This window comes from Falco cherrug, chromosome 6 (genome assembly GCF_023634085.1).
Source record: "Falco cherrug isolate bFalChe1 chromosome 6, bFalChe1.pri, whole genome shotgun sequence".
Taxonomy (NCBI): domain Eukaryota; kingdom Metazoa; phylum Chordata; class Aves; order Falconiformes; family Falconidae; genus Falco; species Falco cherrug.
The window spans coordinates 34,702,332-34,990,689 of record NC_073702.1 but is presented as its reverse complement, the minus strand read 5'-3'; the positions used below and the strand labels follow the sequence as shown (position 1 = coordinate 34,990,689).

Sequence of the window (288,358 nt, the reverse complement as noted above, 5' to 3'; positions counted from 1 at the left end):
GATGGGTATCATCACTCACCCACACAGGACTGTATGGAATCACACTCACTCATGGTCCCTCTTAGCACAAGAAAGTGTTAAGGTCCTGTATACAAAGTGGCATAAATTTCATCGTCCCCATTTTAGAATTGCTCAGCATCTGATTTTTTTAAGTCATTTCTCAGTAGAAGAGAATGGATTCAAATCCTCATACATTTCCTACACTCCAGTGTCCTGATCTGCTGCAGGGAGGAGGGCACCATACACACATCCTGCTTCAAGAGCAGAAACCCCCTTCTAACCTACCACCCAAAAAAGACAGAGTGACAACCCAACTACAGATCCTGAAGGAAGAAATTTATACTACTAATTTCAGAAACATGCAGGTGTTCAGCATTCGGCAAGCAAAGGCAGCTCAGAGTGCTGCATATAGGGGTCCTCACTCCTGAGCATCTCCCCGCCAGGTGCTCAGGCACCTTCTCAAGGCTATGAAGCCCATGCAGGAGGCCAGGCTCCTTCAGGTGCATCATCATGTGTAGCAGGACAGTGACGTTCTTCTGCCAATCTTAGGGCAAGGCTTATGTGAGATCCAGTCTTTTCTTCCAATACTCACTTGGATACTTTGCAGATCCACATATTTCCATAATACACACTAAAAAATGATGGTCCTATTTCTTTTCTCATTTATGTCCACATAATTCTGGTGCAACTCCACTGAAATGGGTGAGGCAAAAGCATATATAAACAACAGGAAAAATCAGGCTCTGCATTTCTTGGTTACAATTCTCATATGTGACAAACCATTCTGGGGCCCTCTTTTGGAAGTATCTAACTTGAAACAGCTTTTCAAACTGGAGTACTTAATACTGTCTATAGATCAGTCTTCTGTAGGGCACCCATAAGTGAAGTTCCCAGTATTGCAAGCCACTCTTAAAAATCTTGGCCATTTTTAAAAAGGATGTGTCAGTGTCTCAGACAGATGCAAAAGCAATGACCATTCAAATAGTTTGGTGTTTACAGATTCATCAATCAAAAAGAAACACTTTGATCACCTAACATGATTCAAACAACATACTTGATATCTGATACCAGACCAAGATCATACCGGTCTAATAAACTTTTGGCTCCTGCAAATTTCTTTTAAAAAGTATAAAAGAGGATCAGTTATAGAGAAGTTGATTAATATGTGCTCTGCTCAAACAGTCTTGAACATCTGTGTATTAAATTCATTTATTAAATTATACCAATCTGTATTTTAATGAGTAAAAGATACTTATTCTGCCATCCATCAAAATAAACTCAGGAAATACTTAACATTATAATCATTTTTCTTGTTTGAACATGAGTTATGAAATATGAATCCCACACTAAGAATGCTGTACTTGCCATTATGATCAAATATGTTTTTACAGGTGCACCAAATATTCTGTTTTCATTTCATTCTCAAACTGTTGAAAATATAAACCATGTTTTATATTTCTTATGTAGGTAATATTGCCTTTTTCCCCCCACATGGCACCCATTATTAGTGAGTTATTACCATGCCCTTTTTCAAACACACACTACATATCCTAAAGTTGCTTAGTAATGAAAATACAGATTTATGTAACATCTAGTATCAAATAACATTTAGGGCACACTTCGGTATTGAAAGGTTTGGGGCACTAATAACTTTCAAGTGCATGTTAATATTGCCAGATAAGGCGTATACAATCTGCTGGGTCAAGTTCAGTCTTTTACCACTTTGCTTTTTTTGCTCAAGGAGAGTTAACTTTTAGGTACAACAGGATTTAATATATGCATGCATTGAATTTTTGTTTCTTATTGTTCTGATAACTGTGATTTTTATTTCCATTTTCTTGGTTTCCTTTTATTAAAACAAAGAAAAGGAAAAAAAAAAAACCTGGCAGACAGACAGCAAGCTCAGCTGGGACAGCAGGTGAGCTAAACTTCCCAGTATCAGTTTGACACCATATCAAACACTAAGTACAGTCATTAAAAAAATTCCTTCCTTCTATTTGTACAGAATGAATAGCCATTTAAAGACAGAACTTAGTGCTGGAAACCATATTCTCAAAGAAAACAGTATTTGGGAGAGCACAGTGAAGAAAAGCAAGATATGCCTGCAAGGCACAGAACCTCCCAGCTGGTATTGAATCCACATGCCTCTGGTGACTTCAGTGGAGCTACAAGTCCAGTCCAGAGGTTTGGCACCAGGACTCTAATAAACAGGTAAAACTCACCATATTAGTAAGCGAGGCTACAGTACTATCAATAAAGAGCTGGGAACTTCTCCATTGATTTCCGTGGGAGTAGGTTCAAACCATGAAAGAACGTATCAGCAATAGAGCCAACACACTTTAAAAAATCAGTCACATTCTGGAAAGCAAATGTAACCACCTGTTAATTCTTTTTTTTTGTAAAACAAATCAAGAGTAGGAAATAATTTGGCATTTTATTGGCAAACCCTTCAATGAAGCCATCACTTCATACAGGTGCAACCACAGCATAAGTTACCACCGTGCCAAAATCACAGCTGAGGCAATGTCAACCCTTTTCATGGGTACATGGAAAACAGCTGATATGAGGAAAGAGGAAAATGGTGTAGAGGAAAATCCATAAACAGAAGTTCCATGGTGAGTGAAAGACTGCAGCAACTCTGTTATAGCCCATTATGTCCAAACATGACACTAGGAATGGGAAAATTTACCACTTCTAACGTGAAGACAGTATTTAGAAAATGAATTTTCTTAAAGGAGATCTCACTGTTACCACTGCATTTATGATTTTTACTCCCTATCTAATCAGTCTGTATCATACATTACATTCTAAGTAATTTCTTGTTGAAAAAAACACCACATCCATCTTGTACCAACAGTTTGTGTTGATAGAGAAAGTGAAGAAAAGGCACTGGTCTGAACTCTCAAAATACACAGGACAAAGGCTTGTTTGCCGAGAACCTGTCATCCCAAGAAAAGACATACAGTCTTGACTGAAATACTTACAATAATGCAAAGAAGATATCACATCTTAATCTGAGTTATAACAACTATTACTTATGGGTATTGAATAATTTTCCACCTTATTTTTAAGCATAATTAATGTAGAATTATATTCTGAATGCTAGATTCCATTGAGAACACTTATGCACCAGTCTTCAAAGATAAGAAAAAAACCCCACAAAACATCTGACAGAAGAACACAGCCACTATCAGATCTACTAGAAGCATCAGGGAATCTAGCAAGTTTCTATCTACTGCACATCTACTTAAAAGAGTAGACAAATTCCTCCAGTTGGAAAAGCCTACATCCTTTACTGATTTTTCTGTACTATACAGAATAAAATATGGGCATACGTACATGTGTGAAAAACCACAGAGAGCAGTTCATTTAACCACAGAAGGCATTTTTCCTGACAGTTGTGTACTTCTTGACTTCATTATTTGAAAAGCACCTTCCTGAATTGCATTCTGTGGATAGGCTGGAAATACTGGAGATGCCATATCAATTGTTTAGTTGGGATGATCAATACAGATTCCTGATAAAATGCTAATAAATTATTAATGGAATTTTCTCTCCTTTTTACCATTTCTAATCAACACATCAAAAGGAAAAACTTCAGCTTGAGTTGGCGGAATGCTTCCTGCGTCCCAATGGTCCCAACTGATTTTACGATGAATCCTCATCAATATAGAAATCCACCCTTGTCAGCCACAAATAGGGCTTTAACAGTCACAATTCTTATAATCTCCTCAACAAGAAACATATAGAAAAATAAATCTGCATTAAGTAGCAGCCCAAAAAATTAGTATAGATTGGGCACATATCAGAGATAATACTTAGTTAAATGCTGAACAAAGTTGTGTCAGAAATATTGAGGATTCTTTAAGTTAATTACTCAAGTCATTGAATTATTTTGGGGAATGTCCTTCACTGCAGGTTTCTTAGCATTCAGCTTCAGTTTTGATCATCAATTTCAGGCCTGCAACACATATGAAAACTTAGCAATTATTTTATGACAAAGCAGGAACCTCAGACTCTTCTGTAAACTTGTGAAAGTTGAATAGTTTGGTAATTTCTCCTCCCCAGTCTCCATCCTGATTTGTAAACCAACCGGCATAAACCAGCATAACGTTTCAGGGTAAACTGATAAAAAGAGTCAGTGAGCTACTCTTGAACTATTTCTTACCTGACCCAAATCTGGAAGTTAAATTCTCCGCCCTTCCAAAAAAATTGCTCAACCTTCTGCCATCATGAGGAAACTCATAGAGGAAAGTTCCACTTCCAAGTGTGGGTAGCTATCCTGTTCACATGAAAAACTGGCAGCAAGTTTTCTTTCTTTTACTCCTTAGGACACCAGACAGCTGCAAAATATTTTTGGAGGAAGAATTTGTTAATTTAATTAATTTTTAAGACAATAAAATAAGAGGAAACAGCAGTGTGTTTAGGGGTGTTCCACAGAAGTAGTAACTGCTGCATCTACAGGCAAAGGAATACCACCAGGGTGTAACTCCTAGTCCCAAACACCCAGACACATTAACACCACCCAAGAATGCAACTTACAGTCTTCAGAATCAAAAATGTGTTTTTATATTTGTAAGCCTTTTCCTTTGCCTTTTATAAGGTATCATGACTATCTGTGAGACATTCTCCATTTTGGTGTCGTGTCCATGAAGTAAATGTAAACTTTGAGAGGAGAAAAAACACAAGCTAAAACTCTTAAGTGAACTGCCTACCACCACACTATTACATGTATTGGGTTTTGCATTTTTTCTATTTTTCTTCTTTTAAGAGTGATACTCCTGATTATTTCTTTGTCAAAGAGAACTTAAATTCCCTGTGCCCCAATCTGTTCCTCACATACCTGTTTTCAACTGCCATCTGAGGCCTTTGACAAGCAACATATTACTTAAACATTCTAATCATTATATTGAATAATTAGGTTTTCAAGACCCTCTGAATGCATATAATTAACACAAGGCTATGGAAAATAAAAAATCATGCTAAACAATAAAAATAGTATTATATAACATGAAAAACCTATTAGAACAAATAACTCCGAGAAGAGACACAGTTCACACTGAAGAAGATACCTAGCAAAGTAAGTAGTAATGCTGAAAAAGGATAAGAGGGAAATGCAAATCCAATGCAAATTTACAAAGTTACATGGCTGTAGCAGAGCTGAACTACACATACATAGAAAGAGGAATGTTCCTTTTCCTTTTATCTCCCAGAGTTTTCCATGGTCCTACCCACCTTGGGCCTTGGAAGTTAATGACACATTGGAGGAAATTCACAAGCAAGTATGCAGATTGTCCATACTTTTATAGTAGTTGATTTAAAATGAATGTGTGAATTTCAGAAGGTTAAGTGCTAAGCAAAGAGAGAGCACAATATCAAGATACATATATTTTAAAGTCCTAAACTCTGAACTTGTATTTAGGATGGTATTTATAGTTTCAGTGGAGTAGGATGGCAGCAGGGAAGTGTGAGATCAGGCAAACTTAACTGAGACATCTATCTGACCAAATAGTTTACAAAAGACAGTAAAGGAAGCTTCAGACTCTGAATATTTAAATGGGGCAGCCTAATCTAGTCAAAGTTATTCTTAAGAGAAAATAGTAATTTTTGCAAGGGAATAAGCTAGATCACTGGTGTTGAACCATTCTGGCTGGGTAAGTTACGTCTTTCATCAACATTTGAAAACACTTATGTCTTACTATAAAAGACTGGGTTCACACGTTAGGTTTTTATGTGTAGAGGTGCAGAGCTCCCAGAAAGCAGCAAAGGTACATCTGTGAATCATCTGAACTGCACACGCATTATTTCCACATACCTGAATCCTGGATTCATGCTGGTCTTGGAACCAGCACACTTACTGCATGTCCATTACTCAACACAAGTCCACCCAGAAATTTCTGGGAGTTCTTAGTTGGCTGTCAAAGATGATGTCTGAGAACGGGCTAATTCTACTATTAACAGACAGAATATTACTGGATGCCTTTTTCTTCCCAAGGCAACTTGGGGGTATACATGCTTCGAGGGCAACCTCAACTACTTCCTAGCCACCATCTTTCTTTAAGAAAGACCTTATCCCCCCAGCTTTAAGGAGAGGAGCATTGCTATTGCTGCCGTTGGTCAGATGAATATTTTTTTTTTTTATTGTTTGCAATAACTATCAGATTTACATCTCTCTCAGAAGCTGTATCTTGTCAAACTGTCTGCTAATGAGACCACTGTTGTTTATTCCCTGTATGCCATCTTTTTACATTTACTACACTGAGAAAAGCAATTGGCAAACAGCAGACACAACAAAGATAATGCAACTGTAGAGAAGATAACCATCATTGAAAGGTATTATTTACCAATTTGCTATAAAATCTTTTAAGTGAAGTATCAACTGAAATTTTGTCTTGGAGATAGTTGAAAATAGTCCCTTAAGACAAAGGAATAAGAGATTGTTTATAAAAGCTGGTTCTCAGCAGAGGTTTTGGGAAGGAAATAAGCATTCTTCACCCGTTGCACAGTATATTGCCTTAGGCAGCGTACATTGATACTAAAACAGCTTGTCTTATTATTCATCCCTGTTCATTTCTGCAGCTGGTTTTGGTGTTGACATGAAAATAAATGAATAACAGAGTATCTAAACAAATGTTTTGTCTAATGGAGATCTTATAAATTACATGCCAGTTACATAAAATGTCAGATTCTCTTCTGTCGCTGTGTTTTGCATCAAAACAAAGTATGTGATTTATGAGGAAAACAATTAAATACAACCAAAAGAGCATGGAATGACTCTCCCTAAATTCCACAGAGCTTCAACACGGATTTTTTTTTAAGAAGAAATAAAAGTTACTGACAAAAAGAATTTAACCTCAGAAGGCCCATGGGGATATTAAGAAACTTACACTACTCTGAAAAGAAAGACCTAGTAGAAGCTCCACAAAGTGCTTACAGAGGGGCATAGCAAAGCATGAAAATAAAAATAATTTTAAAAAAAATTAAAAAAAGACACATAGAGTAGATGTAGATTAGATTATAATAATGTAGTCCATTAGTCTTTTGTACACAACACTACAATTCCCCCAAACATACAATTACAGATATGAAAAGTTTGAGAGTGAACAGTATTTCTATGACCTCACTTACAGATTTCTTACAGTGTCAACAGAAGGAAAGAGAGTCTACTACAAGGAATGATTAAAAGCATCTAAGTGAGGCTTCTGGCCTAAATTCTTCAGTGGCACCTACAGAAGGACTTGCAGGAGTATGGATTTGCAGTGCCTAGTCTATACATCTCTCCTCTTGTTACAGCTAGTACCTATATATTTTCATATAGGTTCCTAAACATCTGTGGAACGCTTTTAAATTCAAATATTTATTAGACGTGAAGTGGAATGGTACAAGTGCTTGCACTATGTCTTCTTGACTGCTTTTGCCAATTCTTCAGTTCTGACTGGTCACCAGCTGCTCTTTGCCACCATTCAGTATGAATATTACTGATACTCCCAGAATCCTACAGCATCATGACAGGTCATGGTGGAACTTACTCACTGATTAATTACTGCTTCAGAACGCATTTCTAATTCCTCTTCTCCTCCAGGGACACACACTTGCCCAGACACATGACTAACTGTACACTCTGTGTGTTACAAAAACATCAGAAAGATTGGTGCCTATAGTTAGATGGCCTTAATTCTTCCTGTGAGAACATAAAGGAAATCTTTCTGTTTGACAAAACTATGACACCCACAGATCCATTTGATTTGTGCCACTCAATGCAAAGCATACATTTTATTCTGATTGGTTTCTTTCAAACTCTTTAAAGGAAGGGAACAAGTAGATATTCAAAGACACTTGACAAAATTTGCTTTTCAAAAACATAAGGTACAACCCCTCCCCATACTTGTAGAGACATCTGAAACTAACTGCTTCTCAAAGAAAAAAGAATCTTGAATTAAGAAAGCTATGAATTATAAACTAATACATTCCTAGTTGTTTTAAAATTTTGTCAAATAAAAGAAGACTCGTACCAAACTAAGACATGGGTAAACTGTTGGCAGTTATAACTAACAGTGAGTTAAACCAAAGCAAAACAAAATTTTAAAAGCCAAATTTAGAAGAATTTTTAATCTTAAAGTCAAAAAATGGATTTGCATACCTCGGGAAATTGAGGCATGTTTTACTATAACCACTCAACAATAATTCTACCTATGCAGTTTTTAGAAACATGGTGATTTCATTCTTAAGTAATTTCTAAGATTCACCTATTGTAGAATCATACTGACCAGAAGGCTTTAACTGAATTTTTTACTGAGCAGCTGCAAAACAATACTTAATGCCAAATAACTATGCTGTATATACCAATAGCTAAACTTCAGAATAACTGTGGGATTTTGCATCCAGCAGGAAAAAAATCATGGCTGTGTATTCTTACTACATAAGAATGTCTATTTGAACTGATTTAAGTATTTTAAATTCTAATTTAAATTCTAAATTTAAATTCTAATTAGAATTAATGTAAATTCTAATGTTAAGTATTTTAAATTCTAATGTTAACATTAAATTAATGTTAATGTTAAATCAAGACTCCTCTTGATTGGAAAATTTATGAGATCATTGACAGTCACATAAATTAAGCACATTAAAACACTGCTCACAAACTGAATTAAAATCTGGCTGGAAGAGGCCAGATTTCAAGTTTCATTTTAATATAAAAACTGTTGCTTTAGACTTCTATAGAATCAGAATAAATACATTGTTGAGCTCCATTGTTTTAAGTATTTTGATTTACTAAGTGATCTGATATAAACCACAACAAAAAAAAATCTTTATTTTACTTCATATTCCTTTTATTTAACTTTAAGTTCTGCTTTGAATTCATAGAGTTCCGAATTTCTTAAGTTGCAAAGCAAGTAAAATCAATAAATTCATAAGAAACATGTTACGGAAAATTGCCTAATTAAAATTCCTAAAGCACTATGGGTGTTTTGTACTGCACTTTCCCTGATATTTGCCCATTGCAGATATGTTCATTAACCTTTTTTATTTGATACTGCAGTTTCTTTCTTTTTGTGGGTTATATATTAGAAAAATAATGTTGCTACTGCTCATTTACATATTCAGAATATACTGTATTCCCATGAGTTGTGCACTTCTCTTTTCTAGCTTGATAACCTTATTAAAATTATAGGCCAGAACATGGCACGATGATTGGCAAACAGTGTTTTCTGGAAGACTGTGCTGGTTAGAACTGAAATCACCATTTGTTTCAGCATGTTCCAGGGAATGATTGCCCACTGAGATAATGTAAGTTAAGTAAAAAAAAAAACAACCTTCAAACAAAATTTAACAACGAAGTTGTATCATGTATATTTAGGGGAAATTCTATGTATTTAATACAGTGTCCTGTGTTGCAGAGTGCAATACTAGTCTCTTTAAAGAGCTTTTCTTCCTACTTTTCTAACAGTACCATAAAAAAATCATTGTTAGAATTCATCATTCCAAATAGTCAAGGCTAGCATTTTATAGAAGCACAAGTAATTATAAGGAAAGGATATGTTATAGAAATAATAAAACCCTAGTATAAAGGTCAAGCTATGTGACGTGAAAAGCTTTTATTAAAGAACCTCTAGCTCTGACCTAGAGACCCTCAAAATCATTATGATCATCCCTACCTCTCTTAAAATTAAATGGTTAGGTTACGAAACATATTTTAATATCATCAGCATAACTTTCACATAGAATGCACTCTTGAAACACCAAATCATAGCAATATCATGGGGATACGTGCAGAGAATATCAGTATTTATGACAGCAACTGCACCTAGTCTCTCACTTTATTTTGCTCTTCCTTGTGCTTCTGATTCTGTACTTTTAAGAACAATTTGGGGTCATATTTAGTTTAGTCTTAGTCTAAAAATTATAGAAACAAATTCACCCTGGATTAACCTTTCTATACACTGTTGCTAGAGCAGCTAGAAGTTCCCACTTTGACAAACTGAACATTATCATGTCTTGCAAAAAACACAATAACTGTACTAAAAAGCACCCCTCTTAGACAAGTGTTGCTAAGTTAATGAGCCCAAAAGACAGAGAACATAAAATAACAGTGAGGGGATTATAGACAGGAAGTGCTCAGGGACCACTCTTAACTGATCTGCAAAATGGCATGTGACAAAAAAAATAAAGGCTACAAATGTGTATTTGAAAAGAACACAAATGAACACAGTTCTCTAACTACAAAGGACAAATCATTGACAGCTCACTGTAACATACTCTACTGCCTTCCAATGTCAACTCTTGTGCAAAGTGTTTTCAGACATTTTTCTTAGCTATTACTTTAGCTTCACTAGCTTCACGATAAAAGGTGAGGGAAAAATATTTGCAATATAAGCTATAAAATCTAACACACTTGTAGCAGGAAAGTGTCAGTCAAACATGATGGAAAACGCTGAACAAGGTAGAAGCACATGGATAAGTGAATAACTGTGAACTTGTAGTCACTTTTTTGCTAAGCTACTGGAAAAGCAATATTGTTTAGGAAGTCAGTGGGATGTCAACGAAGTGCGTGCTGATCTGTAATGGATGTGGAAAACTCTAAGGCTAAAATTTTTTAAACATTGCCTAAAAGGTTCAACAGTTGACAAAATCAATAGGAATTCCACATCTAATGTTCAAAAGTGGATTTGAAAATCATTACTTTAAGTGCACTTTTCAACTGGAAATATGAAGTATTTATATGATAGAGAATGAAAGTCTTTCCATGTTCTCCTACAGACCTCCCAAGCATTGATCAGAACATCCATATTCTCCCCTTCTCTGCATCCACTTCATTCTTCTTCCCCCATTCATTGACACTCTTTTTCAGCATAACCGCCACATTTTTTCTATTTTCCCCATCTTTTTATCTCTATTGCTTATTGTACTCATTAAGAGGTGAGCATATATTTTTAGTGAACATGCATGTATAAAAATAATATTAAAAAATAATTTTAAAGTCATATGCAAAAGTGACAGCATGCCAGAATAAGCTTGCCCATGCAATCCTAGCTTATTTTTCTTGGGCATATGCATTTTGATACAGGCTTTAATTACATGATCACAAATAGCACCCCAGCCATTTCAGTGCTCAGATTGGGTAGTGTTTACTTAATGAACAGCTGTTCAATATTTACTTCATTATTCAATACATGGTCCTATTGTTCAATGATGGCTTCATGCCATCTTTGTTGCACGCTATTCAAACCCTTCTCTAAAGATATTTCTTAACTTCCCCACAAATTTGTTTTATGATGCTCATCAGTATAGTTTTGAAAGTTTTACAAATATTAATTATATCCACAATATCCATGTGAGTTGATGGGTACATCCTACAAATGTGGAACTGAAGTAGGCAGATTACAGCTAATAATTTCCATGAATTTTTGAATATCCAGTTTGAAATGCCTTGGGTTTGACTTACAGCTCCCACTGACCTAAGTTGCAGCAGGGAGTCTTCAGCACTTCCTCAAATTTGTTTCCACAATCTGAGGCTGAGTAACCAAGAAAATGAAGCGCTTCCTTTTAGCATCAATCTATGCAAAGTTTAGGTTACTTTCCCAGGATCGCAAACCTAAAGCTGAGATTGGAAGAGAATTCAATTGTGTAGACTAGCATCCACATCTTTGTTATGAGGCTCTCTCCCTTTCCCTTAATGAAATCTTGCTTCAGCTTTATATTCCTTCCCACTTCTGCAACAAATGGGTAACGAAGACAACCTTACCTATGATACAAACACCAGAGAGATAATCTCCATCCTGTCAGGGGGACAGAGATCCTACAAGTAAAAACATATGGATCTGTAATGAAAAGTTGTGCCATGATACATAGGCAAACCTTTAAAGTAGAATTTCCTGCTCTTTGATACCCTGAATTTTCAATCCTAATAACGTTTTACTTCCCACTTCCAGTTTTCCCCTATTATTGACTCTTTGCCCAGGTAATCTCAATTTTGTCTCTGTAGTTTCCTCTTTGTTTTCCTTTAGCTCTCCCCTACATCCCTGAGCCCTTGTTTCTCTAGACATATTGATTGAGTCCAGTCCTTTTCTTTCTCAAATTCAGCTTTTGTTTCTATTGCATCTGAACATGCAGAAAGGTTATAGCTGAAAACAGATAATGGTCATAAAGAGTGTAATGCAAGATCAGTTCCCTGCTCCTGTTTTAGTGTTCACATAAACCAGAAACTCCATCTTTGTCTCTATCACTGCGAGCTAGGGCACACTCAGTTTCTTGGTGAGGGATGGTGCCTATTGCGTAGAGAAAGACCTAATGACACTGAGACACCTGAGGATGCTTTGGAGTTTTTAATCCATAAGGCTTAAGGGGTTTTGCCTATATCTTTACTGAAGCAGGAAAAAAACCCCAAACAAACAAACAAACAAAAAAAACCCCAACCAACCAAAACAAACAAACAAACCAACCAACCAACAAACCCAAAAACAAAGGTACACCTTTTCTTGCCAAACCAACTCCCTGAAAATTTTATTTTTTCTGTCCCTAGGTTTAGGAGCACTGGCACTTTACAAAACATGTATTTCAAGAATTTCAGTGACAAGGGCAAAAATACATACTTTTTCCTTGCATCATTCTTAGAAATGGCAGAACTATTCTGGCTGGAGCTTTCCAGAAAAGTACAGCCTGGGACAGCTACTTGGCATGGGAAAGTTCAGTCAAAACAGTTACAGTTTGGCACTACTGTAAGCAGACAAAATCAAAGTTTCATAATAGGAAACATTAGGTAATTTTAATAATAGGCAGTTCTATCACCTATAAAACCTTTAAACATAACAAAATATTATGTGTGCAAACAAATATCAAGAAAAGTCCTATTAAAAAGTGTCCTAGTGAAATGAAAAGGAGAAAAAACAAACATGCAAAAATGTGAAATATCACATCCTGTCCTTGAAAAATAAAGACACATATACTTCTCCACCTTAACACAGCAAGTGTTCTGAGCTTTCTTCACCTCTGTCCAAAAACAGAACACAAAACATCGCTTTAATCTGCCAGGAAAAAAAAGAAAAGCAAATAACAAGTTAAAGTCCTTGAGCTTCCTTGCTTCCTTGTATTAAAGCATGGCAAGTCTAGGGCCTAACCTCTGACATTCTTCTGGCTGCTTTAATTTAGCATAATGAATGCCCAGATAATGTATTTTAATTTTCTCTGTGTATGACAATCTGGTGAAGCCTCTTTCTTCATATCTCTCTCTCTCTTATTTCCCCATTCTGTCAATACCCAAAATACCGAAGAACATCTGATTGCCCTGGTTTTGAGTCTCATGGGCCAGGACTTAATTCAAAAGTATAAAATGTCCTGTACTGATTTTTTAACAATTTTATTACAAAACAATGTCCTGGAATGAAATACAGTAGTGATATTCAAGGGATATCAGTTTGGAGTGCTTAAGATAGTTAAAATTCAATTTATTCAATAGTTCCTATCTTTTAAAGACAAAGAGGGTTTTATGACTGTCTAATCTCTCTTGCATAACATACTATAAATATCCCACAATAACTTCTGCATTACTCACATAATTTTATTATTTGCTACAGAACGTGATTCAGAATCATATTCATGCTGGATTTAAAATCTTCATGTAATGGCAAATATACTACATCTTTGGATTTAAGTCATGAAAAATAGATGTTCCAGCACTAGCCCTGCATTGAAAGAGAACCAACAAAGTCTGTTCTGTTGTACTAAGTGCGGCAAAGGACTAACTTGAATAAAACTGATCACAGGCTATGAGGATAGTTCAGAATTTGTATCAGCTAGCAGAAAATCCCCAGGATGAAAAGAGTTATCTAAAGTAAAGGGTTATATGAATATATACAATACAATATAACTTGTAAATATTGCTTCTATTGTTTACCATAATCCTAGGCAGTAAACTCACAGGACCTTGCTGGTTTAAATAAAATGCAAGAAGGAACTGACTGAAGGATACATTTTAATAGCCCTCTGTCAGAGAGAGTTAACACACTTGCACCTCTAACAACAGCATTTTTATTAAATCTTTATTATGTTGTATTAAAAAAGTCCCCTTAGCCCTCAGGTAGTTGGTTGATGCTGAGTTTTCAAATGAAATATTTATGAAGTTCTTTGTTTAGAAGTTTAATTGTATCTTTAAATGACTTTCATATGTTTATGTGCTTTACCCTCCAATATAAATGCCATATGATGCTCTATCATACTGTCCAGAATAATCATTATGCATTTCACCATCACAACTGTTACATAACAATAAGCAGAAAAAAAGGACAAAAGGATAACTAAGTTAAACCAGATCCTATACATACTTATTTTGTTGGTAACACAGATCGTATCTCCAACTAAATGTGCTTCTAATCATGTAACATAGCATAGTGCTGTAATACTTTCCATATTTAAACTTTTGGTCAATGTATATTACTATAAAAGATACTAAAATGTTCTGTGCACTGGCCTTTCAATCTCTCTGCCACGGGCAGGGGGAAGGACAAGGCTCTTGTGGATAAAGAACAGGGGTGGAATGAAGAGACCTAAGATCTACTCCTTAAATAAAATTCAGTTTTTCTTCTGTAAGGGCTGTAGAGATCCATCACTCTTTTGGTACAACATTTAAGGGAAAAGCATAGTTTAGATTTATTTTCTTTCAAAGTAATGAGTGATGATTTTGAAATTACCTTACTGGTTTAGGAGCTAAAGGGACATTTTCAAAAGTGAAAGCACATTAGAGATCATGCCACTTCATGCGAAAGCAGTGCTGCATTAACTCTGATCCCACTGTCTTCTACCATGCTGTTCAGGTGCTTCCTGTAGAGCAAATTTTGACACTGCTCCAGGAAGCCTCTATGATTAGTCTTCAAGGAGTTTAGACCAGATAGATAACATGATAGGAGATCTCAAATGAAGTTGTTCGCAGTTTTACACATGGAAGACACACACTCATCATCCCATGCAGCCCTTTTCTGACCCACAGCTAGGAAGTGATATAAAATCATAGAACCATGGAATAGTTTGGGTTGGAAGGGATCTTGAAGATTATCTAGTTCCAACCCCCCTGCCATGGGCAGGGACACCTTCTACCAGACCAGGTTGCTCAAAGCCCCATCCAACCTGGCCTATCAACACTTTCAGGGATGGGACATCCACAAGTTCTCTGGGCAGCCTGTGCCAGTGCCTCACCACCCTCACAGTAAAGAATTTTTCCTTATATCTATCCTAAATCTACCCTCTTTCAGTTTAAAGCCATTCCCCCTTGTCCTCTCACTACATGCCCTTGTAAACAGTCCCTCGTCAGCTTTCCTGTAGGCCCCTGAAATGGGGGCAGTGAAAGGTAGTATAAGGTCTCCCTGGAGTTTTCTCTTCTCCAGGCTGAACAACCCCAACTCTCTCAGCCTGCCTTCATAGGAGAGGTGCTCCAGCCCTCTGATCATCTTCTTGGCCCTCCTCTGCACTCATTCCAACAGGTCCATGTCCTTACATGTTGGGGGCCCCAGAGCTGAATGCAGTCTTGCAGTAGGGTCTCACAAGAGCAGAGTACAGGAGGATCACCTTCCTTGACCTGTTGGTCACACTTCTTTTGATGCAGCCTTGGATACAGTTGGCTTTCTGGGCTGCAAATACACATTGCTGGCTCGTATTGAGCTTCTTGTCCACCAACACACCCAAGTCTTTCTCCTCAGAGATGTGCTCAACCTATTCTCTGCCTAGCCCGTATTTGTGCTTGGGATTGCCCCGACCCATGCACAGTACCTTGCATTGATTCTTGTTGAACTTCATGACGTTTCATGGGCCCACCTCTCAAGCCTGTCAAGGTCCCTCTGGATGGTATCCCTTCCCTCCAGCATGTCCACCACACCACACAGCTTGGTGTTGTCAGCAAACTTGCTGAGGGTGCAGTCCATCCCACTGTCCATGTCATCAACAAAAATGTTAAACAGCGCAGGTTGCAATACCGACCCTTGAGGAACACCTCATCACTGGCCTCCATTTGGACATCAACCTGTTGGCCGCAAAAATTTGAGTGCAACAATCCAACCAATATCGTGAAACTGCTCAAATTTTTGCGAACAGTGATGCCCTTCTCCATGCCCTGGGCAGGCTGGAGAGCCATCACAGACAGAAAGTAGAGGAAAGAAAAAGGTATGAAGCAAACTTCAGGGCCAAAAGGGTGCAAAACTTGTCAAGAGCACAGGCTACTATCCGCTGCTATTCTTTCACGTAAGCATGAATGATGCTGCAAGCCAGAACCTGGGCAGAATTAAGGATAAATATAAAGCCGTGGGGGTGCAAGTGAAAAAGTTTGGTGCCTAAATTATTTTTTCTTCTTTTTTCATGCAGGGTGCAGCCAGAAATAGATGTATAATGCACATCAACTTCTGACTTTGTGGCTGGTGCCATCGTGAGGACTTTGGCTTCTATGACAACGGGACATTCTTTGACTATAAACTCTCAGGAAGGGATGGGATCCATCCATCTAGAAGAGGCAAGGGAATCTTTGGTAGCATGCTGGCAGCTTGGTAAGGTGGGCTTAAAAAGTGAAGGACTCTGGGGGAGGGGTCCAAAGTGGCAATGCTCATGCTATCGCATCCAACTGAGGAATATGCCAGAACAGCAATACATGTTCCTTAACTGCCTCGCAAGATGAGTACCAGAAGGCCAGCCACCTCAAGGGTGCGTGTGGCTATGATGGATCCACTTCCATCCCTCCTGGGAAACCTGCATGCTTGATTTACATGTCTGAAATGCCTGTACTCCAATGCATGCAGCATGGGGAAGAAACAGGAAGAATAAGAGATCTGTGTGCATAAGGGCCATAATCTCCTTGCAATTCCTGACATGGTGACATGATGTTTACACAGTACGAGGGCTGGCCTGCTGGAAGGCAGCTCTGCAGAGAAGAACCTGGGAGTTCTGGTGGGCATCAAGTTGCCCATGAGCCAGCAGTGTGCCCTGGTGGCCAAAAAGGCCAATGGGATACTGGGGAGCATGAGGAGGAGCATGGCCAGAAGGTCCAGGGAGGGGATCCTCCCCCTCTGCTCTGCCATGCTGAGGCTGCATCTGGAGTGCTGTGTCCAGTGCTGGGCTCCCAGTTCAAGGGAGACAGGGACAAAGATCATTAGGGGACTGGGGCATCTCCCTGATGAGGAAAGGCTGAGAGAGCTGGGCATCTTTAGCCTGGAGAAGACTGAGAGGGGACCTTATCAATGTCTACCAATATCTTAAGGGTGGGTGTCAAGAGGACGGGGTCAGGCTCTTTTCAGTGGTGCCCAGCAGCAGGACAAGGGGCAACGGGCACAGATTGCAGCACAGGCAGCTCCACCTGAATGTGAGGAGGAACTTCTTTACCTTGGTAGGGTGACAGAGCTCTGGGACAGGCTGCCCAGAGAGGCTGTGGAGTCTCCTTCCCTGGAGACATTCAAAACCTGCCTGGATGCGATTCTGTGCAACCTGCTGTTGGTGACTCTGCTTTAGCAGGGGGCTGGACTAGATGACCTCCAGAGGTCTCTTCAAACCCTGGCCATTCTGTGATTCTGTGCATCTGTGAATAAAGGAAATTGTGGATTCATTAGATGGGATACTTGCTTTGGTAGTTATCAGAGGGGATAGTGAAGGATATGATATCTATGGTTTATATTAACCACACATTACTATTGTACAGTTACAGGTATTAATACAGTATGTTAGCTCACAATACTACCTGAATACACTATGCAGAGTTCTTATTTTTTGGTCATGTGTTACATTAAAATCTTTTGAGCGGAGTATCAGTTTACAGCTCATGAAAGCCATTAGTTTTGCAAAGCCGGCAAAAAAAGGCCCTGTTGATCCAGAGGACTGTCAGTGTATGACTGAATAACATTCCCTGTTTTTCTACAACAGCAAATACTGCCTTGCTAAATTCGTCCTCCTGATGACAATTTTCATTGTAACAAACAGTCCCTAAAATCTGTCTTTCCTATAAGGAACTTACTCCACTTATTATCCTAACAGGCCACAACATCTAAGAAAAAATCTCACATATCATTTAAGGTAGAAAACAGTATTTTCCTATATAATATATTAGAATAAAATCTATGTGAAACAGGAAAAACTCTGGAAAGTACCTATGGGGACCACTGGTTTCAGAAATGCAGTTAAGGAGGATTAATTCTTTTTCTAAAGCAGCTACTAGTCTGTCACAAAGTCCAGCTGCAAGAAGTGATAATTTTGCAAGTTTTTATAACATTGCTCCAGCAATTGCTCCAGAACATGTATGTAACTTTGAAGTCCTGTATGTTAATTGCATTAGTTGAAAATTAATGGAACCCTTCTCATCAAAATTACTATCTTGGAAATACAAACTTCTAGCAAGACACGATCAAACTTGATAACCCTTTACATTACACCAAAAAAAACTAACTGCGGGTTTTTTCAATATTTTATAGTGTAAACAAAATTTTCTGCTATAATTTTACACCCAAATGACACAAGAGTTTCACAGATTTCAGTAACTAGTTAGTTAAATGTATCACACATAAAAAAGACATTTCCCCCCCTGTTTTGTTCCCGTACAAAGGCTGGATTTTATTCTAGTCTTATTGATATCATTCTATTTATTTCACAGTTGTTAAGACCAATAGGAAGAGAAACAGAACCATTAAATCAGAGTTTCCTCTTTTTTCCTTGATGCAACCTGATGCTTTTTGGTTTACCATGGAATGGTTGCATGGTGAGAGAGACAGATTTACTTGTGTTTTTAATAATGTGTTCTCTTGAGAGAGTCAATATTTGCCCTGCCTGGCTTGGCTGGCCTCACTTTGAAAATACTTAGTTATGGTTTAAAAAGATTGGAGATGGTAAAGAACACATTCATTAGGACTTGCTACCACTGGGGACATGTGACAGAGAGAAACATCCATTAGAGGAGCATCCATTTTCATCAGAGGGAATTGTATTATGCAATTTCTTTTGCAATGTGAGCAAGTTCTGCCCTAAAACTGTATAAAGCCCTTTATATCCACTGGAATGTCATGCAAGAACATGATGCTTAAAACCTTTCAATTCTCCATGTCAGACTTCATGAAATGACACCGTTTCATCTCAAATAGTTCTTGGTCCAGCACTGTCCAATAGTTGCTCCTTGTGTGTATTCATCCCATTCTGACACAGCACTCGACAGCCAGTGTACCCCTTGCCTTTGTTTCCTGCTCTGAATAAGCTTGGTACTTCCATCTCATCTGACAAGAACTTAATTGCCCTTATTGTGCTGGACTTGTCTGCTTTCTTGAAAATGCTTACCAGAACAGTACATGCTATTCCAGATAAGGTCTTATCAGAGAGCTGTATCAGGACAAATAGCCTATCTTTATGGAAGAACTGTTTTGGAAGTATTTCAATTGAAATTTAATGGAAATACCATTAAGCTTTGTTTGGCTTTGTAAAAGGTGATACAAAATACTCTGAATCACCACAGCTGAAAAAATACAGTCCTCACTGATGCTCGCTGGAAAAAAAAATTCCCTTTTGAGAGGACTTGGTTAATTATTTTGCTTATTTGTGACCCAAAATGAAAATAAAAAGCAAAAAGCGCTGTCATTACTTATTATGTACACAATTTATCACTGAACACAGCTCTGTTCCTCTGCTTATTAAGCCTCTCCCACATTTTTTTTTTGTGTTTTGGGCTTCTAAAAAGCCTTAAGTAAAACTGATGCTACCTAACAACTCAATCACTGCGGTCTTCTGCAAACCTCTGAGCTCGCTGCTGTTTTCTCACCAGTACATCAAAGCTGACTTAGGATTTTAAATATTTCATGTGCTGCATGAAACAAAAGAACTTGATTATTCATGCATCACATGGGTTACTCTCTTTTTTATTATGAAAAAAAATTAACTAATTGTACTTCTTGTTGTATTTCATTGTGCTCAGGCAGGAATCTACTCTGCTGACCTCTCCAGTGTAGCCTTCTAGTTAGTGAAATGTTACAAATGGCATGAAAGGGTGAGCAAATGTGCCGCATGAGAATGCAAAGGATCACTTTGCCTTTTACTTCTTCCTCCTTCTCTGACTAATCTCTCCTCTGAGAAACTCCTGAGGGCATTTGCCAGTGCAGTTGCAGTCCTCTGCTGCTCCAATAGTGTGTAGGTCTGTCAAAAAGATCCAGGTGGGTTGTGTTGATATTAGCTCAATAGACAAAGGCTAATTGCCCAGTGACCCTTGGAAACCATCTGGAGGGAGTCAGCTCCAGCAGTTAGCCAGGAGTGGTGGACAGGAGCAGCCCGCAAGAGTTCCTCAAAGGAGAGATCAGTCAGAGAAGGAGTCTGCAGATGTAGAGCAGGGAGGTGCTCTGTTACTGCTTTTTTTTTTTTTTTTTTTTTTTTTAAATGAAGTAGATTATTATTCCTTTAAGTAAATCAGGCTCACCCATGTTAGCCTTTTGGTTCAGCTCTGAGTGTTGTGTTGGAGCTCTATGCTGAAAATAAGGTGATTTTCAGAAAGCCTAAGGACTTTGAACAGACAGAACTCAGTTAAAAGCTGGGATATTTTATGTTAGTACCTTTTAAATTATTTTCGCAGTCATGCAGATGAAACAGAATCTGAGTTTGCAATGAGACCTATGCAATAGCTGAACCACATTCCCATTCCTCTGGCCTGCCGCTTCTCTCCTGTACTGCAGAGAACAAACAATAGGTCAGGAGCAGGCTGTGCTCTATCAGACAATGTTCTTCACTCCTTCCTCTTCCCCTGTGCCATTGCAAGAATGAGAGGGAACGTAATCCTTACACCACATCCAGGGTGGAACAGTCACAACTCAGTTTTTACCCACAGCAGACAGGAAATGTTCAGTCACAAATCATGAAGTCACAGGGCAAGATCATGCCTGTGGGCATGTTCAAGGCTTACAGGCTTTCCTAACCACAGCCCCTGGCCATGCCCTACCATCTGCCCCAGGGAGGCCTTGTGCAGCAGTTCAGCCCCTACTACTACTCAGTAGTAGTAAATAAAATGTAAATGTAGGTAGCTTGACTTTACAGTGCCTTTGCCTACTGTAATAACTTTTCTCAGGTGTAGGCCTATGGATGGCGTGACAGGCTCCCCCACAGTAGATGACACGAACAGCCAGCAATGGCTATTCAATTTCTAGCTTCTTAGCAAAAAGGCAACGACATTTCCTAGTTAAACTTTTGCCCTCGTCTTTGCAAGCCCCAATCCTCTCCCCTACCCCCAAAGCCCTAATCTTTTTATCTGGGGTGGGGGGAGAAGAAATAGAGAGGAAGAATATTTTTCTGATGGGCTTGTATGGTTAAAAATCATAAACAGTAAAGAAATCTATGTGCTAAGGTTCCAACAGAAACAGAGACTTGGCTGACTTCTGTAATCTGAACTTTGCATTAATTAAGTGTTTTGAATTTGATTAGAATAAATTAGCCATCTCATTTTGTCCAGCATTTGCCCCTTTCCAGCCATTTTAAAAGCCATATCCAAGAGGATCTGGGATCCTAACCAGAGGAATGAGAAGGGTGAGAGGAGGATGGGGAGTTGAGGGTAGAAAGATAAGCACAAACAAAACAGGAAAAACAGTTGTCATCTGCCCAGGATTTGCATTTGGATTGTGTGTCTGTCTTACCTTGTGAGGGCTGCACTGATGACACTCCCATTTTAATCCTGAATTCACATATTTTATGCATGTATTTTTTCATTGGAACATAATTATTTTATGAAACTAAGAAACATCAAATAAACATGGAAACAATTACTGGTGCTTTGTTCCTGCTTTTGTTGGATCTTGGAGAGGCACTTGACAAACCAGACCAGGGCTACTCTGACAATGTTTGAAGAACCAGTTCAGCCATAGGTTGATGTCAACTGTACTAATCAGAACTCTATCAGTCGATAACTACATTCACATGTTGCACTACACTACTCAGATATGCGTGGCAAGCTCCATGGGACACAGAGGCTATTTGACATTAGCTTTCTTTCCTAGACAATTTATTTTGAAACTGTTAATTCAGCTGTTGTGTCACTCTGATTTTTCCTTTAAACATAGATTCACACATTCCTGATAACAGGCGTAGAAGCGTGACTGCCCTACTCATTTTGAAACCTTGGAGAAGAGTTAATTGTTACAACACCATAACCTTGTAAGGAGAATGCAGAAGCAGGAGGAACATACCTGTGGTTCAGTTCCCCCTTCAGCTACAGAGAGCCTGAATCCTCAGCTCCCATTTCCCAGGCTATGCACCACGCTTTGTTTGTGCAAGCATGCGAGCATGTACACATAGAGAGGAGAGGGGGAAGGTGTTGAAATCTGTTCTGTGCCACAGCCAAGAATTCAAGATTCATAGGGCCAGACAGACACTTAACCAAGTCTGATTGTGTAATCTGCTAGGCAATCCACAGTCCTGGGAAGCAGGAGCAGAAGCTGCAGATCTGAATTTCCCATCTTCTCCCTCAACTTTGTATTTAAGTGTAGCTATGACTGTTATACTCCATTTTTGATTTAACATTGCCTGTGCATCAGGCAGCTCTGGCACCATGTGTTGTTTTCTTGCGTAAAAGCTATATGGCCTTCTGAGGACATGGTTTCAAAACATTCAGCTGCAGCAAAAGGTGCCTTAAAGCACAGGCTGCAGCTGAACTGTAGACACTTAAAGCTTTTACCAGAATATTTATGACCCTATAACAATCCCAGTTATTATCCTTGGACTTAGATGTTTCACATTAGTTGTGTTCTGGGCAACTTTGTGTTATTCTGGATCTCATCTTAGACATCCACAATTTAATAGATCTTTAGCTCCTGCTGTTAACCCCTGCAGTTCCCCAGTGCTTTAGGTTTTCTATCGAGTTGAGCAGAGGGATGTGTAAACTGAGTCCAGTAGTTTCATTACTGTGCCAATTAGGATGTATGTGTTCCTGTTCAGGAATTTAAGCACTGGTAGAAAAATTGGGTATGCTGAAATATTTTGCTTGTCTTTTGATCACCTAGAATATTTTTCCAAGTGGTATATGTAGCTTGAAAAGCAATTTTATGCTAAAAACTGCTGCTTTTTTAATGTGGAAGTGAAACAGAGAACCTGCAAACAGTTGCTTTTCCAAATAAATGGTGTGTTGTCAGAAAATTCCTATTCACTTGCATTAGGATCTTAGTCATGGAGTTTAATCACTTGAAAACTCAACTCATGGGAAGCACAAGACCCATGTCAGCAGGGGGAATACAGTATGCTGAGCAGAAGCTGGCAATAACATGTCTGTTGATCCTGCAAGCTGCCACTTAGCCTTTCCAATACTGTTGTGATAGTGGAAGAACAAACAAGGTTTCTTCCCGGTTTCTGACGTAACCACGTTCCTTTCCCTTCTGCATGGATCTGAAGCCTGCAGCCAAAGCCCATGGTCCCAGGCATTTCAAAGTATACACACAGTTTAATTTCTACAAAACTATCTACAGTCACTATTTCATATTGTAAAATACATTTCTTTTTATAATACCATGCCTATAACATGTCATGGTCCTAACTACAGTCCTCCTAGCCCAAGGCTTATGTATCAGCATTTTGCTCAGTAAGCCTTATTATGGTGTATCTCACTTGGAATTTTGTTTGCAAGACAAAGCTCACAGCCCCAGTGCTCTACTATCTGTATTGTTACTTGTCCCGTTGTTACACTATGAGGAAACTTGGTATCAGTCAATTTTAAATGGATTGTCCTACAATTGTAACAGACCACAAAAAGATTTCTGAATGCTTTGTTTATAATAGCAAACAGGAGTTTTGTTTCCACCCAATATTTTCCATGATGTCTACAAAACAACACTAGTGAGAATGCTACAGTGCTGAGATCACTTTTGTCATGATGACCAAAATTATTTGTTTCCCTGTGCTCCCTATTCCCCTGTAATTATCTGGTCTGTAATTACCAGACTGTAAATTCCTCCAGGTATCTTTTTCTTTGTTTTTACAGCACTTAGTATAACAGCACCCAGGATCTCAAATGTTTCAGTAATACTGCAACTAATCATGAAATTTTTGGAGTTCAGTCCAGTGTGTTTTAGTTGCAAATCTGTAAAGACAGAGAAAGCAAAGGATTATCTTTACAGTTCATCTTCCCACCTCCTTTCAGTATTGTTCACACAGTTCATATTGCTAGGGTTGGGCTCACTGTGTGGTCAGTCCGGCAGTACAGTTCTCACAAGCTTAGTTCTTTGCCTGCTGTACAAAGCCAAGCTCAATGGGCATTATTATCAGGAATTACATGGCTATGGCATCTTCTGCCTCTCTAGTTATATTTGCACATAATTATTTTAAAATTATTTAATCAAGAATATCCACTCATAATAAATAAGCTCGATTTTTAGATTCCTAAAGATCCTTTTCAGTACCAGAAGTGGGAGATTACACCAGCTGGCCAACAAGAAAGCATCCACCAACTACAAGCAGATTTCCACACAGAGCAGCTACAAGAGAAGTTAGATGACCCCATCTCTTCTACTACAGAGGAAACATTTAACTTCTGAGACATCAAATAGCCAATGCTTGAGAAGAGAGAATCTAGGAAAGTCCTAGGTTACAGCCAAGAAGGAACAAAAGGCATAGATTGCATTTGTGCAATATAATCGTACTACTCCCACCCTCTCACTGCTCATGTTAGACAAAAACTTTATTGGAAAACGTATTTGGAGTGGCTGCTGTGAAGGAAAAGGAGAAGAAAGCAGGGCTGATAGAATCTTTTGGCAATTGGATGAAGAGATAGGAATGAATTTTGAAGTCACAGTGGAGAAAGTAATGACAATAATCAGAAGAGAATTTTTAAAAATAAGCAAAATAACATCCATCGTGTGAATATAGACATCGGTGAGCAGGCACTATTGCAGGTGCTGACAGGTGGGAAGGAAAGCGAGCGGTTATGCTTTGGTTGATTCTTCTGTAAGGATGAAATGTTTTGCTGCATGTGTAAAAAACCAAAGTGGGTCAAAGAAAGGGAGGTGGCCAAAGATGAAGGTTCTGCGGTGCTACCTGGAGAACTAAGAGGCAGAACTAGGGAAGGAAGAGGGGAAAGGGTTAAAGAAGAGGGGAAGGGAAGGGAAGGTGGAAAGGGAAATGCAGAAAGCAGAAAGAGAGATGATCGAGCAGCATACCAATCAGTAACATCAGTGGCCTCAGGAACTTGCTATTAAAAATCACTCCTGTACATGGGAAGAACCGAAGAAAAAGCTCAAAAAGCTTCTCATTTTACTTTTCCTTCCCTACATTTCAGTAACATTTTTTCTGTATTTTTTCCATATGCCCAAAGTGAGTTTCTTAAATTACACTGTTTAGAAATAAACACATGGAAACAATAAACATCTAGAACATTAGCCTGCATATTTCCTTAACGTATGCATATTTCTCTCCAATTTTCCACATGAAATGAGACTAATTCACTTAAATTTCTTGGGATCCACCCTCTGTCAAAGTTTCCATGATTTCAGGGTTAGCTCAGTAGTTGATTAATACCTTTGAGAGTGTGGACTTACAAATTTGTAAGTCAGCTGCCCATATTGTGCATAGCAGAATATTTACACTGAATTCAAGTGACCTCTGTCAACTTAACCAGATGAGAAATGGCCTATTATTTCTTTTTCTTATTGTGAAAAAATAAGGAGAATATTATGCATACAGAAGTCACTCCTAAAGGAATACAATCAAGGTTTCTTAAAATATTTTTCTACTTTGGGGTATTTTCTGCCACATTTCTAATGTATTCTTTGAAATTTCAATGTGCTAGTTTTTATTCCACGGTTATTTGCAAATGTAAAATTAACTCGCCTCCACTCTGTTCACAGTCTTCCTCTGGATTAACACCAAAAGCAGAATTTTGTTAAATATGAGTGTTCCCTCACTACTTTTTTCTTGCATTCCTGGAGCAAAGAACTTGTCCTTAGACCTTCTAACCTTGCTGTCCCCAGCAGTGGCAAAAGCAGATGCACATGACAGCACATGATCGTGGCTACTTTTTGTAGTACATGCCCTTATAAACCACTCGTACCCCATAGCCATCATATGAGAGATGCCAGAGAGTCTTTCTAATATTTGTTAATGGAATGTTGTCCATTAATTTGACTAATCCTCTTTTGAACCTGCCGACACTGTCTCCAGAACATCCTGGTGCAGCACATTTCAGGATTTCATTACCTCTTTTATAAAGAACAACTTTTCCTGGTCTGTTTTCCCTTTTGTCATTATGCCCTGTGCCATTTCAGATTCTGTGTAGGTGACTCATGCCAAATTCTCACTGACTACTGTTAGGAATTACCTGACCCAATTCAACCAAAAGAGACTGTGGCCTGTTTTGCTTTTAATTTTGTGGTGACAATGAATTGTCTGGCTGGCAGGAAAGCCTGGCCCGTTTTCCAGGAAGAGGTAAAAGGGAGAGGATGTAAGCACAGCAGCATGCACTCCAGGTACCATGACCTAAGACAGCAGGTCACGGGCAGCTGAGAAGATATGTTGATATATTAAATTATTCTCAAGGACTAGCTTAATGTACGGTTTGGGCCAAGCAAAGACAGAAAAATCTCCTGAATTTGAGAGTCCTTCCCCTGTCACTTGTATTTTCATAAAGTTCTGATGTTACCAACAAAGATTTTATGCTGTTCTAACCCAGTGGTCCCCAACCATTACCAGCTCATATGCCGTAACACTAGTTAGAAAAAACCTGTGTGTACACCCTCTTTTGGACTTTCTGATTTATTTCAGATTTCTTAATGTCCTGCAAGCATGAACAATACCAAAAGACTAGTAAGATTTTACCTGTTGAACAGCACAGGCCCCATACATTTTACCATGTATTACAGGGCACCAGAGCTTGTTTACCAAGCCCCATAGTTTATCAACTGACAGCTAGATTTTATCTGTTAGAAAGACTTCTGTTATTTATTTATTCTACATGATGTCAAACTCATTACACTTCTCACTTCACAACACTCACTGTGAATTGCATCAACATGAAAATCAAGGAGCATACTTCTATTTTTTTCCTGGTCTTCAAATTCTGTGCTATTGTATTCTTTCATTCTTTTTCTTTGTTACATTGAAAAATGTTGGAATATTAAATATTTTGTTCTCTGGACATGGAAATATGTTTTTAAAAATCTGTTAATTTGTTTTATATATCACTGAACTCCTTTATGCTTTATTTTTCAAATCATGCACCATTCTTTTTCTTCTTAAATCTTCTGGTTTTATAAAATATAGACATGGAGAATGGACAGAGCATGCCAGAAGTGGTTGTATTAAGTGCAGAAGTTACATGAATGATAGAAAGACAGAATACTGCCCTCATTTCTGCCCACTATTTGCCACTCTCCACGTCACCTAAGGGTGTGAAACTGCATTTCAGTTGACCCTGGGATAGCTTACTGCTTGTTGCTATGGATTCATCATTATGTATATAACTACTTCAGCAGTGATTTTTCACGTAGGAGATTCTCATTGATGTTTATTTTTAGGCATCCAGTTTATTTTCTTACGCTCCATTTAAACCAGCATCTTCTTCATATGATACCTTCTTTTTCTGTGATCAACTGCCAGTGGTCCTCCCGTAGAATCTTATCTCCCTACTCCACCATACCCTTAAAGGTTGTTTCATGTAAAGGCTATAAAAACGTCAACGTGGATTAGCTACATTCATATTTTTAATTATCCAATCACTTGTTAAGGACCCACTTTCCACTGAATGGCTCTGCAATTGCTTCATTCCTTTCACTCACTGCTTTTATTAAAACCGACACACTATGTAGACTCTTTGACAGCCACACAGGAATCACACAAACAGAAGACAAGGAGATGAGAGTTTCACCCAGGTGTTTTGGTATCACCCCACCATATGCACCTCTCTGGAATATAAAGTTACAACTTTCTGGCCTACTGCAGGATAATCAAGTCTGTCAGACGATACTTCTTTCTGCTGCTGCCTCTACTCTCATAAATGAAAAAGGGATTTGCTCTACTTGAGAGTTACTAAATGAATTTTAATTTGGGCAGATAATTTTCTATAACTGAGCTACAGCTGAACTTATAAAAATATAGGGGGATCATTCTTATGAGTTTTATAACTTATTTTATCAGATATCATTGTTAATAGCTAAAAAATGAGTATTTCAAAAGTTGCCAAGTCCCAAAGTCAAAAAGAAACAGCTGAAACATTTAATAGGCAAGCTCTTGTTTGACAATATACCTACCTACACAAAAGTATAAGCTTAAGGCAGAAGATTCAAAGTAGGAAAAAGTTCTCATTTCCAAAAGTATTCACTGGAACAAATTACACGGCAATATAATACCTTTTTTCCTCTTAGTATCTTTAGATCAAGATTCTTCCTGCAATTACATGTTAACCAACCACAAGGTGTCACATGCAAGGAGGAGTAATTGTTTGAAATTTACCACGTATATTTTTCATAATAAAAATATATTGAATAATATAATACAGTTCTGGCCATGAACTCCAGGAACTTTAGAAGATGTACTTCTTGCAGTCTATGTTATTTTGAAATTCATATGTCATTTTGATGCATGGTACACTCAATAAGACTTGGTCAACTCATCCTGTATGAAAGGCGTATGTGAAGTGCCCATTATCTTCCCCTCTCAGTTCCAGATGGATTTTTCCTTAATTGTTAGTACATCACTTTTTGTTTCATTCTTCCTTTGGCTATTTCTATTGGGAAAATATTCATATATTTCCTCTGAAATGGAAGCTGGATACCAGCGTGAGACACTGTGAGGTGAGTCTGTGTTAGCAGATGATCCCTCCCAGCCCTTTCACATACTCAAAGTGAACACTGGAGTTGGAGTGGAATACTTCAGTCCCACAGATTCAATGCAAAACAGATTTTAATCTACAGTTTGTATTTTTGCTGGTAACACACATTAAGATAATTGATTTCTTAATGAGTTGCCATATTCAAAGTACATCATCAGGAAAAATAGATTTCAGATGGAAGCTAAGACCCTGTAAGCATCCTGAAGCACAATGGCTATTCAGACTGTATGTTTTCCCTTTCAGAGAGGCACACATGCAAACAGATCGCTTCGGGCCTCCTCCAAGGCGGTACATACCTCAGGAACTTCAGTTGTGCCCCTGCCGAAAGCATCTTAATGGCCCCATTTACAGCAGTAATGAAAATGAACTATGACTTATTCTCTGCCCAACTGACACGGTAGAGCATTCACCCGTATGACTCTGCCATCTTACTCCCCAAACCAGGTGGTACCTCTGGACCTTTTTCTGGGAACCATCTCTGGTATGTACCACCCTTCAGTCTCTGTTCAAGCATCACCTGGAAGACAGCTTCTTGGCACAAGTGAAAAGCATGCCCGAACTGTGTGCTGACAAACAATATGAACCACCATGTGGCAATGCCTGGATCCATGGCAGCACTGATTATTTCATTAGTATAGATGGAGCCAATGTGTCTTGCTCTAATTATTTAATGTTAAATTGTTCAGTAGCCACGACAGCCTAGCCTGGGATACCTTCAGTGCTGCTTTTGGGTGCCTTATCCTCTAAGCCTCCAAACAGAAATACTGCAATGAACACATAAGCAATGTCTAGGACAATGCTGATTTGTCAGGATGAATGGCCAGGGCAGCTGTGTTTCCAGTAGTTTTTATTGTCATAAGAAAACCCAGTGGAGCTGTATTGGTCAAAGTAAGAGACCATCCATCCAGTCTGCTGTAGAGAAAAGAGTCTGAGATATCTTTTGTCCCTGGCAGTAATTCTTCCATAGTAACACAATGCAGTTGAATGGGTGCTTTCCAGACACAGTCTACACTATTCTCACAAGCCTGGAGAGCTTTTATTTATCTGTGCACAATGTTTGTTTTTTAATTGAACATTATGGAAACTCTGACAGTAATGTAAAAGATGATTAGCAATAAAACAAAATATAAACCAATGGCTTCTAAATTTAATAATAGGCTAAATGTCTACATTCAGACATGGTTAATCAAAACCAGTTTGTAACTTCATTTTATTCAGGTCAGCCAGTCAACAGTACATGTAATGCATACTATAAAACTGATTTAGGGCTTTTGGACACCCAAGCATCTACATAAACCAAGCAAGGATTAACTAGGTCTGTCTACTCATAAATTACTGCACATTGTTTTTAAGTGAACAGGATAAAAAGCAACATGCCGTGAACCATCTACATCATGCTTTTTTCTCCTTTGACCAATTTCCCAGTTACTCTCTCAAATTATCACTCCAGTTCCTTCTTTGTTCATCCCTGTATTGTTTCCATATAACTGTCCAAATCTGCCTGCAAGGCAACTAATCAAAAAAGGCTGAAGCACAAGAACATTGACCACTTGATAGTTTGCCCAGCTTATTAAAAATATGAGTTTGACATCCTGCAGCATGTTTTAACAATTGGTTCGCAAATTACAGCATGGCTAAATACAATTAAATTCATTCCATTGTACACAATAACTATTTAACATATGCTGTGAATCTTGTACACAGATCAGGACTCTGCAGTGTTTTTCTACAGCTGTTAGTCAACTCTTATTGCCTTGTACTGCAGACCCATCGGATCTCATAACATAAACAGGCTTGGGCTGGGTCAAAGCTTGGTTGGGATTTTAACAAAACAAAACAAAAAACCTCAAAAGACCATTCATATGGTTTTTAGAAGCAGTGATGACCTTCCATAAGCAAAGTTCTTCACTTCTCTGTACTCACTGAAAAGAAGTACTGAGCTCAGCTACCGCTGTGCTTGTAGAGGTGGAACCATCCCTAACCACTGGACAAGTGCCTTGACTCCTTATCTCAAATGCCTGAATACATGCAGAGCTGTAAGCACTTACCACTTATTCCTATAGCAGATCTCACATAACTTCATAAAAAGTTTTCCTCCCCTTTCACAGAGGCTGAGCCTGCAGAGCACATTCTATCCAGCACAATGTATGTGATAATATATTGGCTCACATGGACAAACATGATATACTATCCATCCCACAGATACTACATGCCACTCTGTGCACCAGATTTGAGAAGCACATGATACACAACTCTCAGGGGATATGAAACACATGTGGGTCTGATTCACCACTTTTATTCCAACTGTACACCGTTGCAACTCTAACGAAGTTACACCAATGTAAAACTGTTGTACTAAAGTGGAGGATTAAACCCATATGTCTTTCTATACGAGCCAAATTTATGGGACAAAGTTATTCAAATAAAGTCACTAAATTCAGACTTCTTCAGAGTCCCATATCTGTTTAGTCTTCAGACAGTACTTTTCTTGCTTCAGGAAAAGCTTTACAGTAAAAGACAGTAGCTGTTATTTGTTAAAAGGATGTCAGTAAGAATCTGAGTTATTAAAAAAAAGTCAAAAAGACTGAGAAGATATGTGACCTACAAACATTTAAAAGAAGACGGCATTTCCTCAAACTCACTCAGCCATGATTAAAACGCCTTTTGCTTGCTTATATGCATACCTTTTTGTATAATTAAAAGCACAACCCATCACCATTTGCAAATTCTTATAATTTCACTGTGCAACTTTTCAAGTGTTTTTTCTGGCTTCTTTCCAGACAGTACACCTGCATATTAGTTTAGCAACATTTTACTGCAATTGAAAATTAATTAATTCTGTTTTATTTGGATTTGTATAAAATTCTGAAAACTTGTAAGCTATATGTTTATAAACTAAGTCAGATATATTTATCCACCAACAGATAAAAAGACATTTATAAAACATATCATACTGATTCTCATGAAGTGTCCTTTAGAAACAGGGATCTGTGCTGCTGTTCAGAGGGTATGTGACTGATCTAGTTCAATGGACAAACCCAAAATTTCAGATTAACTCCATATATATTTCTTCAGAACATTTCACTGAATTGAAAAAGTTGAAATTTCTTTCTGGCTGCAGAAAAATTATTCAATCAGCCTAAAGAATCAGGCTTCATTTCCTTTCACAATTGTGATTGCTGCTTTTAATGCTACACAAAAATACTGAGATAACATAACAACTATGCTACTACTACAACAACAACTACTTTCTTTGGAAGACATAAAAAGTGTGGCAATATTTTCTGCTTTAAAGTTATTTCTACAGTTCACCAAAAATATACTTTCAAGAAGTTAGTCACTTAGATTGTACATTTTCAGAAATAAAAACCTTTTTCTGAAAAATAAAAAAGTAATAAATAAATAATTTTATCCAGTCCCAGCCCCAGTATGTTCAATTCCAGTGCTACTGAATTCAGTTTGATTACTTAATGAGTAATTTTTATGTCATATATATGGTGACTGCAAGATCAGTTTTGTATATAAATTTCTGGGAAGTTTTACTATTAAAAACATTCAGAAATATTGTTCCAGTGTCAACCAAAATTATAAAATAATATGATGAAAAAAATCCTTACCTATTTTCATTCAAAACAATTACAGCTCACTTCTGACTATATGTTATGAATTCTTTTCCTCCTGGAAATGTCTTTAATAAAGGCATCTATTTATTTGTTTTGCTAAGTTTTTAAAAATTATTCTATACCTCCCTACTTATACCTGTAATGTGATTAGATATGGCAATCAATAAACTCTGTGACCAGCTTTATATTTAGTTATTATAATATTATATATTAATATAGTTATTAATATGGTCACCAAGAAACAATAGTGACTTCAGTTATTGAGGACCATAAATAGTATCTCATATAAATATTATTCATGAAGTACATTAGAACTAGAAGGGCATATCTAAACAGCAAAATTCCCGATATAAATACCTTTCTCTTTTTAAAAAAGTACATCTAGACACTTATTTAGGGTGTGATTCCTCTCACCTAATTCTAATACTGATGAATGTTAGGGAGCCGATTCACTCAAACTTATATGTTGTATACTTAGATGAAGTTGCTGAACACCTAGGGTACAATAGAGGACCCAATACACCCACAGAGCTGGCAGCTCTGATGTGCCATTAACATTCTTCTGAAGCAGCAGCTGGAGGTCAGTGGGGAAAATTATATTCCCATTATATTCTGAATTTCCAGTTTAATCAGTACAGTCAGCAGCACTGCAACAGCAATTCAACTCAGCCAGAACACTTAGGGTAGGATTCAGTTACTTAAACATAGGCATCTACTGCCATTAGGAAGTGTGAGGGTTCTCTAAGACTAACATCCAGTCATCCCATCCTAATAGAGATGTGTAAAATAGGACAGAGGAAATAACCATTCCTCTTCATTGAAAATAGAAGCTTTCATAAAGCTGAATTAGATGGTCACCCCTGGGATTACATTCAATTGCCTACATATAAGCATCTAGTGTCTTTGTAGATTCCCTGTTGCGCCTGAGATGACCACATGGTGATGGACATTCTGCAGTGGCAGCTAGGGTGCAACTGAATTGAGGTCTTATGGTGGGATCCAGGTATTAGAAGCCATCTTAGATGCCATTTCAGATATCTGAAACTCCTGCATGGAGCTGACAGGTATTAAACAGAACCTATAGAAAAGCCACATCTTTCACCAACTGAAAGCCAGATGGGCTCTCACATATAATACCTCATGAATCCCACCCATACAGTCTAACACCATTGTTCCATCCCTACATGGGATTTGATCTGACATCCATTAGCTGGTAGAAACTCTTGGACTGCTGGCAGGAGCTCTGCTGTATGGGAATTTACTTAACATAATTGACCAGCAAATCCATTTCACCTCCTCCTTGGTCTCCTCTGTGCATTCTCTGGGATCACTCCTTTTTCTAGCACAGTATTCCCACAGCTCTCTGGAGGATGACCAGTCACTTCACACGTGCTGCTGTTTACCAGAACATCAGTCTCACTAGATGGTATTTTGCAGTATCGGGCTCTCCTGGAAAAGATCTTACAACTAAAGCTGCTAGAAATACATTAATTTTGTGTAGTTTCACCTCTACATCCTATGAACACCAAGCCCAGGATTTGGGTTCTTCTCCCATACTTTAAGGATTCAACATTCTTATATAAGATTATTAAGCACCATTCCAAGCCTAAAATATTACAGAAATGGGTGAAGATGGCAAACCTTAGGACTGAGCCCAGGTAGGAAAACAGAAGGAACTGTTATGACACTTCATATATGTGAAAATGTATCAACATCTGAATCAAAGTAATTTCTACTTAAAGAATTACATTACAGGTACTTTAAGCAAATGCATACAGCATGAGACATCACAAAATACAAAAGCCTTCATGATGCCTTGGAAAAGCAACCAGAATTTAAATGAGAAAAACCAGATGCCTTCTAAACCTTCTTCAAGTTTTGTCCCTTCTTTTCTTCTTGTTCACAAGAAGACTGAGAGGGGCAGATCTTCACCTGATACAAAACAGTCAGTCCAGCTTTATCAAAGTCAAAGAAGCTACCACCACACACACCACAGGAAAATCTGGCATGGTGCATGTAAATTGCAGATATAACATTAACTGTCACTAATTGTGAATTTCTAGATATTTCCTTCCTACACACGGTTATGTCTTTACCTGACTATCTTTCTGCTTTTTATTATTAGGCATCAAAGGTTATTTTTTTAAAGTCTGCATGGAAGAACGTCTCTCGTTTCCATACGATTTCTAAACTTATCCTTCTTACTTTAATTTGCTCCTGAGGACTTGAAAACATCTTATTGTCTGCAGTAGAAGAAACATCTGTTGAAGTCATATAGTTTATTGGCTGGAATCAGTGATAAAAGACAGTGTAGAGACTCACCAAAACATTTCATTGCTATCAATGTGAGACAAAATATTACAAAAAGCAAGCTGTTTTAAAAAAAAAAAAGAGAAACATGGAGAAAGTTTTGCAATCCAAACGGACAAGAAAAACAGTGACTTTAATTCATCAAGCCTCACACAACTGCATTTTGTATCCCAGCCAGCTAAGGCCTAACTGCACTACAAAAAAAAAGTGGTTTTTAATTAGCTAAGAAGGAGAAACAATTTATGAACAATGGTACTTTTCTCCACAGGATTTCCTGTTTAGAGGAATTGCTTTCTGCACTAGAACTGATTTCTGCTCTTTCTACCTACTGGTCTGTTTTAGCACTTGCCTAGTGCAGCCTGATATTAATTACTACTTTTTTTTTTTCTCCTCCTGGCATAACACACCAACAAGACCCCAACATCAAATTTCAGATCTAAGAGCCTCCTAGGAGGTGAGGTGGGAAGTATATGCAATGAATTTAGCACTGGCATATTTTTTCCTCTTTTTATTAGTCTTCTCCAGCACCTCTCTGTATTAGGCACAGAGAATTCAAGGAAGCAGACCACCTGGCAAGCTTACTGAAGCCCGACTATCTTACTGGCATGACAATACACAGGTAAATAATTTGACGAAAGCCTCTAGTAATGAGGAAGAACTAGAAGATGGTATGTCTGAAGCTTCATTTCACAAATTACTCTTTTCACATAGGAGCAAGGATGACTATCAGTAAGGATATAGTTAGCAAGTATGGCCCTCTTCAGGTATTTTGGTTATTTGATACATTTGCCTATAAAATTTCCATCTACCTGCAGTTCTTCAAGCAGGCCTAGCCCCAGTACAGTCACCAATCCTCCACAAGGTTTCAAAGATTCATCTACTGTTCGTGCTGTTTCTCCATACTCTTCAGACCAGTCCACCCTGCTTCTTGCTTCTGCTGCATCCTTCTCCTTGTCTCTCCTCCATCCAGGAGGCTCTCCCACCTCCCTCCACTTCTTCCAGGTGTCTCTTCATAGGCTGCTCCCCTTCCCTACCCCTTAGAGCTATTTAACTACTTAGCAGGAACCAGTCACAGCTGTACATTATCCACATCGGCCAACCCACCCCCCCTGAAGCCAGCCCACAGCTGTATATTATCAATGTTAATTAACCCAGCTTCATCCCTCTACAATTCCTCTACACTTTTCCTTCTTGTTAATTTTTGTATAGTTTCTTTTATTTTTCATTTCCTTTTCTGTCTTTTTTTTTTCTTTTGAGGCTCTCTGTTGTACACCAGTTTCTGTTGTACACATATTAGTGTTAGAAAGTGTGGAATAAGGCAATGAATGAAATGAAGCTTACTGGCCAAAGCACTGGGGATCTGGTTGTCTCTTAGCATTTCTCTTCCATGTTCCTCACCACCTTGACAAAAAGTATTTTGCTTACGCATAGACAAGTCTGCGAAAGATGCAACTGTGAACTATGTATGAACAGATAGGTTTTGCCTTTTTGTGGCAGATTTCTTAATTCCAAAGTTCAGAGGTTTATGACTTGTTTCTTGTAGTTCCAGATCTGCGGTCAGGATGCCCTAGCATTCACTTGGAAGGATCTATGCCTTCTTTAAATATTTGTTGTATTCTGCTATTTCAGACAACTCTGTAACATTTATGTCAAGCACCAATATTTTCATAAACCCATAGTAGCCATGAGGATCTTCTTTATACCCTTCCTTCTCAAGTAGGCAAGCATTCTGTCTCCTTCAAGGAAGCTGCAGAATATCAGAAGGATATTTAATATATTAAAATAAGTCAGTGTCACCAATGCAGAGCAGGATCTGTACAGAATATAGTTTAAGAAGGTAAGAAGTTATATGTTATAGGTATCTACAAAGTAAAAAACAGAATCTGTAGTAAAGAGTCATTACTACTTGATCCTACTCAGAAAAGTTTGTTTCTGCACTTTGCTTCTAGAGATGTTAGGAACAGCACGGAGCTGCTCTGTTTCTGTACCTGAGTTTCTAATCTCTTCCTATAGTTGTGGAAAAGAAAAAAAGTCTTAGGATACTACTGATTTAAACATAACAAGATTATGTTCCTCTGCAAAGGTGCACACTTTAATGGAACTCGGGTTTTAAGATGCTTATGGATACCTCTGGATTACGTGATGCGAAGAAGCTAAAAGATGCTATCAAGATTCATGGAGTCAGAAAACGTAGCTGTATTGTAACTTTACAATGAGATTTTAAAAGTCACACCATCATTTTTTCTTTTCTGAAAAGAGTAGTAAAGTTTGGCATAATAAGCAATATGGTGTATTTTCCAGTGCAACTTGTTGAATTTCTGTAGATGATCTTCCTAGAGCTGTACTAACTAAACTGAGCAGCCACACAATCTTGTTTCTAAACCTTAGTCTTGCACATTGTTAAGTTTCTGAGAATACAGACCTACTATATTTATGTCTATTATGGTGATTGTCAAGTACATAATGAGTAACAGCAAATAGATTGGGTCAGCATTCAGAAGGTAACCTAAGGCAACCCACCCACTTGCTGCTGCAACAGAGAGCTGTATTTTTGCTGAAGAGACCAAATGCTGAAGGGACTGTATGAACGTAACAGTAATGGAAGAAGTTATTATAAAATGTTGATATATAATTAAATGTTGCATTCTTTAAAACCAAAACCAAAACAAAACCCAAACAAAACAGGATCATTTCATCCCAGCTAAGAAGACCTGAGAATATAAACTAATCAACTTTTGGCTGCTGGTTAATACCATTTGACAGTTTTTCTATAGCCTGTGTAAAATGCAACGGTAGTCTTAGGCACCTCCTTAAGACTGCAGGACACAACTCCTTTTGTGCCAAACACTCTTTCCACAGGAACTAAAGGTGTGATTTGTCTCACCTAGCTCTGTGTCTTGATGGCAGTTGTCAATACAAAGGAGTTCCATGCCATTCTTGTGTCTTACAGTATCTCATCTGGCTTCCATATGGGTCTATTGTACATTGCATGCTGCTCTAGGTGGACATCTCAGGTACTGTAGGCCACAGGCATCAGGCACCTATACTTAGGCAACTGAATAGTTACCTACATCTTCACTAAGTACCAGGGAATCTTAGATACCCAGCTCACATGCAGATGCATAAATATTGACATATATTTAATTTTAGGTGCTGAATTGGAAATACTGTTCTGAATTTAAAGCTGATTTCTAACCCCTAAAATACAGTAGAATCCTACAATAGAATCCTACCCTTCATGTTATTCCCCAGCATTTACATCACACAGAAAAGATGCTGTTTTATAACTCTATAACTCAGCTATTGCTATGTCACTTACTCATTTGCAGGCTCTTAGGGTTCAAGTCTGTTGCCTAAACTTACATGCCTGAGATGGCCAGGAATATCTGAAACACTCACATGGCACTAGCAGATACAGCCCAGGAATGAGACGTGTTAGTTCAAGGCCACATGGGCATCTCAAGTAGCATGCTGGGGCAACTGAACTGCACCACAAGCAAAATTAGCTCACTCCTGGGAGTGGGTCTTCAAGATCAGAGATGAGGCACAGTAATGAGGTGATGCCTATTGAAATTTATGATCTATTTACCGAATAAACAGACAAGTGGAACATTTGTTCCTCCTTCAGTTGCATTGGCCTCTGTCAGATTTACACTCCCTGAGAAAACAGGGAAAAAAAACAAGCATAGCTGCAAGGCATCTCAAAATTGAATAAAAAGCAGGCTATAATAGGAAGGAATATCTATAGCCTCTGAGTTTAAGATGTGTTAAAATAGCCAAAATAGTAGACAGTATTGTATCAAAGGTTGTGTTCTTACATTTGTTCCCTAAATTACTGTCAGTAGTTTTCATCAAATAGAGCAGGTATTTTTCAGGTAAGTGCAGCTGACCTTCAGGGTCTGCAGCCCCTTTATAGCTGGTAGCCTCCACTAATGCTTTGGTTATATAGACCAAAAATGTCAACTATCATTAAAAGGTACATTATTTTTATTACAAAATGATGGAAGTGAACTCTCATGGAATTTTCAGTGGGATATACTGCAAATAAAACAGTTTACAAAAGGTAAGAGAAATCTTCCAGAATTTTCAGATCATTCATCTAACAAGCTCCATACATATGTCAAAATAAGATGAGAATGTTGGCAGATCATAATATGGCAAGGCACTCTCTGATGTTTAGTTGCATCACATAATGGCTGTTCAAAGAATTAACAGTAACAGCTGCTGTGTTTGATCCAGAGCTGGTAGCCAAAAGGAAGATTTGCTTATGTTATGCTCTTAAGCTAGTCTCACCACATTTAAATTGTTTAAATTATTTAAATTATTTTAATTCGTAAATCATTGACTCTGCTGGGGTCAGAATTTTGTTCATGAGGATTTACTATCACTGTTTCCTTGATCACTGATGATTGCCTGCAATAACTGAACCGTCACAGGTAGAGTATTTATTTCTGCATTTAAACAAGAGAACAAGATAAAAATTCCAGCGCTTTATACAATACTGTGCAAAAATTCACTAATATTTGGCTTTTCTGGTAACCAGTGAATTCAGGGAATTCAAAGAATTACAGATATTTTTATTATTTTTGGCTTCACAATGGACATTTACTTCAAGTTCATATAAGGTACACTAATTAAGTTATAGAGGCTTATGTATCTAAGTGCTTCAATATTCATTAACCTCACAAGTAATCACTGTCATATTCAGAGCTGAGTAAATGCAGGGCTATACAGGATACACATAATTCACTGAATTTACCTCTCTGCTTTGGTCAGTCTGGATCAGCTTTAAAGACTACCCTGAACTGATCAGTCACGTTATCAAGGTTATTTGCTTTCTGGTAATGTCAAGGAGATCAGTGAGGACTGAAACCCCGTTACCGCAGGCACTGTGCCCCCTTTCCTTTAATAACTGATCTCTGCAGCAGTGCTTCCAGACTTCAAAGGCAAAATCAACTAACTCTTTTCGTAAAATAGGCCAAAGTCTACCCAGAGAGTGCAAAAACATGTGTAAAATTGGATACAAACTGACAAGGTCTTCAGATGTACTGTAGGTAGTGAAAGAACTCTGAAAACATGAAATACGTGACTGAGGCTGGAGCTTGTAGAATTGCTGAGATTTTGCCAGCATAACATTCTGCTACAGACTTGGAAACACACAAGAAATTTAAACATTATAGAACAAAGCTAGGATAAAATGAAGCAAAAAATATGGGATTTTATGCACTTTATGGTGAATTATAATTTTAGGTAAATTTAGGTAAAATTTAGATCAATGCAACAGATAAATTTCCAAGATTATACAATGAAAGAGGTCCTACTCAATTTAAGTAATTAATTAGCCAATGTGGTTGACCCTGGCCAGCAGCCAAACATCCACCCACCCACTTGCTCACTCCTCTCTCCTGTGGGATGGCGAGAAAGTAGAAGGAAGGTGAGAAAACCATGGACTGAGATAACAGCTTAACAGGGAAAACAAAAGTTGCATGTGCTAGCAAAGCAAAATAAGGAATTAACTCACTAATTCCCATCGGCCAGCACATGTCCAGCCTCTTCATGGGAAGCAGGGCCTCTGCACATGCAATGGTTACTTAGGAAGACAAACGCTGTAACTCTGGACAACCTCCTTTACTCCTTTCCTTCAGATTTTGTTGCTGAGCACAGTGTCATGTGGTATGGGATATCCTTTTGGTCAGTGGGGGTCAGCTGTCCCAGCTGTGTCCCCCTGCAACCTCTTGCCCTCCCCCAGCCTACTCACTGGGGGTAGGGAAGAGGGGAGAAAGCCTTGATGCTGTGCAAGCACTGTTCAGCAAGAGCCAAAACACTGTTTCAGCCACAAATCCAAAGCACAGCACCACATAGGCTGCTGTGATGAAAATTAACTCCATCCCAAGCAAACTCAGTACAGGCAAAGTAACAACAAATGAGAATTTGTCTCCATGGCTGGATAACAAATACATAACAAAGAAAAATTCAAGTATAACTGGGTTGATGAATTGTGGAAGGAAGAAAGGTCTAGAAGAGTCACCAGCTACCAGTAAACAGGGACTTAAATGAGTATCTCATTGTCCAACAAAGCACAGGCTGCAAGAGCTTCAGTGACCCAACAAGAGGGAATGGAAGAGAAAGTGTTTCATGAAGGTGAAGGATCTTGTCATCATGCAGTAATACAGAACTGGCAATTATACCCATTCTGTGGGGATAAAAAAGGGGGGCTGTAATGCAAGAAAGGTAATTGGAAGAAGTCTAATAAACATTTTCTTGAAAGCAGTACAATATGAATAGTAGATGCAAATTCTTCCTTCTGATGAAGAGGAATTATCAAGCCAGCAAATCAGGCAAGTTATTTCAAAGTTCTTCCGGTTTTGAGCAGTCTCCATAGACCTAGGCACACTTCCCGCTTTTTGCTCTGTTTTACAAGAAAGTGGTGATTTTCTTTACATTAGCGTTTCATACAGCCCCAACCACAAGTAAGTTCACTCACCCACCTGTGCAAATGGAAATGGGTTTTCAAGCCTGGTGCTTTATGCAAAAAAGTTTTGGAAGTCTCCTTTGGCCTGAAATCCATTCAAGTGTCACAGAGGACAAAAATTTTGCCATAAAAAAAAAGGAAGACAAAAAAATCATATTTCCTTTGACGCTTTGTACCTCAGATCATTCTCTTCAAGAACTTGGCTTACCCTGTTGTCAATGCACATTAAGTTTGGTCACTGTTTTGGATTTCTTGCTACGCACAAGAAGTTTTCTCACCATTTTTTGTAAGCTCTTCCAAGAATTAATCTGGCAGGGTGCTGACCATTCTGGCCTGATCCAGAAAAACACTTAAGCCTGTCTTTAAGCACCAGAGTAGTTCTAACCAGATTGAGCTCATAATGCTATTGTTTTACAAGATGGTGAAATATCTGTTTACTCATTAAAGTCTGAATATTAAGATTCAAGATTGCTTGTTATATCCATTACAGATGTTTTCTCCTCATAAATGACAATCAAAATTTCATTTGTTTGATGTTTATATCTTTGTTCAGTTCTCTACTCTATTGGATAACTCGCAGTGAAAAATTCCAGGCTCTTCTTGAACAATTTATTGTTCTTTTCTCTTTCTTCATTATTATTAATGGGAAATTCTAAACTTTGCAGATAAGATTTATATAGTCTTTCAAATGGGTCAGAACAAGAGAATATCAGAAATGTTTAAAAGCCTGTTTTGCAATTTATGGCTTTATTAAAAAACAAAACACAAAAGCCTCAATTGCTTTAAAAAGCATAAAATTGCTAAAACCTCTGAGACTGATGCACCACAAAGGAATCTGTCTTTCAACCACTTATGTGCCCAATTAATTATAAGCACATGAGTAGCACACCACATTGTACACTTTCATTAATGACCTAGATAACACTAGACAGAACATGACTATTACTTTCAGATGACACCATGAGAGAAGAATTAAACAATGTCATGCAATAAAAAAGTTAGGCTCTATATTTGCTGCATAATAATACATTTCCTTCAGCTTTTAAAGGCATTTTTCTGACTTTACTTTGAAATTAAATGTAATGAAATTGGAGACCATAATGATCTTTCACCATGAAAAACGTCAGATTTACTATTTTTGAAGAGCTCAGCACTGCATTTAGCACACATCTATTAATCTGAAAAATCTTGCCCAGCTCTAATCTTCAATTATTACAATTTCTTGCAACAAACCAGTTACCATTACACCCTTATTCTCCCTCAGAATCATAGCCTGTAGGGTCCTGACTGATACAAGAGATGATAGCAATAAAGTATTTTCTGTCTTTTGCAAGATTTTTCTGACTATTTCTCTGAATTAGGGACTCATATTTATTCATAATTTCTAATCTAGAAATTAAATTGCTGTTTCTTACCAGAAGACCACTTCCAAGTTCAAATTCCATGTCATGAAGTCATCCCACACCTTTTGAGGCTTCTGGGCTAGAAGAACATCCTGAGTAACCCCATCCAGTCACTAATTGATGCAGGTTGCATATCACAAATTCCTTCTGTAATTTTATAAAATCAGTAACAGAAGGGGTAAATTTACTTTACCTGAAACCTTGCAGGCTGCTCTTTATTCTTGACTCTTGCAAAGACCATGGGTCTCTTTCTAATGCCCAGCCTAAGTTAGCCGTGGCTTGTTTATAACTAGTTGTCCTTAGGCTATTCCTTAGTTTAATGAGCATTTTTCCCTCTTTGGTAGTCAATCTCTTGATACAGCTAGAGATAGCAATTATGCCCTTTTTCAGACAATTGATTTAGATGTCTGAATTGATCTATTAATCTGAAAAATCTTGCCCAGCTCTAATCTTCAATGATTATAATTTCTTGCAGCAAAAGTTACCTCTGTTCCTGTAATTGATTATTTTCTCATCTTATTACCATGACTGCGCTCCAGATTGTGCTTATTTTTCTTAAAACAGATATGATTCAGACTACATAGTGTTTCAAGCAAGTCAAGCATTTTCTATCTTTTATGACATTCTGATTCTCCCTGTCCTGGGGATACTTCTCAGCTTTGTGTCAGTGGATTTTATTGGAAATGTCCATATATTTCTTCTGTACTCATGAATACTTTTGCCTTGGAGAGGTAAAGAGATTCAGTCAAGGTAAAATTAATTCAATTATTTTTTCTGGGTCCTCAGATTTATTTTTGTCTCTGGAAGAAACTGAAGTTAGTGGCTTCTGGATACAAAAACCACTGTGACTTAGTCATATAAAATTAATAGATATGACTTCTCTTTATAAACCATTAAAACGGTCCAGCATACTCACATAGCTTGACATTAGAGCCTATAGATTAAAACACTAAAGTCTATCAATAGTATGGTATCATCACGGATACTTTCCATTCTAGGACCCTTAATATTTTTTTTCACTCACTTTTGGGACAAGGTATGACTTTTCATAAGACTTCACTCAAGATTTTCCTCCAGCTTTTGGCTGTGCCTTTTTGAAAAGATAAGGTTTTGTATTTCAGGAGAATAACAATAATTTTTAATAAGCTTAGTACCTAAAAGTGTGCTGTGCTGTACAGTTTATAGTATTAAAAGCTTACTACATTTATTAACTTAAAGAGTTCAAATGGAAAGGAATGAAAAAGATGGAGCCAAACTCTTCTCAGTGTCACACAGTGACAGGATGAGAATCACTGAAACACAAGAAAATCCATTTCAAAAAAAGAAAAAACTTTTTTTTTTTTTGTTTTACTGTGAAGGTGATCAAATACTGGAACAGGTTGTCCAGAAAACTTGCAGAGTCTCCATCCCCAGAGATGTTCAAAATCCAACTGGACATAAAGCTCTGTGCAAGTGGATCTAATTGACCCTACTTTGAGCAGGTGGGTTGGATTAAGCAACCTCCAGAGATCTCTGACAACCTCAGCTGTACTGTGAGTTGGTGATTCTATGAAACCTGACTTTCCATTGCCAGTGTTGAAATACCGAACTAGCATGTGGACAACCGTCTTCCAAAAATTACAGCAGTAGAACATTCATTCATCTTACAAACTGAGGCCACTCTAACAAGAAAGACTTATAGGAAAGACAACAACAAAGAGAAAAGAGCATTCTGCTGCAATAACAGATGTTGACCCTAGAATTGTTTATATGTTTACGTTAGACAGTCACTGGATAACATAAACCCAGTTTCTGTACTCCTCAGCAGTGAATGCTGAGTAAACTGCAAAGTCAGGCTTCTTTGTGCTTCCTCTCATTCCAGCCACCATAACTTCCTTATTTGTAGGTGTAGAATGTTTTAGCTTCATGAAAGTAAGGTATGAACCGTCTTCCTCCTTCTCTCCTCAGATGCCAGCTTGGTGGTTAGCATACTTTTTTGGACTATGAGATAACTTTCCAGCTCCTTCAATCCTATTTGTTAGGTGAATACCTTAACTGCAAAACTTCTATACAAAAGACATGGCTGCTGCTCCATTGCTTGATGCATAGTGGTTTAAGATATGAAAATCTAAATGAGTGCTGACTAAGGATGTCTTAATTCAACCATGACTAGATGTTTAATATCCTGGCCAAGTGCTCTTGAGCTTTTTTCTGAATGATAAGCATAAAAGCTGATAAATCAGTTAAGGGTGGGTGTGGTTTTTTTTTAATTATTCTTTACTAAATGTATATGATACAGCAAAGAAACTAAAAAGTTCAAACATCAGTCATAAGTAAATGATATAGGAAATATGTGTATATATAATTATAGTTTGTGTTCTGTAAAGATAATCTTTGTTATGGAACAGTGAAAACAAACACAGAATCAAAACCACACAAAAAATGGGAAAGAATGGGCAGAGAGGAAAAGATAAGTAAGATTAATGTAATCTGCAGTATATTAGCCTGCTATCTGATACTGAACCTGAGAGTGTGTTCTGTAACACTGAGCTACGACTTGACTGATCTGACTGGAACAAATGGGTCAGTCAGTCAGCCTGTGACAATCGAAAAGTGCAGCCATAACTGGTCTTATACATTCAATTTATTTACACTGAGCAGGCCTTCTTCTGTACAAAGCTTCTCGCTTCTGATAGAAAATGTTAACACTGCATCATAAGATAGTTCTTAATGATATTAAAGTATATTATTTTGATCGTAGTTGCAGCATACTCTTAATATTCCTTACAAACAGGAAAGTAAAAAAAAAAAAAATAAATAAATAATAAATCTCCCAATTTCTATTTTGTAGGTATCACTAGTCTTCTTGTAGCATAGCATTTTAAGAAAATATTTATCTTTTTCAGTTGTTAACTTTTCCTTCCTCAAGAATATTTGTCAAAATCTGTCTGGCTAAAGTCACGAGACCAAGGGTGTCAGTTTTCAAAAGCGCTGTGCTGTACAAGCCTGCCAGCTTATTTGGAAACAACTCAAGAATCTCAAATAGGGCACTGTATAATGACAATAAAAACCTTAACCTAAAAGCGCTATGTCACCTCTGAAAACAGGACTAAACTCACTTGGCTGGTACCCCTAGAGCCTCCAGTGGATTTTTTTCTTGCACTGCAAAGCTATAGTGCAGGTACCAAATTCTGTGGTTGATAGATCTGTTCCTCTACTGCAGTAACGGTGACATTTCATAGCTTCCAATATACCTGTTTCAGTCTAAATAGCATCATGACGAGCTCTCCTAAGGACCTCAAATATTTTTCTCTGTATGCAAGACTCTTCATCACTTACTTAGAAGTAACCTTTCACACTCTGATTAGGTTTTGAGGGAAACCTCTGTGCTTTTGTATGGGAACTGGAAGTGCTTTGATGACAAAAATATGGATCTTTATAATAAATATAAGGAGCTGGATTCAGCTGCACACATACAAGCTGCTCATGTCATTTTAGATGAAGCAGGATTTACTGTCTAGCATGTAGATGCTGCTTGAGTAAGGCACTTTTTTTCCCTATACTCTGTCTCACCTGCCAGCCTAATGCAGATGTCTCAGATATTGTAAAGCATTTCAAACAGTTATGCATACATCTATAGGCAACTGAATAGAGATTTAATGAGATTCAGATTCAGACATCTGAACTTAGATATCTACCATATAAAGTATCTAGAAGTGAGCTAGATATCTAAGCTCCTATTATAGTCAGTGGAGATCTACTGAATATAGTCACTAGAGTAGTCTCACCTTACAACAAACACGTCTGTGCAGGCTTCACTTATGATGCCCAGGGTATTCCACCTGGCTCCAGCCACCTCCCCAGAAGGCCAAGGAGCTCCCACAGATCCTGCATCGTATCTACCAGTAAGAAGTAGTTCTCTCACATGCCCAGGGGCATCTCAAGTGGCAGGCACTTAAGTGCAGACAACTGAATCAAGCCCATATATTTTGTTTATTTACCTAGATCATAAATAGATACCTATACTGTAGACATCTCAATTTAGCTGCCTGTATCTAAATCACAACAGGAGTTTTAACTTGGCATCTAATATTCCATAAATTTCCATAACTGGAAATAAAGTATTTTCCAAGCCATCATATTAATCAGAACTCTATTACAAAAAGCTTAAAGGACATCAGTGGCAAAATCCCTAGGTTTTTGCTATACACCTAGAACTTGATACTTAAAAGCTTTGCAAAATCCAGTGCTGTGTATCTCTGTGCTTTGATCCTTCAGTATATTAAGAGATGACATCAAATGGCTTAGTATGTGAGTGTGCAAGCACAGCACTCCAAATCACTTGCATTCTTCTGAATAAAACGAATTTTACAGTAAAGTAAATACATTGGCAGGGGTAGATGATTTTGGGTGAAATATTCTTATAATTTATAAGCAAGATTATTGATGTGATGATTGCACAGTACAGGGGTTGACCTGGTAGAAGGACCTGGGAGTTCTGGTGGGCATCAAGTTGCCCATAAGCCAGCAGTGTGCCCTGGTGGCCAAAAAGGCCAATGGTATCCTGGGGGGCATGAGGAGGAGCATGGCCAGAAGGTCCAGGGAGGGGATCCTCCCCCTCTGCTCTGCCATGCTGAGGCTGCATCTGGAGTGCTGTGTCCAGTGCTGGGCTCCCAGTTCAAGGGAGACAGGGACAAAGATCATTAGGGGACTGGGGCATCTCCCTGATGAGGAAAGGCTGAGAGAGCTGGGCATCTTTAGCCTGGAGAAGACTGAGAGGGGACCTTATCAATGTCTACCAATATCTTAAGGGTGGGTGTCAAGAGGACGGGGTCAGGCTCTTTTCAGTGGTGCCCAGCAGCAGGACAAGGGGCAACGGGCACAGACTGCAGCACAGGCAGCTCCACCTGAATGTGAGGAGGAACTTCTTTCCCTTGAGTGTGACAGAGCTCTGGGACAGGCTGCCCAGAGAGGCTGTGGAGTCTCCTTCCCTGGAGACATTCAAAACGCGCCTGGACACGATTCTGTGCAACCTGCTGTTGGTGACTCTGCTTTAGCAGGGGGTTGGACTAGGTGATCTTCAGAGGTGCCTTCCAACACTGGCCATTCTGTGATTCTGTGGTTTTGTGATTATGAGATAGTGCAACTACATGCAAAAGGGGTTTTGTGCATCTTGCTACCTATATTATATTGGCGCTTCTTTTTCTTAGACTGATATAATGTATTTTTAAAAATTTCTTAACACTTGCTTATCGTACATCAAATTATCCCAGAAAATGCATGGTCACGTTTGGAAGCATCACATTTTGCAAGACTGTTTTCACATTTGAAGAAAATATTTTATTTTACTTAATGTGTTTCAGAGTACTTAATCACAATAAGAAAACTGGGTTTCTTCTTCACATGTCAGTGGCTGGCCACAGTGTTTTCAAAGCAGAAAAGCTCTAATTAAGAAATGACTGTGCACTTATAAATGACAGATAAAAGCTAGCAGGAGAACTGAAAAGGCAGCCTACTGGGGTTTGGGGATTTTTCTTAGCAGATTTCTTTGAGAATATTTCATTTTGGAAGTTCATCACTTAATCTTTTTTTCATTTTATGTACTTTGAACAAAAACACCATGATTTTCAACAGTCTATTTATTGTGCTACACATCACAATTAGTAATTTAGAAAAATTAACAGTTTCTCTAGAACACATTATCAAAGAACATGTATAACTCTTATTTACCGGAAGAATTTTTCCTCCACAAAATCCACTGATGCATATCCAAGGAACCCCTGGATAGAGCCTGCTGAAGATCTTTTGCACTTCATGTATAAGAGTACTCAATTCAAATAATGTGTGCAATGCTGAACCTAAAAGGCATTAATGCCAGAAACAACAACTGCACTATATCAAGCCCAGGAAAAAGTAATAGGACTAGAAAGGGAGATTTTCCAAAAATCAGAGGTTTTATTTCATCTGTAATATCGTTGATAAATGGAAATGCTACCATGCAAAATCTCAGCACTTTTTTGGCTGGAAAGGCACTCACGCTAATATAATGAGTCTGGATTACAGAGGTTTGCCAAGCTTAGATCATGTATAGATTAATAATGATGTCTTTTAATGTCTTAATGATCTCTTAATGAAATACATTTATAATGCTGAGATTTGGTGAGGACTCACTAAACATTTTTCATATCAGAACATGATGTTCAAAGCTAGGTTCTTAATAATAATTAACACATGTACTTTCCTTTTTCTCTTCAAAGTGCTCTAGGAACATTAGCAATCAGTTAAAAACCCGTATGCTGTGTGTACGCTATCTGTTTAGGCTCTAAGAGGCCCACAACAATCAAACTGGAGCTAGCCAGGAAAGTCCAAGCAGAAAATAGTAATTTCTTCTGTGTTCTGAAGAATTTTATATCAAGGCAGACATGTCATGAGATAAATTAAATGCAGGTGGCAGCCACTTCATACAAATACTATGAGGCAAATAATATAAACATAGTCTACACTTAAAAAATGTATCCAGAATGTTAAAGCTTAATTAATTTTTTTCCAAAAGGAAGTAAAAGAAAACGCAACCTCTGAAGCAGAAGACTCCCCTGAACCATCTGAAATGCCTTATTTTCTAATCTCTGTTCTCAGCATCCAAAGTGAGGTTTTTAGCATAAGCAACCAGAGGCTTGCAGTGCAGATTCAAAACTTGCTAAAACTTGGTACATGCAAGCTATAAAAAAAATCTGTATAAATCATACCCATTTGCTCCTGTGGCTGATATCTGGCAGCACAGGGGTTAACTGAACAAATAAGAGATTGACACTGGCTAAGTTCCTAGGGTTCATCATCTGCCAGACAAGTACAGATGGGAAAAGAAATCAGAAAGAGATCAGTTATAGCCATGCAAGACTCAGCTTGAGTACCCAGAGAACACTGTAGCTTGGGAAAAGACACTTTCCTTCAGAGATTCACAATAATATACCCCCGTAAACCAGTGAAAACTTGGTTCTGAGAAATTCCCTTCAGTGCCAGAAGAATTGTTTCACAGCATTGTACTGCTTTGGATGGAAGAACTAACTCATGATAACATGAATTCAGAGACTTTGTTCTATATCTGGGAATATTACAGAATTTTTATTTTCACAAATAATTCAAATACATCTTTGAAAACTCATGCAGGAAGCTAGCTGTATACAAAGATCTGGGATTTCTAGCCAGTCTAGATTTTATGGTTGTTTCAATACCTAATGCAATCAATGACCTTGTTTTCTAAGTAGAGACGAGTAATTCCTACATTCACAGGGATATTGTAAAGATAAACATATAAAAGATTCATCAGTAATAGGGTTATGTGCTTAAAATAAATCTGTAGCTAGATTTAGCCAGTGGAAGTTTGGTTGTCTGCTCATGATCTCAGTTTCAAGGAGTAAAAAAAGTCCTAAATGTTTCTATTTAGTTGAATTTGAATTTCAGCAGTCCAAAAAGTGTTCATTTATGTAACTTCTGATTTTCTTTGCCATTTTTCAGCAATGAAAGATTTGAAATAAATAAGAGCTACTGCAAGCTTAATTAACATGAAGCCCTATGAAAAAATAATTCTAATATTAAACCCAGTCTGTTTTAGCAAAACATACATATTTTTTTTCTATTTTATTTGAGAAAGGAAGAAGTTAAGGGTAGTGGAGAATTTGGTAATTGAAAGAATGGCATGAGATACTCAATAAAAAATTGGTTGTTACAAAGGAAACACCTTTAGTAAAGGGCAGAAGCTGAAAGTCCGATTAGTTACACATTGTACTGACTGGACTTGTTTCAGCCATATACTGGAAATTTATTTTATCTTGTGTTAATTTTTTGGCAAATGAAAGCATGATGCTTGTGAGGTCTTCAGAAATATGACCTAGAAAAAGCTGATAGCAAATTCTTGAACACACTTGTTCTGTTTAAATTACACAGATGGCACAAGAGAAATACAAAGGAAGGGGAGGAGTAAGATTGAAAAATGCAGAGCAAGGCTACGGGATCTCAAGCTGCTGTCTTCTGAGTCTGAAGAAAATGACCAATTTCCATTGCTTTTCTTGGAAGCCGCAGTGAGGCCAGGTTTCACTAAGCAAGCCTTGCTCTGTAGAGGAATGAAGCTGGGTTAATTAGCATTGATAATATACAACTGTGGGCTGGCTTCAGGGGCGGTGGGTTGGCTGATGTAGATATGGTGCAGCTGTGGCAGGTTCTGTAAGTGGTTGGGCAGCCAAGGAAGAGAGAGCAGCCAAAGAAGAGAGAGGAGGAAGAAGCAGAGAGAAGGGTGAGAGAGAGAGAGAATGCGCATGTCCTGGATGAGGAGAAGGCAGGAGAGGGACTGGTGTGAAGGGTATGTTGGTATGTGATGGTAAAAGATCTTGTTGCAGCTGGCTAGTCTGGAGAGTGCTGTGACAATTGGTGCTCTGTGTGAGGCCCTTCAGATGATGAGACTGAGTGTAATGAGCGGTGACAGCAATAATGGCTGTGCCGGGGGACATTTGAAGTTTTCAACAGTGACAGCGGTGCCCAGTGTAGTGGAGACAGGCGGGGATAGTCTGTGATCTAGATCACGTTGAGATAGGCGGGAGAGCCTGGGGACCTGGATCAGATACCAGTAAAGGTGAGCCGTTGGGATCAAAGAGAAGGAAGGCTGACTGCCATCGAGTTAAGAGGCTGAGGGTAATCGGCAATAGCAGCAGAGTACACAGCCAGATGTGGCAGCAGCCCACAGCGGTGGTGGGTCCAGAGCGTGTCCGGCCAGACAGCGGTGATGGCTGTGCTGGCAGAAGGCGCGGGAGCAGCGTGGTGCCGCGGGCGGCTCCTGCCGTTGCTGCTGCTGCTCGGCCTGGGGGTATTCTTGCTGGCGTTTATGTGCTCGTTGAAGGTGTCTCCACTTGTAGAAGAAATGGGCGACCACAAGGCTGTTAAGAAGTTTTTCAGGACACAGAATGATGGGTTAGCGTTGTATTCTAGATCTGCTGCTGCTGAAAGCTCACTCAGGTTACTGTCTAGTGTGACCCAAGAGGTGAAAGGACAAGGCACGACAAGTTCATCAGAACCCCCCTCTGAAGAAATCAAAATCCCAGATGCTAAGAAAGCAGATAAGAAGAAAGGTGATCAACCTGCAGAAGCTGAAAAGCCCAAGATAAAAGTGAAGAAGGAATTCAGGGACAAGTTGTCTGGACTGTATGAAAAGTTTATTTGTAAAAAGGTTGTGATGATTGTTAAATACCTAAGGTATGAAATGTTAAAAAGGGGGGAAATATAAAGGAATTATAGAGGACTGTATGAAAAACTTATTTGTAAAAAAAAAAAAAAAGTTGTAATGATTGTTAAAAATATAAGGTATGAAATGTTAAAAAAAAAGGGGAGGGGAATTGTAGAGGAATGAAGCTGGGTTAATTAGCATTGGTAATATACAACTGTGGGCTGGCTTCAGGGGCGGTGTGTTGGCTGATGTAGATAAGGTGCAGCTGTGGCTGTTCTGTTAAGAGATTGGGCAGCCAAGGAAGAGAGAGAAGAGAAAAAGCAAGAGTGTGTCCTGGATGAGGAGAGACTAGGAGAAAGCACCAGAGGGACTGGCATGAAGAGTATGTTGGTATGTGACTGTAAAAGACCTTGCTGAAGCCGGCTAGTTTGCAGAGTGCAGTGACATTGCCCTACTGTAGCCACCTCCCTCTTCTCTGCTGAAGAGTCAGTCTACCCAGTAAGACAAGCAATTCCAATAGACCTCTGAAATCTAAGGCAGGAAATTCCTTTCAGCACAGCTTTCAGCAATGAAATGGACTGTCAAAACATCCTCCCAGAGGATTACAGGGTTCCTGCCTAGGAATTAGCAGAGAAAGTTCGGCACTTACATTAGTATAATGCCTCTAGCTCCACTTCAGGTGTAACAAGAGGAGCTTTAATGTACATTTATGTTGAGGCTAGTTAACATTTTCAAACTCAGTGCAAGAATGTTACTTTTGTAATACGGGCTATTAAGAACTTCTAAAAATACATATGTAAGAAAATGCTTCTTCTTGTCTAAAGCAGTCTAATGCGTGTCCTTCACAGCTTGTAAATGGAATTGTTTTATTAATTAATTTTGGAGTCTTTTATTTCTGGCCTATGTCTTAAATAATTTTATTAAAGACCTTCTTATAGTCTTGCCAAAGATCCCAACCCAGTGTATATGCAATCACATTGTGCATATACAGGTGTCAGTGGGATGAGAAGGCACACACATATTGTGTCTTCTGCCCTCCTTCAGCCAATTAACTTGGTGAATTTACTGGCCAGTTTGGAAAAGTTGTTAATGCTAGAGGCTTTTTTAATTCCAATTGATAACACAGTGCTGTTCACTGGAATTCACTTAATGGTTGACTGCTGGGATAGGATTCAGTTGTATAAACATATGTGAAAGTGCTAGCCAAGATGTCCTAGTTTATGTCGCTGTGTCCTGAGGTGTTTGGACAACAGCTGCCAGACCAGAAAATGCCTGATAGGTGTCATCTGTGCCAGACCCCAGCAAATGTTATAGATGCACAAGAACATTTGAAATAGCACTAGATGCTTAGGTTTAGGCAGCTGAATCCAGTTTCCGATGACTTTGCAAATAGCATTCTATTTGGCATAACTGCCACAGCAACAAAAAAGCTGAGAGTTCAGCAGCTGTGGTAACAGCCTAACCCCAACCCTGTGCTACTTCAGAAAATCATTGTCTTGAAAACAGCATATACTTGAAATGTAAACCTCAACAGGTTCCCGAAGATTATAATGGAAAATAACTGTGTAACATTACAGAGTATCACTGAAATGGAATTGTCTGGTTTTATTACCTCAATATACCTTGTAACTTAACAGAAGTTTGTCAACAGCCATGTACCAGCAAGCCATATGCTAACATTTGTATCATTGCTGTATTTTTTATATTTTTAAATAGGTAAGTATCCCAGTGCAACAAACAAAGATCATAACCCCTGGCCTCCTCCACTCCCTTTCCCCAAATTAAGTTGTAAATGCACCTGCCTTGGACCCAAATGATAAAACCAGCAGAAACTGGAGAGATGTGTCTGTCACCTGTGTATGGCCAGAAGGAGTCCACCATATTTTAGAAGCTTTTCAGGAGAAAAAAAAGGTGGAGTAATGTTACAGAAAGAAAGATGGAGACTCTCTGAAAAGCCTGTGCCCAGGCAGCATTCTGGAGGGACACATAAAGGAAAAGCTTTCCCACTATTGCTAACTGACAGAAAATATAAATAAGCTAGATTGAGCTGTACATTCTGTAGAATCTTCTGTACAGGAGAAAAGGATGTCCTGTGGAGTCAGAAACACAGGTACAAGGAAAAGGTAGAAGAATTTATTCAGGAAAAATGGATGAGTCATTCTAGGTACTTTCACACAAAATGTAAGGAAATCTGATGCACTGCATATTGGGAAACTGCCTGTGCTGGAGCAGGCTCCTGGCAGGGCTTGTGGACCCATGGAGACAAGAGTCCAGCTGGACCACGTTTGCTGGAAGTACTTGTCACCTCATGGAGGGGACCCATGCTGGAGCAGTTTGTGAAGAACTGAAGCCCATGGGAAGGACTCACATTGGAGAAGTTCATGGAGGACTGTCTCCCATGGGAGGGACCCCACACTGGAGCAGGGGCAGAGTGTGAGGACCCTTCCTCTGAGGGGAAGGAGTGGCAGAGACAATGTGTGATGGACTGACTGAAGCCCCTGTTCCCCATCCTGCTGTGCCGCTGGCTTGGGGGAGGAGGTAGAGACATCAGGAGTGAGGTTAAGCCTAGGAAGAAGGGAGGGTGGGGGGGAAGGTATTTACTGTTTAGTTTTTATTTTCTCACTATTCTGCTCTGATTTGATTGATAAAAAATGAAATTAATTTTCCCAACTTGAGTCTGTTTTGCCTGTGACCGTAACTGCTGAGCAGTAGCTCCCTGTTGGTATCTCAGCCCACGAGCCTTTCATTATATTTTCTCTCCCCTGCCCAGCTGAGGAGGGGAAGGACAGAGCAGCTTTGGTGGGCACCTGGCATCCAGCCAGGATCAACCCACCACAACAACCAAGAGACAGAATTAGCCAGTAGACAAGCTTCTTCCTGAAGAACAGCCTGGGAAGCTAAGGAGGACAACCTCATGATCTCTGCAAAAGAGAGGCTCAAATGCAAGGAGCTTTGCTTTATAAGGGGTAGAGTCAGATCAGAGATCGCAGACAGGGATCAGAGGGGAGATCAACACGGGAGACATCACAGCAGGAATCTGCTACAGGCACCCTTGTGAAGAGGACTTCTGTAAAGCATTTGACACTGTCTCCCATAACACCCTCACAGACAAGTTGAAGAAGTACAGACTACATAAATAGGCAGCAAAGTGGACTGCAAGCTAGCTGAACTGCTGGGTTCAAACCTCTGTGATCAGTGGCATGAAGTTCAGTTGAAGGCCACTCACTAACAGTGCTCCCAGGGGTCAATACTGGGACCAATACAGTTTAACCTCTGCATTTATGACCTGGATGAAAGGGCAGACTGCACCCTCAGAAAAACTGGGCTGACTGGGGTGGAGGTGCTGCCATTCAGAGGAACTTGGGAGGTTGCAGAGTTGGGCGTAGAGAAACCTCATGCAGTCCCACAAATGCAAGCATGAAATCTTGCACCTGGCAAAGGAACAATCCCACACATCCATGCAGGCTGGGGACCAACTAGCTGGAAAGCAGCTTTGCAGGGAAGGACCTAGGTATCCTGGTGGACAAGTTGGCTGTAAGCCAGCAATGCACCCTTGAAGCAAGGAAAGCCAACAGTATCCTGGGACTGTGTTAGGAAAAGCATCGCCAGCAGGTTGAGAAAGGTGATACTTCTCTTCTACTCAGCAGTGGTGAGGCCACATCTGGAGTTCTTTGTTTAGTGATGGGCTCCTCAGTGCAACAGAGACATGGACTTCTGCAAGTTTAGCAAAGGGCTACAAAGAAGGCCGAGGGATAGAAACATCTGACCTACAAGGCAAGGCTGAGCGAGCCAGGACTGTTCAGCCTGGAGAAGAGAAATCTCAGGAGAATCTTATCAACAGGTGCAACTATCTCATGTGGGGGAGTAAAGATGAAACCAGATTCTTCCCAGTGGTTCCCAGTGACACAATAAGCAGAAATGGGCACAAACAGAAATACAGGAAATTAAATTTAAAAAAAAAAAACAAACCACACAAAAAAAACCAAAACAAAAAACAACTTATTTACTGTGAGACTGGTCAAGCACTGGGAAAGGTTGCCCAGAAAACTTGTGGAGTTTCCATTCTCAGAGAGATTCAAAACCCAAATGGTCACAAATCCCCAAGGACCCTGTTTCAGCTGACCCTACTTTGAAAATGGGGGTTGGTCTAGATGATCTTCCGGGGTCCCTTCTAACATCATCCATCCTGTGAGTCTTTGAATCTGTAGGTGTAGTTTAAAAGTGCAAACAAAAAAGCTGAAAAATAAACATTTTATTTTGTCTGTCCCCTGCGTTACTTCAAGAGTAGAATTATATCTACCTACCTACATTTGTCCATGTACTCTATTCACCATTTGTGCAAGATTCAGGAGCAGACAGGCTGACCTTTCTTCCTTTTGATGTCTAAACTTGACTAATGCTTTAGAACTACAGCTCTTTCCAAAATTACACAAGGAAACAGAAAATCTGTCACCTACTCTGCCCTATAAAGTACTGTACTGATACAACAGTGGCAGGGAAGGGAGAACAAGGATTTGAAAATGTCAAAACTTCCTTTCATGTAATACTGATGTACATTAAGTGAAAATTATAAGATATTGCTAAATTTAAAGGCAGTGATCACAGTATTAGATTTTATTTCACCAGCAATATAGTTTTAGAATATGAAGAATATTGCATTATTATCAAAGATACAGACACGACATACATAGTTTTTTAGGGGATTTAATGTAGCTAAACTAAAAAAAGAGAACAATTTCATATATTTAAAATGGCTCAAGCAGAAAGAATTTTCATTTACGATCAGCTAAAGGACTAAAACCAAAACATCATCACAGCAGGTCTTTGCTGCATATTGACCTCAAGGGAAAAGTAGTTGGTCACATCAATAACAAGAATGAAAAAGTGTAGAAAGGTGTTTGGAAAGTCCACCACTTTCTACTGGTTTAGATTTCACTGTCTCTGGAAGTGGGTCTGTGATTTCTTAGTGGGAGACAATTTACAGGTAATTGTAAATAGCAGTTAAGGATAACATTAAATATTCTGCATTTTTATAATTTTTCTAAGCAGAAAAGTGATCCATGGGGCTTAGGCAATGGTTAGTGCTAGAGCTGACTTTTTACAACAGACTAAATTCCATACCTGAGCTGAAACCTGCACCCTCTGAAACACCAGAAAATCTCTGATGAAGACTCTTGGACAAACCATGGTGCGATTTACGACTTACAGTTTTCATGGTCAGTTTTAGATAGCAACAGGGGAAGGTAAAGGAAAAAAATAATTACTTGACTAGCTCTCAAATGTACTTATAAATGGAATTTACTTTCATGAAATTCAATGTTTTATTTCATATTACAGTTTGCAGCTATTAAATATGAGGCAGGCAGTTGCTGTGTGAGTTGTTCCAGTACACACAGCTGCATTAACAGCTAACTACAAATACATTTTACACTAGTGGGTACTTTCAAGAACCAAATGTCTCCTCAGGAAGTTTTACTAGCAACTTTTTTTCATTTATTTACGCAGTTCCAGCTAATTCCATATGTTACTTTCCACATATATGCACTTTTTTTCTGTCTTTGCTGCCTGAAAACTAATTTCCACTCATCTGTGGGGCAAGATTAACAAAGACACTACCATCTGTTCCTTGACAGGATTTGTAATCATATAACTGTTGACATGTAAAGGGTATTTTATATTTTGATTGGACATTAATTGTGCTTTCCTTGGATTAAGTATTTTAAACTGAATATGAAAATAGCCTTAAATATATAGGTCATAGCAATTATTGTGTTATTTACATTACTAAACCAGTATGCAGCAGATGGCCTCCAGGGCCCTGGCCAGAAGAACCTATCTCCTGCAGATTTATTTGGTGCTTGGAGATACTACCAACTAACTTTTCAAACCTGTTTGAATGCCACTGTGCCTCTTGTTTGCTGCCAGCAAAAATATTCCAGGCTTGTTTGTTTCAACACCACTGTTTCTCAAGGCCTTCCTGGTACCTGGCTATATAAAATGTTCATACTTGGGCCTTGTCAGAGGCCATGCCCCTGCAGTTAAATGAAATAGCACCAGGGGCTGCAAGCTGGCCACATTTACACTTCTCAGTATTTGGCCCAAGTCTCTTTTTGGACCCAGGTAGTACCACTGTGGCCATTAGGCAGAACTGTTCCATTGTGTAGGGTTTTCTCATTTATATAAGTGCCTGAAAAATACAGAGACTGTATTGCAGCCCTCCACTGTGATTTCTCCATTTCACAAAACCGAAGTTGTATGCAGTATGAGTCTGAGATGGTTGACAGTGCAAAGCCTGCTAGGACAGCTTTAGAATACCATGTGAGGTACAGAACACCACGTTTGGCGCAGTCTTGTCCACCCTGCCTATTGAGCACGGCTTCCAGTGCAAGCCCGTACCCTGAACTGTGCCCAGGATTGTGCACAAGAGTGTTCAGGGGGCCAAAGCAGGTTAACACTTGCCCAGTCTAGACAAGCAGTAGACCAGCACTGAAGGACACTCACCAGTCCTGGTTTATGCAGCAGTTAAAACTTAACCAGGGAAGTCATGCAAAACACTCAAGAAGATCTGCCCTTATAACACACTACCCCAAGCTTTCATGACAAATTCTCTTTATTTTTCCCATCCCTGAGTTAAACTGGCCCTTAAATGTACTTACTGTGTTCCACCCTGATCTACCAAAATTTTTATGCATGTGAGCTGCTTTAAGCTCAATGTTTTCAACGAGGCTGTTTGTATAAGCAAAGTCTATGCATGCACAGCAGCTCTGGGACCATTGCTTTATGTGAAACCATTCACATACTCAACATTTTGTGTTTGCTGTACTCCAACTTTATACACCTAGAAAAAGAATCACATGAGAGCAATACTATATACATGATATATAAAAAATATAAAACCTACAATTAACTTCCATTTTCAAATGCTTATGTTAGCGGTTTTAGTCTTATAATACAGGAATAAATACTAAAATATTATTTCTGCCATTCACGACATGAACATACTCAAATGCATACCACAAAGTCTGCATGTGCCCACACACAAGGGTACAATGAGCCAATCAACACTATGTCAAGTCCATTTTTTCCCATAGAGATGTGGAAAAATAACCTTTTCCTACTTGAAGTTTCCCTTTCTTACACAACTACCTGTACAGCCACCTTAGTCCTTGGAAGAAATTTATTAATTAACAATCTCTTTTTCAGTTGTTTTGGGAACTGACAATGCAACTACTTTTTGAAACATTTCACTGTCTCTAGGATATCACTATGTATTTCCAACTGCTCTGTAATTAAAAAAAAACACCATAATATGAAAAATACAAAGAATTTATTTTACATACTTCTGAAAAATTCTCTTCAGACAAAATGAGTATGCACACACACAACAGCTGAGCTGTTCACTGTGAAAACTACTTCCATGAGCAATCTAAATATTTATATAAGCCATGTATATTCTTAAACTCTTAATTTTAAGATCTTGGTTACATAGAGAGCTAAGATATTTAATTCTGAGGGAGTGAATAGTTATACTGAAAATCTGTTCAGGATCCAAATGCTGCAATCTATTGTCTGCCTTCCCAGTGTGGTCAAATGTCTCCATTTAGCTAGTACAGTGTATGTTCACAGAATAGGAAACATAATTTCAAAAAAACCCAAACAACAAACAACCAAAATTCTCATGGAAGCTGGACATAAAGATATAAAGAACCCCTTTTTCTCTCCCGTTGATTAAAAAACTACTTTAAAGTATTAGTGACACTGCAGACATATGTACTTCTTCAAACAGAATTTTACCAGTGTCCTCTGACAGATCCTATTTATCGTTATTGTAACTACCTTTAGTAAACTGTCTCCAAAAATACTATGCTTTATCAATGTGAAGACTAATGTTTTAACTGTAAAAGAATCACTGAACTTTTTTTTTTCCTCTGGACTGTAGGCTACACTTGCCACATCATCTTTCCCTCTATCAACTTTAATTTATTACATTTATTTCTATGAGTCCATCAAAGAGAAGCCACGCAAACTAGAAACACCTTTCCGTTGTGTTCAAAGCACCAGAGAACAAAAGAAACAAAAAGCTGGGGGTAAAGGCATTTATATAATTCAGTGACTATTAAAGATGACTGGTTTTCATATTTACAGATAACCTACTGAAATTAATGTCATTAGGTGTGTCATTGATACATATGTATGTATTCATAAACACTGTCCCACCTTACTACTAAACTTATAAATTACACAAACAGAATTGGGAACAATTTGTGATGTTCTGAAAATACATTCTCCAGATTGAATGATAATGAATCTTTGAAGAAATCTTTGAACACTGCCAAGATTCAAAATCTACATCATACATAGAAATTTAGCTTAAAAAAATACATTCAGAAATTGGATTACTGATGATTTTAAGGGGTCATGGAGATTTTCCCCCCTGATGTGAGGACATAAGTGATGAAAACACGTATCTAAAAAGCAGTTATGGAGATGAAAGGAATGACTGCCTAATATTACAGTGGAGCACATAGTGTATGCACAAGTGATGAGCTCAGATGATGAGCTATTAAACAAAACATGTTGCCCTCAAAACACCCGCTTCATCTGTTTTATTGACTTACATTCTGCCACTATATTAGTGTAAACACTGGTTTGATTAACCTCTATTTTCATTATTTGTTTACTACATTAAAACACCCAGATTAACTACAGGTCTGTAATCCATAAAGTTAGTTGCTAATTCACAAAGCACACCTACCAAAAAAAGCCATTACAAATATCAAGACAGAAAACAAATCAACAAATAGCTATCTTATACTAAACTATTATTATTATTACTACTAAAATATTGGTGCATATGAGCAATGTCTTGAGCAATGCAAATGCATTACAGAACCCTGTTTAAACAAAGCGCATGTGAGATGTTTTAAGCCACCTCTCTGCAGTTCATGTCGAGTTGTTCATGCACTCCCTTCGCAAGGGAAACCATTATGAAATTCATGCTAATTAGCAATTCTATTATCTCACTCAAGAAATTAAAAGTCACTGAGAATTTTCCCTCTAAAAACCATAAACAAACCACATATAAAACTATGATTTATACTTCTGTGAGGACAAAACCTACCAATTTTCTCAACTATTAGAATAAATTTAAGAATTAGAATAAATTTAAGAAAATAACCCCAGCTAAATTACAACACAGCCACTGATAAACAGAATATTGGCATGACCATACTGCCCTCATCAATCCCCTCCTCCCACTTTCTGTCATCTGCCCTCATGACAAGCAATCAGATCACAAATAGTTGAGCAAAAGCCTAAAGTTGATCCTCTTGCAGGGAAGGAAGCAATGCCAGCAACCTTGGAATTTGCACCTAACAATTACAATTTAGGCTGTTGTTATTAACATAACTTTAATGAGGAACCTGAATGTCAAAACATTGAAATTATTTTTTCAAGAACAGAAATTAATATGTAAAATCCAGGACAGAGCTGAGGAATACTGATTCCTTCGAATTTCCATTCAGAACAGACCAGGGCAAACTGCCTCACTCTTCTACAAAGGGAGAGAAAGTATTTTTTGTTACTTCACTACAGGAACTTGCCAACTCCAGTTCATATCAAATGTAATACACATAGTTGCTATTTTAATATTCACCCATGAGCTTACCTGCTGCTGACAATCAGATTTTATAAACAGTTTAATAAAACTGTGTACTCTGATCAACAGTGCCTCTAGCACCTTGATGGCCCTGTGATATTTTAAACACAAATCCAATAAACTGAGTTGTGGAATAATAAATTACCTGCAGGACTTGACAATCGCAGAAAAAAGCAATGTTAGCTGCAAATAGGAACATGAAACCTGTATCACATCATGCTAACAGTCCATTCTGTCTTTGACAGCATCCAACAGTAGGTGCCAAGGAAAGGGCAAGCACATTGGGCTCCTCCCCTGGTACAACCTACGGAAGACTGGTGTCTCTCAGGGCTTTCTGAGCCTTTAAGCAGCATCTTCATGTTTCAGCCACTGATGGATTTCCCATCCATAAATCTGCCTTATCTTTTTGTAAATCCCTGTAAACTTCTAGGAATCCGTGACATTTTTAATGAAGTTTAAGACTGCATTAAAATAGTTTTTGTTTTGAAACTGCTGCCTGTTAGCCAAATTTGCTTTCTGCAGGTTTTGCATTAGAAATTACGATGAGGAATCACTCAACTCAAAAGTCCATTCAACTTGGTCTTGCAAACCATTGTACAGGCTTTGGGCATTATTTCCCCAACCTCCTTCTCCCATCAGCCTGTCTTCCAACTTCCATCATATTTAGTGCTCTCTATGTAGAAGAATCACGGACTTATGAATAACTTTGTCACACCTTTCAGTAACTTTTGTAGTATTTACCCTTTCTGAGAGGAAACTGCTAGATCTGCAGATCCCATCCAAGCAGCCAGCACATGACCATCACACAGAGTGAGAAACATGGCATCCATTTCCAAATGGTTACTAGATCTTAATTGATTTTGACCTCTGGAAGCACAAAGTACTGAGATTTCATACAGCATCTGTTGTCACTCCAAAGTCTTGCTCATGAACATCAATCATTTGTTAAGAGCCTTTCATTCCATCTGAACACTCAGTTTTATCTCATGCGTCAACATGTGTCTATCATTTTACTGCTCTCAGTGGGAATTCAAAAGTCCTTCTGCAACCTGATAATTATTTTTACTAACCTGAAACAACAGATTTTACTACTCCACTATCTGCCCCCTTTCCCAGACTATTTATGACTATGTTGAACACTACTGATCTTCATACAAATTCCTGTACAGCCCTACCTGTTATGACAATCCATTTAAAAATATGGTAATTGATTCCTACCTTTTTGTTTCCTATCTTTTCACCAGGTTGCCATCCACTTGAAGGTTGTAACCTTTGTCTCATGACCGCCTTAGAACACTCCTTCTAAGCACCTTAGACAAAAGCTTTTGCTCAAATGCCTCTCGGAAATCCAAGTTCATTACCCAGGCTTGCCTTGGTCAAGTGTGGTCACTTGGCTTCTCCAAAGATTCCCACAGATTTCCGAGGCACGATGTCCATCCATAAAAAAATTATGCTGATGATTCTACAGTGCATTGTATCTATTCCTATTCCACTTGCTTTTGTGTCTGTTATTATTCACACTGATTTGATCAACACAGGCATCAACCTGAGGGGCTCCTCTTGGAGCAGTTCAGGTTTCGGCTACACGCAGCACTCGCCAGCATCCAACACCATCTGTAGCACATGATTACACAGCATGCTCAGCAGTCCGTCTGTTTCATCCCCAAATCCCTCTGCAACTGCTGGATAAACACCGTCTGATCTTGCCAATTTCCTATTAGATTTGTTTTCCTTATACCTTCTACCACGACTGCAAATGGGAACAGCTCCTCCAGTGCTTTTCTTCAAAAAGCAGCATTTCAGCAGGGAAACCTCCCTAAGGTCCTCTTCCACAAGCAGGAGGTTTAGTTTTTTCGTTACAGCCTCACCTTCCCTGAGCTACTTTCACACCTTATTTAGCAGGCATACAGACCCCATGGCAGGATCCTGGTGGGTCCAGAAAGGATTTACTGCTGTATTTTATGTCTTTTGGAATTTGATGTGAAAAATACTTCTTTGGGGTGCCTGCTTTACCGCTCCAGTTATGCCTGGTGTCCAGGTGCCCAGGTCCAGTTTCCTCATTTAGATGCAACTTCAAACACGTTGTAGGCGAGTCTGTGCTTTTGCCAACACTTCCTCTGCCTTTTTTAAGCACCCTGGCTTGTTTTGCTCTTTCAAGGCTATTTTTTTTTCCTTTGCCAGAATTCCCAAAGAAACTGTGAGGTTTGGCCAAGCGTGACTAACAGAACCTGCAGGAGACCCCTAAGCCGTGCGTCTCGGGGGCACTCTGCTACTCTCGCCTCTCCCTAACGGGCGACTGGCGACGGCGCTCGCTCGGCGCCTCGCCTGGGGCTGGGGCTGCGGCGGCCCCACTAGCCACTGGCCACAGCTCCGGCGGGAAGGGCCGCCCTGTCGCCCCAGGGGCCCCGCCGCCAGGCAGGGCAGCGAGGCCCAGGGTGGCTGCCGCGGACCTGCCGCCCCTTCCCTCAGGGGGCTCGCACGGCCGCCGGCCTCGCGGGGCGGGGCGGGGCGGGGCGGGGCTGCCCTCAGCCCACCCCGCGCGGCCCAAGCGGAAGGAGCGGCCCGGCCCAGCCGCCGCCGCCGCCTCCGCCTCCCGCGGCCGCGCTGCGCGGCCTCGCCGGCTGCTTCCGCCCGGTTTCGGCAGACGTCGCTGGCGCTGGGCGCTGCCTCGCCGCCGCCGCCGCGATGCTGGGTGTTGGGGAGCCTGCGAGGGGGGAAGGTACGTGTACGTGCCGCAGCGGCGCCGCGGTCTCTCCGCTCCCCGCCGCCTCGGGGCGCCGTGTGGGGCGGGGGCAGCGCGGGGAGGGGGGGGGGGCGCTGCGCCCTCGCCAAGGGCGGGCGGGGGGCTGGGGTGGCGGGGCCGGCCGGGCCCTTCGCGGCAGCCGGGCGGGCCCTCCCTTCCCCTGCCCTCCCTGCCCTGCCTGGCCCTGCCCGGCGGGCGGTGTCGGTCCGGCAGCGGCAAGGCGAGCGGCCGTGCGCCCGGGGCCTGGCCGCGGCGGCTGCCTAACGCCCGGGGCGGCCATGCGCCGCGGCGGCGGGTTTATGGAGCTGTGCGCCCCTACACAGTGTGGGTGATTTCTAGGGGTGAGGCTAAGGATGGGGTAGCACATCCCGTGCGGCAAGCAGTGCTTTGTACGTGCTGCCTTGACTTGTTTTCCCTTGGATTGGGAGGAGACTTGAGGAAGCAAGTCCTAAGCAGTGCCGCCTTTTCCAGGCGGTAACTGCAGTGATGCTACTTGTAACGTTTTTTGTATGTCAGTGCTTGTTCCTGTGGAGCATCTCTTGGAGCTGACCGACGCTCATTATTGAAGCGGCGAGTTATAAAATGGGTGGGAAGAAAAAGTCTGTGGCTTGAAGGGCCTATAAATGAGGAAAATAAGATTGTAAAGTCTTCGAAGTTAAAAGTGGGTTGAGATTTATAGGTGGCAGGAAGTCTGTGCCTTTTAATAGAAGACCCTAACTGGTTTGTGAAAGCGGAGTCCAGCAGGCATACACACCCTTCTTCAGGAACCCTCTATCAGGTTTGCTGTTGGTACTGGTCCCAGAGCATCATCGTTGTTAGTGAATACAGGCTTGAAGGTAGCTGCTGCAAAAGAGCAGAAATGCGTGCACCAGGCAGGAGATGAGTGGCAGGCTCGGGAAGCGGTGTAAGTGCCGGTGTGGGAATGTATGGTTAAAGAAATCGAAGTAATGATGAAGCAGTGTTGAGGCATGGCAGTTGTCAAGCGCTTTCTTACTGGTAACTTTTTTGTTGCATTTGTAAAAATAATTAAATGGCTTCTTTTCTTGCAACTGAAGTATAATATTAAAACCTTCTCATCAGAAGACTTGAATGGCTTGAATGATGCAGGCCCTTATTTCATTTAAGCTGCAGGATACTCCTGGCCCTCTGGGACTTTATGATATCCAGTTAAGGTCTGAGAGTCCATCCGCATGGACCTGTTGCAGAATCTGGATATGAATTTGTTTTGTATGTCTCTGAGAACAGAAGCCTTCAATTATTAATTAGGATTATTGCTGTTCCCTGTTTTCTTGTGGCGCTTGCTTATGATGTCAGTGAGGGAAGTGGTCACGCATTTACAGAATTGGGTGAGCGACATTTAGTATTCACCATCATGGGATTGCTACAAAGATTGTATAAAAGCAATTGAAGACAGTGATTTTTTTCAAGAATCTTTGAAAGTACCCTAAGCAGATGCTCTTGAAAGAGGCAAGGACATAGGATTCTTCTTTATCTAGACCCACTGTGTAAGTATCCACTCAGCCTGCAACAAAGTGCAGCCCAAGAACTTTCTGGAACAGGTGTACTGAAGACTTCAAGTTTCAGTCTTTTCCATCAACTTATCCTTGCCTTTAAGCCACGTGGAGATCTAGTGTTCACAATATCCAGCCTTAGGCAGTTCTGTGGGTCAATTACCCATTAACTCAGGAGGCACCTGTGATGGTTTTAAACACAGTTTCTGCTACTTCTGTTTGGTATTTCCTATTTTTAAATTAGTAGAGTCACTGATGCTGTTTATCTGGTTCATGTGATTCACAAAGGCAATTACAATAAATTGTGTATGGGTAAGGGTAAAACAAAATTTCTAATATGACTGATGAGCCAAAGAACAGTAAATTTGACAGGATTTACTCTAAAGCTTCCTAATAGCACTGCTCTTATAGGTTTTTGTGGGTTTTTTTATTGATAGCTTTGATTTTTTTGAAATTACATAGTTGCCATTATCATGATTTATTATAATGAGGGCACCTTGTCTGGGAGGAGGGGTGGCCCCCACTTTGGATGATATCTTGGTTCTATTTACCAAGTATTAGGAGTAGAATTTCAAGGTTTAAGCTTTAGTGGTGGTGTGCATGCATTGTACAGGCAGTGTGCATGCAGGATATGAAGTAGGTTTTGCTTATTTAAATTGAGCATGCTCTTAATACCAATATAACTATGTTTTTTCTGCTCTTGACAAACCACTGTGTAATACTGTGATTTTTCAGTGAAATATTTGACTAAATTTGATTCCAGCATGCACTTTGAGTGATAACATTTAGATGTCCAGTAAAGTTTGTAAACAGCTTACACCAGGGGAAGTAATTCTGATAAAAGAATATTCATAATAGGAAACAAATGTATAACATGAAAGGTCTGAGCTTAACAGAATCTTGAGCTAGAAACAGATTCACGTTTTCATACCGAAATACCAGCCTGAGTACATAGTTGACTAGTGAAATGAACAAGAACACTACTTATTTACCTGGCTAGGATTGCACAGCCACCTAATGCAGCTGCGCATTGTGTGGCAAGTGCCTTGTTATCATATGTTAGATAATCCTGATGCCAGAACAATGTCTAACCAGAGATGCTACAACTCCAGGTTTGGCAGGATTTCTTTCATCTGCATCCTCATTTCTTTCCTCAGTGTCCTTGCTTCTTCCTGCTGCTGCCAGTAACCATGCTGTTTTTCTGGTTTTTTTCCTTTTTCTGTCTCACCTCCTGCTTCTGTTGAGGTCCTGTTCCTGTTGTCCTTTGTTTAGACAGATCCTTTACTCAAATTATTATTATTATTATTATTATTATTATTTTTAAATAAAAAAACACCTTTAATGATACAAACTTTTTGTGGAAATCCAACTCCCCAAATTTTACTTCTCAAAAAATTATTGCACTAAATGAAAATAAGTATCAGATGATAACTGAATTATTTTTTGCACCAGTGATGAAGACAGGCTTTGTTTATCTATGTATTTGTATGTAGTCATGTGTTGTCAGGGTTTGGCAGCATTATTTTGATGGGAGGAGCTGGATCCCTGTGCAAAATAGTGATGCCTCACAGATTACTCTTGTTTTGAGGAAGAAGCTATCAGTGTTGCCAACGTGATGAATTGACTTGGATCCTTTTGCTACTAGACCTGTAGCCTGTATGTTAGAGCACTGGCGTGTGCAGGCCTTCCTGCAGCACTGGTTCTGGGAGAAACATTTTGGCTGCTGCACTGCCTTGTCCAGCGTGCCTGTTGAACCCTCTGTCCCATCCACCTGATCAGTAGAATGATGAATACCACCATTGCTTCTTACTGGGAAAGACTTGTACTCCAGACCTCATATTAATAGTACAGACAATTCTGTTACTGTAGTGACTCAGAAAGGGATCTAATACTCTCTGGTATCGTTCTGTGTAGTCTCCTGTATACATCTCCTGTTCATTGATTCTTCTGTTCGATTTCACTTGTCCTTCGCACTGAGCTGCATACAGTGTATATGTTTTCATGTCCCTGCTTACACTGCCTTCCTAGCCTGTGTACATTAGTAAATGAATATCAGAATATAGTAAAACCTGCAGTAAATATAAGGAGGATGTGGTAGAGAACTGAGTGGAGAGGAACCTAATGAAGTTCAACAAAGGCAAGTGCAGGGTCCTGCAGCTGGGGAAGAACAGCCCCACGCACCAGCACAGGCTGGGGCTGACCTGCTGGGAGGCAGCTCTGCGGAGAAGAACCTGGGAGCCCTTGTGCACAGCAAGTTGCCCATGAGCCAGCGGTGTGCCCTGGGGGCCAGCAAGCCCATGGGGTCCTGGGGGGCATGAGGAGGAGCATGGCCAGAAGGTCCAGGGAGGGGATCCTCCCCCTCTGCTCTGCCATGCTGAGGCTGCATCTGGAGTGCTGTGTCCAGTGCTGGGCTCCCAGTTCAAGGGAGATAGGGAACTACTGGAGAGGGTCCAGTGGAGGGCTAAAAAGATGATGAGGGGTCTGGAGTATGTCCCTGATGAGGAAGGGCTGAGCGAGCTCAGCCTCTTTAGCCTGGAGAAGACTGAGAGGAGACCTTATCAATGTCTACCAATATCTTAAGGGTGAGTGCCGAGAGGACGGGGTCAGGCTCTTTTCAGTGGTGCCCAGTGACAGGACAAGGGGCAACGGGCACAGACTGCAGCACAGGCAGCTCCACCTGAATGTGAGGAAGAACTTCTTTCCCTTGAGGGTGACAGAGCTCTGGGACAGGCTGCCCAGAGAGGCTGTGGAGTCTCCTCTGGAGGTACTCAAAACCTGCCTGGGTGTGACTGCACAAGCTACTGTAGGTGAACCTGTTTTAGCAGAGGGTTAGACTAGGTGTTCTCCAGAGGTCCCTTCCAATCCTCACTATTCTGTGATGCTACCTCAGACACAAACCTCAAACACTGGTTGAAAGATTACTAGAGGATGTTATGACTAGTAAGTTGGTCTACTGTAAGTAGACAGAATTTTGACTAATTCTTTTATGTCCTTGTTATAAAGCAAGAAAACCAGCAGTAGCTAGAGAGCTAAGTTGAAAGTGAGATTAACAGTTGATGTACGAACACATGCAAATTGAAATAATAAAACGGGATGGAAAGAAAAAGTTTTGAATTCAGTGTGTATGTTATGCTAAGGGAGAACAACTAATGTGGAAATGTGGAATAAACATATCAAGAGGGGTAGTTACGTAGGGAGATTCATTTTGAACAGCACAGCGAAGGATGGAGGAAGCCTGATCAAGGACAGCATGATGCTAATTGGATTGGTGTATGTTCGTGGGGTATTTTTGCTTTGATATCTGTTTCTTGCTGGTATTCATTATGCTCTTTGAGCTTTGCCTTACTTAACAAGAATAAAGAAAGAATATTGCTTTCCATTGAGAGCACCATCTTATTCTCATAGGAGTAGAAAAAGAGTTATTTAACATAAGATGAAATATCAATTGCTTTTTACTGCTTTTGCTTGTTATTACTGCTGCTGAAAGATTGAAGTTTCTTGAAATGCTTAACTTTCATGTGCTGTGGTTTAAATGCATATGTAGGTTACTGCTACTTCAAATTCTTGCATTTTTGTGTTTCATGGAATGCTGTACAGATTACCTGTATGACTTAAATGGTTGCCCAATGGAAATGCGAGGCTTGTAGTTTTGTGATGTAGGAGAAAAAATAAGAGTATAGAACATATGGTTTCAGAGCCAAATAGTTCTTTGACTTTTTTTCCTTTGGAAAGGTGCAAAGTTCTTGTTTTCCCTAAAGATAGCAGGAATCAAAGGGCAAAGAAACATCATCTGTGTTTCATGAGCAAGCATTTTTTCCAAACCCTTAGATCATAAGTAAACCTATTTGCATCTGCATGTTTTCTCTCCCTCAATACCATTTTTAGTTTCTTCTTGTGCATGTGTCCTTGATTATCTGTTCTTTCACTTTTTTTGCAGTGTATTCTGCTATTTCTCCTATTGAAGCAGTATCCTGTTAAAGGTCATTGTCGTCTCTTTGCCCATGCAATTCACATACCTGTTCAATTTTTAAGATGTTCTGTTCTGGGTGGTGATACATGCTTGTAGGGGAATGAAGGCAGTGAGTTGATTGGCATTGATGGCATGCAGCTGTGGCCTTGCCTCAGAGGCAGTGGGTTGACATGGATGATGTGCAGCTGTAGCTTATTCCCACTAAGTGGTTAAATAGCCCAAGGATTGTGGGAGAGGGGGTCAGACAGAGGAGGAATAGTGTTGTCTGACCTCTGGAGGAAGGAGATACAGCACAGACAGTAGAATCTGACCAACAGTAAAGCCTTGTTGCAGTCTACTAGTTTGATTGTGCTGCAACACATGCTTAAGTTTGAAGGCCGCTAATCTTTCTTTCCTCTGTATCCAAAAAAGTGTGATGGGTTCTTGTTCATGAAGTATAACATTCCCACCTCTAACTTTGGTTTTAACCCAGTCTGTGATCATGGTGTTAACATCTCAGTTTTGCCCAGTGGCTCCCAAAATACTGGTGTTCAGCATCATCCACACTGAAATAACAATTAAAGAAATTGCATACTTTGTAGATTATACTGTATTTGTGACAATTTTCTCATGCTATCCATTCCAAATGGGGATTTATTTTCCTTTGATTTTCTAGTGTAGAATTCTTGCTTTTTGCTTGGTTTTCCTGCAGGCAGGTAAGAAAGTTTATTTACAAGATCCTTTTGACATGAGTCTGTTTTTTCTGTGAAATTTGCTGGTCAGAAGACACCTGGCATCGTTTTCTCCCCGGAAACCTTCTTTACCATTGTATTTCATTGTATTTCAGCCACAGCTTTCTGTATTCTCTAACATAGATATTCTGTTGTTACTTGACTGAGGTTTTGCTAACTTTTCAGTCTAATCTCAGAATATGTATTTAAAGTATGTTTATTATACGCACCTGTTATTTATGCCCACCACCTTCTGTTTATCCATCTGTGAGATTTCAGTTTTAAACTTCCCAAGATTTTCCTCTGGGTCCAATACTTCAATATTTGGAGGGAAAGCTGTCTTTCAAAGCCAATTCATTTGTCCAGTATTGCTTGAAAGTGTGTGCAAATGAACAAATTTTTCTTCCATTGGGAATAACCTGTTTCCCAAAATTCCATTTTCTGTTCTAGAAAATACACCATATTACACCAAATTAAACCATGCTATTTGTTTTCATGCAAATGAAGCCATCATTACTTCCTTCAGTGTGCTTGTTTCTTTAAGCAACAGATTTCTTATTTGTTTCTTTTCAGGTCATCAACATTATTAGCTTTATCTCAGGCTTGCATATTAACTGGAAAATGTGGGAGTTGCTAGGAGTATGGCTACCGCTTTCTTGTAATTTGTGGGATTCCCGACCTTGATAATACTTACGAAGTTACTTCAAGAAAAATCAAAACAAAACCAACTTGCACTCTTTTGGTCTCATTTTCATGTTGGTAGCTCTGAACAGTTCACCAACAGTTTGTGATGCTTTAGCTCTTTTGAAAAAGTGAAAATTACCATCTGGATGTGATTAAATAGATTGATAGGACATGATATGTAGGACCTCATCCACTGTATGCTGAAACGTGTTTGATAAAACATATTCCACTTTTAGAATGTCATGGTTTTTTTTCTTTTGAGTATATTTATACTTGCTGGTGTTACATGAAGCCTTGGGGAACCCTCAGCCATACTGGGGTAGCTTCTTGGGATTTGGTTATGCTTGCTCTGACTCCAGGGCTACATGTTTTTAACCGAGTGTTAAAGTCGCAATGACAAATGGAGGACCTTTTGATCTACCTAGTAACAAGGGACATGGACTCTGCTATTTGAGCACTGGGCAAGCATAACTGGGTGTTTGAGCTTTGCTAAAAGAGCATCAGCACAAACAAAAACTGAGTCTGTGATTGCCAAAGAAAAAAAAATTGACCAGACATAAAACTTAGTGTCTTGTTGCCAGAACTGCAATGAAACGTTGGATCTTCTTGCTGACTATGTTGAGTGCAGCAGACCGACAGCTGGTGCTTTCAAGCTTGGGACTGTTTTCATAGAGGTTGCCATTGTGACCAGTTCCCTTGGAAGTCTTTCATTTGCTGTTTCATCCTCTTGACAGTAGTCTGGAAATAAAGACCAAGAGAGTGCTGCAGTAGTTTTATTATGGTAATTAAGTAGAGCTCCATATTTATTTTTTTAGTCATTAGTACATGCTGAAATTTTTAAAGCCAAAACTCCGAGAGATGTAGAGATTGGTTAAAAGTTATGGTGGGCCTTCCTAATCCATTTCCTTAGGGTTTTGGCGACTCTCTCTGTTGAATAATTTTGTACCAGACCAATACAGACATGTATCATTGTGGGATCCGAAAGCGTTTTCGGATTTCTTGATTCCTTACCCCCAAAACTCTTTAATGTTGTCATACCACAGCAAAACACCTTGTTGGAACATCTGTTCCTGTTTTGAATCCACAAAATCTGGACCTTTCCAAGATAACACTTTTTTTTTATTATTTGAGTCCTATGCTGCTTTGCTGAAAAGCTGTCTCAGTAGATGGTTTTATAATGCTTGGCACTGATAAGGGACCACTTGTCCAGTACAAAATTGATACCCAGAAGTTATTTTCCCTGCTTTCCTTCCACCAGGACAGTATGTGCTTTCCTGGTGATTGCTACAAGGTAACAAGTAGTAACAAAATCCAAATTTTGTGATGATGCTGTATATCCAGTTCTTAAAACTAGATTTCTTCCTACTTGGGTCTATACACAGTCCCCTGTGTGGTGTCTGTAAAAGGTTTGGAAAGGAAAACTGATTCAAGTTTCCATTCTGCATTTTAGGTTTTTATCATTGCAGCTCTAAGCATGAGTAAGCTGTACCCCATTTCCACACATTTCACAGATATTTTTGCACAGTCGTTGGTGAAATTCTTTAAGCTCTCTTACTGCTTGAGGGAGGGGCATGGGGGGAATGACAGAGGAGCAAAACAAATTGAAAGTATCAGGTTGCTAAGTCATTAGGCGAAAATAAGGCCTCCTAGTTACTTCAGTTGTTTTAGACAAAAACATTTTGCTGCTCTGAACTGCCTTAGGTATACATGTTTGGATTTTATTGTGTTATTTCATATGAATAGATTGCTTTGTTTGTGTCCATAGTGTTAACTTTTTAGCTTTGCTCATTTTTAAAAACCTAACAGTTTTTATTTACTAATTCAGAACTAGTGTGGAAGGGACTATAGCAGGTCTTTGCCATCATATGACTTTGACAGAGACCTGTACTGTAAAGTACAGTGAAGAAATGTTCCAGTTTTATGTACTTCTGGCTGCTGCTGCTTTTCTTATACACAATTGGTCAAGATTTGTGACTGATGGCACAAAAGCTTGCGAAGTCTTTGACCTGTGTTTGCTGTAGAAAATCTGGCACGCTCTGTTTGTTTGTAGTTTGTCCAGAGGAATCCTTGATGAGATCCAAGCACCCTGTGTTCCCCTCTTCCTCCCCTTGTTCATCTTTGCAGGTTTTCTATCAGATTGGTCAGTCTGTCCCTCCTGCTTCTTGTTCTTAGCTATGAGCATGCTAGTTCCAGTCTACAAATCAAAGAGCATATGTCAGATCTGGATAATTATCTTCTGGGGATAATGTTGCAAAAATTGTTAGAACCTTAGCATAGCAGGCAGCTAAAGGAATCTTGCTTTCTGTTTTTCCAGTTATTCTTTTGCATTGAATATTGCAATTTTGAGTATTGGTATTGAATTCAATCACATTAACGCTAACCTGATTGGTGAGCCATTTTTTTAAGCTGGTACAGCTAATCCATGGAATAAATCTCCTTCAGTATCATATGTTTTTTGGGGGCTGACCTATTTTAGATTCTTTTTCTCTGACCTATGTACTTGGTCATTGTCATCCACTGTATTTATGAAGCCCTCTGCATTTGGTGAGGTACCAGAAAAATTGTCCGAGACCCTAGTTGCACCTCATGCTTTATCTTTTTCCAGTGTTTTAGGGCCACAACAATTGTAAACTGTTGATTTATAGAAAACTGGAGAAAATTTAGTCCATCCTTCTGTTCAGACCAAAATTATTTTGTCCAGCAGAGTCTTAAAACCCTTCAACAAAAGAGGTTCCACTGCCTTCCTGGCAATCTTCCATTGCCTTCCTAGCAATTTTTTTTTTTTTTTTTAAATGTCAGGACTGTCCAGGCACAACTTGTGGCTTTTGCCTCTTGTTTTACGATCTGCCGTTGCAAAGAAAAGTTTGGTTGTGCTGTCTTTGCAGATCTCTTTCAAATAGCTCAAGGTGCTATTTAATTACAGCTTGTCCTCTTCTTGGCAAAGCACAGTTCATGAAGCTTTTCCTTAGAGGTCATGTGCCCTAGGCTGCTCACCCTCTGGGTAGTCATCTACTTGACCCTCCCAAGTTTCCTTGTGTCCTTCTTGACCTTGTGGGGTGAACAAAACTGGGTCCAGTATTGCAGGTATGTATGTTCTCACTACTGCTGAATAGAAGAGTAACTTCCCTCAATCTTTTGGCAGCACTTCTTGAATTTATTTCGGTCTGACGCGTATTTGCCTTACTGTGTGGAGAGTGCGTTGTTGTCTTTCGGTTTGGCATCCATCGTGATAAACCTGTCTTTTTCAGCAGGGCTGTTACTCAGCCAGTTACTTCTGAGCTGCTTCTGAAGCATGGTTTCTGCTCCAGGTGCAGACTTCTGTGCTCTCCGCTGCTGAGCATCATAAGGGATTTGTTGGCCTAGTCCTTAAGGTTCTTAAGGAAACAACCCTCTGAATTGAAGCTCTGCTCTGGCTGTATCCACCATGCCAGACAATTTAGCATTATTTGCATTTTTTGTCTCATCCAAGTTTCTGATGAAAATGTTGAGCATTATAGGCTCCAGTGCTGACCCAAGATTACTTGACTTGTTTGACATTCAGATGACAGCTAGTAGTTGACTATCTCTTAAGCTTGTTCAGTTACTTTTCAAACTATGTGGGTCAGTTTATTCACCCTGTGTTTCCTTAGCCTGGAAAGGAGAATGCAATGGGAGACAGTGCCAGATGTCTTAAAAAGGCAATGTGTATTGCATCTATGTCTCTTCCTTCCATCTTGTAGCCAGGTGTTTCATCATTGAAGGCAATCACATTGCTTGAGCATAATTTGCCATTGGGAAGCTGGTTTCCTGTTCTGGATTAACATCTTTTCCTTTATTTGATTAGAAGAAGATATGCTGCTGTGATTTATTTTTTTTTTTTTTTTCCTGAGGACTCAGCTGAGACAAATCAGCTTATAGTGCCTTGGGAGCTCCTCCTTACCTTTCTTGATTGAAAATGGCAGTGGTTTTAGGTACTTCCCCCCCCCCCCCCCCCCCCCCCCGTCTCCACCCACCTGCCCTGGCCTAGCCATCAAGAGCTCCCCTGGTTTAATGAGTCTTTATTAAGCAGCAGCCTTGCAATTGCATCAACAAATCCTTTTGGCACTTTCTAGTTTATCTATTCTAGTCTTATGAATTTGCATACATCCAACTTCTGTAGGTCATCCCTAAGCTGTAGTCCAGCCCCTTTCTCAAACAGGACAAAGCAGGTGGGGTTGCTGAATGCATTGTCCACTCAAGCACTGAGTATCACCAAGGTTGGAGATTCTATGGCCTCTCTGAGCAACTTATTTCATTACTTAATAATCCTCTTTGTATGTGTGGGGAAACTTACTTGTCACTGGAATTTCCTTTGTTGCAACTGTTGACTCTTGGTCCTAGTCCTTTGGACATAAATCACGTGATTCAGTGTTCATATAATCAAATGGATTCTCTTCAATATGTTGATGTCTTGCTTGTGCTGAGGAGTCCAAAACCGGACAGTGCCCTCCAGATGGAGTCTCTCCAGTGCCAAGCACAGGCAGATAATGGTGTCCCGAAACTTGCTGGCTACTCCTGCTAACGTAGGCTTGTATACACTTGGCGTTCATGGTTGCAAGGGCATGCTACTGACTCATTTCCAACTTGCTATCCAGTAGTGTCTTTTTTGCAAGGCCAGCTTCCTAGCCTTCAAGTCCCCAGCCTTAAGTTCTCAAGGTTGTTACAACACAGTAACCAATGTGTTGCTGCATTGGGTTACTGAACTCTAGGTGCAGGACTTCTCACTTGCCCTTGGATTTCATGTGGTTCCTGTTTTTCCAGCTTGTCAAGGTCCATTTGGATAGCAGCCCAGCCCACCAGTGTTTCAGTTGATGTCTTACTCCCCTCTGAAACTGGTATTATGCACGAACCATCTGAGAGTGCGTACTGTCCCATTGTCCAGGTTTTTAATGAAGACATTGAACAGTACTGGCCCAATACTGATCCTTGAAGGACATTGCTGGTAAGTTAGCGGGGGTTTTTGTGTTCTGGTTTTTGTGTGTGAATGGAAAAAGAAAAAACCCAAACATCTTCCTTTTTTCCCCCCTAAGAGCACCTTATAGTCCCCTTAGTCCACATCTCGCCAGTTTAAGAATAAGAATACTATGGGAGATGCTGTAAAAAGCCTTGCTGGAGAAGTGAAGCTAAACAGCAGTTAGTGTTCTCACCTCATCCACTGAGCCATTCATCTAATCGGAGAAGGCAGTGAGGTTATTCGAGCATGATGTGCCCTCACTAGATCCATGCAAGGTGTGCTCCAGGTTGCTTTCATGTGCTTGGGTACAACTTCGCAGGGGATTTTCTGTGGTGTAGACTTCTGAGAACTGAGATGAGGCTGACTGGCCTTGCACACTTCATCTTGAACACGGTTCACGATGGTTGCCTTTTTGTGGTTTTCAGGCGCTTCCCCTCAGTTCCTGTGACATACCAAAAAGGACAGAGAGTGACCTCACAGTAACCCTGCATGGGCACCGTGGGATGTATTTCTTACGGCTTTGTGGAATATCATATGTTAAATCTGCTTCAGTGATCCTTTCTCACTGTTTCATGCAGCTTACCTTTTTCCTTTGATTACCATTGCATCTCTTGCTTCAGCATCATTTTTTCAGATCAGGTACACCAACCTGTTTGTCCTGTCCTGTGACTGGGTATTTTGTAGGCTAGGTATCAGTCAACTTACTCTGGTTACATTATGTGGTGCTAGACAGAGTTTGTCTTTCATTAAACACTGTTTTGGATGCAGATCACAGATTTTGTTATTCCCAAGTTATCTTTCAAATAAAATGTCAAGCCCAAGTAATAGTGTAGGATGGAGCCATTAATATGCTGTCAGGACAGTTGTGTAAATAATTAAGCACAATGTGTGTAAAGGAGACAGGTTTACTGTCAGCATTTTACTTTGGAGTCAGTTGAATCAAAGATGGATATGAAGAGATCTAGTCATATGGCAGAAGTAATCTGCTGTTTGTGGCTAACAATTTCCAAATATTCTTATCTGAAACAATGACAGGTAGGTGGAGTGCGGATCAGTAGTAAGACACCTAAATACACATTTCGGTTTGTAAGTGCAAGTGTACATCTAAGTTCTCATTGTAGGCTTTGCTAGCTGGGGGATGGTTTGTCTCATCCTGAGGTAGAAACCTAGTGGCTGTTCCCATGGTTCTTCACCGATCAGTCCATATACTGTCATGCAGATCTTAGCATTTTGCAATTTGCTTTCGGGCAGACACCTACATTAAGGGTGTGTTAATCTAGTGCTAAAGCCCTACCCTTTAAGTCAAAGCAGATTTATGTATCCTAGCAGAAGTTTCATTACTAGATTAAGTACTGTTGACAGAAGCTGTCTTTTCTTGTAGTGTTTTTCCATGTATGTTTAGAGAGTTTATGGGCAGGGGCTGGAGAGAAGAAAGAAAATATTGCATTGGGATGCAGTTAGTCCTCATTTCCTACATAGTTACATCTTTCTTTCGCTCAATTATTTTCCTCTGTGATGACTACTGTGAAACTCCCACCAGTCAGGTTTGTGGTTATGTCCTCTTAGCTTTCTTAAAGCTGCGGTGCAAACTGTGCCCTCTCTGCCAGCTGCCTAAGCTGGAAGGAGTCTAATCTCTAAAGACCTCTGTCCATTAAATGTGTTTTGAAATAGATAGGTCGTTTTAAGAGATTTCTAGGGGAAACAGGCAATTCATGCCAAAGATAGATGCCTATAATGGAGATGCTGTTCTTCAAAGCTTCATTTCTGAAGAGGAAAGGAGATCCAGAGGGTATTTTTGGGTACTGCTGATTTAATCTTAAAACAGGTCCGAGTAATATACTAGGAATTTATCTGTCTTCTCTCTGGTTTTCTATTCACTCGATTTCTGTAACTAAAGGGCATAAAGTTACACATTAAAATCCTAAAAATAAATAAAGAAAAATCCCTCAGATATTATGTAGAGTTAATCCTAGGAAACCTTTTGGGATTGTCTCAGGTGGGCAGTTTTTCAGAAAACCTTTTCTCTAGTGTGCGGTCTTGTTTTAGGTACTGCAGCAGTGTGCATACTAGAAATTAGAAGTGAAGTTAAAAACTGGACCAAAGCTACTGCAAGAGTCTGTGTGAACCTGAAAAGCCTGCCATTCCAGTCCAAAACATATTGCTGAGCTTCTTTTTTATTGTTGCTTGCTTTATGACCTTATGTTGCAAATGCTGTTTGAGAGTGAAGAGTTGTCAGTGGGATTTCCGTTTGGAGATGTCCAGTGAAATCAATTCAAAATGAAACTTTACAACTGATTTTAAAGTTTATGATCAGAAATTTTGTATAAAATCTACTTTCTTGGATAAGGACTTGTAACTTTTGCTTTTTGGCTTGTAAACACCTCAGAAAAGGGATGACAAGGTTACTGTTTAGTTGCTGATGTAACTGGAACCACTTTGAATAGTGCAGCAATAAAAGCAGGAATAATGCATTTAAAAATATACCTTATTATAGTTGAACAAAATTAATTTTTGTTGTTCAACAAAATATGCCTCAATTACTTATGTTCCAGCCACTCTAAGTTAAAGATGACAACATGGTGAATAATGAAGTAGTAAAGATGTCTCCTTTGGCATTAAATGAACTTTTTTATTTGGGGGGGGGAAGGGGGGACAGAGGGAAGTTTCATCCAGAGACTTGTGCTGTAGTTTAAAGTATTAAGCAACGCTTCTTCCTTCCCTTCAGTAGCATTTTCTGTTTGTATTCTACTCATTTTTTTCATGGTGGTACTTGTTAATTCAAAATAAAACATATCTCTTCTGCATTGCCTGTTGTTTAACTTAACCTTTCAAAATTTCAGATTAAAACTGGGGGAAGTAAGGAAATGTTGCTTCTACAAGTGTACTTTTAAAATGTAGTCAGGTGTCATTATCTACAGTTTCATTTGGATCAGTTCCTTTCAAATTGTGTAACACTGAGAATTTTCTGGTGACAGTGAAGGTAATGCCTTCCACCTCATGGTCCTGCAAAGTCTGTAGATCGTAGGTGTCAGTTTACACACCTAAAATGTCACAAACTGACTAGGAAATAGAATTTGGATACTTGTACACAAAAATGAATGGCCCTTTTTCACTAAGCAAAAACATTTGAAAGGCCTAATGTTATCCTTAACTAGATATTTTTGATGTTTTAAAGGTCATGGTGGTATGCAGCAATATCCAGTTTCATTGTAATGGGTTTTTTGTTGTTGTATCTTCTTTGACCATAGTCTCATTTTGTTTGAATTTATCCTAATTCCATGTGCTGATGGATTACTGCTATATAAGTTATATATGAAATAGTGGCTTTTGAACTCAAGAAGGATCATCAGCTGAAATAGCATTAAAGGTGGCTGTACTTTTGTCTGTTAATTTCAAAATGAAGCCTACCAAAAAGTTTTCCCGCACTGGCTGCGTGTGAAGTCTTTGAGAGTTCCTTTTGGGAATTGCTAGCCTATAATCTTGGGATTTTTTTGTGTACTTTCTAATTACAATTTTTTCATTGTATATACTAGGTAGAGACACTAAAGTCTGATATTTTAGGTTATTTATTAGACTTAATCTTTGGGGTTTTTTTCCTGGTGTGTGAATTGAATTACAATGTAATTAGATTGGATACAGTTAAATTGGACAGCCTTTCCCATTATACCTAGTCATGTATTGGATAAAGAATGCATAGTCATTCCTGTAATAATTCAACAAGTTTTTCAAGTCTAAGCCGTAGCTGTTGCTTCAGAAGCCTGAAATGTGGTTCTTAAAAGATTAGAAATACTCTGTAGAGCTGAAATAGCCCTTGAAGTTGACATAGACAGCTTTGTGGACTGATCTCTGTTCTAAGTGATGCTCGTGTGTGATACTATTCCAACAAGGGCAGGCTTCCTGTCCTGCATTTGGTAACTGCACTTGTTGTTGCAAATGGTAGAATGGTTATTTTGGCAGATGCTTGTCTATGTTGGTGTTCATCTTGATGACATTCTAATTCATAAGTAGTCACTTGATGAAGTAGCTTTTTTACTGAAGGAAACATATGGGAGTTTGGTCAGTCAGCCAGTTTCAGCATGATAGCCTAATAATGTTTCCATATGTGATAAATACATGAACCGATGAACATGCCTTTATTTGGCAGCATAGTTTTATTTTCCATCACTGCATGCAGGTAACCAGGTAATCTAAAAAAATTTACAAAGGTGAATGTAAATATTTGCCTGAATTCATCAAAACTTGATTAGCTTTAACTGACAAAGCCTCCTTTAATCCTTTCAAAATTTCTGGAGAACTGAGTGATGCTCTGCTCCCATAGTTAAAGCACACAGAACTTGCAAAGACATCCATGCAGTAGTTCTGTTTGGTGTTTTTTCTTTCGTTTGCCTTCAAGTAGGTTTCAGCTGAACCTTTTCAGTGGGTGATATGAGTAAGAAATGATAATTATTTTTGTTTTTACTTTAAGGTAGAGTAGATCTTGCTGTGTAATTCATCACCATATATTCCTGTGGCAGAAACTGAAAGAAGCTTTCTTTAATATAATAGTAACATGCATCAATTACTGTCACCTATTCAAACATCAAATACTGAATTGGGCCTCTGTTTACTGGAGATGACAGCTGTTTGGGGAAACTAGTTTGGGTTTGTTTGCAGTTAGTCTATGGGAAGGTATAAAAGCAAAGAGCCAGTTATGTAAATATTTGCTGATCTGTTACAATAGTATCTTATTCTGTCTAACAGCAAACAAGAGGTCAGCAGAAGAGCCAATCCCATTACATGAAGAATTCATCTACTGTTGTGGAGCTGCTACCCATGTCTTAAAGTGTGGGCCTTGGAAAGACCTCTCAAAAGATGAAAGCAAAAATCTACCCAGGCTCTTATTCATGATTATTCCCGGTAAGGGTCATCTTTTGTTTAACTCTAGAAGTGCAATGATTGGAAATTTGTTCAATTTCAGGTCTCACTAGGTAAGTGGTAGAATTTGATCTGTGCATATGGCAAAAAAATCAGTAGTATTTCAGTGGTGAAATTTCTTTGTTATATTTGATTACTACTGTTATCTATAGTTGTAACTGTGCAGTAAGGTAAAACAGAAATTAGGATGTCTCACTTAGTTACTCTGTGGTGGTGGTTTGCTGACAACATTACAGGTAGTTTTTGGTTTTTTCCATTGCTCTCCTTTTATTTATTTCTTGCACATTGAAGTACTGTAATGTCAGCTGTGTGCCAACTGAAAGATGGAAGTTACAGTATTTGAGGGAAAATTCTGTATCCAGTAGATTTTTAAAGTTGAGTGTGCTATTTTTAATAGTAAATTATTTTTACGTTAGAATGCATTGAATAGTTCTCAGTTATATTTAAATCTGTTCATCCTAAAATGAAAGGTATAGATTTTCATTTACCATATGTTAACATTAACAGATAAGTCCTAAATTCATCTGAATTCATTAAATTCTGCTAGTGAACTGTAGGAATTTGGACAATAGCAGAAGTAGAGCTTGAGCCCACTCACTTTCACTGCCTTAAGAGTTTGCAGATTTTTTTTTAATGCTTCCTACTATCTGAATGTCTTGAATACTATTGTTACTTCCCCAAGAATTAGTGGTGTAAATAATGAGGCTTCTGATTATCCACATCTTTGGTTTACTGTTTCTGTAAGAGTATACTCTGTTGCTGTTTATGGGCCAGCATGCAGGTTGGACCTTAGCAGTGAAAGAGAGCGCAGGTTCCTTTTTGCAGTATTTTTGCAAGGTTTTAGAAGCCCTGTGGAATATTTTATGTTAGTTTCTTTGGGCACAATGATTTTATGCCCTTGCCTCCTGGAGTTGAATAGTGTAGCTTGTAACTCAGTGACAGTAAAGTTTAAATTCTTCCCTTAACTGAAAAGAAGAAATAAGCTTCCTATGATTATATCTTGTTACTGTTTCATGGGAACAACTTTTTAAGCCAGATACTGCATAGTGTAACTCTTCTTAGTAAAAGACTGACTGTAGATACCCAGATTCTCAAACAGTTTGCCAGAGGTGCAAGCCTGATTTGATGCTTTTCAGTTGCCGCTTTCTTCCAGTTAAGGCATTTCTGGAAGGCTTAAGTGAACAGCTAAGTGTTTATTTCCCCCCAAGTTCTAGAGCCTTCATCTGTCTTCAGGTTGTGATACCCTTGTGTTTGGGTTGGTAGTAGAGCCTATAACTAGGGTAAATCTGCAAAGCTAAGAGCACAAAAGTTGAACATTAGCGTCCAAGGCAAGGTACCTCTGCAAGACATGTAAGTTAATTCTGCTCAAAATATTTTCTGGGCTGTGTATTCATCACAGGAAACTTTGTCATGCAAGAAAATACAGTGACAGTGGCAGGGCTACAGGGAGCTTATTTCCTGCTGAACAACTCTGTGAAGACTTCTTAATAACATCTTACTTTAACTAGATAGGTATCCAGAAATAGACATCAGTGAAATGTTCAGAGTGCTTCTATCGTGGTTGGCAAGCTTTTGTGAGGAACTGATTTATGGTTTTTCTCTTATTTCAGAATTATGTTGGTAACAAACTGGAAGCTGTCTTAATGAGGAAACAATTGAAAAATGCAGCAACCACAATAATGCTGTCTTCATTTTAGATATCCAAATTCAGTAGTGAATCAAGTTACCCAAGCTCCTTGCTATAGCTGGCAGGGAGCTGACTAGGACCTGGCATAACGTAATGCAGTTTTGCTTCTCATAAATCAGATGTTTTTTTTCTTACTGGTATATACCTTGTTTTTAGCCTTCAAGGGAGTTTCTGTCTGCCAACACAAAAAACACGGCCTTAGGAGAAATCCGGACATTTGGGTCATCTGGCAACATGTTCGTGTACCTAAAGAGTTAGGATTAGCATTCCCTTCATGCTTTTGTAACTTTCCAAGTAATGAAAAGTGGAGTCCTTGTGGAATCCAGCAATTTTCACACTTGAAAGGCATGTATCCCTAGCTGAGATTCTTTATGGAATGAAATAAAGAGGGGCAAAGGGATGCTTGGTACAAGTCAAGGAAAAAAACATCCAGACAGGGCAACTCACTGTCAGAAAGAAGAGTCTCTGAAAGTGGTTAGTCCTACTGCATGTGATACATTGGTCTGCATATTGAACTGCTCTGGTACGTACTGTTCCAGTCTTAATGAATTTCATGCATATGATTTTGTTTATATGTAATCAAAAAAAATGAGGTTGAAGGTGGGTATAGAAGAGAAAGATGATAACATTCTAAGTTTGTGCTGGAATCAAATCGTTGCAAGAGATTTGAGAGAAAGTCCTGTGTACTTATTTTCTTTTTTTTTTTTAGTCAGATTTCTTCATAACGGGGAGGGTTTCTTTTTGGTCTGACTTTATTATTATTTTTTTATTTAAAAAAAAAAAAAAAGGAGGGAGAGGGAGGAAGCTGACTCCAAAACATTCTTCTACTCTGAAATCAGTGGCAGAATTCCCATTGACTTTAAATGAGGCAGGATTCTGCCTCCTGAGGACTGGTAGCTCACTGTGCTTGAAGTAGTTGGAATACAGAACATGCAGCAGAGTTCAATCTCATTTAACTACAACAAGCTAGTGGTTTTATTGATGGCAGTCTGTGTAAACTTATAATTTTAATAATGTTTTACTATATTAGTTGAAATGTTTAATTCACTTTTTTGTTCCGTAACATTTTTTCCCTGTGTAAGCAAAACCTCTGTATAGGAGTAATAATGTGTTTACTGAAGTAATTACTGTGTGAAAGGCCCAGTATTTCCTTAGTCTAGAATATACGCATATACTTGTTTGCCTTTCTTAACATGAATTCTTTTCTGTTAAAATCGATGAGTTTTACTCATAAGAGTAAAATTAAAAGTGTACAGTTGAAGGATCAGTTCCATGGTTTTCTGGAAATGTAGGTGTTGGGGAAAGGACAGGAATTACTTTTCCTCTTGTGTCATAAAGGTCTGTTTACCCTTTTGCAATGTTTGTTTAGTGTAAATAACAGTGAAGTATAAAATCTACTGCAGCAACATCTAACATTGCTTGGGTTCATTGAAAACCAGGATCCACCAAGTGTTACAGAATATTCTTTACTGTTTTAAGAGTATCTGTCTATTTGTGTCTGTGTATTTATGAAAACATTTAACTCTGTAAATAAATACAGTACAAACTTTAAAACCACCGTGCTGTTTAGCTCATGAAGTTTCACTGTTCATCAAGTTTGTCTTGCATTTCATTGCAGGACTGCATTGCAATACCTTCATTCCAGGCTTCGTAATTTTTGTTATTATTTCTGTAAACTAGGCAATTTTGTTATTTGAATCTTGTACTTAAAAAGCTTAAGTTCACAGTCAGTAATGTATAATGTAAATAACATTTGTTGTGGTAAAGCATGCTACGCAAGTTTAATGTGCAGAAATAATTTCAGAATTCTGTTCTTTGGCATGCATGCAGAGTATTACCTACACTTGCCAAGTTTCTTGATCTGCCTGCTTGCAGTTGGATTGCTCCTGGGTTATTGGATCATCTTACTGTTTTACCAGTTCATGAAGTGAATTGGTGATGTTTAAGGCCTATGAGAACTTAAGCAGACACTTTTTTTTAATTACAAAGTTTTAATACCCTGAGCCAGTCCTCTGAGTTGGAGAGTTGCTTGTGGTGTTCTGCACAACAGTAAGTGAGGGCTTGAATTCTGACCACCTAGGAGCAGTAACATGTACTTGCATCAAGACTGTTGTCACTTGAAGACTACTTAACTGTTTGTCAGCAGTGAAAACAGTGCAAACAATTTGCCTGGATTATGACAGATCTTTAAGGTATTCTCCCTTGAAGTGAGACTTCCTCTTAAAGTCTTTGAAGTTCTATTTTTGACTGTAATGTAGAGACTCTGAAAAGGTTTCAATAAATTACGAGGCTTTGTCTTCATCTGATGTTTTGATATTTAACAATCATCCCTCTCAATTTGCATAAGAAAAGTTACATCAGGAATCACCATGTAATAATACTACGCACTAAGACTAATTGTATAACCCTGAACCTTGGTTCCTTTATTTTGGGTTTGGGGTTTTTTTTTTTTGGGGGGGGGGGGGGGGGCATGGCGTGGTTGGCTCCCACTAAAACGGTGGGGTTTTTTTAAGCTGTTAATCATTTACTTAGCTCAGCAGTTGCTGGAATTAGTAGCTCTTCAGAGGTCTACTGTCACCATGAGACGAAGGGGTTTGCGTAATAATAAAAGAATCTATTTCCTCATTCTACAAGCTGTGTAAAGCTTGTTTATTCCAATTGTCTTCAGTTTGGTTTTAGAATGTGCTTTAATTTATGTGATTAAATGTCCTTGTTGGTACGTAATCTGTGTGTTTGTCTACATCAAGTATTTGTCTACAAGAACTGCATTGGCTCTAGTAAAGACATAGTGTTGGCAGATTAAGTTGCAGCATGGAGCTTCTGGCAACCTTGGCCAGAATGTAATCCAGAGACCTGTATGTGACTCTTGGTACTTAATGTGTAATTAAATCAATTAAAAAAAAGACAGATCAGAACTGTTTTATGTGAGGCAAAATCTGATTTTGGTGTAGAGACCACTGAGCTACTCAAGGAAGGTACTTCCATCCTCTCAGAAACTACTTTTTAAGTGGGCAGCCAGTATCTCCTCCCCCAGGGCACAGTGCTGTTCACCATTTGCCTTTGGAATACAACTGGAGGAAGGGGAATGCTGCTGGCAATAGACAGCCAGGTGAAGAGGAAAGATGACCTTTTACCTCCTGAGCAAGGGGACTTCTGGGTTATGTTCTGCTCCATACAGTTTGTGCTCACAGTCACTGAATGAGCTTCAGCAACCATTCTATAAACAGAGTCAAGAACCTGTTCCTTCTGAATCTATTAGACAGTAAAAGCTGCATTTTTCCTCCTTTGGGTTTTGTGGTTTGGGGTTTTTTTTTGACTGATTAGTGTCAGCGCATCAGTAGTAGGAAAAAATGTTTGTCCAACCTCACCTCATCTTTTACCTCTGTAGTTTTGTCACTATCAGCCTGGTTATGAGAGCTCTCCTGTGGTTTGGTTTGGTTGTGTTTTGGTTTTGGGGTTTTTTTGTTTGGTTGGGTTTTGGTTTAGTTTTGGGAGGGGTGTGTGTTTGTGTTTTTTGTAGGGTCAGGCTAGGTCCACGTCACCTCATTCAGAAAGGCACTCTAAGGTCCAATTCCATCCAGCCTAATATAAAACACCTAATTAAGGTGCTAAAGTAAGGAGCGTAAGTTCCGGGGTACTTTGTTTAATCAGTAACTAGGGATGAGCACTACCATGAGCGTGTTTGCCTACTGAGAGGTTAGGTTGCCTTGAGATGTTCTGAAGTCTGTGGAGATAATCAAAACTTGACTGGGTGCATACCTGGGCAACCTGCCCTAGCTGACCTTGCATGAGCACAGGGTGGGCTGGGAGATAGATCTCTGGAGATCCCTTCTGACTTCAGTGATCCTTCAAATGTGACCCAGGGACGGGGCAGCCAGGCTCCTTGTCCAGGTGTGGATTCTGATCTGGAATTTTGTGGTGCCTTCAAAAGGTAGTAAAGATAAGTACATGGATAATCTTAGATAAGTATTTGATTAGAATTAGCCACTCTTGAAAGCTATAATTTAAGGTACCTTCTCCTTGCCTTTACAGCCATACTGAATAGCATGTGCCTTATCACTGGAATTGGGTTTGTTGAGTGCTGGGAACCAAACAGAATTAAAAATTGGTAAGGAATAAAGAATGGTACTTAAACGTGGCATGGAAAGACTATGCCAGAAGAGGGAGCTGTTTTAAAGAGTAGGAAAAAATAGAGTGTTTTTTTGAAAGTTTACTGCTGTAATAGCCAGCTATACCATTTACCAGCAGACTTGAAGCTCTCATCTGAATGCATAGGTAAGCACTGACTGTTTCTCTACTGTATGTGTATCACAAAAAGTTAGTAGTTCTTGTAAGATTGTTCATGTGACTGTGATTCATCAGTTACATTGGTTGTTGAGGATCATAAAAATGTCTTGTACTTGCTTTAGGAGGACTGAAATACAGGAAGTCCACCCAGAATGTAGAGACTGTAAGGATTAGAGTGCTGGGGCTTCCATTCCCAGCCTTTCCACTGGGTTACTTTTCAATAGATGGCTAGTAGTCCTTGCAAATTGTGTACTAAATCACCAAATAAACCATCAAATTTGCAAAATTTATATTATCAATCACCTGTGTCTCTAAGCTAGCATTGTTACAATCAGCTAACACTAAGTAAATAAATGAACAATAAAAGCACAGCTGCATGGAGTGAGACATCAAATGCTTCCTCTCCTGGAATGTTTAAGTCATTGACCAACTCAATGGGCAACTCCACTCTTACTGATTGTGTGGATTTCTTGTACCAGGATGTATATCATCTTGTGATGTACAGCAGTAAATATCCAAATGACATTAAGGAAGAATAACTAATCATATTTAAGTACATCAGGTCTTTCTTAAAGGAATCGTTCATTTAACTTTGGATTCTGATGGTTTGAGTTAAGTAATGTTTTCAGATGCAATGAGAATTTTTAGAAGAAAGCCATAGAGTAACTGCATTGGTGCTAATGTTGAAATAAGCTATACAGGACTCCTGTTTACACACTAACTTGCACTTCATTTTGCCTAATTCTGTATCACATAGTTTTGATGACCTAAAGCTGAGGCAGAAAAGCTGTTTCCTGTGTGAATGTATATTTGCTGTCATATTAACACTGTGCTTTATGTATTTATCTTTACTTCTACTAGTGTAAGATATAAGTTGCATAGGTTCTATTATCTTTGCTTATTTTGACCATACCTTCAATGCTGCTATTGTCCATCCTCAGCTGAAGCATTGGAGGAGAGAAGGGAAATTTAGGTTTTGAACGGTAAAGATGGTGTTATTTAACACACCTAGTCAAAGGAATCAATTTAAGAGTCCTGTTTGGTTGGATTATTGGCTCCTTTGACAAGGCACATGGAGGATTATGCAGCTCAGAATGGCATCTAGTCCAGATGGCACACTTGAGTCATGTGTGGCTAATCAGGAACCAAAAAAAGGCTCAATTTTGCTTCTAAAATTCTGTCCTGAGGTAGATGTTTATATCCAAACAGGGGATCCTGCTCAGCTATCTGTGTGTACACAGATGCTCATTCTATTTATTTAACAAAGGCTCCTCTTTTACATATTAGCTTAGCAGCAGCATTCATCTGTTCTGTGGTATTTGCTTCAAACTTCACTTCATCCTGAAGATATTAAACTTGAGCAGAGTATTCACTGTAGAATATCATGCCTGACCGGGAGTTAGCGAGGAGAGGATGGCAGATTCCCTGCAGCTCTTTCATGAACAGAGGAAGAGAAATGCTATGCTCTTATCGTGGCCTGTCCTGCACAACTGCAGTGTAGGACTTGATGCGACCACTTGATGCCTTGAATGCATGGCTTGCCTGCTGACTGCTCTTTGCACTGGCTCTAGGAAAGCTAACTGCTAGTCACAAAAGTTTGAAAAGCATCCTTCCTTGTGTCCCACCTGTCTGTCTTACTGATCTTATGTGATCAACATCACTTAATTGGAGCCTTTCAGGAAAGTCTCTACCACTCCCTGCTTTTATTAGCAGTTGAGATTTACGTAATTGAACTCTTTGGATTGGAACAGTCTGTAAGGAAACTAGGTGGCAGGACTGGGCAATTGATAAGAGTTCTTGCATTCAGGTAGCTTTTAGAACCATCAAGTAAGGTATAAAGCAGACATTGAGGAGTCTAATTTAGTATGGAAGTCACAAATTGTTTGTAGAGTGTACATTAAGGCCCGCCAGGCATTAGAAATCTAAGAGCTTAGTGCTTGGAGCGCTTAGAAAACTTCCTAAGGCCATTATTTCACAATTCAAAATGTTTGTCAACAATACTGGCATAAGACATTCCTGTTCCCACCATACTGTGCCACTTTATCCGTGGGTTATGCCAGAACAATAGTTTGAGAGATCATACTGTGAATTAAACAAATACGTACATTTATTTCTGGGGTCTTTTTAAAGCTGGAACAGTTCTCTGTTCGGGTTCACAGCACGCCTCCACAGAGTTGTGCCAGTGTAATTCAGGAGCTTGTGACCCATGGTGGGGGGGTGGGAATGATGGTCAAGGGAGAATTCTGGTGGGACTTCTTCAGCTGGACGTGCTGCAGAACTTTCTGTTGCTAAATTATGGTGTCAGTCATATGTCAACATGCAGCACATACATGTGGGTTCACATGCTCAGTCTTGAGACTTCTGTAGAAGTTGGTACCCCACCAGTCACACCAGGTGGTAATGATTTGCTGAGAATGCTTCTCCCTTGTGACTTCTGCTTTTGTTTGCATTGCAGCTTGATGAAGCTGCCAACTCTCCACATTTGACCCTGAGGTCTCAGATTTTGACATGGATAATTTGTATTTTACATTGCTTTGAAATTATTTTTTTTTTCTGAATAAAAAATGAGACAGTGGGAAAGGAGTTTTCTTACTCTCCAGTAACTGGTATACATGATGCAAAAGCAATCTGTGAGAAAAGACAACACTGTAAAGTTAAAAGTTTCTGTAACATAGCAATCCAGGTAGAAGGTTCTACATAGAGCAAGCTAACATATTTTCCCCTTTCCCTATGACTATAGGTCTTATCAGCAGATAAGACTAAGAGCAGGGCTTTCTATTTCAGTGAGGCATAAGTACAGTGGAATACTTCCGATTCACATGGTTGCACGGGATATGTATTATATATGATCATATTTTGTAAATTTGCATTTGAACAGGAGCAGAAACACACACAAAAAAACCCCAGCCCAGCCCTGTCTTCCTAACATTGCCAAAGCCACTTCTTCCAACTTTTCTATCCTTATTTTATCTCTAACATGAATATTCATGGATTAATTATGAGATCAGTCTTACTTTCAGCTGACCATGTATTTTTCTCAGACAGCAATGGATATAAGGTGCTGCTAACTGATGGAGCTCTTAGTGGTTAGTAATACTTTAATTTTAATGCATAGATTATTTGGTCTGTTTATTTCTGATTTATAAAATGGGAAAAATGAAATCTCTTTCAGTCAAGTGCTTGAGGACTCGTCAGTGGGATGTTCTAGCTTGACTCACACCAAGGTTCTTTGAGGGCTCTCCCTTTTACTTTACTCAGCTAAATAGTTTGACTCCCTAAGAACATTATTTTTGGTGGATAACACTAGTTTGTACCTACTTGGTTTCTGCTTTTAACCCCCATAAAACTTCGAATACATTTGTCAATTTTCCCCAAATTTTTCGAGGGATAAGGGATTCAAAGTGATACCAAAAAAAAGTTTGGCCAGAAGACATACATGCTGTAAAACATAAAAAAAAATGTTTTTACAAATATGTTAGGAACAGAAAGAGGGTCAAGGGTAATCATCCTTCATTGGATGCAGCAGGGATCATTGCCACAAAGGGTGAGGAAAAGGCTGAGGTATTTAACACTTTCTTTACCTCAGTCTTTAATAGCAAGACCAGCTTCCCTCTGGGTACTCAGCCCCCCGAGCTGGAACACAGGGATGAGGAGGAGCAGAATAAAGTCCCCACAGTCCAGGAGGAAATGGTCAGTGACCTGCTGCTCCACTTAGACATGCATAAGTCTGTGGGGCTGGATGGCATCCACCCAAGGGTGCTGAGGGAGCTGGCAGAGGAGCTCGCCAAGGTGCTCTCCATCATTTATCAACAGTCCTGGCAAAGTGGGAAGGTCCCAGCAGACTGGAGGTTAGCCAGTGTGATGCTCACCTACAAGAAGGGCAGGATGGAGGATCCAGGGAACTACAGGCCTGTCAGCCTGACCTTAGTGCTGGTGAAGGTTATGGAGCAGCTCATCCTGAGCACCATCAATGCAGCGTGTGCAGGACAGCTAGGTGATCAGGCCCAGCCAGCCTGGGTTTGTGAGAGGCAGGTCCTGCTTGATGAACCTGATCTCCTTCTATGACAAGATGACCCACTTAATGGATGAGGGAAAGGCTGTGGATGTTGTCTTCCTGGACCTTAGTAAAGCCTTTGACACCATCTCCCACAGCATTCTCCTGGAGAAACTGGCTGCTCATGGCTTGGACAGGTGCACTTTACGCTGGGTTTAAAGCTGGCTGGACAGCTGAGCCCAAAGAGTGGTGGGGAATGGAGCTATGTCTCGCTGGTGGCTGATCACACAAGGTGTTCCCCAGGGCTCAGTGTTGGGGCCAGTTCTGTCTAATATCTTTATCAATGATCTGGACAAAGGGATTGAGTGCCCCCTCAGTGAGTTTGCAGATGACAGCAAGCTGTGGGGGGAATGTTGATCTGCTTGAGGGCAGGAAGGCTCTGCAGAGGGATCTGGACGGGGTGGGCTGATGGGCCAGGGCCAGTTGTACGAGGTTCAACGAAGAGAAGTGCTGGATCCTGCAGCTGGGTCACGACCCCATGCAATGCACCAGGCTTAGGGAAGAACAGCTGGAAAGCTGCCTGGTGGAAAAGGACCTGTGGGTGCTGGTTGACAGCTGGCTGAGCATGAGCCAGCAGTGTGCTCAGGTGGCCAAGAAGGCCAACAGCTTCCTGGCTTGTGTCAAAACCAGCATGGCCAGCAGGACAAGGGAATTGATTGCCCCCCTGTAACTTGGTACTGGTGAGGTCGCATCTCAAATACTATGTTTACTTCTGGGCCCCTCACTACAACAAAATCATTGAGGTGCTGGAGCATGTCCAGAGAAGGGCAATGAAGCTGGTGAAAGGTCTAGAGTACAAGCCTTATGAGAAGCAACTGAGGGAACTGCGGTTGTTTCACCTGCAGAGGAGGAGGCTCAGGAGGGAACTTCCTGCTCTTTACAACTGCTTGAAAGGAGGCTGTAGGCAGGTGGGTGTCTCTTCCACTTCTCTCAAGTAACAAGCATTAGGACAAGAGGAAGTGGCGTCAAGTTGCGCCAGGGGATATTTAAATTGGATCTTAATAAAAATTTCTTCACAGAAAGAATTGAAACAGGCTGCCCAGGTAGGTGGTAGAATCACTATCCCTGAAGGTTCAAAAAAGCATAGATGCAGTGCTTAGGGACATGGTTTACTGGTGGACTTGTCAGTCCTGGGTTAATGGTTGCACTTGATGATCTCAGAGGTCTTTCCCAACTTAAATGTTTCTATGAGTCTGTACTGGTAAAGTACCCCCTGAAAGAAAAGTGTGTGTTCTATCCATGTTCTGTATTAGAAAATTCAGCTCTTAGGATATTGCTGTCCGTTATTTTTGCTGCTTACGGACTACATGTTTGTGACTAATATTTTAAAATATGTTGACAGTTGTGCTTTGTTTACTGGGTCAGCCCACCAGCTTCCATTGTCTTTAGAAATGAAAAAAAAATATCTGTCATTAAAATTAAAAACTTTTTCATGCAAAGAAGAGCCTCTGTTTCGGATCTAGGCTTGAAATTTGCCACTGTTGTTGAATTTCCCAGTGTTCCAGAGGTACCTCCGATGGGGGCTTGGTGCTTTTGAGCTTGTTAAGTTTGAGGAGGCAGAGCAGTGATACTATGGTTGAACATCCGACTGTGCTTGACAGTATTTTCCCTCCACTAAATCTGGGTGGCAGATGTGACTTTCTGAAGTAACTTACTGAAATAACTTACTGAAATTACTCAATCCGCGGTCTGTCTTCTCTCTGTCCTCTCCCTGCTAATGAGGTGGTGTTTTCAGCATGGATCCGTCCTGCCTGGCTGCGTACAGCATAATCAGGGGAGGAAGTGATCCCTCTACTGCAGCGTGCAGAGGCTTGAGTTGGCTGGGGTTATGGAAAAGTTGTGTTCTAGGGCAATTTGCTTGATTTGACTGTTTAGAAAAGGGTCTGTTTCTCTTCATGGGATGTCTGAGGCAGGAGGGAAGAAGAAATTACTTCCTGAAGTACCTACCTATGAGGGAAATACAGCGTTCATGGGCATTGTGTACAAATAATGCAAGGAAAATGTATTAAGCTACCAGTGTATAATGTACTTTTTCCTCCCTTGCAGCTGCTGCCAGAAGTACCTGAGCTGATAAGGATTTGCCTTGCTATTAAATATTTTGACCTAGTTATCTCTGAAAATAAAAAGTAAATATTCTCTTTCTGATTGTAGTTAACACATGGCCTCATTTCTATCTGAACAGTAACTCCTATGGATCATTTCAGCTACATTAAAAATAAATTTGGCCCATTATGTTCAATATCTCGATTGTGGAAAACAATAGAGCCAAAAATTCAGTAAGTCATAACTCTTGCAGTTGTTTTCCTGTTATGGGCATGATAAAAGATTTTGTTCATTGTCCTGATTTCAGTTTCTGAAAACAATCTTTGATTATTCCTGATGGATTTAAAAATTCCCATAGTAATAAATAAATAGGTAGTAATACATACTTAAGAGCTGCCTTCCACCTTTATGTTTTGGAACTTTTAAATCTGTAATTGCAGCCTTCTCTTAAGAGGCAGAAGCTCTTCACAGTAGGTTTTAAATGGCTAAACATCTGTGCTTGCGAAGTGACTTGAGTTTATGAATGAGGAAGGTGTTTGCCTGAATGAAATGTTTTGGTTGAAGTCTTCATGGAGCATCTGCTTAGGACCAGTACTAATACCTGAACTACAAGGCCTTTTCCTCTACCAGACACGCTGTGGTGCCAATGCAGACAATTTTCTCCTTGGTAAATCTTAGTTTATCCATATGCAGAGCAGTTTGTTCTTTTGTCTTGCATTTCTGAAGACTAGTAAGAAACGCAAATGCAGAATTCATTTGCAAAATCACCTTAGACTGTTTATTTCAAATATTACATTCTCTTGACAGTCTTGATGTAAAAAAATTGCAGAAACACATTTTCAAGTCTTTTTTCTGCAGTTAACTGTCTTCATGTTCTCCATTGCTATTTGTTTCCCATCTGCCATTTTATTCTAAAAACTATCTTACAAAACAGAAGCAAACCCAAAAATGTTATAATCCCAAAGCCCCTAGACCAATGCTTTTCTTTTTCATAACTGACCAGTGTGGTATAACATAGGGAGATCTCTGATGCAAACTTGAAAACTTACTTTCTGGTGCCATTTGAATGTATTGCTTGCTTCCTTCTTGTATATTATTCAAAAGTGGTCAAATCTTGAGAGCTGTACAAAACAAGTAATTTGTGGTTATCTGGGTTTTGAATTGTTTATTTTTCTTGCCTTTGTCTTTTTCCTGCTGATGTTGTCTCATCAGGGATGTGTTGTTATTCAGATGTTTCATGGGCTTTCTTGTGAACCCGTTTGACATCGTCTCATGTTCGTCTTCGCACACTTCCTTTGTTCTCTCCCTTTCTTTCAGAAGGAGGTTTGTTTTCTGTTGGTCCAATTCTGCTTCAGACTATGAAACCGACTGAAAAATTCCCACTAGAAATTCTAGACCCAGCACAGACCTCACTGCAGCCCCTCTGCTAGCATCAATTGTAGGACAGATTGGATCAGACAGAGCAACCACATCAGAGGTGTTAAAAGTAGCTGTATCTGTCTTCATCTGCTTAAGCATCTGCTTAAGAGACTGTGTATGTGTAGGTGTGTACTGGGAGTCCTAATTAATTGTGTTCATTTTTCATTTGCTATGGAGAAAATGGAACAAAAAATACTTAATTGTAAGCATTAGAAAATCCTGCTTTCTGCCTTTAAAAAATGTGACACATTCAGTATTCCATTATGAACTCAACTTTTTTCAGTTTTGTATCTCAATCTTGACTCCCTTCCAAGAACCATTAATATACAGACATATTAAAAAAACCCCAATAATAAAATCAAGGCCTTTTTGTATTTATGTACCTGTTTTACCTGGTTGAAATGTTAGATGTAACTATGGAAATACATCTGGGGATTTGATAACACTTGCAATATCACTTAATCACAAAGTCCAGTAAGCTGGCCGTGGGCAAAATCAGGGTTTCAGACTTTGTATCTTATCTTCCTGGATAGATGCTGTTAATCATTCATATGAGGAAACAGACATGTACTGTCACAATTTCTAGCTGGGATTTTTTATTCACAGACTTCAGGCACCATTGTCACTTGGGCAAAACCAGCTGTGTTAAGTTAATGCAAGTTTATTGACTGTCCATGGGATTTCTTTAGAGGTAAATGAACCCACATTTGTCCTAAAAGTGGAACAGTGTTGGAGAACAGCAGATAAGCTTATTTGCTTTGCAAAATGCATATAAAGAATGTGTATTATAAAATCCAATATGTATGTCTTATAGCTGTATCAAAGTAAAAACTCTTGAGTGTGTGTGTAGGGAAAAAAAGTGAAATGTTCTTGAAAAACCTTTCTAATAAGCTGTCTTACAGGCACCTGGTTGAATCCTTCTGAGATTCCCTGTTTTCAACATAGGCAAATATATTAAGGTGTTTTCCAGGCAAATTCATGATTCTGGAGTTACAGAGGATCAAACAAGAGTTTTCACATGTGTTTCTGTATAATGCCCTTGTAATTATTTGCTTTTTGGCTGATGCTGCTCATCTGGTGTACGAACTATAAACAGAACATAGGATAAAGAATGCGAGTCCCTTAGACGTGCAAACAGGTGAAAACTTAATTGACGTGAGTTTATGATGATCATTCAAATGTTATTTGAGATGTTTTATTTGAAATCCCTTGACCCTGCATGTCAGAGAAACCTGTGTGTTTCCTTTTAAGGCCTGATCATCAGCCATGGTGTCAGTTTCTGCAGTTTTCTCCCAAGTGTGAGAACATCATTGTGTTTTTTACATGCTCCATTTAAATCCTCCTGACATCTGCGTGGGCTGCTTTCCATTCATTAACATAGGGGAGTTGCATCTTCCATGGTGGCTGGTCAGATGCCAGAGACAGATTAAGTTTCCTTGAGCGAGTAACTTGTCATTTAGACTGCGAGTTGGAGCTGGGACTTTGGCAGCTCTGCGAAGAGGCAGTGAGAATCATTGCCACAAAAATGATTTTTGTGTGGTCCTGCTGTGCACCCCTGGATTTCAAATTTGATTTATGGCTGCTCATTTAAGAAAAAAAAAAAAAGTCTGCATTTGGTTTTGTTGCAGGAGATTATCATATAAATACTGCAGCATACATACTTAATTCTGAAACTGTGGATTATTTCTAAAATTGAACTCATGCTAATTGCTGGCATATTTTCCAGTTCTTCAAAGTTCTCTGTAAACGCACTGTTGGCTGTGTATTTCCCTTCTTCTATTCATGTAGCTGACTTTATTCTTTATGGCCCTGCTGAGGTCCCAGAGCAGACAGAAAGCAACTGCTAGAGAAGTGCTTGAAGCACCACAGCTGAATGCCAGCTACTGCTGATACAGATGGTCAGACTTCTGGAGGCACAGCTGAAAACACTGGGGAACATCTCACAGGACAGTGCACAGAACCCAAAAGTTCGTTTCAAAACAAGGTGCAAGAAAACTTGTTGCTGTTTGGGATGATTTAGCTACACATAAATTTCTTCTTGACTCCCCACCACTCTTGGCTTTTACTATAGACTGCTTAAATAAATCCTTTTCAAGTTAGATATCCCTTCCAGAACTGCTAAGAATTGTTTTACTTTTATGTTTCAGTCTCAATTTCATTTCAGTAAGCTGTATATATTTTTGACCTACCTCTTTCTGGACAGAAGGCTTTTCATTTATGTTTTGGTATATGTTTTTGTTTCTAACCTGAAATATTTTGCTGTTGTGGTTTACATTGTACGCTAAGTCTGGGTTATCTAATACTAGTGTTCTCTTAATAATACTTTACATGTTACATTAATGTTTTCTGTTGCAGAACACTTAAAAAAGGCTTGACAATTTGTAAGCCACAAAAGCTGTCATTGCTTGTGGGGAGTGGCTATGATCTGTGACTTTTAAATGAGCATTATATATTCGTTGTTTTGCATTCAAAATTAAGCTGATTGAATTGCACTGATGGCATACTGTATATAAGTTTAACCAAGTCTGGATAACTTCTTTTTTGTAAGTGCACCATCCAAATATTGGTATGTATTTCATTTTAAGACAAGATAAATTTGATTTTATGACACGTTGTGTAGGAAATAATGTGAAATCAGGATAAAAGTTAGTCTTTAGCAGTGATACCCTGGGGCAGATACTTAGTTTGTACAAATTACTCTCTCTTTATTGCTAGCTGTCTTCATATGAAGGAAGTGCTTGGCATTTAAAAATCTTGATTTGATGGAAAAAGCCTTAACAAGAAAGTGTTTGAAAGTGAAAGGCAAATTCATGTTTATAAGTAATTTTCGTGGTTTTAACTATGTGGATGATTAAAGACTAGAGGTTCCAGTTCTTGAAAGCCTGCATCTGCAGTATATAGAAGTAGAGAATATTTACCTCCTCATATAGCTCAAAATTACACCTCTGCACATTCAGTCTTGCTCTAGCTGTGGGTGGAACAGATCAGAAAAGGAGGAAGTGGATTCCCGTCCTCAAACTAAAAATGGAAAGACTTTGAACTTAATGCAGAAAAGCTGGGTGAAATGTCGTGTATTACAGAGAAGAATAGAGAAGGTGGCAGGAGTCCTTTGGTTATTGAAACTTACGAGTACACCAAATAAAGTGACCCCACTGTGTTCTAATTCACTGTGCAAATTGTCCATTTGACATACTCTTCCCATGAAATGCTTAGAGATCTTTTGTTAATTAAGCTAATATGCAGTGTATTGTAGCTTTGTGTCTTTTTCTGTTATGGTCACCATTTGCAGCTATTGTTCAAAAGACTTTTGAAACAACATAAACACTGTTGAAAATTAAGCAGAGTTGAGAGTAACTGCTTAAAATGTGCTTCTTCATTCAGATGACTGCAACTTGAGATTTGCTGGCATGCATGAATGATTCCGGTGCCCTGAGGTGTCTGAGGATTGATGCGGTATTCAGATAACTGGGGTAACCTTCAAATCATGGAGGTTAACACTGCATTTACTTGTGGTTTCCATTTTTTGACACTGAGTTGCTGAGTGAAAGAACATAGGCAATTCTGGTTTGATGTACTGGGAAATCCTTTAAATGCACAAATGACCACTGCATTGCCTAAGTGCCTTTGTGATGAACCTGGTAGTTCTTTTTCTATAAAATAAAATAGTTTAATAGAGCAACATTTCAACTGCAGTAGATGAACCCAAAATATTGTTGACCGCAGACTGCTGTGCATATTAAACCCCAGTTATTTCCATTAGCTGTTACTGTTGTATCAAAAAAAAATCTTTATCTGTTCAGGTTTTTTGTTTGTTCCGCTTGAAGTATTTTGACAGCAACTAAACTAAAAAAAATACAAAACAACTGACTCTGCAGACATGCAAATTTAAGCTATATTAGGAGATAAACATTCTCTGCTTATAAATATTTTAGATGCAAGCTTTCAAGAGCAGGGACTATTAATCTGCATTTACTTCAGTCAGTGCAAAGCTGGAATAATTCCATTGAAATTGAAAGTCCAATAAAGAATAAATTTATAGCTGCTTTACACGTGGTGATTTCTCTATAGAAATCTTTGCTTTTAAAATCTTTGTTGATTTTCCTTTCCATTTGTGCCAGCAGTTCTCATTTGTACCCCTTCAAGGCATTTTTAAGTATCAGTAGCAGCAGCTCTTAACAGCTGACCCTCTCAGAATGTATTTTACTTGAGACAGATGTTTATGAAGAGTGGGGAAAGGAGGTTTCTTTCCTATTTATGGATGTTCTTTTTTACCTGCCTAAAGTACACATCACATTTATCACAGGATAAAAAACTACTTTCCATCAAAAAAGTATTACACTGTCTTGAGCTTACTATAGTATTTGATGCAAAGCCTCACTGTTTGTAAGCAGTTCTTACTTCATTGCTCTTCAGCCGATGACTGAATCCTGGAATATTTACATGTTAGGTTCACATGGCTCATGATGGGAATGAGCACCCAAATGTCTAAGACGGCTGTTGCCATATCTGTCCCTTTCCTAGTTTTGTATTATAGGAGGAGGGAAGAATTTAAAAAAACAAGGTTGCTTTTGAGATAAATTTTATGATTCCTTGATCTCAAAATATCTAATCACGTTATATTCCAGAGTTAAGTGTAGTGCCCAAACATCATGATCATTTGTACTACAGAATACACACTTTATTTTGGATTGCTGCTACTTTCATCTTCAACCTTGCTGAAAGGTAGGTTTTCTCTATGTGACATTAATCCAAGGATCTTGACAGATGATGTCTAGGTTTGATTTTATTATCTCTGGAGCCCTCTATATTATATCTTTTTCATGTATGAAAAAGTGGTGCAGATGTAGAGATGTGTGACCCCTGTGAATTAAAAACTTTCTTTGGAAAAGTTTGCAAAAATTTGATCATGCATTCTGGAGTTTATACATACAACAACTGTTGTTTGGTTGTTTTTTTTTAATTCTTCTTTAATATCAAGTTTACAAAGAGATGCTTAGAAACACATAATAACTGGTACTTTGTTTTTTGTGTTTTGGTGTTTCTGATTTTGGTTGTTGTTTTTTTTCCAAATCTGTGTACTGCAGTAAAAATAATGTTGTTTTAAGATCAGTAATTTTATTAAGGTTTGAAAACCATCAGAGATGCTTTTTACATGTAAGTGAGGGATGAAGCATGTGTGATGTGACCTAGAGCAGAAGGCTTCCCTCCTCTGCCCACATATCATCACTGGTGTGAGCCATGACATCAACTCCTACGCATGTGTTTGTGCTGGAGGTGGGTTTGGGTGCCTGGTGCAGTGCTGCGCTGTGGTGTCAGCTGTGTTGTGGAAGCCCTGAACCGAGGGAATGCCTCGTGGGAGAGCAATGAACATACTGTGTGTTTCCTGAGGAGCAGAAGGGTTGAAGTAAAAGAAGGCAAAATGAAAATGCCCACTGTAGAAGGAGAAGAGTTTTTGTCTCCACACACCATTTCTACAACTACTAATTTGATTACAGCTCTGATTTGTCGTCTTTGTCACTATCAATACTTACATGGCTCAGCCTTTTTATTACAAGCAGACTGACACAAAGGAGTTTACGCAATTTTAGTGAGTTGGTGTTTTTCCTCTCGTACCCTTTTAGTAACACATTTGTGTTATTTTGGAATGTCTTTGTCTTAAAAAGTGGCTGCCTTTTTACCCAATACTGCTCTTGCTGCCTTTTGCTGTTGATGATAACCAAACTAAGAATTGCCTAGTATGTGAATGAAAGACACGTAACTGAGCAATCCTAACCATAATGGTGGGTTTTCCTGGTGTCTAAATGATAATAAGAAATCAGTGGAACTACTTTGGAAAATTAATAAGTAGAGAGAAAGAATACAGTTTTATGTCTGTGTGGGAATTAGGAAACAAAATCTGCTTTGTCTTCATGTGGATTTACTCTGCAACTTATGTTACTACTAGTATCCAAAAGAGAAAGAAAAAAATGACGAATAGAGATTATAGTTTTGTTTGGAAATCCTGAAATCCCTACCAGATAGATGTTTTTGACTTTGGGATGCTATTTTAGACTTCCACTTCAGCAGTGGTGGCTGACTGTTGATATTCTCACTGTTGAACAGTGGATTTAGAGCAAGGTGGTCAGCTCTCTCAGGGCAAGGTGGATTTGTTCACACACCAGCCTCTTCTGAGAAGTTCTCGCTAAAGCTGATGGCTTGCAGGACGGGGGGAACGGTTCTTCTGTGGTTCTAGATCACAGGTGTTGGAAAAGAAAGAGCTTCTCAAGGTCCATGGAAGAGGACAAAGAGAATATGAGGTTGCAAGCAGAAAAAAAAATTAATCCAATCAGTTTAAAATAAAGTCATCCTCTCTTTTATGCTCAGTACAGATGTTTGTATTGCCAGAATATCACACGCCTGTTTTGAAGTGGTAACACTGAGATATTTGAAGTGCAGACATCTGGATCAAGTGATATGTGATATAGTCTTTGTGGTATTTTTATAAGATCTGGGGGTTTCTTTGCCCAGTTTTCACGTATCTGTGACTTGATGGGATAGATAAGCCAGCTGGTTGACCTCTGCTGGAAAAGATTTTCTGTTGTGTTGAGCTCGAATTTTAGGTTCTGAAATTTCAAAGTAATTCTGTAAAATGCTTCTCGTGGGTGCCATTGATTAACGGAATTAAACCGGTTCAATAGCATAGCCCTTGAAATTGGGAAAATAAAAATTGGAAAAGTACTATAGAAAATAGATTACCAAATTGCTGTATAATGCTGTTTAGTTTGTTCTGAAGCACATTACGTGCTGTTGGAAGGTTAATATTGACTGTGCCTTGTATGTTTTGTTTTTTGGCAGGTAACCCTGGACTGGCAGGTTATTACAGGACCTTTATACAGGCCTTATATTGTGGACTAAATCAGCAGTATCCCGTTTGGGTTGTGAGCCATGCTGGACATTGTAAGCCTCCTAATGGTATGGAAATGATAGAAGGTACGATACTGTAACTTACACATACAAATATTTGTACCCTGCTTGATTTCACTAGCAGAACTTGTGCTCATTAAAAACAGCATGACATGATTTTTAAATGTCTCCATTACATTTCCACAGAACAGTTGTATGAGAAGAGAAGTTACTGAGGAAAAGAGTACTCTTAGGTAAATTAGATTTGCCAGTCAAATAAGTGCTATTAAGAGAATAAGAGTTTGCTGATGGCAGTCTTCAGAGACAAGTTATAAACAAGGTCTAGAATGTGTTTATGTTGAGAAGAGTAGATTAGAAAAATACATTTTTAACTGAGGTGTCCAATTAAGAGATTGAGTACTTTAGGAGAGACTTCATTATCTCTGAATTTGAAAGTGAATTTCCAGGAAGCAATAAATATTTCTGAGGTGCGGTTTTGGAGCGGAGAGGTTGCTTGTTTATGTGTTGAAAGTCTTTTGATGTGCAAATCACCAGCAAGATATGGTAGCCATCTCAAAGTGGATATTTTTAATGTACAGCATTGCAAACTGGGGGGACCCAATAAGGAATCCTGTCCTGAACGCTACTTAGTCAGAAGACCTCATGTACTCGGTCGTCACTGCAGTGATACAGTAAATCAGTATGATTCCTTAGGACCAAAAGGCTCAGCAGTGTGAAGCAACCTGAAAATTTTGAAGAAACTGTTGTAGCTGTGTAGCATAACTTCCCCTCACTAACATTTGCATCTGAGCTTTTAAGCCTTTTATTAGTGGTTTATTTAATTTCAAGTTTGAAACTGAAACCTGTATTTCATTGATAAGAGTCCTGCCAGTCATTGTGTTCAGGTGTCAGACTACCAGACGTTACCACTTTGTCCTGATAGGTGAGAAATACCTAAGCTTATAATTTTTGTTAACCGTGGGATTCAGCTAGAAGTCTGGCAACAGAATAGTGCTGAGTTTGTTGCAGAGAATGTTAGTGGGTCTCACAACCTGCCCTGGGATCTGTAAGTGTGTAGTTAGTGAAAAGAGCCTTTGATGGTGGGAGATGTCAATGGTGGCTTGAGCTGGCTGAGCTTGTTGAAATTGAGGGGTTTTTAGATGGAGCCAATCAGGGATGTTGTACAAATGTCCCACTTCCACTGTGACAGTCCCTGTGCTACAAAAGAGAGTATAGATACGGGGGAAGGAGAGCATCCTGCAGGGAGAAGGGAGCTGGTATCGAAGTTGAAACCAGACCTCCAGCTGACTTCACTGTGTGCTTTTGCACAGACAATGCTCCTGTGAGAGGAGGGGATTTTCAAGAAAGTGGTAGCTTGTAAGGATGGACATGTCAGAAGTGAAGTATCTGGCTGGTGCTGTGTCAAGTTTTATTCAAAGTGACTTGCAGAATGAGAGTGGACAGTGAAATTTCTGAATTTTTGGATGGTACTTCATAGCATTTCATTACTGGGAAGATATTAGATGCCAGGGAACTGCAGAAACATCTTGCAAAATGTCATTAGAGAGTAAAAAGATGGTAGATGAGTGTCAGGGCAGATAAATATGAGTTAATGCCTGTGACAAAAAAGATCTTTTTTAACTGTGCATGGGTGATCCTGAACTTGGAATTCATTTGTAAAACTCAGGAAAGATACTGGCATCATCACTGAGTGTTTTCTAATATAATCTCTTATTGCACAGCAGCAGACAAAATTTAAGTTGACAAAATGTTGGATATAAGCAGTGTTACAGACAAGGCAGGAGGTATTGGTTTATTACTATATATAACCATAGTAGACCTTCATCTTGAATATTAGAGTACACATCTTAAGGACAGCATTTCAAGAGTGAAGTTGGTGAGCGTATAGAGAAGGGCAACTAAAGAACAGGGAGGAAGCAGCTTTCTTGTTGTGAGAGTTTAAATGGCTCTTTGGTTTGGGGAGCAGAATGCTTCTCAGCAGCATGACTGAGGTTTCCAAAATCATGACAGTAAATAAGGTAAATGCAGAATAAAATACACCAGGTTCAGTAACGGAAATAATGGTCATTTAATGGTACTAGCTGCCTTAAAAACAGCTAAGAGAAAGTATTTATTTATGTGGCAGGTAAAAAATTTAGCAAACTAACAGCCAAAGCACTATGCTGTGGGCAAATTATATTAGCAGACTTAAAGTGATAAAACAACCTAATGTACAGCTAGTCCATAACAGCTGCTGAAAGAGTCATGTTCTTTGTTGTGCAGGTGCACTGATGTCCTTGCTTTGGATACTGCCGTCGGTGCTGCGGGCACTGACCTTTTCCACACTTCTGTGCTGCTCCTGGTCCCAGTGCCATCTTGTGGCAGGGCTGTGAGCCTGAGAGATTTGCTGCAAGGGGAAGGGATGCAGAAAGTGGCCAGGCTTGGTTTCTCTTACTGAATAGAATCTACTCTTGCCATGGCTGAGCTTGGGGAACTTGCTTGCCTGACCCATTAAGGTGTTTTCTGTGTTCTCAGTACCATGTGCCAGGATCTGTTCTTACTGGTACACATAACTGTAGCACCATGGAGCTTAGAAAAGTATAGAAAGCCACTGATGGATAGTTTTAAAAATAATGAAAAGGCATTTATGAGATTGTTTTCATATTTATTTTATTAGTAGCACAGGAGCAGGAAGCTCACATCCTGTCATTAGTATACATTTACACAGTATTCCAGAATATTCCATGTGGAGTCTTTAAGCTAATCACGTAAGGGAACCCTGAAAAGTTTAGTGACCTTTGGAAATTATGATATTACTACAGTTGCCATGGGTAGTACTCTGTGCTTCGCAGTAGCTTTGAACGTAACAAAATAAACATGGTTTGTTTCATTCAAACTCAAGAGAAAGCACAAAGTGGCTGGAAGGCCTTATATTTTGCCAATTTGTGACGATGTGAGTTGCCTGCAGTGAAAGAAGAGATTTGGGATAATTCTTTCTCATCCTTATGATGCAAAAGAAATGAAAAGCATTTTGGATATTAGCAGCTAATTCCTTACCTTTTACTTAGTTACTGCCAAAAATGTAATTTTCATGAATTGACTATAAAGGCATGATTAAAACCACAAAACTAAAAATAGAGCATTTTTGCAATTTCCCAGGTGACTGAAAGGAACAGGGAGTCATGGACTCGTTGCTCATGTTCTGCTTCTGCATCCCCACAGGAGTCCTTAATTGACATTTTGTGGTGTTACAGTGAAAAAACCCAGAACCCCAAGGACCAAAGGAAGCACATGCATAGGGATGGATAATTGTGTTCTCCACAGTTCTTTGTTGCTTTCTAGGTTCTGAATTTCTCAGGCAAAGTTCCTGTAACAAGAACTGCTATATAGCATTGTGAAAACCATGTCAGTTATTACTATGCTACATAGAACTAGAAGGGGATGTTTTGTCAAAAAACTGGGCACAAAACTGTTACTGTAAAAAATTCCATGTATTCTTTCATGCTTCTGATGTGCATTTCATGATGCTTCATTTAAAATAGCCTCGTTCAAATCCTCCAGGGAAGTTCAGTATTTCTTGATAAAAAGGATGAGGACATAAATTGACAAAGAAACATTTGAATCTGACACCATTGATTCTTGAGGTTTTTCAGATGGGACTCTAGCAAATCAAAAATGAAAAAAAAAAGGGAGAAAGGAAGCTACTAGGAAAGAAGAATTCATACTGATGAATTTAGAACAGTGATCTACAAACTTTTTTGCTCATGCACTGCTATTGGTAAAAGATTTCTGTCAGTAAAATTTTTTGAGCATGCACCACCATTATATCTTTTTTAAAATATATAAATTATAAAGATTACTTATATGTTATGCATGCGCCTCACTGTGCACACACCCCACTTTGGAGAGCACTGATTTAAAAGTGTGCAAGTGTTTAAATAGTACATTTAACATATAAATGATGCTGCCTGTAAAGTAGTAAAGGGTTTAAAATGAAGCAAACTGTGTTGGAATAATATGCCTTGTTATATTTAGATCAAGTAGATTTTGAAAATCTCTGAAGTACTAAAGCAAGTTTTCCAACAGCAGCCGTCAATCACAGACTTCCTAATTTACTGGAAGCATATCACATAGCGATTTAAAACCCGAACAAAGCTACACGCTTCATTTTTACTTCTGTATGATAGCCTTCTATTCAGAGAGCTCTTGCAAGCTGTGCTCCACAGAGACACGCAACATTAATTGAACATTTCATTGCTGTAATTCTGCTCCTAGCTATCAATCCACTGTGCAAAAAGATTTGAAACTTATTTTTTATTCAGTGAATGCAATACAAAAGTTATGCCTTGGTTTCAACTTCTTATCCCCTCCTCAGCTTTTAAAAATACAGTTGTTTTGAACTCTGCTGTGACTGTAAAACAGGCCAACATCAATTCTTAGATATAGGCAAAATTACAAAAAGGAGAGTAGTTTTCTAGCACTCTCTTTATTTTAAATCTGACATAATCTGTATATGCTTTAGAAATTTTCATGTGATCTTAAAAGTGCTGCTTTTTTTCTTTTCAGTACCTGAGACCTTGATGTGTAGTCTTTCTAATGATTAAGGTGTTTGTGCCTCTTGATCAAATGCTACCTGGAAACAGGTTCTTTTTTTTTAATACCAAAACCCCTGCCTACTCACTCTGTTTACCATGACAAATATATTGTGATTGTATTGTAAGTCTTTTTAAGGTGCAGCTATTTGCACATCATTTGGTTAACTTCTACTTTATAAAGATGTGTTCATAAGAAAGTAAAAATGTATACAAATAGATCATAATTAAGATATGGTAAATTTTTCCTTAAAAATTAAAACAATAGGCAGGTATACCCACAGCTGATGTATTTTTTTAAGTTCTGGAGCTTCTTTTAATGTGTCACTCCGTTGAAGAATTTGCATGACACTTCTTTTGAGATTTCTGATCTGATAAGATATTCTCCTGCATCTAACCAAGTAATTTACTAGATGTTGTGAGGGTTTATTTAAAGTGGAAGTTATTGTTTTCTTTATTAATGCGTTAGAAGTACGCTATAGCTCAGTGCCCTCACTGTCCAAACAGAGGCTACTGCCTGAATGCCGGTATCTGTAACTTAGTATTTTCCTAGGGATTAAATGGGTGGTCTTTTGATTTAGTTGCAAGACAAAAGGCAGGTCATGTTTTTGTGGTTTATAGCTGTCACTGAATGTTTCTTTTTATAGCAGTGAAATCAGAATAAAATAATTTTTGTTGCATTGCCCTGGTTTAAACATACAATTTCCCTTAAACACGAGCAGAAAATAGATAAGAAAAACTTTAACAGAAAAAGGTCTTTGGTGCTTTTAAAAGAAATTAAATTGTTAAACAATGTTACTTGTAAATACTTTGTAAACATCTTGATTAACAAAAAAGGGTAAAATTGAAAAATAAAATTAAGATTAAAAATATTTCATGTTTATTCACACTCAAATTATTCTGTCAAAATGCCAGTATAGCTGCTCTGCTTGTTGGGGTGGGCATTATAATACATCATGAATTGTGGAGACTGAAGCTCTGTACTTTATGAAATGAAATCCATGACTACTGCAGAAGGACTAAAGACCCATGTTTAGAAGTAGCTCCTCTGATGACAATGAACGGTAGCTAGTTGGAAGCTTTTCAACAGCTTTTTAGCTCCTTTTGGTAGGAAGTAAACTGCTAGTTTAAATCAACACCTATCAATAACCAAATCCTGAAATTATTCATCGCTAATTTTACACTCATTGCTAATTCAGTTGCTATGTTACGAATATCCCACTTTAAAATAAGGACTAAAGGACTTAGTCTCACCCAAAGTTTTCTTAAAAGCTGTTGAAAATGGGAGATTAGATCGGAAACCCTTGATACTCAGTTCCCCTTAACACATCCCTCACCCCCATTTTTTAGCATCCTGGTTGGCTTTTGCCACTAAAGGTTGTATAGGCAGCAGGTGTACCTACATAGCCATGCTTAAAAATGGACTGAATCTGTGGACATCTGCTGTGGTTTGATAAGAAATAAGAAATACAATGTCTCCGACAGAAATAAGAATAGAAGAACACAGGTTTGGTTTTGTTTGTCCTTAGGATGACAAAGATACTTGTCTTTAGAGCAAAGTAAGATAGAGAAGTAAAGAAAAATGAAATCAGCATTAAATGATTTATTGATTTTTGGTAATATACTGTGTATGCCAAGTGCTATCGAAATATGGAATAGTGTGATTCAGGAGACGTAACTGATGCATTTAAATATATACCCAATAAATGGCTAGTCATCAGTCATGTCTTAATGTTACAATATTTGGTCACATGATAAATTATATTAAAGATCAACCTCTAGAACTTTCTAAACTGTACAGATGAGTATTGAGCTATACACAGTCGTAATACAAATACTTTTTATTGTTTTAGCAAGGCATGTTTATCCTTTGGAATGGTTTGTCTACTGAATTTTCTGTTGTTTTGGTTCTGAATCAGTATTAGGTAGCTTCTGAATGACAGGGAATTTGAAGTGACATTCTTACTAGCCAAGTTACAAGATAAAATTCTAGTTTGATCTTTCATGTCCTATGGACTGTAGAAGATCATAGCTTGTCCTTAAAATCTATTAAACTATGCTTAGTTCATTTCCCATGATAAGAAGAGGTAAGTAAGGATTGATTTACAGTCCATCAAAAGAGTGCTTCCATTCCTTTTTCTTTATGCAGGGAGAGTAGGGCCTTCAGACCGTTTTGAAACTGAATTATATCCTTAAGAAGCAATATGGGCAAAAGCACAGAAGTGATGGAGGGATTATAAATTATCTATGAAGACATTGATTATGTGATCCCAAAATGTTAATTGCCATCAGTGAAGTTTTGAAGTGAAATGAAGTTTTGTATAAAAACTAAAATAAAATTGTAGTGTTACAGGAAAATTTTGAAGCCATGTGCAGCTTGAATTTATTTGATATATTGCCTCTTAGTTGTTACAATTAATCTGAATGGAGTTTGCTTTTCCAGCCCTCTGACTTCTAATGAAACTGCAGAGTTGACTGAGTGAGATTCTACCTCTAGCTAAAGTGATACAAATGTACACAAAAAAATGACAGAAACCATTTGTGTAAAACTGCATTTATACTTCAGCAAGTTATTCATCTTGTTGATTGCTAGAGAGTTGTCCGCCAAATGACAGATATAACTGTGGGCATGGTTACCAGATATGAGACATAAGTTTCTACCATCATGATGTGCTGTGCTTGCAGGAAAAAACCCTAAAATAGTAGTCTGAGCAAGACAAGGAGCATGGTGTTCTATAATAAGAGGGTTGTGAGTTATTTCGAACAGTGATTCTCAAACTGTGGTCTGTGGGCCACTGGTGGTTCCCAGGGCACTTGCATGTGGTCCAAGAAGAGCTGTCTGATCGGATGGCGTTGGCTCTCTCACCAGTTTCCACTTGCTAAGTGGAATTAATGGTAGCTAAGAATACTTTTCCAATAACACTTTTTTTTGTGTAAGCATTTGCTGCAGTGGCCTTAGAGATGTGTCAACGTGAACGTGTGGTGATGGCGGGGAGAGTGGGATTGTGGTCTGCACTGCTGCAGACAGGAGAGGAGGAGGTCATGAAAGTTAGGTGTTCCAAGAACTGGGCTCCTAAAAATAGGGACTCATCCTTAGCTAAGAGCCTTTGTCCATGTTGTGTATAACCCCAAAGGAGAGAAGTTACACAGGCACAGGGAGTCAGTATACGTTTAGTAATTTTAGCTAGCTTGTGACTTTCATTTATTTTAAGTAGTACGGATGTTTTTAATGATTGCTGATGTTGGAGAATACCTACACGGCTGAATCAGGTGAATCAGAGCTATTGGCAATCTGTTTGGTCAGTACAAAACCACTTCAGATTTAGTGTCTGTAGTGCTTAGAAGGTTTTTGACCAGCAAATCCTTGCGTGGGCTTCAGCGCTTTTTGGTTAGTAGTAGTGGTAGGCATCTGGCCGCATTGAGTATGCAGTGACAGCTGTGTTTAAAAGGCATTTATGGCTTCTATTGTACAAGTAAAGGGAGAAAAGCAGTAGAAAGGCAGCTGACCTGACATCTCACATGCCTGCTTTAAGCTTATGCATGCACACATTTAATTCACATTAATTTCTATTTCAACATTATTTTCTGCTTCCTAGGCATATAAATTAAAATATCGGAGAATCATTGAAAGACGGATTATCTTTAACATAAATTCTTTTGGGGTTTAGTCAGTTATGTTTAAGTATTACAGACCTGGAGAACTCTGTAGTCTTGTTTGCATCCCAGAACACATAGGGGTGCAAATAAAGTTCTGCTTAATTTTAACGCGGAATTAGATGGCAAGATGTCTCCCAGTCCAACAGTATCACACTGTAGGTACATTAAAAAGAACCCAGTTCTAAGCATGCCAACCAGCTAGAATTAGGCTAGTTCCATATCTGTTTCATAGCCAAGTTTAATTTTTGTAATGTATAGAGAGGAGAAGCTTCCTGTTTACAAAGCTGGCACTGATTAATCACCTTGAGCTCTTCACATGGTATTCATCGACAGCAAGGGATCCCACATTGGAGTGTGCCCAGAGGAACTGGTTGTTTTCGCAGGTCAAGACAGGAACTGTCACCTCACTGCGCTGCCCATCCTGATACAGGAATTGCTGCTGCCCAGAAACCTTATTCCTTCTTTGACTTGGAAAAAGCAGCTTAAGGAGGGAAGTGTGTGCGCGTATGTAAATGTTACTATGAGGCATTTAATTGATGAGGGTTTTGGCTTTGCCTGGTAAGATCTGCATTTTACTGTATAGTTTTAGTGCTGGGTATCTACTGTAAGGAAACAAATGATCATTACATGTTATGAACCCACTGGAATGTTTTAAATCTGAATGGGTGAAACATAAGCAGCCTAGGGATGCTGCAGTACTCTGTTTATTTCTTTCCTTTGAGCTACATTCAGTTAATTACTCATAGAGGTCCCATAATCATGCCCATAATTATGTAAATAGATCCTTTGAGTGAAATTTTGGCATTTGGTGTTGACTTTATCAGTTCTGCTTAATTTTAAGCAGGTTTTTAAAAATCTTGTTCCATTCAAAATCAAAACTAAGAAAATAAAAATTTGCCATTTGTGAAGTGTTTCTAAGCTGCTCTGTTGTTTTCTTTTCTGGCCAACCGAAATGATAACAATTGTAACTGATCATAGCATCGTACCTTAACAGCCATGTATTTATTTGCAATGATCACTTAAACATTATTATGCTGATTCTGGGACTACTTAATGTAGCTCTATATTCCATTGACTTTGATGGAATAGTGACCGATTTTGGTTGTTACTAAGAAGAGGACTTTGTCTTTACATTTGTTATAGTAACATGAAAAATAGGTTCTCTGTAGTCTCTGTTTCTTTTGGGCTTTTCCACTGAGTCTGTCAACGCAGTATCTGTAGACATGATTTAAACGTGTCCATGAATAGTTTTCTAATCTATTCTGGTACTCTATTCAACTAATTCCCCTGTTAAAAGAACCAGATTTTTTCATCCATATCTACAAATAGGGGTAATATAATTCTATTTTTAAAGATGTGTTTTTAAGTAAGAACTTTGGAAACCTGTTACAGTCTTCTGGATCCTTATCCAGAAAAGTTTTGGGTTTTTTTTATTTACATTCATCCATTGGAGAGTATAATGTCTTTACTACATTCCAGGAAACTCTGGATGTAGGTTTTGAGATTCTTTATGCATCATTTTCCACCTTTCACCCCATGACATAGGTATGTTCTCCAGCTGATACCATCACTTCTGATTAGATGCAGATGGCTGTTAGTGGGGCAAAAAAAGTGTTCAAGAATGTGAAGCCTATGAAGAGGTAACTTTTATATCTTTTGGTGTCCTGCTTTTAGAAGGCATGTCACAGTTCACTGAGATGAACAATGCTGTGATGTTTCAGAGTAACTCCTTTAAATGTTTGCCGTACCATTGCAGGGAAAGTAAAAATTAAAATAATTTAATAAACAAAATAGTGAGATGATTCAGATTATTTTCCTCAGGGAAAATGCTTAGGAATCCTTTAATCAAAGTCAGTTTGAAAGATACATTTGCATCTGCTAAAAGAATGGAAACAAACTATCCCCATAGCAGAGAATAATCCCTTCTGTCTGGAAGTGTAACATGTCTGGATTTGTTTTGATAGTTGAGGCAAAAAGTTTATTCAGTACCTAGGTTAGCTGTAGGAAGAAAGCTGATCAATACTTCTATTTATTAATAAGAATCTCTACATTATGGTATAGACCTTTGATTTAAATTTTGATACCACAAAGCTTGCAACAAATGATGTAGAACTTGATGGGATCAATCCAGTGTTTAATGGTAGTTCTATTTTTAGTTCACCATGATCTGCAGTTGTAAGACTGAGGAACCATCAGCAATGCACAACTTAATTACAGATTCTAAAAATAATTGTGTTGGGAACATGGAGTCTTTCTGTTTGCTTTGTTTTTAGGAGGTTCCCTTTCTTTAAGGAGCAATGTAGGCATTTCAGGGAAACGCAGGCAGACTATGCAGGAAGAAGTAATTGCAAATTACTTCATTCTTAGATAATCAGCTTCATCAATGAATTACTCTTACTTTAAGTGTATCTACTTAAATCTCTAAGCAAGATCCAAGTAGGGGCTGTGTGCTGCAAGGAACAATAAAGGACAAAATGATATGGTGCTGTGGACTCAGGTTGAATGAGGCGGTCTCATTGCTGCTTGCTGAATGAAGGAGGTGGTTTTTTTCCCCTCCTTTTGATACTGCATGGGACTATTCTTTTTCCTCAAGCTAGACATTTTCTTATCTTTCTAAAGGTTGAATTTTATGTTTTGTGCATTAATACATTGATTAAAATAATCTAATTTACTATAACAAATTACTGGGTTGGTCATGTGACTGCTTAGTTGCCAAATTAATCCTCATTGGGTTAAATGTTACAGCAGACTGCTAAAATTCTCTGGGATTGTTGCAGTCATTTATTTCAAAATAACTGTGGTTTCAAATGTTTTAGCTCTGAGTCTTTGCTATCAGAGACTCCACTGACTTCTTTCTGTAGTAGTGTTCACATGATTTAGATGAAGAAGTTTTATCTAGCAATTAATTATGAAGAGACCAATTGCAGTATTTCTGAATCCACTTCGGTATATAAACTCTGAATGATCATTTGCACATCTGTGTATGTGTAGAGTGCAGGTCAAATTCAGTTGCTGTCTTTTTATATAAATTTTACTGTAAAGCCGCAGGCAGTTTCTAAGAGTTTGTAATGAGCTGTAGCTTCAATGTCTGCTAATATAAAGGAATGAGAAAATCAACATTTGCCTGACTGTGACTCTAGCACTGCTTTGGGTCAGGTGAACTGATTTCCTTTCTATGTAGCACATCTCACCTGTGCAAAACAAAGACCAAAAAAAATCCCTTAATCATCTATAATGACAGATCAGTTTTATAGTGGTGGCATTTTAGTCTCTTTCAGCTGTAATGTAGAACTCCAAGAAAAAATAAAGCCATCACAGTATCTTTGGCATGTTGCTGTACTTGCTATGCTAGGCAGTTCAGCCAGGTGACTAAGAATGAAACCTTCAGCATTTTCTTCAGGAAGGTTAAAAAGGAAACTGCTATCTTGGTAATAGAGAATTCATCTGCCAATTAATTTTTAAATAGTGTGACAGAACATGGGAAAAGAGAAGATATATATCAGAATTTGAAGTGGTTAATTTGACAAAAATGTGTTTTGTCCCCAAAGATGTAAAATTTGCACTATACAGCACATGGAAATGGTTATTTAAAGCATCAGCAATTGCTGGAGAAACCTGCTATATTTAAAGAAAGTACAAGGTTCAATTCTGTTTCTTCAGGTTTTCCACAGATTTTAATAAATTCAGGCTTTTACCTATGCTGTTTTATCCAACTCTGTTGCCCTGTGCTGTGCAAAGTAATGAAAGACAGAGCATGGAGTGCTCCTCAGTCAAAATCATGACCTTTTCCGATGGTGGCAGAAAGTGTAACTCAGTGAAGAGTGTCAGACCAGAGAAGCAGATTGTCCCGGCTGCTGGATTCACTTCAAGTCACGTCAGCCAGCAGCAGCCCCCTGTTGCCCTGACATCCAGTGGGGATCCATGCTGGGAGTTGCTCAGCCACAGCTGGTTCCCTTTGCTGTCAGCTTGCACTCCTTGTGCAAAGAGGAGCTGAAACAGAGACAAGGCTTTTCAGGACAGGTAGCGATTAGAAGCATTGATTGAGCGCTGTGAGGTAGCACTGCATTGCGTAATATTTTGCAAACGTTTTGTGCTACAACCCCTGGTAGCACGGGGTCGCATTCTCTGCTAGAATAAACTGACACAGCTCTTTGCAGTCAGCGGTGCGGCAGCAGTTTAAAGTATCAGGGAATCTAAAATAATAATTTTGAAAACTCTTACAATCCATTGATTTTGAAGTATACGGATAAAAGATGGGAAAATGTTATGTTTGCCCAAGTGGGTCATTTACTCCTTAGAATAAAAAGGCTGCTATACAGTATTAAATAATTTGGATCTGTTTACTGCAGGTAGTTATTCTAGATAGTAAATTTAACATTTCCATGGACAAATGAAGATGGAAACCAACACTTCCCTTTATACCTCTATTAAAATAGTATCATCCAAGGTGAGTATGCAAAAAAAGGACTTACGTTATACTGAATGCCATCCTAATGCCATCGTAGTAGCTAGTGAAGTAGGAAGAGTGTTACTGTTGTATTAGTACTATTCTGAAGAATCCTATTTAGTTGAACATTTCAGTCTTATCCTACATCACAGTTCTAAATAAAATTTTGGGATCGATTTTCAAGAGAAGATGGACTGGCCTAACACATTAAAAGTTTTAGCTTGGATTCAGTAGAAGCGTCAAGCACTTCAGCAGATATCATCCGTCGGTCCGGTCGCTGTGAAGTACAAATTCTGTATTGTTACTTGTGCTGCTGTATAATGTCCCTCCAGGTATACACTCAGCTGCTTGCTTTTTCCCCTTTCTCCCTCCTAACTCTGTGGCATGCTCCTTGTGATTTTCTCCTACTTTTAAAATCATTCTTTTTATTCCCTGTCAGTGGAATAACGTGGGTTGTCTTCCTTGGCCAGCTGTCTGTCTGTGCTCCAAACTTAGGCTCTCCCTTGTTTGCTCTCAGTCCCTCTTTCTCTATTTGTATGTTCAAACTTCCCAAAGTTTTAAAGTGCTGTTTTCAGTAGGTATGACTGTAGACTTGCCTACTGTGGCACAGCACTTCATTTATCATACACCAACTGAATTGATTCCTGTGAAGTGATATTCATCCAGTTTTGTTCCCTTCACTACTCTTAAAATTACCACTGTCTTGTCTTTACCTCCTGTGCTAATACCTACCCAGTCTTGATGGTGTACAGAACATCATTATTTTGTTTTTCTTCTACTGTTACACTGTGCAAATGTACGTTATTGTTGAAGTATCCTAGTCACTGAAGTTGCTTTCAGTTGCTTCATTCAGGAAGAAAGCTTTATGCCTCAGTTTCAAGACTGAATTTTCCCTGTGTTACATTGGAATATGTTATGTCTGGCCAATCATGAAAAGGTCTTTATACTAATATGCTTTCCAGTAAAGAATTACCTTAAGGAACAACGTACTCATGTACTCTCCTCTCTGTGCATTGTTCCTGGAGAGACTCGTATGTCTCATGCCTCAGACTGATGGTAGTAATTCCAATAAGCAGCGAAGCACATTTGCCCTTGTAAAACTTTGTGATACTATTTCAGATCATATCTGAAATGTGTATTCCTAAGAAAAACATGAAAGGTAGACATTTGCAGGAGCACTACCTGCTAGTCAGGCAAAGCAAGGAAAATTGACTTTCTGGAGAGTGAAAGTGGGTTTGGGGGAGCTATACTGATTTTTTCAACTTGGCCTTTTTTTGTAGTGTAAGCTCAGTGAATCAGCAATCTAATGGAAATTGCAAGATTTTATCTGTGTTGCTTGGACAGACATTATTGGTACAGTGATCCTATCCAGAGGCTCAGACTGAATGTGGAGCCCTTTCAGGTAGAAGCGCACACCCAGTGCATGCTTTTTCCTGAAGTTATTGTTACTGACTTAATTTTCTTAATCACCAGATCTTCAAGTAGAATCAGAGAATCATAGAATCATTTAAGCTGGAAAAGACCCTTAAGATCACAGAGTCCAACCATTAACCTAATACTACTAAGTCCACCACTAAACCTTGTCCCTAAATGCCACACCTACATGTCTTTTAAATGCCTCCAGGGATGATGACTCAACCACTTCCCTAGGCTTCCTCTTCCAATGCTTGGCAACCCTTTCCATGAAGAAATTTTTCCTAATATCCAGACTAAACCTCCCCTGGTGCAGCTTGAGGCTGTTTCCTCTTGTGCTATTGCTTGTTATTGGGGAGAAGAAACTGACACCCACCTTGCTACAGCCTCCTTTCAGGTAGTTGTAGAGTACATGAGCTGTGCTTCCTGTCATTGTTTGTGAAGTCTTTGCCAATGCAAGGCTAATTAATTGCTTTCTTCCTAATCCAATGTCTTGGATTGGGATAGCTTGGATATCTCTTTTTATCTTATTTTTTGCTGCAAGGCCAGAGAGGTGTGCTTCACTTCAGCACCTGGTATGGGAAGGCTGAGCATGGTTATGTTGAAACCTGCTCTGGTGGCTTGTCTTTGCCTCTCTGTTACTCTGGAATGCCCAGAGACCTCATTACCCCAGGAAGAGTAATGTGTTCAGGGGTTCCCACTACACCAGTGTTACTAGTTTTATTTGGTACCTGTTTGCTTGCATGTAGTCCTATTTCAGGCTATGTTCAGTGATTCTTCCTTAATAAGCTGTGGTAGAGCTCATTCATTTTGGGATTACTGGAAGATGGGAAATTTCTGGAGGGTTTTTGAAGGGCTGCCAGTACTGAAATTATTTGTTATTTTGCAAGTGTAGACATGCCCACCTAGACATGAAATGACTTTGAAACTGGGAAAAAATGGGTAAAGCCTAGATGAAAGTCTAATTTATGGTAAACTAAGGGCATGCTGTTTTCTTGTGCTCTGTAGTTACTTGTCTATTTAATAGAGAGTATTCTGCAAAGTAAAGTGGCATGTAGAGTAGGATACCTGGTGTGGTGGTATTACCTTACTCGTGTTTTACAGCCAACTCAGCTACATGAGCATGGTGTTACAGGTCTTTTTCTTTAAAATTATTAGGTCTGCTGAAAAGCGGTCCTTAATAGTGCAAGTAGTGTGCTGCCATCAAAAGTGCAGCCCAGAAGTGAAGAAAGCATGAGACTAGAAAAGTCACAAATTCTATACTTGTTTCTGTATCAAGATACATTTTACATAGCAGTCAGCCTCAACAAGGAAGTCCCTTCCAGTTTTGTGTGAGCAAGTGAAGAAGGGAATTCACAGAGACTTTCACTTGGCTTCAGTGTGGCCAGAGAACAAGAAACATAACATGAGCAGTCAGCTTTCTGTAGGCTCAGACCTCTTTGCTTTTGCTCCTTGAGGTCACTTTACGATGGGTATTTAGATCTGCTGCTATACAGTGATGGCTCTCTAGCCTCTAATGTGTGAAGGTTTTTTTACTTTGTTTTCCTTTCATTTTTTTTAGTCTTATAAATTACACTTTCTGTAGTTATTCACCTTACTGACTGTAAAATGCAGTCATTCAAGTACAGAAAACTTCTCCATCTCTGTTATGTAAACACCCCCCACCCCCCACCCCACCCCTGTTTTGTTTGCTTTATGCATATTAAAGTGTTTCTGGAGGCATAGACTGGTGTAGAACTTCATACTAAAATGCTGAATGCTGGTTAATGGTGTTTCCCTTGCCAAAATTGGAGACAACCAAGAAAATTCTGCTTCTAAGTTTGTACTGTTATCTCATCATACCTTGGTAATAGTTAGTCTAATCAGAGGGAAACAAGACTGCGAATGCAAAATTTAAAAAAGTCTCTTACTGATATCTTAATTTAATAGGTTCATTATACTCCTGTATGCTTTAATAAAAATTCGGGGGTTAGTGTTTGTCATGTTTATTAGTTCATTCTGTCAGAACATGCTTGTACTAATTTAATTATAGTACAGCTTCCTTTGAAAAACAGATTAGGTGTTAAACAAGTGTCCCAGCAATAGGTACGTAGATAGCAAAGGAAATCAGTAGTTCAATTTGTAAATTAAGGTCTTGTTATTTTTCTAATAAAGAAAATAATACATATGACCGCTTCAGTATCTCGAGTAAATGGTAATTTATTTGTGGAGGATACCTTTACAAAAAGTAATTGCTCCAATAAACACTAATGAGTGGTGTGTTTATCTTAAAAGTTGCATGAATAGTTCCTGAGGGTACTAGGGCCAGATTAAGGTCTAAGGGTTAATCTAAAACACAATGCTTTAAGACCTGGTTCCTGGTATCAGAAGGAGTTATTCAGTATTTATTGAACATTCTTTCATGGTTCCCATCACATTTATTTGGCATGTTATTGCTTGCTGATACAAGTTATCCAGGGTTCAATAATCAAATGAAGGATTGGGTGAAGCATTCAGACTTTAAGCAGTATATCTTTAGGGGATGTATTTTCTCACACAATTGCCTATACTAGACCCACAAACCTGAAATCGCAGTTTTTAAGCTTACAGTTATATTTAAACGTTTTCATATGGCATCATGCAATTGTAAGGAATTACTGTGTTTTGCTGTAAGAACAAAAGCAATCAAATTATTTATTTCATTAGACTTCTGACTATGCATGGCAGTTTGACAGGTAATCCTTCTAATTAGTTTAGTTGTGGGGTTGCTTTCTGCCTGTCAGTACATGCAGGCAAAGATAAAGCTTTCCATGGGTTGCTCCATATAAATAGTAGTTGCTCAGTCTCAGCTGTTGCTCCTCCCATGAGTGTATGTATTTGTAGTGGAAAAAAGGTGGTGGGGCATAAAGTCTAAAACACTTGGCCCTGTATGTTGGTTGCACTTCTGGTATTTGATGGAGGCGCAGTGGATTTATGGTGGACCTGAGCAAGCTCTCCAGAGCTATTTAGCTGGCCATACATGATTGTGCTTTCCCTTTTAATATGCTTTGTTGCATGCAAATGACCTTTCAGTATCTTCTTCCTTGCTTTTCTTCCTCTTGATACTTTCTTATGATGATACTGCATTTTTGTGTGTTTAAACTTATTTCTTCTAACTATTAACATGAAGCAATATGATGATGTCATGTAGCTGAAATGAGCAGCACTGTCAGAGGAAGAGGTGAATCTTTTTCCAGTCCCCTGGCTCAGTCTCCAGATACTTGCTTGTCCTTATTCCGTGAAATGTCTAGTTCTGAAAATTGTTGACCACAAGAGTTTAGATGGGTGGTTCATTAGATTTTGTGGTTAGATATCCTGGTACTGCGTCCTACAGTAAATGACCCAGGGAAGAAGAAGATACAGAGAAGGTAAGGCAGTGGTTTTTAGTTTCCTTTCCTTCATGGCATATAATTACAAGTCACCTTTTCACACAGTGCCTTACTTGTTCATGAGTCATTTGGAGGCCTTGTGTATGAGCGAGTTCTGGGACAGACTTTAAAGTCAGTCCATGACAAGTGGACAAGTGTCTATATGTACTGAGCACAAATATTCCGTCACCTGTTATGACCAGGGTAGTTGAGAGTTTGGATGCGCAAGCATTCCCTTGTGGAATAAGAGAAGTACGACGACCTGCAGAAATTTTATGCACAAATTTGAGGGCAATGCTGGAAAATTTGGCCTCCAGTATTGTTTTGAATCATCCAGTAAAAAGGGGTCCATGATTTTTGGAGGCTGTTTAATGAAGGGCTAAATTTTATGAATCTCCAGTCTAAAGTCTGCTTATATAACCCAATATGCTTTTTTTTTTTGCTGCCTAAGAATTTCCCTTGCATACACAGCAGAAAAACAAACACAATTCTCTGTTATTTCCCTGAAAACCAAAGTCCTCTTTCCTAGCAAGATTAACATGTCAACTAATCTTAGAGCAAACACTTTATTTTAATCTATCATTGTTTTCTGACTGTGGGTTTAGAGGAGGTCAGAAAAAGAGATTAATTAAAGTGATGGCGCATTTGTTTTTTCGAAAGCACATCAGAAGATTAATGCTTTGCCAAAGAAAATAAAGAAATACATTATTTCTTTTAATGCACTTCAGCTAATAAAGTCTTAAAATCACATGCCTTGGCCCATATGGGGTGTTTGCAGCATAATGTACAAGTTGTATAATTTCTGCTATCTGAAAACTGCTTAAATGAGCTCTCCTTCAGCCATGCCATTTATCCCACACCTGAGGTGAAGTAACTCTGGTCCCTTCTCTGATGTAGAGCCATTGGAGGGTTGACTGCCAGTGTGTTTGTGCAAGTCTGTTTGCTTATACAAAGAACCCATTTAAGCTTCTCCACCCAAGAAATTCATGTTGATTTTGGATAATCCCTGAGCGATTTTATTCTGTAAAATAAATAAATAAATCTTCCAAACCGGTGACGCAGTCCAGCTCTCACATATTTTGGACTATTAGAAGTGTAGCATTTATGTTGGGGAAGCATGAACTGACACGCGGCATAAGCGATTTTATATTTGTCCAGAAGTAAAGTAGGATGTGTATTTCAGTGTAGGGTTATGTGACGTTGAGGTTTCATCTGACAAGAGTGTAGAGTCAAGTCAGTGGTGAGGAGAGTTCTGCGTGTGGGTCACCGGACCCCACGCCGCATGCTCATCCTCCAGTGTGGCTTCTCTAGGAGTAGTGCCAATGTGATTTAGTTTGGCAACAAACCAGTATTGCAGAAGAAAAGGAAGGGTTGTATTGAACAGCTGAAAGAATTCTTTGGATTAGCATTGGCTGTCAGGGCTCGCTTTCAGTCTAAGAGAGATTGTACATATATGTAATAGAGGTCAGTAGATGTGGGAATCTGAGCATCCTTGTTCTGCGTGGTGCTGAACAGGGCTGTGCTAAGGATGCTTTAGCCCAGTGCAGTAGAACAGATCTCTGTGATCATCATCAATCGTAACTAACCTGTCCAATTAAAAATTGCTTCTGCAAGCTCTGCTCTCCCCTGCTTCCTTAAGAAAACACTAGTGCACAGGCTTGAGTTGAGTATGCTCAAGTCCTAAACTCAAGTCTGCGTAAATGCGGGGAGGAACAAATGGTTATTTTCACTCTACTCTAAATCCCCACCCGTATCCTTCCTTGGGGTTCTTGGTTTGGCAGCAAAACAGGTTCTGAATAGGCACATCTCTTCTGAAATCAGTAATAGCTATGAATATGTTGCCCTGAATCTCTGTGCTGCTTTTTCTTAGATAACTAAATACTAAATTAGATACCTAATGTCTTAAGAGCTAAAATGATTAACTGTAGTTATCTAACATAGTTATCTACCTTAACATGGAGGATGTTGAGACTGGCCTAGACTGTCTTTGCTGTATTATTTGTTAATTGCATTACAGTAGTTATCAGCATCTCTTGTAGCAGATACTGACTTGGCGTAGTGAAAAGCAGCCATTAACCTCATGAGATTCAACAATACAAATACATTTTTATTCCTGTTTCCTGCTTGATTTCTGGGGTCTTGTGAGCCATGAGAGGTTCTATAGAAGATGTGTACACCTGCTTTACTTCCTTTTCCCTTGTTCTAACCTGGAAATAAGCTGAAATTATTATAAAATCACTCACTTTCAAGAAATAAAGCTATGAATGTACATCGGGTCTGGCTGAGTGCTGTGCTTGTTATCAGTAGCTAGGAAGGTGTGGGTAACACGGGTGTGTGGCTACTGCCCAGCAGCGCTTGCACAGCACCAAGGCTGTCTCTCCAGCCTTCCCCCACCCAATAGGCTGGTAGTGGGCAAGGTCTTGGGAGGGGACACAGCCAGAACAGCTGACAAAGTGACCAAAGGGATATTCCAAACCATGTGACATCTGCTCAGATATAAAAGCTAAGAGAACGGAGGAGGAAAGGGGGGCATTCGTTAATTATGACACTTGTCTTCTGGAGCACCCTCTACACATCCTGAAGCCCTGCTTCCCAGGAAGTGGCTGAGCATCACCTGTGATGGGAAGGGAATAACATCTTTTGTCTTCCTTTGCTTTCGCATGCATGACTTTTTGCTGTTGCCTTTATCTTGACCCACAAGGGTTTTTTCCATCTTATTTTCTCCCACTCTGTGCTGCTGAGGAGGGGAGTGATAGAGCAGTTTGGTGGGCACTTGGCATCCAGTCAAGGTCAACCCACCACAGAATGGAATGTCAAACATTAAAAGACATGCTGATAAATCACTGGAGATGGCAGAGCCTGACTGAAACATTATGGAAATGATAGCAAATGTTTACTAGGGAAAACTGGCCTGCTCAACCCAACACACGGTAATATGCATAGCTCAATGTAACATGCTCTTTCACTTGTTCCTGTAATCCATGGGCTGTTGTATTTCTAGTATTCTGTGTTTTCTGTGTGTTATATGTACTCTTAATTAGACTTACAATGTAGACAGCCCACTCCTGCATAAGGTTGGGCTGTTGTGTAATTAAATAAAAAGTAGGAAAGACAGCTTTTGCTAAAAATAGCAACTAAGTTTAAAAACAATGTTTTGGCCTCAGGCTTTTATTTAGGGTTTCAAAAAACAGAATGAGCTCTTTGTTTTCTATTACTTTTAGAAAGCTTTAGAAACCTTACTTTTATTAAGAAAAATGTTACTTCTCATCTAGTTTTACATTCCTTGAGTGTTTTTTAGTAAACCCCTTTTTCATATAGAGTAAACAACTGTAAAATAGGCTGGAATATGATCATTAGTACTTTTAGTAGATTAGTTTAACTAAAGATCTTTGTTGTGACCTTTGTGGTAGTAGTTTAAGCTCAGAAAAAAGCCATCAGAACTCATTCTTGAGCAATTATTTCAATTTGAAAGGTTGTGCTTCATACAGATGATCAAAAAGGCAGTACAGTGACAGCCCACTTAGGCTACCAATACTGTCACTCTCAAACCCCTGATAACTTCACTACAGCAGCGATGATTTTTAATATTTGAGATTACTGACCAACTGCCGTCAAATTTACTATATACAGATTATCATTTGATGAACTGTGTTCACAATCATAGGCAGTTAACTACGTAGTCAGTGCTTTCTCTAAGCGGGCAAAAACCCCACTACATATGAAATGGATCTATGATGCTCTCTAAATTTCTCTTAGAGGAGTTTTTCAGTGCGTTTCAGTTTTTTAATATATGTGTCTTTATAGTATCCCTGCCTGCCGGATGCTTTCTTCCACATCTGTTTTTCACATAGGGAGCTGATGCAGGGGTCATCAAAAGAAACCAAAGCAGGAAGTTAAACACCTTATATTTGGTGGGGTGCTTAGGGCTGCGTGTGCACTACCTTAGTTAGCTGTTCCTGAATTGTTAGGGGTGGGTGGCTTTTGCCAGGAACTTATGTGCTGTCTGTAGGACCATGGCTCAATAATGCTTCTGAACCTTGCCGCCAAGAGATTTAGCTTATTTCAGACTAAAGCTGTGTTGCAAGTCAACATGTAAGGAGCATAAAAGATCAGAAATTTAAGCTGGAGTACGTAATCAAGCCCTGAGGTGATAGCATGGATTTAGGAAATTAAGTCATATTATTACCAGTGCATCTCTTTTAGACAAGCTATAAGCATATGTTCCTTCACGCTTTCTGCCTCTTTTCTTTCATTCCTTGATTTTCAATATTTCTTCTTACAGTCTTTTCCATAGAGTACTCCAGCTCGACCTGGCTTAATGTAGCTTTTAGTGAATCCTTAACATAGCTTTTAGTTTAGTGGGTAGAACACCTTTCTAGCAGATGAAAAAGCTGTGAACCCCCATAGATTGGGGAACTTAGAGCCATGTCACCTACCTCACGAGCAAGAGATAGGATGCCCAAATTGCTGTAAATTCTTACAGGCATCACACTGTCCATGTATTATTGTTGACTGGCCAGGAAGCAAGTAGCAAAGTCCTCACTGTAAGTGATTACAAAGCTCCTTTAGGAGGTCCCTAGCAAAACAGCAATTAAATTGCACAATAACCTAGAACCATGAAGCTCTAACTTGATCTTCCTCTTTGTGGCTGGATTGAGAATGGTAAGAATATGCAGAATATATAAAGTGCTAGTGTTCCATGTTGACACAGGCATTTCATATTTTTCCTCATTCCATGGGACTTTTTTGTGCATCTTTATTTTAATACAGATTTTGAGTATGTGATGGCTCTCAGTGCATGATTACATATGTGATAGTTTGTCTTGAGTGCAGGGACTCTTATTCTGGGGCAGTACTGCTTTTATGTAGGTTCTTATCTCTCAATGTAAAGTTGGATTGATTTAAGCAGATCCAGTGATCAATGAAGGCTAGATGATGTGGTATAAAGCTTCATGTGTTTCTGTATCCTTCCCTGGTTTCCCAGCTACTCATAAGGCTTCACATCCTGTACATGTAATTCATCAGTCTATATTTACCAGTGGTGGCAACTCTAAAATTATTTTTTTAAGTTTGGTGGGTTGGTGTTTTTTTTTAATTAATAAGCTTGATTATTCCAGAGTTTTCCAAAGAAGGGAGGGAGATACTTGAAATCTGTATCATTAAAACAAAGGACTTCTTTTCTTTTATGTTTCAGACACAGATATTAAGGAACTAGAGGATGTTTTTGGACTTAACGGACAAGTAGAGCATAAGCTGAACTTCCTCAAAAAGAATGTATCAAAAGATATAAAGCTGGTACTGATTGCTCATTCTATTGGTTGCTACATTACACTGGAGATGATGAAGCGAGCATCAGAACTTCAGGTACATTGACCTTATAGAATGGAAGTTGTATTTTTAGCAAAGCAGTGCACATGCTTAGTCTATGAGTAATGCCATGTCTTTCTTTTCAATTAAAATGAAATATACCCATTAATGACTAATCCTAATAACATATAATAGTTCGATAAAAAATTCTGACTGAATTTGAACCTTTAAGTGTCCTTGTAAATAATTAGTAATGGTAACAAATATATTTAGGACTTTGTTGTCTTCTCATCTTTAAATTTATAAACACATCAGTGGATAATTGTCAATTACATTATGTTACTGCACCAAAAATTGACTGGCTATGGTCTTAATGTCTTCTTATCTCAAGGCAAGCAGATTGCTGGTTACACATGGGGGAATGTATGGAAAAAAATATAAGTCATGATTGGTACTACAATGAAGGACATTGTTTTTAAAATATACGTATCTATGTATCATTGCTTATGCAAGTTAGTCGTTGTGTAAGTCAGCAGGAGTGAGAGGTGTTACTGCATGTTCATGTGTATCTGAACATTTTTCATTGTCACTTTGAAGCAATAAGGCAGCTGAGGCAGGACCATGTCCTTGCAGCTCTGGAAATGGGTGTTAGTGCTCAGTAGTAACTCACTGTACTAGTGGATGATGAATGAAGAATACTGAATTTTTATTCTTAAACATGCACTCTTGCTGAACCATTGCCTCTTCCTTTACGTTATAGAATCTTCAGTGGATGGAAATGCAGTGTTAGCGTAAAGTCTGTGTTTAATATATGTGTGAGTAGGTTCTTCCACTTCATAACCATTTCCACTCCACGTCCAACTTTTTTTTTCTTCCTTTAAAGGAAACAGCAACTAAAAATGTGAAACATGAGGTTAACTTGGTATATTTCCACAGACATATTTAACTTTGTGATTATAAACAAGTGCATTTTTTTGGAGAGAACTTTTATTACTGTTTTATCTTTTCAAGAGGGAGTGTTCTAGAAAATATCATATGTGGTAATTTGTCCAAAGATATCAGCCTTTCTTTGGGCAACATCTGTACAGCCTTTATTATACGTATGATTTTATCTGTTTTCAATTAAACTATAAATTGTTGAGTAATTTTTTTACACCTGGCTCACTGGAAGCTGTCAGCTAGCTGTTCATCAATGTTTTGAAACATAATTATCTTTGGGATGCTCTTAGACTGCATGGTGCACTATGTTCATGAAGTTAATATATGACAAACTACATTTAAGATGCATTTAACAATAGAAAATATTTGTGTAAGCCAGCGTGTTGTTCAACCTTTGTCCCTTTGCCAAAAATAAGTTAACTGTTAGGTTTTATAACATATGAAGTATGATAATAAGAAACTTGTGTTTCCATCTCTCCCTTTATTTTTACTGGAATATTTGATTCCCACAAGATTTTGAGCACATATGTGTATTTTAGTAGCTAGATAATTTGATTTTATTTTTGTGTAGTTCTTATGCGATATTCTTTTATTACATGAGCTTTGGTTTTGGTCTTAAATTCTCTGCTTTAAGAGCCTTTGATTGCTCACAGTTTATTATTCTGAGCTAGAGGTTAATGTGTTGTATTTAGTGTTCCAATAATTCAGTAAACGTTTGTATTTGGAGAATATGTGTAACAGATTTGATTTTTGTTACACGATTTAAAACCCTTTCATAATCTAACCAAATAGAGAGTAGATTGTCCCTCTCTTTTACATTGATGAGAGGGAACCTGGTGATCTTGAGATAGCATGCATGAAAAGAAGAAAGTACTATCTCCTTATCTGTCCTTCTTGGTTGCTCTTCAGCTGTTGGGTTTGTATGCTCCTAATTTCTTGGGGCCTTGTGCTCTGCAGGTTAATGGGGTACTGTGGTTTTTTTTTTTCTTATATTTCTGTGAAATAATGCTTTCTTATTTCATAAAAAGAGAAATGGAACAGGAATTGCCAGTTCACTCCAGGATAAATTCAGTTTTGGACCCCATCCCTATTTTCCTATTGGCTCTCAGGGAGGCTTCTGTTAACAAGTTCTTCAGGAGACCCCTTGACACAAACTTAGTCATAGGTTGATGCCTTTAACTAAGTCTGAATAGTAAAGAAGGGCCACACAGGTTACATCCATACTTGTAACTAAATGGGGCTACTCCATGGGTGTGAGCACTGGGCCAGCTAGGCAGTGATGTTTTTGAACTAGTCTTTAAGAGACTTTCTGGCCCAAAGCAGCCAGCCACTCCCAGGCACCCTGGCATGCCTCTGGGCTCGGCAGAGGCCCAGGACCATTCCCAGTAGTTAGTCTGGATGCAGACCTCCTGTTTGAAGGCAGGATTCAGGGGAAATGCAGCCATGTGGACACAGACCATCCTATGCCACCCTGTTCAGTGGCAGGACCAGGGAATAGTTCCTGGGTGGTCTGTTTGCTCATACACACGTAACCGTGAACACCTCTCAGTTGTCATGCTGGGCATCAAATCTTGTTGAGGTTCACCTCTTCATGGGGAGTGGAGCATCCAGAGTTTGTCAGACTACTAAAAAAATTTTGACACCGGGAAGGAAAAATGTTAATCAGCCTTACTCTGTGGAGATGGAAAAAGCAATAATGTACAGCTTACTTCATACTTGATCTTAATCTTATAATCTTCTTCGCTCTTCATTCAGCCAGCAGAACTGAAAAAATGAAGCTGAGTGACAAAATTATTTTCTCAGTTGGTTGGAGCCTGAGCCTAACTCATAAATATGCTACATCCTCCAGGCATATTCTTCTAAAATACAAGTCTTTACTTGGAGGATTTCCTTGTGCTTTGCTGGCAACACTACTGAGTGTTTCCTAAAACAATCTGTTTGATCATTAATTTAATCAAAAGATTGACACATTTCCTTGCTAATGAAATTCAATCTGTTACAGAATTAGTCTTTCATTTGCAATGATGCTTTTGAAAAGCCAGCACCTTTGTGGTAATAAATTAACACTTATTAATGAGTGAAACTCTTGTCCTGTAAGTGGGTTCATTACCTGGTGTGCAACACCAGTTTACCGACCGAGTAGAGGTATTCCTTACTTCTTTATTCTAGTTTGTGCAGAGTAGAGAGCTAAGTGGTAATCCACAGATGCCTAGCTCCCTGACCGTCAAAAATTTACACTATTTATATGGTTTAGCATACAAAGGCATCAGCCTTCATTGGTTACAAGTTACCCAGCTCCTTCAGTACTTAGTACTCCATTTCCCGTTTGTCAAATAATTTTCTCGCTTCTCATGTTAATTAATTTACATGCTCAGTTGCAACTTCTTTTGGGTCTGGGGGATTTCTTGAGTCAATGGTCAGTAAGTCGGTAGCTGAGATCTCCCCCTGCCGGAATTACCTTTCCCCTGGTTTTGCTGAGCTCTTTGCTTGTGATGAGTTTCCCAGCAGCTCATCTGTCTTGTGGAGGTGCTTCCTTTGTGAAGTTCCTTTTATAAAGAAAAGGATTTGCCGGTCCTTAACTAAGCTCTTAGCAGGACATACAAAGTGCTTGTAACCTGAATTAACCGTTAACAACTCATTCTCTTTAACTGGGTTAAAGTCAAACTGCTAAAAAGACATTCAATTTTATTAATCATTTGATATCACTATCATACAATGTAAGCATTGCTCTTCCTGTAAAACACATTGAGGAGGAAGACTTTAAAACCTCTGAGTATGTATCAGTTTAAGCGAACAAAATTTCTGTAATACGTACTTCAAACCCATGCATTGCTGCTATCTTGGTGGTGCAAAAGAATACTGCATAAATCTAGAACTGGGTTGATTTCATAAATAGTAGCTGACAAAATGTAAGTTTGAATAGTTGTGTATAAAACAAGTTCATGCCTTGGAAACCCTGTCACATCATTTTGTGCACACGTTCGTGTGCATCTGCCTTACCTTTCCTTCACTGCGTTCTCTTCCAAACAGAATCCTGTTGGTCTGTACTTTCTTTTGAGAATTCTGATGAGCATAACATAGTCTGCATTTAATGTTTCCACAAATTTCTACAGTAGCATAACCATATTTTCATGTTTTTCTTTTGTCTGTATATGCATTGCATTCAGGTCATTCACTTGAGGAGCTACAACTTGTTCAGGATCTGCTAATGTAAACCTTTGAAGGTTTCTGTAATGGGTCTTATTATTGATAAATCAGCACTGGATTTATCTGATAAATCAGGAGGCTGTCCACTAACTGAACTTCTTGAGTTAAGCAAACATTTCTTCATTGCTGCATATTCTAAATTTTTTTTTATGATGTGTAAAGTGTTGGTGCTGTTAATTCCCTTTCATAAATAAATTAAACAGGAAGTACCTGGCATTTTTTGTTAACCTTTTGAATTACTGAAATGGGCTATATATCCCTGCTGTTGTACTGTCTGTTTGGCTGGTTTCTAATCCATAGAAAAAACATTTCTTTCACCCATTATTAGTACTATTAGTGGCCACAGGTATTGAGACTGATCTCAATGGGAAGCATTTTGTTAGAGCTTTTTGAATGTAGTTACTTTAGAAAATGCTTCTATACCTGCATGGTAGCTTTATTTCTTCTTTTTAATTTTTTTAAAAATATTTAATTTTAAAAAGCGAAGGAGCTTTCATCTACAGAACATTGTTGTTGTTACTTCTGATGTTAGAAAAAGCCAGAAATACATTTTATCATTCTTTTTTAAATTTAGCTGATAATAGATTTTTATTCTGTCATTCCAAAGGTTCTGTGGCTAGTAATAGGGTCTTTTATTGCCCTTAGTGTTCCCCTAAATCACACGTTTAGTGTGACATAAGTAGTCCTCATTTTGGAATTTCATACTCAAACCAAAAGGCCAAGGAGGCCTTTGAGGGAGCAAAAAAAGACTGTACCACAGTTTTGCACAAATGAGTCTTAAATTCAGCTGCCTTCAGTGAGACATCTGTGTTAATTTAATTCTGGATGTTTTAAGTTGGTCCTGAATTGGACTATTTCTATTATATATATATATATATATTCGGCAGTTCTCTCTATCCGTTCTTGATAGATAGCAAGTCTTTCAGAGCATATACAAGGAAGCACAGGTGGTCTGAGCCAGCAATTAATTTAAAATTTGCTTTAGTTGACAGTATACACGTGGCAGAGTCTGCACAATCCACCTGTTAACAGATGACAAAGTTCTGATGAGTCTGTTTTCTCAGTGACACCTCAGGCAATATCAAAAAATCCAGTGGAATAGCCAGTAAAGCAAGCAATACGAACTCGGTGCATTTGCAAGCATTATGCAGCTTTCGTATTTGGAAAAAGCAAGAAGTAAGGCAGATGGCAGATGATTTATTAAACCTGACCAAATCAGGTAAATAAGCTACTGTATCTTTAAAGCATCTAAAAAGTTTCTGCAAAGATTTGTGGAGATATATTTTTTTAAAAAAAGGAAAAAATGAAAACAACCTTCATATGAAAACCTAAGACAAATATAAAACCGTTGCGCTCTGGGGTGGGAGGCTGCAAAGCAAAGAGCAATAGTGGGTGAGTTCATGGCAAACAAAGATTTGTTAGAGAGATACTGATTTTCGACTGAGACCCTCATAAAAGGCCACCAGCCTGAATTTAAAAACTGAACAAAACTTATGAATGCTGTCTGTGAAAGGCTGATAATTGTGGAATGGCGTTGAGAGTGTCAGCTCACCCATGAGACCACTGGCAACCATTATTTTCACTGGCTTGATGACAGACTCTAATCCTAACAGTCCCAGTCATATTCTTTTCTACCTCTCCCCGCCAAAAAAAAGCTTTAAAAAATGTAAACTGTAAGAAAATGCAGCAGTCGACAGGCAGGTGTGTTTTTTTGTATAAGGCCTACTGGACACCACCTTTGCGAATTGGAACAGGCACTGTCCAGGTGCCATGTACTGTGTAGGTCTGCCTGAAATTACTTTTCTCTTCACAGCCAAACAGTCCACCTTATAATATAGAGGACAAAACAATGTAAAACATCTCAAGGATACAAAGAAAAATTTAGAAAATTTAAAATGTAATGAGAAATAAACTGTTGAATATGATACATCTTCAGATGTAAAATGCCTAAGGGCAAATTAAATCAGGAGTAAAATTTTTTGTGTTCATCTTTCTCCACATTTAAGAATTCAATTTTTACCAGGGAAGATTGCCTTCAAGCCAGCATGGTGTAAACTATGAATTATCGACAAATAATTAAACCTATCAGGAACTGAAATTTGATTAGTAACATGAGACTGGTCTTCAGTCATGCTGTGAAGATACCCGACCATTATTTATTTGTGTGTGTCTGATTTTCTGTTTTCTGCTTTCTTGTTTTAACCAGGTAAATTAGCTTTTAATCATACATTGTATAGTCTGTTACACGTGGTGCCATCTTTTGACTCTTATGTTGACCAAATATGTTGTGATCAACGGTGTATAACTGCCTGCTAGTTAACAATCCAGTTCCCTCTAAAATGAGATAACAGGATTTATGCTTTAAAATTGTTCCACCCCTAAAAAAAAGGAGGGAGATAGATTAAAAAGTAAAAGAGTTTTCTAGGGGGCTCTACTTTATATGTCTGTCCTCTGCAATCCAGACTTGTTCTTGCTTTTAACTGCAGAAGTAGCCAGCAAGAAACAATGAAAGGTGAGGCTCAAGCTACCAATATAAGAGAATAAAATTCTGGACATTTTGGCAACACAAAACTTCAGGATTAGGAACATGTAAAGTTTTCCAGGTTTCACGGTGGGAAGGATTACCTGTGAACTACACCCTTTTCAAGTTCTGTGTCATCACTGTTGCGATCTTAAACTTCTAACCCAAAACCTAGAGTTTACCAAGGAAGCATGAATGGAAGGTTTGGATGAGGCTTATGGTTCTTGTCAGCCTACTTGGCCAAAGCTCATGCCTTATTAGCTGGTCCAAAGAAAGCTTTTTGAAGTGAACCTTGACTTGAATTGCTTTGTTTTATTCTGCTCACTAGTATTTTAAGCCATGTTTGTGTTCTCTTGTGTTGTTAATACACTGTGGCTCAGCTCATGTTAGCCACATGGAAACTGTAGTTCATCATATTGTCAACACCTGAAAGGGGGTAGCTATTTGTGGATTTGCCTGGCCGAGTTCAGTATCTGACCAAGAAGTGTGAATATAGAAACTCAGTTTAGAGAACAGGTGAAAGATTGCAATATGACAGTCTTTAAGAATAGAAAATATGGGATATACATTAAATTAAACAACACTCATTTTTAAATCCACTCTTTTAATATCTACCAAATACAGACCAAATGCTATATACTGTCAGTTTGTCTTATTTGATTCCTAAATGTCTCTCCTAAAAACAGAAGTAGAGATACTGGAAATAAAGGGTAGGGTAAGTATTAAAGCTCTGGTTTGCCTTCTAGAAAATACTTTCTAAATATATATATATAAAATTCATTCTTAATACTGCCTTATGTGTATTTTGAAAACAAATAACGCATTTTGAACAGTGCTGCAATGTGTATACATAGCATACCTGCTGTGGCTTTTGAAGTGAGTGAAGCAGGTAGGTATCACCTGCTCTGTCCTGAAACTTTACGGGAAATGCTAGGTTACATATAGGTCAGTACTCTTCTGAGTTAAGAAAACTTAAAATTCCAGAAGTATTGAAGATCGGATGGGACTGGTAAATAGTAGAGTGATAACTAACAGCACAAGTTACAGATTTAATTAAAATTGATGTCTGGTGCAATTAAAAGACAGGCCTGACAAAACAAGGAACAGTGCCTCTGTCAGAACGTAATTACTGAGCATATGAATGCAGGTTTCTGTTTTTAACATTGATTGCATTTTTAAGAGTGCGGATTCGGAGTCAATAATAACATTGCCCTAATATTAGCTTATTTAGATCATAAGCCTGTGATACAAAGGCCTGAGTAAGAACTAATTCCTAGGATTTTCATTGGAAAATCATGTGTTCTTCATAATGTTCACTGAAACTGAAACTTCTATCACCTTGTTTAACCTGTTTGGTTTACTGCTTAGTTGAATATAGAAGCAGTATGAAAAGCAGGATTTTGATCTGCGATGAGTCAAAGTAGGATAACATAAGAACAATAATCTTGATTTCAAGAGACTTAAATTTTTTCAATAACTGTTTATTTCACTGCTAATTAAACATCTGTTTTCTTTTCAGTTGTATGTAGTCAGAATTCAAATAAACCTATAAAAATTATTTTTTCTAGGAAGTTAGAAGATGTTAAAATAGCCAAATGTACAAACAGAAAAGGAAGAAAAATATACTGAAAAGCAAAATCTGTGATCATTCATCAAGAATCCAAAGTAAAACATGAGAATGAAGAGGAAATGAAAGACTAAAAATAAAAAAATGTCTAGAATGGTAAATGGCATAATAACAGGGTTTTTTAAGTAGCGTGGATTTTTTACAGATTCCTTCATAAAATCTTGTGATTTTGAATCTCAAAAAATTTAGATTTCTATTGTAATAACTACGTGAAATAATTCTATAAAAGTGAGTGAATCATAAACATATGATAAGAAGTAAATTTCAAAACCGGTTAGGATTTATAGCATACGTTACAAAAGAGCTCAACACCCTTTTGAAAGCCAGATTTCCCAAGGAACTTTTTTTGCTGGGTGATGTGATCTTTTGGTTCTGTATGCATATGTATATGCATAGCACTTGAAAATCAGAGACTCATCTCTTCGGAGAGTTGGACCAAACAATCAAAATTCAGTATCAAGATACATTGCACATAGCTTGAATTTATTTTGTTTTCCTACTGCAATTAATATGCTTTTATAGAAGATAATAGAGCCAGAAATCAGCATTTTTCATGCTAATTTAAAATTGAGTAGAGAAAAGGGGAAAGCAGTCAATTAGGGCATTGAAGAATTGTTCACAAAAGGAGCATGTGAAGGGGACATCGTGGAGTTTTTGAACACAGACTTTGAAAACGTGTAGTTAAACTCTGAGCATGGCTATAACTCTAGTAACTGAGATCTAGTCATTAGAAGCTCTATATTAAAATGTAATTTCACTGGCAATCCTGAGCCCTCACCAAAGAAGCGGAACTACTTCTTCAGCTCTTTCCTCTCATTGTATGTGATAAAGTTACTCAAGCAGCAAGGAAGGACTTGGATTGGAACTTGTAGTTAGAAGATGTTACTTAGAATGGACAGTGTTGTAATTAAAAGTATTTTTTATTCTGTCATATTGTTAATTTGTTCATTCCCCATGGGTTGCAGTGAGTTCTAGGCATGCTTACTTTAGAGGCTAGAATGGAAAAATTTATTCCTCTGCATTAGCTTCTATACTGAGAACGGCATGTTCTGTTTGGAGAGTTCACTGCGGGAGTGAAAGGAATCAGAAAAAGACACAAACTATACAAAAAAGTTATAAAATCTCTGAGCTTAGATTGCACATTCACTGCGTGTAGGACATTTCTAATACACTATTGAATTAAGTTCAGATAAATACTGGAGAATTTTTTTTTCCCCGTCTTTTTAGTATTTCTTTGATTAGTGATTATTTTAGGGGCATTTTTGCCAATGCCTCAATGGATCTTTTCAGATACCTGAGGATGTGTTGAGTGACTGTAAACCTATGCTTCGAGAACTATATCAAACCTTAGATTTCTTCTTAAGAATCACCCTCTGTGCTCTTATGACTGAGGTTATCTTCAAAATTAAATGTAATAGAAGTCCACTTCCTTTTCCATTTATTTCAATGTATAAACATTTGAAATGCTTGATTTCTGTTGTTTGGATACAAGTCTACTTAATTGTGACATTTTGGGGGGAAAAAATCATTAGAGTTTGCTCTTTCATGTGGAATTTGGTGTTAAGCATACATTTAAGTGGAAGTCCAGGAACCACAAATATATTTAATAAACTTGTTACTTTTGGAGTACTGTAAGAAAGTTCAATTAATGTTAATGAAAATAGGCTTCTAATAACTTTTTTACATTTCTAGTCACTGGAAAATTGTAAGAAAATTCCACTGCATTTCAAATTCCAAAAGAAAGCATTAATTCTGTATAAGGAGTCAGATTCACTGAGTCTTAATTCTTCAAATTCTTGTTCTTAGTTCCACTTACTACTCGATGACCAGTTTTATTTGTGTGATAAATCAGATGTGATAATTTTGCTCTTTCAGCAGATTCCTGCCTATATTCCATTTGTAATAATAATTAAGGCTAAGAGCAAAGGAATTTTGTAATTTTCCCTTATTTAAAATGCTTACAGTTCTGGGAAAGTCAATGCGAAGATGGAAAACCAACCTGACTGAGAGGATTCCTCACCCCCTCCTCTATCTTTTTATCTTATTCTGATACCCTGACAAGACTTGGGGATAGAACTTCTATCATAAGCCTCGAATATTCCTTGTTTCTTTTCTTCCTTTGACAAAAATACAAGGTTTGACTTTGTGTTCTGTTTGTTCTCAGTGTGTACGTCCTGGCTCACTTATCCTTCTGTTCACAGATACAAGAAGTCAGAACTTGTTCTGCTCTTCTTCCTCCAGAGTGTGTCATTAAATTAAGCCACTTAGAATGGTTAAAATGGTAATGGACTTCCTTCCAACACCAAATTGCTCTCAATCTTTTCCTTATCTGTCTACTAACCCTTCTAGCCAAGCAGGGCTGTGGACTGTGTGCCTTTTGAGGGCTAACTTCAGTGAGTGGTGAAATACACCCTCTCCAAGTGTCTTAAGTAGAGCACTTGAAAACAGAAGTCAAAGGATCTTGAGGCAGTGATGGAAGATCATGACTTTCCTTTTTCATCAGCAAAATTAGATTATAAGTGTAAGGCTGGTTTCTGATTCACCTTGTTCAGCCACTTCAGTTTCCTTAAACTGAATGGATTGTCATTGAAATTTATTGGTAGGTATAGCTGTATATTGATGACTGTGAAAGGTGTTGGTTCAAGACAACAGAAAATCTAATTCTTAATACTTTCTTTTTGTTGAGCCGTCTCTCCACTTTAAGGGCATATTACTGGTTCATCGTAAGTAGTAAGTGTTCCAGATTATGTCTACAGGGTTCATGTTTACCAGTCCATGTACCTTAAGGGTACCTGCAGATGCAGTGTAGTGATCTCATGAGAGTGCTACACTGAAAAAATAAAATAAAATCCCACCCTGTACTTCCAAAATGAAAATGGAAAGAATTTCTTCTGGAAAGTGGCAGCTGCGTTCTGACATTCATGTAATGGGAGCAACTGAAAGCTTTATGGTGTGTAACTGTGACACTGCATTCCAACATAAGCTACTCCCTGCCCTTCTTCCAACCAATAAACTATTCTTCCTCTCTTTTCACTCTCTCCCCTCCTAATCTTCTGTTTATATGCTTTAATCATAATAGCAACAAATCCATCCCTGCTGGTATTACCACACCGTTGCAAATTTTGGCCATCTCCTTTGGCACTTCCCTTGTAGATGGAATGATACTGCCCACTTCGATGGGGCTTAATTCTCTATGTAAAATACTGCTCTGTCAATGAATATTTTCTCTATTAAACTACTTTCAGTCCAACAATAAGATACAGATTTTTGGGAGAACAGTTTTCTCATTATTACCTTAACCCATAAAAAGACTTTTTCTTTTCGTGTTTTTTCAAATATTTTGGGCAAGGTTTCAGTTACCCAAATATTTGTAGTACAGAATAATTTGCATTTCATCCCTGTGAGACTTGTAAATGTAATAACAGCCTGTGTGTTTTAATATTTTTTATATTTTTAATAATTTGCAAATAGTTCTGTATGTAGAGCTGACCTGTTGAGAAATAGTTTGCAGTGTCTGTAGAGAACACTTTTGAGTTCTAGTCTTTTGTGTGTTTAGCAGAATTCTGGGCTTTGTCTGGAAAAATTGTTAAGAGTACTTCTTGCTGGAAAATATCTCAAGTAATGTGAAACAACAGATAATTTTTTCCTGTGCCATGACCCACTTGTAAGGTGAGGTATGGATGGTCCCTGTCCTGTTACTGTTAAAAAGGTTTCAGCCTTGCAAGTCAGGTATGGAAGATACTGACAACCTTCTGAAAGGTGTGATTGAAAGTGTATTGATTTCAAAGGGAATTGTCAAAGGTCTCAATTTATTTCTCAATCCATGAGGTTATTCTGTCACTACCATGATAATTTTACGGCAGTCATGGTCTTCATGTCTCCAAGAATAGATAAGAGAATCTTTGTCTCTAGAGCTGGGAATGTTGTGTCTTTGGTGAGATCCACATTGAGTGTAGACTGTCATATTTAATAACTGAAAACTAAATCCTTTAATCAGAATTTATTCACGGGGCAGAATTAAGGCCCATTACGTTGATGGAAATTTTGCCCATCATTTCAACAGGAGCAAGACCACACCCAGCCATACAGTAGGTGGAATCACAGAGGACCAGAAGCATCCAGTAGGATATTGGACATACTGCAGTCTCGTCAGGGCTCTTCCCTTTTTAGTTACTTGGCTTGTGACCACTGTTGGCAAAAGTGATTTCTTACTCTTAGCAGATGAAGTTAGATACTACCAAGATTTCCATGCCTCTCACTTTCTTGCTACTGAAAGATGTATCCTGAGTTATTTTCATCACATTTTAGTTCTTCTGTAATTAAACTCTGCAGAGCAAGTTTTACTATACTCCTAATAATATTATGTAGAGTTAATGCTGCAGAAGCCTGATTGTGATTCACATTTTAAAAGGCCTCTTCATACAGCTGGTCCAAAGCGTCTGGATGCGGGATTCTAACATATAAGGCTCAGAATCAAATTTATGCTAAGTCAGTGGAAAGTGGCCTTAAAGTAGACATAAATGTAATCACACCTCACCTTGGTGCAAATGACACTCAGGCCTACATACCTAAGGATGTAATCATTGTACCCAGCACTGTATTCATTGTCACACTGAAGACTACAGTTTGAAATACAAATACATTTTTTTAAAAAATGCTGGTCCTTGAATTTTGTTTCCATCCAAGTGGAACTGCCAGAAAGCACTGGAGGCTTGGGGCATTAAAGATGTACTTCAAATAAAATTGGATAATGTATGTTAAATAAAGAAGGTGCCAGGACATGGAAAAACTGTGTGATCGCTGTAGAGCATTTTAAACAGATGAGACTGTTGCCTGCTATTCATGTCATCAGGTAGAAGCTGAAAGAAAATAGTGAAAAAACAAACCCAAGTTTTCATTCATTTGAAAAATATGGTTTATATATATTTGAACACAGTGGGTCAAATTTCGATGTTGAAGGAGATGCAATTTATATGATAATATTGGATATATTGAATGTAGGAAACTAAATTAGTATGAGTAATAGATGGGCACACTGGGAGAAAGTGTAATTTTTAAAATGGTGTGGAACCAGCTGCATTAACTTTTATTTTCAAGGCATCCTAATAATTGCTTTTTCTGCTAAATTCTTCTTTTCTTTTTATCACATAGAGTAGAAGCAAAGCTGTGCTACATACACAGCTGAGTTAAGGAAACTCTTTGCTACTGAAAAATTGGTCATAGTTCTGTTGGTTTACACAAGGGCGTCCTGACATTTTTTGTCAGCTGGGAGGTTGAGTTTTTCTGTTTTCCTGTCATTGAATAGCATCAGCTAGAAGTTAACATCTACTTAGATCTTAAAATATTCCTGGTTGTTTTTTTTCCAGTATAGACTGTAGAAGTACGGCACAGGTTAGCTGCCTATGAGGAGCTTCAGTATGTCATTAGTAAGGAATAGCATGGCTATTTGTAGCTAGTGCATGTACTGCAGCTAAAAGAATGCCTTTGACTAACTTGTCCCAGAACCAGTGATGTACCTCAGACAAAGAATATACCAGAGGCAGAGTGTGAAAGCAGGACATGCTTCTTAAGATTTTTTTTCATAATGCGTCTCTGATTAAAGCATGAAAATTAATGAAAAGATGTGGCATTGTCATTGAGCCAGTAGAGTGGGGAAAGATAAAAATGCAATTTGTTGTGATGCATTGTATTACGTTTGACTACTTCAAAATGCAGGTGCAAGAAGACCCGTGGTTGGGAAATCATGAACCAGCATACACAAAAAGGAAGTTTCCCCTTAAATTTCATTAACACTTGCTTGGCTCACATATATTTATGTACCATTTACATAAGTGACTTTGTCTAATATCACTGAGGATGGCATTGTCCATAAAACTGTTTAATCTTCCCTTTAAAAAAGGAATAACTTAGGATGACCTTATATTTTGCAACAGTTAATGCCACAGTAGAATACTGTTAAGTTGTGAAGATTATGCACAACTTCATCTGATGAATATCAGTGTGTCCTGTATCTTTCATTGCCCTGTATCCTGAAGGAAATCAATGTTGTTGAAATATTTGGAAACAATGCATTTCTGAGGTTTTCAGGAAGACTTGTACATACGTTGTTTCTGAGAGAAATCTTCTGTGGAATGTATAAGGAAGTATATGTGTATGCATACTGTTTCCTGAAGTACTAATATAGCTGATAGTTTATGTGTATGTCCAAATAGAAATAGCTAAAAACATTGGATATGTGGTTGTTTGATTTTGTTACCCTGAATCCAGTCTGTTGTAGCCTCCAAAATTCTCTCTTCTGTAATTCAAAATGATAGAGACATATGTAAGTTGACCAGCTTCCTTAAGGTCAGTAATAGTCATGAAGTTTTGTAGACGTGAGAAGGGGTCTGCGTGGGTTCTCCCTGCAGTCACAGAGAAATGAGTGGTCTCTCTCTCACACACTTTCATAATTCTCATTTTGCCTGTTTTGTTCAAATCCAGAATAGGAATTGAATTGAGTATCCCAATCAATTGAATTGTGCTATAAGTAATTTGAATTATAAAAACATGAAGCTAAGTATGAAAAAAGAATACATCAGATGCCAAGAGGCAGAGACATCCCTGACATCAGACAAAGATAAACAGAAACCAGCACTAGAACAGGCAGCATCTTGTCACACAGCCAACCTGAGCTTAGGGTGCGATGCAACACAATATTAAAGCAATAGTGTTTTGTTAAAAGTATGAATCTCTAGTTACTTTGCAGATCTGTAGAGGAGGCATTGATCAGAGCTTGGCTACCACTTCTTCCATGCCTCAGCTCTTGCTGACTGTGTTCTAGTTTGATCTTTGAGTGACAATCTGGCCAAGGAATGAGAGTGAGAAGACACCCATGTCAGCAGAGCACTTTAAAGAGGCAGCCTTGTCTATTCGACACATGTTGTAAGAATTAAAAGTCTGGGTGTGCAGGAGGGGGACTTGAAAATGTTATCTTCATATTTTTGTACTTACTATTTCTTACACATCTCATGAGTCATATTTGTAGATAATGTTTAAGAAAAGTCTTTCTTAAGAGCCTCCATCAGTACTTTTGTGAAGCTGAATGACACATGGAGAGAACTCACACACATTTTAGTTCAGCATAATATGATTTATAGGACAGAAAATTCTAAGCACTATCATACAAGGTAATTTCTAGCCAGCTGTGTTGAAGAAAGATGAGTTCAGACTGTAGAGGGAAAGCCTAGGAAGATAATTTATCTTGGCTCATTTAACCTCATCAAACAGAGAATGTGTATTATGAGTGTCTTCTATAAGCATTACAAAGAGTAAATACAGAGAAAAACTAGAACTGTTATGCAGTTACCTATTAGGTTATATTCTAATGCAATACTTATGTAGGATCATATGGATATAAATACATTCCAAAATTTAAAAAAACAGTTTCTGGACAAAAAAATATTAAATCTGAAGTAATCATCCAAATAAGTAATAGCAAGAAGACTATATTGTTTTTAGTGAATGTGAATAGTTAATGGAGGGGACTGTAAAAAATAGAAGAGAGTATGTTTGTTACCATTGCTGTAGTTTTTGCACCATGTTTAATTATGTAAGCTCATATATTTCAGTTATATATTGTAAATGTCATTCATATATATGTATATGTATGTATGCATTCTAATTACTAGTATGAAGCCTGTCTTACATTTCAGTACCTGAACTCCTGTTTATGGACTTTCCCATGTGCAGAATGCAGTACTTCCAAGAAATACTTTTTGCCCTTACTGGAGGTATAGCTTCTGATGCCTCAGTTTCCTTCCTTGGAAGCAGTGAAGATTGACCACAGATAGACAGTATATAGTGTTCTGCATAACATTGAAAACTTGCAGATGGCAGCTGGTGTATCTTGTTCATCAAAAATTTCAGATCACAAAGCAGTCCTCCATTGGCACTGATCTCTGTGTTTCATTTTGGTAGCATTTTCTGTTGGCTAAAAAAAACACCTTTCCTGGGATTTGTAAAAAAATTTAATAAGTTCCATATCAGAAAAGGGGGCCCATGCCAGTGGTAGTGCTGTGAGTCTGCCATCTTCTCATCCTGTGCTGGATCATTGGGTTTAGAGGTTTAGATCTTTTTACAAAGCATTATGAAATATGTCATTGGGTGCTGGAGGATTTCTTACGGCCTGATGGGAAGAAAATGCAGAATGCACCGGGTTTATGATCAGTCTTGTGGTAGAGTGTTAAAAGTTTATGTTATTAACGTAATTCTTTGAATTAGAGAGAAATATATTTTCTGTAGTGTTCTCAACTTCATGTTTCATTCTAACTTTTTGGAGGAGGGGTAAAAACTTTGCAAATAACATTTGATTGGTTTTCTCCTGAAAGGGTATGTTTCTTTTCTAGGCATAACCACTCTGCAAAGGTTCTGCTAGCTTGATGTATAACTGAAACATGCTGTAATTTTTTATTTTTTTTTAATCGAGTAACCACTTAGACAAAAGGAGGGGTCGAAAGAAAACAAAAATCCCCACGTTTTAAGTCAGTGCATTTACTTTTGATTCTTCCTGAATTATTAGTTCAGCATATATAATATGGTGTAGTTCCAGGACAGTGTGGCTGCATGAGAGGAATGAGTGTATAATTAACATTGTCGGGCTTTATGTTAATATTTTTATAGCTTCCTGACACAATATTCTGGTTTTGGAAATTGAGGGTGGCTGTCACATCTGTGTAAGGTGGCATTACTCTCTGTTGCACTGTTCCTGTTGGTAACAGTTCTACAGTTGGAATCTGATAGCTTGGTGCAGCATAAAAGTTGATGTCAATAGAGACTTCTGATACCTCCTTTAACATTTGAATTTTTTCATTTCTTTCTGTTGCATCTACTTAAGTCACTTGTCCCACCCAAAATATTATTTTGCATCCTTTGCATTTATAACCCTTAAAAATGTGTGGAGTTATGGTTCGCTGCCCATTGCCTTTTTGCTCCCATTTGCCAAGCTGTTAGTATTATTTTATATATATTTATATAAAATTTCCATCAGAAACATTATTATCCAGGCCCTTAATTAATTTTTTGCTGTATTTGTGGCTGGCTTGTTTATTTGTCCATAAAAAGCATGCTAAGTCTTCTCTGTGGGACTTAATTTTTATAAAGCACTTTGAAATGTTCAGTGATGAGATTCTTTATTAACTGTGTTTGAGATGCTTGTTCTGTTGCCTATCTAATATGCCCAAACATTCATTTAGGGTGACAGGATATCTATAAGGTAGAAGGGAAGAAAGTGCACACAGTACGCTCTTACCTCAAACCAGGAGTGAAATAATTTTTTGTCACTTGTGTTCATTCTTTAGTTCTTTTGCTGTGATGAAATCATGCAGGTTTGTTGATACTGAGCTGTAACAGGCAGCTTGCTGATAAACCAATCAAATGGCAGCTTGAACAGCTGAAGAAGAAACCATTCAAGATTTTAAAATACAACTCTATTATATATTATATTGTATTATACTATAATACACTACACTAATCTATATTTTATATAATTTATGACTGAGCAAAGTGAATGGGCAAGTCCAGAACGTCTCGCTCCAATGAAAGGAAAGCCCACGCCCCAAGCCAACGCTGTCTGGTTTGCCCTATGCAGTTTCTTGGAAATCTGCTCGACACAGCTGTGATAAAATAAAGCAAGGACTACTTCCCTGACCCTTGTTGTTTTGCCTGTAGGTTTCTGCATACTGAGTAGAAGAAATTGTGATTAATGTGGCATTCCATGTCAAGCATAGACTGTAGATTACCATTAAGTGCATCGTTATGTTATCTTCGAAAAATTTACTAGCTTTCACTTGATAGATAATAGCTATTCCTCTGCCAACACAACAGAGGAATAACAAAGTAATATGTGGGGTGAACTAATATATATCAAAAGAAGTGTTACTTCTGACAGAGAAACGGCTTTTGCTTTTCGTTGGATTTTGAAGGAATTTTAAATAAAACTTCCTTGCTTTTCTTTCTATCCCTGTGATTTGAAGTCATGCACGTAGTGATGCTGTTGCTACGGAGCAGGGGTGTGTGGCTGCAGGGTCTGTGGGCGAGCTGCAGAACTGTGCTTGGATGCTTTACTGAGTATCAGTCAGTGTGATGGGTCAGTTATAAAACATAATAGATTGCTTCCTTGCTTCTGCCCGCTGGTTTGATCTCTGGAGTTCCTCGTGGGCTCTGAGTTGCATAACTGGCGTGTGAGCTGAGCCTTCTGGTTTTTGTGTTGGTGGTTATTATGTTAACCATTTCTGCACACCTGGTGATTAAGAACAGATTATGCAGCAGAAGCAAATACTCTCCAAAACCTTCCCCACTCAAAAGTCAGTGTGAGCCTCTAATGACTGCTGCTTCTGCCACTAAAGCAGGGTGTACCAGCTGTTTATTTCTGAGGAAGTTTCATTTTCTGATATTTTCTTCAGCGGATCAGAGTCATGTGTTACGAATTTCTTAAAGATCTGAATATGCTTGCAAGGTGTCATGGGCAGGGGTGGTCTGTCCATTGGGAGCCAAGGTATGGGACTGAGAAAGCAAATTCACTGACTTGGAGTCTCTTCTAAAGCAAATCTTTAAAATGGCTCCTGCTCCTTTCTGTCAGTTAGCGTCTGCCTTTTCACATCCTGCCTGCTTTTCTCTCCCATTTTGTCACTCTGTATTACGAGCAAGCGGCATGGTGTAACAGCTGTCTCTGGGCCCTCAGCTGTGTGATCTCAGGAAGGTACACATCTGAGGTGCCTGAATCTGTAACCAGCATTTCATACACATACTCAGGACTACCTGATTTCAAATGTATTAAGCTCCTCCTGGCATTTGAGGAGTTAATAGCTCTGAAAATGGAATAATTTTTTTTAATATGCTTGTAAGTGTAAGTTGTATGGTTTTTAAGCATGGTTTTACATCCTCAGCACTGTAGTTTACCAGTCCCTGTAACAAATAGTATTACCACTGAAACTTCAAATCATAGCTGATGAACATATTTCAACTCTTTCAGTAGAAGACAATAATGAAAAATATTACTGTGGGGTTTTTTTAGCTTTATCTGATCCGCATATTTTTAGTCTTTTTATAAGGAAACAAACATTTCACAAAAATCCTTTGCCTGGTATGGTTGAGACTATTATATTGTACAGTGTTAAACAACAATTCACTGTAAATTTAATTCTTTGGCTTTTTATACTCTGTTCTCATTTTAATCAAAACAAAAAAAAATCCAAATGTTTCTGCAAATCCAAAAACATGCTGAGATAGCCATTAGCTAGCGAAGACTTGAAGGTACTCAGTTGTCACCTTGTCATCTTCTTTTAGATAGGTTAATAGCTGAATACAAACCCCAGATGTACAGAAATATATGTGTTCTTTATTTAAGTAGTTTGGAGGAAGTCTTTGTTTTATTCTTTAGTATTTATATGAAGCAATCATCACATGAAATGAATCATACTCATTTAGGGATCCTGCCTAAACAAAGCTTCTTGGTCAATGCCGTACTTTTGGGGAACAGACATGTAATATTCTTTGCTCTGAGGGCTCACTTTTCCTGTGAAATAAAGTTTCTTCTATGTTGCAAAATTTTACCATGCAGGTCATGCATACCTGAAGTTGATGGACTGATTGCTCTAGATACCAAGGTGTATAAACAGTGACAAAAGTGAAACTTTGAAATTCCCCACGTCTTCCTACTGTGGTGTGTGAAGGAATAACAGGCACAGTATATTGGGCTTTGAGGGTGGTTTGTTCTCTGGACGCATGCTCGGGCCATGCCCCATTCATTTTTTCAGTGATACATACTCTGCTTGACTAGGGACTAGGAGCTGCCTTGGCACCACATTGAATTATGTGAAGGGCTTTCAGATAATGTTAGCTTTTTGTTACTTACGTAATATATGTACTTATGTTTACTTGTTGTTAACAAGTTCTAAAACTTCTGAGACACTGCGTCATATTATAGTTCCTTGAACCATTCAGATCTTGAGCCCTGTGTGATTTATAGAGTTAAAAATTAATGATGAAAATAGAAGCAGCTGCCTGGTGACTAACCCAAAGAGCATCTTTGTCTTGCATATTGAACTTTAATGCATGTGTCATCCTGAGTGTTGAAGTCTTGCAGTTTAATAGTATGTTAAATAAGTTGAATGACAGTTTTACAAATACTGTTTATTGTCACAAAAATCAACAGTGACAATTCCAGTATAATGTAAGGATACATGTACTATTTTTAGCGAGTTGACCAAAGCACACCAAGACTAGGTGATATGACCCACAGCTCTCAGTGACTCCTGGGCACAGGGTGTGTTTGCTTTCAGTAGAGTCACTGGCCAACTTTCAGTAGTCCCCTGATCCGCTCAAGTCTCTGTGACTAGTGTCTCTACTTGCCTGACTCTCTGCCTTCGCATGTGTTTAACTGATAAAAACACTGGACTTTGAATTTGGGGTAATTTGGTTAATCTGGATTTCTCTCTCTAGCTGTATGCAATATTGTTTGTATTTTGCCTGATTGGTATCACAAGGAACATCTATCATTAAGTATGAGAATGGTTTCCATAAATAAAGGGGTCATTAACCTTCACACATTACTTAATGGTACGTACTGTGACATTCATAGCTGTGATAATACCTGGTGCTTATGATAGGCAGTGTCCTCCATCTTCAGAAAGACTAGTTTTATAATAATTCTGAAAGTTGTAACTTGAATATAATTCTGTGCCATCTACTTTATTTCAGCTAGTGTAAGTTGGATATAGGTAAGATTCTGGCATTTGAAAGCTAAAAAAATAATTAACTGATATTGACCCTTTGAATCTCATTAATGTCCTTCATTTTACCTGTATATTTCTACTTCACTTACTGCAAGACACAAATATGACATACTTTTTAATGAACATATGTGTCATTATATTAAAATATGTTAAATCTGTTGTATCTGCAGTTGAAGCAAGCCTGCAGTCAAAATCCTGGCTCAGGAAGCTAGCAGTAAGCTAAGAAATAGCTGATAAGTATCTGACAAATACAGATGTTACATTTCTCTATTACTGTCTGCACAAGATTAAAAAAAGGAAGACATTAAATAAAATTGTCTTCCATCTTACCACCATTTCATAAATTTGTGTGCCATTAAAAAATACAGGAATGCACGGGACACTCTAACAGCATTCTTGGTTTGTCCTTTTTCCTCCAGGGTTTACCAACTTCCCCCAGTGGTTAGTACAGCACTCCAAGCAACTAATCCTGTATCTATAAACTGTAATGTCAAAGGATTAATGTGTGCCAGGGAACGCAGGTCAAATCTGCTTTAGATCACAACAGTTTGAGTTCAGCTCCTAGCTGAAGTATCACAAAACTACTATATAATTTAGTACAAGTCTTGCATTCGTATACTTCAGCTGCTGGTTGCCTTTAATAAAAAGAGGCCCAGGACTGGTTTCCCTGAGAATGTATTTTTCTTTGTCTAAAACCAAGGCAGTATCAGCTGGAAAGTTGAAGGATTTCTTAAAATAGTTCTGTATTTGATATAAATAGCACTTTCAAAGTCTGCTTTTAAGACACTGTGGAAAGTACAGCGTGGCAAGTTACTGATGATGGATGCATGATATGGAGGATTCCCTGTCTGCTCTCTGCCTGGATGAACATGGTGACTGGAGGGATGGGGGGGAATGGTGACAAGTTCCTGCCTGCTACAGCAGGTGCATCTCCTCTGTGCCTGCCCCACCAACCCAGGTGCCCGTGCATGGCAGAGATGAGGCTCGGCAAGTGGAACTGGATGAGGATGGTGGTTGTTCTAGCACAGAGGTGCTGCCAAGTTTAAACAGGCCTACACCCTGCGTCAAAACTGCTGACAGGTCATTGTCATAGGAGACTCCCTTCTGAAGAGAACAGAAAACCCGATGTGCAGACCAGACCCACTTCTGAGGGAAGTCCGCTGCCTCCCTGGGGCAGCCCGGGTTGAAGATGTGAAGAGAAAGCTGCCCACCCTGGAACAGCCCTCAGGTTATTGTCTGCTGTTGATTATTCAGGTAGGCAGCAATGAAGTTGCAACAAGAAGTCCAAGGGCAATCAAGAGAGACTTCAGGGCCTTGGGACAACTGGTTAAAGGATCAGGAGCACAAGTAGTGTTGTTCTCCTCTGTCCTTCCAGTTGCAGGGAATGATGAGGGAAGAAACAAGGAGAGCCAGGAGATCAAGGGGGTCGAGTGCCCCCTCAGTGAGTCCCCTCAGTGAGTTTGCAGATGACACCAAGTTGTGGGGGAGTGTTGATCTGCTGGAGGGCAGGAGACTCTGCAGAGGGATCTGGGCAGGCTGGATCCATGGGCTGAGGCCAGCGGTATGAAGTTCAACAGGGCTCAGTGCTGGGTCCTGCCCCTGGGTCACACCAGCCTCATGCAGCACTACAGGCTGGGGCAAAGCGGCTGGAAACTGGCTGGGGGGAAAGGGCCTGGGGGTGCTGGTCACAAATACTTTTTACAAAATAGTCTAATGTGTGCAATGTGTAGAGTGATATGTGCAATAAGCAGACATATATAAATACATCTATTTTATTTATGCTGTCACCAACAAAGCACAGTGGTTTATACCTAATTATCTGCAAATGCAATATCTAGAACCTCTTTTACTTTACTTTCTTGATACTTCTGTTACATTCTGTAGTCTTCTGTCTGTGAGGCATTTTCCTGTATGAATGCTTACAATATGCTTTTACTTGCAGAAAAAAAGTTGCAGATATCCTTTCAGAATATTTGTTTGATCTTACCATTGGAATATAATTGATAGTAGGTGTATTCATTCATTTTTGGTTAGTGTGGATGGGTTTTTCATTCTATTTTAATGCTACAGTGCATTCTGTTATCGTAACTCGTTTTAAAATACGTGTGTTTCCCTATGACACAGTGATACTGTGCACCGCTGTGCACACCTTAGTGAAGGGGCTGGGTGCTTAGACTCTTTTTCTGACCAAGCTTACCTATGTTGAGCTGCAGACTGAAACCCCCACATGTTGTCAAAACAAAGTTCCCGTTCACAGAGGCTGACATGTTTTTAATTTGTTTGGTTGGTTTACTTAGAGAAAATAGGTTACCAGATGGAATGGGAAGCACTGTACTCCTGCTGACGGGAGAGCCGGGACAGCCCGAGGTGGCATGCTGCCCGATACCCCTGGCGGGTCGCCGTCCCCTGATGCCGTGCTTCCTCCTGCGGGCCACTCTCCTGCTCAGTACTCCCCCTCCTCACCCATAAAACATCAGGAACATGTACTCGTTTGCATCGTCTTTTAAATAATGTAACCTGGGCCAACCACAAAGCCCGACTAAGTGTCTGAGGTGCTGCATGCCTGGAAAGCCAACTGCATTTCAGGCAGAGACTCATTTAAAAACGCAGCCTCCTAGGCTGGGCTGTGGTGCGTAGGCCTTTGCTGACAGATGTTTTCTCCTGGCCTGGCAGGTTCTTCGCTCTGTGCTGCTGTTTCCAACCATAGAGCGTATGGCTCAGTCCCCTCAAGGAAAGCTCATGACCCCTTTGCTGTGCAAACTTCGTTACGTTCTGTACATGCCCGTCTACCTGCTGTCCTTCCTACCAGAGGGAGTCAAAGCCTCCCTGGTGCGGTTTGCTCTGCGAGGAATGAAGACCTGCGATGAATCATCCATAACAACTTCTGTGAATCTCTTCAGTGTGGACTGCATCGGTGAGCACCTCTTATTTTGTTACACCAACTTTTTTATTGCTTTCATTTAGTAAACGTTGATGCAGTTTTGCGGGCAAAAACTTTATACTAAAGCATGAATAAGTTTTGAAGGACAAATCTAATTTTTCTCAAACTAAGAGCATGGGTACAGGAAAATCTCAAATGAGTCAGTTAAAAAAAAAATCTTAAGGGGAAAATAACAAAATATTTTTCCAAAGAATATATATATTTTTAAGAAAACTGATCTATATTGCTAACAGTATCTCATGATTAAAACAGTTTTGCAGTCAAGTTTATGTTACTTAATGTCTGTTTACGTTTTGCATTTCATTCATACTGGACGGTGAAAAGAAATCAGTCATCTGTTTCACAAAGAGTTCTTTGCATATGTTTTTTTAAAGCTATGATTTAACCAGCTGTATAGATTTTGTCTTCTGAATTGGAATATTGGTAAATTCAGAAAAGGGCCTTCAGCCTACAGGGATACGTTGAAGTTACTTTATGCACAGAAGAATTTCAGCACTTTTTGGGGCATACAGAGAAAGATAGAAGATCAGCGTTCCTCCAGCGCATATTGTACACGTATTTTTCACATTGTAGTGAAAGAAACAGCTTTAACAAAGGGAATAATTTCAGATGAGTTATCTTAAGCTTAGAATGAAAACCAGGATATGTATCATACTATACTCCAGGTATTTTGGTAAGTCAGCAGTTGAAAATAATTTGTAATAGAGTTTGCATGCTAACACAATAATAATAGCGAGATGGAAGTTTTGATTACATTAATAGTAGTAAGAACACATTTCTACATGTCCAGTTATGCTGCAACTGTGATTGCAGCGAGGTCCTATAGCTTTCACGAATATCTGTGGATGTGTTGGTCTGTATTGGAGGCTTGCTGTAGGACTGCACAGAGACTGAAAGACTGAAAACAGGATGGACAGTGAGGGTTCTTACTGCCAAACCTAGACAGCCTTGTTTATGTTGTACAAACCTGGCATAATGACAATCGCTGTGTTGCAGAACCTGGTGCCTGACAGAATCAGGCTCCGGGTTGATAACGTATATTTCTGATAAGGAGTACTGTGGTTTATTGCTTGAGTTCCTATTAATGTATGGCAGTTTTATGATGACCGCGGAGAAAGCAAGCATTCAGTTATATGTACAGTAGCCTTTCAGGCTTCTTCCTTTGATAATTTGGTCTCAGAGAAAGGTATGTGAAGGGCTGTGGGGTCGCATCTCCACAAGCCAGGAATCCTTCTCTGGTCCCCACAGATAAACTTTTACCTCTCAAAACACATTATCCACGTCCAGGGTTGTATTGCGAATGGTCCTTGGCCTGCATTAACCTCAAAAAAAAGCACAGCCAGCCATTGTCTGTGAATGCTGTTTGGCCCAGACCACAGCCATGGCAGGCATAATTTAACAAAACAGATTTTATGTGCTGCTGTCGGAGCCTGACTGTCCAAGCTCTTCAGTCCCCAGGTGAATGAGCCCAGCTGATGTGTGCATGTCAGCCTGTTGTGATTTTCTGTGTGCACCAGTGTCTGATCTGTGTCCAAGCTGTAAGGTAAATTAAGGCAAGAAACCAGGCTGAAGGCTCATAGGATGTGATCTCTGCCTATGTTCATTTGTCAAATATTGACTGAATTTGTTATACCAGAATGAAACCCCCTGTGAGCCAATGTCCTGAAAAACGTGCATAAATAGGCCTTATTGATGCAACTAGTTTCTTTTGACTTGGGATACCATCTCTTTCAAGCAGAATCCCCTTTGATTTCATCTTTGGAAAATTATGATGTTTTACAGCCCAGTGACTCAGGACCACATGTGTGGATTAATGATCTTAGGGCTTTCCAGATATTGCCTGTTAACCTTCTCTTGTATTGTTTGTGGATAATAGAAAATGTTAGCATTTGGCAAAAATTTTCTAAACCTAGCACAACAACCAAGTCTGTCTTATGGACTGCTCACCTGTGAGTTACTGAAGCCTCTGAATTTGTGGTAAATGTTTTTCTGATTGATTCCTTGTCCCTTAATAAGCTGCTAGATATGGTTCAGAAACATTCAGCAAATGAAGTTGTTTCTCCTCTCCAGGAAGGTTGCATGTCAACTCATTAAAAATATACATATTGCCTTTGGCATGTACAGCTGTTGCATTACTGTAATTGTAATAAAAGCTGTGATTAAGGGCAGAAAAGATGGTAAAACTTTCCTTAAAACTAATACGTCCGTTAAAACAAATCAACCTGCCAGGGATTTGTTACCACATCCAAAGCTTAGTCACAACAATGTTTTCTCTCCTCTTGAAAGGAAATGAGATTTGAAAACTTAATTATAGCGGAACTCTAAGACTGAGTGCCACTCCCATTGACATCCAGAGTGAAAAGCTCCATTCAGTGGCAGCAGAGTCAGACCCTTGGTTGAAAGAGTCAGTGAAAGAAGAATTACATTACCTCTCTGTCCCACTGTTTCAAATTGTGTTTGTTCCTGCTTCTTATTCAAACTCATCTTTCCATTGTCCTAACTTTACGGTTGATGATACATAGAAGCCCCAGTCACAGAGCAGAAAGCATTGCGATGACACTGTGCAGAAAGGTTGCATCATGTAACATCTTGTCCCAAAGGGGAAATAGTACAGAAAGAGGAGAGACAGCAGGGACTGTAAAGAAAATGGATTGTAAGGAAGGGTGGGAAGACATAGTGCACAAATAATAAAGGACCTATTATAAATAAGCAGAGGGGTCTGAAGGCAGTTTGCCTACCTGGATTAAACTTCTAGGAAAGATATCTTAGGGCAGAAAAAGCATTACAATGAAGAAACTAGCATTTGAGTACTTGCATTTGTGAACCTAGGAGATGAATAGACAGAAAAAGATGTTAGTGACCTTGATTTATCTGAAACATTGTCACTTTGTTTATTCAGGCTAGCAAAACAAGGCTACCTCTATCTAGCACAGTGGTGGTTGTTCTACAAATCATGTACAGCCCTGCAATGCTGGAATACTTTGGCACTCCAGTCCATTGAAACTGGTAAACATTTCTTTGGTGACAGATGCCAGTAGCAGACTTACAGTGACAGTAAACCATTCTATCTACACGGGACAGGATTTATTGTCCAGCCATTTGACTGGCAAACTTCCTCCATTTGTTTCTGTAAAATTTCCACAAAAGTACAGACATTACATAATGGGTAAACACTGCAAGGCTTTTTTGAGAGGCAGGCTCACAGGTCAGAGGTTAACGTCTGGATGACAGTGAAGATACAGATAAGCACAATAGCAAGAAAAAACTCCCATCTGGCCCAAATGAAGTGTGTCCTTTGTGATCTTGAACCTGTGACTTCCCCGGAGGAATCTCCCTGTTTGTTTAACCTGTTTGGGGAGCAGGGGAGCACTGTACTCAGGGGCAGGGGGAGGTCTGCTTTGTGCACTTTGGGCAGGTTGGGAAGGGGGGTACTGAGAAACCTGAAATGAGGGTTTCAGATGGGTTTAGACTGTCACATGAATGAAGGCTGGAGACAGTAAATTTGCAGTTTATTTTCAGCGTCCAAGAGATGTTGTAAGACAAGGAACTAAGATTAAAATTAAGAGTTTGGATTAAAATTTTTTCTTGTTCCAGTTGTGGAGACATTCAGATTTCATGTGAAGTGTTTACGTTTCACACATTTTACAGAGAAAAAGGGCTAAGGCAGTTTGGGACATTCTACTTTTATTCCCACAGGACTGTATATGAAACAAGAGTCCCAACTGCAGTATTGAGCCTTGTCTCCCAGCAGTAGCTAATTCCCTCTGTTGGCTGTACAGGATGACAAAATTACATCCCTGAAGTGCCATAGAGTAAAAAGCTTTCTCATAAGATAAAAATTGCAGAACTGTCAAATAGCACCTGGGAGATAAATTTGTATCAGAAGGCAATGAAACATAGGCTTCCAGTTGCTATGAAAATGGAACATAAGCATTTAAATTGACTACGTTACTTCAAAATTTTACCTCCAGGGAGCCAACTGGAAAACTACATTCTGAGTTTGAATTACCCCAACCATGGGATCTGTCATGTCTTGAGATCTGCTTCTATTCCAGTTCTGTCTTCCTAATCAAAGAGATTTTAAGCGTGACATTATGGGTGGTCTTCACCTGACCAATGTGGACATCATGCTGTCTGAATAGCTGACATGTAAAGCATGACAGGGAATCACACCCTACAAATGACTGTTCCTCTTTATGGACTGCAAAGGGACCCTCTGTCTACTAGATACCTAAAAGTAGAGGAGATAAATCCCACTCCGTATTTACTGGCTGTTCGTTTTGCTGCAGACATCAGGAAACAGCGTAGTCTGAACTGTCTGTGCAGCCTTCACCCTTGCTGCTAGGACAGTAAGATATCCTGTCCTTTGGCTGCATGAGCATTTACAGCTGCTGGTTTCTAGCAAGAGTCCTGTTTCCCACCTTCTTTGAAACTTCACTTTACATCTTCACCTCCGCTTCCCGTAAGATGGCAAATAAGACAAGTAAGACAAGATGGCAGATTTTTGGAGAGCTCTTTTGGGGGACTAAAATGCTGTAGAAATAACTACCCATCTAACTGAAGTACTTGGGTAAGGACAATGCGTGGTTTTATATTCATGGCACTCATTAGTGCCTCCACCTATTCCGCTTATATTTTTGAGAGTTAAAAAACAGTGTTTAAAGTATTAGGTAAGCACTTGATAAATGAATTCACCTGAAATGGTGAAATAAGAGTGCTTTGCCCCATGAAGAGTATTTTTAAAACCTGTATAATCACATAGCTATTTTTTTGTTTGTTTGTTTTTAAATTCAAATGGTGTTCTTTTCTTGCACTGAAATTAAAATTTAACTTGTAAAAATAACAGAAGATATGATGAGCACCTCTAAATTCAGCATGGAAGGCAAAGCTCTTTTGGTTTTGTTTTATGCAGCAAAATTGAAAGAGCTCTGCTTTCTGTGCTGAATGGAACTAAAACTCTCCATTGGGGCATGCAAGGCCAGGGGGGAGTTGCACATTATATTCTCATCTAGGTTTTATTATTTCAAGCACTGTACTAGCACATTTAAAAAAGAACCTGACATTCAAGAGAAGCAATGAGCAATGAGCCCAGCATCACATAGCTGATAAGCAGCAGAACTGTACATAGACCTACGTCCCAGGGCAACAGTTGATCTACTGAACCTGCTTTAACCATTAGTTTAACCTTATAAATATATATACATATGTTAGTCATGAGCAGCTTCCATGAACCACATTGGTTAGACAGGCTGACATGCATGCAGTGCATTTTAAAGTAGAGACACAAACTGGTACTACGAAGGATTTCAGGTAGCACCTTGCGATCTCACACCTACATTTTTTATAGAGGGCGGGAGAATAAAAGTTTTCCCTCCTCCCTCACTGCTGGACAACTGTGCAAAGATGTTTGAATCTAGACCAGTACCTTTCCGAGTTGATTTTCCAGGCTAACTGAAATCTAAGTCCTGTAGTAAAAAGTGATTGTCTTGTTTCTTCTGATGAATGAACATTTTAAACAACTTGTGGCTGTAATGCAGAAATTATTTCAAGGTTATTTTTCTACTTTTACAATTAAATATGTATAGAATTTCAGACATGATGTATATAGCTAGACAGAATTTCATGGAGAACAGAATTTGCTGATGTGGGACATAAATTACATCTACATAAACTAAACACTATTAAATCTCTACAGTGTAGTGTAGTATATCACAGGCAGGCAAAAAGGATGAATCAGCAGGTCTCCTTTCTTCTTCCTACATGCATTCTTTGATACTCAGTGGGGCAGAAAGAGGTCAAAATGATACAGGAGATAATCTCCCTCGCTCTCACTAGCATCTAACATTCAAGAGGAGTCATCTTTCCTGAAATCAGGTAACTCTACAGCTGTCTCTTACAAGGTGTTTTTTGCCTGTATCTGAATTCACTACTGCCAGTTATTGCCGAGGGTCAAAAAGCTGCTTTAGGTGGCCCAGCAGTCTGGCCCGGCATGCTAAATCTTCTGATTCTGCAGAGTTTCTCGGCAGGCTTCTGTATGCTGTCACAGTTGAGTCCTATCCACTTCTGACATTTTAAGTGATGATTGTAATATGTATTTCTGCAAAGTGTTTAAGAGCGTGTTTCCTTACCTGTGGAAACACAGTAATATTTTATCACCTGCTTCGCAGGAGAAGGGGCCAAAGAATAACAGTCTTTAATATTTTCATGTTTCCTCTGCTACTGTTTATTTTCCTGTGTGGTGCCTGACTAAAATGTTTGTTTAATGCAGTTGGACAACTCACCTTACCAAGGCAGCACTTAAGCTGACGGAAAAAACTCACATCTGCTTTATTCTTTCTGTGAGTGAACTAAACTTTTCCTTATTTCATAGTAGGATGCTCATATTAAATTACTGGAGGCAGGCAATGACTTTTATGTATTTATAGTCCTATTTATTTTTTAAAGTCAATCTCCTTCATAATTTACCCTATTTCCAAAAGAAAGAAAGATGTTTAACAAGGACTTTTATTACTTGCAAAAGCTTTTACTTTCCTGTGAAAGCCTTGTGAAAATAATAGTAATAATGTGGAAATTTCTCATTATTTATTTCTGTTAATTATTCCTCTTTTTCTTCTTGGAGGGAAAACCCAACGTAAAAGCCTCCCGTCATAAATATTACTCATAAGGCGTGAATGTTTTGATAGTGGAACTGGTGATCATTTCCATGAAATGTGAGGCACAGTTGGGATTTGGTTGGGAAAGGGGAGATTGTTTATTCACCCCTGGTGGGGTTTCGTCCCCAGGGATATGATTTACTCCCACAAATTTGCAGCGAATCTAATGATGTGTTGCAAATGGCATGAAAAAGGAAGGGGTAACATCAACAAATCAGAAAAGATGTTGAAAATAAGTGTGTGCCAGTTAAGTGCTAGCAGCTTTGTGCTAGCCAGTGCCAGGTAGCCATCTGCAAATGGGCACTTTTATTTTCCCTGGGCCAAATACAAAGACCCCTGAATTCAGGGGAAGGATTCCCTTCTGCAGTAGGCTCACACCTTTTGTCTCAGAGGTGTCTGTCTAAACTTCCCCAAGGAATATCTGGAGTAGGGCTTGTAACTCTCTCATAACTTGTGTTTACTTGTTGGGAATTTAGCTTGATTCATCAAACTCTTTCATCATGCAGTCCCAGCAAAGCACTTAAACACAAGCTAAATTCATACACATGGGTAAACTATAGGCATTTGTGTCTTGGAATAAGGTGTGGGTTTCTTGAACGTGACGTTTACAAAGCTACTAATGAATGCGGTACCTGTCATTCCATGTGCCTAAAGGGGACACTGGTCTTGATGTAATTCCTTGTAGTCAGCTAAAACCATATTGCAATCTGCCTTGCTGCTGCTTCTTGTCATGAAAATGTCCACCAGCTTTTACCATCTCCCTTGCCTAATTCTTTTGCGTGACAGTATTGGCAAGAGGATAATGCCTGCAGAGTCTTCTTGGATCTTTGGAGGAAATACTGACTTGTCTTGAGGAAACCCCATGGTGCAGGAGATTGCTTGCTTGTTAGTGCAATGGTCAGGTCTATTTAAAATGAGCTTTAAAAACAGTGGTTTATGTTTAATGAAGGTTGGTGTAGAGTTCACCCGTCAAGCCAATCAAGGCCACTCCACATGAGAGGAAGTTCACCTGGTTCAAAGGATGGGTAGTTCAGTTGCTGAATTTCATCAGGGGTTCCTCAAGAAAGAGTCAGCATCAGGTCCCTATCCAGAAAAGCACTTAAACTGACCTCCATATGCAACTCACATGCATAAACCCTCATCTAGTAGAGCATATTAATCCTAGTAAAGCTCAGACAGGAACCACAGTGTGGAGATGCTAAATCGCTGCAGTGTCCATCCTGGCCGCTCCCTGTGGGACTGAGCACCACCAACACCAGACCTTTCTATGCTCCTTTTGCAGGGTAAGAGAGCAGACACTTTCCAAAACCAAAAATCTGGACTCCAGCAGAAATCCCGTCATTACAGCCATCTGCCAGGGTATGTGAGATCTTAAACTGGAGATTAATTTTTCCAGCTAAGGGATAGTTCTGTCATTTGAAGATGATGGGAGTTGTTCCAAAGTAACTTAGGGCAGGATTTCAGTTTCCATCACACACCCCACTTCACCTGCACATGCTTAATCACACAAAATAAATGTTTTTCACACTTCTCAACAAAGCATCTATTGTTTGTAGAGCACCTGGGTGTAATTGTTGAATAGCTTCTTATTTTTGCCTTCAGTCTCTACTGTGGTTTCTCAAGCACAGCTGCCTGATTTTCTTGTATAGTTTTGATCTTCCTGCAACTATAGTACCAAGCATATTGTAGAAGTCCATCATAACAATTGCAGCTATTTCTGCCTGTTTATGTCGATCATGGTTATTTATTAACTGGTATGTTTTCATTCTAAATTCAAGTGTAAACTTAAGCAGAACCCAAAGTCAATGTTTATATCTTGTAAACCTCTAAACATCAACATTTTATCTAATGTGTGTGTGCATGTGTGGAAGCACATGTTCCTGCATTAGTCATCCTTGATACTAAGCAGTTCCTTCTGTTTGATGTTTTAAACAATAAGTTATACAATATTTCCGAGATTGCTGTTGGCAATAATTACTGGTAGAAAATATGTTTTCCCCATAGGAAATTACACTACTGTTTGGTATTATTAGTTCTTACCACTGTTTTCTGACTGCTTCTGAGAACAGAGATTGCTTCCTCAAGAGCAAAGAATAAACTGGAAAGGAAACTAGTGTTACCCCTGAAGAACCTTACAATTAGATGGGTGAACTTACCAGGAAAAAATGTGACCAGCTAGTAGTACATTCCCTGAGTTCAGTCTCCTTTTTGCAGGGCATTTCGATTTAGCATGGGAATCCAACCTAGAATTGATTCATCACTTTGCAGTTTAAGCAATTTTGCTTTAGAGTTTAGAGGACTTTTGAAAGAGCCATGTTACAGCATGTCAAAGTACAGATGAGCTCTGTTGCACATGAAAATAGTAGGTTTTGGCAATAATTGTCCCATTGAAGTGATACTGTTTTCTTCTAGTACCCTCTGCTTTAGTCTCTCAAAAGGATGAGCAAATCTCTGTATTCATATCTGCAACTCAAGTGTTGAACAGTCAAGAATTTCAAATTTTAGACTCTAAAATCTTTAGAGCAGAAATTGTGTTTTTCCTGATGGTCTGAATAGCCTCTGACACACTGAAGTCAGCTCTTGGCTGGGACTTTCAGCATTCCCACACAGTATAACTACTTCTTAGTTGCAAAAAAGATCTAATAAGGCAGTCGGTTAGGACTCTTTCCTTCTGCTACAATTTTCAGCAAATTACCAATTTACTTATATATTTTCCAGTTTACCTTTACAAATGCCAGGAATGAATGGGAATTAAAACTTGCCAATGTTTTGCATATTTTTTAAGTATTTCTCAAGCATTTTTTAATACCAGTTTATTGTGAAATTATCCTGCTGCCAGGCAGATTTACTAAGGGAGGCATCAGCGAAGCCTTCTGGGAAAAACTGGACTAAGAATCTGTAGAGGTTCTGCGGGAGTCTCTTGTGTGACAGAAGAAAGCATCCTTTCAGGCTTTTCTATCTGCAGTACTGCCAGTACCTGACAATGTGTCCCCAGTCTCTACTGTGGTCCTTAGCCAATGCAAACAAGTGTCTAAAGTAATAGCAATAATAGCAATTAAATGGCAAATAGTGAAATAGCAGATGCGTTCTGTGAAAAACTTGACAGTAAATGATAGTTTTGTAAGGCAGAGTATCAGAACTGTCCTGGGAAGCTACAGGGTCAACATGGGAAAGAAAGATGTATGGAAACAAGCTATAGAGAGTGAGAGACTAATGAGAGTGTAATGAGGTTGCTTGTTTTTCACAAAACATAAGACATGGTTATTAAAACCACTGTACTTCCTCAAAAGAATATTTGCAAGTATACATGGGTGTATAGAGGTTGGAGCACTTTCAATCAGACCAGTGTCATGGGAGCTTTGGCTTCCTTGACCATGAAAAAGTGATTAACATTGAATCATTTAGTAAAGAAGGCCTGATGATGAGTTTAAGGGGAAAGATAAAAACAAATTCTCTATCATGAGCAAAAGTGCACTCATGAAGGATCTAAAATTATGCTAGAAAAAGAGATTTATAAGACATCAAAGAAATACTGGCAGGAAGATGGTAGATGATCTAGGTGATGTGCAAGTAATGTAAACTTCAAAAGTATGGAAAATAAAGTAGTCTTGCAAGCTTTTAAAAATCATCAAAATTAATAATTAATTGGCTTAACAGACATAGGTGAGAGAACTGACAGAACTAGAATATCAATATAAAGGGACCTAAATTTATTGGTAAAGAAGAGCAGGGAGAAAGGAGGATGTATGGACCTGTATTTAAAGACAGGGAGACTTGCTGAATATTGTGTCCACCAGACCATGACAGATGGATTCAAGAGACTTTTTCTGAGGAAATTCCAAGCCATCCAAAGAGCAGTATGTAGTGTGCTTGATGTCTGTAGAGGAAGGAATTCAGCAACATTTAGACTGTTCATCCAGTTTTCATAATGCATTGCCTTTCATTTATGTATTTATGCTAGGACAGTAATAGTTAACATGTCTACAAACATAGAGCTCTATTCATCCACTAATCCCCTTAAAATCCTGTCGTAGTTGGTGGACACTTGTCTAATCTATCTAGGTGACTACTTTAGGATAACATGAATTGTGTTCTTTCCACTGACTGTGAAGGAAGAAAAATTAAGCTTTAGATATCCATATTTAATGAGGTGAATCCCATGACAGATGTCAAGAAACTATGTCCTTCAAGGAAAAAAAAATAGATAAGAGTTGTTTAGACTAAACAAGGGACAACTGATAGACGTGGTAAGAATTTTCAAGTAAAGAACAATTTAATTCACATGTCCATGATAGACAAGGTAATGTGTAATGGAGTACCTTGCAACAAAGGTGATTCAGTTTAGATTTTAGTTAGTTATAAGAATAGAATTGTAGACTGGATTTCCTAGGAAGGTAATAAAACTTTCATTTGTACTTCCTAAGGACAGGATGGAGAAGTATCTGCTGAAAATGACACAGTATCATTTATTCTCCTTAAGACTAAAAGACCGATGGAAATTCCTCCAGCCCTGCAATGTCATACACACTAATTAAAGATCCAAGACTAGGATCCAGAATTTCAGAACTCTAATAAGAGGCAATTTGCCACAGTAAGAACCAAGCAAAACAGATGAACAGACGCAACATATAGTGTTTGAGGAAACCAAAATATAAGCAAAAAACGTCAGGTACTAGTGGAAAGCAGATCTAAAAATTCAGGAAATGTCTGAATATCTGAATGAATCTACGTTCTGCAGGCTGAATGTATGATAGAGAAATGCTATAGTACGACCTGGCAAAGATAGGTGGGTTGCCTCTAGAATCAGCTAAATGAGCATAGGACTGGTGGTTCTACTGGCATATGATTATCTGTACTGTTTAATGAGTTTCCTGGTATGGTTTTAGCCTTCTCTAACTAGCATTCTTCTAGTATTCAGGCATGGTTCAGGAGTTAGCACTGCCATGTACCTTTCCCAATAAGCAGTTTGGGTAGAGGAAAAATTAAAACTGTGAAAACAAGCCGTTCTATTCCAGCTGGCCTCAGGGCCACAAAATAGTTGCTGGCTTCTTTTAACCTGCAAAAGCAGCAACAGTTTGATTGTTGAAAAGCAGTTGTGAGAGAACAGACTGTGGAAATTTGACTTCTCAGTTGTCAAAGCAGAAGCTGGGAAATTGGTAAGTCAAAGTAAGAGATGGTGCATTTAGTGTTTGAAGGGGGGTAATACAGATTAGGAAAAGGCATTTTACAAAGGTATTGATCAGTGAAAAGAGGAAAGGCTATCAAAAGCAAGCCAGTGTGGAATATGGTCTTTACAGAACACTGTTTATGGGACAACAGAGCAGATTGTTTTCTAACAAATGAGTACTTGATGATGATAAAGGCAGATAAATCATTATTCTCCAAACCATCAAGCCACGTCTGGAAGTACTGTACTATGCCTTGGGTTTGAGAGTAAACCTGTAAGTCTCTAACATCAGAGAAGGCAAACTAATAAAAAAGTTTTGTTCAGACTTTTATGTAAGAAATGCGGACTAAGTAAGCAAGTTGTAGCCACTTTTCAGTGTTTTACCTGAATCTAGTAGAATTGATGTTCAGTACATGTGACCCTGATAGTACAGTACTAACCTAGCAGGATATCTTCCTAGAGACAGTAACAAATATTGCAAAAAAATGAGTTCCAAATTTGAGGAATGTAAGCATTATTATACTAACTGAGATAGACTATTGAGTTACACAGGAACTAATACCTGGAAATGAGATCAAAAGTCCATCCTGTCCAGCCTCTCAATTCCAGTAGCAGTCAAAACAAAATGCTTCCAAGAAGAGGGCAAAAACTCTGCAATGCAAAAGTGTCTGCCAGTTGGTAAAGGCATCATTCTTAGAGGTAGAAGCTTAAAGACCTGAAGCTTTTCTAGTGGTATGTATCTCTAAACTTTGGCTGTAGCTCGTTAATAGAGTTCCCAGTATTTGTTGACCTCCAGTGTCTTTGTTGTCACTTGCTACTTTCTTAGCCCTGAGAGGTTCTCACTGTAACAGGCTGTATCCCACACGCTGTATCATATGTGGTGTGAAATGGATTTCCTGTTACAGGTTCTGATTAATTCTACCTCTTAATATTCATTTGTAAATGAGTTGCAAAAGTTTTTTTAAGAATTAAAGCAGTATCTTCTGGGCCTGGCTGCACTTCAGATTTGTGTTTTTTAATCATAATGAGCTGTCTTTTATTAAATGCGCCAAACACAAAGGAGGACAGAGACAGCTGGAAAGTGTTATTTTACTGAAAAATGCATGAATTAACTAAATGACATTCAACCTGGAAAAATAAAGTTAATAGAATACATATGAAAAAAAATATCTAAAGCATAGGTTCTCTGTAGGTGGGGAACAGAATCAAGGAAGCAAGAAGTAGTGGACGGGCAAGGTAGGCCAGGAGGGGTGGTAAAAACTTACCATGCTGCAGGGTCTCAGAATACCCTACAGAAATACAGAGAATACCCACAGCCTGCACCACAGTCACGAAGGGGTCACTGGTCTCTGTTACAAACTCCTCCAGTTCTAGCTAAAGAAAGTTTATTCATTTCTTGGTGAAAAAAGATACATAGTGTACAGTGGTCTTAGTAAGACAGTGTAAGAAGCCCCTCCAGTCTCTGTATTCATCTGCTCAGGGGGTCAGTTGGTCAAAATATGGTGAGAGTAGTGGCACCAGATTTGCATTTGGGAAGCATATTGAAGGTAGGGCTGTAGTCCCCTTTTCCTCTGAATTTGTCCACTCTGGGAAATCAGATAGTACGTTCTTCCAAGGTTAATGTTGTTGAAATTGTGCTGTCTGGACCCTGAAGTAGAAATTTGGCTTCATGTTTCTCCCTGTACCCATTCCAGAGCATAGCTCCTACTAACTTACAAAATAGAACAATATTTTGATGTGTGGGACTTAATAAATTTACACCTACAGCCACAATCTTGTTGATAGAGTCAACATAATCTGAAGCCAACAGCAGTAGGGAAATGAAGTGAGCTCGGGTAACCCTTTGTAGTCTTATGTTTATTTTAGACTGATGAACAAGCTGTTGAAGAATGCGTGTGTCCATCCATTAAAGTGTGGAGATTGGGGCTATCTTCACAGCCATTCATTTTTGTTGGAAAAGGAACTATTCTGATTACTTCCTGAAATTCATTAGCCAATGAAGTTAAAAAGGTAGTTGTTTTGTTTGCTGGGGTTTTTTTAGTTTGTCATTGTCTCTGTTGTTTCATTGGTATGGCATCTCTTTCTATTCTTTCTGTCACAGTAAATTCATCTCCTTAGCCTAGCAAAGAATACAATATTGTTTTTATGTAATTAAGATACCGACTACAGGGCAAAACCGCACAGAACAATATCTAGTCATGTCAGCACAATAGAGTTGATTTTTAAATTAATCAAGGGCATGTATATCTCTCAAAGTTTATTAGGGTTAAGGCAAAAATACTTATCTGTAAAAAATGAAAGAGGGTTATGTGCATCATGTGTAAGTCTTTTTTTTTTTTTAAGATTTCTTTCCATACAAACATAGTTTCAACTCAAGATTGAATTTCCACAAACAACGTAAAGAAAGTAATAATAACCCGGCTAGACACGTGTTTCTTCAAAACTTGGAAATCTTCTATTGCGTATGTCACAGTGCTTGACTGCACTGTAGATATATCAATGTGTTTGAAGTTCAACTCAATAGGTACAGGTATTCATCTAACAACTGGCTAATTGAATTGGTGGTTAAATAACCCTAAGCACTGAAAAGCTTGATTGATTTCAGTCATTATTGTTTGTGAAAACTAATAATTTAGCTGAAGGATATTAAGTCCTTACTGTGACACTTTGGGTTAAAGAGCTACCAATGATATAAAGCACTCTTTTCTTTTCTAGATCCTTGATTTGAGCCCAATCAGGGTTCCTCTATCACAAAACCCCCACAAATAAATCAGACGCATTTTGGCACAGTTTGTCGTCTCTGCTTAGCAAATGTATAAGACTAAACTGACACTGATCCTTAATCACCTTTAATCCATGGAGAGGGAATGATCCTACCAGGGCAGGAAAAAGGTCATTGGCAGGATCATGGGGAGAAACTAAGTTGGCAGTTAATTTTATAAGCCTGACCTGAGAATAAATGAAGGGCTTCCATTTTCAAGGTAATCTGTGTGTATAAAAGATTTGCATATAAAAAGTCAGGACATTTTAAGAAGGTATTTATGTTTTAAAAGCACAATAGACATGGTATTTGTCTATTAAAACTTTTGATTTCACTTTTGAGCTCTAAGGCCATATTGTTTATGATAATTATATAATTAACAATAGATTTTTTCATTATTAAACTCTGGTGACCTGGTTATGAATTACAAGGGGTATCATCAACTTGAAATGGAATAGAATGTATTAAAAATGCTTTGAGGTTCTGTAGCTGTCACCAGGTATGTTGACCAGTTTCTGTAGATTTGTAACCAGTTTTTTCTTTTTTTGAGAAATGCCTTTTCTTTCCTAGTTGCTATGTGAAAAACCCACATGAAGGAATATTTACAGAGGCCATGATGCTGCAAAGATTCATGTTATATGCTTCACATTCTGTGCTTTAGATTATACCACTGACCCAGGCCAACTCATAATGTATCAGTCCAGCATATGCATACAGATTTGAAGGAATGGGATTAGACAAACAAAAATAAGAAAAAAACCTGCTGAAATTGGCTTTAGACTGTTAAACCAGATAAACGAATTGAATAAGCAAAAATTTGTTGGCACAGAGCTAAGGAGCTTTGATATGTTCCATTCCTAGAAATCCTAGGCTGATTCAAGACAAAATCTTTAGGAGCCTGTGTCCTAGATAGGAATCTAGAGACCAGAGGTACTGGGTTGTTGCCATGCAGGCAAAGGATGAGAAAAGAATAATCTTTATTCCTTTCTTCCAAAGTCTTTTCAGGAGAGGACTGCAGTTCATGTATCCTCAGTGGATAGAGATGGCTTCTTGAGTCAAATCTCTGTGAGTCAGGATTTAGGACTGAGCTCCAGCCTTGATACTGCAAACCATCCAAGCCAAGTGCTGTCAGGTCATTGTGTGGGTCTCTGACCAGAGTTCTGAAGCACCCACATTCAAGTCCATGAGAACTCCGTTCTTATTTCAGGATATGAATATCCAGGTTACTAAAGGAACCTGTACATTTGTTGTTCATCTCATTTACACATCTCATCATACCTATGCTGTGGGGTTCTTCAGACACTGAACGTTTTTGTGATTTATCACTGGTTAAGTTCCACCTTCAGCAAGCAGATTGGCTTGCTTTCAGTAGAAAACTTATCAACTTGCCGTAAAGCTCATGCAAACACTGATTTATTTATTTTTTCATTCATTGTATTTCAATGCAAACACTCACCATTTTATGACAAGGTCAGCTTATTTCAGTTGAACCGAGTTATCAGTTAGGGATTGAAGGAACACATACCACTTTCAAACTACAAGACAGTTCTAATCCTTCAAACACTTAACATTATCACTTTAAGCATTCCTGTTGAAAGCAGAGGCAGCAGATCTTATGCAGAAGTGTGTGCGTGCGTGCGCGCAATATTGTGTCCTCCAAGCCTTTTGTGTTGGTTTCGCTGAGTCAGTTTAGAGAAACATCTGAAATTCAGCAAATACAGTTTTCTCATAGGGACACATCTTGACTTCCAATGCTTACAGGCTTGCCCTTAACTCTGGTTTTGATGTGTTTTTCATTGGATAGCTTTTAAGATTTTACTATTTGCTCACTGTAAAATGCAGCATTCAAGGTAGTAGTGAGCAGTTCTAAAGGGACATGATCAGTCTGGCTCTGTAAATTCCATTATTGTTAAAGAAATACATTTTTCAAGGACTAATTAATAGTCATTATGTTTACATAATGCTTTTCACTTCAAGTATTTTTGAGACAGTCTACAAAAACCACTCCATTGACATAGCAGCCTGAAGTATGTTTATAAAATGCGGAAACTGAGACATACAGATTTTGTAATTTGCACAGGGTCTCAGAGGACTTCAGTGATAGTTCAGAAAAATTCCAGGCCTCCTGACCTTTCATCCCACATTCAGGCTTATCTTTCACATGTAATGATTTTTCAGAATACTAATTTCAAACTTCTTTTGTCTTTACTAAACCCCAGATGTTACTCTCTCCAGTGAGTAGTGAGACACAGTGGTGAATGCCAAACAGATTGAAGCTGAAGCTACATTTTCACCCCAACTTCAGCATGTACACCAGGGTCACAACTCCGATACAACTTCCACACAGCCCGTTATGGGAATTTCCTGTGTTTGCATTTTGAGCCAGGGTCCTGCAGACTCCTGGATGTGCTTTATTTTGTGCAGTGACTAATTCTGCAGATTGCGATGAGACAGCTTCATCACTCAGGAAGTTCAGCACATGGGCTCTAGTTTGATTTTTATATTGTACTTGAAATCATGACAGTCAAAACCAATAAATATTTGTTCCAGGACTCTTGGTAATGATTCTGGGAATCTTTAGAGATTTTCTGCTAAAGCAAGCATTAGCACAGGTTGGAAGTCTTTCCAGAGACTGTAACCCCAGAGAACAAGCACTGACAAAGTGATCTCACAAGACGACCTTCCTATGCATAGCCTAGTAAAGATTTCAGAGGCCATTCATTTTGTATGCCTCAGCTTCTGGTTGTGCCCGGTTCACAGCCTGGTTTTCAGAGCTGCTGAAATGCTCATAGTAACAGTCCCTGGGAGCCTTTTGAGATGGCTTTCCAATTACACACAAAAAGGCAGTGAATTCTTCTGAGTTATTTCCTTTGAAAAAGCAGCTCGGTATTCATGAAATAAGGAAACAGAACCAGTTTTTTTGAAAAGGAAAGAACTAAATATTCAAAAAATGCCAAGGTTAGCAGAGTATAGCATTAGGAAATAGCAGAGAGGTTTCTCCCTGAACTTGTGACTTAGCTTTTGAGAAAAATAGCTTTTCTGAAGAAGCCCAGTTTGACATTCCGCAGCAAGCAAGAGAGAAGGTTATTGTTCCTGCTCTATAATGGTATCTCTTTCAATACAGCTTTCCATAGACATTAAACATCTTACAGTGTAATGTGGATTAGAGGGAAGCAGTAGATTTAGGATATTTTGCCCTTAATAAAGATTTCGACAGTGTCTCCCATTATATGTTCTTATAACAAATTTGGGGAAATATGACATACCTGAAACAAGTACCAGACAGATTTTGGACAGTTTGGAAAATGGGATTCAGGAGGATTTTTGCAACTGGAAAGATGTAGCCAGTGGGGTTTTGTAACAGTCTTATCTTCATTCCTTTAGTATTCAGTAGTTGTGGTAGGGATATGACTGACAGAATACAGTGTGTGTTTGCTGAGTTTACAGATAGTGCCATGCTAAAATATGCTGCAGATACACTGGAGAGGAACAGGAGCAGAATGACCTTCGCAAGCTAAGAGAAGGGGCTGGGGGGCTGGGAGGGGAGAATGCTGTCATTCCTTAAAGAGCCGAGTTGTTCTGTACATAAGTTAAGCGCAAGGGATGGTAAATTCACTCACTAGTTAAGCAATAGTTCTGCAGGACAAAATCCTGGGAATATCGTGGGTCACAAGCTGATGTGGGTTAATATGTCATGTTGTAAAGTAAGACATGATTTTTTTATGTATGAAGAGGTACATGGGCTGAAACGGCTCTACTGTTGAAGAGAGAAACACTCTCTAGCATGAGCTGAAACAGTGTCAGTAAAATTCAAGAGAGAGATGAGCTGCTGGGCATATCCAGAGGAAACAAAGCAAGAATGATAGCAAACCTAGAGAATATTACATGAAAGGAGAGATTGTGGGAGTGTAAGTTATCTTGCCTTTGTAGATATTTGCCCTAAGATTGATTGTATTAACTGTATTAACAATTAGAGAAGCTCAGGGCAACATGCATAGATGTCAGTGCAGCAAATACGTATACTTATCAGTTTCCTGTGGCAGTAAGGTTCATAGTTAATTGCATGTGACAGTAAAAAAGTACTTCCTTTTATTGGTTTGCATTTTGTTGTATTGTGCTGTAAGAGAGGGAAAAACGGTGTATTGTGAAGTATCATGAACATGATGGCAAGAACACATCTTTCATTGTGCTGCTTTGATTGTTTTCACCACCATTCTCAGTTTTGCAGTGTCCTACAGAGGTTGTGCCTGTCAGCATACACAGTTTTTCAGGTGTGGTCATGCTGTGTGATTTCTATAATGGTACTGCAGAATTCTTTATCATCCTCCTACTACTGTTTATGAAACATAATATATGATTTGATTGGAATTTTGAGTAAATGTGCACAGTGAACGACTGTCATCTTAAGGGTGTCCAGTTTCTGATTCCATTCTTTGCATTAATTTAGAAGCTTGTAATGGAAAATAATATTATGATTTTTTCCTGCATGTATGTTGCTTACCATTTCTTCAATTCAGATTTCATTTGCTAGTGCGTTGATTTTTTCTCTCTCCTCTTCAGGTCTGTCCCACACTTCTCACTTCCTGGTCCTCACAAACTGACTAGCATTGTGTTCTGTGCAAATGCTATCCATAATCTACTTATCCATTGACCAGATCATTAAGAAATAAGTTACCCATTATTTTAATATGAAGCTGGACTAGAATCTTAGGTCAGGTTTCATCTCATCTCAGTTTAGGCATTTAATTCAAGTTAAGCTCTAAAGGCTTTATGACTGAAAAGAGAGTCATCTTGAGGAGTGATTTAACCCACCCCAGAAATTATCAAATCACCAGGTATGTTCAATAATTATTTAAAGATTTCAGTAATAATCATGACTTTTTTTTGTATTTGTGATCAATCTAGAACTTATTCCTTGTTGTGATGAAAACCATCTAATCTAATCTACTCCTAATCTTTTTCCTTTGCTTTCAGACTATTTTTTAACACATTACAACCTTTCATTTTACAGCTGTTTCATTTCAACCAAAGTTTATTGTGTGAAATGTAAAAGAGAGCTTTTAGAAGACCAGCAATTTTTGTCATCTGGTTGTGTTTATTGAAGTGTTCAAGAAATAATAGATAAGTAAAATGCTATTTTCCCTTGTAAAATCGGTAGTGGTTAGACAGTATTTTCTAATCCCCAAGCCACAGGACAGGGTGACTCCTAAGTAGCAGAATTGTTATCAACTCAGCAATTCTGTATTTAAAGTTCTTTAAAACTCTTAAATGTATCTTCTAACCTTGATATATTCTATGTTCTCCACTGTTGCTATTTGTTGATACCTCACTACTCAAAGAGAAATTATTGCCAGAAAAACAATATAGAGAGCAGAAGCCCCCTGAATGTATTGCACAAGAAAGTTGAATGCAAAAAAAAAAGAATGCAAAGTAATTTAGCTTCCAAACAGTGTCATTATCCTCTTTAGCTGCTCCCATAGCCTGTACAAATTCTGTTGTAGCCCTCTTGTTTCTGATAAACCTGAGGAATATTTTATTGTTTATTTTTAAATCTTTCAGTGTTTGTTCTTGGAAACCTACTTTTGCTCTTTGCAATTTCCTCTTACTTAACGCTTGCTGAAGTTTAAGTTCCTGTTTATTGGTTTCCCTAGGATCATGTTTCCAAAATTTGAAGGATTTCTGTTTGGTTGAAATAGACGCTTGAACCTTGCCATTCATCCGGTTTAGCTTAATCCTGCCTTCCTGGTTCCCTTCCTTGCACAGTACACAAGCCTTCAGAGACGGTTCCTTTTCAAGTACTGTCATCATTGCCTTTGCTGTCTTACAGTTTTACTTTTAGGGTATTTATGATTAATCTAAGTTTACTAAATGTGTGAATTCCATTTCTTTTTTTTACTGCAAAAAACACACAGAAATATGAGCAAAACCCACCAAAAACAAGAAGTAGGACAGAGAAACCTGTAAGATGGAGAAGGGGAGCAGGGGAGTACTTACTGTTCCCACTTTTGCTGTATGACTGAGCTGGAGGGGCAGAACTGCCTTCAGAATCCTAGTAACGTTGAATTGAACCGGTATGTGTCAGGTTCTGCACTGATGGCCACCAGTATTTTCATCCCTGCCTACCATCCACTGCTGATGCTGCAAAGTAATGGTAAAAGTTCTGACTGTGGGTAGGCTAGCCACTGTTTCCTACTAACAAGACTCTTATTCTGGACTGGAAAACAGAAGGCCTGGCATACTAAAATCCTCATATAATGGGTTGGGTAGAAGTCCTGTTGCCACATTGTGCCAAATCCAGGCTCTTGCACTTACTGCTTTGTGAAATCTTGTAAATCCACACTAAGCCACATCCATTACCTGAAGGACCAGTACCTAGGTTAGCAAGGTCTGCTCTCCATGTTCTGCCTTTCATTCTGACACAGAGCAGTGCTTTTGATGGACAGACAACTTGATTTATACATAGGAGTTTTGAGCATTAAGGTTGTATTTGTCACATTAGAAACAGGAATCAATCTGAAATTGATTCAATACCTATGGAATTCCTCATTGTCTTTCATGCCTGTCATTTAAAGTTTTGCTAGATAATTTTTGAAGGTGCATTCTAAGATGCGTATCCTAAAAACAAAGGTGTATAATGCATTAGCATTTGGAGCTGAATTGAGAAAAAGGCAGCCAATGTCAGGTTATCAACTTAACCATACTGTAGATGGACAGACTTTTGCCAGCTGCGCCACAGGATTAGATGACTGAGTTGCTAGACACAAAACTGTGTGGAGGCTCCTTTGCCCACTAGAATAAGACGAGATGAGCACATTTACTGGATTGTCTACATGATATCACATCAGCAACCCTTTCATCTTGTCTAGGAAAGGAAGAACTTGCACTAGCTGCGTTCAACATTTAATTAGAAAAGACAGAGCTCTGCAGGCATATAAATGAATTGCATGTTCTTTGGCTGGCTCAGAAGTAGATAATACTTTCTAGGATATTTTTTTTTTCTCACTTGAGAGTACTGGCTTTGTCTTTTAACATTTGATCTCCGGAGCCATCACTCATCGGTCCAGTGGTGTTCTGTTTCCGTAGAGCACTGCTGGAATTCAGCCAACTCCATGTTTTGGTCACCACCGAAGACCTGTGTGATTGCCATTTCCTCCCCTATCACACATTGTAAGAATGTATTACTCCTGTCTCAGAGAAGTATCAGATTCAACACTGTCATTAACTATTTGTGCACAAAACGTCATTGGTTCAGATTTACAAAATAGTCAGTGTCTTTTAATTTTCTCCTGTTTTTCAGGAGAGGGTTTAGTATTTAAGAATACTTTCGGTCATTCTAGGACCTGGTAATTGTAATCCTTTAAAGTAATTTAGCCATTCAGGGTCTTCACTGGTTTTGCAAACTGGTGAGAAAGGAGAAAAATATTGCTTTTCATTCCCACATATAGATTATGAATGTCTCTGTAATTCAACAAGCACAGAGGCTTCAGATTGTGTTGGCAGGAGAAGCTTGGCCATCTTAATAGCACAGTAAGTTGAATGGGCAGGAAAAAGGGGTAAAAGAGGTGCTGATTCTTTGCATAGTCATACCTGCACATTTCTTCAGTACAGCACTGATGTCAGAAATGGATAGCCCTTATTAAAACTGGGCAAGTCTGAACAACCTCTGCAGGACCTCTCACTATCTGCAGACATACTGCAACATTGATGGCCATGTAGCGACTCTTGATTCTGCAGTTGAATACATCAGGTTTATTCTAGTAGCAAAACTCATAATCTAACAGGTATGTGCTTGTTCAAAGCCAGGTTTTGGACTGTGCACTAAAATTTCTTGCCAAGCTTCTGCAGGTTCTGTTGTAACAGAAGCCAGGCTAGGTAGACACAGTGTCATCTTGCTGCATCAAAATGTTTAAATTTATGAATATTTTAGGCAGCCAGGCAAACTGACCCACTTTTCAGAAATGCTTAGTTCCCACTGCTGTCTGACTTACATGGGACCTGCCAGAACTCAACACCTCATAAAATTAGATTGCTTTTCATTAGGTATCCAAATGTTAGACTCAATCACTGATGCCTCTGAGACAGTACCTTGCAGACCAACTCACAATAAATTACACTGAGCCATTTTTAATACTTTGCATTCCAGAAAGGTAAGACTTAGACATTTAGTGTCCAGTCCAGCCCTGTCAGGGTAAGTACCATCAGTATTATGCAGGACTGCAGTTTTCAATGATACTTTTATTTGCCATTATTTTTATTATTTATGCTGAATATTTGGATGACTTGCATATTAAAATGACAGCAATTTAATAATCTATTGATTGGTAATGCCTTTTAATGTATGCATTGTATTTAAAAGTCCCCTCTTGCAAACACTTCATGGGTGATTTATTATGCTTACCTTTACCTTTCTAAAAGTATGTAGTGAAAGCTAGTCATCAAAGTTCCTTCTCTGCTCAGGAGAGAGAGAGTCATCACCGTGGGCTGATTCAGAAGTCTGTAAGATAGATGGATAGAGTTACATTCCAAAGGTGACCTTCCCTTTCCATTAATTATGGAATTAATTAAGGGGGGGTGTGTGACTGAATTTAGTCTATATGCCTTTTTAATGATTCATTTAGGTCAAAGAAATGCTGCCCTTTCTGTCACTGGGATTCTTTTCAGTGGGATAGTTGGGATGATAACTCCTCTAGTTGCCTTACTTTTTTGCAGGGTTGGGCATGTATTGTTTTTTCTAAAAGATTTGCTGTGTACTTATATTATTGCTTGTTTCTTTTTCTGCAGCCAACATCTTGTATATGGCGAGTCAAGAAATGATGAAGGTTGTGGAGAGAGACAGTACAACCATAAAGCAAAATTTAAAGAAGGTAACTATTTAATCCTCAGAGTTTTCATGGGAAGCCCACATACATGAGGCAATGTTATATTTGTGCAAAACCAGAATTTCAGCAGGCTTGCTTTTGCTGTTACGTGAGTGTCATGCCGTTGACTTTGGAGAAGCCATGAAAGGCATCACTGGTCATTAAAATGTCATGGAACCACATCTTTGTAGATGTAGCATTCACCACTGTCAGATGTAGTATCCCATCTGGTATTTTTTCCTTGGTGGAGGAGAAACAGTCTGTGTTTGCTGAGCCTGAGGTGTCGTTCTCAGTGAGGCCGGTAGTTACCTGGGTTCTGATCAGACAGACAGATGGTCAGCCAGGACGTGAGTGCAGGCTGATTGACCAGATCTTCTGACTTTGCTGCTGGTCCAGTCAAGCAGAACATGTACCATCTGTGCTGTGTGGTGTCAGTTAATATCATGGGATTTTGCAGGCTTGATTTTTCCGTGGTATCAAAACAATAGAGAGGAGTCAGCAAAATTATTATGACTCCACTGTTTCAGCCACTCAACTGTAGTGTAAGGGAAAGGCACAGCAAGTGTGTTCCTCGGACACTGGAGCTACCGCTGTACAAGTAAATGAAGTAGTTTTTGCGACCTTTCTCCTGCACTGAACTTTCTTGTCTGTGTGGATTTATTGTTGAAAGAGATGCTGGTACAGTTTCAGTCTGGACCAATAGCATTCACCCAGTCAGTTCCCAGGCATGGTTCAGGGGTTGGCACAGGTCCGGAACTGTTCCTGACTGGAGTTTTGATGTGGTCACTCTGTTTTGGAGGCCAAGAGAATTTAGTAGTGTGGCCATTGTCAGGCCATCCCAGATGGCTTATGAGCCAGAAAACTGTCACATTTAATAAGCTACTATTGGTGTAGCTTCTGTGAGTAGATAAACAGTACAACCATATCATTTCACTGTGTCCCCTTTCTTCTCTCTATTTTTTTGTATCATCCTTGTCTTTTTGCTGGAAGAATGATTCCAGCACTTAGCACTGGCAGAGATTTTCCTTGGAGAATGAAATTTTCTGGGACAGAGGTCCTAGATCTCTGTAAGATTACTTTGTGCCTTGTAAATAGATATGGTACAAAGTTCACTTCATGAATCAGTCTTTCTTTTTTTGGCTGAAAATGGATCTGTTTTTTACTTATCCCATTTGCCTTCTCTGCACTTTGAAGTTATGTTCAGATGTTTCAGTTCAGGTTTTTTTAAAGGAGCTGAAATAACACACAGGAACAAGAAACACTACAGGGCATAGGCATTCCTGTTTTTTCACATTTTTATTGCAGTTCATTCAAAATTCTCCTGCACTTCTGGGGGAATCTCAGTGAAGAAACTGAAGGGCTGATCTTGTAGACTGAAAATATTCTCATTTCTCACTTTCCATGGGTTGATCCAAAGCCCAATAAACTGAAGGGAAATGGTTGATCTTACTGACAGAATGACCCCTCTAAGAGTCTGTGAGCTGTAGGGTCTGCCTGTTTCCCAAGGGTGACCCCAGCACAAGTAGTGCCCTCACCAAACAGGGTCCAGTCCCACAGTACTGGAGCAGGGCAGGGTAACAGAGTCTTTCAACTGTCCCAGACAAGGGAAAACAATAAACCAGGTCCAGCATCCCTCCAGAGAATCCAGTCAGGAGCAAAAAGAGACAGGGCCAGGGACAGAACTGGAGACAAGGCAACAATGTAGGTCCAGAGTCCATCCAGGAGGCACGGCCATGACAGAAGGCAGGTTACAAGGTAGGATCCATCCAGGTGACAAGCTATGTACAACGTAGGTCCGATGTCAATCTAGGACACAGGGACAGAGGCAGGGCCAGAGACACATACTCCTACGACAGTACTTGAGAGGCAGAGACTAAAGGCGAAGGACAGAGATGTAGGCAGGGAGTATGGATCAGGGTCCCAGGCAAGGCTGATAAGGCCTGTTAGTGCCCTGAAACTGAGGGTAAGACGGCAGGTTACTGTGTTAGTCAGGGTACAGAGGAGAAGAGTACAGGAGCGGGACTTCAGGTGCTTTTTGAAATCTTAATCGCAAGCACATGTGCTTGAAGTTAAGCATAAAAGCTTTGTTGGATGAGGACAATAGTGGTGACATTCAGCTACAGCTCCAGTGACTTCAAGTGGTTTACTCAGATGCTTCACATTACAAAAATACTTGTTTCTTGTACTGAATGAAGGCCTATAGCCAACAGTAAGAGTTTGCAGGTGTCCTAGTCTGCTTCATCTGTGCTTTTGTTGACTCTGTCAATGTAAGCATGCCCTCGGCAGGCAGGAGCTTTTTTAAACCTGTGTTAACTTTCTTTTATTGATTCTTCATACTTTTGTATGTATGTCCTCATACTTTTAAAGTGGCAAACATACTCAAGAAAACAAGAAGCTAAAGCAAGTTTATAAGCAGTTGGCAAACTGAAGAAAAAGCAGGTCTAAAAATGAAGCTAAAGGCTTCTCTTTTTTCATCTTCCTAGTAATTTCTGGGAACGTAAGAATTAAGGAAAAAATTTTGAGTTGGCATTATGTTAAATTTGAAGTGTATTGACAATAAAAATGGGCTTAACTTATGAAGGTTGGAAGTTTATAAAAACAGGAACTATAGTCCAAGTTGCTATAGAACTGGCAAGCTGTCACTTCAAAAAATTTATACTGTTTAGTAGGCACTGTGATCGTATGCTAAAAGCCAATCTTAACACCTGACTTTGCCAACTGCTGTGGAATAGAAAAGTTATTTCTGGATCTTATTTGCATTCTGTGATCTGAAGAAGAAAGAAGAAGAGACACTAAATTATTCCGATCTTTCCATGCCCAGGTTTAACTGTAAATATTACTAGTTAGGGACCAGGAGAAATTTTATCTCCAGGCCCCAGATTCTTAGCCTAACAATGCTAATTGCTCAGATTTATGTTGAAAGAATGGGAGCTGGAATATTGTTTGGATAACTGAGAGGTATTTCATTTATAATCTTCTTAAGGCAGAAGTCGCGCACGTTAAATAGCAGTGTAACTGTATAAGGAGGATGGAGACCTGTCTTCTAACAAAGTAATGTATGAAAGGGCATTTAAAATATTGGTTCTAAAGCTATTCATCTGGATCAAGCAGTACATGAATGTAGACATCTTATTACAATGACACAGGCAGTTGTGATAAATCACAAAATCCAAACAAATAAGGTAGGGGATGCTGATAGAAGATTTACTCAGCTTTGACAGTTAATTATCATTAGCTGGTTGTGTCTAAGCCAGCTGAGCTACGTTCTTTCACTATAATAACACCAACTCCCTTTCCTAACAGAAACTGGAGGCAAAGATACTACTATACTAGAGGAAGTTTATTGTAATTCTTGCACAAAAGGAAGTGGATGTAATTCTGTATTCTTAAAAGATGGATCAGCACTGAGCATCATGGAGCTATTACAAATAGAATAAAAATTAAAAAAGGAAGGGGAAAATGGTTATGTTGTGCATTGACTAGCATGCCTGTGATGGACAATGATATTTCCATATAGAGGCTCTCTGCAGCACTTAACTTTTTAAGTCTGCATCATGCCACATTCATTGCTTTACTTTAAGATTTAGCTTCATTGACTTTTCCTGTCAAGTGAGCTTATAAACCCATTGTAATCAAGAAGGTACTGCATTTAAGGGTAAAACTAGGTTCCTTATAGAGGAAATTTTGTTTAAAAAAATCACCCCTCAGATTTTGTATTTGTTGAGATACATTTTGTTCGTTACTCCCTGTGTAATACACAGTAGTTCTATTTTTAATTGTAGGATCTGCTCCAAAGCCCATCTAAATCAATAGAAGAGTTTCCACAGACTTCAGGAGGTCTTGAATCAGTTTGGCAGTGAATTTTCTGTAGTCATTCATAATTTCTTAAGACCATAAATCATCTCCTTCAACAACTGAAAATCATGTTCTTTTGGTTAGTATTTTAAACCCAAAAATGTTTATACATTCCTTGAATTTAGTTTTGCCAGTGGTCTGGTGTAGCAGATACATCAATTATATAAGGAAAAAGACATGAAACATCTGAATTAGAGATACAAAAATGAAAAAAAAATCTGTTGTCTGAGAAAAATAAATTTTAATCAAATAGGAAGAAGTATAAACTCGAAGTTTATGGACACATGAACCTTTTTTCACTTAGTTTGAGGAAGTCTGTATTGTGGGTGGCTTATGGCCACCCCTATATAGATGGTTAAGTGGGGAAGAAATTCACTTTTGAAAAAATTAAATGAATGAAGTATATGTTTAACACTTCCTGCTTATTTCAATGGTGTATTTAGAATTAAAAATAATACAAGTTTATATCACACCAGTAATACCACAGAAAAGGTGTTCTCCAAGAGTATCAACTACACAGTGGTATGCAGAGTTTTAGAGTAAAAATTGCAAAAATGAAGGATTACCTTTCCACAGAAAAGTGCTAGGTTTTTCTTTTGAAAAATTGCCTTTTCTAGAGAAAATTTTTAAGACTGAGCAACCAAGAATTATTTTCATCCCTGAAGCAGCTGTTTCGATGTTGCCTGCTGTTTTTGGTTGAGTCTCTGTAGACATCCACAGGGGTTTAGTAATTATTCCCAGCGACAGGAGCATGATCTAAGATAAGTGGTTAAAAGAATACTACAAATACTTTGCCTGCCCACAGACTGAGTTGCTTGCCTACGTTTGTGAAAAAACTTCCAAACACTCTTTCTGAATAGGTGCAAAGTGCTCTCTCGAGCCAAGAACACCTCTTTTTTGGCTGGTCTCACATCCTTTTTGGCCTGCGCTCCCTGGAGTTACAGAGTTGAAGTTAGGGAAGTTGCACATGTGCTTGGCGATTTTGGTGCCTGTGTCATTTGACCACAAGAACAACCTTCTCTTTGAAGCACCCAGAATGCCTAATCAGCGATCAGCAGTTCCTCTCCTCAGTGGAAAAGGATCCCAGTGAGCATTCAAAAAGTTCAATGTACCACAATATACAAAGTGACTGAGCTCCTGTTACCATCGTTCATGCTGTGTGGTATTCTAATAAAGAAGTGATGACATGAATTCCTAGGATTTTTGCGATGGGTATGAGGTGTGTGCTACATGCAACGAGAAAAGACAGCAATATTTCCCCAGCTTTCTGAAGAATACTTAAGAAGTTACTGTCTGACCTGTACTACTCCTTTACTGCTTACTTTCCCTCCCTTTGCCACAGAGCTCATTGCACAGCAGTGAACAAAATTTATGTCATTGTGGCCAGATGCTGATCCTGCTGTTGCAAGAAAGATCTGACTGATTCACCTTAGATAAAGTCTCACTGAATGTAGAATCAGGCTTATATTCAGAAGGAAATACTGTTTGCAGTAAATATGGTTGAAAGAATCTGGCCTGGTAACAGTATTGCTTAAATAATGGTTTCAGGTCTGTTTGTTTTTATTTTGGTATTTATACACACTTGACTTCTAAACTACTCATGTTCCTGGCACATCTAAATATATACCCTCAAATCACTTTTAAGTCTTGAAAAGTAACATAGATAATATAAATAAGTTAATCACCCTGGTTTGTTGATAAACCCTGTACATCCTTTTTAAAGCACATTTTTACTTTGCATTGAATTTGACCCTTCATTATCTCTGAGAAAGTGGAAATAGAAATGGCCTCTCTTGATTGCTTGGATCTATATGCAGAGGAGCCAGCAGCATTGCTAACAAACGGCAACAAAGTTAAAGGGGAACCCTACCCCTTCCTCAATTTACCATATTTGCAGTTAACACTAACAAACGCATGAAAATGGGGAGCCTGCATGTGCCTGTTTGGTGGAACACCATACCTTCCACTGGGGAGAGGAATAATGCATCTTAATTGCTCTGAAAGTAAATTCTGCCCTCTCTTTCCAGGCAGAGAAGCTAGTTTTATTATTTCTGTTGGTTTAACAAAACTGACCACGTTCCTTACATTAAAACCACCACAAATACCTGAACTACCTATTACACCTTACTACAACCCCTGCAGGTTAGTATTTAAAAATAACGTTGTGTACAGCAGATTGTCAACTGCCTCTTCTCAAAACAGTCCAGCAGAAAAAGGTTGGGTTCACAGTGCCCTTGGAAAGTTGAGAAATCGCAGTTCTGGTAAAGCAAGATGAGAAGCATGTTCCAAAGACCTTGCCATCAAACACGCTGATCTCAACCACAGCAGGATCACAAGGGGAGAGAGATGGTGCCTCGGAGAACCAGATCCCACGGCATTTAGGGCTTCCTAGGGCAATGCTAGCTCTTTGAATTCATCCCAGAAACAGATTTGTAAAGCCAAAGTATAACTGAAGCAAGTCCGAAAAAAAAGTGTGTCCCAAACCAGTCTGTTCCCATGTCATTTATATTATTATTTTTGCAGGATAAGGTGGAGATGCTTTCATAATTCCAGAAAAGCTAAGTCATTTTCTATAAACCATGATTGAAATTGAAATTAATTCTGGGCTAATGCCTTTTAAACTAATTTTCATCCAAGAGTAAATGAAGCTGGTTACTGTTGAGAGATGTCACCCAGAGAGAAGCTGCTGTTTTAACTAGTGAATGCATGTGGGATTAATACTGATAAGAAGTTAATGTATGAGAGACAAAGATTTCAGCAAGGTCACTGGTACAGTCTTGCTTGCCATTGCACTTGTGCCGCTAGTTTATATCCACAGAGATCAGTCCTTCACTCTTTGCCATAAGCTGGAGTAGTGCCTGCCCATGTAATAAGATCCTAAAGTTGTTATAACATGTACCAAATTCCAGTGAGATAAAGGAAAGTCAATTAATATTTTTTAACTTTTTTGATTTGTTTTTCAGTGTTGACCTATGGCAGCTACAGAAGAGGCATAAATGAAATCTCTTTGTAATTTATACTTCTGTGAACTGTCATACATACTAAAACAAGTGCCAATGGAGTCAACTGCAGGAAATCTTTATTATTTTCTTAGAAACTCTTTAAAATGTAAACATCCTGTTGATACAAATCTCAGATTCTTCTGATGTTTACTTAGCAGCTGCCATCATTGTGCAGTGTCTGAGTACACATACCATATTACAGGGTACTAGGCTGACAGAGCCCTATTCTGACTTGTGTTTTATTTTACAGAAGCTAAGGCTGAAAATACTTCTGAGCAATGTAATGGTAAAACAGCTTACACATTGCTGTTATTTTACAACCGTTTGAAACTTAGAAATTGCACAACTATTTCAAACACAGTATTGAAATAGCCAGCCAAAGATAACCCACATCCCTTTCACTGTGCCCTCGCCATCAGATCCTGAAAGAGGAATGTATTTGTCACTCATAACAAGCAGGGTATTGCATTAGGAATCATATATAAAGTTCTTGTTGTCTCCAGTGGTAGCTGCCATTTCCTTTCTGAGTGGGGAATACCTGGATTCAATCTCAGCATTCAATATTGCAAAAGAACAAAAAATAATACTCTCGCCCTCATGGCAGAAAGCTTAAAAAATGCAAATATTGAAAAGTTTAAGCCCAGAAGAAAAAAAGAATGTTCTATTTCTTGTTTTGTAAATCTGTTTATTTTTAAGCTTGTCTCATTATTTTGGGAGCCTGACTCACCATTTTTGAATGCTTAGGTTGGCATCAGTTTTCCATTGCTGGTACAGTGGTTGTGCTGACTCAGGATCTCTTTACAGCTATGCACAGTCCACAGGAAAATACGTACTTTACAGATCCATGCAAATCATATAGCGCATGCCAGTGTTCCCAACCATTAATGAAGTTCCCATGTGCCTCTGGTTGCACATGGTTCATTAACTATACCTGTCTGCGTGCTGCAATAGCAAAACTCCTGATCTTAAAATGAGGATGAGAACATTTGGGTCTTGGAAACTTTTGCTTAAATATGTCTAAAATGAACCTGTCTTAGTATGTTAGGAAAATAGGTATCATCCTAACATCTCTATATTTTGTGTCTGTGTATGGCATAGGCAAAAAGCACAGACATTTTGTCATTCAAAGGAAGAAATTCAATGCCACAAATGACAGCCAAGTATCTGTCAGGTTTCATAGGCCTTGTACCACCATCTGGATCACTGAAAATTTCACCGTAATTGAAGTCCTGCTTTTAGATTTTATTGCATAAACCATTAATAGGGAAGCATTTTGAAAACAATTCTGAACAAACTGTTGGCAGTTTGTAATTAAGAAACATGTATCTTAAAGTTTTAGATTTACAGGCATATGCACAGAGACACACAGAATGCACACACCAACATCTGCACATGAAATAAGCGGATAAAATAGCTGCAAGCATCAAATAAGTTTCCCCACGTCTTCCTGTTATAAAATTAGTTCGTTATAATGTACCCAAACATTAGTTGCATATATGACACAAGTGTCTATCCTTCCTTGACTGTTTATTTTTTATTTCAATCCAAAGGGTTCCACAATGTCTACAAATAAGGATCAGGGCAAAATGCATTGTTTTCTTATGGTAAGAATTCTTGTCTTGGAGAAGGAAGATATTCATTCCAGTGCTGAGGTAATACAGAGGGAGCTAGTGAGTGAGGGGTGAACAGAGAGGAGGAGGAGGCAGCAGGAAAAACCAAAGGCTCTGTTTGCTTGGCCAGAGGTAGGCTTGTGGTGCTGTATGAGGTGGTGGATTTGATCTACCCAAGCCAAGACTGGCACAAGACACACAAGCTGCCTGTAGCAGCAGTGGAGACCAAACAGGATACACTAGCATATCAGTCTTAAGTTGCATGAGATCATAGGTTGGAGAAGACCCTTAAGATCATCAAGTCCAACCATTAACCTAACACTACCAAGTGTTTATGTGTGGCACCTGGATCATGCTTTATGAGTTTACTTGTAGGAATCTACAGGTGCAGTAAGCATTAGAGGTGTGGATGACCCCATTAGAGTCAATAGAACTCTATTGAAGAAGTCAAGGTGGAATTTGGCCCTTAAACACGGACATCTGATTTGATTTGGGGCACTGTGAGATACCCCCATCTGGCCTCCAGCTGTTTTGCCGGAAAGTTGTGGGTCTCCTATAAATTCTGCCTGTCATACCTGTCAGTCATGTGCAGGTGCCTCGGATATCCAGAGCATCTTAGATGGCAGTAGGTACCTACACTTAGGCAACAGAGGTCTTAGTGGAGCCTGAAGTGCAGCTTCACCCACCTTACAGTAGACACCTGCTGTTTCAACTGAATAGCCTTCTAAGCACTGATGGCTTTATTGAGTTTATCTTTCCTGACTGTGTGCTGGGAATTTGGATGCCTGGTAAACATGTAAACACTGCAGTGCAGTTACCTGTATTTAGAAGGATTTATGCTGAACTGAAACCAACCCTGACACTAGGAATGACTGATAGTTTCAGAGATATTTGAGGAGTAGGGCTGGGAACAGAGGTTCTGCTGCTAAAAAAGAACTTTTTTAGACTGCTAAAAAAGTGGAGAATCGCTTGGGGGGGAAAGCAACTAGGGTCAAAACTGAGACTCAGAATGGGATGGAGAAACCAGAAGACTAAAATCTAGACTTGGCAGAGCAAGAATGTGGGACAAGAATAAGAAGCAGAAGTAGTGGACATTGGAAATTACTAGGTAAGGAGAATAGAGCTGAAACAATGAGCCAAAGAGTGATAGAGTAGTCCTGAGACCAGAAGGAGACAAAGCAGAAGTCATACTTTGAAAGACGGGGAAAATGACTGGACAGCAAGGCCAGTAGCTGGTAAATACTCTGCCCTTTTCTGCTTGGAATGGAACCTACGTTTCCAAGAATCTTATTGTTTCTGTTCTCAACAGGTGCCTTTAGCTACATTTGCCTTAAAAACAGGAGCAGCACAATAGAAGAGAATTCGTAGAGATAAATAGCAAGTGGTGAGGCCCTGATGTTCCCAGTATAGGCATCTCAGAGGGTTATTACTTTAGCCAGCAGTTGTCTTACCCATGGACCAAATGTCCATTAGTGACTGGAGTTCACAAAGTGTGATCCTGAAGAGCATCTTTGCCTTAGTTTCAGTTGAAAGGAGTTCAAACACTCTGAGACTACTCCACAATGTGAACCAAGGCATGGTAAATCTGGACAAACACGACATTTGCTTCAAAAACACACAATAGATCCAAACTAAATCACCAGTTTCTTTACTGGACACCCCCAGTGTGACACCCAGCAGGAGGGTGTCCCATGTTTTGGCCAGTAGCTGACAGTGCTGCTTCTTTCAATTACACCATTACTTTTGAGGGACAGAGGCCTAAAGCAGTAGAATTGTAGGTGCTAACACTGTTGCCAATATATTTAGGTGTCACATGTGAAATACCTGGTTCTTGGTTTACCTCCTTGAAGTCTAACAGACTGTATACACAAGCTCTGCTAAAACCAGTTGATACGGCATTACCAAGCATTTCAAAGTTACAGAGCACCGATCCTAATTCAGACACCTTTTATGTATGCATAAAAGCATACATAATTTCTTTCATTAAAACATCGCTTTTCCTTTTTCCTCTTTCATTAACCAAAAGAGCTGTGCAATGAAGGAGACGGCAGGGTGTAGCACTCCTACCTTATTTGTGGCAGAAGCAGTGAAATGCCTGTCTAAAGAAACAGGGAACTATATGAAGTAAAAATGGATAGCTTCATGGTAGAGGCACCTCAGCTTCATATCCAAGAATGAACTTTGTGAAGTCATTAACATTTTTCATGGATGGTCACAGTTTGTCATCACTTTTCTGAGTGACCTTGAAATCTGTTTTACAGACAGATAAGACAGTGTTTCAGAGCACCGCAAATGAAGTCCAGGGTGCTATCCCTTGAGCGTAGTCAATACTGTGTAATGCTATACACACTGGAAAACCAGCTGTAGGTGTTTCAGACTACACGACATACTTTCAGATTAATGTATGTAGTTCGACATTGATTTCTGCTCTCCCTGTCTGCAAAACGGAGATAGTAATGGCCACTAAGGTGTTGCAAAACTAAATCAATAAATGCGAGCATGCAAATCCTCTAGTGGTGTGTGCCAGAGGAATGCACATAAGAAAATAAATTCTGTCTGTAAACCATGAAATACGTAGTAAATAAATCTCCAGACCACACACAGAATTTTAAACGAAAAATACTATCATCAAATAGCAGCTAATCAGCTGAACATCATCCTGTCGGTGGATTGAATGAGTCAACGATCCTTTGGATCATGCAGTGAAAGATGAAACTGCAATGCAAATATACCGGAGGCAAGCTAAGAATGCACATAAATCTTTTATTTAGGCATTTCCAAATCTGTGAGTTCTCAAGTTTACAACCTTACCTGGAGAACAGCCCATTTTGCAGCTCATGCAGACTAAGCCAAGTATTTTATCCACCTTTGTAAGTGTAAATGACTTTTCATCTTTTTCTAAATGACCATGTGATGAGACTCTATGACTAGCCTATGAAAATGTCATGGACTACTCCATTAAACTGGAGTTGTTCCATTTCTTTTCTTCTCAGTTTCATGGTCTTTATTTTTGTATTTGTTGGTAACGGAGCCCAGAGTTAAACATAATTTGGTCAGATGTTTGGCTTTCAGAAAGCCTTAATGCAGCTGGCCATTTTATGTTGGCTTTTTTGAAGAATTTTTGAAGAATTGTGACATCCTGTGATTTATGAATCGAGGGCGAGATCAAAAGAAATGTTCTGCTAAAGCAAACGACATACCTTGTTTCCAGCAATTAGTGAGTGACAAAGGAAACCAATAAAGTTTGTTAACATGGGATGCTTTATGTTCTATGTTTTACATATACATAGAAGTATAACTTGGGTTGGTGTCTGTGCAACTGAGATGTATTTTGAATGCAGCCAGTAATAATGTCCAAGATTTTTGTATGCTTCAACAAGGGAAAAGTGAGTTAGACAAAAACTTGTAACATTTTGTGAAATGCAGTCTGGGCTCTTCGCCCACCTCTGCCCCAGTGGGTGCATTTCTTTATGTTCCACATGGCTACAAAAATGATGGAATTGAAGATTTTTGTGATGAAAGGAAAACTTCTTGTCCCCTAATTTATGTTAGCATTGCTCAATTATTCACTGAAGTACAGAAATGAAATACGAAACAAATGAGAGTAATGGAATTGGACCAAGCTATGTGTGTGATATGTTGAGCAGTCAACATCCTTCTGGTACCTGCATTCAGATATTTCAGTATAAAGAATCCTTGTCATTAATCTTGTTCCTGTGTAGTTTTAAATCCATAGGTTTTTACTCTCTCCCAGACAACCACTCTCTCTTCAAATACTTTATAAAAATTGAAAAACATAGTTACAGCATGCAAAGTTGAGATGAAAACAGGGGGAAATGATGACTTGGGAAAGAGTGACATTCAGTGTTTCTAACAGAAAGAAAAAACACTTCATTGAATGTGGTATTTGCCTGGAATTTATGACTTTTGTGTTTAGGTGGTCCCTGTAGCACCTGCTTCATGTATGTCATTGAACAAGGCTATTAGGGCAAGATCAAAACAAAATGGACTTTGATAGAAATTTAGTTCCACATTACAACACAAAAGAAAATTGCTCATTGATTTCCAGGAGGTGCCTATGCTTTATATGGGCAGCACTTCACAAAGAGAGAATAAAGTTGGGGTTGTTCAGCCTGGAGAAGACTCTAGGGAGACCTTACTGCAGCCTTTCAGTACTTAAAGGAGACTTAGAAGAAAGATGGGGACAAACTTTCTAACAGGGCCTGCAGCAGTAGGACAAGGGGAAATGGTTTTAAACTAAAAGAGGGTAGATTCAAACTAGATATAAGGAAGACATTTTTTATGATGAGGGTGGTGAAACACTGGCACAGGTTGCCCAAAGAAGCTGTGGATGCCCCATCCCTGGAAACACTCAGCGTCAGGTTGGACGGGGCTCTGAGCAACCTGATCTAGTTGAAGATGTCCCTGCTCATTGCAGGGGGTTGGACTAGATGACCTTTCAAGGTCCTTTCCAACCCAAAGTATTCTATGTTTCTGTGTTTCTAAGATTCTATGAATATAAAACTCTCCAAGCAAAAAAAGTTTTGCTTCTCAGAATGACCATAATTGCTGTTATTCTAACATGGGCAAGTGAATCTAACACCGACGTTAAGAAAAATAGATCCTACTCCACCTAAGGCCCCAACCAGGCAGGTGGTTTGAGATCATACCTAACAGATGCCAGTAAGACTAAGCTACTCGCAAATGTGGAGTAACCTCCTACTTTCTTTTAGTTTATGTCCAGAAGCAAGCCATAATGGTTAGCCCCTTCAACTGAGACATAGCATCAAGTTTACTGGTAATTTTGCTATTTGATTAAATAGCTAGAAAGCTAACACAGAAAACAGCTAATAGGTAGGGAAAACACAGCAGCTTGCTTGTTAGGGGTGGACTCCATGGACAGCGAAAAGTTTTGATCCATAATCAATTTTTTAAGACAGCCAAAATTCCATCAGCAGATCTCTTGTTTTCAGAGTTAAGCCTGTATTGTGTTTCACAGTTTTACAGATGAAGAAAATGAGTCAAAGAGCAATTAATTGGCTTCATCGTAATTGCAGGCTTGGAAACAACCAAGAACTACCAGTTTGCTATTCCGCGTTGTATATCTTGAGTCATGGAGCATCACTTATTTCCAAATAATTCAGTGCTCTTTGTTTGGATATTGGTTGCTTCATCAGTAACTTTTCAAATTAATGATTTGATGATATGCTTTGATTTCTAGCTGATCTTCTACTATGGAACTGGAGACAGCTGGTGTCCACAGCACTACTACGATGAGATCAAAATGGATTTTCCAGATGGGGACATTCGACTTTGTGAGAAAGGGCTCCGCCATGCCTTTGTGCTGGATGCCAGCAAGGAGATGGCTGCCATGATTACAGACTGGTTACAGGATGATCTGACCAAATTATAAACATAGATTCAGTGATCAACAAGAAAACTATGTAATTATTTTGTGAACATGTAATTTTTTGTGAGAGAGTCTGTCCTATTTTTTTCTGTTTATTATAGATTATGGCTTGTTTTCTATTGACATGTTTTAGAGAAAGCTGAAGAGAGACTGGCTGGTCCAAAGTATAGTTTTATTGATTCAGTGGTGATGTACCTTCATCCTGCATCTTGAGGACTCTGCAGGACTTGGCAGAGGGTGGAATATTTATTGTCTGCTAGCACTCTAGACAACACTGGTACTAGATTCACTGGCTACAAGTGTACCTGAGTTACTGTCACCTCACTCATCTGCTGGGAAACTGCCAGGGATGTGTTTAGGGCATCCCAGCTGGCTTGCCTTGGAAAGAAATACCAGGCTACTCTGTACGGATAAAAATCTCCCTGGGGACGGATCCTGACAATGGATCCTGGTATGTTGTGAAAGACCTGACCCTCTCCATATGTCTCATCCGTCCATGTAACCCTGGTGCGTGACAGCCAGAACAGCCCAAGGCTCCAGGACAACCCTAACAGTGTATCCTCCAGGCCAGAGGGGGTTGGTGATCAATCAAAGGTCAGGCTGAGTTCAGGATGAGTGCAAGAGAGGTGTGTAGATGAGGTGTGCAGTCTCTCCAAAGTCTCAGAAGAGGTTTAGGGTGCTGCCTGGACTCCACAGGGTATTAAAAATACCCATAAGGTAACTGTGGCCACTCAGTGAACACATACAGAGCTCTTGTCTGGAATATTGCCAACTGTTTTATATTTTGATTAACTGTAGAGAAAGTAAAGGACACTCGTCAAAAGTGCCAGTATTAAAAGGTTAAAATAGATTTCAGAATCCATATATAACTACTTATAGGCGGCCTAGCTCTCCTAATGAAGTCCATGAGAACAGTACTTGCTCAGCAACTTTGAGGAATTAAACCAGTTTTGATGCATGCCTAAATTGCAGTTCTTTGCCCTAAGGACTGAAGTATAAGTTTTTCTGCCAAGCCACAAATTAGATAAGCCCACAATGAGAAGATGACTGTTGCTCTCCTGTGATTGCACCCATGAAATGTCATGAAATGTCACTGTTGAGAACCAGATCCTTGCTATAGCGCATTGCGGACAAGTAGACTGTTCCTCACAGTTGTTCATCCCTCTCCTTTACAGGTGGCAGAAAACTAGAATAAGACATCCTACCAGTTGTGATAACAGAAGTTACAGGCAATAGCTAGAAATGAAAAATAATGTAAGTGAAAGGAACAGAGCCAAGTGTAATCAGGAAAAGCTTTCTAGCCTTGAACCTGTGAAATAGTGTCCCTGTGGAGTTCATAGAGACATTTATAAATAAGCGAAACACTACAGAATATAGTCAGGGGAAGTCCTGCCCTTGCAAACAGATGAATTTAGGTGATGCACTGGCTATCTAACTTACATGTTTTATTAACAGTTTTAATGTGATGTAGAATGACCAATTAATTCCTGGGTTTTCTTAGACAATTACATACACACCTTCCACTTCTCTCTTAATCGCCCTTGAATCTTTCACTAATATCTAGAGCAATTTGCAGTAGAATTCACTTCCTGGATATTTTGGACTAGTTTTCAAACCTGCGGACAGACAGTGGATTTAAGTGACCTTTGCATCAGAAACTGGTTTAGCTTTTGAGACTAGCCAGTGGCTTTTCAGATTACACTGCCACATAATAAACAGATACTGATGCTTGAGGCAGAAGTGCTGCGACCGCAGTTGCAGCCGCGTGGGGAGGAGCCAGATACGTTCAAAGTGAAAGGACTGTGCCCATGCAACTGATTCTGTTTATTGGAGAGTCATGGGACTTCCCTTCTTTTTACAGGGCCATATTCAGTCATGATCAAAACGATTCTTGTTCTCACTTTAGGAACCCACAGTTGAACGAGTCTGTGTGTGTTTAAATAGCCCACAGATGTTGGCATCTTCTGTTGTTCCTGTTGGATGGCCTTACAGCAGATGCCAAATACATCTGTTGGCCTAGGTGCTCCCTGGGGCAGAGTGAGGTGGGGGCATTCACATATGTGGATATATATATGCACACGTATATATAGACATATGCACCTGTTTGTATGTTAGCAACATAAAAAATACAGTTCACTTGGTTGTTTTGGTTTACACATTGATCTGGTTGAAATAAGCATTTGTTTTTCAAAGTATGTGGAATCAGGTAATCAAGCAAGGACTCAGTCTGTAAAAAGTTCAGCTGTTGTAGTGGATCTCCTGAGGACAGAAAAGATCGTGCATTAACCAAAGATGACAAGCAACTATTAAAGTCTGGAAACTGAAGCACCTATGAGAAGCAGTTGTTTACAGTGCATTATTCGTATACTTTGTATGAGGAATTAATTTAGCAATACTTGTATTTGACTTGTGTATGCCTTTTATACAAATGTTAATCCATTACAGTAGATCCTACTGACTGCATTAAGACCTAACCTGAGATTACATCTGGTCAGTGATGACCAGATCTACTGCAGGATAATGCCTTATGATTTTCTTAAATGAATTTTCTCTAATATTATCAAAACTATATTGATTCAGTTGCTACCTTCTTCCTAGAAGCTGTTGCTGTAAGGCTAAGATGTGAAAATTTGCTGCTCTCTTCATTGCAGAAAAGCACAGGTCTAGTTGTCACAGCTGTACTTCATCAGAGAGGCAGATCTCAAACAAGGAGAATCTAGCTCCTCTGAAGCCCATGGTGTTCACCGTGACACCAGGCAAAGAGTGTCAAAAGTGCTTGTGGTCCAAATGTGCTAATTTACCACGAAAATACAGTGTGGTCTTGCCTGTTTTAGACTGTTCTAGAATTGTGGGGAAACCTATCACAAATGAATTGACTGTATGCAGTAGCACCTAATCTCTGTCATTCACATTTGTGCTTAATTCTCACCACACGAGTAATCCTGCTAGCTTCAATGACTGACTCGTGTTCAAGTGTTTTGCTAGATCTATACCTTTTATGAAAAAGTACACAAATCCAGTAACAAAAATAAAGACATTTATGGTAAAATGTAACTTGATTCTTTATTTTGATAACTTGTTTAGTCTCTAGTTCACCTTCTTCATTACTTCATGTGTACAAAATTTGCAAAAATACTTGCCAAACCCCAGATTTCACATGCAATGTAGACATCTGCCAAGTGCAGAGAAAATCAGTGGGTGGTAGGCACCTGACTCACTTAAGCATTTTTATCCATTATACCACTCCAAAATAATCAGTGTTTCCCCTTGCTCCCTCCAGCTCCATGTTTGCTGCTTTGAACGAGCTATAGAGCGTCTGGATTAGTGAGGTTTGTCCCATCAGGAAGCTTGATGAGTGTTTGCGCAGTGTTTATGGTGAAGAATTTGGAGCTGGACTCCAACCTAAACACCAGTTTCTTAACTCACAGGAGACAGATTGCATACATGAGCCACAACAGATAATCTCTTCTCTGCAGCTGAGGTCATTTACGTATTTATTTTACAGAAAATGGGTTTATACATGCATCTACTGCCTGTCCCTTTCTTTGGTCTAGCTAATTGTGAGCAAAGACTTTAAACAACATGTTCAATGTTATCATTAATAAAGTCACTCAAACTATTACTGGGTTTGGATAAACTTACTAGACCCAAGAGACTTGTTTTACTCTGTGTCACAGGTCACACTCAGACTCCCAACTACACTATGTTTCTGAGGCTCTTCACTTGGAGACAAATGTTCTCTTTCCTGGCACATTTACAAAATAAGAATCCAGAGAGCGTTTGTGAGTGACCAGGAACTATTAAAACAACATGTATTTCTGGAACAGCTGATGGGGTTTGAGTACAAGCAGCAGATACAGCAGTAACACTACAAGCCAGCTGCCAGAAGCGATCTTTGCTCTCAGTAGCATCATGCAGAAGTTATGAAACAGGCTAACATGCATGCTCAGATGGGACAAGCAGGGAGAGAATTAAAGACTGTTTTCAAGTACTGAAGCTGATAGTAAATGGACTAGGTTTTTCCATTCCATCTATTGCAGGAACATGCTTGCAGGAAAGTAATTGTGTTGTGGAAAGTAGTTTGCAGCAGCTAATAAAATGCAGAATGTTAAAATGCTGATTCAGTCTGTATCTGACTGCAGTGTGTGCCAGTCAGACACTCGAAGATTTTTTGCCAATGTATCTGAAGCAGTTCACAATGAAACAGGCAGTGGGGGATGCCCCCACTCCTCCAGTTTATGAACATCTTCAACAAACTCACCTGAAAGCCCCCAAGCTCTAAAAGACGCTGTGCTTCATGTATTAAGAGAAATCCTTACGTATGAAGATGAGGTGGCTTGGAACTGAGAAAAACAGGCTTTCCCAGTGTCAGGACTCAGCCACTCCTTTTCCCTAAGAGGCACCTTGAAAAATTTATAAGGATTCAGCTCTTCCGATCTAACTTGTTGGAAACAAGGAATAGCATTTACAGAATATAAATGTTTTGGGGTGTTAATGTCATCTGCTCTCATCATACTGCAACTCATCAGTGTTTATTAGGAAGGAACCTGTATTTTCACCTACAAAATAAAACCAAAAAAAAACCAAAACCAAAAACAACCCACCAACCAACAAAAACAAAAAACAAAACAAAAACCAAACAAAAAAACCACACCAGGTTTTGAAGCATCCAGAGCAAACTGGAATGTGTAACTCCAACTACAGCCCTAGTATAGCCTCAATAAAGTCAATAGGATTGCACATAGGCTTAGGGAGACCCAAATGATCAGTTAACTGAGACTAGGGCAACAGAGGTGACATGACACGAACAAAGAGCTTCACTACAAAAATATTACATGCAAGACAGGAGTTTCCTTTTATCCTCGTATCGCCTTCTAGTTTGCACCAAAACAGGACAGTCCAATGCAGCTGGATTCCTATGGAATTAAGCACTTTGTGATAATGAGGATTTAAGTTTTCATAGTAATGAAAACCTGCCTGCCTAATATCAGTTATTGAAAATAAGATTAAATTCTCGTACTAGAGTACTTTGGGACTGCAGCTGAGCCTCACAGCAAACATGTCCTAGTGATGTCCCCAAGCATCTTCTGAACTCGCTGCATTGTGGAGGACTGAGTGGGATGGTACATGAGAGGCTTCAGGTAAGTCTCAAGCAGATGCTAGAGCCTGGTCCAAAACCTATTTACATTAACGTAGACATTAAAAGTAGTTTCACTGGACTTTGGATTAGATGCTAAGAGGAAAACTGGTGTTAAAGCAAAGCTGAGCTGGCTCACCTGACTTGCCCCCAATTTGTAAGGCTGTACTCCCAAAACAGTTGTCTAAATTCCCTGTCTGGTCTAACTTAGATATCTGCTTGTCGGGGTACCAGATCTCCCTCTGGAGGTGCTGGCAGGCACCAACTAAGTTTTTTACTCCATAAGGGGCTCAGGCATTTGCTGTAGGGTTAATTCACTAGGTGCCCGAGTGAGACTGTGCCCTGTTTCAGTAATGGCCTGCATTTTCTTCTCACCTGCCTTTGCTGTGCCTCTGATTTCTCTCACATACAAACTGACCATGACAATGCTCAGCTTTCAGAATATGTATGAGGATTAACTTGTTTATGCTGCAAATCATAGAAGTCTGAAGTGCTGTGTTAGTACATGAACTAAAAAACTGCCTCCACTCCACCAAAGGCAAACCTACTGCTCCTGTTGATTTCAGTGAAGACACGATGGGATTCCTGTGGATAACCATTTGCTCTCCCCCTTCAATGTTTTGTTGAAAATAACAATAATATTTTCCTCTAAAACTGAACACAGAGTGGGCAGGGGGGCATGGGGGCAATGGCTATCCTGTCTCCCTCCACGCACCTAGCCAGAGAACTTGTGCCAAAAGCCCTCTCAGCCAATGTGACAGTAAAGGAGCATGTGAGGATGCAGGATACTGCCCAAAAGGTGGCTCATGCTTGGTCCATCACTCCACGTGCCACTGGGAATAGAAATCACCATGCCTTCCCCAGCTTGGCCTTGTATTTGTGGGTGTGCCTAAGATAAAGGGACAGCCTAGAAAATACCAGTCTTGTAAGAAATAATTTTTAAGTCCCTCAGGTAAACCTCTCTTTTCAGTTCTCCATGTGTTTTTTCTGAGTCTTGAAAACTGGGAGTGCTCTGCTATGACTAAAACACATGCCTGATGCACTGAAGACTTCTTCCATGCATCCAAACATGCCTTACTCCACACCTGCATGTTCACAGTACTGTATGCAGTAGGGATGTAGCGGAGGCAGTCATAACCCTATTACCTTCACTCACTGTCTCCAAGGCACTTCAGTGATGTCCACCGCAGGAGCACATGCCAAAGCAACTCACTCTCCCTGAAACTTCTGGGTTTGCCACTATGATGTCCTAGTGAAAGCAGATGAGAAAAAGGCCGTATAGCTATTTGACAGCCCATTCCTGAACATTAATCTAATGTGATGGATTAAGCTAATCTTACAGATTCCCTGCTTTCTGGGTGTCCCATAACTTTTAAAGTCCACCTACTAGAAATGCAAAAGGATGTCATTTCCCAGGGTGCTTTATTAAGCTATTAAAAAAAACAAACAAACAAACAAAAAAAAAAGAAATTTGAAAGAAGGAAGAACAAACTAATAAAAAACGATAGTCAGTTAAAAGCAATCTTTAACAAAACATTTGCTGAGGTGGTAATAGCAGCATAATCTCTCAAGTATTAGGAAATGTATCATGTGCACCAGTAATACCCAACAGGAATGAAACTACCAGACCTGATTTGAAGGAAAAAATCTCTCTACTGCATTTTTTCTAGGTATTTCTTAATTTCTCAAATTTTGAAATTCCTCATTTCCTAAGGGGATGTTTTCACCAGACCTAACCACATTGGGTTCCTCCCTCATCCCTCCAGCAGACCCTTGCCTTGGGCTCCCTCTGCGGGGACCACGGCGAGCTGGGCTCCTGCAGGGTCAGAGTCCTGTGCTCAAGCCAAACCCATCAGGCTAGCTTTGTGTCATCAAAAGCGTGATGTGAGCAGGGAATGTTCTTCAGCTCTCATATTTATCCCCCCAATTCAATGTTTCTGAGCCTCTAAAGCTGTCTGTTCAAGGCAGCAGAGAGAATCCTGTTTGGCTGACTGGAGCTAGGTAGCTACTAGTCAAGACAGGTGAACTCTATTCAGAAACACAAGGGAAGAAAAGGGATGTACATTTTGATGATAAAGCCATGGCAAACACACACTGTTCTGCAACTCTTTTTCTTGGAAAATACCTGAGGTTGCCAAGGAAGGCAGTTTAAAATTAATTAATTTAATTAATTAATTAGAATTAATGGCTTTTTCATTTTGGGTTTTAGCACCTTAGGTAGCCCAGGAAGTAAAGGTGACTTAGGAAAGCTGCTCTGAAATGAGCTGTCTGGTTTCAGGACAGAGGCACAACTCTTCAAAAGAAAAAAATCTTGCAGAGATCTATTTATCAATAAAATATTTAATAAACTTATCTGTACAAAATATTAAAAAGATTATTGAAGAGTATACAAGAATACTTATTTAACAAATATATACTGCTATATAATATATTCAAGAAAATATAGATTGCTGTTTACAGTTCATTTACAATCCCATATGTACAATCTATTTAAACTTTAGAATACATACAAACAGTGCATTTACACCATCACTTACAGAGCTATCTTCTTTAAGAGATATTTCACACACTCAGACCTGAAAAAGCTGAACAAATACATGGATAGTTTAGAGGCACACACAGGGATATGAGTATTGCTTAAAAAATTTTAACTACTAGAGATACAGCTACTGGAAATGCAAGTCCTTTTTCAGTTTCCTTTCTAATCAAAGAAAAGAACATATAAATAAAACCATGACTGACCAGCAGAGAGGCTCATTTTGTCAGAGGAGCTCCAGATAGTGTTGACTTGACTTCAGAAAAAGAGCATGCAGTGATGGGATATGCATGGACGCAGCAAATTGGATCAACAAGTTGGGCTGACGTTGCTCCTGCCTGCATCTGAAATGAGGAGCACCAAGAGCAGAGCAGGTCTTTCCTGCATGGACATGCATTCAGTTCTTGTGAGCAGCATCTCCACCAGCTTTTCCAGCAAGGAGCTGCAGCGCAACATGGAGCTGGTCACTCCAGGTAGGCAAAGCCCCTAACTACTCCTCAGGTTGCAAGAGCTCGATTTGCAAAGGCACTGCGCAAATGTGGGTTTGACTGAAACCCATGGGAGCACTGGATATTTGGCACCTCAGAAACTCAGACCCGTCTTTCCCAGTGCTATATAAAAGGTCAGTTACTCACAGTACATCGGATGAATGTAACCAGGGCGATCGCCTCCCTCTCTGGCCAAGGAGAGGATTTGCTGCCCCTACAAAACGCCCCATCCCCAGCTGATCACCACCTACACAACCCCTTAACTTTGGCACCTCTTCCAGGACGAAAGCCTGGCCCCTCCATGTGCGACCATCCCTTTTCCTGGCCTGTGGATGTTATTTCATGCTCTACTGCTGACAGCTGAGCTCCTGTGAGCCCCTTGGTGCCCAGCAGTTCCCAGCACACAGCTGGCATGCAGCTCCCTGGGATGACCAGCTTTGGAACAAGGCAGCCCTAAACTTTGCCTCTATTTTTTTCCCTCCTGCTTCCCTCCTCTCTCTTCACCAAGGCAGGATGGAGGAAATGAATGAAATTCTGTGGGGAACGTTACCATCTCCCCAAAAACTGGGACCAAAACCAATGCCACAGCTCTCAGGAAGGTTCTCATTCCTCTGATGGTGGAGACCTGGGTGGCACCAGCATAGGCCAACACCACAGCAACCTGGAGGGGAAGGGAGACCCGAGCCCTTCCACCTTCCTTCAGAAAACCACTTGAGCCTGTGACCTGTTGTGAGCAGGTCCTCTCCTCCCATTGGCTTCAACCCTGCCAGACCTGTCCCCTCACTGTCCCCTGCTCGAGGGCACAGGCTGCACCCCAGGCTCCTATGCTGAGACTCAGCCTTTCCTGCCCCACTCTCCCCCCACCCACCGAACACCACAGCAAGTCTCCGTGCTCCCCATCCTGAAAACCTGAAGTATCAGCACAAGTACCAAAGCAGAAGAATGAGCTCACAAAATGTATGAATGAACCAATAACTGGTGATGACAGAAAAATGAAGAGCAAAACCTGCTGTAAAAACAGTGAAAAATGGCTGGGTTTCGTTTTCAGCCATTTCTGGGAATGGATCGAGCTTCGGTTTAAGATTTTTCAGTATCGACCTCCATGAAAACTCTCTGCTGCCCAATGCTTCCTCCTCTAGTCCACTCAGCCAAAAGTTAAATGCGGTGCACCAGCCAGCCCGCTGGTATGCTCCCCACCACCACCACGTACATCAGGCTCCCCTCCAACACGGTGAGTTCAGGGGGCTGCTCAGATACGTGTGCCAGTAAAAGGAAAAAGCAGCTGCATGGCTACACATCTTGAACTGCATCCTTCGAGATGTAGGGTGGGGTCCTTGGTCAGTGGGTTACACCAGCAGGAGTTCCTAACTTTGGTCGTTTTTCAAAGGCCCAGAATGCTTGCTGATAACTGATAAGGATAATTGATTTTCAGAGACATCTTTGTGCCTCTGTGTACCTTGCAACATGCTGTACTAGGAATAAAGAGCCTTAAAAGACCGAATGCAGCTGGTTTTACCATGGAAGATGTAAACCAGCTCATGACAAAATTCATGGTGTCATGCATATATCAGCCTGGAATATCTTGCTTTTTTACCAGCCATTAATTCAAAGACAGGAAAGGCAGAAAATCTCCCCCCACGATGCAAGGTCACAGGCTTGTGACTATCAGTAACACCCCATCCATGGGACAGCTACTCCCAACTCCTCTCCCTGATGTGTTTTTGTGGAGGACGCACTCCAAGTAGTAAGGCATGCTGGTATGCTCTCATGCTGCTACCCAGCATCCTCATTCGGACCCCCTGTAGCTGTAAAGGGATCCCCCATGCTGAGGAAGCTGCTCTGATGCCAGTGGGACACACACGGTCTCTCCATCTGCTGGTCATGGTGACTTCAAAGAAGAACCATGCCACTCTCAAAGACCAGAGCCTGGTTTTGCCCACACAGATTTTTCTGCCCACTCACCTCCCCTGAGGGTGATGTGAAGGGTGAAAAATCCACGCCGCAACTTCAGCTTCACCAAAGACAGGGGGGACAGCAAGCAATTTGGTGGAACTGCCCAACCAAGGTCCAAGTGTAAGCCTTTTGGTCTGACCATCTTTCAAATCCAGTGGCACAGCCCATTTCATGACAAGCTCTGTGCAATACCCAGACCCTCACTGCCGCTGCCCCACACAGGTTTTTTTTCTCCCTGCCACATGGCTGTGCTGCCCCAGTGCAGACAAAAGAGAAGGCACTTGTATTTCAGGGCTCACTATGTGCTCGGCAGGAAACCATGACATTTCCCACTTGGTTTAGTCCAATGTGAGTATAAGCTGAATTGGTATTTACGACATGTCTGTCACATCAACACACATCGTGCTTTTTGATGCGAGTAACTGTAGATGCTGCTATCGCAGACAAGCACATCAAGCCAAAGCTCACAGCAAAACTGTTAAGTCTGGAGAGCAAAGACAAAGGCAACCCACCAGCACCCGTGCTCCGTTCCACTTGCCCAGCTGTAGCCCCGTGGGATCTGCATCCCCAGGGCATCTTAAAGTGATGCCCCAGCCTCTCCCATCTCATCCTGCCTCATGTGCCTGCTGTTGCATGGGGTCCAGCACAGGTGACTCTCCCTAAACACATATGTTCGGGTTTGTGGGATAAGGGCTTAAAACTGCCAACAGTAAAAGGAGTTGCTTGTTCTGCAATGGGAGTGTGACCAATAAATCACTGCAGACCTACCCAGTTTTCTCCAGGAACAAGAGCTGTGTAATCAAGACATGAGTTAAAATCCATATGGTGCAAATATACACAGAAGTCGCTGGCACGCAGACTTGAGCAGAAGGCTCAAGGCTTGGGGTTTGCTTTTAATCGGAAGTGGTGCCTTTCCAGTCTTTTCCTTATGGGTACGCCAAGCACCAGAAACAGCCAAAGAGGACATGGCTTCATCTGCCAGCACTGACCAGAAGCAAGGCTGCTGGGATCAACACAGCTAGCCAGGACAGAGATGCTGCAAGCCTGAATCAAGCCCTTCTCCATATGAACGTCCTTCTCCCTGCCAGGGGATTCTCATTTCCCTTCTACCACTGGATGTGAAGTATGATGTAAAAAAAATAAATAAATAAAGGGGGGGGGGGGGGGGGGATGTTATACAATCACTTTGTTTTAAGAGAATTAAATAAAAAATTATTCCTTAAAATAAAAAATGAAAAAGGATAAAATCTGTGTTTGCTGGGAATTATTTCTAGGTCAGAAGCACCCCTGGTCATCAGGCAGTTAAACTGGGCATAAAGCCATTTTTCTTCGGACTGTCCCTGCTATGGGACTCCACTGGACAGGGGGCTTCAGGACACAGAGCAGGCAGTGCCTTAAGCACAGGCTTTAGTTTTATAGAGCTCAAGGAGCCCCAAGGCAAGGCACACACACCAGTCCTGTCCTGACCGGGCGTCCTTCCCCAAATCACTGGTGGGGGAGACAGTTAAGCTTACATATCTAAGTCCTCTTCAAATGCTTAATATTTCTAGCTTCACTGTAATTAAATCCTGCAGATAAAAATGTGCTGAAGGTCAAACAAATCCTCCAGGAGAATATACTCTGCATGGAAACTGGCTTTTTTAACTGGAAAGGTCACATAAATACTGTAGATTGTGAACCTAAAATTATCCATTAAAAACACTCTGAGTCCACTGAATTCATATTTGTCCATGTTCAGTCTCTAGTCTCTTATTTATAATGCTTACATGTGCCCCAAAATCAGCTCAGGCAAGAGGTGACCGATCAGAAATACACTGCTTCTGGACCATTCCTATGGCAGAGGGTGATGCTCTGCGGAGGACCAGCTCCAGGGTTGGGGTACTGGACTGGGCTACTACCACCCTGCAGACGATGCCCAGCTTACCTGCCTCTGAAGGCAGGAGTTACTCCTCCCTGCCCTTTGAAGATACAGCCCCCCATTGCTCCCCAGTGCAGCAGGGCTGCAGCATCTCAGCTGTGGGAACCTCCCTGACCACAAAAGGCTTTTGCACGTCACCAGGGCCTCAACACTTCCATTTGCAACGGCTCTGGTGGCTGCTGCCCAAGCCTGATCCAACTGTCTGGGTGCAAGCTCTGAATCTGCCTGGGGATGGAGAGGCAGCCCTTGCAGCCAGCACACAGGTATTCATAATAGGAGGACTAGTGGCTTTTGCTCTGGAAATACTCCTCCAAGAGCAGTGAGCAACATGAGTGCCAAGTGCTGCAGTCAGTGTGCTTGCCCAGGGGGGAGCAGCACAGTTACTCACCAAGAGCCCCAGCCCCACTCCCTGCCAGCCTTGCCTTGCTCATAGTCATCGTCCTGGAGCAGTCCCAGGTGCTTCCCTCTCCTGTCCCCTTAGGCAAGCAGAGTGTCCAATGCCACCCTTCACCCTCCCGTTGTCCTCCGGAGGTTGTTTGACCAGGAAAAGAGCAGATGCTTTCTTAAAAGAGTGGCTGGTTTGGTCACCATGGCGGTGTCACCATGGGTGTGAATGCAAAGGGCCACACTGCCACTGGGCTCACCCTGGGTGGCTGAGGTTTGATGTCCCACCAAACATGCCTGTTTAGGGAGAGGTACCTGCAGCCAGGAGAGCCAGGACTGCTTCCCACAAGGGCAAAACTATGGATGGAGTTTCTGCCAGCCGTGGCCTCTGCACCGTCCCCAAATGGTCCCCCACACACACTTTTATCATAGCGCTCCAGGTGATGAAACTGCAGTGACTGAGCCACAGGTTTTCTCCCCAGGGCCAGCAAAGCCATCGTGGGGTTCAGGACAGAGCCCCAGCAGCACACAGCACCCCAGCACTGGGGTCCTGGTAAAACATCGTGAGACCCAAACCATCACCCCGCTCTCCATCAGCCATCTCCAGACCTGAGGTGGGTGACATCTATCTATCTGTCTGTTCATCCCCTGCAGCTGTGGCTGAACAACAGCCACAAGGACCAGGGTCACTGGCATCAGCACCCCCTCAGACGTGGTCCCACAGGAGCAGGTCTCAGGCCACTCGTTTGGCCAAGACTCACAAAAGCCACCAGGTGGATAGAGCTGCCTATAACTTGCCTGGATTTGAACTGCTCACGAGCTTCTACTGCAAACACTTGGAGGAAGGGGAGGGGGCAAAAGAAATGAAAACATAGAAAAAGTTGTCTCAATAGTGAGAAAAACTATCAAGCAACCAACAGCAACAGAAAAATTAGGTACTTTGAAAGCCTGGTAACTTTATAAATGACGTAGCGTTCCTAGAGCAAGCAGCTCCGGTGCTGCTTGTGCCAACCTCCTTCCCTAACCGCCTGCGCTAAAGCCAAAGGTCAAAGGAAAGCCTTGAGCCCTCCCGCCGACCCCTCCTCACCGCTAGTTGCACCTCGCCCCCCACAAATGCTGACAGTGAGAAAACCCACCAGCACAGACCTGATTCTTCCTCACCCCTGCTAACCTCCACCTGTGAACACCCCCTGGGTATGGGTACATCGCACTTAATATATATTTACATTCATGCTGAGGTAGGGAGCCAGATTTTCCTCTTGGATACGTGGATATAAAGCCAGAGAAGCTCCGCAGTTGTCAAGGGGGTTACACAAGGCATACGGGTACCACACTTGCTCTCCTGAGTTGCCAATGGCCACAGCCTGAGGATGCAGAGCAGACCTCAGCGGGGTAAGGATGGAGGGGGGCTGGGGAGTTCAGTCCTGCAGATATATATATCACTGTTATTGATGGACATGGTTTATTCCCTGCTGACGTACTATTTTTTTGAAGGGAGGGGGCTGTTGGACCCTCACTGAGGCTTTCCCGACCTTTGAAATCATTTGGATCTCTGTAGAGTTCTTTGAGGTGACACCCTCTCTGCCCTGGCTAGGTTCAGCCCTCCCTAGCAGAACACCCCCAAGATGGAGGACAACTGGCTTTATATAGAAAAAAATCCCACGTTTTCTAGCATGAAAACCCCCAAAAGCAAGCTACCATCACTAATGAACACTGATGTTTACACACCTTGACCACCAGTTTAAAAAAAAAAAAAAAAATCATCAAAAGCAGAATCTGTGCAAATACATCTCTGGTCTAAGCCAACCCAGCCATGAACCTGAAGTTCGGTACCAAAAGCCACCAAGGTGCAGCAGAAATGCTTCCCAGCATCCAAAATACACCTTGGCATCGATGCCAGCCTTCTCTGCTTTAAAGGTACAATTTATGCTCAGCTCCTGAGTTACAAAAATCCCGTAGCCGTTTCAGCATGGGTCAAAGCACCCACTTTAAGTAGCAGTCTCTGAGGATGGCATTCAGCCGTTTGCATGGGAAACATCTGTTCCCAGCAGATCCAGGCTCCCTAAATGGAGTGGGGAGAGGCAGGCACACCGGGCAGAGACAGAGCTCACTGGGGAATCGGTGCCAAAGGAAGGTATGGTGGAACTTAGCGCTGTTAGACATTATTTGGGAAAAGAAGAACCCGAGTGAAATCGCTCTTCCCCAGGGAACTCGGGACCTTTGCTTCTCTCCAAACACACTGAGGACAGCTGTGTGACTCATGGGCCTGATGCCAAGTGCCTAGTGTGCCTTGGAAATGGGGTTTCGTGCAGGAAAGGGAGCGGACTCGCCAGCCAGTACCTCCTGCAGGACATCAGCAACAGGGCCAGCACTTCGAACCATACGGAGCCACGGCATCCCCAGCTAACACCTTCCAGGGCCATTCCCATCCCTGCTGAGAGCACAAGCTCTGCTTCAGACCTGACTCTCACTTTAGCCTCCAGTTATGGGGGACTTCTTCCCTGTCCCCGACAGAGTCACAAATCTCTCCCCACTGCAAACAGGCATGGACCAAATTATTTCAACCTGCCACAGCCACGGGTTCTCCACGCCCTGCCTTCCCCCCGGGGTACATCCTTCTGACTCTGGCAAACCCAGGGCAGCGATTTAAAGGCAGCCAGAAAAACTCCTTTAACCCAGAGAAAAGAGTGTTCCCACCTCCCCTGCACCCCACTGCCACAGCTGGAGAGTGATGCTGGCCCGACACCTCTGCTGCAGCCACCGCTCTGGTCCGCCCCCCAACCTCGAGACAATTTTGACCAGACCTTTCCCAAAACCTTTGGGAAAGAAGGTGTCAGCTTAACTTGGGCAAACCAAGCAGACCAGGTGGAGCTCAGTGGCTGAGCGGGCATTCCCTGGGGGCTCTGCCAGGCTGCGTCCCCCTTTCCCGGGGGGAAGCAGGCAAGGCGCGGAGATGGCAGCAGCTCCAGGCAGGGAGCCCAGCCTCCCACCACAGTGCATCACCCCCAGCTGAGCCTGCGGAAACCCGGCATGGGTGGTGGGGGTCACTTTCTTTGAGGGGGCCCAGGAAGAGGCCAACCTACAGCCTCACTGTCTTGGGACAGGGCAGAGGGGGCATCCCCCATCCCTCCCAGGCTTATGGCCAGCACGGCCCCAGGAAGACAGGGGACACCTGCTGTGAGCTTGGCTTTTGGAAAGGCACAGACCAAAATGTGTATGTGTGTGTATATATATATATATATAAAAATTTATATTTATATATATAAAATGGGGCAGGGCTGCTGGGTGGGGAAGAGCAGGGTGGGGAAGGGGAGAGCTGCAGAAGTTGCTACCTGCAGCCACACGTCTCCACGACCATGTCCTCATACTGTTTGTAAACCACATTGTTCCCAGAGTCTATGTAGAGGATGCTGATGGGGCTGAGCTTGGAGGGCACACAGCAGCTGGGTGGAGTAGACTCCGGGTCCATGGAGTTCATCAGGGTCTGGATGATGGCATGGTTGGTGGGCTCCAGATGGGAGCGCAGGGGGAAGTCACAGACCCCCTCGCAGTGATATGCCTCATAATCCAGGGGGGCAATTATCCAGTCGTCCCAGCCCAGCTCCTTGAAGTTCACGTGCAGGGGCTTCCGGCTGCAGCGGGTCTTCGCCTTCTTCCCGTGGCCTCTGCCTCCAGACCGGGCAGGGATGGTGGTCCGTCTCTTCCTCCGCTTGGGGTATGCCTCCTGGCCAGGATCAGGGGGCTCTAGGAAGGGGGGGCTGCCCAGGGCCTTGATCTTATCCCGGATCTCCTTGAAGAGGTTCTCCTTCCTCTGTGTGCGGGAGAAGGCCACAAGCAGGGCTCGCTCATGGGGCTGTGGCCGGGGCTTGCTGAAGCCCAGCTGCCAGGGGGGCAGGAGCCGCCCCGACTGATCCGAGACGATCCTCAGCAGGAAGCACAGCAGCTTGCCCGAGAGAGACCTCTGCCTCTGATCCCGCAGGGCTTCCCAGACATCAAACACCTCCCATCTGGAGGAGCCCGCATCCAAAATGTCTGCAGCCCTAGAGTCCAGCAGCTGGGGCTCCTCGCCATCCCAGGCTGGGCAGGTGGAGAGGAGGAGGTGGTGGAAGGTGCCTTCAGGGGACAGGGCCAAGCTCCGGTTCTCAGGGAGGGAGCGCAGGACCCGCAGCTCTGCACCTGTCACCTCCTCTGCCTCGGGCAGGCTGGAGATGTCGAAGAGGTATCGCTGCTCAGGGGCAGATGGGGAGGCATCTGGAAGATATAAAAAAAAAATAAAATAAAATAAAAATATATAAAACCCCAACAAGCTGAAGCCAAGCTCTGATTACAGAGGCGCAAGAGACACAGAGCTAACGGGGCAGATGACTGCTGAGCAGCAAGGCTTGCTGAGCAGCCCAGGAGGGACAGCCTGTGTGCCCTGTGTCAAGGAGCATCACTCTGGCTGGAGGCACCGGGGGGGGGACGGACAGGGACGGGGGGACGGGGGGGGGGGGGGGGGGGGACGGACGGGACACAACAAAAAAACAAAAAACCAGGAAGGAGAAGGCAGAGAGGGAGGGAGGAATCAATTCAAGCAAGTGGCTCCTCATCAGCACTCTTCCCTGCGTTCTGAGAAGGCTTCTGTGGCTCCTCCCGGGTGTTTCAGTGCCCACAGCTGCATCACTATCCTGTTTTGACACGGAAGTCCCATCTGAACCTGCACAGTACAGCCCCATCCCCAATCAGCAGGTTGTCACCACCCCCAGCCCCCAGCCCCAGCCATGCAAAGTAAAATGCTGTGAAAAAATCTCATTTTCCTTTGCAGGCAAGCACAGGCACACATGTCAGGGAAGCAGATGCTGTACCTCGGGGTGTCTGACAGAGGCATTCCCAGGAGCTGAAATTGAGCCCAGCTTGAATTTGTCACTATGTTTGGTGGATCCAAAGCCCAAACACAGACTCGCACAGTTTCTGGCACTGATTAAATATACTCAATGTGAATTAAAAAAAAACAAACAACCAACCAAAAACAAAGGAGGTGGAGTTGGGGAGAAGAGATGAATGAGTTCTGGGAGGGTTGTTTTTTATTTTCTCCCTCTCTTAACAAGAAATCTGATCCGGACATGCTGCAAACATTGCTGCTGTGCCCAAGTCCCTCCAGCCCGCTGCCAGCAGAGCCCTGCCCGACACCCCCGTGCTGCAGCCCCCTCCTACGGGCACTGCCGCCGGGCTGCAGCCTGCACCGCCCTCCAGGGAGGCAAGATTTTTCTCCCTGTCATTCGTTATTATTATTATTGTTGTTGTTACTTTTGCTACTATTATTATTGTTATTATTGCTACTGTTATTATTATTACTGTTATTGTTATTATTAGTTTAAAAGCAGATCTAAAATTGCTGTGAGGAGCAGATAAGGAGATCCCTTTGAAAAGTTCATCTGGTTTCGTTTTGCGCTGAAAATTCCCAGGACCTGTGCGCAGTTTTCCGCAGGCTATCCCAAGCCGGGCACTACCCACCCTCCCACCGGAGCATCCTCCCCCCCCCGTTCCGCCTGGCTCCCCCGCCGTTTCCCCACCAGCTTTCAGCAAAAACCTCCCCGCAAAGACTGCAGGCAGGATCCGACCCCTGCTGGGCTTGGGGATGGGTTTGGGGAGCTGCGGGGGGCTCCGCACCACCAGCCGCCGCTCTCCCAGCCCGGGGCAGCCGGCGACGGGCACGGGGGGAGGCTGGGGCTGCTTTTCACTTTGTGTTTTCATTTTATTCGATCGGGATTTTTTTTTTTTTCACCCATCCGACTGAATTTCGTCGGCAGGGCGCAATGTATATGTATGCATACATACATATATAAATCGTTAAGTGCATATACCTGTTTATTGCATTATTATCATTAGATCCGCGGGCATGAAGGGGGCAAAAGAGAGGGAAGAACGAGAAGGGGCCCGCGATGCCGAGCTCAGACGGCGGGGTCGGCGGGACCTCCGCAGCCCAGGGCTGAGCCGCCCCTCACGGGGCACCGCGCCGGCTTCGCTCCTTTCCCAGCCCGGTCCGGCCCGGCCCGCTGTCCCGGGGAGTTTCTCAGGCTGCAAAGACTCTGAAGAGGCTTCTCCCTGCCGGTCCCGGGGACGCTGCCGCCAAACCGCGCCGCACACCTCGGGCGCCGCTCTCGGGCAGCGCATCAGGTGGCAGGAGGTGCCGAGAGCTGCCCGCACCGCTGCCCGCCCTGCCCCAGCTGGGCTGCACCTCGCACCCCGTCCCCAACCGCATCCTCAGCTCCGACAGTCGTCCTTGACCCCGACTGCATGCGCAACCCCATCGCCACCCCCATCGCTCAAGCACAGCCTCACACTTCCCTCCATCGGCAACCCTCTTCCCCAGCTCCGGGCACAACCCCTTTGTCATCCTCATCACGACCCCGTGCCCGCGCGCAGCCCCCTTCCCACCCTGTCCTCACCCCCATTTCCACGCTCAAGCTCCTGCACAGCTCCATTCCCGTCACACAACTGATGCACGGCCCCCACCCCGTTAAGCTCCAGCTGCATCCCCGTGCGCTACCGCATCCCGTGCAACCGCCCCGGGAGCAAACCAACGCACGACCCCGCTCCCCGCACCCCACCCCCTCGCACGACCCCGTGCCCAGACCAACGTGCAAGCTCCATCTCCGTGAGCAGCCACGTCCCACAACCCATGCTCCAAGCCACGCGCAAACCCTTCCCCATCCCCAAACCCACGCAGAAGCCCGATCACCACAGCCACGCACGAGCAGCGGCTCCATCCCCGCACAACCCCGGCTCCATCCCCAAACCCATTCCCAAGCCCCGTCCTCAAGCCCAAACCCACCCACATGCCCCCGCCCGACGGCGGGGTCCCGACGGGGCAGCCCGCCCCTGCCCCCCCCTGCCCCCCCCTGCCCCGCTGCGGGTGCTCCTCGGCGCTGCGCGGAGGGATGCGCGTCCCGCACTCACCGCTGCGCGCCCGCTCCGCGAAGCCCGTCACCGTGTCGGCGCGGCGGCCGGGGGCGCGGCGGGCGGCCAGGCGCTGGTAGAGGGCCACCATGTAGTGGTGCGGCACCACGGTGCCGTTGCGGAGAGCCCCGTCTCTCCGCGACGGGGAGGAGAAGGGGGAGGCGGCGGCGGCGGAGGAGGAGGAGGAGGCGGAGGAAGGCGCGGCTGCCGAGGGTCGCTGGGGAGCGGCCGCCGACGGGCCGCGCACGGCGGCAGCCTCCAGCCCGCGGCGGAGGCGGCAGGCGCCCAGCAGGCAGAGGCAGAGGGCGGCGGCGGCGGCGGCGCGGAGGCGCATGACGGCAGCCCGGTGCTCGGCGCTGTGCTGCTGCCGCCGCCGCTCCCCGCCCGCTTTTGAACATCGTCTTCGCCCGCCGCCGCCGCCGCCGCGGCCGCCGCCGCCGCCGCCCGCCGCCGCGGAAGCGCCCCCTGCCGGCCGGCCGCCCCGCCCCGCCGAGGCGCCGCCCGCGCCCCGGCCCCCGCCCCGCCTCCGCCTGCAGGTGAGACCCGCCGGGGCTCCCCCCCTGCCGCCCTGTGGGGTCCCCCGGCCCCGGCCTGCGGGGGCACCCGCCGCCCTGACCCGGAGGGCAGCCCTCCGCCCCTCCGCCCCGCGGCCCCGCGCTGCGCGGCCCCCCCAGCCTTGTCTGCGGGCGGGGGGCGGCTCTTATTTTTGGTAAATCCGTATTTTGGGAGGCGGCCGTCGGTCCGGGACTGGAGGGGGGACCCCGCCGCCTCCCTTTGCAGGGGCCCGAATTTCGGAGAGGGGACTCCCCCGGGCCGCAGTGGAGGGGCAGCCTTTACCCCGAATCGGGGGGTAACCCGCCACCCCCTGCTGGGGCGGGGGACCCCGATCCCCTATCGGAGACGGGGAAGCTTGGCAGAGGAACCGCCGCCCCCCATTTTGGGCGGGACCCGCCGCCCCACGTTGGAGGAGGACACCCCACCGCCGTTTGAGGGGCGGGGGCGACACACGGGACCCCCGCCGCGGTGTTGGAGGCCCCCCCCGCGGTGGTACCGGGCGGCGGGGGCAGGGAGGGGGTGCGGAGCGACCCGCTGCGGGGCGGCCCCGGGGGCCCGGGCTCCGCGCTGCCCCGCGCCTCCGGCAGCCCCGGTAATTCCGCCTCGGGAGACCGACACAGCCGCAAAACAAAAGCCCCGGCCGGGCTGCGGGCTAATGTTTTTCCCTTGCACGGAGGGTTTCCTTGGTAAAATTCAGATGTTTCCTTGGGTCTCGATTAAAATAACAAAGTGGGGTATTTACTAGGATGTTATTTCAAGTCTCTTAAGTCCCTGGTTATGTCTGTTGCGATTTCTCTGCAAATACAAAAACAAGTGCTGCAATGATTTATTTGAAGGAATGTAGGTGTTTGGCCAAAACAAACACGGCATTTTTTTTTCCCTCTACCCCCCACCCCACCCCACCCCCCCAAACAATCTCTTCCCATGAGCATTTGTCGCTGCAGCCTCTCGGATTTCTTTCTGCTGTAATTTTACAGGTGCTCTGTCCCGGTATCTCGAGCGGGTTTCATGCCAGCCAGCGGGTTTGCTCCATACGGCCACCCAGCGCGGAGCAAGGGAGGCGGCTCTCGGGACAACATCTCGAGAAACCCCTGGCCTGGCCCGGAGCCCTTGGCCCACCTCACACAGCACCTCCTGTTGCGTTTGCACGGGGCTTGCGCAGCCTTCGCACGGCGGTTGCGCGGCGGTTGCAAGCGTTGCGCGGTTTGTCCGGGGCCTTGCGCGGTGCCGAGATGCCACCACCCCGCCCAGCAGTTAGAGGACACCGGAGCTGCGGCGGGAGGCAGAGGAAGGGCAGGCAGAGGAAGGCTTCATTAACTGTTTTTCTTCCATCAGCCTCTGATTAAATCCAGCCTGATGCTGTTCAAACACTAAAGGTCACTTTAAAAAAACATCCGACAAGACCTTCCACCCCCTGACATCTCACTCCCCGCCCCCGGACACGGTGCTGGGACCCCAGCTGGGTGCCCTCACAGCACCAGGGCAGGCAGCAACAGGGCTGAGTGCTCAGGGGACCCCTTCCTGAAGATGGGGAAGGCTGAAAACCTGCACCTCTCAATCCCACCTCCACCAGTGGCCCCAGACCCATGAGCCGTGCTCCTGATGCCTCCACCATGGGGTATGTCAGTGCTCCCTTCCCTGGGCAGCACTGGGAAGGGAACAAAGGGTCAGCAGAAGGCTGGGAGGATGATGTGACGGGAAGGACTGCCAAGCTTTAGAAAATGGGCAAACAAGTCTATCCATAAACCTCTGGGTTTCTTGCAATGGTTTCTAGAGCCTCCTGCCTGGAATCCTTTCATGCAGCCAGTTTCATGGGAAAAAGTGAAAAGTACAAAAGCGGTCAATGCAGGCTGTGCCTGGGGCCACCCGAGCCTGTTACCTCCTCCTGTGTGTTGGGTTGCGTGTACCTGACACACATGAGGAACTCCAGGCTTCACTAAATTCCCAGAGACTGGAGCTGTCACTGCATTTTTTTCTGTATATTGAAAGTTAAAATCACATTGATGCAACAGACAGGTAGGCTACACTCTCTGGTTTTTCTTTCCCCCCAGTTTTTTCAACCCCAGACCAGTCACGTTCTCAGCTGCCAGTGTGGGCCGCAGGGCCAAATCCCTGCTTGGTGCGAGCTGCTGGAAGAGCTGAGCAATAGGTTCCTCAGTGGCGATTTGCACCACACCATCCTCGGCCCTGTGCACAGCCATCCCCGTGGCAGAGCAGTGCACTGCTGGGTGATGAGAGCTGTATCCCTGTCCTCACTGTCTGTAGGGACACCCAAACACAGGCACGCACATACTCACACAACCCCAAGCCGCACGTACACACATCTACACACACCAGGCACACATGCCCACACCAGCTGGCACGCACACACACACGGGTACACAGACCCAAGGAGCAAATCCTGCCAGGCTATGACAGAGGGGAGACAGGAAATCCCACAGCTCATCCTCTCAACCACACAGCGCCTATCAAGGTGCTCAAGCACTGAGTTTCCCATCTGTTCTCCATTGCAGCTTCTTCTAAACCCTTTTGGGCTTTCTTGAATTTCCATCAGCCCAGCCCAGCCCAGCTGCAGGACCTTCCCAAGCCGCCCCAGCCCTGTGCAGCGGCACAGCAGCTCCTGCCCCCAGCCCTTCCCTACTCCAAGGGCAGGCTCCCTTCTCTCCCAGCGCAAACCTTTTGTGCATAATTTCATGCTGGCAAAGAGCCATCTTCTACCAGCCCCCTTCCAAAACCAAATTAGCACGCTGCTGCAGCAGCAGAAATTGGAGGGGAAAGGCTGCAGTTTTATTTTACAACTCAATTAGCAAGTTTATACAGAAAAAACACCCATATAACCAAGGGAGGTTTTATGTCCGTTCAGCTTCAACAGCAAATAGACTTGTTCCTCTTGAGGGTACTCCTAATTGCTGTGGGTACAGTGATGTGCCCATGGTGGCCCTCAACCAACATGGTGACACTGGCTCCAGCCCTGCACATTTGCTCCATCTCTCTTGGCTCTTACACTTTGCAAATCCTCTGAGTACCTCCAGTACGAACTGAAAAACACAGTTCTGAGACTGTCCCATCACTCTGTTCACTAAGTATTAAACAAATCAGAAGTCTGCTGGAACCTAAGATGAAGGGCCACATATGCCTCCAATACTTCCCTGAGAACCTGTCCCAAATAACATGGAGCCAATGGCTTATACACCCAGGAGAGATCCTGACTCCTGTACCTTAACTGCTTGCATGTGTCCCACCACAGTCTCTCCCTTCCTTCACTGACAGGCCCTCCAGGGCGGGTGTTTGGAAAGAAGGGGGCGGTCAGCTCACTAAGCCTGTGGGGTTTTTTACTGGGAACATTTTGGGGATGCTGATTCCTTCAGAATCAGGAAGGAATACTTCCTGCCTGGCTGACACTTGGGCTTGTCCCCTCTGTTGCCATCTCCCTCCCTCTGCTCCCTCTCTTGGTCCCAAGTGGTGCCCTGCTTGCCCTCCTGCATTGCCCGTGGTGGTTGGGGACCTTTGTGTGTGGAGCACTGATTCATTTCCATGTGTGGGGTTGAGTCCTGGGCATGGTGGACTCTCCTACCATGGCTGCATCCTCTTTTGCAGCTGTGGGCAAGGTCCCAGCCTGGAACTCTTGCCTGCCAGAGAGGGGTTGCTCTGCAGAGGGTCTTCAGCAAAGGAAAGATGTGGGCATCTGATTTAACCAGAACCCCATCAGCTGTGGAAGACCACTTCTCAAAGGAGGAAACCGAGGCAGAAAGGAAATCCTCAAAATTTCCTCAACCCCCCCCTCCACGTACCTGGTGTCATAGCCATGTTCCCACAGCCCTGTACCTCCACAGATGTTCACCTTGCCTGTCATCAGCACTTTTTGATGGAATGAAAAATAAACTGCAGTGACAAATCCCCTCCCTGTTTCGAAACTGGAGGTGTTTGTGGCTGTTTCCATTAGCTAAGCCAGTGGGGCTTAACCAAATTTGGAAGTCTTGAGCAAGTTCAGATTGGTCAGAATGTTGATGCTAGTGGTTATTTGGAAAACTATGTTTTCATGTAGTGACCACAAAAGAAGCTTCTTGTGGCTTCACTTAACAATGTCTTCTAGCGAGATGGCTACAAGTGACAGCAAGGCCAGCTCAGCAAGCAACCAAGTAACAGCATTGTTTTCATTCCGAATCATCCAGCAGCTCCTTCCAAAACTTGCTTAAACTGAAGCCAAGCAGACTTCTTTCTGATTGTCTGCATGGAGATCGCTAGGGAAGATAAGACAAATCAAGGTACAAAATCCATGCATGAAACATCAGATGGGTTCGAAGGCCCCACAGGGCTGCTTTCCTTCAGGCCCAGAGAGCTTACGTCACCTCAGTCTGGATGTCTAAAGCTATGTTTGTCTCACATCACTTTCTATTTGAACATTGTATTCTAGCTAGCGGACAGGAGACTTATGGAAACGCTTTGCTGAGAGTTCAATCCTTCTGGAAACATAAAAGCTTTTTGGATTAGACTTTCCATTCCCCTCAGGGAAAATTGTCCTATTCAGCATCTGGTCGACAGGGTCTGGCATAAGCCACCTGAAGATAGCAAGTCAAAACACAGTTGAACACTCAGTCAATTTTGGGGAAAAAAAACCCACCAAAAAAACCAAAACCAAAACCAAACAAGAAAGAAAAAAAGCCCATTTACTTTTTGAAAAGTGCAGTCAGCAGGTAATTTGTCAATGCACCAAGCCACAGATGCCGAATAAGGGTGGTGCCTCACCCCGTGTCCTTATGGTGGTAGTCTAGGCTAGCATCTGGTTGGAAGGGGTGGGATTCACCTTGCTTCATTTTGGCTTCTTTCTCAGTCTAACTAATCACCTTCCTCCCATTAACAGTTACTGAAGGGAGAGCCGTAGCTCCAGAAAGTGATTCCTACAGCACTAACCGAAGAACTCAGCTGAGACAGCTGTTACAGACATTCTGGTCTTCTTGTGCAGAAAGACCTGAGTTTCCTCCCCACCCCTGGCTGTCCTGTGTGAGATGTCACGGGGGGAAGTGCTCTCCTACAGCTCTCCTCACAATCTGCTTCATGCTTCCTTGGTTTTACATATTCCACACCTTTGAGCTCCACACAGTCCCTTTTTCTTTCATCAGTGATTTCCCAGATCATCACATTTCTCCCCAACTTCTTGTCCTGAAACTCCCACCCTCCTTCTGAAGGCTCTTCAGATTTGGGGCATATCAGACAGTTCTGAAAAGGAGACCTGGCTGGGAGAGCATCTGCCAGCAGGCACCCAAGGGAGCATCAGAAAGGGAACATTGTACACAGTACTCATCCTGATCTTTCCAGTTCCCAGGAGACCCCTTCTCTACCCTCTCCCCACCCCTCCCCAGCCAGCACAGCTTATCATGGCTGTTGTGTCATTCTCGCCTCTCTGCCACTCAAGGCAAAGGATGTCTCCATACCAAACCCAAGCTCTTTGGTTTGCATCTCAAAGCAAATTCTAACCAATAACTCCAGCTCTGGCCCACTCCTAACTTTCTGGATGCACGTGTTCACCACTATGAATGCGGAGGGAAGGTGGGGATTTTGTCCCCTTTAGGTTATTGTCCCATCTTTTGGTATTCTTTATTCCTTGCCAGACAGCTACCTTTGCTCTCTCATTCACATCAGTGCTCTTAACCCACATTTTTATTTTCCACTGCAGACAAGCCAAATGGAGCTAAACTCTGAAGTCCTTCTTCACAGCAGGACTTCCCAGTGACAGGGGCCTGGCAAAGGAAGTCCTCCCCCCAGGAACTGATTTCCCTCCCTTTTGGGAGTATCATCTTGAGCAGAAATCAACAGGTGGATGCATCCTACCTAAGTGCAGCTAACAACACAAGGTACTTCGTTGGAGGTGTCAGCTTTGGTTTCCTTGACAGTTACTCTGGGGACACCAACAAGCCATGGGGATCAGCTGAGGCATGCAGAGGGCCAGAGCAGACCTGCCACCCCCTCAGCTCCAGCCCAGTCCTCCCTTCGCTCCTCTGTGTCTGCTGCTGGGCTGGGCTGTGCGGAGGAAGGTGGGTGTCTGGTTGGGGAAAAGGATGTGGTCCAAGGTCCTGTTTGATTGCAGCTTTGCATAGTCTGGATCACTCCTCTCAGAGGCCGTGTCTCTCTGACCTTGCCAGGGTAGCATGTTCTTCCGTGATGGACATGGGTGATTTTGGCCAGACACTTGGCAGTTAGTAGAGATGCCTCTCACCTAAAGGCTCCACAGAAACCAAACACAGGGTAAACTGAGCAGCTCATTAAATACTTTTTACCACCACTGTGTGTTCTGGCCTCCTGTCCAGTTCTGCGTTTTAACCCCACAATTTCTGTGTTCCTTTTCCATCTTGCCTTTTCCAACTTTTCTTTCTAGACATCTCAAGCCCTGGCCCTCTTTCTCCTTCAGCTGTTGAGTAGCATGAGGAGCTCCGAGGATAGGAAACCACCCCAGAGGGCTATCTGGACCCACCTCAGCAGAGGGAGTGGGTGGCTGCCGTGGGACGGAGCATCAGCGCAAAGCCGAGTCCCGGGGAGCGCCCGGCTTGCAGGCAGGGATCACTCCCAGGGCAGGAGCACCATCTCCCGGTGACGGGTTTTGTAGCAGCAAGCCTCCACGCAAAGTGTTTCCCAGTGCACAGCTGAAATGTAGAGGACACCAGCAGTTTGGAACACAGACACTCTGGTTTCTCTCCCCCTTAGGCTGTGAAGCAGCTGTACAGCGCCCCAGTACAAGTGTGTATTTTGTATGAGAGGGAGCGGGAACACTGGCTGTGAACAGGAATACATTACGCAGCCACATCCCTTTCCCTTTGTGCCATGCTGTCAGATGGACTTCTGAGTGGGAGTCGCAGGATCAGCTGTTAAAAAGTTTTTACTGCAGGTGAAGCTCCATCTTATTTTGCATTGCTCTGACTCTGTCTCAAAGAGCCCTCGAGGCAACAAAATGAGCTAATCACATCTTGCTTAAGGGTCCTTTGCATAGTTTTTCTGTGTAAGTCAGAACACGCTTTTTGTCCATGCCTTTGCCTAGGTAGATGCATTATGAGGATATATATGCAATGTACTAAATCCTGCAATCCTTGCACATTTATTTAGCGCTCCCACTAAAGTTAAAGGCATGCCTCTAGGCAGTGACAGCTGCATGGATGAAGCCACCGATACATGTCACTGGGTGGGATGTCAAATGCCCTGTTAATAATGACCTTGATTTCCTAATACATTCTAGTGGCACATGTTCACAACTGCGTATTTACAGCTCTTCACAGAGACTGCAGGTTGGTGTGGGCTGTGCTGACATGAGTATTTTGATAACATACATTTCTGCCTTTTATATTGGATGCAGACAATGTGCTTGCTTTGCCTTGCCCACTTGCCCTGTTCCTTCCCATTCACCCACTCACGTGCAGGTTCAGGCACCTGAGACCATCTGGTGGCACCTGAGGCATCCGGACCTCCAGTTGCTGCCTCAGAAAAGGGTGGGACTGTCCTATACCTTCCGCCTCACCTACCAGCACCATGTAGATGTCTTGGGTGCCTTGCAGCCTGCAGAGACACCAGGTACCTCTTTTAGCACCCGAGCAAAGCACATTCCCTTATGAGAAAATAATCAGAATTTAGTGAGCAAAAATATATAAGATGGGACTTTCCAATATCGAGGAGATCCTTGAAGAGCAGCCCGCTATTTGTGGGTCACTTCAGCAGTGTCTGGGGAGCTCTGCCTGTTTCTGTGGTTCACGTATTGATCCCACCAGGTTAGCAAGTCAAAATATGCCGTTTGGGGCCTTTTGCTCTGTGTCCAGAAGAAAAGTGCAGCTGAAAATTATGTGATATGACTGTCTCCTGCATGAAACAAAATGATTGTCTGGCAGGCAGCTGCCAGTTTGCTAACAAGCCATTTGCACTTGGAACAAGGAGGTGTGAAATTCTCCTTCTATCCTTTCTGCAGGGCCTCACCCTGCAGCGCTGATTGAGTTTGGGCTGACAGTTTTAGGAAAAGCCAAAGGCACAAGGACAGTTAAAGGTCTTCCTGGACCTTAGTGATTTAGCTATGTGGAAACTGCAAGCAAACCCAGCTCTGAATCTTCTCAGTAGTTTTTTCCTCTGCACAGTGATGGCTTGTGGATACAGTATTTGTAAGACAGGTTGTGAATGTAAAGATCTGTCTCATGAGCTCTCCTGGTGGATGTACTTGTGCAAGTAGAGCTAGCCACTTAGGCTGCACCTATACAGGTAAATTAAATTATTCCATGTCCACATGGATAAATTCCCTTAGCCTCCAAGGCTGATGGCCATGTACAGGGTGTCAGTTGAGAATGGTCCCTCGCCTGTGTCAACAACTGAACTGCCCCCAGGAACCATTCAGCACATGCCAGGGATCCTTTTAGCAATGTGACAGTGCTGACGTTTCTCCCTGGTATTATTTAATTTACCTATGTAAATGGAGTGCTTGGAGACCCTGGAGACCAGAGTAGCTGATGAGCTTTTGAGTTGGAAACCTAGCTCCTTGTCATGATTGTCTGTAGTCTTGCCTTTGTTCCTTCAAACGCCTATTCCAGCAAGGTTGCGGTGAACCTTAGCTATGCAACAAACAGTGGCTTTTCTTTTGAAGAAAGAAAGGTCCAGACTTTTGGTATTTGCTGGTGAGCTAGAAAGTTGGCAGCAAGAGCGATGAAGAGCTCTGCCCTGGAGATGGACCTAAGCCAGCACTGTCCAGGTCTTTGGGACAGCCACCCTCCCTCACATCCCAGTTTTTCCCCACTCTGTAGTTAAGGGTCCCTGCCTCCCTTGCAGGAATCTTGGGCAAAGGATCAAGGAAATACTACAGGTATATTTCCAACCTTGCACACGGTCAGTACAGACATTCCTGATGGAGTCCTGGGAAGGAAGAGCACCTTCCATGCAATCAGTTTTTCCATGATTCCTGAATGTCCCTTTCTACTTCCCAGCTCAGCACAGCCCAGATTGTGTAATGCTTGGGTGGCATTTATCATTCTGGTTTTGTAATCATACCTTTGCAGACCTGAGTGACTGATTTCAGTAGAGGATCCAGCCATATGAAGAGGGATTGGATACAGCTGGTTGTAGGACCAGCTAGAACAACGTGGTCTCTCAAGGAGGCTTCATTTCCCTTCTCAGTCTGACTGTTTCTCTCCACAGGTGGTTAGTTGCTGCTTCTTGTGTTACAGGAACCTGAAAACTTGACTCATAAGCAAAATATCCAAAGTGTGTGCTACGACATTGTACTATAAATGACTACATCTATCTCCAGAGCTGTATTTTCCTCTGTCTTTCTGAAGGACAATCATCCATTTCTATAAAATCTCCAACACCTGTATAGTATCATTGTAGTAGTTACTGTTGTGGAGGAGTGTGGTAAGGAAGCACTTAGGGTGGATACATTTCATGTGATCTACAACACAAATGTGAGATTTGCTAGACATGCATCAGTTATACCACTCTTCTAGCTCCAGAGACCACATTGACTTGATTTCCAATTACTGTCATAAGTACATATATATTTGATGCACATGAGGACACCAGCTGGTGACACCTGCTTCTAAGGTCATGAATTTCAACCATTTAGGTCTCATTCCATTGCCCACACACAGATGCTGTAAACTGAGACATACCAGAGATCCAAGACATCTGTCTGGAGATGCAGACATAGCACAAGACCAGCATGAGACCCATAGCCCTCTAGGGTAGCAGCTGGAGGCCAAGTGGGATACACCAAGGTCTCTTCAATGGCACTAAACCATAGCTGAGCAGCTGAATTGAGACCTGAACACTGGAGCTGGTTGCTACATTGCCCCTATAGCCACTGGAGAAAAGCAGGCACTTTTAGGGCACAAATCATCGTATCTTGAAGTGAGCACCTGAAACAGATCCCAGTACTCCCAGAAACACCCTTTTTTCCATTAACTACAAAGCCAGTCTACCAGATCAGCACAGAGGAAGATGCTGAGCAGGTCAAAATCTAATTTTCAGCATGAGTAATCTCACTGTGTGTAATGGATAAGCAAACTGCTTTGTAACACCTTTACGATTGGAACACTAATATCTTCATTAAAACCCACAGATTTCAGAAGCCCATGCCCATGACCTGGTGAAACCCAGACTATGATTGCCAGCCACTTTCTAAGTAACAGTCAGAGTGTCTGACTTAAAATGTTTGTTGTAAAACATCTGTGATAAAAACTCAGTTCCTGGATTAAATAGCATTGACCTGGGAAGATCTTTACCTTCCTACTACATCTGTGTATGAACAACTGGTTGATGAGTCAGATTGTACTGGTTGTGCTATGAGACAGAGGCACACTTACAGGTCTCCTTTGACAAATGGGTAACTCTAGCCTGGCTTGTTGTCACCAAGAAACGTTTGGGTTGTTGCAGTCTTTCATAGCAACTGCCAAATTAGTTATCTTGAATTGAAAACAGAACAGCAGAACTATTGTGACTCAGTTTACCAAAAGATCTGTATTGTACTTCCCTTTTACTTCCATCCCACACTGGAGGTACGCAAGAAGTCACTAGCCTACTGGCAAGCCAAATCAAACAGGTATCTGCTGAGTTTATGCTTCAGGCTTTCCCTTAGATGGACGCAAATGCTGGCCTCTCACCTCTTGAGCTGCCAGGATTTTACAATAGTTGGAGGAGCTGAAAGCTGTCCAGCCATCTCTTCCTCTGTTGTATTTGGTTAAAACTGGCCATCGGGTTATTACAGCGTTATTAGGTGGGGAGCAGACAGCTAGACTGGCAGACACATGGAGCAACAGACAGACAGAGCAATTGCACACACCTTCTTTTTTTAGGAAGAGATGCTGAAGTATAACCTACTAGCACCCTCTTGCCTCCTAGCCCCTTCTCTTTTCCTTGCTACTTCAGAAAGTTGAAATTTTTCCATTTGGGAGAATTTCAGTCAGGTCCAGAATCACTCATAAAATGGAGGAATTGTTCCAGCAATGTCCCTGGAAAGTTTCCTAATTTTAAAAAGAAATCCAGGCACAAAATCTGGCCAGCTCTAACATGGCTGGCTTGAACTGTGTTGTGATGGGTAGTTCAGCAGAGGAGCCTGCATCTCCAGGAACCTCAGCCTTTTCTTACTCCTGCAGGCAGGATCTTCATAAAGGGAGTCAGCTCCACCCTTCATGCAGGTAATGAGCAACCAGGGGTCAGCACCAAAGTCAAGCAGACCTTGGGCTCTTCTTTATCTGCAACCAAATAAATTGGCATGGACATAAACACTTCCAGAACTTATTTGGTGGGCATGAGGGAAACCAAGGTAAAGTCCTTGGGCAACAGCTTAGGTCGTGTGTGTGGAGAAGATGTACTTGAAAAACTTGGCAATGTATTTGGGAGTCTACCTGGAAACTTGTGCAGTTATTGACTGTTCCTTCACCTTTCCCTGATCTGGGGAAATACTCTTTTCATTGTGCCTATTTGGAGAGCCAACTACCCCAAAACTATTGTTTCTTTTTGGGGGGAAAAAATAGTCTACTGTATCTACCTACTGTAGATGTGATTTTTGAATATAGACAATTTTCTGTATTTTTAAGGCTTGATATTATTAAACTAGGGCAACTCATCTTTTCTTCCTCACTAACTACCATGAAATTTATCCATGATTTACCTAGGACCCCAAATTTAAGAGAGATGGGATTTTAATTCCAGGGCTGCAGCAGGTTAAGAGCCAGGTTTATCTTTCACCAGGGATTACTTATGGTTTCTGCTAGATTATTCCTGACATGTGGCTCATCATATCACAGGTTAACTGTTTAAGGGTGGGGTGGGGGGAGCATGAGGCATAATGAAGAATGGGTATATAACTCTCCTCCCTTCTCTCCAAAATAAATCTATCCTGAGTTTAGGAGGTATGTAGATAAAAAGGCTGTTTTGACAGGCTATCAGCAACCTTACCACATCATATAACAAGAGTGAACGTTAAATCCAACATTTTGGCTACCTTTGAAACTCACAAAGAAGCCCAGTCCTAATATAAAATCTCCTGGTGATTCACATCTGGGTTTTGTAATTGTCATCTGAAAACACACAGTGGTAGGAGTGATAAGTGATTGGTCATCTCACTGGAATCCTAGTACTCTAGTGCAACCTTTTTCATTAATCAAATAATATTGTATTTCTCCCAACATGAATCAAGGCTGAAAAAATTTCATGCTCAGTTTTTAAACTGTGTTTTCATAGCCATTTATTTCATTTTTAAATATGTTCCTCTGTCCTTGCTTCCCCCAACCTCCCCCATTTTATTTACTATACCCTAAGCAGGGCTCCTATTTCTCCTCATCCTGCCATGATTACAGGCAGAGTCCTCTGCCAGAGATTCAAGAATTGGTGGAAAATTCCCCCTGGGTTTATAAACTCACTTTTGTTTGCCTGCTGTCTTGGGAGAGATGAAAAGCAAATCCACGATCTGCCAAGAATCACACCCAGGCAGGGATGCAATGCTGCAAGAGCTGGTCCCTGCTCTGTGTACGGGTGACAGACGTGACCCTGGGATGAATTCATGGGGTCACACCTTGGCTCTGATGGAGACCCCTGTCCCTTTGTGCCCTCATGGGGAACAGAGGTATTAAACTGTAGGGCTGCAGGCCTTTGCATTGAACTGAATGAACGGATCCCAGCCACAAATCACTGAATATTTTAACAGGCTTTGGGAGGTTTTTTTTCCTTACTTCAACCCTTTGTGGGAGTTCAGGGCTTGTCTGAAGATGGCCAGTGGGCAGTCCTCCAGCACATGTGGTGAAAGGCTACCTGGTGCAAATGTGCTTTTTCCATGTCCCAGCCAGGGCTGAAAGGACAGGGAGGACTGTCCCCTTCACCTCTCAAGTCTTGGGTCTCCACTACAGCTGCTCTCCAATGCACTCCTTGCTGCCGGTCTTTACCTTTGCCTACTCACCAAATGGGTCCCCAGTTTGGCACAAAGCTGTTCCCCAAGAAGGCCAGGATTTGGTTGTCACTTTATCTCACAGGCATTGGACCGCAAGCTCTGCAGAGGACTTGGCTATCTCACAGGTGTCAGATCACAAACTCTGCAGCCACTTGCCAGCCCCCAAGCCTTCTAAGCTTGCCCACCTCCTTGCAAACTTCTTTCACAGGTTTTTTAGGTTGCCACGGGTAGGGCCAAGGGGGGAGCTTGTGAGTCACATCTGGCAAAGGAGAGCAAATGCATTTGTGCCCCTTTCTGAGTTCTGGGGAGGGGGATGATTGCTGCACCTCCATCATTTTTCCCTGTACTTCCTTGCCTGTCCTGCCCCAGGCCAGTGGAAGCAGAACGATATATTCTTTGGCAGAAGAGCCCAGTGCTAATGCAGGGAGAGGTCACGGAGAACAGGAGCTGTAGCCTGCTAATTTCTAACCTTTAGCATTTCTTTCTTCTCCCCCTTTTTCATCCCACTCCCACTTGGTCCCCTACAATCCTCTTCATGCTGAGGCAAGTGGCTGAGAAAACTCCTCTGGGCTATGTGTCAGTGAAAGGCTCTTAGTTCAGCTGTTGGAAATAAAACTGTGCATAAAAATTAAATACAAACATCAGCCCCAACTGCAAATGCAGTCATATCATTACTGGCTTCAGCTCCATAGGAAATCCCAGTGTAACTAGTCCCAGAGTCAGGTTTTGAGCATGAGCTGAGGGTTGGACAGGAGGCAGTGGGATCACCTGTGCAAGTAAAGGGTGCAGGGTGAGACCTGCACCAAAGGGTGAGACACAGCTGGGGACCACAGGTGGCACTAGCGACCTGTCCCTGGTCCATAGGTTGTATTTGAGTGCTCTCTAGTGGACAGAAAAATGAGTCCAGAGGCAAACACAGCTGGCGCTCGCTTTCCCTGAACGGAAACCCTCAGCCGGGGTGTCTGTGCAGTGTCTGGGAGCAGGGTTTTGGAGGGCGGCTCCAAGCAGGATCTTCTTGGTCAGTGACCGTGCAGGGCAGAGGTCTGACGTGGGAGCAGTGCAGGGTTGTGGGGGACGCACACCTCATCGGAGGTAAGAGCTCGCACATGGCGCACAGGGTAACACCCCAGCTCCTTCCCTGTTACACGGCCCTTCAGTGCTTCTCCTTGTGTGGAAGGAAAACCCTGCAGGGCCTGCTCCTACCTGCTCAGTCAGCAGGTAGAAGAGCAGATATGTACTGTGGAAGGAGAGTAGAAACATTTTTTGGTCATGAAAGGAATTTCTTGAAGAGGTAGGCAAAATAACACTTGGAACAGTCATTTTTGACCTTGCCTTATCTAATCAGAAACCACTGAGGCTCTGTCCTGGTTTCAGCCAGGATAGCATTAATTTTCTTCTCTGTACCTGGTACAATGTTATGTTGATGGTGTTGCTAATACACTGACATTTTTACTTGCTGCTAAATAACATTTACACTAAGTCAAGGACCTCTCAGTTTCTCAGGCCCCCCCAGCCAGCGAGAGGGCTGGAGAGGCATGGGGAATGGGGAGGGGACACAGCCGGGACAGCTGAGCCCAGCTAGCCAGAGGGATATTCCATACCACTGAATGTCATGCTGAGTATATAAACTGCGGGCGGGGGGGGGGGTGGCTGGGAGTGGGGCTGATTGCTGCTTGGGGACTGGCTGGGCATAGGTCAGTGGGTGGTGAGCAATTGTATTGTCTATCACTTGTTTTGTTTTTTTCCTCTTGGATTTTATTCCTCTCTCCCTCTCTCTCCTTTTCATCACTATTATTATCATTACTATTATTGCTATTCCTATTATTATTACAATAATTCATTTTATGTCAATTATTAAATTGTTTTTATCTCAACCCACGAGTTTTACCTTTTCCCTGATTCTCCTCTCCATCCCACTGAGGTGGGGAGTAGTGAGCAAGTCGCTGCGTGGTACCTGGTTGCCAGCTGGGATTAAACCACAACAGACTGTAACACAGTACCACACATACCTGCAGTAAAAAAATATGGAATTGTGTATGGGCAGTTATTCTACACAAATCCATTAATGGTTTTGTTACAGAGGTGCTGCAGCTATGCATAAGTCAGGCTACTGAATGAAGACTGCATGAATATGTTGATCCAATTTGCTGAGGGTCCAGAAAGGAACAGAAGAAAAAAAGGAAAAAAAAAAAAGAATGGATAAAAAAACCCTCAAGCAACCCACCAAACCAGTCAGCACTGGAGAATTAGGAGGCAGGAAAAAAGCTGGCAGTCCCAAAGAAAAGAGCCTTGAAAATTCAGAGTTTCTTACTCTTCACTCATACACAGTTGAACTGAGGGAAGAGAGACCCATGAAGGTGCGAGGAGCAGCTGAGGGTAACCCAAATATTGGCAGGAAATAGTAACTTCATTAGTGATGACTGTTACTGGTATTGGTTCTCAGATTCACTGCACTTTCTCCCATAGGCCTCCCCTTGCAGGTTTCCAGTTGACGATCAGCTACACTAACGAGTCCCAGTGCCACTGTGCCTGATGGCCTGGGCGCAGGGTCTGGCCAACACTCATCAGTGTGGTCTTTCTGCCAGGAAAAAAACATAAATAAATGGGTCCAGTGGAAGATATTTTGTATGTAGCTTCCAAAGCAATATGGGAATCAAACTCCAGATATTCCGAGAGTTTGCTTCTGAAAAAGGCAAGTTTGTTGCTCAGCTCCAGCAGACAGCTCTGTCTGCATATTACAATTTTCTTCCATCGGGTTTGATTTTTGTGCACCTTTTGCTGAGATTCACTCTTCAGTCAGCACCTGATGAAAGACCCTGCTGTAACCTCATGGGTAAGTCATCTAATTTTTTCCACAACTTCAGAAGCTAGCAACACCGAGGCATTTGTTTTATTTTCCAGCTACATGATGCTTTTGATGATATGGGCTGGGGAGTCATGAAAATGCCACGTGATGAGATTTGCTAAGAAATCAGATAAATAGGCAGTGCTTGGACTTCTCCATGAGCACCCCAACGTGGCACGCACAGCCTCTCAAGGTCAAAGACAGGACCCAGCAGCATACTGGGGCTGAGCAGACACTTCTGTTTGGGGAGAAAAGCCCCAGTCTGAAGCATCTTCACAGGCACTTGGCGATGTTTGGATGGACACTGCTCAGCAAGTGTGACAAGTGCTGCCTCAGCAGGGGCTCACAGCTCAGGTCCTGCTCTAGTTTTGCTGTCTCGAGCAGCAAACTGCCAGCTGCTTACTCCTCGGTACTATCTAAATAAATTGATCATCCAGGGAGCCAACCGGCAATAAAAATGCCATTAGAGTAGTAATTCATTTAGATATATAACTATTTAGGATATACTCATGCTTTCAGGAACTCCAGCCCAGAGCTTTGTAACCCTTCAGAGGCCACAGGAGAATGATTCACATTTCAAAAGCATTTTTCAGTGGCTTGCGGCACTTCTGGCAACCGCAGCTCCTGCGCCAGAAAAGCTGCAGCCCTGTGATGGTATTCACACTCTGCTTAACAAAAGGTTTCCAGGGGCAACAGCCAGGTAGAGAAAACAACCGGGATTTAGCAAGGCACTCCACTTACAAAGTTTCCTTTTTTCGTTTGTTTTGACTCATGAGTTTCAGGCCCCAGACTTCTCCTTTCACCCGAAGCTGCAGAAGATTGTTCTGTACCTGCCACCTTTGGACTCTTTACAGACTTCCATTGCATCCCCAACTCCTCCAGCTGTTTCCTTCCGGGATGAAAAGTCCTGACCTACTCACCGCATTTTGTTTTAGGGGCTGCTTCTCTCTGGGGGCACCCCTGTGCGCCGCTGCGGGTACTCGGGGTGCAGAGCCCTTTTGGGGAGCAGCTGCACTGATGCAGTGGCAGCGTCTGGCTTCTATTGCTTTTCTAATATTCCTCAGCATCTCCTTGGGTTTCTGCTGTGACATTGAGGCAGACAGCAGAAAGCTGTGCCTGGCATGGTTGGTTTTTTCCTCCGCGCTTCTCTGTGCAGAGAAGCACTGTGATAAAAGCAGCACCCAGGTGCACCCATGGAAAGGAAGCTGGGCTGCCCAGGCCAGCGGTGAGGGGCAGCGGGGAGAGCAGCTGCTTGCTGCTTTCTTTCCAAAGTAGGGGCTGGAGCAAACGGCACCTGCGGGCATCCCCGGGGGTAGCGTTAGGTCCGCGGGGGCTTGCAGTAGCCGGCGGGGGACAGCGGGCTGTCTCGTAGTGCAGCCAGCGCTCTCAGGCGGCACCGTGCCGATTGTTTTAAGGCAGACGGATGCGTCCGGGCTGCTTCCACGTAGAAGGAGCGCACAAGGGTGCCGCCGAGACTTGGGGGAAACGTTTTGGTGCCGTAAAAAAAAAAACAACGAACCAACAGGGAAGCGGGGGTAGATTAGTGGAGCTTCCGTGCCAACACAGCCGCCCGTCGGTGTAGTCGTGGCCGAGTGGTTAAGGCGATGGACTAGAAATCCATTGGGGTCTCCCCGCGCAGGTTCGAATCCTGCCGACTACGCAGCAGGTCGCTTTTTTTCACCCCCGGCCCGGCCGTTTTCCTCCCCCCGCCCTTCCCGGCGATCGTTTTGCACCGCAGCCGCCCGCCGGCAAACATCCGGCAGGGCGGCCAGTGCCAGCCCGGGGGAAGGGGGGCGGGACCCCGTGACGGCGGGACGCGGCCTCTCCAGCCGGGCCGGCACCGCTCCGGAGCGACTCCGAATCCCCGAGCCATGCAGTACAGCGCGGCGCCCGCCGTGCTGGTCACCACCAGGTACCGGGGAGGGGGCCGAGAGCAGCGACCCCGCCGCGAGTTGCGGAGCCGCCCGCTGCGGCCTTCCCGTGGCGGGGCAAGGCCCGCGCAGCCGCCCCAGCGCCGGGGGCGGGAAGGGAGGGGAAGGGAAGGAGCGTGGCGGGCGGCGCCTCACGGGGACCCCGGGCGGGCACTGAGGGGCGGCCGAGGGGCCGCGGAGGCCGGGACGAGGCCCAGGTGGGAGGCGGGTTGGTGGTGCGGGGGTTTGTCTGCGGGACGTCTCGGATTTGTGCGGTTTCTCGAAGTGTTTTGGCTGAAATTCCACAGCCGGGAGAGACCCCTGTTGCCCGGCCCGGCCTGTGGGACGCCCGCCGTTCGGTCCTTTCTTCCTGTGGTAACTTCCACATTGACATCCTTTCCCTTCCGCATTGGCACGGCCGGGGACGCAGCCAGTGCTCCCACCCTCTGGAAGCATCTTTCCTTGTCAGCATGGCGAGGTGGGCGGGAAGGAGCTATAACTCGTCCTCAAGCGTACGCTGGCGTCTTTGAGGTGTGGTGTCGCCTGCTTTTGACTGGCCCTGCTCCCGCCGCCATGCCCTTCCCATCCCTGCCCACCGGGCCACAGGGAGCCTGGCTGGCTGGCAGTTAGGCCAGCGATGGGCAAAATAAGTTTATTCTGTTTTCCCACATTTGTGACACCATGCCCGAAGTGGGTGCTCTTTTCAGTTGCATTACATTCTTACAACCTGTATTTTCCTAGACGTGTCAAATGATCCTTCAAGAGAAATGCTTCAAGAAGAAAATGCTTGTGGCAGTCTTTATAGAAAAATTATAGAGCTATATCTCTCTTTCTTTTTTTTTTTAACCCACCACAAGAGATTTGAGACCACCTGTAAGCAGTTTCCGATCAGATGTGACACCAGAAGCAGAAGTGTTGATTCATCAAGGTCCTGGCTCTCACACCTACCTCCTAGGACATAAGTAGCACCTGTGTCAATCACATGAACTTCAAAGCCATTATTTTAGTCCTTAAATATTTGGCTGTATCAGGGCCTGACTTCCTTTGGAGCAGTGGCGTTGAACTTTCAAGTGTATCTGACTTCTATACATGTCTTCTAGGACTAACTTTATATTATTGTATATTTATTTCCAATATTTATATATTGGAAAGGGAAATCTGAACACCTGGATTTATTTTACAGTCAATAGACTTTGCCACTTGCAAATTGTCCCACCAATACTGGAATGCTTTCAGTGATAAAACTAGCTATATGCATCTGTGTGGAATAAAGGCTTTAGCAAATGAATGTATTTTCTAGTTGTGAGGTAAGATAGTTCTGACCTTTTACACTCCTTTTTACAAACTGGGTTTGGGAATAGGATTCCTAGTTGCTATGTTAATATAAATAAATATGAATCTGTATATTGTAGTTAAGACTATACAGAGAAATAAAAGTGTTTGCTGGCTAATTTGTGATTGATACTTTGCCTGCACTTAGTGAATAAACTAGTTGTACAAGTTTTTTCTCCTTTTACTATGACCTGGGTCGTCACAGAGGCTGTTGGAGCTGAGTGCTGCTGATAGGGCTGGCTTTTATCAGGACAGAAAGTGCAGAGTCTGCTCTCCTGGCTACACAGACACTGGAATAAAGTTTCTGTCGTCACAGCACTTGTAGCTCTTTGCTTTGCTTGCAATGGCTGCTTTCCCCCCTTTCCCATCTTGGACTTTCAGCACAGAAAGCAGATTAATTAAAGTACAAAGCCTCTACATTGTATGCAAATAAAAAGACAGGAATGAAAAGCTCTTCTGTGGCTCTTCTGTGAACTGTGGAAACTGCTCTGTTCAGCTGACCTTTATATAATTTTTCCTTCCTCTGTCCTGTGCCAACCCTGCATGATCTGATTATGCAAGCACAGTGATATTGGCATGAATGGTCTTGTATTCAGGTGAAGTAATTCATGTTAGGGAAGTTAACCATGTGCCCAAGCCTCCCCTGAACAATCTGCATTGTAGACAAAAGTGTAACTGAGAGATACACAAGTCAGGTTTCAATAAGGAATAGAAGCAATAAACGTGTATGCCATTTAAACAGCCAGCTTTCTCCTTTTGCTTCTTTTTTCAAAGCTACTACTGTAAAAATAATTGTGTTTGATGTGAAAAATGCAAAGAAACTATTCTCTGACTTGGGATTTGTAGGTGCTGCTTCTGTTTTAGTAACAATAACACTGTCAAATTAATTAAAACCCTGGGACTGCTGATTTTGAAACTAAGACATTACAAGGGCTAGTGTGCACTTTGGCTATTAGGCTGTATCTGTCTCAGCCTCCCTGTTGATTTCTGTTAGTTTAGAATCGTGTTTTAAAAACTACACAATCCTGTTGCTATGGAAAGGATAATAGGGGTAGGTTTCCTGTAAGAGCTGAAAATGAAAGTGATCACAAAGCCTAAAGCAAACAAACAAAATGTAGCCATTCCCTCTAATCGCTTTCCATTACAGTCGTTTTAGCTCAGACTTTGAACAGCTTTAAAGGAAGAACCCTGGGTGTAGTTAAGGTACTTACTACATGACATTTTTAGAACTCTTTGATGCAGCAACTCTTTTAACAGTGAAGTTGTGGTTGTGCCATCTCAGAACATCTGTTCATGGTTGGTATTTTGAGCTAAGTTAAGGCCATTCAGGAAGGATGGTTTACTGGTGGTTTTTCCTTTTATTTACATCAGAGGTGAAAAGCAGGTTAATTTGTCATTTGTACTCCGTGGCTGTGTTAACAGAAGTCAGTCTCTCATGAGTACCATCTGACAGACCTTTTTGCTGTCATAGCTGCAGTCACAACTTCTGAGTGACTACGCATCTGGAGAGCATTTCCTCTGCTGCAGGTATATTCTAAAAAAACCCAGATCCAACTCATTTTATTGGCAGGTGTCCTCTGAGTTAGCATTTTGGCTGCCACTAAAGGAGACAACACTCCAGATAATGACTATTACTTACAGGTTTGACAGGCTGCTGTGTGAAAGCCAGGCACCTATGTATTTATACATAAGCACTATTGATTCTGTGTTTAGAGCCCAACAGCATGTAACTGAGAACAAAATTTTGTCTGATAGTGTAAAGTCAAGTCCTTAACTGGCAGAAAATGAGAACAGAATCAGAGCAAACAGATGGCAGTCGGGTACCTAGTATAAAATCTTGGCAACAGTAGAGCTCTTGTTAAATCCATAATGTTTTAAACATGGCTTGCAAATAGGATTGGGTACAAGTTGGGCCTGTGCCCTTGTATGTTGCTATCCAATTTATAAAGAACTGTTGAGGTGCTCTCTTTAAAAAGTTTTTATTCAGTTTTGCATTGGAGATACAGAGGTTGCCTTCTTGGGAAAACTCAAGTTTCAAAAGAACTAGTCAAGTTTTGACATGAGAGGAGTCTTTTGAAACTTTATTTGAAACTAGATTGTTTAAATGTCTTTAAAGTGTATTTTAAGTTTGTACACCTCATGTATCCTTAGGCAAAATGGCATCTGTGTTAATATATCTAAATTTCCTAAAGAGGCAAGAATGCTGCTAGACACCTCTGCAATCTACAGGAAGTCCAGGGAAGATGGGACGTGACATTAGCCATACGGCTAGGATTAAAAAAGAAAAGAAAAAAAGGCAGAAAAAATGTTCAATGAAAATAAAATTGTGGGTTTTTTCTTAAACAGTCCCTTCTGATTTCGTTAAAAAACACTTATGCACGCATAGGAAGGATGCACTCAAAGATAAGTTCAGAGAGTATTCAATGCTCTGGATGATAAACTTCTTTCTGATTCTGGCAGAACACTTGATTCCAGTGACAGCAGTAGTGAGTGTGCTGTGGCTTGGCGTAGGGCTAGCTTTGGGGAAACAGTCACTGTGGTTTCCAATCTACTGAGACAGACTTTATTTCATTAGATGTACAGTTCTCTTGTGCCCCAGCAGCAACTGCTCAGTCTTACTCTTGATGTGCGAGGACTATAATATGATCTTGGCATTCCTGTTGCAAAAATGTCATAAATAATTGTTGCATGGGCATCCAGGGGGGAGGTGACACCACGGTTCAGCGGATCTGAAGCTGGCAGGAGAAGAAAATGCATTGAGTGAACTGCAGCAACAGCTCCCTTGTTGCATTTTCCTCCAAGAGGAACCATGGGTGGTTCTGACTGTTGGCAACTCTCAGAGGTTAATGCTGTGATTCTTTGTCTACTTTAACTCATTACGCAAGGACAAGTGGCTTTGTTTCCACTGGGATCTTCTATGGGAAGGCTGAGATACTTTAGCTAGTGTACCCTTTCTGCTATTTGGCAACAAGACTATCAATCAGACAGTCAAAACCAGAAGGCAGTTCAAAGAGATCGTGTACTCCTTTAACTTGGTTAGTCCTGGTAGGTGTTTGTCTAATTTTCTTCAAGGACTTCCACAGATGGAAACTGTGTGGTTGGCACAGCAGTCTGCTTCAGCACTTCTCTTTGTTTCAGGCTTTAGTCTAGTTCCCTGGTTGGCTCTTAACAAACCTCAGGTTGTCCCTGCTCTCCAGCAGGCTCCTTCTTCCTTTTGTGGCCTTTTTCAGCTGTTGTCTCTGCCGCTCCTGGGTTTGTCCTAAGAAAAGGAGATGTGGACAGGGCTTGACATGAATTCTAGTGAGCGGACCCTTGCTTCACAATAAACTGTAATGAGAGGTCATGAGATCTTCTCATCTGCCCTGCTAGGTAGGACAGCACCTTCAAATCCTGTGAGTGAAGTCCTGTTCTGAATGAATCCACATCTGTTCCTAGAAATGCTATGTTCCTGGCATTTTGTCTGCAGTGGCCAGTGGCAGATGCTTTGGGATAGAATATAGCAGGGGTCCTCAACCCCCCCCACCTCCCCCCCCACCAGGGGTTGAGGGGGGAAACCAAGCAGCCGCAGATGGCTGCCTGCCACTTCATCCATGCGCCGGACCCCTGTTTAAAAAATTTGAGGACCCCTGGAATACAGGAAGCAGGCCATGTCCAAATTTGTATTGTTGCAGAGTAGGAACAGTGCTGGGGTAGGATCGTCTGGTGTCCTGTTGAAATATTAGTCTTCACGTTGACTTTCTCAAGATTTCAATTGGATCCTAGGAGAGGGTCAGTTAAAAGTCTTTGTGCCAGTGCCTGAACTCTGCATGTATTTTCTTCCCTAGGCAAATTCAGAATACGCACACGGGGCTGGATTTGTCAGTGCCAGAATACCGGGAAATCCGGGGGAAGATGATGTCTGGCCATGTAGAGTATCACATTGTTGTTGTTACCCGACTGGCTGCCTTCAAATCAGCAAAGCACAAGCCTGAAGATGTAGTTCAGTTTATGGTAAGTGTTTAATCAGTGCTGTGTCAATGATAACTTTTTTAATGAGCTTCGATTAACTATTTTGGTCCTGGTGTAGCAGATACTTTGTCATCACAGCCTCCCTGGGTCAAGGTCCTTGGTAGGACAACACAGTCTGTACCATTTCTGCAATAGAAGTATTATACATATGTTAATTGAACTTTTTATTCCAGGAGCTTAAAACAGCAATGACTCTGGTTGCCTTTAAGGCATTTTGCATTACAGGTCAACAAATAGAAATTAATTAAGCTTTTTATAAGTCTTGCTACAAAATTAGTTTCTCTGATAGGCGTATCAGCACTGGGACTTGGTGCATAAACATGAAATAAATATATAATAGTCTACGTGAATGGAGAAAGAATCATGTGAGGCAATAACAGGAATTAACCTGGCAGTAGGGTTATCCTTGACCTATTAGCCTTGACATGGCTTTTAAAATCCTTAGAATGAGAGTTTTACAAGGAAGTGTCCATATAAAACATTATTGAGTTGAATTGTCTTTTTCACGATACCTGCAGAGTAAAGGTTTCGAAACATAGCACATGAGATTCATTTCACCTGTTTTAAAGTCACCTATAGCATGTGCATTACCACTTAAGCTGTCTCACCTGGGACTGCCTATTGAGTCGATGGAAAAACACGCATTTAGGGTACATTTAATTTGATCTGTTTTAGCTGTCTGCTGAACTGCTCCCAAGAAGTGCGTTTCTCTGCCGATTGACTATAAAGGGACTCTAAGGGGAGGTACCCTGTTGCACGCTATGGACATCTGCTCTTTTTTTGATGTTTTGAGGATAACTGTAATGTCAGTGATGTGAGTGTGTGGTTACCTGCTAGACCATTAGCCCTAGTGTAAGTCACACTCCATAGAAGGTAGCTCACAAATGGATATTTACAGTCTGGTTTGCAGATAAAGCCACATCTGTCAGTGTTGTGAAGAGGTGCATGGTGAGGAGATCTCACACATTTATTGCACTCCTAATGCTATATATAACTTCATGGTAAAAGCAGCAATGCTGGTGTAAGAGTCTCTGTTCTCCCTTTTTGTCCCTGACTGCTTGTTCTCGCTCCTGCAGTGTTTCCTTCTGTGTGTCAGTGCCATGTGGCTGTTCTGTGATGTCAGCTGAGGAACTGGTCCTGGCTAAAAAATGGGTATTTGGGGGGTTGTTATTTGTTATTCAGTACTAATTTACACCTGTTTCTTGAGCCTGTGAGTTGCACAGCCCCATTAAAGTTTGTTTAGGACAGGGGAAGGGCCAGACAGGCAGATAAGGGAAGGGGATATAGAATTGCTTTTTTTGTCTGCAGCAATGCCTGCTTGTATTATGTGATATTTCCATGCAGCTCTGTTCAAGAAAGAGCCTGACTAAACCTGAGGTGTTAAATGGGCTGTTGTCATCTAACATTTTGCTTCATTTAAAAAAAGTACATAAGATCAGCTTGTCTGTAATGAGGAGAAACAGAGTTCCTACTGTGGCCCGCCTGCTCGCTGAGATTGTCCATTCCTGTGTCCATTCTCTAGGAGGATCTTCAGCACTTATTTGCTCTTGTCAAGTGAAATGAACTTTTCTGATTTCTTCTCTGGTCAGAGCTCCTGACATTTCATTCTTCATAAAGAAGAAAACTGGTGTAGTCTGACAGGAGTAACATTTGTCTCATCAGATCTGGTATTTTTCACCTGACTAAGTCTGATGTATTATGTAGTTTGGTGTGTGAAAGTAATTTAAAACTATGAGCTGGGAGGTTGGAGGATGGAAGCTTTGCATCAATTCATTCTGATGAGTCTTTTCTGTATGTGTTACTGGGAGGAACAGAGGGATTCACCTGTCCTAACTTATCTCTCTGTAAGTTGGATATTTTCATCTGTCTCTCCGTGCTTTTATGGTCAATGGAGAGTAAGGGAATGAGGTGACTCATCCTCTGGGAATGCTTGTCTTCTTTAACCGTAAAGGGAAAGCATTCTACATTTTAAACAGCTGGGACAGGGGGCTTTAACTCTAGGCTAAAATACTTAATACTCAATTGAGTTGCACACAACTCACTGTTTATACCACCAGAGGTTCCCTGGGCTTTTCCATCTAGCCTTCAGAAGGTTGTGGGTCTCCTCTAGGTCCTGTGTGATACCTGCCTGCCCGGCACAAGCCCCTTGGAGACCCCAAATCATCTCAGATGGCAAGAGATGCCTGTCTTCAGGCAGAACATTCTGTCTCTATGATTAGATGTCTGCATTTGCTGTGGATTCCTAAGCTCCCATCCCAGTCAGTGCAGTACTGTTGAGAATATAGCTGAGCATCTAAAGTGGGGGGAATCCATTTTGCATAACATACATGGTACCATGTGAGAAACCTTAAGTTATCCTAGGTGTCTGCACAGGGCTAGCAGATGTGACAGAGGACATAAAGGCATTGGCAGCACCCTGGAGCAGAATGAAGTGAGATGCAGTACACCATCCAACGTACCGCTAGCTGCCTGTGTTCAGGTGAGTTCAGTTTCAGTCACATCTTCCCAAATGTAGTGACTATATCTGACTGTGATGAGAGCCGAGGAGCCTCCTGTGTGTAGGCAGTTGTCTTAACCCAGAGGCAAGTCCCAACCTTGTGCAGCCAGGTGAGGTGAGTTGCACACGTAGCGTCTGTGTTCTACTGGATGGTGTACCAGCACAAACAAGAACCATGGCCCTTCCCCAGAGAGTTTGTCAGTGCAGTGTAGGAGAAGCAGGTGGCTGGGGACCAGCAGAGAAGAATGAGGTTACATTAGGCAGCAGATCTGACACGTTGAATTTGTATCACAGGGCAGAGTGAGATGAGACATCTGAAGGAGGAGAAAGAAAAAACTCTGTGCCTGTTCTGCCTTCCCAAGTATGGGAGCAGGATAGGAGAGGGAACATGTTTTTTTGCTGTTGAAATTGTCAAATTTGAGAGGTTGAAGGAAGGAGACAATGTAAGTTAGAGAAGATGGGTAGGCATGTTAGGATTTTCATTGGTTCTGGATATGTTGAACAGATTTTGGCTACCTCAGAAGCCAGGTCTGTGTTTTGAGACCTTTTGTCTTTCTTATTCCTGGTTCCCCTTTTCATGAAATACTAGCTCAACTGATTTTCCTTGTCTAGCTGTTCCACCTGCTTCCAGTTGCAGTGGCTGCTTTCCACACTCGTGCCCTAGGTGGCAGCAAGGAAACTGGCTTTGTGTGCGTTAGGCTGTGAGCAACTGCAGGCAGCGATGTGACTGAGCAGAATTTATTTCTCAAATAGCTTCCCTGTATGCCCTGGAAAAAGATGGTGAGCAAGACAGCGTCCTGCAAGTTAACTGTGATCTGTGGGCTGCGATTTAGACCACACTGGATCAAGATATGTTAAGGGCCTGTGACCAAAGCCAGGTGAACATCAAGAAGATTTCAGATCTGACCTGTGGAGTTACTAGCCTTGACTGTGGGTCTAAACAATCCAGAGTTTCCCGTTCCCCAGCCTTAATGGGACTATGCAAAATCAGTATCATAACGTTTTTAATTGAAATATTTCTGAAGCATTAACAGAAGAAGAAATTAACTTCTGTGATGACTTTCAGATCCAAATTCTTAGAAACAGGAAGGATTTTTTTAATTAAAAAAATGCCATTTGTAAAATAGGGCAAATGGGTTGCAGAACTGCTTAACCATTAGGTTATATTTGGTAACTGAAGGAAAAGTCAGCTGCATTTCTTTCAAAGATCAGAATACTCTTGCCCTATTGAAAGAGTGAATTTATTTTTATCTTTGGTACTGCATCAGAGGTACTGCTGCAAAGGTGTTATTTAATTATTGCCTGACGATCTCCCATTTTCTGTGAGAAGGAAAGGCCTTTTTTTTCTTAAATGTGTTTCTTCTAGCCACACCTTACCTTTTTTAGCAATTAACTTCTCCCTTCACAGCCTTATTAAAAATCTACCCCGCCTATAGTGCCTTTTCTTTCTATCTGTGCCCAATTCAATTGCCTCTTTTTCATAAGTTATGTTTGTTAGCCAAATTCTTTCTTTTTTAAAGCTAAACAACTAACTGCTGGTGTTTGACAAACAGCACATTTTTGGGAGGAATTTGCTATGGAACTGTCTTCCTCTCATTAAATGAGGGGGTGTAAGTATGTGGGTGTGTATTCATCTATGTTTTTATGATTGCCTGTTTGCATATGTTGGCCTTCTTTCTGTGGGCCTCAAAATCTGTGTGTTGGAGTTGCTACTTCCTGACCATACAGGTATGTTGTGAAGATAATTCCTTCACATTATAACCTCTGTGGTGTGAGGGGGGGGGGGGGGGGGGGAAATCCCTGCTCAGTGTAGCAATAGGTTCAACAGCCATTAAGAATTTGTTGATTAAAAAGAAATATTAGAGTGCTTGCTCTTCTACTGGGCAAAACAGATGGGGAGAACAGCATGTGATCATGTAATTAAAATCTACCATAATGCATACCCACGAGGTCACCAAGCAACATTAATTCTGGTATGGCTTGAATTAGGAGTGTACAAGTGAAGGCTTGGTTTGTGCTGTATGTGAGAAGGGATGCTTTTGATTCCTACATCCAAAGCTAGTGGTTGTTTTAAAGTACAGTGCTGCTTCATCTCAATTTTCTGCAAGTGTTAAGAAGTGGGCTTTGTGAAAACAAAGTCACCGTAGCCATATGTTTTTCAGTAAATACTATAAAATGAAGAGTGCTCTTCACTAGCATGCATTGGCTGGCCAAAGGGCTTGAGTTAGCTTTGAGATCTCCATTTTCTTGAAATCCTTGCAGTAGATATAAAGCATATGAAGTTGGGGTCAGAAATGGGGCATTAAAAAGAGCATTAAAGGGGAAGGAAACATTGAATCTCATTAATACCGAATGGGATGAAATTCTATGCACAACTGAGAGTCCCAGCCTGGTATCCTACAGGCATTCTGGTGTGTGTACTCATGTATGAGGTTCTCATGATGAAGGGAACAAGGCACATGCATGAGATTTGAGGGATTAGCAGCAAACTTCAGGCTTTTGCTTTGAACTTCCCGGTGGTTTTCCTAACCCTCTAGCTATGTTTGATCATATTCAACTTACTTATATGTTCCTGGTGAAAAAAAATATTCAACCCATCCCTGTCTCTTTTTAAGTTCTATGGTGGATATTAATTGTTACAGGCAAATAGGGTCTTGACCTGGCAAATATGCACATGCTTTGCTATATTTGCCTGATTAAATCTTTTGAAGTGAAGTAGATTAAGCCTTTGATATTGTGACTTGACAGAACTCCTTGAAGTGCGTGCACTCACACTGACTTACAGGTGGTGGGCGTTTAGCTCCACAGTATTCACAGAGTTCAGTTAGAGGCATGAGGTCAAGACCTAGAGGAGTTACAGGAAGCAGAAGGAAAATATTTGAATATTAATCAGCTATGACTTTGTTTACTTAATAGAATTGATAAAATGGATTTTAAAGCCACATTTATTTTTTATCCTGACATTTTGGGCCATAGAATCCATCAACTATTTTCAAAGGCTTGTGAATGGTAACCAGAAAAAGCAAGATTTAATTTTGTTACATGCTGATATGCCGTTCTCCTGGAAAACTGTCAGAGGACATCAAGTTAAAAGTGTCCGAAATTGTCACAGCAGAGCACTGCTTTCTGACTGGAGAGGTGTGAGAATGCTCTGTGATGCTGGGGCCTCAACCTGAGAAAATACACTCTGCAAGACTTGGCTGGTGCTTTGTAAGGCCCCTGCATGGCCTCTGTGCTGCTGCATCCAGCTCTGGTTTCCCTGGTACAAGAAAGATGTGGACCTGTTGAAGCAAGTCCAGAGGGGGCCGTGAAGATGATCAGAGGGCTGGAGCACCTCTCCTGTAAAGACAGACTGAGAGAGTTGAGGTTGTTCATCCTGGAGAAGAGAAGGCTCAGGGGAGACCTTACAGCAGCCTTTTAATATATAAAGTGGGATTATAAGAAAGGTGGGGAGAGAGTTTTTACCAGGGCCTGTAGTGACAGGACAAGGGCCAACAGTTTGAAACTGAAAGAACGTAAATTTAGATTAGATATAATGAAGAAATTTTTTTATAGTGAGGGAGGTGGACAGTGGAACAACTTGCCCAGCGAACTGGATGCCCCATCCCTGTAAGTGTTCAAGGCCAGGTTGAAAGGGGTTTGAGCAACCTGATTTAATGAAGGGTGTCCCTGCCCATGGGAGGGGGGTGGATCTTCAGAGTTTTTTTCCAACCCAAACCATTCTGTGATTCTAAATATATCAGTCTGACGTTGTTGGATTCAGCCAGTCTGTCTTCTGCATTTCCCGCACAAGGACCAGGGTAAAGATAGCAGTAGTGTTGAGCGGAGATGTAGAGGAGCCAGAAGCAGCCAGGGGTTGAGGCAGAGGGACAGCAGGCGAAGAGCCTCAGCGGACAGGGCCTTGCAGAGGCCAGCATTGGGCTTAGGTAGGTGGGGAATGGTTTAGGCTGGAGGTTTAACAGCTTGCCTGTGTGGTAGGTTATCCCAGCAGAGGGCATCCCCGCACTGCTGGATATGAGCTTGCATGGTGTGCCGCAGGTGTGGGGTAGCTGTTGGTGTGCTTTGGGTGCAGCCTTACCGCACTCTCTGCGCTGTATCATGTGTTACGGTCGTGGTGGTGTTCAAAGCCCACGCAGATTCACAAAGGCTCAATTAGCGATAGGATGCGAGGGTGTGCGTTCACTTTATGTTCAATGGTGTAATTAGACATAAATTGAGATTTAGGAATAATTTACAGCGTCTGATAGAGGAGGAATAAAAATTAAGCAGAGATAGGAGTAAGTTTGTGTCTCTCAGTTCAGCGTTACTTTTTGGGTGTTTTAAAGCTGTTTTGGCATAGTCTTGTTTGGCTGCTGACTTGTAATACTTTAAGACATCAATTTGTTGTTTATTATGAAAATTAACTAGATGTTAAACATTTTTCACAAATCAGACTTGATTTGTTTTTTCTGGGTGGAGGGTAATATTGTTCATTCTTTAAAAAAAGTACCAGTAAATTCCTCACTGCCCTTACATTTGTGTTTACACAGTGGTTTTGGGAGAGGATGTGGCATTATACCCTGTTCAGAGTGCTACTGGGACCTAGCAAACTAGAAATGTAAAACAATTCAAAAATTCCAGAGTTGCTTTCCTCTCTGGTTTTGTGGTATCTTTCAGAAGGAGGACTGCCTTATTCTGGGAAGATCTCTTTGTTGCCATCACTTTAGTGCTTGGCTGCCGAATTGTGTGTCAGATCCTGCATGCAGGGCACAGTGTTGCTCGCATTTACCTGTGCTGCTTACAGGAGACAAGTCTAAAATTCTTGTTTTTCATTCCCCTGACAACTCAGGTTTGCTTTTGTGCTTCAGATCTTTCTTGTAGGGCTGCTTACCATTTGTGACTGGACACTGAACCCACAGTGAACATTTTACAGCTGGAATGCAAATAGTTTTCAGATCAGCTTGTTTGGTTGATAATTACTGCAAAAAGCAGGGAAGCATGAAAGCGAAGGTGGTTATTACTCTTTATGCCTACATCTGATTTAGTAAGCTAGTCGAGGTGTGTCTGTAATGTCAGGACCTGTTCTCTGGTCTGGAGGGCAGCTAGCACATGCTAGCTGCATCCATAGTATTAAACTTCCACACCATTTGCAGCGAGCATTAGTACCCAAGCTGGCTATTGTGTGGTCTCTGCACCAGGCTAAATCTTGGGCTGAAGAATTATCTGGAGGAGTGCTAACTGCCCAGAATCAAAATCGTGCTGGACATTGTCAGGTCCCAATAGATACTATAAGGTTCCTAATAGATACTGTCAGGTTCCAGTGCCTGGGAATATGGCTGATAGTGTTTAGTTTGCTAGTGTAGATGTGGTTTATGGATTCTGGGTTAATCTACAATTTGTTTCCCTTCTACTTCCATGCTTTTTGTTGGGTTAACTTTCTTTTTTCACTGTGTTGGTGGAAGAACTGCCTTCTTGTATCCCAAGATGCGGTGCTTTCCATCCTTTTTTATGTTGCAGTATTAATTAGGATTCACTGCACTAGAGTTCACCAATATGTGTTACAGGAGGGTAAGAGCTGGATCCTAGCAGAAGATCTGTGCCATACACACTCCTCTAGCACTAGTTTTTTGGGTTATTTTTTTAATTCTAACTCTGTATTCATCAAAACATTCATAGCTTATAGGGCCATGGAGGGCCATGGTGAATATATTGTCTGTATGATACCACAGTCACAAAACATGACAGTCCTCTCCATTGTGCCTGTAACATCACTTAGAGATAACATTTTGTTTGTGTGTGGGTTTTGTGTGTTGATTTTTTAAAGTACTGAATTCAAAACTTAGTGTGGCATAGAAGCCACACAATTTCTAACCAGCATTCCCATGGTTATTGCTTTCCGTGTAATATCTTGGGTCTTATTTCTCCTCAGGCTTCCTGTCTTTGTCTGCAGAAGGAATGACTCCATTCACTGTTGGCATCTTCCCCCTATATGGGAACCTGTAGGCCATGGCCAGGTTGTTGGTTTTTATTTTCTCGTGGAAAAACTGAATAGTTAGTGGTCAGATGAGGTCTCTGCCTTTCAATTTCTGTATTAGGTGCTCTGCAGGGCAGCAGACGTGCCAGTTTTTTAGGTGTTAACAGCCAGAAGGGCACTAAAACCCACCAGGGCTGAGAAATGGATCTTCTGGCTCAATGGTGAAAAGATTCAGGCAGCTTTCTCCATCACATAACTACCTACTTAGGCTTCTTTTCCCTCCCATCTCTCAGGGCTGGGCATTATATAGGTCATTTTTAGTGGACAAGGATTTTTGCTGTTAGAGAAAAGTATCTGGAGCAGTGACCTTCCCAGTATTTCATTAGTTGATGAGTCAGACAAATTGACACTGGGATCTGGCAGTGAACTTCAATTCCATTAGGGAGCAGATTTTAATAACAGGATTAGAAGATGAGCAACATTGTTTGGGGATTCACTGTGTAGATAACAGGCTTTTACTAGGCTATATGTAAAGCTCCTTGGTAATACATGTTTTTCCACTTCATTTTCCAGCATTAATGTTTCACAGTGCTTGAACTGCTGCTTTGCTTCTCATGTCTCCCCTGTAAAAAAAACTTCCTTACCCAGGCAGCACGTTTCATTGCAGGTTTCCAAGAAGTACAGCGAGATAGAGGAGCTTTACCAGAGACTGGCGGCACGATATCCACAAGTTTCTCTTCCACTCTTACCTAGAAAAGTTCTCTTCGTGGGAGAATCTGACATTTGTGAACGAAGAGTTATGTTCAATGATATAATGAAATTCATCTCAAAAGATGAGGATCTAGCAGCAAGTCCTGAGTTACTGGAATTTTTAGGTAACTAAAAGATGTGAGTGTACCCTCTCCCATGAATGTGATTGATAAAAGCATTATGAAGTTCTTGACTCATGTGGTCAAAAACTAGAGAGTACCAGAATAAAGGCTGCTGCTAAAAATATCCTCTTGTGCATCTACAGTGCTGCATAGTCATGTTTTGTTTGCTAGTGTTTTCCCCTTCTCTCAGTGGACACGTGCCTCATTAAGAAGACCATGCTTGCTTTGAAGGTACCGATCCCACCATCTCTGATTTCCCGTAGGCATGTACCTAAGCTGTGATTCCTAGTTAGCTGTGAATTAACATGCAAGTTTCAAAGGCTGAATAATCATATATTGACAGTGGAGGGATGGACCCTAAAGGGGCAGTGCAGAGTCTCCCTAGTGATCAACTGTTCCACATTTTGTCTGGTTTTCATTCCTAATAAAATTGTTAGGCCTTGTTGAAGAGGGTCCTAAAGCAATTTATTGACCCTGAGAAAGATTTGAATAAGAGACAGATTCTTTATTAGTTAAACCCATTCTCTGGGCTCTGGTTTTTTTTTTTAATTACTTTTTGTTAGCCTTATGCCCTCCTTTTGTATTCTCTTCCAGTGATTCATATAGTTCCTTTCTTATGTTCCTTGGACATAGCAGGGACTCACTGAATGAATGGAACAGATGAGCTCTCTGCTTTTAATTCAGCTGAGAGATGCTGAGCAGGGAATATTTCACTCTAGTGCTGTGCAGGATTCTCAGTATAGCATTAGTTTTAATGAAGTGAAGTTGCAAGGTGCTAGCAAGGCACCATGTGTGAACAGCTGATTCTGCAGAAGGGTTAAGCGTGGCCAGATTAGAAGTTCGGTGAGCCAGGCAACTTCCTAAAGCCAAGGGGGGAAGGGGCTGAGGGGGGGCAAAATTGCACAATATTTGGCAAAATCCTTTTGCTAATAAAGTTTTGGAGTTTTGGTTTGGTTTGGGTTTTGCCATGGTAGTGTTCTCTTTAAAGTAGACCCCTTGCACAGAGAATTCAGAATTCATGTTGATTAATCTTTGCATGCTGATTAACCTAATGATGGTGCACATGTCTACAGCTGAATTAGCCTGGACTGTCTTTTACTGTGGACAGATTGGGTGCAAGCAACGTGACCTGTTCATTGAAATCTGCCTTAGAATAATCACAGTCTCACCCTACCAAACCAGGTGGAACACAGATCCTCAAGCTAGTTGTGTATACTTTCCTTACAGGTGCTGGAGACATAGTCAATATATTCAGGGGTGTTTAGGGAGAATCAACATGGTAAGACACAGATGACTGTGGGGATAAGAGAAGCATCATCCTAACATTCACTGCTTACCCCAACCAGTATTGTCTTGCCTGTAAGGGGAGTATAAGACCACTTGCTCAGTGTAGACACCCATATTTAGTCAGTGAAGACTGCCCTGGGTGATTTAGCAGATTCAAGCGTGAAAAGCTGGGTGAGAGGAGGCTGCCATGTTACTTTAACAGGATGAAACCATTAATTTTATCCATCATGGTTTTCATTAGCCTATTTTTAGGTAGTCTTATTGTTTTACATTGCTTTCCTGAACATCCAGGAACACCACAGCAAGGAATAGTTCTCTCCTCGTTCTCCTGGGCTTTACATGTTAACAAGTATGGTTAGAAGACTTGGTCAAAGTGCATGTTCCAGTCTGCTGCATTTGCTCAGCTGGATGGATCTTGCATCCTGAAGGGAGTCAGAACTTCAGGGTTCATTTTTGAAAGTAAATTGAAGAGCTGCTGAGTAAACTTTTTCATGTTGTCTGATGCTCTAATTTTAACTTAAGTGAATTAAATTAGTAACAAAAAGTGGACTTTATCTCAACATGCTATGTGAAAGTTAGCTACCTACATCTAAGCAGAGTATTTATAGCCCCTCTGTAGCCAGTGGAGAGAAATAAGGATTTCAGAAGGAAACTCCTTCGCAGAAAACTTTATTTGGATGAGATGAATCACCAGGTGGAATTTCTGTTGTTTCCATTGACTATAGAAGAAACATAAATAAGCAGATTAGACATGAGCTGCTATGTCTCAGATAAAGTTAATTTCCTCTGTCCTTATCTGCTTAACTACTTTAAATCAGTAAACAGATCAGATACATAATGACACATAGTGGATAAAAGGGACAGTCAAGAATGTTGATAGAGTTTCACAAAAGCTGATTGTGTTCTTCGTTCCCCAAACAAAACCATCAGGAACAAGGGCAAAATATTAAATAAAATATGGTTGTTACGCTGTGTACTCAGTTTTGCATTTGTTACTGTATTTTGCAGGAACAAAATCTACTAGTGCCATTGACTTCAAGGGTAAAAACATTCCTGATGAGAAGGAGAAAGAAGAAGAAAATGAAGCACTGGATTTTTTCAAAGAGGAGAAGACACCTGACTTAATCTCACAGCTTTCGTCAGTGGAAAATGCCAAAACAGGGGAGAAAAAAGAGGAGGAAGAAGAGGAAGAAGATTTAGACCCTCTTGGTATAATGAGGTATGGCTGGTGGTGCCTTCATTATTTGGGTTTTAGCCTAGTTTTCTAAACAAGTAGGGCTGTTCTATGTCACTGTCCCCTTATCCCAACATTTTATAACATTGACCACTTTCAGCTGAATTTGACTGAGGAGGAGAGGCCTCTGCAGGTCATGAAGGAGGTGCCTTAGTAGAGGGGGAGACTTTGCAGTGCCTCTTTAGTGCATTCCTCAGGAAATCCAAGTGACAGAGGGACATTGTGAATGCCTTGATAACAGTCTTGGCTACAGTAGGCACTTCACACTGCAGTGTTCCACCACAAAACATAAAGCCACCAGGGTCCATTGGATGTGCCACTATGGCGTACACTGATGTTTACAGTGTCGAAACTGCTTTCGAGCTCACTTGTGTCTAGAAGGAGGTGAAGTTATAGCAGCATAAAGACCAAAAGAGCCAATACTTCAGTCATGATGTTCACAAATAGGCTTTTCTTTCCTTCTTCCCTTATCTGAACGTGTCACATGCTAAATGCTGCTAAGGCATAAGCAATAACAGCTTGAGAAACAATAACTGAATTGAAACTTGCTGGTGTTAGTGTCTGGGTTTGCTTATCTGTCCGGTAATTTTCAGACAGTTATTTTCTTCAAGATGGAATTTCTTACTGAATTCCCAAAAATATTTTTAATGTTTTTGGAAGCAAATTTGGTTTCTCAATGGCTGGGATCATGAGTAGTGACTACTTTTTTGAGGGTGTCTCAGTCTGTATATGCCCAAGTAGGAAAGGCTTAGCTGTTCTTGATCTTCAGTATGCACCGACTGACTGAACTGAATTGTTTCAGCCACCCACAGTCACCAGCCACTACTGAACGTTCTTTGTCTTGGACTTTGACAGTGCTTTCAGAATGCTTCTTCATAGCAATAGGCAGTAACTGATAGTAACAAGCCAGAGCCCTCTCTTGATGTTTCCCAATTACCTTGAATCATTTCCAAGGGGATCATTCACTCCAGGCTCTTAAGCCTCCCACACCAAGTTGGGTCAACTACAGTGATTAATACTGGAAGTGCCATTTGGACATTGCTCCTGCTATTATAATCATATATAATTGCTGATGTCCAGGAATCATCTTTTTTACTTGAAGTACTTAATCCTTTAGATATCACAAGAAAACTTCAAATATTATTCTTTTGACAAAGCACATGCTTAATTACTCAGTATCAAAATTATTCTTTTCTTGAAGAAGAGTTTTAAAAAGTTAAGTAACTATTTACAATGAGAAGTTTGATAAAGCAGTGCTTCCCACAAAATGGTCCTTAGCTGCTAAGTTTACAAAAGAAGCTGTCCTTTTTTGGATAGGAAAATGATCTACTGGTTTAGCAAATGCAATGTTGTATTTTCCAACTTAAAACAAGTAGAAGCTGTAAAGAACTTGCTGTGCCAAAACAAGCAAGAAGTTTGCTTTTCTGTTCTGTACAGTTTGACATAGTATTTGAAAGTCTTGATTATTTTGGTCTTTTAGTGCATTGAAGGATGACAAGATCTGGTATTTAATCCTTGTGTAGTTTATTGCTTCCATTCCTTTTGAGAACAGAATTCTTACTGGATCAGAGTAACTTCTTTTCTGTAAGAAGTTTGGTCTTCACTGGTGCAGGGCTGCAGCATGACATGTTAGGCAGTTTTTCACTCTAAACCAGTGGTTGCCTATCTATAAAAAAGATAAAATTTCCACATGTATTTATTGTTATTTTTGTAAATCTCACATGAACAGTGTCAAGGCAGAAACATGAAAGTGGAACCAAGAATCCTGTATCTGATTTTACATTGTCTCTTATTCTCCTGTAACTCATCCTGCTTCCATGGAAGGTATTTTCAATTCACATCAATGGAGATCAGATTGCACCTAAGCATTGTATCCCAGCTTTATACCATCTAGTAGTAGGTGTCTAGGTAGGAGACCAAAGGCAGGAGCTTAGCTGTCAGTAGATGGGCGTTTCTTGGGTGACCATTTTCAGGTGTCTTCTATGTACATTATAATGTTAGGTGCTTACAGGCTTTAAAGACAGAGCTTGCAGGCCTCACAGCTTCCGTGCCTCAGATGTGCCTGAAGTTACTTTGGGATGGGAATGAATAAAAAAGGAGCTGATGCAGGCTGGATAAATATGTTTAGTGGTAAACTGCTCCCTAATGCCTAGTAAATTCAGGTTAAAGAAAAAAAATAATCCCCTGTGAAAAACCTGTGAAAAGATGTAAAGTCAGCACTGAACCAGGCCAGTCTATTCCAAGTAGTATCAGTGGCCAGGGTGCTTTGAGCAGCAGAGCTCTGACCTAAATTGAATCATGTGTTTGGCATAATCTTACAGGGTGTTTTTTCTGGATGAGGATGAAACTGCTTCAGTAGCACAGGCCTCCATATGTTGTCAGCATGCTTCATTTGGTAACAACTTTCCCTCCTGGGCCAGAAGGCTGTGACTTGGATTTGGCCCAGCACTGCTGCTGTGCTGCTGAACCACCAGATATCCAGTTAAATATACTGGCCTTAGGGGTAAAATGCTAAACTAGGGCCTTTTTTTCTGGTTTTGTATTGCTGGTGATCATCCAGGTGGAAGCTCATAATGGTCTGGTTCCCTTTGCCTTGAGGAGACATCCCAGTTGTGCTCATTCTCTTCCTCACGTTCAAGGCTGTGTCTGAGTCGCTCCTCCATGTCTGGTGGGCATTTCCCTTGCCAATTCTGCTCTTAGCTTTTGTGGGTATAAATGATGATCTACAAACTTTGTGTTTCTCTGCTGTATTGTTTTCATGCCCAAAAGCTTTCTTTCTGTTTTAGCAGGGTGATCTTGGGCCATGTCTTGGATTCTTAACAGAAAGACTAGTTTTATTCTTGTCCAAGTCAGTGATGGTTCAAAAACTGTCATACCTATTTCTGATTAAGTTTTCTGCTTTTAACACCCCTTCTCCTTTATTTTTTTCCCCCAGGCCTGGTTCTTCCTAGAATAAAAGGTGTGCAAAAAAGGTTACATTTGTGGGGTGCAGTGTTGAAATGCATTTTGAAATATGTTTTTGAGGGGTGTACTTTCTCCTCTTCACCCTTCTTGATAGTTTGGGAGTATTGTTATTCCAGTGTATTGTCACCAGTTACTCTGCAAGTTTTCCCGGATGTTTGTAGAAATCTTCTCAGCTTTGGGCAGAATATACAGGTCCTGTAAGAATAAGCATTCTTAATACAGAGTAAGATGGTCCTTTGACATCAGCTGTGCAGCATGGAGTTAATATAGTGTACTTGCTTTTGTAGTAGTGGCACATGTCTAGCTCTATTTCATTTTTTTTGGCAGTGTACATATACAGTGACTTGTAAGTCACAAGGGCTCATAGCCAAACTATTTTTTTCAAAGTTAACATCTCCTTTTTTTTTTTTTCTTTTTTTTCTAGTAAGCCATGAGCATTAGAATATCCCTTTATTAAAATGTTTTAATTCCTTTATAAGTGGAAAATCTGATATTTTACCTCACGTTGTAGGGACAATATTAGGTGTATTGACATCTTTGTCTCTATTGTTCTCCTTAAAGTGAGTGCAATAATGCTCTTTATCACTGTTCTCTAAATCTATCTATCTCAATGTTTGCAGAGACCTATTTTTAGTGTCTACCATGGTGCTTTGACAACATACCTGGGTTTTTAGAGGTGCAGTATCTTTCAATACTGCTGTCTTTTAAAGGATTTTCCTTGTAAATCACAAAATAGTACTGTGTGGCTAGTAACAATTGCAGTCACAAATTTCTCCAACTGGAATGCCTTCAGGAATGAAAGAAGCAAGAATACTAGATCCAAAAGGGGCTAATCCTCTGAAGGAAAAGGCATGGAAGACAGCCACAAGATGGAGGAGCTATTCACCCACAGCTAGGATATCCTTGGTGATACTGCTGAAAGTTCTGCAATGGAAAGAGGTATAATTTGCCAGTGATTTGAGAGAAGATTTTGCATGGAGTGAAGAGAGCTGTGTGAAGCAGGAATTCGGAGTCAGCTCAGCTGTGTGAGGGTGCGTTGCCGAGGCTGACTGGGCAGTATCTGGCCATGTCTATACCGTTATGTTCTCCTGTCCTCCAGGTTAGATTTGCTATGTCCAGAATGCCCACTGGAAGTGGCTGCTGGCCTGTGCTGCCTCCTGGGCTGTGATTTGGGTGGTTTAGGAGAAGGCAGCTTGTCCCATGTCAGGGAAGTATCAGGGACTGTCCTAACAGCTGAATTGTTGAACTGAGCTCCTGTGTTCAGGCCCAAGGTGTGAAGGAATTACTAAAAAAAAAAAAAAAATAGTATGGCCCTGAGCTCCTCTGCCCACAAGGGTTAGCTTTCTGCCTGCTGCTGTGTTTGCTCCCAGTCTGCCCTAAGGGTTCTCTAGGGTCTTGCTTTCTGTAGGGAATTCAGGCAGCCAGTAGTGGATTTTTTTATTTGATCCAAGCACAATCAAGTTAGACATTTCTAGCTTTGAATCTTAAAACAATTTAAAAAACACACCACAGTAACTGAATTGGGTTTTGTCTTCTCCCTCTGTGTATAAACTATACAGTTTTATTGTTTGTAGGTTGAAGCCAAGAGCTTTAGCATCTCTCTCCTCTCTTTGTAGTTAGAACAACTGAATATAGTACTTGTGTTCAGTTTACTCCAGTAAACCTTAGACAGCAGCTGATTAAAATGACTCAGGACCAGCTCCTCTGAACAAAGCAGCAATAATTTTGCAAAAGGAGAGCAACTGCTTCATGGGTTAAAGCATGTAGCAGCCCTTTCAGTGCATGCATTTCTTCAGCTGCAATTTTCTGAGGTAATATTTTGTTCACCAGCTTGGGAGAACCCACCTTTTCCTGTGCTTCCCTTTCCTGTCTTCATCAGCCCTCTACAGCCCTTGCAGGAGCCTCTCCTCCACACATGATTCCCTCCCTTCCGTCCTTTTTCCTTTGCTTCCGTGAGTCTTTCAGTGATAGCTATCTTCCCTCAGACCTAGGTTTTTCCTGGCAAACTGCACAGAGCCCAGTGCTGGGTATTCCCCAGGCAAGAGTTTTTCTGTCTCCTCTTGGGTCCTGGAGAGTTTCTGTCTCCACTCTCTTCCTTTACTATTGTTCAGAGGATTTTCCCTCATGGCTTCTCCTCATCTAAATTTGTACTTTTTCAGAGAAATAAAGACACATGGGTAGGGGGAAGCTTTGCATCTGTTGTGTTTAAATGCAGATACAGCTGAGACCTGACAATACTTAGGAAGGGATGGGGCTGGTGAGGGCTGGCCTTTTGGGAGCCTGCTGCTGGAAGTTTTTAAAAGCCTTGTAGCAAGTTGTTGCTGAGGTCAAGCTCAACCACTCCTGGTGCCAGAGGTTTGCTGTTGCTGGGTTTAGTTGGTAAGGAGATTATTAAAGGACTCAGGGCCTTTTCTGGCTGCAGATGAAATGGCCGATGGCTTTGAGCAACAGCTTGGCAGGGAACGAGCAGCCAGGCAGCCAGCCGTGGCTTTGCCAGAGCCCCCCAGAGTCAGGCTGGCTGCAGGAGGAGGTAGGCTGGCGCACAAGCCAGCAGTTGTTTCTGGGTTGCATCCTACTTCATGTTTCCCAGCCCCTTAACAGCAGCCAGGCTAGAGTTTGTCTCCTGAGCTGTTCATTTCAGTGCTCCCTTTCCCTTTCCCTTTCCCCTTCCCTTCTGTGGCAAAAGAACCTAGGATGGCCTCAGCCTTTTGTTTTTAGGGGAAAAAATGAATGGCAACGTTGGTTTGATCTTGCTTCCTCTGCCAGAAACCTTGGGCTGCCGAGAATGGCTGACAAAGAGGCAGAAATTGGTTTCAGGGGAGTTCTGCAGTTAGCATCTTTCCAAGTGGTTTTATTGATGGAGTGCCCTGAGCTGTAATAGGTGAGGGCAGTGTGCTTGCCAGTGGATTTTCACCTCCAAGGAAGAAAACTTCTGCAGGCTAGAACAGTGTCGTGGCACAGCTGCTGTCGCCTGGACAAATTGTCTGAAACAAACTTGTGAAAATGTATGTTCAGTTGCTGTGCCTTCTGGTCCTTGGTTGGCAGGGTTGTACTTCTGCTGCTCCTCAGGCATCCTCCTACTCCTTAGCCACTCATAAATTCACAACTGCCTTTTGATCTAGCCAGGTACATGGATGACTTCCCCTCTGAACACAGTAGTATTCATATACAGTAGAAACACTTGTCTGTCTGTCCTGATCAGCTGAGAGGGAGTGTCAAAACATCGAAGAAGAGAGAAGATATAGGTTATTTTTTCTTTAATGAAATTCAGATAGTTTAAACAATGAACAAGAAGAGAAAGAGGGAGCCTTGTTTTCCTAGTAAGTGTCTGTATCTGTGCTCACAGCTGTGAAGCCTTTGGAGATTTAAACAGGCAGATCTTTTATTTTTCGTCAGTCATTGAGTCACAAGCTTAGCTTGCAAGGCATGCTCGACCATCACTTTGCCAAGTGACACAAGTATTTGTTGCAATTCCAGTCCAGCTGCTGTCAAATTGGCAACTTGCAAAATCCCAGTAAACAACCCTGCTCGTCTTCTACTGAAACATTTCTGACAGCTGAAATTTTCCCAAAAGCCAAGGATATAGATTGGTATACTTTTCTTCCCCATCAAAGAGAGGAAAAAGAAGAAAAAGCAGCAAAAGGTGTGTATTACCTGTCCAGTTAAAGGAAAAGCCTCACTTACGTTTCATAAACTTGTCTGCTCTTGACCCATTTTACGGGCAACTTTATAGCCTCTCCTTGGAGGTGTTTTAACTGAGTTGCTAGTGAGTAAAGCAGGATGGCAGGCATGCTCTCCTTCATCCTTCCTGAGGAAATTCAGTCCCTCCAGTTTGTCTGTGCTGAACTTTTTTTTTATGTTTATAGGTGCTTTGTGTTGTTTTCCCATGCAGTGGGCTTTCCTTTCTCTTCTACTTCCAATCCCATCTCCTGAGCACAGCTTCCCACATGTTTCTTTACTGCAAATTTTGCTGTGCCCCCACGGATGGAAGGTTGAGGGTGGTAGGAAGAAAGCAATGGAAAATGAAACCATACTGAATCTCACAGAATTGTCCGTATACGTTCTGTTTTGTGTGTTGAGTAGAAGAAACATATTCTCTTGGAATATGTTTTCCTTGGGAGAACTCTTCCAAGGCCTGTGTGGCTCCAAGTAGTGGAACTGAGAACCTTTTCTAGCTGTACTTTCCAACCAGTGGAATCAAGCTGGGTGTGTGAAGGACTCAGTCCTGCTCTCTCATTACTGTTCTGTGGTAGTGCTAACTGAATGTAAGTGTGCTTAGGAGAACTGAGATTTTCTGGTACTCCTGGGCTTGTAGTTGGCATATGTTACTAAGCACACCTTCAGGAGCGTGTATTTAACAGGTGATTGCAAAAGCCCTGCTGCTATGTCCACTTCTGGCTATCAGAACTGTACCTTGGGAGTCACTCAGACTGTCAGAGAGATTTGGAGAGGAGCGGGTGCGTAACCGACAGATCTAAAGTTGGCTACTCTGTCTATTCTTTTATTGTGGAAATAGTCACTTCCCTGACCTAAGGAAAAGTTCTGAGAGCCCTCCCCCATGCCAGCATTGTCCTTATCTGCATTCATATTTCCTGGTCTAGTGTAGTTTTGGTCCCATAAGATTACGCAGTCATTATTTCCCCAGTTTTTATGTTGCATGTTGAAGCAATTGCTTAGTTAAACTTCAGTGGTGAGTTTCTGTCATGGCTGGCCTGAGAGATTCCAGTACATACACAGCTGGAACACAAGGACCCTTTGGGAAGGAGTTTAAGTAATTATTTTAATGTGCTTCATTTTCTTTCTGATTGGAACACTGAATATACTGTAATGGGTCTTATAAATAGTAAATTTCTGTTTATACCATCGTCCTAAACCCTAAGGACTGCAAATAACTCTATAGTCTGGGTAGTGTTACAGCTGTGTATTGCCATCCAGCAGTGTTTCCAAGCAGAACACAAATGTAACTACACCTGGGGTAAAATGCAGCAAGGACTTAATAGCTTACTGCAACACTTCATTGCAGCATCAGACAGTAAGTGAAGAACCTGTAGTTCAACTGCAAATGCAGGGGGAGTTGCACCGATGTAAATACTCAACTTGGAATTTGACCAGCTTGCTGAAGTAGATAGGTCTGCTTTTAAGAAAGATGTCACAGGATTTTTAACAGGCCTGGTTCCTTGTTTACAATGTATTAAAGCAATAAAGCTTACACTTTTCTGTATATAGAAGAATTGTGGAGCCACGTAATGTCAGGGAACTGGAATGAAATATCATTGCCACTAGCTGGCACCAGCTCTCAAATAATTCCCACAGTCCTCTGAATGAACTCTCAGCTTTTGATTTTCCCATCCTGTTTAACAGCAATGTGCGGTCATTTGTAGCAGTGCAGCACTGAGCAGTGATGAAGGCGTGCAGAAGCTGCCATGAGCTATTCTGTAGGCGTATTAAGCAAGTCCTTGCATAACTGAGACAGGTTCGTAGGAAGCAGGAGATCCTTTAGAGAGTGTACAGGATAAATTTACAACTACACAGAATCAAAAGTGTCTTTTTTTTTTTTTACTTCTGCTTTGGAAGAGGATTGAACATGATGTAATTGGGCAGATTTAAACATGTTTTGTTTCACAGACTTTACAATAGTGGGATGACTCAAGTCAATTAGAATAAAAAAGCATTACCTCATCGATTAGCCTGCTCCTTCCACCAAGGCACGGGAAATCTTTAATCGACAGATGCGGGGAGCTGCTTGTAGATGAGACAGACTGCTAATGAGGGATGGATTCAGAGCTGCCCCATTGCTTTTCTGTTCACCAAGTATAACAGAATTGTTTGACATAGAAGAAGCTGTCTATGGAGTGAATGTGTGCTTGGTTTAAATAGAGGTGGGAGACTTTTCCTTTCATCTGATGCTGTCAAGTTCCTAATTCAGCAGACTTAATAAAACCATTGTTCTCTTTTCCCCATGGATCTGCTGCAGAAATTTCTGTCTTGGTTTCAAAGGATCAAAGAACTGGCTTTTGGAAAACCATTTTTGGAAGCGATCTGTAAAACTTTGCCCAAAATGCATGAATTAGCAGTTGTAACTATGGGCTGGTACTAAACACACCTGGGGATCACATCTCTTGCCACTGCCCTTTGCAGCAGTTGGCCAGATCTGGGATCATCTGAAGTGCCAGTGAAAGGAGAAATGTTTTTTAGGACAGATACACATCTGGGATTCAGTAGCTCTTCGTTTTGTACTTTAATTTCTCAGGTCACATCACAGTACTTAAAAGTTAGATCTCTCCATTATCCCTTTGGTAAAAGGAATAAAACTGATTTTAGAGGTCTGCTTGGGGAAAAGTCTCCCTTTTTACAGAAACGTGGCATTCAGATTGTTGTTAATGACAATTGTCATTGAAATGAAAGAACTGCTTTCTGTTACGTTCCATAAATTTTGGGTAAGACTTGAAACCTTTCCTTCCATATTGCCTGAGATGCTCAGTCATGTCTGGATCATACGGGGGAGTACAATTTATCATCACAGTGAAATATGCAGCTGTGGTAGGTGGTTTGACTGTGGCTAAACTAGTAAATAAAAGCAGACAGGAACTGTTCTTACTCTGTGCCAACTAGCATGAAGTAGCTTCTGTCCACAGCTAAATCCTTCCGCTCCCCAGAGCAAGGTGGCCACATCCAAAACAGGAAGGACCCTGAGCTTGTGCTGATCCCTGAACTATGTCCAGGCATCATTCGGGAAAGCAATAATTAGAATAATTAGCCTGGGCCAAATTCATGCCAGGGAGCATGCTACAAACTCACAAGACAGATGCTGTGTACCATTGTCTCAGCCCAAGCCCTGACCATGTTATCTGCTAGTATAGATGTTGGCTTTATTTACAGGGCAACTTGAAGAAGGTGCACATTTGGGAGTCAGGATTGGAGCCACTGGGGCCCTGTAACAAGGCTTTTCTTGGTGCGGGTGGTGCTGAGCATATGCCTTGGCACTTAAGGATGCTCTGTGATCATAAAACACCAAGGACGTTTTGCAGCAAGTATGTAGCTGGCTGCTGTGGTTCCTATCAGCTAGGACTCTTTTTTTTGGTGATGGTGGGCACAGCTCAGGAGCTAGCCTAGGACTGCAGGGGTGCAGCCAGCTTGTTCTGACGTATAACAGAGTTCAGTTGTGTGGGTGTGAACCATGGTGTGTCATTTATCTAGGAAAAGGTCTTTGACTTGGGGTTTTGCTAGTATAGGCTATTTTCTGAGGTCTCATCTCTGAACCATGATTTTCTGTAATAACTGCTACTTATTTGGCACAATACACAAACTGGTCAGAGTGGCTTGATGGAAGATTTCCAAGCTTCTCTCTTCTTTACTTTATTGCTTTTTGTCTGTAATAGCATTGAAGGCATTCTTGAAGGCATCATTAAATACAAAACATGGTGTCATGCCCTCAAAACCAACTTACAACATTATCTAGACCCATTTGCTAAAGGTGTCTCACTTCTCATCTGTGTGATGGGTTATCAGCCAGCATAGGCTGTTGCTGTGTATAACAGTCTTGTCCTGGAAACTTGTTCCTGTGTCATCCATCTTTTTTGTCTTGGCTATGAGTGATAGAGCCATGGCCCCGGCTGTTCATGTAATATGAAAAAAGCAAATGCATTCTTAAGAGGCTCCTGAGGGCTAACCCTCATTTCCTCCCTCAGGGGCTTTTACAGCAAACCCTGACCTCACTGGAGTTGTTTTTATTTGCTCAGTGGTGCTGCCAAGAGACAAGGGCAGTGCCACACAATGCAGGATGCTCAAACGGGAAGGAGAAGAATATGGTCCAGAGCTGCTGGCCAAGGTCTCAGGGGAATTAGTTTCAATTCGTCTTTTCAAAGACATCCTGTTTAGGCTGCAGACAGTTCACTTCTGGTTTTCAGGATTGTGTTTGTTCCCAATCTGTAAAAGAAGAGTGCTGGCATGCCCTGTCACATAGTGGTGCAGAAAGAGTGAATTCTGAAAGGTTGTGAGGGTTTTGGGGGCTATCCAAACATTGCAGCCTATTAGCAATAAGCATTGTTTTAGTTGCTCTATCTGGGTGGTGAAAGGTGGCTTATCTGTTTTTCCTGGGTGGGGCTGGTACCCAGGACCCCCTCCAAAAGGTGATGATGTTGAGAGGACTGCATCAAGTTTGTCTCCGTACACAGTCCTTTGGCAGTATCTCATCAAGGTTTGCTCCTTCAAACACCACCACATGCCTTTGTTCTGTGCCCAAGGCATGTTGTAGCACAACCCTCACATTATTTCAAGCACTTTGAACTGAAAATCAGGCGCAGAATAAATAGGAAATCCAAGTCACCACAAAGAGAAAGGGAAGACCAAGACTAAGTGTTTTATAGTATGGATACAGTCCTGCCCCAGCTGTCTTTTTCAGCAGGATAGGTGCGTATGTGCTGCCTCCTGTGCTCATTGCATCTCTGCTGTGGAATTCTGCTAGTCATGGGAAGGCAGGCAGCCTCAAAAGCCTTCTCTTCCCTGGAGACACCACAGGCAACTGTGGTGGGTTGACCTTGGCTGTATGCCAAGTGCCCACCACAGCTGCGCTGTCACTGCCCCCCTCAGCTGGGCTGGGGGGAGAAAATGCAATGAGAGGCTCGTGGGCTGGGATAAGGGCAGGGAGCCATCACTCGCCAATTACTGTCATGGGCAAAACAGACTTGACATGGGGAAAATTATTTTCATTTATTACCAGTCAAATCAGTAGGATAATTGAAATAAAAACTAAATCGTAAACACCTTCTCCACACCCCTTCCTTCTTCCTGGGCTCAACTTCACCCCTGATTTCTATATCTCCTCGCTGCCAGCAGTGCAGGGGGATGTGGAACAGGGGCTGCAGTCCGGCCATCACATCTCTGCCACTCCTTCCCCCTCAGGGGAAGGCTCTTCACACTCTTCATCTGCCCCGCCGTGGGTCCCCCCGCGGGGCGCAGCCCCTCAGGCCCGGCCGGCCCCGGCGCGGGTCCCCGCGGGGGCACCGGCCCTGCCCGCAGCCCGGCCCCGGCCCGGGCTCCTCTCCCCGCGGGGCCACGGGCCCTGCCCGGAGCTGCTCCAGCGCGGGCTGCCCGCGGGTCACAGCCTCCCTCGGGCACCCCCTGCCCCGGCGTGGGGCCCTGCCGGGCTGCGGGGGGGGAGCTGCCCCCCGGGGGCTCCGTGGGCTGGGGGCACAGCCTGCCCCGCCGGGGGCTGCGCCGCGGGCTGGGGGGAGCCTCTGCCGCGGCGCCGGGAGCCCCCCGGCCCTGGCCTGCCCTGGCCTGGGGGCTGCAGGGCTGCGGCTCTCACGCATTCTCATTCCTCGCTCCCCAGGCTGCAGTTATGCAGGTTTTTTCCCCCCTGTCTTAAATATGCTTCCTAGAGGCGCTACCACTGTTACTGATGGGCTTGGCCTTGGCCAGCAGCGGGTCCATCTTGTAGCTGGCTGGCATTGGCGCCATTGGATGTAGGGGAAGCTTCTAGAATCTTTTCACAGAAGCCACCCATGTAGCCCCCCGATACCAAAACCTTGCCACCCAAATGCAATACAGCAGGCACCAGCATCGTCCCTTGGTGGTACAAAGGAAATGAACAGAGACAGGACTGGGGCCAGGAGCTGTAGATAGGAGCTGGGTGGGAAGCATGGAGGGGCTTGGCGAAGGGCATAAGGCAGCTGCATGAATCAGCACCTGGCACTTTGGCTATGTTTGATGTACTATATGTTTACAGCCACACTGATCCTGTGGTGTTGGTTCTCTGTCCTAGCCATGTGGCATGTAAAAGGTCTGTAGCATTTCTTCTTATGGATCCAGATCCTGAAATGTCCTGGGTCTGTGTTTTCTGTCTGAAATCATCACTCTTTCCTCCAGCACTGCCACAGCCGCTGTAACAGCAGGGAGTAGAATCTTAAAACATTGAGCAGTTATTTGTAGTTGCTACTCCCCTGCTGTCATCAGCGTCATTTCTTCATTTTTCCACTAGTCCCTCCTACTCACAGGGATTAGCGATATAATTTCTGCTCCCTCTGTGTATTCAACAAGAGATCCCCCTTCATAAATCTCAGTTAATTTCTCACATCTCTCCTATTTACTAGATGGCTTAGTTGCACAAGATTCTCCACTAATGTAAAATAACATATACTTTAACATACTTTGAGTCCATTTAGGATTTGAGTCAGCAAACTGGCCCAAAGGATCAAGTTACTTGCCCAAGATCACACCATGAGGCAACAGAAGCTAATCCTGCAAAGAGCTCTCCTTGAGCTAACAGAACACTATTCATTTGCTGCTTTTTGTCCCTGCACAAGCCTAAGGTCTCACAGAGTCTAGCATTTGAGAGCCTAGCATTTGAGAACCTGAGATGTTTGCCAGCATTTCAACCAACAGTCTGTGTTCCCTGATCCATTTTCCCTGCTGCATCCTTTGCAGCACAGGAATCTTCAGCATTTCTAATCTAGCCAGCCCCAAGGGGGGTGGCTGGCAGTAGCAGATCATCAGGTAGCTACGCAGGAGCAAGGAGCAGGGTCTGCAATGAATCAGTTGGGTAGATCTGCAGGCTTGTGTCACTTACGTCAAGTCATAATTTTCTGGGGATAAGAGATGCTCGTTGAAGGCTTCGCTGAGATTGTCCATCTGCCATTTCTGAAGAGTGCTTTGGGAATAGCAAGTGTTGCTCTGGGTGAGCTGAGCTCTGAGAGATTTTTTGCCAATATGAGAGGAATTATTTTGGTTATGATTTTAGAATATTGTCATGGCTGTTAAATAACACCAGTGCTGAGCTGGATCTCATGTGTAAGCCAAAACCACTTGTAAAGACTACTTACTTCTTCCGTCACGTGTTTGTGGATTGTTTGCATTTATCAGGTTTCTGTGATTCAGCCCCCAGCCTTGCTGTGCTCCGCAAAGGGCTCACAGTGCTTCCCCACTTGAACCCATCCATTCAGCATGACAGCCAGCTGTTGTGTGCACTGAGCTCAGTGCCCAGCCCCTGAAATTACTTATGTTCCAAAAGCCTGTGTGCTGAGAAATCAGGCCAGTTAGTGATAAAAACGTAAATAGGAATCCAATTAAAAAAATGCAGAACTATGTCAGCTATTTTTCTGCTTGCAGCAGAAAGAAGCCCCTTGGCAGCTGCCTCTGCAGAGCCTCAGTATCTTGCTTAGGAGGGAGAGTTGTATGTCTCTGGTGATTCCTGGTGTGACTGTTTGACCTCCAGCAGTGTCTGCAACATCAGAAGTGGAATTGCTTCACGCAGTAGGTATATCCATGGTCTAGGGAATATTTTACCCAGAGCAATTTTATCTTACCTCTGTTAAAAAAAAACACAACAAAACCCAAACAAACAAAAAACACACAAGAAACCTCTAGACAGGAAAGCTGCATTTTCTTTTTATGGAAGAGGTTTTGATCTCGTCATCAGCAGGAGAGGCAGCAGGCAGAGCATGGGGCTCCATCTGCAACAGCGGTATCATTTAGCTCTGACAATGTCTCACTGTGTCCTTTTGTATTTTATTTCCTGTGGAGCCATCTCTGTGTTGCAGTGAGAGGTTTATTTTACCCATGGTGCAGCCAAGAGAAAAAAGTGACCTCTGTGAACAGCAAGAAGTGTGGGGGGGGGGTAAGGCAGTGGGGAACCAGGCTCAGCCCCATCTTCCCTCCTTGGGCTGTATCATGGAGCAGTCAAGACACTGCGCTTTTGAAGCAGTCTGCCTCTTGAGTGCAAATCCTGCTTGGCTGTTGATGGAATCTGCTCACTGCCTTGGTAACTATCCCTCCTCTGGCTTTCATAAACACTCTAGATGTGGTGTGACAGGTATGTCAGGCAAAATTTTAGACTGGAACATCATTTGCAGTTTGTTAGAGGTTTTCTGTAGGTTGTGGGTGGATTTGTGCAGGTACCAGGCAAAAAAAAAGAAGGGTGCCCTTCAGACAGAGTTTTACGGGGAGCCTTTGGGATTAGAGAGGCCAGAGGTTTTTGATGCAAACAACATCTCTTTGTTGCATTACCTGTTTGAGGCTTTTCTGTTCACAGGCAGATGAAAACTGGAGTTGTGCCCACAGTCTGGGTTCTTGTACCCATTCTACTTTCGCATGCCATGAGGAGGAAATTCATGTGAGGCAGCAGGACAGGGGGAATGGTCTCCTCCTGAGGAGCACAATATGAGCCTGTGAGGCTGTCAAACGTAGGTGGCAGGAGATGCTGCTGGATATAATTACATTTTGTTTGCAAGGAGATAAATATCAGGTAACACAGAATTAAATCTTTATATAGTAGATGTGGAACAGTTAGGTTGCCTGTCCTTGGGAGGAGGTACCAAGCAGTTGCAAGTCCTGCTGATTTGACTTTACCAAGACCTATAGTGACAGGACAACTTTAAAACTTTCAGTTTAAAACTGAAAGAGGATAGTTTAGATTGGATGTAAGGAAGAACTTTTTTACAATATTGCCTGGTGGAAAAGGACCTGGGGGTGCTGGCCTACAGCCAGCTAAACGTGAGCCAGCAGTGTGCCCAGGTGGCCAAGAAGGCCCAGAGCATCCTGTCTTGTATCCAAAATGGTGTGGTCAGCAGAACTACGGCAGTGATCGTCCCCCTGTACTCAGCACTGGTGAGGCTGCACCTCGAATCCTGTGTTCAGTTTTGGGCCCCTCACTTCAAGAGAGACACTGAGGTGCTGGAGCGTGTCCAGAGACTGGCAACAAAGCCGGTGAAGGGTCTGGAGCACAAGTCTGATGAAGAGTTGCTGAGGGAACTAGGGTGGTTTAACCTGGAGAAAAGGAGGCTGAGGGGGGACCTTACCGCTCTCTGCAACTACCTGAAAGGAGGCTGTAGGCAGGTGGGAGTCAGTCGCTTCTCCCAGGACAAGAGGAAACAGCTGCAAGTTACATCAGGGGAGGTTTACATTGGATATTAGGAAAAATGTCTTCACTGAAAGGGTGGTCAAGCATTGAACAGGCTGCCCAGGGACATGGTGGAATCAGCATCCCTGGAGGGATTTAAAAGACATGTAGATGTGGCACTTAGGGACATGGTTTAGTGATGGACTTGACAGTTAAAGGTTGGACTTGGTGGTCTCAGAGGTCTTCTCCAACCTAAATGATTCGATGATGAGACAGTGGCACAGGTTGCCCAGAGAAGCTGTGGGTGCCCCATCCCTGGCAGTGTTCAAGGCCAGGCTGGATGAGGCTTTAAGCAACCTGGTCTAGTGGAAGGTGTTCCTGCCTGTGGCAAGGGGGATTGGTCTAGGTGGACTTGGACCTTTGAAAAGGGCCCTTCCAACCCAAACCATTCTCTGTGTTTCTATTATTTAGAGGTGTGAGTGCCCAACACTTCTGGAAATGAGGCATGAACTATTCAGGTGTTCAGTGTTTTTTCAGAAATTATGCAAATGTCTAACAAGAACCTACAGTGGTATGTTCATGTGTTTGTTTGGCTTTTTTCACAGTTGTTGAAGAAGCCAGACGCTTCTCCAAAATGGTCGCTGTTTGCATTTGTCACTTTTACTTGCTAGTTGTAAGAACTATTGCCACAATGCTGGATACTTTCGGTACCATCAGTTTCCTATTTGTGAGGCTTTCTTTTTTTTGTGTGTTTGCTCCTGAATCTGTTGAGTGTGTGGCAGATAACATGCTCACTAGCTAGTTTTTTCACACCCTGTTTGTTTCAGCTTGGTTGACTTAGATTGTGAAGCTGCTCAGGACATTTTGTGAAGAATGTCTCATAAAGGGACAATATTGGCAGGTTGATTTCATTACAGTTGTCATATTTATATTCTTGTCATGTCGCACATTTTATTGCGTTATACGGCACTAGACATCACTTTACAGGCATGCAACGCAGTACTTGCCCAAGAATTTATTGTCTTTCAAGCTACAGACCTGTAACAATTATTAATTAGTGTAAGAGGATGGATTTTTTTTCTTAGAGTATAATTTTTATAGGGTCAAAACACAAAGCTAAGGCCTATTCCTGGAAGTAACTCCATTAGCTTGAATAGTGACCTGAAAGGAAATAGATCAAGGAATAATGTCTGGCAGAGTTTGTTAAGTCCAAACTGTTCCTCCTAGTTTTTTTCCTGATAAAGCTTCCTTTCTGCAGAAAGATTTTCTGTTTATTTAAGATTTAACATGACTTTTGTCTTTTATTGAAAACTGACTGGTAAACATCCTTGTTTATTTTGTGTGGTCAGCAGGTACAGGTGGTTATCATTTGTGATCAGCTTCAGCCTCTTAACTTCCTCTTGCTTCGCTAACTTACCTACTGTTACCTCTGCTTAATTTCATCCCTTTTTTCCCTTACCCTCCCTTCTGCATTTTCCCACTTTCCCATTGCAGCTTTCTGTTTCTCCTTCAGTTACAGCCTGTGGTCTTTTTCAGAAGCATAATTTGACCAATAGTAGTAATCTTTGGAGATAAAACAGAAAAAGAAGAGTCCAGGATAGAGGTCTGGAGGGTAAAAGGTACATGATGCCAATGGGGGGAGAAGCAGGCTGAAGATGACAAGGAGGCCTAATTGTCAGTTTAGAGAATAAGCAATATTCCAGATTCTGGAGGTGTCTGATACTGGCCATAAATTTGGGGAAATGGATTGAGGAGGGATGAAAAGGGGGATGAAAAGGATGATGTGGAGCAGAAATTGCAAGGACTAGGCACAGGGAAAAGAGAATGTGCTCCAGAAGAGGGAAACAGAGCAAAAATCAATGTTTCTCTCCTTCTGTCAGTTTGAAATCAAGTACTGCCAAACGTGCAAATAGAGTATTAAGGGCATAATAGAAGCTGGTGTACACCAAGCCCTGATGCTGCCATCATCATGCTTGCCTTGTAGCTCTTTTACTAATTCGTAGACTGAACAGCAAGGCATAATATTCTCTCCTTCTCATCCCATGAAAGACATGGAGAAGAACCAAAAAGAAAGAATTCTGGTTTCGTCCCTCCTTGCTTGAGGCATCTGAGTGCCAAAGTTAATGCAGAGATAGCTCAGGTCCTCTCTCTACAGAGAAGCAGATACCTGCAATGCTGCAGTGACATCCCTGTCTGCAGGAGCAAAGGATAGGAGCTTCCCATTGTCTTGGTCCCTGCTTTGGAAGAAAACGGTGGAAGGTCTCAGGACTGCTGTGTCAGTCCTTTGATAAGATATCTTTATTAACCGTCCATAGGCTTATAAAAGGAAAACAGCAGCATGAGTCTGGCAAGACTTTAGTAATGAATGCTTTTTTATCTGCCTTTCATTAACCTTACCAAGCATCAAGGCAATGCTCACCAGCCCCTACTTCTTTGTGTTGTACTTTTGTAACTTTTTTCTAGTTTCTAAAATAGCTTTATTTTTAGCCCTCTGTAACATCCCTGAAATTCTAAAACATGTTGAGTAGTTATATCCAGGGTGCAGAAAGATGCCTGGCAAGTTTTTTCCAAAACATGTTAGGGCACATTATCTGGTATTGCATGTTTGAAAATGTGCATCGTTAACATGAGTATTAGGATAAGAACTATTTCACTGTTGTCAGAAACCGTGAAAGTACCATTATTCTGCTTTGCAGATGAAACACAAAATAGTAGTGAGTATTTTTGGCTTTTTCACATCGTTATTGGCAACTTTATTACGCCTGTCTTTGTGTCCTTGCTGTGGTTTAATTTAGTCATGATTGTAATTTGAAACTTATCTTTCATTGTCCTTAACTTGTTTCAGCAACTCTCACATTCTGATTTAGTCTAGAAAATCAAAGGAAAACGATAAAGAAATTTCTTTTATGTTAATTTTCTTTCTTTGCAATCTACTCTGTAACCCTTGTTCCCTTGCCAGACACATGAGTGCCTGTGTGCTTTATTAGTTACTTAGTTGAAAACTTTTTAGGAAATCTTTCCGTATTATGATTATTGTAATGAGCTGTACACTAAACAAAAGTCGTCTGTCTGTGATCTTGTTGTCTGTTTTCAAATTATACTGAAAAAGGATATAATCAGAAAGCTTAAGGACAGATTATAAAACCAGCTTGGCTTCTTTTAGGAAGAACAGGTACTCCTGAGTGCTGAGCCCTTCAGAAAAATCTCTCCACAAAAGCAGGCCCCTAGATGGGACCTGAAAATCTATTCCTTCAGGCTTTCTTTCCATCTGTTGCTCTGCTGACACAATAGTCCAAAGCAGGCCTAATCTGGGGGCTGCAAACAAGAGAGATATTGCCTGCAATTGAATATTCTTCTTCCTAGTGATTTCTAATAGGAGATATATTCTGTCTATCATGCATTATCTTACTTTGGGACATGCCAGGGCCATTTAAAACACTGCAAGTTACTGTGATGTCCACAAGAAAAAATTACTGTGTGAGGTAAAATATCCCTGCGGCCAGCACTTGTCACAGTTGCTTAATGCTTAGCAGTCAGGCTGTGTTGAGCTGACGGGCTTAGAATTTCTATTTGGCATCCCTTGCCCAAAGCAGATGAGAATGACCCCTTTTGTCCTGTCTGTTATTATCAGGCAGCTTTGGAAAATGAGCACTGTTGAATGAAAAGAAAGCAGCAGATGACATTTTGTTTTCTGCATGAACTAGTGTATAGGTTCTTTGTTTTTCAGAAATGGTTTTCAAGGAGATGTGCTAATATTGCTGCTATTTTAGCAGTAGTTCTGTTGTTCAAGCCTGAACATAGATTTGTGGGAGTTGCGGTGTCCATTTATATTAGTGTGAGCTCTTTCCTTGTAAATTCCATGGGTTTCTAAAATATGAATATGTATATTCTGAATAAGTCTTCATAAATATTATTGTAACATCTACATAAGTAGAATCTTATTTCTATAAAAAAGTGATGGTCATATTTTCAGAATAATAAGTTCTGAAAATTTTTGTCCGTGCACTGAGATTACATTTACTCTGAACAGTTACATTCACTGTTTTAACCCCAGCAGTGAGCCTGGGTTAGGGACTCGTGTCTGTACTGAGCACAAAAGACAAGCCCTTTGGTTTAAGCTATTTGTCACCGAGCATGAGGTCTGGAGATCCAAGATTTCAAAATACAGCTGTCATACATACAGGTCTGGAAATCTGACTTCGGAGTGTCTTAGTCATCCTCATTGTTGTTTTCTACAGTGAGACATGGAGGCAGCCAAACAAGTGACCTACATTGTGTTGGTAAACAATAACATGAGTATTGCGTTTACAAAACGGGTTAGGTTAAGTGAGCGTCTCCTGCATACAGGGTTTTGTTGACATTTTCATGGGTGATTTGAGATTCATTTGGGAGCCAGGAGTCTCAGCTGGATTTTCCAAGTGTGCCAGCAGCCTGACTAGGTGGATTCATATTCCCTAATTTTTCATCATCCCGTTTTGGCCCATGTCAGATAGCAAGCTAGTCTTTATCTGTAGTCACTTATGAAGCAGTTTGGCTCCTTTTGGACTCAGAGCAGAAGACAGTGTTACCTGAGTCATTCTCTCAGTGCTTTCTGTGTAGAAGTGAGCTCAAATGACTAAATAGGTTAAGCTGAACAAAGGATACATCATCTTTAGGGCTGGTTTGGTTTTTGTTAAGATTTTTAAAATTCAGTAGAGTGATATTCCAAGGTTCACTTGTTTCAGCAACAAAAAATTAGCAATGATAAGGGTCCTCTTCTGCCAGTTGGATGCGGGTAGTTTCAAAATGCCTTCCCAAGAGCCTCTGCATCCCTGCACTAGTTTACTGCACCCTGGCACATCATGATCATTGAATTAACTATCCTTGCAGCTTCTCCTCTGCATGCCTACCAGCATGTGTCCTCACAATCAGCTGTTCCAGCGAAGTCCCTGGTCCCCTGTTAATGGGGAGGTAGCCTGAACATACAGAGAGGGGATGAGTGGGCAGGCAGGCACACGCTCAGACCAGCTGAAGCTGATTGTGAAACCAGAACCTCAGACAGACTCCAAACTTGTTACACACCCTTTCTCATCCATTAACCTCTGCTCAGCAGTGCACAGCCTGGACTGGCACAGCTAAATACAGAACCGTGGGAATCCTGTTTCCCAGTTAGAGACTGACCTCAACAGAGTCCCTGTATGGATATGCTGGAATTACTTGGCAGTCCAGCTGTGGCTTCCTTAGAAGGGTTGGGAGGGGAAACAACGTGAAGGCAGAAAAACAACTTCCTCGTGTTCCTACTGGTAGCAGTCAAGCCCTTTGGGTTTGGCCCAGTGCCTGTAACCGCCAGTGGAGTCCCATGGCAAAACAGAAAGCAAGCCAGTGTAAGTGGCTGGTTTGATGGCCAGACTAAACAGAGGGTTATTACCAGGACCTTTCAGTTAATTTCATTTTGGTTTAAGTGGTGTTCTTTATGACACTTTTTATGGTTCTCTTCTGTTTCATCAACATTTCCGACCTTTCTGGTACTTTTTGTTGCAAATAGCTAACTATTAGTAAACTCCTTGTTAACTTCACTGGGGTGGAGACCTGTTGCTTGGAAATTTGTTGGCTTATGTATGTAAGTACCTGTGGCATAACAGGACGTTATACATCAGGAGAGCTGTTGTAATTCTGAATGGGTGAGGGGTCTTGTCAAAGTCTTTTTGGCATTCTGTAGGATTGCAAATCCCCATCTATATTGTCATTCACTTCTCAAATAATACTTTGCAAGGCATGAATTATGCAAATAAAGGTTACTTCTTCCCCAGTAGATTGGATTTATTTGTGTCTACTAATTCTATTTTTAATCAATCTGCCAGCTCTGAAAGACTCAGTCTTACTGTTCTTCTGGTTTTGTTGTTCAAGATAATGGCTCTCGTTTTTTACGTTTTCCTTTAATACTTAGGTTCATTTGAGTGATCGATTTCTTACCACAGTTAATAAAGCAATGAATCTGAGTTTGTGTAGAAATCCTGGGTGAAAGCTGTGTGGCTTGTATGTATCATAACTTTAGATTTTGTCAGGTTTTGGAAGAAGGCTCTTTTACAAATGCTTCAGTTTGAGGCAGTTCCTTGGAGCTGACCTTTCAAAAGTAGCTCGGAATTCAGAAGTCACTTGAGGTATATCCATAATGAATATATATTAAAAAAAAAAAAAGACACGGAAGTTTCATCTGCTTTAAAAAGACTTATAAATAGGTCAGCAAATTAGTTGACAACTGCAGATACCTTTAGTATATTGAATAGGGTGTATTTCCAAATAAGGGTGTATTTCAGTTCTGCATGGGGCTTGCTCTTAGGCCCCTAAAGCGCAGCATTTCCCATTGCTGAGAGATGAAGTGGTGGTAGTCAGGTAATATCATCCATGAGTTCTATTTTGGTGATAATAAACTTGTTAAAATAACTGGAAGTAACTGGACTCCACTCTTTTGTGTGTAGCTATAATCAGAAGAGGATTTTACAAGACTCTTTAATGTAGTTGGAATGTATGTGTAATCTTTTGACCTTGTTCTTAGTTTTTGATGACGATGGCATGTTAAGTGCTGATAATTGGGTTTGCTCTAGGCTGAAACCTGACCTGCTCTCTGGGAAGGAGAAGATCAGATCTTCTATTGTAAGAGGCACTCAAAGGGGATACTTTAGAAATGGCAAGGCCATGACTGCTAAAAGTAAGGAACTCTGAAATATGGCAGTTTCTTAGGAAGAACACTGTCCTAAGGAACTCTTGTCTTTCAGCTTAGTTTGAATTGGACTTTTCATCCAAAGCTTTTTGTCCTGTTCTCTAAATTTTTTTTTAATATCATCTGGTTTGCCTCATAACGCAAGCTACCCTACTGTGAAAGCTGCCTTGTAGCTTCATCTGGTAGAATATGACTCCTAGGTGTAAGAGCAAGAGGCACACGCTTTTCACTCTGTTCTTGCGGGGGGGGATTCAGCTCCCCTTGTTTGAGCCATATGCAAATGAGGCCTGTAATCCAAACTATTTTTTAGCTTCTATCTCCAGCCAGCGGGAAGAGGAGGAGATTTTCAGAGATTTAGTGCATCCAAATATGTGTTCAAAATAGATGGGATTAATTGTCCTGTGGAGGTGCATGTCTCTTTCCACTGAGTAGAGAAGCAGCCTAAAAATTAATGTTGTTTCACTGACAAATTTTAGAAAACTAAATTTAGAGGAAGTTAATCCAGTCCTTAGTTCAAGAAAGTACTGAGTGACATTTGTAGATTCTGCAAATAGCAGTCTGTCCAACCAAGCATCTTCCAGTCCCTGCTTGCTTCAACTTGAAGATGATGTAGTCTTCATATCATGTCTCCTCTGAGGAGGATGAGGGGAGTGTCTAACGCCTTTATGAAAGGAGTGTGCAGCAGTCAAAAACAGCAGCAGGCACTGGCAAGGAAATGGAGCCAAAAAGGTTTTTAAAAACCTGTCCAAAGGGATCAATGCAATGGTCCAACCTGTGCTTTGCTTTTCAAGCCATCCCTTTTCTATCTGTCTATGACAGTGTTGCTGGAACTGGTCTTCTTTCTTATTTTAGGCTTTCTGTGTGGGAGGAGTAAAGCTGCTTAAAACAAATGTGATTGAGTGGTAGTTTGTGCAGTACAGCATTGTTAGCCCTGCTCTTCCAGTTCCCATTGGATTTCTTGATAGTTCTTAAGAATACAAAACATAAGTACAGGTAGAGTATGTCAGACCAACAGTGTTTGCAGCTCAATATCTTGTTCCTGCCAGTGACTAACAGATGCCTATGTACCTTTCTCTGATCCTTTCCCAGCCTTCATCTATTTTCAGCTTATGGGGTTTTCTAGCCATAAATCTTCCTTGTTAAATGAAGAATTGTAGCTGACTTTCTTGTCTCTTATGTTTTAGAACTAAAAAACCAAAGAAGGCATCTGCTTCTCCAGCCAAGGAAGAGAAGCCAAAATTAACGATTTTTGAAGAGGAAGGAGATCCAGATGAAGGTCTTTTTGGCCCAGAAAAAGATTTCTCATCAATTGGTCCCAGGAAGAAGATGAAAGAGAGTAAATCTTGTTTATATTTGTATATACACAGATTGTTTTATTTAAAGCATGTGTATAACTGAGGTTTCAAAGTGTAGCAATACAGAGTATACAGGCTAAATAATGACTTGGGAATGTTAAGGCAAATCTTCAAAATCACCTAGAATCATTCAGAAAGAATAAATAAGATGTGTAGTTCCCGTAGGTCAGGGGTCCTCAAACTTTTTAACTAGGGGGCCGGCGCGCGGATGAAGTGGCAGGCAGTCATCTGCGGCTGCTTGGTTTCCCCCCCAACCCCCGGCGGGGGGGGGGGGGGGGGGGGGCAGGGGAGTTCTGTAAATACCGGGGGCCAGATTGAGGACCCTGGTGGGGGGGCGTATCCGGCCCGCGGGCTGTAGTTTGAGGACTCCTGATGTAGGTATTTACTGTTGACATTTTGGGCTGGGATATTGTAGGTCAGTGGGAGCTGGCTGTCCCACAGTCACTCATGCCACACTAACAAGTGATGTGACCTACTTTTGAGTGCAAGAGGAAAGCAGATTTACCAAGTCCTAAGAGTGCAAAGAATGACTGCACTTGTGGATTTGAAGTCCCTGTAAAAAAAATAAAATTGTCTACATGATCTTTTTTTTTTCGGTCCAGTAGCCAGATTTACTAGCTAGTATTAATTGTGTTATATAGCATGATTTAACTAGAGCATTTTCTGGTTCCCCATTCTAGATCTGAAATTATTTGAAAATCCAGACCTTGGTGGGGTGGTAAGACTGGGTGACTCACTGCTGCTGCCAGCTGCCTGTAAGAACAGAGAGTATGTGCTGAACACAGGTCCTGAGGAGGACACTGAGGAACTGCTGAGGTACACATCTCAAATCTGTCTTGTCGGATGAAGGTGATCTGAGAAGTTCTTTAGACTTCCAAAGAGGTGAATTTGTGTAAATTTAAGCTGAAAAGGCTTAAATACTTTGAATGCTAACTGAATCAATACTCATGCTTACAGGTAAAAGGTAAGATATGTGTCATGGACCTTGGAAATCACACGCATTAAAACAGAAATTAGGAAGACCCTTTGAGAAAGGTAGGGTGCAAGGTATTATTCTGTAACTGTAAAGGAAGGGTCTTGGAGGCCCAAGGCATGCCATCTAGTCCTTGTTTTCTAACACGACACTTCTGCTTCCTGCAAGCGATCCTGGGGGTGAAAACTGACTCCATTATGAAAAGTGAGAAACAAAGAGGAATTCAGCTTTAGTGAGCTGAAATCAGGGGTTCTTGCCACAAGAGGAATGATTTTCTGCTGGTGGCTCATGGGCACATGCATGCTTCCAGGAAGAATCCTGTGCATACCTCTGCAGCTATAAAAGACTCTCATTAAAATATCACCCTGCTTTTAATTTTTAATCTGGTGGAAAGGAGGGCTCGAGCTCAGAGTCATAGGAGGGAATAATGTACTTGCTCTTACCTGCCCCCTTGATAGTGTAGCACTGGAACATATCATCACAATGTATTTTATTCCTGGTATCTCTCACAAGGCTAGTTTGCCTGCACTGCTAATCCTCAAGAGATCAAGCAGGAAGGCAATGTTCAGAGAGAACAGCAGCATCAGGGAATCTGTGCTGCAGTAAAGAGTCAGATTCATGCCTTCTGGATCTCAGGCTGGCATGTGAATGATGAGGCCAGCCTGCTCTGAGCGCTAATTCTTGCTCACAAGCTCCTGTTAGGAAGTATGATTTCCGCAGCAGGTACTAAACCCAGGAGAGAGAATCTGTGTGTGGTTTCAAACCTCTCCTGAAGCAGGCAGTTTTGCAGGTATTGCTTTCTACATATGCAAAGGTGCTAACTATTTCAGTGGTAATACCTGACTTAATTTAAACAAAGGTTAAATTGGGTTGGATGCCATCTCCCATTACATCCTGACAGCCCACCTGATGTTTATAGAAGCTGATGGGGCAGGACATGACCTGATTTAGTGCTGTGGTATACTGGGAGCAAACAGGTATGTGCTTTCAACATTTTCATGTTTGCTTTCTCCTCTGCTAGCAATCTCAGCACACAATGCTTGATCCAGATTGTTACAGCTAGAAGTGCCTGTTCCAGTCCAGTCCTGGCATTATTGTCCACTAGTGCAGTGAGCTTCTCCATCTGTCATGTTAATATCCTTTGAATTATATGTTTTCTTTTCCTCTGTGGCAGAGAAAGGTCTCTGAAGTCTGCTCTGAGACCAATAGACCATGCTTTTGGATCAGTTTGAGGTCATCAGTCTTAGCAGCACACCCAGATGGTTAAGGATACCCATGGGAAAAGATTCCATTTCTCTTAAATTTGAGAACTTTTCATTTATTCTTGTCCCAGCACTTTCAGTAGTTGACAAGTCATCACGGTCCAAATGCAAATGAAGTAGTTTGATGGGAAAGTTGCTACAGGAATCCAGAGGCAACTCCTGGCTGTGCAAGAAGTATAAGCAGATAGGTCAGGATCTGGTGACCTGTTCAGGTGCCTAACACCCCCTGAAATCACCCTAATAAACCTAGTTCACAGTGTTATCTGCACATGATAGAGAGCTGGTGAATGGAATGCAATGTGATTGGGGTTAAAGGAGAAGCTGTTAAAGGGGAGGAGAGGAGTGGCAGTGCTGTTCTAACCTAGTAGAATACTTCACCTCACCTTTATGTAAATTCATTGCAGTCACCTGAAGTCCTGTAGCTGAACTTTCTCAAGTGCTTATGCACAATGCACTTTGTTTTCTGTTCAGCTGGAAGCCTTAGCAGAACTGTCAGGTCTCATAAACATAGAAACAACATTTGAATCATCTCCCACCTTCCCTTACAACCAGACTGTTGTTACATGTTCTTGCAGGGCAGTGCCACAGTCCCTTTTCCAGGCGGTGACCCTTTGTGGTGAGAGAAATCTTCAACATGAGGTGAACCCTGCAATCTCTCTGGCATGGGGGCCTGAGTATATTTTGAGGCCTAAGAATAAATCTTGCCTTTGCCCAGTAGTTGTTGACAATCGCTCTCCTGTCCCAAAGGGGACAGAGGAAGTCTCTCCCCAGCCCTCAGGTCCGTTCACATGCATGTGGTAGATTCAAGAAGTGTCTGACTTACTGAAAAATTTACTTACCAGTGAATCACAGGCAGAGATAGGAGAGCACTGCCTAAGGCAGACAAGGTAGAACCTTTTTCTTCCGAAGGGGAGGTGAGAAAGAGATGATGTTCAGAGCGGAACACAGGAGCAACCAAGTCCTTTGTGATCTTTATGGTACCTGTGTGGTTGTAGCAGCAGTAGCACCACAGCACTCTCAGCACAGCAGTCAATCCCCAGCAGTGACTTGTAACTCTTGAGGAAGAGACTATTATGGAGACAAATGAGTCTGCAAAATGTGCGTGGGCTGTGCTTGTCACAACATGAGGGAGAAGAGAATATGATAAATGTTCTTATTGCAAACTGAAGACTGTGCTTTCTGTGTATACCTGCTCAAGTGACATGAGAATTACTATTTTAAATAGAATCACCTACTTTACATTAACAAGTGTTAAGCTTTGAGAAGAACCAATTTCTTTGTAAGTTTAATGAAAGATTTATTTCTATGGCAAAATATCCATGTCCATTCAAACAAACATCTTCCCTCTTCCTGTCCATTGATCAGCCTTTTACTGGTTACAAATTTCTTGGCCTACCAACAAATATTAAGTGATAGTGATGGAGAAACTAAGTGAATTACCTCACTCGAGCCACTGGCATTACAGATGCAGGCACTCTGTCCTAGCACTACGTCTGCCATAATACATGAGTGAGGTGCCTGTAGAGGACTGTAGTTGCAAGTCCTTCCAGAACTTGTGGAAAAGAGGTAAATTGCTGTGGTAGAAACCAGCAAGGTCATGTCCCATCATGTTGCCTTCAGGAAAAAAAGGAGTATGTCATACTCTTCCTTCATGGGATGTGCTTTGAGAAAAGGAGGGAGAGGTAACCAAGTCTTTTTGGCTTATCTCTTCACCACAGGGATACAAAGGAACTCAGGCCCTTCTGAGAAGTCCTGAGTCCCTTTGCTTTTGACTGTTCCAAGGTGGAAGGTGACCAACTGCAGTGAGGTGAAAGGGTATCTGATCAACCCTTTCCTAGATGTTAAAAGAATTATCCTTGGGAATGGATTTAGGATCAGGCTTCTCTTTTTTTCTTCATTTTCCTGGATGACATCATACTAGATAATGATTCTTTCTGGATGCATTCAGCCATCTACCTCCACTCTCAAAGCTCCTCCTCACATCTAATTTCCATTTAAGCCAGAAACAGAAGTCAGACGCTGCAGAAATCAGTGTCCTGCAAACTTTCCCATCATAGATTCTCATGCCATCTTATTTTCTCATCTGCATCCACGCAGTGGCCACAGATGTGCAAATTAAGTTTTCATGCAACAGGACTGCAGTTGATCTCTTCTTCCTTATTAACCTAATTTGTGCCTGCCTAGTGTTATGGATCAGGTTTTTGTGGAAAACCGGTGCTAGAAGTGACTCTGTGAATGTTGCAGCAGCATTGTGGGCCCACAGAACAACATAAATTATTACACATCCTAGCCTGAAATAATTATCACAGTTGTCTGAGCAGCTTTGTAGGAGAGATTTAATTAACTTCACCTTTGATAATGAATAGGGAGTTGACCTGGAAGGAAGCAGCTGTCAGCGTTAACATTTGTCTTTTTCCAGTGCTGAGAAAAGTGTCAGCAGTGGGATCCTGGTTCTGCTGCTCTGTAATGGCAGACCTGGTGTATTCTTTCTTAGGATTACACTGATCTAAGACTGCTGGTTTAGAAAGGGACAGACCAGCTCTTATCTTTGTGCTCCAGCTGCATTGTCCTGTCTGTACCCTTAAAAGATTAATTTGGTCTGTATTTACCAGTTGATCTGTTTTTACACAGCTATGAGCTGTGCCATCAGTGATAAAAATGATGACCCTTTCAGAAGCATTATATATTTTTAGAGACTGAAGCTATTTCTGAAACTGCATCCTGACAATGGTCATTTCTAAACACCATTCAGTCCATACAGCTTCTTGAGCAGGTTTGTTAGCTTCAGGCTTGCCAAGAAACTGTTGCAACCCTTGAAGCAGAAAAAGTTTGTATGTTCTTCATTCTGCAGGCCATTCAGACTAGCCAGGAGTCATATAGGACACCAGTCACCTCCAGAACCACATGATGAGTAATGCTTTCTCACTGTCCTGAGGATATGAGAGCAGCACCACAGCTGGGAGAAAAGCTTTGAGAAACTCCAGAGGATTTAAATCTAGATCCTTTGGGCAGACAGTTGTTTAGGTGATGGGCAGGTGGCAGAGGAGGTTGTGGTAACTGGCTTGGAAATTTCCTGACCACTCCAGGGCAGTTTCCCTTGCTTGCGGAGACCTGATTGTGAGGAAAGAACCTTGATTTGGCTGCAGTGGCTTTCAGTAAACAAATAAATTCTTCTTTTCCAACCAGTTTTTGGTGGATTTCATTTGCTGCCCAAGAGCACTTTCTGTGATGGTTTTCAAGCATATTTTTTTTTTTTGTTTCATTTTTCCTGTGATGTATAGAGATGCTACTTATGAACACTGGAAGAACTACCAAGTAAACTTGCCTAACAGAATAGAAAGGCTTTTACCGCACAGGAAACGTTAATTCTTGCCCTATGCCTAGGAACATGTATAGGTTGTATAGAATAATGCAGAGAGGTGACCTGGAGTCCTAGCCTCTCCTAGTGTAGCAAGAGATGCTTTTGCTAGGCTTGAGAGTCTCCAGAATTCAACTGTCTTGCCCCAGGTTACTTATATTTTTGACAGACATCTTTAGCTGGGGGGATAAAAGCTGCCTGCTCCCCCCTTTGCCTGGTGATGGGGGAACTTTCTCAAGAAGCAGGAGACAGAGGTTTGAACTCCTTCGGGCTGGGGGAAAATTGAACCAGCTCTCTGGTTCAAATTGTACAAATTGAATTATCTCATTTCCTGGGTGAGTGATCTAACCAGTAGGCTGTTTTCTTCTTGCAGGCATATGCATGTAGGACTTACCTGTACTAATGAGCCTATTCTCTGGCCCTCAGCCAGACTGCGCCGCCAGGCTGCATCCGTGCTATTAACACTCTCCAGCTGCAGAGCAAGGTGACTGTACGCAGCTGCCTGCTGGGAATGGTCCCTCCCATGCCAGCTCCAGGTTGTGCCTGGTAGTTTTTCACAGGAAGGCTAATCTGACCCAGACCAAAGCTGTGCCAGTGGTTCTAAGATTTCAGTAATGCAAACTGTCATGTTCCAGTGTCCAGACATATTTCATGGCACTGGTTAAAGTACCAGTATGAATTTACCTGTAATGGATTGCAGGAGAAAACAGGAAAAGGAGGGGAGATACCTCCTACACAGTCCCCTATGCTTTGCACTCCTGTGGTTAACTCCAGCCTGTATAATTTCCACGGGCCTTGTTAGAACATCACACCCCCTCTCTACTGCCTATAGCAGAAGAGGTGGTCAACAGATACTTCAAAGCCTCCTGCCTATTTTTGGGCACAAGTATTTTCCCAAGTCATATATGTTAATACACCTCTCCCCAAGGCTTCACTAAGGTATCTGTCATATTTGGTGTTAACACCAGACAAAGTAAAGACACCAATAATAAGATAGGGAAAGATAAAAGTCTATTCTGCAAGAACTGCTGTGAGTTGCATAACCTAGCTTCAAGCATGATCCTTTTGGATACTTTAATAAATTATGGTAGTCTTTGTCTCTTGATTTCATTACTGATTCTTCTTATTAGAGCAAGCAGAGGTCACTGTCCCCATCATGCTAGGTGCTTACACACATGTAGTCATTCCTGTTCCAAAGATCTTGTCCAGATAGACAGGATAGAGTTCAGGGAAGTGGCATTTAAAATGGTGATGTTCTGATGGCAGCTGTGTCTGTCTCAAAGTCAGAGCTGGGTTACTCTCTTGAAGCCCACATGCTAGCAGTCACATCATAGGGCTTTGCGATACACTTTCTTCAGTAAGGGTTTTGGTTGCTTTCTGTGTCTGGAAACAAAGAGAATTTCCACCAATAGAGTCTGTGAATCAGCACAACAGTATGGCAGGAATTTTAAACAATGTGCTGCTGCTTTTCCATTACAGAGAAAGAAAGAGACTAATTAGAGAATGATTAATTACATGGATTCTGCGCCTGATTGTTTATAAAAAGATGGGGGTGGGAAGGTTCTTCCTTTAATCTTGTTATTTCAGAATAGTTGCTGATTTTTTTCTTCCTTCTCCTGGCCTGGAGTTAAATATGGTGGTAGTTATGCACTGTAACAATTCATTTGCCTCTCAAGAAACAGAATTCCTTGTTTCTATCTCTGCCTAAGGCATTTTGCATTTTCTCTCTTCCGTTTTTCAAAGACAGTTGTGTCTCACATGATCAAACAACAGTGGATCAGTTTGCCTAGCAGTGCAGCACTGAAAAGCAGGTTTTGAGACAAAGGCTGCATATTATCTGCTGTGTTCTCTGTAAAAGACTTCTGTCTAACCAAGGTCTTGAAAAAATCCAGGACAGCAGATTTATATGATCCACTTCCAGACTTGCAAAAATCATCTCCTGCATAATTTTGGCCTAAAAAAACCCCCACCCTCCCCACCCACCACCCCCAAAACCCCACACCTTGCTGGACTGCATCTTTTAAGGGTACTCTGTGACTGTGCTGAGTGGTTTTGTTGCTGTGGTTAGCACAGAAATTAATCTAGAGCTGCACAGGAGCAGAGAGTTCAGGAAGCTGTACCATCTGATCAGGTTCATGAGCTGTATTTACTGCTGCCCCTTCTGGGCAGTGCACCTAGTTCTCAGGCAGTGCACCTACTCCAAAATCATGCTTCCTCTGTATGATATATATGTATATGTATGTATTCTTAATCTGGTTATTATGGTTTCTGTTATTTATGAGCAAAACTTTATGACATGGACACTGATACATTCTGTATTTGTTCATGCCAAGAAGGGAGGCATCAGATCAGCTGAAGAAAACCAGGCTTCAGAAATACCAGCCCTAACATGTTTTGTTTATTACACAGCAAAGAGAACAAGAACATGTCTTGGCAATGTGATCACAGGTGTGATATCTCTTAGATATCAGCGTTTGCAGCAAACAAAAATGCCTGGGCTTAAACTGAATTAATTTCTTCTATGTAGATGAAGTATTCAGGAGGAAGAAATACACTGACAAGGTGCTTTGTAAGTTAGGTGGGATATGTCACCTGCAGGGAATCATGGAAGCTAAAAGACATCAGAAATCTTATCTAAATAAAAGAGAACATAATCTCCAGGATTACTTGGGGGATGAAATTTGAGGTGCTGCCAGCTGGAGTACAAGTCCACAAGGTAGAGTTCAAGGTGCAGAGCTCTGGAACAGTGGCCCTGACTTGTCCATCCGTTGGTCTGTTTAGGTATTTTTCCTAGTTTTAGATATCAATGTTCAGGCGGTTGATTTTACAAGATTAGCCTTGGTTAAAACTGATCCTTCTTAGATTCCCTTTAGGAGTCACAAAAAGATCTGACTTCAACAATGATTTTACCTTAAAGGGTTCTGACCATCTATACGTCAGAAAATTCAGGCTAATCCTTCTTCACTTTATAGCTAATTGATGGTGAGTGTGGTTTGTCTCAGCCTGAAGGACAGTGTAAATTCCTCACAGCTTTTATTAAGGGTGAACGTAAAAAAAGAAACCCTTGAAATTATGCAGGTTTTCTTAATACTAGTGGGATCCTTAGCTGAGGGTGCTAGAGCTCTTGAAGTACCTGTGGTTTTAACATTCAGTGTTCACTAGGGATGGAGTAATAAAGCGTCTCAGAGACGATGATTCTTCTGTTGATCATCTTCCCCATGGTCCTGGCCAGTTACTCTATAATCAGTTGCTTCCCAAATTATGGAAGAGCTCAGCTTTGCTTTAACTGCTTACTTTAAATGTTGGCAGGAGGCCCCACCAATTGTTCTGCTGTGTGGTAGAGGCATTCACAGTATCACTCCTAAAGCTACTGGTGAACAAAGAAATAAAGGGAGGGATCACAGTCCCATTTAGTCAACAGAACTTATCTCAGTGGCTTCACAGGTATCTGAATACCCCCCCCCCCCCAAGTCACCCTTGCTGCCTGGCAAGTGAGGAAGATATGAATTACAAAAGGCAAATGAGTGGAAAGACCAAAAAATACCTGCCATGAAATGAGGTGAGACTCATTCATGTGCCAGGGTCTGCCTACATATGGGGCTTGTTTTAAAAAAACATGAAAAGGCACCTTCCTTCGACTCCCTGGAGTATGGTATCCTGTTCCAGTGAGTGGAGCTGCTAGAGGGCTGCTCCAGCAAATCCCTCCCAGTCATCAGGGGCTCAAGTAAGAAGCTTCAGAGAATCCTCCCAGAGAGAAACAGCTGTTGTCTGTTCCCTTAGTCACGTCTCCATTTGCTCCTTGCCATGAGATAGTTATGGTGCTGTGACCAACAGAGAGCATCCAGCCTATCCTCCTGGAGGGAATGTGCCACCTCTTGATGTAGTGCTGGAGCAGAGACAGAGGGAGGGGATGGGTTGCACATATACCGCCAGCTCCTTCCTTGTTTAAGAATTACTTGACCAGACTTTCTTATCCTCACAAGTCCTCTAAGAGTGAGCTAAATAAAACTATTTGAAGGAAATTTAAGCACCAAAGCAAATTCCGGTCCCTTTGGAATAACTCTGGCGCCTTTAATTTTGTCTCCTAGTTCATTTGTAGCTTTCCTATCAGGCTACCCTTTGGCTGAGGCAGAGAGAGTTTTATTGCTGGCACTGTTACAGCCTAATGGGCTGATTCAGTTGATACCGAAGTTTCGTAAAAACAGTTCTTATAACAGTGCTTGTAAGCAATTAATCAGTTAAATCTTTTCACTGCCTAAGACACTATGGTTGTGGAGAAAGTGTATTTCACTAGAGCTGGGGTCTGGCAAGGAGATACCCACATATTACAAACCTACTGTTCTTGATCTTTGGCTCCTGGTCCCCCATGTAAAAGTTTTTGCTTGCACTTGATGTGCTGTAGCTTTCTTGGGTTTGTATGCTACAGTTAGAGGTGGAGTCTTTGCAAGTCTTGTATTTTGTAAGCACATACGAAATACGCATTTTATCAGGGGCTTCACTTTTGTACCTGGTCATTACGCAGCTGATTATCTGCATGGATTTCTAGTGGGGCTTTGACTGCTTAACAATTATTTATCAATCAAGCCTTTGGGAAATTAACAACAATGTTTACTCCTTCTGGTGTTTTGATTGACCACTGTGCTCAGAGGACCAAAAGAAGAGGTTATTTTGATTCAGAACACAAATTACTGTGGCCTGTAAAGACTTCTCTAGCTACGCTAATTTTTACTTTGCCATCTCTGCTATATCTTTTAGAGATGTTATGTGTCACAACCTTCCTTGCCTTTCCTCCACATACTCACTTGTCTTGTGACCTCTTGAAGTCACAAGAAAATCTGTTATAAGGGCTCTCTCGAAAACTTTAAGAGCTCCTGTGGGAACAGAGCTGGGCATGCACAGCAGTGCTCTGTCTCTTGATAAGGTCAAACAATGCAGGTAGAAAACATCCTTAACTGTTTCAAGTGTTTTGGATTATTTCACTAGGAAATAAGGGGAAATGATCGCCAGAAAGACTTGTAGCCATCACAGAATGCAAAACGTCTTCAGTTCCTTGTAAGCAAATGTGTTCACAATATTTTTAAAGCCATTAGTGTTTCCAGTTTCTCAGGATTGAGCATGGGGGATGCTCAGTCTCAGAGAGATGGGGATGAAGCGGAAGCAGAGCTGAATGTGAAAAATTTTACTATCCCATGAAAATTTCTGGGAACTAAAGCATCCTGTCACAAATCAAAACCATTTGCTTCCCAAACTAAAATCAAGTTATTTTACTTTTGATAATTGCAAATTGCTTTTAATTGAGACATTTGAAAGCATGCTTTAATATTCATTAACTTTGATGGTGAACTGAAAAACCACATTATAAAAAGACAGTTCTTATTTTGGCAACATTGAAACTTTTATGGAACACTCTTCCATAAAAGAGAAATTAATCAAAGTTGATCCTGCAGAAAGTTTAATTTGCAAGACTGAATTTTCTTACAAAACAAAAAGCAGCTCAGAAATTCCCAAGACTTTACTGATGTTTTCTTTTCATTTCAGAGTTGAAGATGATTTAGAGAAACTTTTGAAAGTAACCTCCAAACCAAAACCTAAGGTACCATCAAAACCACCACTGCCTCAGAAGCCAGCAGTTGCCCCCAGGAGCACTAATTCATCTCCACTGGCAAAGCCAAAGGAGAAGAGGATTCAGACAATGAATGAAGTGGACATTCTCCAGTATATCCAGGAAAATGAATCTATCAACAATCAAGATACGAGTCTTTTTTGAAGATAGTATTTTTAAAATGCAGTGATGCCTTCTTGGCCCAAACTTCCAGTGAGCTCAGGTGACAGTAGCAAAAGTTGACCAGATGTCTCTACTGTCACGGTGCTCATTTGTGTACCATGATATAGAAGAGCAACAAGTTTGACTAGTAGAGGCTCAACATGTTTTCAAAACAGTGCAGTTGGTATAATGTTGCCTTAGATTTTCAGGGTTTTACAGGGGATGTGGACAAGGACATAGCACTACAGATTTTCTGCTACTATTTTAGTATCAACATAGTACAGTTTTAGCTAGTTTAGTCCTGACTGAAAATGCTAAGCGTGTTGCACACATAGCCAATAAATGGTCTGAAGCAGGGCAGGATGCTGTTCCTGTCACTTTAGATAGTGTATTTCAGCTCACTGGAAAGGTCATTTTCCTTTTATCCTGCACATTTTTGTAGCAGTCCTTTCCTCCCTGACTGGTATTTCAGCGATTTATAATCAGGAACTGTTAAGTATAGGTAACAGTTCCTCTGTAGTGGAGAGAAACACTGAAATCCCAGCTAAGCCTGACAATCTGCTGCCTTTGTTGTTGTGCAAATGCCAATTTATAAGAGAACTTGTAGGACTGCAAACTTTTAGGATGCTATGCACCTCTGGCCCCTGGGGAGAATACCAAATGACAAGATGGCTAAGAGTGCAGCTGCAGATGTATGCGGAGGCTGCAGTGTGTAAGAGGTTTGGATGCTGTAGGACTCTTGTGAACCTACTCAAGATTCACAAGGGCTAATTTTTTCCAGCCAGGTCTTCCTGGGCTTCCACTGCAGTTAGTGGAGTGAAAGAGGTTTCTCCAGGAGGTGATTCAGTGCAAGTGTCCTGATGCAGGAACTCTGAATTGCTGTCTGGAGTCACTCACTTGCTCTTTCTCCTTCCTTTCTCCCAGAACTTAGAAGCCATGGTGATTAATTCCACTTAGATAAAATGATTTTTTTTTGATAAAACAGTGGCCTGTTCATTGCTATGGCAATAGTTAAAACAAGGGAAGGCAAACTTGGGATTATCCAGAGGGAAAAATAGGAAGAAAATATACTGGAGACATTTTAATATGCAGGAAAAGAAAAACATAATAAAACAGGTATCCTGGACTATGCCTCTTATTCCCCAGCTCAGGCACTCTGGCTGAACATGCTGAATTTACATCTAATGTGGGTTGATACCTGCTATCATGTCGAAGGAGATTCCTGAACTCATTCCACGTGTTCTATCCAGATGTGAAAACAAGCCACCCAGAGTGAAAAGTTTAATATATTTAAGCCATATTACTATCCTCAAGTTTGCCTTTCTAATATAGAACAAAATAAATAGAAAGCATTATATATATATATATATGTTTAATAATGAAATTAACTCTTTTAGTATTTCCTTTTTAAGCCAATGGAAAATATGATAAAGGTCTTTTGATTTGATAGGACAGATAAAACGCAACCATTGGCTCTTACCTATGTACAGTATGTTTCAGTATAATAAAACATTTTGCTAACCTGCAGGTGTTATTATTGTTCTCTAGGTTGTACAGTAGCAGCAAATCAGAGATAAGAGATGGATTGCATTTAAGATCTGAGGAGCATTACATGGAGTTCAAGTGCATGCTCCACTAAACCCCTGTGTAACTAAGTATGAAACCAAGAATGTAGCTGCACTCATATTTCCTTTGAGAGCTGCTAAAAGTTAAAACTATATGTGGGCAGAGGTGGTACCTGATTATGTCTGTTCTCATAGTGCAATTAGGAAGCTTGTTGATCCCATCCTGCAGAAGGGGAACAAAAGCATGAGGAGAAAATAGATGACTTTCCAGAGAGTAGGCAGAGAATAGCAGTCAGGAGAAAAATTCAAGAGAGCCTTCCTATTGCACTACCTGGTGTCATGAACTACCATAGTATATTTAACTGAGAGTTGAGGAATTTTGATTGCCACTTTTTTCAGCACTATTCAGGGAGACTGTTTGCATTTCTGTATTTTTGGCCAACAGCCCATCACGTGGCCTGAACACTGCTAAAACTGCCATATTGAGGGCCTGTCCTGGTTTCAGCCGGGATAGTTAATTTTCTTCTTAGTAACTGGTGCAGTGCTGTGATTTGGACTTGGTGTGAGAGCAATACTGACAGCACACGGATGTTTTTGGTTGTTGCTGGGTAATGTTTATACTAAGTCAAGGACCTCTCAGTTTCTCGGGCCTGCCAGCGAGAGGGCTGGAGAGGCATGGGGAATTGGGAGGGGACACAGCCGGGACAGCTGAGCCCAGCTAGCCAGAGGGATATTCCATACCACTGAATGTCATGCTGAGTATATAAGCTGCGGGAAGAAGAAGGAAGTGGGGGGACACTGGGCATTATGGCATTGGTCTTCCCAAGTAACCGTTACATGTGATGGACCCAGCTTTCCTGGGGATGGCTGAGCACCTGCCTGCCCATGGGAAGTGGTGAAAGTGGTGAGTGGACTCCTTGTTTTGCTTTGCTTGCGTGTGCGGCTTTTGCTTTACTTGTTGGATTGTTCTTGTCTCAACCCTCGAGTTTTAGATACCTTTCCAATTCTCCCCATCCTTCTGGGTGGCAGGTGAGTGAGCGGGCAGCTGCGTGGGGCTTGGTTGCCAGCCGGGGTTAAACCATGACAAAGCCATAGATTTAACGATCAGTAGACTTAAGTTCAGATCTTCACCCTGAGTGGGGGATCAACAAAGGAAAAGGATTATGATTTTTTGAAGTATACTAGAGATACCAAAGAAGAACAGAGCTGGCAGTGGACTGGGAAGACCAGTTTGTCCACCTAAGCAGGAACATCCTGCTGGTGGCAGTTCTTGCTGGCCAGGACAAGATGTTACTGATGTGATGTTGCAACTGAAGAGTAGGCAGATGCCAGAGCAGGACATGGTGGCTGAACACATGGGCTGGAGAGATACTTGAGTGTGGGCACTGGATTGTTCTTGCAGTGGCAGTAATTATGCCTGTGTTATCTCTCATAGACATTTTTCTAACCTGTCTTTAAAAATTTGTCTGTCTGGAGAGCAGCACTGGAGATGTCATAGCCTCCCTGGGTGTGCCATTACAATTCTTTGCCATCCTATTAGAAATGTTTTCCTACTGTTTGACACAACTGTTCCTTCTTGCAACTTAAGCTCATTACATTTAATTCTCATCACCACAGAAAGAGAACGAAGTGTATTCCTTTCAGTCTTTTTTCTAGACTGCACAATTCTGCCTGGTGAGAGTGGCAGCAAGACAGGTCAGGACATTGCTACGATACCAGCTTCTAACGACTTTCTGTGCCCTAGATGAATGTTGACATCTTGCATTTGATTTCTCCCGTTTTTAGACAGAATTGCTACATATCCACCTATCAATTTACCAAGGGCAATGAAGGATGCCAGCATCCCACACCTTTTCATTAACACCACTTGGTGCAGTGACACAATGTACAGCCTTTGTTCCAGCTGGGACTACGTTTTTCTTTCACCATTCCTATAAAGAATTGTTATAAGCAACATCATCTATCTGCCTTCCACCATCTCAAAGAGCTCCACTCAGCTTTTGCAAAGCAGTGGGAGGGTAGATATTATATATTACCATCATAACCATGGGAACATGTCCAGTAATACTGATGTAACAACAGTATAGCTGTATCCATTTTGAGTGGCCAAGGAATACTTTGCCCCCCAGCCCTCCCTAAAATTGTCAAATTACCTAAACAACACAGGGAAGGAAGAGCTGTTAATTGTTTCCTGTGCTAGGTTTTTAAGATGATTTTAAGGTCAATGTTTTACTTCAGAAAAAATCTATCTTTCCTGTCAAGGAACTAACATAAAAAGATCCTTCGTAAAACCCAGCATTATGCATTTGTTTTACAATGCAAATGTCTAGCAGCAGTAATATTTATAGGCACTTTGAGGTGATTTACAGTCCTTGAATAAATTATATATAATGAATCATTACTATACAAGAGAAGAATGTCAGGCACATGTATCACAGAAAAATTGAACATATTATTTGAAATGACACAGGGAAACCACACGACATACTTTGCATCCTGCCAGACCAGAACTTTCAGGGCTTTTTTTTCATGCATCACTTCTAGTAGCCACTATTTTATTAGTCTGCTCTTGACAACTCCTGAAATTCAATTATGGACCCTAATGTGGTTCTTGGCTGACAGGTATCACATTTTGACATTAGTAATAGCTAGCTCATCAGAAGATTTGCAAAGCAAGAGTTGTACTTAAACCCTTTCAAACAAAAGATGTTTTCTTTAGTGATTAGATCTCATAGTAGGTATGTCTGTTGCTTTAGAAACTGCTTCTTGTTTTGCATAACCTTCTGCTTGTTACGTGGTACCGCACTAATTACATTATTTGGGTCACAGTTAAAATACTGGTATCACCAAGCTGAGTATTTCAGAGATGAACTGTGGGTCATCTGCTCAGGTCTGTTATGTTGCTGATTTTTTAGGAAAGCTAATTCCCACATAGCATTTAAGGCCTGATTCTTTCAGTGACAATTTGTGTTGGGTCTAAAACTACGTATTAACTCAAACTGGTATTTCTGCTAATATTTGCCCAGATGTTAGCTTCTGTAAAGAAGCTGAGCTTGCTACAGCTGAATACACAAGTCAGCCTGTGATTTAAGGTCATGAAAATCCAGCACACTCAGGGCACTAAGGCATTAGCTAGTGAAAGGAAACTGTAAATGACCAGCCCCTGTGGTCATTAGATTTAATATAGAGTAAAAGAAAGCACTGGTATTTCATTTAAAAATGTTGACTGTCACTAATGTCACCAAGGATTCTTGAATCTGTGTGTGTGTGTGCATCAACCATGTTTCTTATCCATGTGATCACACGTTTGTGACAATTTAAAACCTCTTGAGAGAGGGGGTTTACTGTGAAGCTTTATCTGTATTCATCTCTGCATCAACAACAGAACTGGATAGTCACTCAGTTGCTTTCTGTATTGCACCCATTCCTTCCTTGATTCATCTTTAAACCCTTCTGAACCAATTTTTTCAGCCCTTAACACAGCACTGATCTTCCTTTACAGCCTTCCACATACTACTGGTATTTGATGTCATGCATTGAACCTAATGAAGAATTCAAGTGAAGGGAAATCATGTACCTGCGTTACCAGAGAACTGTCTGTAGGGTACACTGCTTTGAGTAAAAATACCAGCAGTGAAAGGTAATGATAGTAAATTAAAGTAATAGTCAAATTAAGTGCTGCTGTGGGAGTTCAGAAGTCAATGAAGCTGCTTAAAGGATTGATTAGTCATAGATATTTAGGGACTAAGTTTTAATCATACCAGGATGTTATAGATGCTAAAAATTTATATGGGGTCAGGGAGACACTGGTTAGACTCGTGAAAGAGAAATCTATCAAGGGTCGTTAAAGATGCCGCTTAGAGCTTGGGAAGTCCTTGAGCTGCAAGTTGCTGGAAATGAGGAGAATATTCAACCAGTAAATATTTTTGTATTTCCCTATAGACATCTGCTTTTGACTGTTGTGAAGAATACTGTACTGAACTAACCCAAACTCACACTGAATGAGTCCCTTAGTGAGGATTTGGTGACTGAAAGAACAGAACATCCTCAGTGCTTTATCATCCTGCTTCCCAGCACCCTCAATGAAAGCCACCTACTTGCCTTACAACAACAAAACCATTTCTCCTATTCACTCAGGAGAGATTCCTGAAGTCATTGCAGTATATGCTTTTTCAAAGCCACTTTTGACACATATGTGTTATATTTGCAGTGAGCGGTGCAAGTCTTACTGTTATCAGAGGAAGATTTCAACCATTCTTGAATGCTCCTCCAGATCCCACCCTTAATGGTAAGACTTAGTAGATACTATGATGTGCCTAGGAAGTCAAATGTAACAGATTTGCCAGGGGTAACGAGGCAACAAATGACATCATCACAACCCACAACACTCAGCAAATTTTCGTGGAATAACCCCTAAACAGACCATCTGAGGTTATGTTATGCTTGTGAGGTGCTCAGGAACCTCAGAGTTTGAAGTCAAAAACCAAACACAAAAAGACGTAAGAGCCCGCTGGCCTCTGCTGCATTAACAGCCACTACAGTTTGTTACCCTCAGGTATATTGTTTTTCTTGTCAAGTACTTGGGGATCATAGTATAACATTTAGAGGTTTGGAGCTGTTAAAGCCATGGGGAAGCATTGTGGTCATCATGCCGTCTTCAAGTGGGAGTTTCAGTCACCTAGCAACATCAGGATGATGTATGAAAACCATCATTTTGTTGGTTTTTGGTAAAAAAATGCAAGCCAGTCTCTCCTTGAACTTGTTAAATACTCTCTGAATGCAATTTAGCCATTTGCTGCCAAAGGCAGTGTTTCTGTGCCATTTATGTCATCGAAAGGTTGCTTCCTATGACTGCTGGGGGAGCTGTACAGTCAATCTAAGCTGCCAAAATCCCATGCAGATCATTAGAAGCCTGGTGATGCTGATGCTTGAGAAAGGAGGTACAGGAATAGGATGTGACACCACTGACAAGCCTGATCGACTTGGAGAGCACCGCTGAGAATGGGAGAGACAGGACAGAATGAAAGAAGGCATCTGCCCGATTTATACACAGAGCTCCAGAGCCTTTCACATCTCTTGAAAAACTGGGGCTGCAGGGCTGAAAGAAAGAATTCATTTAATGGTTCTTTGGCGAGATGAGCACCATGGTTTTTCAAATGAACATAAAACCAAACAAAATAAAATCACAAAATTCCTAGGGTATTTACTGAGCACTTTTCTTACTTCTCTGCTAATTTATTTGCTTTTTTAAGTTCTTCCAGGCAATTTGTGCTAATGATCACAAACTTCTCAGATTATTTTGTTGGTAATAACAATGTAAGGCCACTCATTTCACCTCAGAGGAACTTCTAGAAATGGTTGTTTGATAATGTACAGCTATGTTAACAAGTTCTTACTGTGAACTAGAATAATAATTTCTTTACCTTGAATGCTGATAATCAAAGCTACCTAATGCTCCCCCCCCGCCTTATGCAATCAAATCTGCAGGCTGCTATGATTTGTTTTCCTGCTTATGCCTTCCTGTGTCTTGACCTTTAATAGCATACATATTTAATCTTGTGTACAGACCCTGAAAGGAATTTTTTGTGTCCAGAACTGCTATCTAATTATAGTTGCAAAGCCTTAAGCTAAAAAGAAAACCTAATTGTACATGGAATGATCTGGAAAATTCATCTTTTTCATGAGGAATAAAAAAAAAAAATCTGGAAGTGTCTTCATCAGTGGTTTAGCTTAGTTCAAGGGAGCACTTTCATAGCAAATCTCCTGATTGGCTCCATTGACCATACGCTGGTTCCCATGACAGAGCTGCCACAGAGCAAACTGGACACTTGGGTCCAAAGGACCCAACTAGAAGTAGAAATAACTTCCCCAAAATGTGCAAATTTTGCAAATGTGCAAATTTGCAAATCCTCCCTGTTGTGTTGCTGCACTTGCTGATGCCATCAGTGCGTGTTTGGTGGTAAACTGAGCCCAAAATCCAGCTGACCTCAACCTGTTTCCTTCCACCTTTGCAGTAAGCCATTGTACTTAGTCAGCAAAGGAAGGAAGGGGCAAAATCACAGGGAGGTTCAGGTGTCCCCTGGTCTGCAGATGTTGGAGTGGATTTCGCAATATCTATTCAGGTACTCTTAGTATCACAGTTTGGTCTCTGTTCATCTGTCTCTGTGCTCTAGGCAGAGAGTTAACAAGTTTTGCATTAAACAAACATTGGCCCGAACTAAAGGAGTAATTTAAGTTGTGTGATAATAAGTAAGTTGTGTGAGAGAGACAGGGAGAGGAAAAAAAACTCCTACATCTCTTGCTCCCAAGTAGAAATACAGAATCAGAGAATGGTTTGGGTTTGAAGCGAGCTTAAAGATCATCTAGTTCCAGCCCCTGCCACGGGCAGGGACACCTTCCACTAGACCAGGTTGCTCCAAGCCCCGTCCAGCCTGGCCTTGAACACTGCCAGGGATGGGGCATCCACAGCTTCTCTGGGCAGCCTGTTCTGGTGCCTCGCCACCCTCACAGTGAAGAATTTCTTCCTAATATCTAATCTAAGACTACCCTCCTTCAGTTTAAAGGCGTTACCCCTTGTCCTGTCACTACACTATTGTGTAAAAAGTCCCTCCAGCTTTCTTGCAGGCCCCCTTTAGGTACTGGAAGGTGCTATAAGGTCTCCCTGGAGCCTTCTATTCTCCAGGCTGAACAATCTCAACTTTCAGCCTGTCTTCATAGGAGAGGTGCTCCAGCCCTCTGACCGTCTTATCATCTCATATGTAGATGTCCTTATTACTTGCTACAAAATCCCTGTTTCTTATTCTGTTTCTTTCCAGTTTCAGCAGGAAAGGTAATGCTTGATTTTGCCACTGCTTTGCTTCATGTTTGCTGGAGTAATGGCAGATGGACGTTCGAAAGTCCCTGAGGCTGAGGAAGGCAAAAAGCCCACATTTCCCCACCACCCTGGGTGAGTACATTAGGCAGAGTACCAGCAAAAATTTAGAAGAAATAAAAACTTCCTTAATCAACAAGACAGGAGACTGTCTGTCCCAAGCCTGGCTCAAAAAATAGTGACTGGGGGTCACTATGAGACTCTGTGGCTTCCTCCCATTTGCAAACTGGCACCCCACAAACCAGGCCAGATGGGGTGGCAGGATGCTGGTATGGCTGTGCTCCACGCTCCCAGCCTGTGCTCGGGGGACTGCTTTCAGCTGAGGCTGACAAGCAACAAGGCTGTTCTGAATGGTGTTGCACTTGCTAGATTTACCAGCTCCATATTTGCAAGTCTGTGCATGATGACTCTGTTTCGTAGTCATGAGCTGACCCATTTCCTTTTAATGCAGTAATTACCAGATTAACCGCCTTCCCCTTCCAGGTGCTGACCTACAGTGGCTCATCCAGTAATTACTGTGGATGAAATCTGTAATGTCTGCATTTACCACAGCTTTTTTTTATCCATTTCTGTTGCTGTTTCTTTTTTTTTCCTTATTTTTCCCTTTTCCTTTTTTCCCCCACCCCTTTTTCTTTTTCCCACTTGACCTGCAGATTTACCAGCTTTGTGAAAGAAAATCATGGGGGTTTTTGGCTCAGCCATATGATAAGAAGAGAAAGAGAAAAACTGGGAGTTTAGTGGAAAAAAATAATACCATTTCCCTAGAGCCATATTTGAATAATGAATCCCATTTAATTCTCCCAGAGAACCTCACAGGGAGTTACACAGGGCAGCATTAGAAACCAGCGAGGGATCCCAGGCTAAGAGGTGTCATTGTTGTCTGCTGTCTCACCTTACTGTGAAGACTGTGCTGCTGGCAACGACATTTCAAACTGTTCTGGATAAGAGTGACAAAGTGAGCACAGCACCACATCCCTGCCCAGGGGCTGGGGTATTCACCTGTGTGTGACTGTCAGGGACCTGCTGCCTCCTTTTCCTTTCCCAGTAGCCATTTTAATAATGGCCATTTCATGGAAACAATATTCAGTTATTTTAGACACTTCAGTAGAGACTGGGATTTAAGACTGGAGTCATTTATAGGCTCTGTGTTTCTCTTATAGTACATATGTATATAGTACATATGAGAACGTGGAAAAAACAGAGAGGCTTTTTAATCCTCCCACAGTTAAACAGGGACTCTGTAGCACAGCCAGCAAAAGATTTGTCTGGTTTCCTATCTTGGCCATGAACCTCAAGGCTGAACTAAAAATACAAACAAAACAATCTTGTGGGTTAAGGGATTTTCTGATTTGTTTTCACTTTTTTGTGATGAGCATAAGCATGACCTGAAATATTCTCCCTCTGAAAAACTTTTGCCTGCCTTTTCTGTTTTGTTAGAAATTTAGGAAGATGCTTGGACTGCTGGGCAGCCAGTGAACTGATGACATTGCAACAGATGAAAGGGAGGGAGAACTAGCAATAGGACAGGATATTTTGGTATTACAAGTTTTAATTTCTCTTCTAGTTGAATACCTGTTTTGTGTTAAAATATCTAACAAAGTTTGTGAGAAAAAAAATGTTTGTTAGGAGTGCTAATGAGTTTTCCCAAATGAAGGGTGTGAGAATCTGGGTTTCCTCCTATTTTTTCCCAATAAAATATAAGAAGGAAATGAATGACCTTTAAAAATAAAAAAGGAAAAGCTAAACTGTTTTCTTTATGATGTCACCAAAATAGGCCCAAAGTTCAAATTCCTTTGAAAGTCACCTTTCTCTTCCCATCCAGTCTCAGTCCCTGAACCAGTCACTCTTCAGTCACCTACAGACTACTCAGAATCAATATGAATAGAAAATTTACTGAATTTGTGTCAGAACACTGTAAGACAAAACTTTTTAAATGGAAACTTTTTTTAAAATCATAGTCAACTTGTCACAGCAAAAACCAGAGATGCCTTCAGACGCATGAAAATTAGAAAGCTGTCTCTGCATGGCTTTCCCCTAAGCACTAGGACTATATCTTTTGTGGTTTCCTAAAAAAAAAAAAAAAGGTACTGGATGCAGATATGGGGTAGGCCCCCTTTTTATTTGAGGTTTTGCACAGCTTCGCAGGGCTGCTGTCTGAGCAAAACAGAAAAACACTGCTGCCCCTTCAGCACAGGCAGGGCTGTAACCATGCCTGAAATGGAAATGGTATCAGCCACCGCAGGGGCTGAGTTGAGTTTTCTCTTATTTGAAAAATTTCTTGTCTGAAAGCAAAGTACTGGTGGCAATCCTGATTCTTGGAAATACAGTTATGAAAATGCTTAAAGCATGATTAAATGCTGACTAATGAGCAACTACGTAGGAGTGTGACTATGCACAAGAAGGGAAAGCAAGGTCAGTGATTTAACAGAGAAGCTTTCAGGCCACTGAAGCACGGCAGGCTGCGGCAACAGGGCTTTCTGTCATCACCGTACCTTGCTACGTGTGTGTGTAAGGCAAGGGACTTGCAAGGACAGTGAGAAGTGGGATTCTGGAGTATGACTAAAAGAACATTTTTCTGGGATCTGAGTTGTTTCTAATCATTGGAGGCTTCCTATTATTCTTTCCTTATTGATTACATGTCACAAATGAGACAGTAATCCCATTTGGCACCTGATTAAACCAATAGGAACATGATCTTTATTAATATTAAGTGGCAAGTTATTCCTGCTGCAGACAAAGATGTCTAGCCATTTCCTTTACAGGGCACTGGTTTTAGTTCCTTAAAACTTTGCCAGATTTTTATTGCTTGGGATAACATTTCACATGCTCGGTTATTTGGCTCCAGTTGAGATATTAAGAAAGCTTTAGCTCAAACAGTTCAACAGTCTTCAGGTGAAGATGCTGTACAAAGTTCTTTTAGCCCGTATATTTTTTCTTACAACTGTGTGGGTGAGAAGGCTTTATAGACCCATGTCTTGAAAGAAGGATTTGGGAATCAGCATAGAAATCACTTGGATGTCAGAGCTGTGCCTTTTGCCTTATTAATTAGTAGCAGACAAATAAAGCCTAAACCTTCCCAAATTTATCTGTACAATAAATGGAAAAAAGAAAGGAAAAAAAAAAAATCAATGCGTATACTGCCAGTACTATAATATTGTGGGCATTTCTGTACATTTTCCTGTGAACGTGGTCCTCCCTGACAGAGCCCATCTGCAGCCAGCCAGGGGACACAGCATCTCTCCTCCATAAGCCCAGTGCAGGAGGAGGCTGAGCAAGACTCGCTCTGCAAACACATCTTTTGGCTGCCAATGTCCAGCTCCAAAGGGGCTGTGGTGCCTAGCAAGTGATCATTTTGGAGCTGGGGGGGACCTACAAGAAAGACTTTGGCAGCTGCCGGCCAAGCAGATATTAAACATCTGTGTTTAGGTAAAGGAACCAAACCTCAAGAGTAGTGTTTCCTATCTCAGAGCTGGCAGGTGAGAACATTTTTATAGTCAATGAAAACAACTGGTGTTTCCAGACTGCTTCATCTGACCTTCTTCTAACCTGGGGTGAGAGGAGATACCCTCTGGAAGTGCCTGTTTTCCTCTCAACAGGACCCTGGCCAACTCAGCTGCAGACTGTAGGCATCTAAAATTAGGTGAAATGGATCCTGCCCGAGGAGGCTTTCTCCCCAAAAGTCATGACGGGTCTCCCCTGAGCTGTAAGTGGAGGTGGCGGCTGCTGCCACCCGCCAGCTGCTGGGAGGCTGTTCCAGGCTGGAACCATCGGCTGGAGCTGGGCCATGAGCATTATTTTGGGCCTGTTCCTGCACGTGTGCTTTGGGTCATGTGTTAGCAGACAAGGTAGCCAAAAAACATACTGGCAGTGGCTACATGAGGAGGTTCACGTTGGCCAACACAGGGAAAATGGAGAGATGGTGGCTTGTCCCAGGTGGAACTTGTCTCCTCTCAAGCCATAATGAGCAGTCTCCTGTGGGTAAGCAAAGGTCTGTCCCTCTCTGCCTTGCGGCAAAAGTGCATCTTTACAGGGCAACTTTAAAAAAATGATTCATACATATTAGTCCTGGGAGAGCTGTAGTTGGAGGTGTTGGGGTGGTGGGTCTATGCGTGGGGAAATCGAAGGTTTCAGAAAACATCTCATTCTCAAATTGCCACAGAAGAGCAGAATCTCAAACAAACAATACCTTCTAACCAAAACCGTGAGAGAAAGCACTGACCAGAAGCAATGGAAGTAGGCTTTCATTTGGAGTATCACTTTTCCCCTAAAAACATAAAGTTATAATTTAATTTTAAATCTAAACTAAAAGCCAGGGATGAGATATGTAAACAACTGTGACAGGTTTTTTTTAAGAAAAATAAAAATTTGGAAAACCAGAAATCCACTCAGAAAGACACCGCCCTATTTCAATTCTGTTTCAATAAAATTTCTTTTTTGGGTGTTAAAACTGAAGCAATTTTCTGCCCTGCTACAGACCTCAGCTGTGCTGTGCCACTGCATCCTTGGACAGACAGG

At 41.1% G+C, this 288,358-nt stretch overlaps 3 protein-coding genes and 1 non-coding gene across 8 annotated transcripts; 3 read left to right on the top strand and 1 right to left on the bottom strand.

Annotated features, from left to right (window-relative positions):
• The first annotated feature begins 63,864 nt into the window (after positions 1-63,864).
• Positions 63,865-188,498, top strand: LDAH (lipid droplet associated hydrolase). Of its 4 annotated transcripts, XM_055713712.1 has the most exons (8): positions 64,049-64,164; positions 75,843-76,023; positions 80,776-80,931; positions 101,274-101,408; positions 124,011-124,180; positions 147,861-148,101; positions 171,491-171,573; positions 185,256-188,498. In XM_055713712.1, exons 3-8 carry the CDS (start codon positions 80,919-80,921, stop codon positions 185,445-185,447), a joined length of 834 nt encoding a protein of 277 aa, XP_055569687.1. In that variant the 5' UTR covers positions 64,049-64,164; positions 75,843-76,023; positions 80,776-80,918; the 3' UTR covers positions 185,448-188,498. The 4 variants fall into 4 exon arrangements, with proteins under 4 accessions (XP_055569685.1, XP_055569684.1, XP_055569688.1 ...); XM_055713710.1 differs by lacking the exon at positions 75,843-76,023 and having other exon boundaries at positions 63,865-64,164; positions 101,274-101,390; XM_055713709.1 differs by lacking the exon at positions 75,843-76,023 and having other exon boundaries at positions 63,865-64,164.
• Positions 188,499-192,850: 4,352 nt separating this feature from the next.
• Positions 192,851-205,198, bottom strand: GDF7 (growth differentiation factor 7). Its single transcript, XM_055714874.1, has 2 exons — positions 204,800-205,198; positions 192,851-202,111 (listed from the first exon to the last, which is right to left on the bottom strand). Exons 1-2 carry the CDS (start codon positions 205,131-205,133, stop codon positions 201,189-201,191), a joined length of 1,257 nt encoding a protein of 418 aa, XP_055570849.1. The 5' UTR covers positions 205,134-205,198; the 3' UTR covers positions 192,851-201,188.
• Positions 205,199-222,681: 17,483 nt separating this feature from the next.
• Positions 222,682-222,763, top strand: TRNAS-AGA (transfer RNA serine (anticodon AGA)). Its single transcript has one exon. It is a non-coding gene; the product is annotated as a tRNA-Ser (tRNA).
• Positions 222,764-222,830: 67 nt separating this feature from the next.
• Positions 222,831-276,934, top strand: HS1BP3 (HCLS1 binding protein 3). 2 transcript variants are annotated; one of them, XM_055714077.1, is made up of 7 exons: positions 222,831-223,015; positions 228,170-228,335; positions 237,471-237,678; positions 239,971-240,181; positions 263,880-264,031; positions 264,731-264,932; positions 275,182-275,264. In XM_055714077.1, exons 1-6 carry the CDS (start codon positions 222,975-222,977, stop codon positions 264,895-264,897), a joined length of 945 nt encoding a protein of 314 aa, XP_055570052.1. In that variant the 5' UTR covers positions 222,831-222,974; the 3' UTR covers positions 264,898-264,932; positions 275,182-275,264. The 2 variants fall into 2 exon arrangements, with proteins under 2 accessions (XP_055570052.1, XP_055570051.1); XM_055714076.1 differs by having other exon boundaries at positions 222,836-223,015; positions 264,731-264,866; positions 275,182-276,934.
• The last annotated feature ends 11,424 nt before the right edge of the window (positions 276,935-288,358 follow it).

Bases quoted from the DNA above. Each gene is read 5' to 3' on its own strand.
- LDAH (XM_055713709.1), top strand. From the start codon at position 64,131: ATGCTGGGTGTTGGGGAGCCTGCGAGGGGGGAAG. The intron at 80,932-101,273 runs GTAAGGGTCATC...GTTTTTTGGCAG, and splicing joins CTTATTCATGATTATTCCCG to GTAACCCTGGACTGGCAGGT. The intron at 124,181-147,860 runs GTACATTGACCT...CTGGCCTGGCAG, and splicing joins AGCGAGCATCAGAACTTCAG to GTTCTTCGCTCTGTGCTGCT.
- GDF7 (XM_055714874.1), bottom strand. From the start codon at position 205,133: ATGCGCCTCCGCGCCGCCGCCGCCGCCGCCCTCTGCCTCTGCCTGCTG. The intron at 202,112-204,799 runs GTGAGTGCGGGA...TATATCTTCCAG, and splicing joins CGCGGAGCGGGCGCGCAGCG to ATGCCTCCCCATCTGCCCCT.
- HS1BP3 (XM_055714076.1), top strand. From the start codon at position 222,975: ATGCAGTACAGCGCGGCGCCCGCCGTGCTGGTCACCACCAG. The intron at 228,336-237,470 runs GTAAGTGTTTAA...GTTTCATTGCAG, and splicing joins AAGATGTAGTTCAGTTTATG to GTTTCCAAGAAGTACAGCGA. The intron at 237,679-239,970 runs GTAACTAAAAGA...TGTATTTTGCAG, and splicing joins TGAGTTACTGGAATTTTTAG to GAACAAAATCTACTAGTGCC.